This window comes from Bufo bufo, chromosome 3, assembly GCF_905171765.1.
Source record: "Bufo bufo chromosome 3, aBufBuf1.1, whole genome shotgun sequence".
NCBI classification, from domain to species: Eukaryota; Metazoa; Chordata; class Amphibia; order Anura; family Bufonidae; genus Bufo; species Bufo bufo.
Window position 1 is genome coordinate 216,494,499 of NC_053391.1, and position 288,358 is coordinate 216,782,856.

General features: G+C 43.7%; 1 protein-coding gene and 1 long non-coding RNA gene across 4 annotated transcripts; one reads left to right on the forward strand and one right to left on the reverse strand.

The window, feature by feature from the left end:
* Positions 1-9,868: 9,868 nt before the first annotated feature.
* Positions 9,869-11,431, reverse strand: LOC120995000. Its single transcript, XR_005777513.1, has 3 exons — positions 11,309-11,431; positions 10,550-10,738; positions 9,869-10,117 (listed from the first exon to the last, which is right to left on the reverse strand). It is a non-coding gene; the product is annotated as an uncharacterized LOC120995000 (long non-coding RNA).
* A 9,179-nt stretch (positions 11,432-20,610) lies between these two features.
* Positions 20,611-221,373, forward strand: LOC120994998 (bile acid receptor-like). 3 transcript variants are annotated; one of them, XM_040423939.1, is made up of 12 exons: positions 20,611-20,825; positions 94,514-94,631; positions 146,093-146,222; positions 167,998-168,360; positions 175,752-175,892; positions 178,250-178,389; positions 178,614-178,721; positions 200,423-200,522; positions 209,474-209,599; positions 210,874-210,990; positions 220,210-220,323; positions 220,442-221,373. In XM_040423939.1, coding segments are annotated over exons 1-12 (1,698 nt in total). In that variant the 5' UTR covers positions 20,611-20,823; the 3' UTR covers positions 220,681-221,373. The 3 variants fall into 3 exon arrangements, with proteins under 3 accessions (XP_040279873.1, XP_040279874.1, XP_040279875.1); XM_040423940.1 differs by lacking the exon at positions 94,514-94,631 and adding an exon at positions 23,196-23,316 and having other exon boundaries at positions 20,616-20,825; XM_040423941.1 differs by lacking the exon at positions 94,514-94,631 and having other exon boundaries at positions 20,616-20,825.
* Positions 221,374-288,358: the final 66,985 nt, after the last annotated feature.

A 288,358-nucleotide genomic window follows, 5' to 3' on the forward strand; every position in this document is an offset into this window, starting at 1 on the left:
TCACATAGTAAACACAGAATGAAAATTCATAAAAGTACAAATACAAAATAAGCATTAGTACCTCACTGCAGTATCACATCTCCATTATACTTGCCATCAAATAAGTGGGCACAAAAAGTAATGGGAGATCCTAAAGTGGAACCCCACATACACACACCACTAAGTGCAGAGGTAGACATAAGTCCATCCTGTATATAAACACCCATACAGTAATTAGATGGCAGGTACAGTACAGACCAAAAGTTTGGACACACCTTCTCATTCAAAGAGTTTTCTTTATTTTCATGACTATGAAGGCATCAAAACTATGAATTAACACATGTGAAATTATATACATAAACAAGTGTGAAACAACTGAAAATATGTCATATTCTAGGTTCTTCAAAGTAGCCACCTTTTGCTTTGATTACTGCTTTGCACACTCTTGGCATTCTCTTGATGAGCTTCAAGAAGTAGTCCCCTGAAATGGTCTTCCAACAGTCTTGAAGGAGTTCCCAGAGATGCTTAGCACTTGTTGGCCCTTTTGCCTTCACTCTGCGGTCCAGCTCACCCCAAACCATCTTGATTGGGTTCAGGTCCGGTGACTGTGGAGGCCAGGTCATCTGGCGCAGCACCCCATCACTCTCCTTCATGGTCAAATAGCCCTTACTTTCAAAGTTTTCCCAATTTTTCGGCTGACTGACTCACCTTCATTTCTTAAAGTAATGATGGCCACTCGTTTTTCTTTACTTATGTCACGGAACCATGAACCAGACGTACAACAAGAGATAAGTGAAAATAAGAAGGCTTTATTGAACATAAAGCTGTAAAGCAAAAGTCCAAACGAATGGTGAAACCGAAACAGAGTCTTTGAGAGGCCAGAGATCAGGAACCAGAAGGGTAGTCAGACGAAGCCAGGATCAGGAACCAGCAGGGTAGTCAGACGAAGCCAGGATCAGGAACCAGCAGGGTAGTCAGACGAAGCCAGGATCAGGAACCAGAAGCAGCAGCAGTCTTAGAAGCATGTGAACACAGGAGGACCAAGCAAGGAACTGAAGCCACAGACCTCCTATATATATGAGCTAGGCATCCAGCTCCTCCCAGTGGGAAGGAGGAGCCGCAGGGTGGAAGGCTACAAGAAACCCAGAAACCAAGATGGCCGCCAGCACATGTCAAACGAAGGAGAACAGCAAGAAGGTAAGACCATGACAGTACCTCCCCCTCAAGGGCCCCTCCTCCGCGGAGCAAAAAACGGTTTCTGAGGGAAGCGTGCGTGGAAGGCTCGGAGCAAGGCAGGAGCATGGACATCTGCGGAGGGAACCCAGGAACGCTCCTCTGGACCATAACCACGCCAATGGACCAAAAAATGCACCCGACCGCGGACCAGGCGTGAGTCCAGGACATTGCTCACCTCATACTCCTCATGATTGCCCACTCGGACCGGACGAGGCCGAGGAACCGAGGAAGTGAAACGATTACACACCAGTGGCTTCAACAGGGAGACATGAAACACGTTAGAGATCCGCATGCCAGGAGGAAGCGCAAGGGCATAGGCTACCGGGTTTACCCTGCGAAGCACTCGGAAGGGACCAACAAAGCGAGGCGCCAGCTTGGGAGTGGGCACTCGAAGGTTGCGGGTGGACAACCATACACGGTCTCCGACCTGGTAGGAAGGAGCAGGCGCTCGTCTGCGATCAGCCTGGAGTCTCTGGCGCTGCGCAGAGACCTCAAGGGACTTCTGGATCTGTACCCAAGAAGCACGTAGGATGGAAAGGTGATCCTCCACAGCCGGAATATCCTGGGGAGAGAATACCTCCGGTAACATGGCAGGTTGGAACCCATAATTGGCCATGAAGGGAGACGTCCCAGAGGAAGAGTTCACCGCCGTGTTCCTGGCAAACTCAGCCCAAGGCAGAAGGTCAACCCAATTGTCTTGGTGATCGGAGACATAGCAACGAAGGAATTGCTCCAAGGCCTGATTGGATCGTTCTGCGGCCCCATTGGACTGAGGGTGGTAGGCCGAGGAGAAGGAGAGATGAATCCCCAACTGGGAGCAAAAGGCGCTCCAGAACCTGGACACAAACTGACTCCCCCGATCCGACACAATCTCCTTGGGCAAACCGTGCAACCGGAAGACCTCCCTGGCAAAAATCGTGGCCAACTCTTGTGCAGAGGGTAACCTCTTGAGAGGAACACAGTGGCACATTTTGGAAAACCGATCCACAATCATGAGAATGACCGTATGGCCTCGGGATGCAGGGAGGTCCACAATGAAATCCATCCCCAGGTGTGACCATGGGCGCTCCCCGGTGGCTATGGGTTGCAGAAGGCCCAACGGAAGGTGCCGAGGGGACTTACTCTGGGCACAAACGGAGCATGCCGCTACATATGCGGCGATGTCGGAACGTAGGGAAGGCCACCAGAACAGACGTGAAACAGCCCAGGACAGCTGATTCTTTCCAGGATGCCCCGCGGTCTTGGAGTTATGGTAGGTTCGCAACAACCGAGTGCGCAACTCCTCAGGCACAAAACATCTGCCGTTGGGTCTCCCAGGGGGAGCACCAGATTGAGCCGCCAAAATCTGCTCACCCAGGGGAGAGGTCAGGCTGGTGCGAATGGCGGCCAGGATCTGATTCGGAGGTATGACCGAAGTCGGAATCGACTCCTCCCTGGACAGCTCGGAGTACTGCCGTGATAGGGCATCCGCCCTGATGTTCTTGGAACCGGGTAGGTAGGAGACCACGTAATTAAAACGTGACAAGAACAGAGCCCATCTGGCCTGACGTGGTGTCAATCTCTTGGCCTCAGAAAGGTAGGTCAGATTCTTATGGTCCGTCAGGATGAGAACCGGAACCACCGAACCCTCGAGCAAGTGCCTCCATTCTTTAAGGGCCTGCACGATGGCCAATAACTCCCTGTCACCAATCTGATAGTTGCACTCCGCGGAAGACAGTTTCCGGGAGTAAAACCCACAAGGAAGCAGAGGACCCTCTGGTGTTCTACGCTGAGACAGAAGGGCGCCTACTCCCGTCTCAGACGCGTCCACCTCGAGGACAAAGGGCAACCCAGGGTTGGGATGCGACAGAATCGGAGCCGACACAAAAGCGGACTTTAGGGCCTCAAAAGCTCGGATGGCCTCGAGCGGCCAGACCTGGGAATTACTGCCCTTCCTGGTCAGATCCGTGAGAGGCTTGGCCAGCATGGAAAAGTCCCTGATGAACTTCCGATAATAATTGGCGAAGCCCAAAAAGCGCTGCAGGGAACGAAGACCACTGGGCTGGGGCCACTGTAAGACAGCCGAAACCTTCTCAGGATCCATGGAGAACCCCTCAGCGGAAATGATGTAACCTAAGAAGGTTACCTGGGATCGGTGAAATTCGCATTTCTCAAGCTTACCGAACAGCTTGTTCTCTCGTAACCGTTGCAACACTCGTCTGACATCCAGAATGTGGGCCTCCATGGATTCAGAATATACCAAGATGTCATCCAAATAGACCACCACACACTGCTGCAACAGGTCACGGAAAACATCGTTGATGAATTCCTGATAGACTGCGGGCGCATTGCACAACCCAAAGGGCATAACCAAGGATTCATAATGACCGGTCCTGGTGTTAAACGCGGTCTTCCACTCATCGCCCGCCTTGATCCTTACCAGGTTATATGCCGCCCTCAGGTCGAGTTTGGTAAAGACCGTGGCCCCTTTAAGGCGATCGAACAGCTCGGAAATCAAGGGTATCAGGTAAGCGTTCTTGATCGTGATGCGATTGAGACCCCTGTAATCGATGCAAGGCCTCAACTCACCGCCCTTCTTTTTCACAAAGAAAAATCCAGCCCCTGCCGGGGACGAGGATTTGCGAATGTGTCCGCGTGAAAGCGCCTCCCTCACGTACTCCTCCATGGCCTCATTCTCCGCTACCGACAGTGGATAGACTTTGCCACGAGGAGGAACGGCACCAGGTTGTAACTCTATGGCACAATCGTATGGGCGGTGCGGAGGTAGGGCAACCGCGCGCACCTTATCGAATACATCCCGGTACTCCTCGTATTCAGGAGGCAACAGAGAGTCCGAGGAAGTACACAGCAACTTGACAGACCCATGGATGCAACTAGCCCCACACTGCGGTGACCACGAGAGGATCTCGGCCGATCTCCAATCGAAAGTCGGATTATGCTTCTGGAGCCAGGGGTACCCCATAACCACCGAGTAGTGTGGAGACGAAATAACCTGGAGACAGACCGACTCTCTGTGAACGGCACCAATGGCTATCCCCACTGGAAGGGTCTCATGAGTCACGTGTGACGACAGAAGGGGTCTGCCGTCTATCGCCTCAAGAGCCAGTGGGGAACCTCGAGCCTGCAGAGGAATGGAATTGGCGGCAGCGAACACACTATCAATGAACAAACCACCAGCACCAGAGTCCACCAACGCCTGGGTCGTCACCGAGCCCCCGACCCAGGAGAGGACAACAGTGATCAGTGGTTTGTCAACACGGGAAAACGGGGACGAGGAGACTCCACCCAAGATCTGCCCCCGAAAGGATCTCAGGTACGAGCGTTTCCCGGACGGTTCGGACATGCCAACCGAAAATGCCCACCGAGACCACAGTACATGCATCGACCCTCGCGTCTCCGGAGTACCCTCTCCCCCTCGGACAGGCGAGCAAACCCCAGCTGCATGGGTTCACCCCCAGACAAGTCATCCCCAGGAGGCGTGGGAGGAGAGGGAGGCACGGGTGGGACAGCAAACGTAGGCGCCAATCTGTTAGAAGACCTCCGCAGGCTCTCCTTAAAGGAAGGTCTCTCCCTGAGTCTGGTGTCAATCAAAATCAGGAAAGAAATAAGAGACTCGAGCTCCACTGGTAGGTCCTTAGCTGCAACCTCATCCTTCAAGGCATCCGAGAGACCATGAGAGAAAGCAGCGACCAGAGCCTCATTATTCCAGCCCACCTCTGCTGCCAGGGTACGAAACTCAATGGCGTATTCAGCTACGGATCGTGAACCCTGTCTGATGGACATAAGGAGCTTCGCAACAGAGGCAGCACGAGCCGGCACATCGAATACCTTCCGAAGAGAAGCAACAAAACCGGAAAACTCGGCAACCACCGGATTGTTGTTCTCCCATAAAGGGCTGGCCCAGGCCAAGGCCTTGTCCGAGAGCAGCGAGATCAAGAAGCCCACCTTTGATCTCTCAGTAGGAAAGGCATGTGGCAGCAACTCGAAATAAATGCCCACCTGGTTAAGGAAACCTCGGCACTGAGTTGGCTCTCCCCCAAAGCGCTGTGGAAGAGGGGCAGAACCGGTCATACCCCGAAACACCGCAGGCGCAACAACAGGTGTCGGGGTAGACTCTGGCGCAACAACCCGAGCGGCAGTAGGAGCGACAACCGACCCATCGGCAACGGGAGCGAAATGAGCCGTGCGTTCAAGCAGGGTTTGCAACGCCACAGCGAACCGACCCAACAGGTGATCCTGCTGATCAAGTCTGGCAACCAGCATGGGTAGCGAGAATGGCCCTGTACCGTCAGAACTCATGGCTTGGTCCTAATGTCACGGAACCATGAACCAGACGTACAACAAGAGATAAGTGAAAATAAGAAGGCTTTATTGAACATAAAGCTGTAAAGCAAAAGTCCAAACGAATGGTGAAACCGAAACAGAGTCTTTGAGAGGCCAGAGATCAGGAACCAGAAGGGTAGTCAGACGAAGCCAGGATCAGGAACCAGCAGGGTAGTCAGACGAAGCCAGGATCAGGAACCAGCAGGGTAGTCAGACGAAGCCAGGATCAGGAACCAGAAGCAGCAGCAGTCTTAGAAGCATGTGAACACAGGAGGACCAAGCAAGGAACTGAAGCCACAGACCTCCTATATATATGAGCTAGGCATCCAGCTCCTCCCAGTGGGAAGGAGGAGCCGCAGGGTGGAAGGCTACAAGAAACCCAGAAACCAAGATGGCCGCCAGCACATGTCAAACGAAGGAGAACAGCAAGAAGGTAAGACCATGACAACTTAGCTGCTTTTTTCTTGCCATAATACAAATTCTAACAGTCTATTCAGTAGGACTATCAGCTGTGTATCCACCTGACTTCTCCTCAACGCAACTGATGGTCCCAACCCCATTTATAAGGCAAGAAATCCCACTTATTAAACCGGACAGGGCACACCTGTGAAGTGAAAACCATTTCAGGGGTCTACCTCTTGAAGCTCATCAAGAGAATGCCAAGAGTGTGCAAAGCAGTAATCAAAGCAAAAGGTGGCTACTTTGAAGAACCTAGAATATGACATATTTTCAGTTGTTTCACACATGTTTGTTATGTATATAATTCCACATGTGTTAATTCATAGTTTTGAAGCCTTCAGTGTGAATCTACAATTTTCATAGTCATGAAAATAAAGAAAAGTCTGAATGAGAAGGTGTGTCCAAACTTTTGGTCTGTACTGTATATCAAAGTCTTACATAAGTCAAGGGTGTAAACCACAGCAAAGATGATAATTCAAATGGATACAGATCGCAGTGCCCCTGGACCACCACCGTTACCCCGACGCGCGTTTCGCCCTACCGCTTCTTCCAGGGGGCATGTTACATGTGCATCCAGACCTAGTTTAAATACCTACCAAATGCTTCAAAACCCCTCTCCTTTCCATTATACCCAGGTGTATAGATCACCTGTATTTGCGTTCACAGGTACGCGCGCTCGCCCTAATATCCGGTGTATTCAAAGCCGTAAACTGCGGTACGTCATTTCCCGAACTTCCAGAACCGGAAGTGCTCGACCCGCCATTTTGGATAAGGGTGATAAGCGCTGGATAGAGCGGATCCGGAAATGTCAAATCCACCATTCTAAAGGAGGGTAAGGGGAGATATATACAGAATATCCACTGAGAATAAGGGACCTTATAACATGGACCAATTACACCACAATATAAATAAATACCTCCATTAAACATGTCGAATATTAGATACGTGTATCACTGTACCAAAAACAATATCGACGCAGTGTACCACACGTGAGTGAGGTGTGACAAGTGAAAGGGCTCAAGTGCCATGCTGAGTGAATAATACCAACGTGAAAAGTGACAACATAATCATGAAAATAAAATAATTATAAAAAAACATGATGACGGTAAAATAAAATGTTTATATAACAAATTCCTTATTATGTCTACTCCTGTGATACAGTATCAAAAGTAATATAAATGACAATATAAGCATGTCAAACAGTGAAATCAGATTAGTAATAAATACACAAAAAATATATAATCCATCACATACAATAATATTAGGATTATTTATATTACCAATATATATTAATTGATACTACCTAACCCGTGACTACATGTAAAAACACAAGTACATGTCTCATGATATTCTACATATCATACATATCATCTATATAAAAGTTACAAATTCAAGAGATCAAAAAGTCCTTCGAAATAAAGTCCCATATTTTTCCACACTTCCCTGCCTCCTTTTTTCCTTTGTAGTTTCTAGTTGTTGTTACACTCTCTCTTCTCGTTTTTTCCTTTTTCATTTAATCAGGCGTCACTTCCTCACATCCCTCCATCCTCACTAGCGGACCACACTTACCAGGGCACTCTAGGAGGAAGGTAGGTATATGGTTATACAAGATATATATACACTGCGTGCAGAATTATTAGGCAAATTAGTATTTTGACCACATCATCCTCTTTATGCATGTTGTCTTACTCCAAGCTGTATAGGCTCAAAAGCCTACTACCAATTAAGCATATTAGGTGATGTGCATCTCTGTAATGAGAAGGGGTGTGGTCTAATGACATCAACACCCTATATTAGGTGTGACAGGACTTGACAGGCTCAGAAAAGTCAAAAATAGTGAGATATCTTGCAGAGGGATGCAGCACTCTTAAAATTGCAAAGCTTCTGAAGCGTGATCATCGAACAATCAAGCGTTTCATTCAAAATAGTCAACAGGGTCGCAAGAAGCGTGTGGAAAAACCAAGGCGCAAAATAACTGCCCATGAACTGAGAAAAGTCAAGCGTGCAGCTGCCAAGATGCCACTTGCCACCAGTTTGGCCATATTTCAGAGCTGCAACATCACTGGAGTGCCCAAAAGCACAAGGTGTGCAATACTCAGAGACATGGCCAAGGTAAGAAAGGCTGAAAGACGACCACCACTGAACAAGACACACAAGCTGAAACGTCAAGACTGGGCCAAGAAATATCTCAAGACTGATTTTTCTAAGGTTTTATGGACTGATGAAATGAGAGTGAGTCTTGATGGGCCAGATGGATGGGCCCGTGGCTGGATTGGTAAAGGGCAGAGAGCTCCAGTCCGACTCAGACGCCAGCAAGGTGGAGGTGGAGTACTGGTTTGGGCTGGTATCATCAAAGATGAGCTTGTGGGGCCTTTTAGGGTTGAGGATGGAGTCAAGCTCAACTCCCAGTCCTACTGCCAGTTTCTGGAAGACACCTTCTTCAAGCAGTGGTACAGGAAGAAGTCTGCATCCTTCAAGAAAAACATGATTTTCATGCAGGACAATGCTCCATCACACGCGTCCAAGTACTCCACAGCGTGGCTGGCAAGAAAGGGTATAAAAGAAGAAAATCTAATGACATGGCCTCCTTGCTCACCTGATCTGAACCCCATTGAGAACCTGTGGTCCATCATCAAATGTGAGATTTACAAGGAGGGAAAACAGTACACCTCTCTGAACAGTGTCTGGGAGGCTGTGGTTGCTGCTGCACGCAATGTTGATGGTGAACAGATCAAAACACTGACAGAATCCATGGATGGCAGGCTTTTGAGTGTCCTTGCAAAGAAAGGTGGCTATATTGGTCACTGATTTGTTTTTTTTTTGTTTTTGAATGTCAGAAATTTATATTTGTGAATGTTGAGATGTTATATTGGTTTCACTGGTAAAAATAAATAATTGAAATGGGTATATATTTGTTTTTTGTTAAGTTGCCTAATAATTATGCACAGTAATAGTCACCTGCACACACAGATATCCCCCTAAAATAGCTAAAACTAAAAACAAACTAAAAACTACTTCCAAAAATATTCAGCTTTGATATTAATGAGTTTTTTGGGTTCATTGAGAAAATGGTTGTTGTTCAATAATAAAATTAATCCTCAAAAATACAACTTGCCTAATAATTCTGCACTCCCTGTACACAACACAAGGTACATCAGCCTGGCTGGAATGCACATCACTGTAGGGATTACTCAGATCCCATCTAGGAATACTAATAAAAACCTATCATCACCTCAAATATACACAACATAATAACAATATAAAAAATAATAATTAATTAAATATATGGGGGTAATTCAGGCCAGAGAAAAGCCCTACAGGAAGGGTACAAAGCTATTGACTTCATACCTCTGAATCTCAACCCTGAACCGATTGAGTTATGTACTTCCCCCGAAGGTGCTTTGGGATGGAAGGATAGTAGGGACTCAATCTCCTAGGCATCTTTAGCCGCTTCTATGGCCAGTACATGTTCTCTTACCCGGCGTTTGAAAGGCCGGGAAGTCATGCCAACGTATATCCTTTTGCATGGATATATTGCCCAGTACACTACCCCAACTGTTGTGCAGGTGATCGTATGGGTGATATCATATTCTCGGGTACCGGGCATGTTCCAAAATCAATCGTCCTATCCACTTTCCCACAGGCCACACAAGACTCACATGGTCTGCACCCCCATTTCTGGCCCTTAGTGCCAAAAATCAGCCCCATCATGGGGCCTGTGTAGTGACACTTAACAAGTTAATCTCGAAGATTCCTAGGTCTTCTATATGCAATAGAGGCCATGAGCCAACACCTTCTTATTGTTGAGGGTCCATTCGCAAGTTCTCCCAGTTTTGATAAAGCCTGTCTTACCTCTTTGGAACCCCCATTGTATTCCGTGATAAATCTCATTTTCTCCTCCTTCTTGGCTTGTGTCATCTTATCGGCCCTGGGATACAGAAGGTTATTCCGATCCATAAATTTTGCTCATTCATATGCCCTCCTGATGTCCGTCTCCTTGTACCCCCGTTGTTGAAAACGTCTCCATAAAATCTCTGCTTGCGTTTCAAACGCTGCCTTGGTGGAGCATACTCTTTTTACCCACAGAAACTGTCCCACTGGGATGTGGTCAACTAGATTCCTAGGATGGGATGATACAGCATGTAAAAGGGAATTAACAAAAGTTTCTTTTCTACATAAATCCGTTAGAATCCAACCATCCTCCTTCACCGTTCTATGGACATCCAGGAAGTAAATTTCCTTGGTACTCATTTTAGATGTGAGCTTAATATTTAGCCCATTGTTATTCAGTCCGTCCACAAAAGACTCAAAGTCCCCCACGGACCCCCGCCATATGATCAGAATATCATCTATATACCTTCCCCAAAAGAGGACTCGCTCAATCATTGGCTGGGGTCCATGAGGAAGATGCACCTTTCCCACAGCCCCAGGAACAAATTAGCATATGAAGGCGCACAAGACGCCCCCATTGCTGTTCCCTGGAGCTGTAGGAAATACACACCCCTGAAAAGAAAGAAATTGTGCGTGAGCACAAACTCCAATAAAAACTCACATCTATCTTCCTGAATTTCAGATGATCTTAAGAAAAATTCAACTGCCGCTAGGCCATCCGTATGCCGTATGGAGGTGTACAGTAATTCCACATCACATGTTGCTATTATCATCTCCGGGTCCAATTGCATCCCTTCCATTTTTCTCAATACATCTGTGGTATCTTTTAGATGCGACGGGAGGGTCTCAACTAAGGGATATAGAAAGGAGTCAATATATTTACACGCTGCATCACAGATCCAATTGATCCCCGACACTATAGGGCAGTGATGGCTAACCTTGGCACTCCAGCTGTGGTGAAACTACAACTCCCAGCATGCTCCATTTATTTCTACAGAGTTCTGAGAGCAGCCAAGCAAGGGGGGCATCTTGGGAGTTGTAGTTTTACCACAGCTGGAGTGCCAAGGTTAGCCATCACTGCTATAGGGCGTCACTTTGCATTTTTGTGCACTTTGGGTAATACGTAGAGTGTGGGGATGGTTGGATCCCCTTTAATCTAATAGGTAACCTGTTTTGCAGAAATACTGCCTTTTTCACACCCCCTCTGTAGAATAGTTTTTAACTCTTCTGTGAATTTAACAAGTGGGTTAAATGTAAGTTTTTTATAACACTCCTGTGTTTTCAATTGCCTAAAGGCTTCTTTCTCATACATTGTGACGGGCCAGATTACAATATTCCCTGATTTAATGACTACATCCTTCCATCCCACACAATTATCGAAATATCTTGTTGTAGGAATTTTTTCTAATTCCTTACTCACCAGTCTGACGAATAGGTCTATATCCGGAAACAAGGAGAAGGGGGAAAATTTCCTTGATTTGGGGATCAATGATGCAGGAAAATCATCACCACTTGACTCCTGTTCATCCAATAGTGCAAGCAAATCCCGCAGTGCCTCTTGTTCCACCAACGTGCCAAACCTAGGATCCATTTTCTTCTAGTAAAACCAGAAGAGGTGCAGATCTTTTATGGCTATAAAGGGATCAAAATTAGCAGTGAGGCAAAATGAAAGTCCCCTGTTCAGAATACTAATTTGAGCCTCTGTCAATTACCTGTAAAGGCTGATGTCCATAATCTTGCGTCCCCTGTCGTCTCCTCCAAACCTGTCTGGATGTCTCCTCAAACTTACATTTTGTACACCTCTTTGGGTTCCTTATAGGTCCATACGTGGAGCCACTAGATTCCCCTTCGGTTGATACCGCTGAAGATATTGAGGTTGAGCTGGAACGCGGTTCCTGTTTTTGTGTCTTCCATTTATATACTCTAGTTTGTGTGGCATCCATTTTATCTCTCTAAAATTTCTTACTCTTCACCAACTTAATTTGTTTTTCCCAAGAGGTGAACTGGACTTCCATATCCTTTTTAAAAACTTCCATTTCACTTACAGGTAATCGCGTCACCAACTGCTCCTCGATTACATTAATTTCCCCCTCCAGGGTAGTCAGCATTTTTGTATTAAGCTCCACGATAGTTTGCCTTAGACCTCTAGAGCACCTATCACAGATTGTTTCCCATCTTTATTTTATGGGACTTTATTTGAAAGGACTTTTTGATCTCTTGAATTTTTTTACTTTTTATCATGAGACATGTACTTGTGTTTTTACGTGTAGCCACGGGTTAGGTAGTATCAATTAATATTATTATTATTGTATGTGATATATATTTTTTGTGTATTTATTACTAATCTGATTTCAATGTTTGACATGCTTATATTGTCATTTATATCACTTTTGATACTGTATCACAGGAGTAGACATAATAAGGAATAAGGAATTGGTTATATAAACATGTTTCACAATCAACTGTTTGAAGAGGAGGTGGCGCTTCATGCGAGCTCCGCTTCCTGTTCATTACACTGTACCTTGTCTCATAAGTGCAGTGTAATGATGAGTACTTATTCCATTCACTTGAATTGAGCGAGTACTTGTAATTACACTATGCCGCTGCTCCACAGGAGACGACGCATAGTGTAATGACCAGTAATTTACCCAATTTCAAATTAAAGTGTATATACAATGAGTGATATTATAGCATTAAAACTTCACTTTTATTGGTGATCTAAAACCTATTAAAAACTTGAGCAATCACTGTGATATTTGAATCAGTGATTAGTGTTTCTCACTATCTATAATTTTTCTCACTATCTATAAAAACTGTGATAACATGCTTAATCTGAATGGTAAACCACCAATGTGTCTGCTCAAGTACTGTACATATCACTGATCACTAATAAAACTTAAACACACTGCCCCCAATATATTTTAGCATCCTCAGGGGTATAGGGTAATGGCGACAGAGCATGCCACACTGAAACTTATTAAACCGTCACATGAACTCAATTTTGACTGACGGACAGACCACCAGAGGGACTAATCATTAGAAATTTGCTGTGCAGAAGCTCTCGAAATGAGTATTAGACACAACTGGACACGACTTAAAGGGGTTGTCTCATCATAGACAATGGGGGCATATCGCTAGGACAGGGGCGGACACAGGGCCCCTGTGCAAAGAATGTGCCTGGTCCCACCCCATCCTCCACAAACCACACATACAGACATAAACATATACAATACGTGCATAATCCTGGAAGACCAAGGAGCATATAAGGCTGCAAAGTGCTTTTGGCAAACAATGTGTCGTGCAACCAAGTCACAGCAGCACAATGCTGCAATGCATCGAGTTAAAATGAACGGGGTCGCATTGTGACCTTCAAGTTTCTTACAATAACAATCCGAAAGTTGAAAGAAATTCAGCAGGTTGGATTTTTTGTGACTGTCGGGTCACGGCCCCATTTACTTTACTAGTTGCGGTGTAGCGTAGTGTTGCTTCAGGCTTTGGCTGCACAATGTGTGTTGCAGCCACAGCCACCTTGTGGTGCTAGCCTAAGGGACCATTTAGACGGCCATATGTGTTTTGCAGTTCGCAAATTGCGGATCTGCAAAACACGGAGACTGCCCGCATGTGTCCTATGATAGAAAATGCTGATTCTTGCCCGCAATTGCGGATAAGAATAGGACATATACAAACGGAAAATGCAAATGTGATCGCACACTACATCCAGCATTCTGCCCTGCCTCCATGCTGGATGAGACATTGGTGTACATTTTGGCCAAAGCGTAATAAGCCACTCACCGCGTCAAGGTCGTCTCATTTGAGTGGTCCCTAACACTTGTTCCTACCTGTTTATGGGCCATGAAGAATAGGACATGTTCTATCTTTTTTGCAAGGCCGAGGAACAGAAGTAGGGATGCGGACAACACCCAGTGTGCTGTCTGCATCATTTGTAGCCCCATTAAAATGAATGGGTCTTTTTCACACATCCTCACATGCACTCTCACATACACACACTGTCATACATGCAGGCACTCTCACATACACACACTGTCATACATGCAGGCACTCTCACATACACACACTGTCATACATGCAGGCACTCTCACATACACACACTGTCATACATGCAGGCACTCTCACATACACACACTGTCATACATGCAGGCACTCTCACATACACACACAGTCATACATGCAGGCACTCTCACATACACACACTGTCATACATGCAGGCACTCCCACATACACACACTGTCATACATGCAGGCACTCCCACATACACAGACTGTCATACATGCAGGCACTCCCACATACACACACTGTCATACATGCAGGCACTCCCACATACACATGCAGCCAGCCAGTAGCACAGGGGCAACACGTGAGGTGCACGGTGGGCCGATGAGGGGCCAAATAATATAACACACAGTTCATCAGTTTACTCACGGTTAGCAGAAAGCCTCCCTGGGCTGGCAGCACAGTGTTGAGGTGGACAGCACGAAATCCTCCGGGGCACGCTCTGTGGTAGGGAAGCATCAGCCAAGATGGTGGTTGAGGTGCCCTTGATGTTAGGGGTGCTTAGGGTGCTTGTTGCGGCTGAGTCCCTTGATGGTTTTTGTCGTGACGCCAGTACCGTTAATGGTGGTACAACCATTAGTAGTAATAATGAGGTAGACAGTGGTAAGAAGCAACTCAGAACTTTTACTGTTGATGACTTTAGTTGCAGCAGTACAAAAATGCAGTCTCTTGATGTTAACAGAGTAGGTCTGCAAATCCACTGTTTCTAGGCTTTTCAGGTTTTACTTGGAGCTGTGGGTCAGGTGTACCTTGTTCTTATTGTTGTGCTGGGTCCTGTTCCTTGTTCTTTCCCTACAAGCTGAACATTTGAACAGGAAAACTCATCTGTCTCTCAGAAGTATGGTGTGGCTGCCAGAAGCTATAAGTCCTCCACCATGCGCAAAGGTGTCTGTGGCCCTCAATAATGGCTCTTATCACCGATGATTCCTTAGGAAGCTTGTTTCTATTCCAGGGAGGCAAACTCTTCTCCTACTGGTCAGGGATGCAAGTCTATAGTCCGGCCACAGAAGGAAAACGCTCTTCTGCGCCTCACATCTTAGTACCACCTCATGGCGAAGTTGGCTCCACTCACTAATCTGTGTCATGGAGTCTTCACTCTACACTCTCTCCCACTACTCAGATCTGCTCTCATCTCTAACTACATTTTTAATCATCTGCCTCCCTAGGCCTGACCTAGGTATATATAAGACCTGAACTTTATCCCCCATCTAGTGGTGGGATGTATAAATTACACCTAATCTGCCTGATAACAGGGATTTTACAGATACATTAATACAAAGTACCACAATATAACATAATTCATTTGACAAGGTAAAAAGTGCTTTTAAGCAGTGCCCACACACACGTAGTGGTACGCTGCACACAGACTATCATACATGCAGGCACTCTCACATACACACACTATCATACATGCAGGCACTCTCACATACACACATTATCATACATGCAGGCACTCCCACATACACACACTGTCATACATACAGGCACTCTCACACAGACTGCCATACATGCAGGCACTCTAACATACACAGACTGTCATTCATGTATGCACTCTCACATACACACACCGTCATACATGCAGGGCAGGCACTCTTTTACACTACATATAGATCCCTTCCTCACCTCCTGGCTCTGTATTGCTGGTTCTTGTGTCCCCAGCCAGGCTCCTCCCCCTCTTAGTAGCAGGGCTCGGTCTCCACACAGCAGCAGCCCTTCCTTCCTTCTAGCAGAGCTGGCTCATTGGAGGGGAGGCTGTCAGTGCTTTTGAGTGACAGTTTGTAGACCAATCAGCTCTCCATCTCCTGGTCAGTAAGGTTGGGTCCACAAGGTCCTATTTTTTATAACATTGCGGCAAAATGCAGTGTTTTTTTGCCGTGATTTGTTAAAAATCAGACCCTGTGGATCCAGCCTTACTGACCAGGAGTGCTGATTACACTAAAACCTACCAGTCCTCCTATGAATCAGCGCTGCTATTCAGCCCCTGACCAGCAGATCATCTCTCAGTCACTCTGAAGTTCAGGAAGGGGGCCCCACTGCAGCCAGCTACTTTTCCTACTGTGTGCAATCGCACAGTGGGAGGAGCTTACCGGCAACTCAGAAAGCTCAGTTAGCCACGATCTCCCTAGTGGGCCAGTTCAGGCTGGGCCCCCTCACACTCTGGGCCCTGTGCAGCTGAACCAGCTGCACAGGCGGTATGTCCACCCCTGCGCTAGGATATGCTCCCATTGTCTTATAGGTGCGGGTCCCACCGCTGGGACCTGCACCTATATAGAGAACGAAGCCCCGCAAGGGGGGTGGCTGGAGGACTCCGGTCCAGCCACCACCAAGCTGGCTCCCCATAGAAGTGAATGGGAGCGCACCGCGCATGACTGGTCTCCGTTCCCATTCACTTCTATGGGCTCGATGGAAATAGCCGAGCCAGCGCTCGGCTATTTTCGCCGGCCACATAGAAAATTAATGGAGGGCAGCTGAATATGCGCAGTGCATCCCCCTTCACTTTTGGGGCTCAGTTCTCGATATAGGTACAGGTCCCAGTGGTGGGACCGGCACCTATAAGACAATGGGGGCATATCCTAGCGATATGCCCCCATTGTCTGTCATGAAACAACCACTTTAATCTTTAGAGTTCTTGACACCACTATGAATGTCACAAACACACCTCTCAGATTGACATTAGGGCTAACCAGCTAATGAACAGCCATGAGCGGGACCAAGAGACAGGCTACACATTGACTTTCCTACTGATCATGTCTTTAGAACATTAGATACCATTTACTGTGCAAGTGCCAACACACGGAAGCAGCTAAACAGCAAAATTGCCTATGCATTGAGTCTATGTTGTGCAACATAAAAATACTTCAAAAATAAAAAAAAACATGACCTGAAAAGTTTAATTTTATGCATAAATAACTAGATTATATCACATATAGTTAGTTGGTTATTGCTGGAGATATATCAAATGTAAGGAAGTAGCTCATATAGAGTGGCTGTGCCATCTTTAAAGGGGTTGATCACTTTATGGCTAATGTTGACCAGTGTGTTTGTAAGATAACTATATGACGCTTACTAATATAGCCTTTGTTGAAATTCTGTGCCATTTTCTATATTTCATAGGATATGCCTCTTGTTTGCCAAGCCTATTGTGCTGTCCACAGGGAGGTCCTGTCCATAAGATGGCTGCTGATGGAGGGTCATGTGAGCAGACACATCACTCAGTCTCCTCTATTCAAACACACTGCGCCTGCACTAAACACCCAACAGTGCAAGCGCAGATGGCAGGTGTGGTGTATTTGAACGGAGGAGACACCACATGAAGATGATTTACCTGGTCACATGATACTTCATTAGTTGCCATTTTATGGACAGGACCTCCCTGTTGAGAAGCACAATAAATTGGCAAACAAAAGGCATGTCTTATGAAATATAGAAAATGGCAGAGAATTTCAACAAGGACTATATTAGTAAGTGCCATATAGCCATCTTCCAAATATATTAGTCACAAAAAGTAGCCAACCCCTATAACAGATGACATATCTGACGCATGCACTTTCTAGATAATACTCAAGATATGTACCCTAAACCATACAGCAAATTTAAATTAATACTATGGCTGCAATTTTGCTGTCAATAGGTTTAAATGCACAGATTTTATTTTCAAAACTGGTCCCTTATAGGCTGCTTGATACTTTTTGAAAATTTGTGTTAGAGCCATCACAATACATTTAACTTATATAAGTATCACAATCCTTTCAGGGCGCCTCTGAGAATTGTAGATCTGATACGTATCAACATTTTCAAACTTGTAAAGATTGTTATGGCAGAAGAATACACTACAGAAATTAAGTATAACAATAACAAGAATCAAAAATAAGGAAAATGAAAAACCCTTATTAAGCCCTTTGGGGATGCAACTCTGCAGGCCATAAATCCAACTAGCCTCCTCCTGTAGTAATTTTTCTAGGGCCTAATTTAAAGGGGTTTTCTAGGTCTTCTATATTGATGGCCTACCCTCAGGATTGGTCTACCCACTACGCAGCCTCTTCCTAGGTCAGTGGTGTCACATTCATTGGTCATATGGCCTAGTTGCAGCTCAGTCCCATTCAAGTGAATGGGCCTAAGTTGCAATACCAAGCATGGTCGCTCTATAATGGACAGTGCTGCTCTTGGTAAGCTGCAAGGAGGCACCCACCGATCACATATTGATGACCTATCCTGAGGATTGGTCATCAATACAGAGGACATGGAAAACCCCTTTAACTTGGCAAATAACCTAAAATTGAAGGATGCCAGCATTGTCAGTTGCATGTTAATACAAATGATATGTTTTGAAATTTCATGTCTAAAATGCTGTATAGTTTTGCCAGAATAGACTTTAGAACAATTACATCCAGCAACATAGACCACTCCAGAGGTCTGACAATTAATACATTTTGTCAATGTATTTGTTTTATTATCTAGTGGATTTACAGTATAAAATCCTTTATAGCAGAAATATATGACGAGCAAGTAGGAGTATGTGTAAATCAAACAGGGCATGTTGTTAAATGAGGAGCATCTTTAAACCTAACACTTTTGTTGAGAAATCCTGCACCATTTTTTTACGCCACCCCTTATTCAGGCCTCTTTCACATGGGCATTGCGGGTGAGGGCCGGATGCGATGCAGGTGCGTTCAGGGAAAATCGTGCGTGTAGGCATGCAATTTCAGTCAGTTTTGGCTGTGATTGCGTTCCGTGATTGCCTTTTGCACGCGCATGAGAAAAAACTGAATGTGGTACCCAGACCCGAACCCGGACTTCTTCACTGAAGTTCGGGTTTGGTGTTCTGTAGATTTTATTATTTTCCATTATAACATGGTTATAATGGAAAATAATAGCATTCTTTAATACAGAATGCTAAGTATAACGTTAATTGGGGTTAAAAAAATTAAATAAAAACATAACTTCTCATCCACTTGATCGCGCAGCCAGCATAGTCTTCTTTCTTCTTGGTTCAGGACCTGCTAAAAGACCTTTGATGATGTAATTGCGCTCACCGCGTGGTGGCTTCAGCACAGGTCCTGCTGAAAGAAGATAGAAGATCCTTCTATCTTCATTCAGCAGGACCTGCGCTGACGTCACTGCGCTCACCACGTGATGAGCGCGATTACGTCATCAAAGGTCCTTTTGCAGGTCCTGAAAGAAGAAGAAAGAAGACGATGCCGGCTGCACAATCAAGTGGATGAGGTGAGTAATTTTATTAATTTTTTTTAACTCCTCAAGGCACATTTTACTAAGCATTCTGTATTAAGAATGCCCTTATTTTCCCTTATAACAATGTTATAAAGGAAAATAATACAGTGAATAGACTTAAATGGGGTCCGGGGTTGCTCATCCCTATCATCTCCTAGCAACCATGCGTGAAAATCGCACCGCATCCGCACTTGCTTGCGGATGATTGCGATTTTCATGCAGCCCCATTCATTTCTATGGGGCCTGCGTTGCGTGAAAAACGCAGAATATAGAACATGCTGCAATTTTCAAGCAACGCACAAGTGATGCGTGAAAATCACTGCTCATCTGCACAGCCCCATTGAAGTGAATGGGTACGGATTCAGTGCGGGTGCAATGCGTTCACCTCACGCATTGCACCCGCGCAGAATTGTCGCCCGTGTGAAAGGGGCCTTAATTGAGTGTGACTTTTTATACAACTTTTTTAAAAAAAAGTCAGTGATAAATCTGAAAGGAAAATAATTAACATACTTAAACACTTTTTTATTCACTTTTCACTTCTGACGTGAATGGTGTAAGAATGCAAAAAGTCACAAAATTAACCCCAAAAAGTCACAAAGCCCTATTTTGCGTCTTTCTGAAGCCAGAATTCTGGAGTACAAGACATGGTAAATTCCTTCCATAGTATGTCTGTGAAGGTTCTCATTCATCTAGGTCATGTCTCTTAAGCTGGCCATACACAATATACTTTTGTTGGCCAAACCTGCCGAGGATGGAAGGTTCGGCCAACACACTAATGTGTGTGGGGAGCTCCTGACTCTGGGGGAGACAAGGATTGGGTGAAATTTTCTCCCGATCCTTTTGTTCTTCAGTGAGATAAGCCGCCAGAAGGGTCTGGCAGCAGCTTTCTCCGCTCTCCCCACAGCATTTGAGCATGGGGAAGCCGGGTGGGAGATGGGAGAGATAGCTGTCAGCAGTTATAGAAATCCAATCAACACCTTACCTCTATGACTGAAGCATGAGTCACCAGTATTTAATGTGGCAGAATTCTCATCCAAGCCATTATAATTGAGATTAGCAAAATGTTTTTAAGAAAAAAATACCCTGTTGCTCTGACTTAATACTACTGATATCCCCCCATAGTATACAGTATATATATTGCATGCAGTACAGATGGAATATGTTGAATTTGTATGTTTACCTGCACAGAAAAATGCACACACTTATTCAGTTGACCAAACTCATAGCCACACTCCTTAACCATTATCCCTTTATAAAGTGTTCAATGTTTTACTATGTGGGATGAGGTTTTGCAACAATTGGGTAAAAGAGCATAACTATTTCTTCATTCTAGCAAAGGGACTATGGGAATGTGTGACGCTTGGGTCCCAGTAGCCTCTGTCCCCAACCATCCACTTATTATTTGATTTATGTCTGTTTCACTGCCCTTGCAGTGACCCTGAGGGAGGGCTGTGTGGGAAGTTGGTGTGTGAGATTATAGAGAAGGCTGATGAAGCTGTGGGCTCTGCAGAGCGTCTGGAGCCTGAGTATATGCACAGAGACTGATAAATAGCCACGAGAGACATCAGGCTTAATTAGACTTCCAAACTTGCAGTGGTGCCTACATCTGGAGATACCAGGGCTCATCCTTGCTATATGTAAGTACAGTGCTCTTTCTAGCGGCTAGATACATATATAAAACAAATAAAAATTACTTTCTTCTTCCTTTTTTTTTTTAAGTAAAAAAAACTTTAAAATGTATTTTTTAAATCAATTTTTTTAAAATTCCTAAATAGTATCTTATTAGGAACAGAGTGACCACATTATGTTTTAATAATTTATTTTTTATTGTATAATTAATTCCTATTTTTTATTTTATTATTTCTTATCTAATCAATATGTCATCCATACAGACTATATTTTACATATAGATTCTACAGTACTGTTCATATGTTGATTTATGTCACAATATCAGAAGAGTAGGAATCACTAAGTTTGCATTATAGTACTAAATCTATACAGACCTGTCCTTGCCAATCAGCAAAAAGCTTTGTTTTCAGCAGGAGAGATAAGGAAAGCAAGTTTATGATTTGATGTTACAGTGTAGAAGACTTTTTTTTATTTAAAGGTGTATTAACATATATAATAATCAAGTTACCTACAAATAATGGCTACTGTTATTGGCGACTTGTGTGGGTTAGTCATTTATGTTATTTTTATATCATATATTTGCATATATTTGATAATTTATCCAAAATTCTAACATCATTGTAGGCCGGTAAAGCCTTTAAAATACTGTTGCTTTAGTATACATAATTTGTTGGTATATATATATATATATATATATATATATATATATATATACACAATTTTTTTCCCATTTATTTTTTCCTTGCCACCTTCTCATTGCAGAAGAGATAAAGAAAATTTAAATGGACTAGCTAGGCTTGATTCATATATGCAGTTTTAGTGCATTTTTGAAGGGTCTTTCTTTTGTACTCCTCAGTTTGACCTAAAAAACTGCATAAAAAAATGCATGTGTAAATCCATCCTTAAGTTGTTTATATTTTAGATAGCCTTCATGAGATAACTTTGTTCGACAGCTATTCAACTTACCCCATACCCATCTGCTTTAGCACAAGTGTCAGGAGGTCTCCATACACATTAGATGGTCGACTAAACCCTCCAAAATTGTCAGGTTTGGAGGATATTACTCTAGTGCATCTGACCAGCTTTTGGCTTGCTTCATGAACCAACATGAGTCTTAGTTTTTGTTCTCCACGTTACATGTATTTGAAAGGCTTGGTTGCAACGTCACAGGAATGAAAGAAATTGTGTTCTGTAATAGAGGGATTAGTAAAATGGCATATTTACTGTCAAGGAAGAGCTGCTGCAGCTTGCATGTAACAAATAGTGAGAACATTCAGTTGCTCAAACTTAGGCATTACTTTATGCTACACAATGAATTTATTGCTGCATAAAAGAAACTGTTTAAAGAGAATAGTATATTTTTATTTATAACCATTCATTTTCAAAGCTCTGGTGTTGGAATGCATTCTATGTCATATTGTAAGGTCCAGAGATTTGACATCTGGCATAGGACCATCACTGAAAAAGAAACAGATATTTTCCTTGGTTAATAATTTTGCTGAGGAAACCTGTGATTTGTGCATTTTTCATTTCTGTTAAAATTGTATTTTTACTGGTTTATTTTTTCTGTATATCTGGAGAATTTATAGTAAATTGTTTAGAAGCACAATAGAAAATATTTTTTTGCCTTTCTGTAGAACTGGAATAAATATCGAAAATATCGCATTTTGCATCCTTTTTAGCCTTTTCCGTCTGAGATCCATTACTTTAGACGGCAAAATACTAAGTATTTTTTTTTTCCGTCTAACTACTTTCACATCTGCATTTTTGCTGTCTGGTTTTGAGATCTGGCAGGGGATCTCAAAACCACAACAAAATGCTTCTGTACTAATAATACAACCGGCTGCATCAGTTAAGAACGGATCCATTTGTATTATATTGAAAATGAAGAAACCCTGTCCAAAAAAAATGAATCCGGCACCATTGACATATTCTTTTTGGTGCCGGATCCGGCGTGCTTAGTTTCCCATGCCGCACACAAACGCTGCGATTTTGTGTCCAGCATGGGAACACTACAAACTACAACAAAATGCATTCTGGTGTACTCTGTTCCAATTTGTTCAGTTTTCTCCCCATTGACAATGAATGGGGACAAAACTGAAGCGTTGTGCTATGTGACAGCCTTCTGCACAGTCATAGGGAGCAACTTGTCAAACATAGGCAGGAGTGAGTGGGGGAGCCCACCACTAATTAATACTGAGGACTTCTGTCTCACAGTGCCATATAAGCGATGCAAGTAATAAACTGTAAACTCACAGCAAGTACACCACAGCACATAAAACTAACACAGGGCTGAAATCAACATATCTGTCATTAAATATTCTCTTAAAATCCATGAACACTTTCAGTATTTTAAGATGAAGTTTCTTTCCCTTTAGGCACAAGGAAAAACTGTTGATATTTAGAAATATATACTATGGGGCACAATTAGAAAACTTTGTGCCAGCAAAAATGTTGCCGATGTTATCAGAAATGTGTATGGATATATTTGTATTTTGAGTATGTACTATACATGTACAGTATATTGTCACATACTCACTGTAAACCACTTGGTACTTAACAGTCAACATGATCTAAGAGCAAAAAATGCTTAGGAAGATGCAACAATAGCAAGTAATTCAGATTCGATATTTGCTGTTGTGCCAATGGGTACATATAGTACATAGTATACAGGGGCATAGCTATAGGGGAAGCGGCTGCTTGGGGGCCTGAACTCAGAACGGGCCCACCCACGAGGAGGACTAAGATTTTATTGTCAGGGCAACAGTATTATACAATGACATTATATACAGTGACAGTATATACAATGACATTATATACAGAGACACTGTAGGAAGCAGATGGAGCGGCTGCTGGGCGATCTTGACGAGCCACAAAAATTTCCTTTGGGGCCCAGTCATTTCTAGTCACGCCACTGATAGTATACTAGTAATAGAAAGGCGGATCGATGCTATAAAGAAGAATATCAAGCATACTAGTCTATTAGAAACTTTAATTGCTACTTATTGATACGTACACAAATGGACATGTAATAGCAGTAGATTAATTCTTGTTCCAAGTTGTCTGATGACAGGTAGGCTGCAGCTGAGACCCTGGACTATTGTAGAGAATAATTAAAGTGAATATCTGCCCATTAACACATTGTAAAGTCTAACACTTTGCAAAGATTCATTTCTAGTGGTGGAAGCAACGTTTTACTGACACAGCACTTCAAATCCCATGGGGTCCTCCACTTTTTACTATTGATGACCTATCCTCAGGATAGGTCGTCAATATCAGATCAGCGGGGGACTCACTCCTGGAACCCCCACCGATCAGCTCTTTGAAGAGAAAGCAGCACTGCCTTCTCTGCTCTGTTTACTTGCTGGCCGCAGTAAGGGGTGTTTTTGGAGCTGACAGATTCCCTTTAAAGGGAACCTGTCATGTTGAACATGGTATTTGAGCTGAAGGCAGCATGTTATAGAGCAGGAAGAGCTCAGAAGATTGATATATAGTTATTCTCTATTAGAAATTATAATTTAATCATTAATACTTCTGCTTATTCTGGGCTTTAAAGCCAAGGAGGTGGTCCTATCAGTGATTGTCAGCCTTCTCTCTATGACTTTGTATACATAGATAGGACTGCCTCCCTGATCTCAAAGCCCAGAATGAGCAGGAATATAAACGAATGACATACAAGAGATACCAAATCTTTTACCACAAACCATATATCAATCTGCTCAGTTCCTCCTGCTCTAAAACTTGCTGCTGAAACATCATGTTCAACGTGACAGGTTCTCTTTGAAGGGGTGTTCCTATCTGAGACCTTTATGGCATACCAATAGTATATATTATAGATGTCTAATAGATTCATCACTCCAGAGAAGTGGCAGTGCATGAGCTCACCTTCTTCTGGCTGTGACACGCATCAGCAATATCACATCTCCTCAATATGCCCTACACTCAGGGCCGTCTTTAATATTGATTGGACCCTGGGCAAGAATTTCCTTGGGCCCCCTGAAATGCTAAGGTCCATCTGTCTTCATGAGTGATTATCGCAGGGAAGGCAGGTTAGTTTGTATACCCAAGCATTCGATTTTAAGACGCCTGTGGCCACTGCGGGGGCACAGGAAGCAGAAGCACAGCTCCCGCACAGCCCGTCTCCTCTTTTCAAATAGAAGACGGGTGGCCCTTAGCAACGCTCATTTCAGAGAGCGCTGCTAAGGGCCATTTCAGCCACAGTTTTCAACTAAAATTAAACGTTTTGGCTAAATAAACTATATTCTAAAAATGTTACTTACTATGTGGGAGTCGGGAAACGGAGCTGCCTTGGGCCCCCAGGAGCAACTGGGCCCGGGGCAGCTGCCCATTTTGCCCTGCGGCAAAGACGGCCCTGCCTACACTGCCAGGTATTTATATAGTAATGTCAGGACCGGTGAAAGGTCCTCTTTAAAAAAAAAAATGGAAATGCTTGGTCATGCTATTCTTCTGCCTTATTTGCTGACATTTCAAACTATTTAGAAATTGATTGCTATAATGAGAGAGTACAGCATAAGGCCTCATGCACATAAACGCATCCATTTTGCGGTCCGCAAACTGCGGATCCACAAGATAAAGATACCGGCATTGTGCATTTCTAAATTTTGTCATTCCCATCAGTAGAAATGCCTATTCTTGTCTGCAAAACTGATGACATCAGTGCGCTGTTCACATTTTATGCAGACCCATAGAAATAAATGGGTCCACATGTGATCCGCAGAAAATGCTGATCTGACACGAACCAAAATTACGGTCGTGTGCATCAACTACATCAGCACAAAGCTTAACGATTCTCTCAAAAGAAGCAGAATCAGAAACAGTCCACTTCAATACTCCAATTTTCCAGCTATAAAATAAGGACAACTCAATAATCCATATAGGATTCCATCCATGAGACTAACTGTGCTACAAGTACTTCTGGCCACACTGGGCCAGAATTATCATGACACTTACATCTTACTCCACTTTTAAATATGTCCAAAGTCAGATTTATTAATGATCCTTTAATACTGTGATAAATGTGGTTTGACGGTAGCAGTTTATCCTTCAGTAAGCGGCTTTACAAAAGTTGCACGTCTTTACGAAAAAGTCGCATGTTCTATTAAAAAGTTGCGTCAGATGAACATGGTCCTCACTGGAGTGAAATTGCGCAATTTTTTGCGACTTTTTAAATTGTCGCAATAGTAAATCTGTCTAGAGATTCATTTACATAATAAAATACGCCCACTTTCAGAAAACTGGCGATCATAACGCAGAGCCAATAAAAGTCACAAATTTTTGCGCAGTTTTAGCGATTGTGCAAGAATTTGCGACTTTTTCACTCCATTATTTTGACTTAAGCTAATGATAAATCTGTCCCACTGTCTTTATCCATCACTGTTCTTTCAGTAGCCATGGCAAGGACTCACAGACATGGTTCCAGGCCTAAGTTTCTCAGAGGGTCAACACTATTTCTGACAGTATGCTATAGCAAAAGTGCACCAACAACTTTGGTTGCCAATATTTGTGGCGGCTAAGCATTACTAAGTCCGGTGTTGTTCTATAAATACAAATGTTCTGGTTAATATATGTAAGTTGAACCATTTTTTATGACATAACCAAAGACATTTGCAGTAAGTACTTGCCTACTCAGAACACGTATAGGCAATGAGGGAACCATATGTCTTCATATCAATCTAAATGAATTGTTAGATGTGCGCTGAGTAAAACACTCTTGATCCCATCCTGATTGTTGCCTGCATTCTAGAGAAATTCATCTTTTTCTCATATGCAAATTAACTGTTTGGTCCAATGAGGGCATTAACGTTTCCCTGAAGGCCACTCTTCTTATTCCTGGCCGCTCAGCTCCCCCAGCTTTCAGTGAAAGGGCTAGGCATAGTCTCACCTGGACCTGTGGTACTACGCGTGCTCTGTCGCGCCAGAATTCTGGGCAGGCGCAGTACCACTCTGTTGCTTGCCAGGGCTGAAGCCATCTGTCCTGCATATACATGTGTGGTTGTTCACTGAACATCTAAAGTGCACAGTGTAAAGGTATCATGTTTTTGATTTAGATGCTGTACATGCAACTAAATTTTAGTAGAAAAAAATATGAAGAAAAGATTGGGCGGCACTCACCGAAGTGTGAAGTTATTATTCTTTATTCCAATGGTAAAAGCATAACAGGCGTAGGGCGGACCACACCCTGCAGGCAAACACTTGTGGCCCGAGGATGCGCTGCGGCACGAAACGGCCTTTGCCACAAGTGTTTGCCTGCAGTGTGTAGTCCGCTATACGCCTGTTATGTTTTTACCATTGGAATAAAGAATAATCACTTCACACTTCGGTGAGTGCTGCCCGATCTTTTCTTCATATTTGTTTGTATCCAGAGGACTATGTGGGCAGAGCACCGCCACCAGTGAGGTGTTGTTGAAGTCCGGTCACGGCTGATCCTAGGTGTCTGTTTGTGGAGGAGGCTGCGCAGTGCCACCCAGTCTGCGCTCTTTTTCATACATAAATTTTAGTAGATTAGGTTTTCCAGCCATCTAGACCTCAACAACATAATATTTACCTGGGGTCCTGTAATGCGGACATTTGTGATGCCAGCGCTACCAGAATATTCCTTAAAATGACAATAGAGACTGACACCATAATACTTTAGGCAAGTAATAAGAGATTGGAAGCTTTTAGTCAAAGACTGACCTTTTAACAATGAAACAAGCAATTATAGAAAGCTCAATTATTGACTATTGGCTGAACAGATATAGCCATTTTGTGGACTTAAAGGGAATCTGTCAGCAGATTTGTACCTATGACCTATTGCATCAGCAACTGAAGGCATCTATGTTAGTCCCATGTTCATATGTGCCCGCACTGCTGAGAAAAATGATTCCTTAATATATGCAAATGAGCAAGAGGGGTGTTGCCATTACACCTAGATGCTCCATTTTCTCTGTAACTGCCGCTCCCTCTGCACTTTGATTGCCAGGGCTAGGTGTGATTACATTTTCACTGCCTGGTCTTGTCAAAGTGCAGAGGTCGTGGGAGTTGCAGAGAAAGCGGAACCTCTAGGTGTAATGGCAACTCCCCTGTTGCTCCTAGAGGCTCATTTGCATATATTAAAACATCATTTTTCTCAGCAATGCGGGTACTGCTTTTTAAAATCATATTGTATAATAATACTAAATATGTTATTCCAGCAGGTTCTCTAATCTTACCTGTGATTGTCATATAATTTAGCATAAAAACTGGCATGTTTAGGCCATGTTAAATGGCGGTTAAATTATTTTGCTTTATAGGTCATTGTGTATGAAATTACTGCATATGATAAATGCCAATAGTCTAAGTATATATGTAAACAGTTTTGCTTTGGCTTATTCTTGTCATGTTTAAATGATTTTGATAGTATTGCTTTACTTCACTTATAAACAAGCCGCTTAAGATGATGGAAGAATGTTTATTGTAATTACCAAACTGTCATTATTAAGATGTATTGTTCAATATCTTAAAATATGTTAATACAGGAAAATGAGTCTAATCTGATTCTAAATAGAAGAGTGCCATAATGAATTGTACATGATTTATTGGGAATAAGCTTTCTAACCTGTAGAGGACCAACGCCGAACATGTACAGCGCTGTGATCGGGCGGGTGCAGGAGATGCACCCGCCCCATCCGTGGCAGGGGTCCGGCAGTCACTGAAAGCTGGACCCCTGCTGCATGCGCCGTCATCGGTGAAATCATGGGCAGCATGGTGACTCAGTGGTTAGCACTGGTGCCTTGCAGCACTTGGGGTCCTAGGTTCGAATCCAACCAAGGACAACATCTGCATGGAGTTTGTATGTTCTCCACGTGTTTGCGTGGGTTTCCTCCGGGTGCTCTGGTTTCCTCCCACACTCCAAAGACATACTGATAGGGACCTTAGATTGTTAGATTGGGGACAGTTGGATGGTAATGTCTGTAAAGCGCTGCGGAATATAGTAGTGCTATATAAGTGCATAAAAAAAAACCTGAAAAAAACTATGGCTCTTGGACTATGGAGACACTAAAACATCATTTTTTTGGTTTAAAAAATGATATTGTGTAAAACTTACATAAATAAAAAAAAGTAGACATTAGGTTTCGCCGCGTCCGTAAGAACCTGCTATATAAAAATATCACATGACCTAACCCCTCAGGTGCACACTGTCAAGAAAAGAAAATAAAAACGGTGTCAAAAAAGCAATTTTTTGTCACCTTACATCACAAAAAGTGTAATAGCAAGCGATCAAAAAGTCATATGCACCCCAACATAGTGCCAATCAAACCATCATCTCATCCCGCAAAAATGATACCCTACCTAAGACAAACTGAAAAAACTATGGTTCTCAAACTATGGAGACACTAAAACATCATTTTTTTTTGTTTAAAAAATGATATCATTGTGTAAAACTTACATAAATAAAAAAAAGTTGATATATTAGGTATCGCCACGTCTGTAATAACCTGCTCTATAAAAATATCACATGTTCTAACCCCTCAGATGAACACCGTAAAAAAAAAGTCAAAAAAGCCATTATTGTAACCTTACACCACAAAAAGTGTAATAGCAAGCGATCAAAAAGTCATATACACCCTAAAATAGTACCAATCAAACCGTCATCTCATCCCGACAAAAATTAGCCCCTACACAAGACAGTAACCCAAAAAAATAAATACGGCTTTCAGACTATGGAAACACAAAAAAAAAAATAAAAAAAAAAATAATGCTTTATTATGTCGCATCCGTAACAACCTGCTCTATAAAAATACCACATGATATAACCTGTCAGATTACCTTTGTAAATAGCAAAAAAAAAAAACATTTTTTGTTACCTTGCCTCACAAAAAGTGTAATATAGAGCAACCAAAAATCCTATGTACCCTAAAATAGTACCAACAAAACTGCCAACTCATCCCATAGTTTCCAAAATGAGGTCACTTTTTTGGAGTTTCTACTCTAGGGGTGCATCAGGGGGGCTTCAAATGTGACATGGCAGCTTAAAATTATCCCAGTGAAATCTGCCTTCCAAAAACTATATGGCATTCCTTTCCTTCTGCGCAAAACCGTGTGCCCGTACAGCTTTTAAACTATTAACGTCCCCAAAAAATAAAATGTAATTACCAAATTGATCCAAACATGAAGTAGACATATGGGGAATGTAAAGTAATAACCATTTTTGGAGGTGTTACTATCTATTATAAAAGTAGAGAAATTGAAATTTGGAAATTTGCTATTGTTGAAATTTGGTTGTTAACTGAGTCACAATTATAGACAAACACAATCTAATGAAGTAATTTCACACAAGCAGTTGTACAATTCATGTCTTTATTTGGGCACATTTATAAATATCTACAATGCAGGGAGAAAAAAAGTTAGTGATCCTCTGTTTTAATCACTTCAAGAACTACCGTATTTTTCGTCCTATAAGGCTACTTTCACACCAGCGCTTTCCCTTTCCACTATTGAGATCCGTCAAAGGAAAACACTGAACTAAAAGGTAGCCAATAACGCCAAAACTGAACTAAAGGGAACGGAGTGCACCAGCCATGACGCACACAAAAGCCCTACAAGCAGCGTTTTTGAGTCAGTCCTGGGAAGCGGAACAAGACGGATCCGTCATGACTCGCAATGTAAGTCAATGGAGATGGATCAGTTTTCTCTGACAAAAAAGAAAACATATCTGTCCCTCATTGACTTGCAATGGTTTTAGAGACGTATCCATCATGGCTATGTTAAAGATAATACAACCGGATCCATTCAACAGATGCAAACGGTTGTATTATGACGGAAGCGTTTTTGCTGATCCATGATCGATCCAGCAAAAACGCAGATGTGAAAGTAGCCTAAGACACACTCCCCCCTCCCAAAGTGGGGGGAAAATGTCAGTGCACCTTATGGGATTAATACTAATGAGAGTGTTCATTATAGAATCGTTCATTAGTACAGGAGGAACGGGGAGCGGTGAATACAGCACTCCCTGTGAGAGCTCTGTACTCAACGTTTCCTGGTCTTCTCCTGCAGCGCTCAAGATGCTTTGCTGTGATCTGTGCTCAAAGTAAGGACGTTGGCGCGCTCTTTGACTTCACGCTATGCAATGTCGGGTTACAGCACAGTGAGGCAGGAAGAGCATTGGATCTTAGGAGCAGTGGTGTCCAGAGTAGGAGAGGTAAGTTGAGTTATATATTTTTTGCCTGCTCTGATATCACGTCTGACATGGCAGGTAACAGACATGCAGCGCATGCCACCACTGGCTGCCCTGACATCCCTACACGGGCTGCTTACCTGTACGCCAATTACATGCCTTGTCCCTGGCTTACCTAGAAATAAGCCCTAGGTAGTGAGTAGGGCGGTGGGAGCACCAGTCCTCACCACTGACACCTTGGGTAACAACACAGAAAGGACAAGCAACACAAACAATCCCAGAAGGGAGACAGCAAACAGGAGAGAACCATAGATCCGACAGCACCAGTACCAACAGCTCCACAGCAACTCAAACTCCAACAGAGGTCAGAATAGAAGATCTGGAAAGAAGGTCTATATCTGGCAACAATGGAAGCAGAAAGGGAGAATATATAGTAGCTGGGAGGGGCTGACAGAGAACAGTTGAAAGGAAAAGCTACAGATTCCTAAATGGGACAAAAAGGATCGCAAACCTAAGCAGGAAAACCTGGACCAGAATTCATTCCCACCACTAGGTCATGGAGTGATCTCTTGAAACAGAGCGAGTAGCCACCCGCTGCGACCTTCTGACCCCAGGCACAACAGGCTAAGCGATAGGTCGTGACACCCTCATGACATCTGAGCACAGCAGAAGTGTGTTGATTTATTTATTTTTTGTCTGCTCTGATTAACATGGGGGTCTGATCTGAGGTTCGAATGGGGGGGTCTTATTCACATTGGGGCTCTGATCTAAAGTCTAATTGAGGGTCATTAACATTGGGTCTGATCTGAGGTCTGAATGGGGGTCTTTTTCACATTGGGGGTCTGATCAGAATTGGGGGTTTGATTGGAGATCTAAGCTGAAGCCTGATTAACATTGGGGGTCTGATTTGTGGTCTGACCTGAGGGCTAATGAAAATTATTTTTGACTTATTTTCCTCCTTATGGGCAGGTGCATCTTACAAAGCATAAAATATGGTAACTGGCAAAAGGTGCTTCAATTACAAAGATGAAATTGAAAGTGTGGGTTTCACAGACACTTTGGGGGTCATTTATCAAACTGGTGTAAAGTAGAACTGGCTTAGTTGACCATAACAACCAATCAGACTCCTTCCTTCATTTTAGACAGCTCCTTTGAAAAATGAAAGGAGGAATCTGATTGGTTGATATGGGCAACTAAGCCAGTTCTACTTTACACCAGTTTGATAAATGTGCCCATATGACCAATTATTCTGAAGAAAGATTGGTTAGTCTGAACCATGCCTTAATGCAAACAACTTTCAGAAAACCTCAAAAGACGTGTTATAGAGATGCATGGATCTGGAAAAGGCAAAATGCATTGTTAAAAACCTACTGTAGGTACACATCAATCCATTCAGGACTGTTGCTACTCTACCTAAGAGTGGGTGTCCTGGTAAGATCACTTCAAAAGCACCATAGGCAACACTGAAAGAAGTGAAAAAAAGGGTAACAGCAAAGACCTATTTACCTAAAAACTACAAAAACCTCTTCATGTTTCCAATATTATACCACTGCAACCAGTGAAAGATTGAGTGGGCCTACAATACATTCAGACCCTTTCACCTTTTTCATATTTTGTTATGTTGCAGCCTTGTGCTAAAATAAATGCACTTGATATCTCATAATAAGAAAGTGAAAACAGAATTACAGAAATGTTTGGTAATTTATTAAAAAGGAAAAACTGAGATATCACATGGACATACATATTCAGAACCTTTCCAATGACAGTTGAAATTTAGCTTATTTTTTTGATGTTTCACCTTCCTTTAGAACCTTTTAGAAGGTTCACCTTCCAACAAGTCGACGATCCTAAGCACACAACCAAGAAAATAAAGGAGTGGCTTAGGCATAGATTTTTGATTTCCTTTAGTGGCCCAGCCAGAGCCTTGAATTGAACCCAAACATGTCTAGAGAGACCTGAAAATAGCTGTCTACAGATGGTCTTCATCCAACCTGACAGCTTGAGAAGATCTGCAGGAAATAAAGTCAGAAAATCCCCAAATCCAGGTGTGCAAACCTTCTGGCATCATATCCAAGAAGACTGGAGGCTGTTATCAGTGCCAAAAGTGCTTTAACTAAGTACCAAGTAAAAGGGTCTGAAAACTTGTCAATGCAATATTTTAGTTTTTCCTTTTCATTCTGTTCTCACTGTCATTATGGGGCATTGAGCACAGAACTATAGGAAAAAAATTTACTTTTTTTATTTTAGCACAAGGCCACAACATAATAAAATGTTAAAAAAGTGAAAGGGTCTGATGACTTTCCAAATGCATTGTATGCAGCCAATTCCTGTTTATTTTTATTGAGCTGGGACCAAAAAGTAGAGAGCAGTGGAGAGGCATTGGAATGGCAGTGGTGGGGGATTTCGGGAAATGAGTAGTGTTTATTTTTTGTTTAACCCATTCTGGCCCTTTAAATGCAAGAATTAACTTAATTTTCCTCCCTGTGCTGTGGATATTTAGTCAATGTACTCAATAAAACATACGACCAGTACAACCATTTGTGTGTTATTAGTTTAGTTAGTGCAGATATCCAGGAATATTCAAAGGGTTCACTTATTTTTTTCTTGCAACTGTTTGCTATTCTACATGGGAAATGGACGATAATATTGAAAAACACTTTCCAGTATCAAAAGAGTTTCATTTTATAAAACCAAGATTTATAGTTAAATTTGATGATATACAGTCAGGTCCATAAATATTGGGACATCGACAAAATTCTAAAATTTTTGGCTCTATACACCACCACAATGGATTTGAAGAGAAACGAACAAGATGTGCTTTAATTGCAGACTGTCAGCTTTAATTTGAGGGTATTTACATCCAAATCAGTTGAATGGTGTAGGAATTACAACAGTTTGTGTATGTGCTTCCCACTTGTTAAGGGACCAAAAGTAATGAGACAACTGGCTTCTCAGCTGTTCCATGGCCAGGTGTGTGTTATTCCCTCATTATCCCAATTACAATGAGCAGATAAAAGGTGCAGAGTTCATTTCAAGTGTGCTATTTGCATTTGGAACCTGTTGCTGTCAACTCTCAAGATGAGATCCAAAGAGCTGTCATTATCAGTGAAGCAAGCCATCATTAGGCTGAAAAAACAAAACAAACCCATCAGAGAGATACCAAAAACATTAGGCGTCGCCAAAACAACTGTTTGGGACATTCTTAAAAAGATGGAACGCATCGGTGAACTCAGCAACAACAAAAGACCCGGAAGACCATGAAAAACAACTGTGGTGGATGACCGAAGAATTCTTTCCCAACTGTTGTGAAACATCCTTCACAACAGTTTGCCAGATCAAGAACACTCTCCAAGAGGTAGGTGTATGTGTGTCAAAGTCAACAATCAAGAGAAGACTTCCCCAGAGTGAATACAGAGGGTTCACCACAAGATGTAAACCATTGGTGAGCCTCTAAAACAGGAAGGCCAGATTAGAGTTTTCCAAACGACATCTAAAAAAGCCTTCACAGTTCTGGAACAACATCCTATGGACAGATGAGACCAAGATCAACTTGTACCAGAGTAATGGAAAGAAAAGAGTATGGAGAAGAAAAGGAACTGCTCATGATCCTAAGCATACCACTTAATCAGTGAAGCATGGTGGTGGTAGTGTCATGGCGTGGGCATGTATGGCTGCCAATGGAACTGGTTCTCTTGTATTTATTGATGATGTGACTGCTGACAAAAGCAGCAGGAAGAATTCTGAAGTGTTTCGGGCAATATTATCTGCTCATATTCAGCCACATGCTTCAGAACCCATTGGATGGCGCTTCACAGTGCAGATGGACAATGCCCCAAAGCATACTGCAAAAGCAACCAAAGAGTTTTTTATGGTAAAGAAGTGGAATGTTATGCAATGTCCAAGTCAATCACCGGACCTGAATCCGATTGAGCATGCATTTCACTTGCTGAAGACAAAACTGAAGGGAAAATGCCCCAAGAACAAGCAGGAACTGAAGACAGTTGCAGTAGAGGCCTGGCAGAGCATCACCAGGGATGAAACCCAGCGTCTTATGATGTCTATGTGTTCCGGACTTCAGACTGTAATTGACTGCAAAGGATTTGCAACCAAGTATTAAAAAGTGAAAGTTTGATTTATGATTATTATTCTGTCCCATTACTTTTGGTATGTAATGGGACAGAATGTATTGATACATATGCAAACTGTTGTAATTTCTGCACCGTTCATCTGATTTGGATGTAAATACCCTCAAATTAAAGCTGACAGTCTGCAGTTAAAGCACATCTTGTTTGTTTCATTTCAAATCCATTGTGGTGGTGTATAGAGCCAAAAATTTTAGAATTGTGTCAATGTCCCAATATTTATGGACCTGACTGTATATAAACATCATTTAGGTAACAAGTCTACTCCAAACCGGAGCTTATGCAAAGATCTACTCCCAGATGACCAGTTTGCTAGGGTCTTAAAAGACGTTCTCTTTCCTCTTCTCCATTCGGCCATGACAACTTCTTCCAGCCATGTTTCCTCTGATGCAGATGTTCTTTTTCCTCTTCTCTATTCAGCCATAATGACATCTTCCAGCCATGTCTCGTCCCTGTGGAGTTTGCCACTGACACATATTAGGTTCTTCAGGGTGGGGAAGATAATAGAAAATATCATCTTCCCCACCTTGGTCCCCCAATGGTATTTTTCTGCTGCTAACCCCAATACTGTGTCTGCTGTGCTTCCCAATGCTCCCAAATAACATACTGCACAAAGTGCCATACAGATAGTGTCCCAATTGTAATAGAAAAGTCATACCCATAATAATAATTCTCTAATCCCCATTAGTAATATCCCCACAATGCCTCCAATAATGATAATGCTCACCAAGAGTGTCCCTTAAGTATTAATGTACTCCAATGTGTGCCCTATAACACCTACCATAGTGTACCAATTAGAAATAAAACCTCTCTATAGTGCCCACAGTAGAAATGAGGTTTCCCTATAGTGTGTCCAGTATTAATAAGGCCCCCTATAGAGTCCCCCATCTGTATTAAGACCCTTCAATAGTGCCCCCAGTAGTTATAATGCCCAGTACAGTGCCAGAGTAGTTTTAGTGCCCCTGTAGTTATAATGCCCTCTATAGTGTCTCCAGTAGTTAAAATGTTCTTCTATAGTACCCAGTAGTTACAATGCCCCCTGTAGTGCCCTCAGTAGTAATAATGCACTCTTTTAGTGCCCCCAGTAGTTAAAATGTCCCCCTATCATGCTCAGTAGTTAAAATGGCCCTGGTAGTGCCCCCAGTAGTTTAAATGCTTCCTATAGTGTGCCCAGTTATGTACAATCCAGCAGTATAAATGGTATGAAGATTTTTTTTTACAATATTTTACTGTATGGTAGTCTATTTCTTAAAGGAAATCTGTTACCAGCGATCTCCATATCCACCTGTTTGCATAGACACATAGCTGTGGTTCACCTGATCAAAATGCTATTTTTCTTTTGTTGATCCAAGGCTCCGTTCCCGAGTTATGGCTTCTTTGGTTGACAGGGCCAGGCAGTGGCAAAGCAGTGAGGGAGGGGCTGGTCAAAGAAAAGAGGGACTCTTGGGTGCAACAACAGCAATGGCGACGCCCTCATTGCACCAAAGGACTAATTTGCCTATTACTAAAAAGTATCATAACTCATTCAGGTTAACCACAGCTATGTGTCTATGTAAACAGTTGTATAGGGAGGTCGCTGGTGACAGATTCCCTTTAAGTGCAGATGACTTTAAGTGCAGATACTTTCAAAATCATCCCTGACGAAGGAACCCGTAGGTTCAGAAACGCATTGGATGGAAATTTGTCCTTTGGAGGCACCCAGAGCGAAGTTGTGACGTCACACGAAGACGCTCCTGGACTCATCCCTGCAGGCTTCTCCACGCGTGCGCTTGCTACCGGCCAGAGCAGCGCGCGAGGTGTGAGTTAGAGCAAGAAGCGTTCTGCTAGATCTGTACAGTGCTACTTGGAACAACAGGACCACACTTCATGTTTATGCCTCGTTCTATGTACTGTTGGTACCTTGCTGGTACCTTTGGTCCGCCGGTCCCTGCTGTCACTGGCTGGTTTACGCTCTGGAGTCACACCTCGCGCGCTGCTCCGGCCGGTAGCAAGCGCACGCGTGGAGGAGCCTGCAGGGATGAGTCCAGGAGCGTCTTCGTGTGACTGAACGATTGCCAACTAATACAGGTAGAGATACTGCCACCAGCTATTAGGAAATATCATTGTATGTCCTAATTAGAGCCCTATATATTTATATGTATGATCCTTTTATCCTCACTATGCCAGCGCCGGTATTCTACCAGCAGGTTTAGCTATTAGTGACTTACCAATGGTGAGATTAGACGGGACACTCGCCCCCAATACCAGGCAGCGGCATCTTTGGTGAACACCTCACTGACAGTGAGTACCCTACGGCAGCGCAAGTGTCTCCTACTCTACACTTTCAAAAACTGCCTATTGTTGCCACTAGTAGGCTTTTCCATAACCAGCTGAAATGGCTACCATTGCTCTGAATAGAAATTGCAGCAACTCAGAGTTAAGATTTTTATTAGCATTTGTGTGAGGCAAGAGAAAAACAATGCTCTACTGTACCGTTATCTAAGTGGCTCCCCAGGTGTTCACCCTATATCTCCTATACAGGATCTGGACTTCACTACAGGGGAACCACCAGGCCACTACTTCTTGGAGTAGTCTCGGAAAACAGCTCCTGACCCAGGGAGTTAGGAGAAATCTCTGCAGGTGCACCAAAGTATCAGGAAATAACTGTAGTTAGGGATAGGCTAGGGCCAGGGCAAACAAAGTACATGCAATTCGATAAATAGGTTGAGCTCAGCCAGCTCTGGGTCAGAACAAAGAACAGGCTGGGGTCAGGTAGGCGGAACAGGCAAACAAACTGTCACGATCCGGGGGCTACGTGACAGACCTCCGAATCATCCGGCATCAAACTACGAATAAACACATATGAAAATATTGGAAGTTTATTACAAAGTAACCAGAGCAAGGAATATAAACAAACAAGCTCAATGTACTGTGCAAGCTCATTGAGTGGGAACCCACTGAGCCACTGACTGGCAATACTCTGGAGGGGCGTATCTAAGCAACACTAGGGTCCCAGATGGTGGGGATATACTTTGCCAGACGGTAGTTGCCAGGAGCGACTCCAGAGCGTAAACCAGCCAGTGACAGCAGGGACCGGCGGACCAAAGGTACCAGCAAGGTACCAACAGTACATAGAACGAGGCATAAACATGAATAAGGCAAGTACAGGCATGGAATCACAGGTAAAACAAAAACATACCCTAGTAGCAGGAATATTCCCCCTCAGAGGAACGATAGACCCCCTTCCGGAGGAGCAAGGACATAAAGCATAGAGAGATAATAACCTAATATAGCAAAGCTAAGCATAGACATAACAAGACATACAAGGTATAGCTAGGAACGAGGAAAGGCCAGAGTATGATAATGAAAAAGTGGGCAGAACCAAGAACGAAGAAAGACAAACAAAGTCCCTAAGGGTCAGCAGCATGGGGAAAAGCAAAGTACGAACACAGACTTACAGGACAGGCAAAACCCAAGAAAACTGACCCAGAACTGAGGAAAACACAGTCCTAAATACTAATCCCATGAGTGCAGCAAGGAGGCCACACCCACGGAGCCAGACAGGGAAGATTAACCCCAAACGAACCAGACAGGGGAGTTAACCCCAACAGCACAAGAATAAATCTGCAGCGAGGGAGCTGCAGTACGGGCGTTGCCAATGGAAACCAAACTTACACGGACAAAACCAAACACAAATACAAAATTAAGTCAAAGGGGTACAGAGGTACACAGGCAGGTTCACATGTGAAGCCGCAGCAAGCACGCTGCCACTAGCAACCAGCCTGCACGGAGAGGTCTGCAGTCAGTACGCCAGGGGGCGAGCAGCCAGCCTACACGACCATACGTCACGGTAAACCGCACCGTGACACGAACACAGCACACTTTAGCAGGAAAGTAGTAAACTAGAAACTATTGCTCAGGCACCTTCCCAAAAGGTCATCTGGAATTCAACCTCTTATAGACGCAGTCTAGTTTGGTACTTAAGAACGCTGTGCTTTTTAAAAAAGTTTTATTTCCTCATTTCAAAAGCCATAACTTTTTTTTCACGTTGACATACCTGTATGAAGACTTGATTTTTACTGGACAAGTTGTATTTTTAATAGCACCATTTTCAGGTGCATCTAATGTCTTGAATAAATTTTAAATATTTTTGGAGACAACGGTGAGAAAAAAAACCCATTGCAATTCCACCATTCTGTTTAGGGTTCTGTTTTTCAAATGTACACTGTGCAGTACAAATGACATTTAAGGCTCATGCACAGGACTGTTGCCATTTTTGCAGCCCACAAATTGCAGATCTGCAAAACACGGATACCAGCCATGTGCATTCCATATATTGAGGAACGGAACGTCTTGCCCTGTATAGAACTTTCCTATCCTTGTCCATAAAATAGACAAGAATAGTATATGTTCTATTTTTTTTTGCAGGTGCCACCCATACCCTTGCCTGGAGCCAGCTTGCATTTGGTGTTCGCAGGAGGTTCCAGGTTGTTTGGTTGTCGTTGTTCCATCTTTGCTGCGGCAGGTAAGTGTTTGTTGTTTTACCTGGTGCTTAGGCTACTTTCACACTTGCATTCAGAACGGGTCCGTCTGGTGTCTGCACAGACGGATCCGCTCCTATAATGCAGACGTTTGGATCCGTTCAGAACGGATCCGTCTGCATTATAGTTTAGAAAAAATTCTAAGTGTGAAAGTTGTTCAGACGGATTCGTCCAGACTTTCCTTCGAAAGTCAATGGGGGCGTTTGAAAATTGAGCCATATTGTGTCAACTTCAAACGGATCCGTCCCCATTGACTTACATTGTAAGTCTGGATGGATCAGTTTGCCTCCGCACGGCCAGGCGGACACCCGAACACTGCAAGCTGCGTTCGGGTGTCCGCCTGCTAAGCGGAGCGGAGGCTGAACGCTGCCAAACTGATGCATTCTGAGCGGATCCGCGTCCACTCAGAATGCATTGGGGCAGTACGGTATGGGTTGATCACCAAACCCATACCAAACACAACAGGTAAGGGTAGGGGATAGAACATAGAAACAAGGGGGTGACATAGGTGTTCAACTAGGATGGCCCTAAGACTGGACAGATGGAATCCAGGAACATCCACACTCCAACACACACACCAAGGCTGGAGACAAAACTAGCACTCAGGCTCAAAACACAAGGATAAATAGAGCCTAGAGACCACACCCAGTTCCACACCAAGGAAGACAAATCTTAACCCCGAACCCACCAGGATGGGAAGGGACACACAACTTAAAGGGGAAGTGTCAAAACATGCAAAACAACATGTTGCCACCAGCAACAAGCATGCATGGCAAAAGTGTCATGATCCACTACACCAGACTATGACACAGCCGTGACAGGGATAGCTGCTAACTATAACTAATACAGCTATTTTACCAGAGAAGTGGCCTAGAAGCGTTGGATCTGAGTCTGAGGTATTGTATGTAATCTAGTTTCAACTTACGATGGGTCAGAAAAGACCATTGTATGTTGAAAATATTGTATCCTGAGGCCATTGTATCTTGAGGGATCACTGTACTATATTGTATTCAGGTTAAATTGCTGAGTTGGCACTTTGCCATAAATAAGTGGGTTTTGGGTTACAGTTTGGTCACACGGTCTCTAAAAGGTTAACCATCACTGCCCTAGTGTATTACCCTTTGTATAAAGCTTACGCAGCAAAGGGAATATTACCTTACCATGTGGTGCTATGCATGCTAGGCACAAAACTAGAGAAGAGCAGGGTACTCCCAGAAGTACTTATAAGTTGGTACTGTTTGTGACACTTTCTTACTATTATACCTACCTTACACCATTCACACTGTGCTCACTCCTCTATAGAGCATCCAGTCAATGCGTCTCTGGCACTTCACGCATCAGCACTGAGCACTTCTTGTTTACATATCTCCTAGCAACCATTTCACCTTTGCCTCTGTTCTATCATGGATAGAATGTATAATAAATTTTCTTCTTGTCCATTTTCCTTCTCCCTCCCCCCTTTGTATATTGCAACATTCCTACTTGTGTTTTAAAAGTTTGTTAATTGTATCATGTTAATATCATGACCTCTTGTCTACTTCCGGTTCACAATAAGATACATAATGTACTGTACTAAAATATGTATTATCCTGATGAAGAAACGCATAGCTTCTGTATTTTTTATTTATTTTTGTTTTAATCTCATCTGAGCTTTCGAGTGCAGTTCTTTTTTGCTTTTCAAGCAACTTTCTGCACTTGGCTACCTTCATGGCCTTTCACTATAGTGGTCTTCCTTTCAGTTATAAAGCCATGTACTTAAGGCCTCCTGCACACGACCGTTGTGTGCACCCGTGGCCGTTGTGCCGTTTTCCGTTTTTTTTCACGGACCCATTGACTTTCAATGGGTCCGTGGAAAAAACGGAAAATGCACCGTTTTGCAGCCGCATCCGTGATCCGTGTTTCATGGCCGTGAAAAAAATATGACCTGTCCTATTTTTTTCACGGCCAACAGTTCACGAACCCATTCAAGTCAATGGGTCCGTGAAAGAACACGGATGCACACAAGATTGGCATCCGTGTCCGTGATCCGTGGCCGTAGGTTAGTTTTTATACAGACGGATCCGAAGATCCGTCTGCATAAAGCTTCGTGAAAACTCAGAACCGACAGTATATTCTAACACAGAAGCGTTCCCATGGTGATGGGGACGCTTCTAGTTAGAATACACTACAAACTGTGTACAAGACTGCCCCCTGCTGCCTGGCAGCACCCGATCTCTTACAGGGGGCCGTGATCAGCACAATTAACCCCTTCAGGTGCGGCACCTGAAAGGGTTAATTGTACTATCATATCCCCCTGTAAGAGATCAGGGCTGCCAGGCAGCAGGGGGCAGACCCCCCCCCTCCCCAGTTTGAATATCATTGATGGCCAGTGCGGCCCCCCCCCCCTCTATTGTAATTATTCGTTGGTGGCACAGTGTGCGCCCCCCCCCCCCCTCCCTCCCTCTATTGTAATAATTCGTTGGTGGCACAGTGTGCGCCCCCCATCGGCCCCCCCTCCCTCTATAGCATTAACAACATTGGTGGCCAGTGTGCGGCCTCCCATCTCCCCCCCCCCATCATCATTGGTGGCAGCGGAGTTCCGATCGGAGTCCCAGTTTAATCGCTGGGGCTCCGATCGGTAACCATGGCAACCAGGGCGCTACTACAGTCCTGGTTGCCATGGTTACATAGCAATAGTACAATAGTAGAAGATTCATACTTACCGGCTGCTGCGATGTTCGTGTCCGGCCGGGAGCTCCACCTACTGGTAAGTGACAGCCTCAGGTCTGTGCGGCGCATTGCTTAATGAACTGTCACTTACCAGTAGGTGGAGCTCCCGGCCGGACACGAACATCGCAGCTCCCAGGTAAGTATGAATCTTTTACTATTGTACTATTGCTAGTAACCCGCTGCCACCAATGATCGGGGGGGGGGGAGATGGGAGGCTGCACACTGGCCACCAATGTTGTTAATGCTATAGAGGGAGGGGGGGGCCGATGGGGGGCGCACACTGTGCCACCAACGATTTATTACAATAGAGGGAGGAAGGGGAGGGGGCGTGGGGGCGCACACTGTGCCACCAACGATTTATTACAATAGAGGGAGGAAGGGGGGGGGGCGCACACTGTGCCACCAACGAATTATTACAATAGAGGGAGGAAGGGGGGGGGCGGGGGGGCGCACACTGTGCCACCAACGATTTATTACAATAGAGGGAGGAAGGGGGGGGGCGCACACTGTGCCACCAACGAATTATTACAATAGAGGGAGGAAGGGGGGGGGGCGCACTGGCCACCAATGATATTCAAACTGGGGAGGGGGGGGGGGTCTGCACCCTGCTGCCTGGCAGCTCTGATCTCTTACAGGGGATATGATAGTACAATTAACCCCTTCAGGTGTGGCACTTGAGGGGTTAATTGTGCTGATCACGGCCCCCTGTAAGAGATCGGATGCTGCTAGGCAGCAGGGGGCAATCATGTACACAGTTTGTAGTATATTCTAACTAGAAGCGTCCCCATCACCATGGGAACGCCTCTGTGTTAGAATATACTGTCGGAAATGAGGTTTCACGATCTAACTCATATCCGACAGTATATTCTAACATAGGGGCGTTCCCATGGTGATGGGGACGCTTCAAGTTAAAATATACCATCGGATTGGAGAAAACTCCGATCCGATGGTATAAAAGGGACTCCAGACTTTACATTGAAAGTCAATAGGGACGGATCCGTTTGAAATGGCACCATATTGTGTCAACGTCAAACGGATCCGTCCCCATTGACTTGCATTGTAATTCAGGACGGATCCGTTTGGCTCCGCACGGCCAGGCGGACACCAAAACGACTTTTTTTTTCATGTCCGTGGATCCTCCAAAAATCAAGGAAGACCCACGGACGAAAAAACGGTCACGGATCACGGAAAAACGGGACCCGTTTTTGCGGACCGCAAAAAAATACGTTCGTGTGCAGGAGGCCTAAGTGTGTGCACAAGACATTTTTCTCCTAGGTTGTCTGAAGTGCAAGTGCATAAACATAGGAAGACCATATAGGAATATACTATAGTGAACGGAAGTAGACCATGAAACGATAGATAATTTCGCCTGCTACAAAAATTCCATTTACTTGTCTCCAAAAAATGTAGACTTTGGACTTAGCTGCCGAACTGATCAGTAAGATAACGGTGCTGTGATTCACTAACTAGCTTATGTTTCAAACATTATACAAATATTTGCTGTTAAAGATAACACAATGCCAAAAAAATCCATCACTTTTCCATGCTACCTCCAGTACTCCCTCACTTTGCTTTGCAGGAATAGTAAATATTAAAAAGAACAAAGTTCTTCTAAATTGTAGTGTATAAATTGGATGCTCATTTTACGTGTTTAGATTTATAGTAGTCTTCTAATCGGTCAGAAGAATAGTTGCTTTCTACTGTGTGACAACTGGTAGCTTGGAAAGGATTTGGCATATCTTTACGATGACAAATGAAAAATCACAGTTTTGATATATAGGATCATTAGAAGAAATCTCGATAAACAGCTGGCGTCACTACAGTCTAAATAAGTCAAAGAGCACGTTCACCAGTCTAAGACATAACATTTATTGTTTATAGTTAAAAAATACCCCAATCTAGTGAATTAACCCCTTAAGGACCCTGCCATTTTTCACCTTAAGGACCAGGCCATTTTTAGCAAATCTGACGTGTCACTTTATGTGGTAATAACTTTAAAACGCTTTTACTTATCCAGGCCATTCTGAGATTGTTTTCTCGTCACATATTTTGTACTTCAAGACAGTGGTAAAATGGAGTAAAAAATTTTCGTTTTTATTTCTAAAAAAACAAAATGGAAACCCCCTAAAGTGGAAACCCTCCAAAAAGTGACCCCATTCCAGAAACTATACCACTAAAGGAATATTTCAAGGTGTGTAGTGAGCACTTAGACCCATCAGGCGTTTCACAGAATTAGGAAACGCTTGGCTGTGAAAAAGTTGCTTTACAACCACATTTTTCACTTTCACAAGGGGTAACAGGACAAAATGCACCCCACATTTTGTTTCCCATTTACCCCCGAATACGCCAACACCCATATGTGCTAAAAAAAATGATGAATGGGCGCATGGCAGGGCTCTAGATACAAACAGTTAAATATGGATTTTGCTTACCTGAATTGGCAGACATGGATTTTAGGTGCCATATCGCATTTAATAAATTCCCGAGGTCCCCAGAAATGAAAAACCCCAAGAGGTGACCCCATTTCGGAAAGAGCACCCCCGTACAAACATTTTAAGTGGTGGAAAGGTTACTTTTTAGCAAACAGGTGTCTCACAGAAGGCAGAATTACTTGAGAGAAGCATTTCAAAGCACACATTTGTAAACATGAAAAATTATTAGCAGACCCCAATTTTTCACTTTCACGAGGGGTTAAAAGAGAAAATGCACCCCAGTATATGTTCCTCATTTTGCGAACACCCCATATGTGCTCGTAGCCTGCTGTATTGGCGCACAGCAGTCCTCTAGAGGCAAAGTGCAAAATATGGTTTTTGCAGGCTTGAATAAACAGACATGCCATGTCGAATTTAATAAATTCCTGAGATCCCCAGAAATGAAAAACCCCAAGAAGTGACCCCAAGAGCAAGAGCATACCCGTATGAACATTTTAAGTGGTGGAAAGGGTACTTTTTAGCAAACATGTGTCTCACAGAAGGCAGAATTACTTGAGAGAAGCATTTCAAAGCACACATTTGTAAACATGAAAAATTATTAGCAGACCCCAATTTTTCACTTTCACGAGGGGTCAAAAGAGAAAATGCACCCCAGTATATGTTCCCCATTTTGCGAACACCCCATATGTGCTCGTAGCCTGCTGTATTGGCGCACAGCAGCCCTCTAGAGGCAAAGTGCAAAATATGGTTTTTGCAGGCTTGAATAAACAGACATGCCATGTCGAATTTTATAAATTCCTGAGATCCCCAGAAATGAAAAACCCCAAGAAGTGACCCCAAGAGCAAGAGCATACCCGTACGAACATTTTAAGTGGTGGAAAGGGTACTTTTTAGCAGACAGGTGTCTCACAGAAAAGAATATGTAGTGGTTGTTGGAAAGTGGATATGCAAGCGAGGTGGACTAAATCAGATATAAATTGGAAATATTACAGGGAGCATAAAGGATAAAATTAAATTAATATTCCATGGAAGAATGGTAGATTCTGAAGCAGTCCTGCATGCACAGGCCAGTTTTTGCATTGGTAAATGGTGTCTTTCCTTATCCCTCTTTTATGACACACCCTGCATCTTTTTTGGGTCCTTTCCTTCCTTGCTGTCTGAGAGACTTGATGTGGAAAATGTTACCCTGGTACGACACGAGCACCATGACTTCCAGAAGTCATGGGACCCTCCCCTGCCTGGGTTTGATAAATTAGGGCCTTGATAACTACCTCTTGGAACTGAAGGAAAGTTCCTCTGTGGCCTGAAGATTGAAATAGGATGTACACATTGCACATTGCCATCTGTACAATGTGTACGGCCAGCTTTTTGTATCACACTTTTGTTTTTCGTGTGGCACTGTAGGGCTTCATAAGTTGATCTGCAAGATCCACCCCTCCCATGTGCCTGTTATAATCAAGGATGCAGTCTAGTTTGGGGACAGTGGTAGTGGTACCTCGTACAGCGGCAGGGGAGCTGGCGCTAGTGTGAATGGTGGCCAGTACAAGGACGTCCCTCTTGTCCTTGTACTTAACCACCAGCATATTCTCATTGCGGAGAGACCTACTTTCGCTCATTCTCATTGGTTGCGCTACCAGGGATCTAGGGAGGTCTCTCTGATTTTTGCGTACTGTGCCGCAAGCCACAGTTCCCCTGGCAGTTAGGGACCTGAATAGGGGTATGCTGGTATAATAGTTATCCACATAGAGGTGGTAACCCTTATCCAGCAGTGGGTGCAGTAATTCCTACACAATCTTCCCACTAACTCCTAGGACGGGGGGCATTCTGGGGGTTCAATCCTGGAATCTTTCCCTTCATAAACATGGAATTTGTGGGTGTACCCAGAGCTACTCTCACAGAGTTTGTATATTTTTATGCCATACCTTGCCTGTTTGATAGGCAGGTATTGGCGGAATCTTATCCTCCCTTTGAACAATAATAGGGACTCATCTACACTGACATTTTTCTCTGGGTTGTACACCTCAGCAAACTTGTTGCTGAAGTGGTCAATGACAGACCTAACCTTGAACAGTCGGTCAAATGTTGGGTCATTTTGGGGTGGGCACTGTGAATTGTCATTGTAGTGTAGGAATTTCGGATTGATTCAAATCACTTCCGGATCATGGTCTGACTGTAAATTGGAGTCTAGTAGAAAATGTCAGTATTCCAATATTGTCTAACGTTTGGCTTCTTTACTATGCCCATATGCAGCATGAGTCCCCAAAACTTCTTCATCTATGCTGCATCTACTGGGGTCCAACCTAGGGGTCTAGCGTATGGCAAACTAGGGTTCTCAGCAATAAATTGTTGGGCGTACAAAGGTTTTGGCCACCATTAAATTTACAAAATCTTCAGAGAAGAAGATTTTGAAAAAATCTAGCTCATTGAAGCCCGCACAATCTATCAGAATTCCTGGGTTGCCCACAAACTCAGGAATTTGGGGCTGATAATCATCAGGGGGTGGAGTCGTTGTGGAGTCACTCTGGGGGGCTGCCTCCTCTGCTACCCTGGGGCGCCTTCTAGAGGGTCCCTCATCAGCGGATGATGATGATGATGATGATGATGAATATGAATATGAGGGGGTAGAGGAATAGAGGAAAGTGGCATCCTCTTCTCCCTCACTGGCAGACTAAGGCCTCTTTCACACGAGCGTGACGGATTAGGTCCGGATGCGTTCAGGGTGCGTTCAGTGAAACTCGCACCATTTCGCAAGCAAGTTCAGTCAGTTTTGTCTGCGATTGCATTCAGTTGTTCAGTTTTTCCGCGCGGGTGGAATGCATTTTGATGCGTTTTTCACGCGCGTGATAAAAAACTGAAGGTTTACAAACAACATCTCTTAGCAACCATCAGTGAAAAACGCATCGCATCCGCACTTGCTTGCAAGTGCAATGCCTTTTTCACGCAGCCCTATTCACTTCTATGGGGCCAGGGCTGCGTTAAAAACGCAGAATATAGAACATGCTGCGATTTTCACGCAACGCAGAAGTGATGCGTGGAAAACAACTCTCATGTACACAGACCCATTTAAATGAATGGGTCAGGATTCAGTGCGGGGGCAATGCGTTCACGTCACGCATTTTACCCGCGCGGAAAACTCGCTCATATGAAAGGTGCCTAAGTATTGGAGGCAAGCATGGCGTATGTCTCTTTAGCTGAGTATACATGTTGGGATGGACTGGCCATTTTTATTTTATTGGGGTGTGACGTATGAAACGTGTAAACCTTTATTTAGTGTGGGGTGTGTATGTAGTGTTTTCACACGTGAAGGGGCTTGTAGAAAATTTTTTATAAAATTTTGAAGAAAATTTGTAAGAAATTTTTTTTATTTTGCACAGAAAAAAAGGATTTTCTGCACATAAAACAAAACAAAAAAACTTGCAGTACAAACTGAGCACACGCGATCAGTAATGGACACTACTGATCCGTGCTCAGTGTTTGCAAAATGCACGTACGCTGATGGTGCGTTAGAGCAAAAATCTAAACTGACACTAACTGAAATTGATATACAGGGAGTGCAGAATTATTAGGCAAATGAGTATTTTGACCACATCATCCTCTTTATGCATGTTGTCTTACTCCAAGCTGTATAGGCTCGAAAGCCTACTACCAATTAAGCATATTAGGTGATGTGCATCTCTGTAATGAGAAGGGGTGTGGTCTAATGACATCAACACCCTATATCAGGTGTGCATAATTATTAGGCAACTTCCTTTCCTTTGGCAAAATGGGTCAAAAGAAGGACTTGACAGGCTCAGAAAAGTCAAAAATAGTGAGATATCTTGCAGAGGGATGCAGCACTCTTAAAATTGCAAAGCTTCTGAAGCGTGATCATCGAACAATCAAGCGTTTCATTCAAAATAGTCAACAGGGTCGCAAGAAGCGTGTGGAAAAACCAAGGCGCAAAATAACTGCCCATGAACTGAGAAAAGTCAAGCGTGCAGCTGCCAAGATGCCACTTGCCACCAGTTTGGCCATATTTCAGAGCTGCAACATCACTGGAGTGCCCAAAAGCACAAGGTGTGCAATACTCAGAGACATGGCCAAGGTAAGAAAGGCTGAAAGACGACCACCACTGAACAAGACACACAAGCTGAAACGTCAAGACTGGGCCAAGAAATATCTCAAGACTGATTTTTCTAAGGTTTTATGGACTGATGAAATGAGAGTGAGTCTTGATGGGCCAGATGGATGGGCCCGTGGCTGGATTGGTAAAGGGCAGAGAGCTCCAGTCCGACTCAGACGCCAGCAAGGTGGAGGTGGAGTACTGGTTTGGGCTGGTATCATCAAAGATGAGCTTGTGGGGCCTTTTCGGGTTGAGGATGGAGTCAAGCTCAACTCCCAGTCCTACTGCCAGTTTCTGGAAGACACCTTCTTCAAGCAGTGGTACAGGAAGAAGTCTGCATCCTTCAAGAAAAACATGATTTTCATGCAGGACAATGCTCCATCACACGCGTCCAAGTACTCCACAGCGTGGCTGGCAAGAAAGGGTATAAAAGAAGAAAATCTAATGACATGGCCTCCGTGTTCACCTGATCTGAACCCCATTGAGAACCTGTGGTCCATCATCAAATGTGAGATTTACAAGGCGGGAAAACAGTACACCTCTCTGAACAGTGTCTGGGAGGCTGTGGTTGCTGCTGCATGCAATGTTGATGGTGAACAGATCAAAACACTGACAGAATCCATGGATGGCAGGCTTTTGAGTGTCCTTGCAAAGAAAGGTGGCTATATTGGTCACTGATTTGTTTTTGTTTTGTTTTTGAATGTCAGAAATGTATATTTGTGAATGTTGAGATGTTATATTGGTTTCACTGGTAAAAATAAATAATTGAAATGGGTATATACTTGTTTTTTGTTAAGTTGCCTAATAATTATGCACAGTAATAGTCACCTGCACACACAGATATCCCCCTAAAATAGCTAAAACTAAAAACAAACTAAAAACTACTTCCAAAAATATTCAGCTTTGATATTAATGAGTGTTTTGGGTTCATTGAGAACATGGTTGTTGTTCAATAATAAAATTAATCCTCAAAAATACAACTTGCCTAATAATTCTTCACTCCCTGTATATATATATATATATATATAAAACTAACTACCACTAGTTATTTTTTCACACACAAAAAATGCGGAAAAAAAAGCTCAAAGAGGGGGGTGGTAAGGGACAAGGACAGGGACGGTGGGATCTGGAAGAGCTGCAAAAGAAAAAAAAAATCTGTGCAGCTATTCCAGATGTTCTTCTTTTCAGCAGCAAAAGAGTTAAATTCACAGTGGTGGTACACCACAAGTCCCAGCAAGCCACAGCAGCACAGAACCTCTCTGCATGCAGTCACAAGCTAGAATGGCTGCATGCAGGGAAGTTCAGCCTCTTCCTGTGCAGCTATAGCTCTGCCATTGGCTGGAGCGTTGTTCCAGCCAATCGCAGCGCTGGAAGGGACCCAAAACACTGGTGTCCCCTGCCTCACCTCGGATGTGACCGATGCTGACCAGTTCAGCACCGGCCACCATCCCCTGACCTTCTCCCGACCTGCAGCTTCTGACAACTTCCAGAGCTGCAATGTGCCGGTCTCAATGCCGGTAAGAGCAGCCATGGTGCCGCGATTCTGCCCTGATCGTTCCCCAGAGCCACGCAGACCTCATGAAGTACATGTACGTCATGGGTCTTTAAGTCCCGTCCTGATATGACGTACATGTACGCCATGGGTCCTTAAGGGGTTAAAAGTTAGCAGGATAGGAAGGACAAATCTTACCCTTAACGCTGCTCCTATAGCCCTTCGTATAAATGGCATAGCCACCCCGATAAGGGCGATCCCATGTCAGGAATCTCCTATATATCCCTGGGAGACCCTGACAAGGGATAGATACCACCACCAGATAGTTATTAAAAACAAAAAAAATGGCAAATGAACAATCATCTAAGTAGAACAATGGCTAACGTAAGGATCTGAGCAACTTTGACAAAGTCCAAATTGTGATGAGTAAATGACTGGCACTTCTCCAAAATGGTAGGTCTTGTGGAGTGTTTCTGTTATGCAGTGATTAATATGGTACTGTACATATTAGAAGTGGTCGAAAGAAGAACAATGTGCCCTGCCACACTGCAAATATTGTTTAGGAATGATTGTGCAACATGAAAGAGATGAAGTTGTTGACTTGGCCTCCAAATTCCTGAGATCTTAAAGGGGTTGTCACAATTCAGGAAATAGCATTTATCATGTACACAAAGTTAATACAAGGCACTTACTAATGTATAGTGATTGTCCATATTGATTGCTTTGCTGGCTTGATTAATTTTTCCATCCCATTATACGCTGCTTGTTTCCATTGGTTATGACCACCCTGCAATCCAGCATTGGTGGTTGTGTTTGCACACTATAGGAAAAAGCGTTGGCCTCTCCGGTGGCCGAGACTGTAGGAGCACACACACATGCACAGCAGCTTCTGTCCCGGCCATCTCGTATCATCTGGGTAATAGTGGTCATAACCCCTGGAAACGATCAGTGTCTGATGCAATAGAAGAATGAATCAAGCCAGCAAAGGAAGCAATATGGACAATCACAATATATTAGTAAATGCTTTGTATTAACTGTCTACATGATCAATGCAATTTGCTGAATTGAGACAACACCTTTAACCCCTTACGGACACATGAAGTACCGGTACGGTATGTTTCCCGAGTCCTTAAGGACACATGACGTACCGGTACGTCATGTGTTGTTCCGAACACCACCGCCTGTCAATTCAGACCTTTGGTTTGCGGCTTTTACCTAGTGCGGCGGCGGTGCCATCGGGTCCCCATGGGGCTGTGGGGGGGACCCGATGGCATGGAAGGCAGCGCGATGCCTTCCTGAGGCATCTGCGCTGCCTTCCAGTGAAGAGCCCCCTGGATCTCACAGGCCCCGGAAGCTGTATGAGTAATACACACAGTATTAGGCCTCTTTCACACTACAGTATGTCGATTTCAGTGTTTTGCGTTCCGTTTTTCACGGATCCGTTTTTCCATTTTTTTGTTTCCGTTGTGTTTCCGTTTCGGTTCCGTTTTTTCCGTTCCGTTTTTCCGTATGGTATATACAGTATACAGTAATTACATAGAAAAAATTGGGCTGGGCATAACATTTTCAATAGATGGTTCAGAAAAAACGGAACGGATACGGAAGACATACGGATGCATTTCCGTATGTGTTCCGTTTTTTTGCGGACCCATTGACTTTAATGGAGCCACGGAACGTGATTTACGGCCAAATATAGGACATGTTCTATCTTTCAACGGAACGGAAAAACGGATATACGGAAACGGAATGCATACGGAACACATTCCGTTTTTTTTGCGGAACCATTGAAATGAATGGTTCCGTATACGGACCGTATACGGACAGCAAATAACGGACCGCAAAACAAAAAAAAAAAACGGTAGTGTGAAAGAGGCCTTACTCATACAGCCAATGCATTCCAATACAGAAGTATTGGAATGCATGGTAAAGGAATATACCCCAAAAAGTTCAAGTCCCAAAGTGGGACAAAAAAAAAAGTGAAAAAAAGTTGAAAAAATAAAGTTTTCCCCCAAAAAATTAAAAGTTTCAAGTAAAAATAAACAAAAACGTCATTTTCCCCAAATATAGTTAAAAAAAATTGGTAAAAATTAGGAAAAAAAAAAAGTATACATATTAGGTATCGCCGCGTCCGTATCGACCGGCTATATAAACATGACCTAACCCCTCAGATGAACACCGTAAAAAATAAAAATAAAAACTGCTAAATAAACCATTTTTTTGTCACCTTACATCACAAAAAGTACAACAGCAAGCGATCAAAAAGGCGTTTTCCCACCAAAATAGTACCAATCTAACCATCACCTCATCCCGCAAAAAATGAGCCCCTACCTGAGACAATCGCCCAAAAAATAAAAAAAACTATGGCTCAGAATATGGAGACACTAAAACATCATTTTTTTTGTTTGAAAAAAGCTGTTATTGTGTAAAACTTACATAAATAAAACAAAGTATACATATTTTGTAACAACGCGTTCGTATCAACCGGCTCTAAAAAATATCACATGACCTAACCTCTCAGATGAACACCGTAAAAAATGTAAAATAAAAACTGTGCTAAATAAACCATTTTTTGTCACCTTACATCACAAAAAGTGTAATAGCAAGCGATCAAAAAGTCACACGCACCCCAAAATAGTGCCAATAAAACAGTCATCTCATCCCGCAAAAATCATACCCTACCCAAGGTAATCGCCCAAAAAACTGAAAAAATTATGGCTCTCAGACTATGGAAACACTAAAACATGATTTTATTTGCTTCAAAAATGAAATCTGCGTAAAACTTACATAAATAAAAAAAAGTATACATATTAGGCATCACCGCATCCGTGACAACCTGGTCTAAAAAAATATCACAGGATCTAACCTGTCAAATGAATGTTGTAAATAACAAAAAATAAAAACGGTGCCAAAACAGCTATTTTTTGTTATCTTGCCTCACAAAAAGTGTAATATAGAGCAACCAAAAATCATATGTACCCTAAACTAGTACCAACAATACTGCCACCCTATCCCGTAGCTTCTAAAATGGGGCCACTTTTTTGGAGTTTCGATTTTAGGGGTGCATCAGGGGGGCTTCAAATGGGACATGGTGTCAAAAAAAAAACAGTCCAGCAAGATCTGCCTTCCAAAAACCGTATGGCATTCCTTTCCTTCTGCGCCCTGCCGTGTGCCCGTACAGCGGTTTACGACCACATATGGGGTGTTTCTGTAAACTACAGAATCAGGGCCATAAATATTGAGTTTGATTTGGCTGTTAACCCTTGCTTTGTAACCGTAAAAAAAATTATTAAAATGGAAAATCTGCCAAAAAAGTGACATTTTGAAATTGTATCTCTATTTTCCATTAATTCTTGTGGAACACCTAAAGGGTTAACGACGTTTGTAAAATCAGTTTTGAATACCTTGAGGGGTGTAGTTTCTTAGATGGGGTCACTTTTATGGAGTTTCTACTCTAGGGGTGCATCAGGGGGGCTTCAAATGGGACATGGTGTCAAAAAAAACAGTCCAGCAAAACCTGCCTTCCAAAAACCATATGGCATTCCTTTCCTTCTGCGCCCTGCCGTGTGCCCGTACAGCAGTTTACGACCACATATGGGGTGTTTCTGTAAACTACAGAATCAGGGCCATAAATATTGAGTTTGGTTTGGCTGTTAACCCTTGCTTTGTAACTGGAAAAAAAAATTTAAAATGGAAAATCTGCCAAAAAAGTGAAATTTTGAAATTGTATCTCTATTTTCCATTAATTCTTGTGGAACACCTAAAGGGTTGACAAAGTTTGTAAAATCAGTTTTGAATACCTTGAGGGGTGTAGTTTATAGAATGGGGTCATTTTTGGGTGGTTTCTATTATGTAAGCCTCGCAAAGTGACTGGTCCCTAAAAATTGGGTTTTTGAAAATTTCTGAAAAATTTAAAGATTTGCTTCTAAACTTCTAAGCCTTGTAACATCACCAAAAAATAAAATATCATTCCCAAAATGATCCAAACATGAAGTAGACATATGGGGAATGTAAATTAATAACTATTTTTGGAGGTATTACTACCGGTATGTATCATAGAAGTAGAGAAATTGAAACTTGGAAATTTGCAATTTTTTACTTCATTTTTGGTAAATTTTGTATTTTTTTATAAATAAAAATGATTTTTTTTTTACTTCATTTTACCAGTGTCATGAAGTACAATATGTGACGAAAAAACAATCTCAGAATGGCCTGGATAAGTCAAAGCGTTTTAAAGTTATCAGCACTTAAAGTGACACTGGTCAGATTTGCAAAAAAGGGCCTGGTCCTTAAGGTGAAATAGGGCTGAGTCCTTAAGGGGTTAATGAGAGTTTGACAGTTCTGTTTCACCAAACTAATCCTAGTGGCCTGCAGGTGACGTCATTTTGCACATACCCTTATCTCCCTCTGTGCATCAGCATTGCCCCATAAAAAATTATTTTGTTCAAATTGGTAAAATAGGTCAAAGTAGATGTCTAGCGGAGGTCCTTGAGCTAATGTTGCCCAGCCCCTCGCATCTTGTTCGAGCCCCACTTCAACTTCTTTCTCTACATAATAACCTCCTTCATTGGATATAACCAAGGCCAGTAGTGTTGAGTGAACCCGAACTGAAAAGTTTGGGTTTGTACCGAACTTTGCGAGTTCGGGTACCCAGACTCGAACCCGAACTTTGCCGCAAAACTTCGGGTTCGGTGTTCGGGCATTTAATAAAGCTTGTTGAAAGGCTGCAGGGCAGTCGACAAGCCAGTCGACAAGCTTTTAAGCTGTGGGCACTCAGAAGCCATCACAGCCATGTCTAATAATGGCATGGCTGTGATTGGCCGGTGCATCATGTGACCCAGCCTCTATACAAGCTGGATCACGTTTAAGCACCGCCCATTAGCTCTGAGTAGTGCAGGGACAGGAAGCTGAAGTGAGGGAGTGTTAGGAATTTCATCTGGCTATTTATTTTGTGGGTGACCTATAGTGATTTTTTGTGGGTGTAATGCACCATCTTTGTACCCCTGATACAAAAATATAATAGTTAATCTGTCTGTTAGTTCGGTGGGTGACATATACCCATTTTTGGTGTGAGATACACGTGCACTGCATACGTGACAGGGAAATTAATATAGTTAATCCATCTGTTAGTTTGGTAGGTGACCTATACCCATTTTTGGTGTGAGGTACACCTGGACTGCATACGTGACAGGGAAATTAATGTAGTTCGACACAGTGAGAGGTCTGGTCTGGGAAAACAGGCATTTTCCACCCAGCATGTGCTGCTGAGCTGATTTACAGCCAGGTGAATTCAAATACCGGACTGGATTTTAAATGCAGGTCCGGGATTTGGCAGCACCTGGCTGTCCTTAAATAGGCAGCTGGGCTCAGAAGCCATGTATCTGTGTTGGGATCTGGGAGCCTTATGTCTGAATGAAGGCTTGCTACCCGTTTGGCGTGAAAACAGGTTGGTACTGTTATCAGCGAGGACTCTTTGAGGCAGAATTGCCACATGGTGTGAATTACCACCAACACCACAAGGTGACTTTTTGTTTAAATATGACTGCTTGTTTTATCACTTGCCTAAAGTGTGAATAAAACACTGAACTGATCCAAAGAACTTGTTGTTGCCTCTATACTAATCTTGACTACCAGAGCGAGTCCCCACAATAGTTAATCTGTCTGTTAGTTCCGGTGATATATACCCATTTTGTTGTGAGGTACACCTGCACTGCATATGTAAAAGGGAAATTAATATAGTTAATCCGTCTGTTAGATTGGTGGGTGGGGGTGATCACAGACAAACGCAATCGCCTGTCTTGGCAAAAGACAACTTTTCCAATTTTTTTATACAAAGTTGGCATTTGACCAAGATATTTATCTCACCCAGCATGGGTATATGTAAAATGACACCCCAAAACACATTGCCCAACTTCTCCTGAGTACGGATATACCACATGTGTGACACTTTTTTGCAGCCTAGGTGGGCAAAGGGGCCCACATTCCAAAGAACACCTTTCGGATTTCACCGGCCATTTTTTACAGATTTTGATTTCAAACTACTTACCACACATTTGGGCCCCTAGAATGCCAGGGCAGTATAACTACCCCACAAGTGACCCCATTTTGGAAAGAAGACACCCCAAGGTATTCCGTGAGGGGCATGGCGAGTTCCTAGAATTTTTTTTTGTCACAAGTTAGCAGAAAATGATGTTTTTTTTTTTTGTTTTTTTTTCTTACAAAGTCTCATATTCCACTAACTTGTGACAAAAAATAAAAACTTCCATGAACTCACTATGCCCATCAGCGAATACCTTGGGGTGTCTTCTTTCCAAAATGGGGTCACTTGTGGGGTAGTTATACTGCCCTGGGATTCTAGGGGCCCTAATGTGTGGTAAGTAGTTTGAAATCAAAATCTGTAAAAAATGGCCGGTGAAATCCGAAAGGTGCTCTTTGGAATGTGGCCCCCTTTGCCCACCTAGGCTGCAAAAAAGTGTCACACATGTGGTATCTCCGTACTCAGGAGAAGTTGGGCAATGTGTTTTGGGGTGTCATTTTACATATACCCATGCTGGGTGAGAGAAATATCTCGGCAAAAGACAACTTTTCCCATTTTTTTTATACAAAGTTGGCATTTGACCAAGATATTTATCTCACCCAGCATGGGTATATGTAAAATGACACCCCAAAACACATTCCCCAACTTCTCCTGAGTACGGAGATACCACATGTGTGACACTTTTTTGCAGCCTAGGTGGGCAAAGGGGCCCACATTCCAAAGAACACCTTTCGGATTTCACCGGCCATTTGTTACAGATTTTTATTTCAAACTACTTACCACACATTTGGGCCCCTAGAATGCCAGGGCAGTATAACTACCCCACAAGTGACCCCATTTTGGAAAGAAGACACCCCAAGGTATTCCGTGAGGGGCATGGCGAGTTCCTAGAATTTTTTTTTGTCACAAGTTAGCAGAAAATGATGTTTTTTTTTTTTTGTTTTTTTTTCTTACAAAGTCTCATATTCCACTAACTTGTGACAAAAAATAAAAACTTCCATGAACTCACAATGCCCATCAGCGAATACCTTGGGGTGTCTTCTTTCCAAAATGGGGTCACTTGTGGGGTAGTTATACTGCCCTGGGATTCTAGGGGCCCTAATGTGTGGTAAGTAGTTTGAAATCAAAATCTGTAAAAAATGGCCGGTGAAATCCGAAAGGTGCTCTTTGGAATGTGGCCCCCTTTGCCCACCTAGGCTGCAAAAAAGTGTCACACATGTGGTATCTCCGTACTCAGGAGAAGTTGGGCAATGTGTTTTGGGGTGTCATTTTACATATACCCATGCTGGGTGAGAGAAATATCTCGGCAAAAGACAACTTTTCCCATTTTTTTTATACAAAGTTGGCATTTGACCAAGATATTTATCTCACCCAGCATGGGTATATGTAAAATGACACCCCAAAACACATTCCCCAACTTCTCCTGAGTACGGCGATACCACATGTGTGACACTTTTTTGCAGCCTAGATGTGCAAAGGGGCCCACATTCCTTTTAGGAGGGCATTTTTAGACATTTGGATCCCAGACTTCTTCTCACGCTTTAGGGCCCCTAAAAAGCCAGGGCAGTATAAATACCCCACATGTGACCCCATTTTGGAAAGAAGACACCCCAAGGTATTCAATGAGGGGCATGGCGAGTTCATAGAAAAAAAAAAATTATGGGCACAAGTTAGCGGAAATTGATTTTTTGGGGTTTTTTCTCACAAAGTCTCCCTTTCCGCTAACTTGAGACAAAAATTTCAATCTTTCATGGACTCAATATGCCCCTCAGCGAATACCTTGGGGTGTCTTCTTTCCAAAATGGTGTTATGTGTGGGGTGTTTGTACTGCCCTGGCATTTGAGGGTCTCCGCAATCATTACATGTATGCCCAGCATTAGGAGTTTCTGCTATTCTCCTTATATTGAGCATACGGGTAATGAGATTTTTTTTTCCGTTCAGCCTCTGGGCTGAAAGAAAAAATGAACGGCACAGATTTCTTCATTCGCATCGATCAATGTGGATGAAAAAATCTCTGCCAAAAAATAAAAAGGAGGGGAAAGGCGTCTGCCAGGACATAGGAGCTCCGCCCAACATCCATACCCACTTAGCTTGTATGCCCTGGCAAACCAGATTTCTCCATTCACATCAATCGAAGTGAATGAATAAATCATTGCCGGGATTTTTTTTTTTATATATACAAAGTGTTTGACAAAGTATATGTACACCGCCACCTCCTCAGCTCATATGCCTCGGCAAACGTATCTTTTACTGCAGAGGAAAAATCTCGTCTTGCAGCGCCGCATACACCGACTTGTGTGTAATCTGACAGCAGCGCAATGCTTCTGTGAGAATGCATATCAGTGCTGCAGCTAGTCGATTGGTTGGTCCACCTGGAAGGTAAAAAAAACAAAACAAAAAAGAAAAAACCAGGCCGCAACGCAATAAATTTATTAACTTTATAATAACTTTTGAACAAAACATATAAACTTTTTTTTAACTTTTTGAACTGAACGTTAACTTTTTTGCTTACCTGTGATTTTTTATTTTTTTTTACCTTTTATAGGACAAACCTCTCCTTCCCCATGGGACAATGTGCAAAGCGCAAATCGCCCAAAGATGTGGCGAAGTACATTATGCACTTTATCCCAGGTGAAAGGAGAGGTTTGCAGCAGCTGTGAGTAAAAGGGCCCTAATAGCCCTGTGTGCCTGTCCTGTGAGATGCAATCCCTATGCTAAGTGTACCTGTGTGTGGTACTTGCGGAAACACTCTCCAAAGCATAGGGCAGGGTGGTCAGGACAGAAATAGAGGTGTCACACCTTATTCCACTCCTGCTACAGACACGACATCTTTTTCGGGGTGACGGTTGGGTTGAGGTACCAGGAACGACACTGGGGAAATGTCGCTCGTGTAGACGGCTAACTACACTGGTGGATGGGGCCATGGAACCTCCTGGATACAGGAGGTTCGCGATGATCTCTTCCTGAAATTTGAGGAAGGATCCCGTTCTCCCAGCCTTACTGTAGAGAACAAAACTATTGTACATCGCCAATTGAATCAAATATACAAACACCTTCTTATACCAGCGTCTGGTGCGTCGGGAAACTAAATAGGGAGCCAACATCTGGTCATTGAAGTCCACCCCTCCCATGAGCGCATTATAGTCGTGAACTGAGAGGGGCTTTTCAATGACACGGGTTGCCCTTTCAATTTGTATGGTCGTGTCTGCGTGAATGGAGGAGAGCATGTAAACGTCACGCTTGTCTCTCCATTTCACCGCGAGCAGTTCTTCGTTACACAAGGCAGCCCTCTCCCCCCTTGCAAGACGGGTGGTAACGAGCCGTTGGGGGAAGCCCACGCGACTAGTTCACGCGGTGCCACAGCAGCCAATCTGTTCTAGGAACAAATGCCTGAAGAGGGGCACACTTGTGTAAAAATTGTCCACGTAAAGATGGTACCCCTTGCCAAATAAGGGTGACACCAAGTCCCAGACTATATTCCCACTGCTCCCCAGGTAGTCAGGGCAACCGACCGGCTCCAGGGTCTGATCTTTTCCCTCATAGATCCGAAATTTGTGGGTATAGCCTGTGGCCCTTTCACAGAGCTTATACAATTTGACCCCATACCGGGCACGCTTGCTTGGGATGTATTGTTTGAAGCCAAGGCGCCCGGTAAAATGTATTAGGGACTCGTCTATGCAGATGTTTTGCTCGGGGGTATACAAATATGCAAATTTCTGGTTGAAGTGGTCTATGAGGGGCCGAATTTTGTGGAGCCGGTCAAAAGCTGGGTGGCATCTGGGACGAGAGGTGCTGTTGTCGCTAAAGTGCAGGAAACGCAGGATGGTCTCAAAACGTGCCCTGGACATAGCAGCAGAGAACATGGGCATGTGATGAATCGGGTTCGTGGACCAATATGACCGCAATTCATGCTTTTTGGTTAGACCCATGTTCAGGAGAAGGCCCAGAAAAATGTACATTTCGGAAACTTGGACTGGTTTCCACCGGAAAGGCTGGGCATAATAGCTTCCCGGGTTGGCGGATATAAATTGAGTGGCATACCGGTTTGTCTCTGCCACGACTAAGTCCAAGAGCTCCGCAGTCAAGAACAGCTCAAAAAATCCCAGGGCCGAACCGATCTGAGCTGTCTCCACCCGAAATCCAGACTGGGCGGTGAAAGGGGGAACTACAGGTGCGGCAGAAGTTGGTGACTGCCAATCAGGGTTTGCCAGCACCTCAGGGACTCTAGGGGCTCTACGGGCCTGTCTTTGCGGTGGCTGCGACGGGGTAACTATTGCACGTGCCACCGTACCAGCTTCAACTGCCCTTCTGGTGCTCGCCACTTCACCATGTTGTACGGCAGTGCTGGTACTAGGTCCAGGGAGGGCTGCGCTGCTGGTGTATGCCTCACCACGTGATCCGACAGCGCCAGCCCCACTCTGCTGCCCTTGAAACGGATCCTGCGCAGCCTGTGGTCTAGCGACACGGGGCCAGGTACGCCTGGTGCTATCAGGGACCTCAACCTCCTCGTCCGAACTTTGGGTCAGACTGCCACTGCTCTCTACAGGTTCATATTCTGACCCGCTAGATTCGTCAGATGAGGGTTCCCATTCCTCATCCGACTGGGTCAGAATCCTGTAGGCCTCTTCAGAAGAATACCCCCTGTTTGACATTTGGACTACTAAATTTAGGGGGATTCCCTGAGACTACCCAAGAAAAAAAGCAAGCCTGTCTTACAAAGGGGAGGCTAGCGAAGTACCGGAGGCCGCTGCGGTTGATAAAAAATATCAAAACTGATTTTTTTTATCGCCGCAACGCTTGAAAAGTGATTGTGCAGTGATCAAAAAATATAATATTTTTTGTCACTGCGGCGGGGCGGGCGTGGGTGAACGCATGTGTGGGCGACCGATCAAGCCTGATCGGGCAAACACTGCGTTTTGGGTGGAGGGCGAGCTAAGGTGACACTAATACAATTATAGATCTGACTGTGATCAGTTTTGATCACTTACAGATACTATAAAAGTACAAATGCTGATTAGCGATACGCTAATCAGCGAATCAGTGACTGCGGTGCGGTGGGCTGGGCGCTAACTGACGCTAAACTACCTAACCAAGGGGCCTAAACTATCCTAAAACCTATCAGTCAATACCAGTGAAAAAAAAAAGTGACAGTTTACACTAATCACTTTTTTCCTTTCACTAGGTGATTGACAGGGGCGATCAAGAGGTGATCAAGGGGTTAATTCGGGTGATGGGGGTGATCTGGGGCTAAGGTGAAGTGTTTGGTGCTACTCACTGTGATGTCTGCTCCTCTGCTGGAACCAACCGACGAAAAGGACCAGCAGAGGAGCAGACAAGCCATTTAACACATCATATTTACTAATATGATGTGTTATCTGGCTTTTTATTAGTTTTTTTAAAAATCATCAGCTTGCCAGCGACGATCATTGGCTGGCAAGCTGATGACCCGACCCCCCTCTATCTTTTGCCGGCCCGCGATGCGCATGCGCGGGCCGGCTTTGAGCGAAATCTCGCGTCTCGCGAGATGACGCATATATGCGTGACTCTGCGCAGGGCTGCCGCCTCCGGAACGCGATCCTGCGTTAGGCGGTCCGGAGGTGGTCAAAATGTACCCTGTGCTGAGTAGACAAGTATACCAGCCGCACCCAGCCATTGTTATATTCTAGTGCACTTTTTCTTTGCGTTCTCTTTTTCATTTCCCAATGTTTTGGAGCCTTCCCAAATGACAGGGAAATTAATATAGTTAATACGTCTGTTAGATCGGTGGGTGGGGGTGATCATAGACAAGTGCAACCACCTGTCCACAGCCAACGTGGACAAGCTCACGTTCATTAAAATGAACCAGGCATGGATCCCACAGGACTTGTCCGTACCTTGTGCTCAGTAGACAAGTATACCGGCCGCACCCAGCCATCTTTTCCATTTCCCAATGTTTTGGAGCCTTCCCAAATGTTATTTTAAGTCATTTCCCTATCCACATTTGTTCTCAGGGCAGTTGTCCTGCTCTTACCCCCATTTTGCAGCCCCCTAGCCCTTTACTACGACTATTACACAGATATTTTAGTGCACCAAAGTTTGGGTCTTCATTGACTTTAATGGGGTTCGGGTTCAAGTTCGAACTCTAAAGGCCAGATCTGAAATCTCCCACAAACTACCCCACTAACTACCCTGCGCATGCACTGTCATTTACCAAGTGTGGGCATCTGTTTCCTCATCTACACTGGCATTCACCTGCTTCGTCTTCTCTTCACTGCACTATGCTTCTAGTGCATGTGCTGTGCAGCTTATACAGCAGATGCCCACCCACAGTTTGTAGATGGTGCCACATGCACAGGCCAGGTTGCAGACAGTGCCTGTATGAGATTTCAGATCTAGCGTGGGCGACATCTGAGGATGAATGAAGTGGCACGGAAAGCAGGGAGATGGAGCAGAGATTTAACAAGATGGAAGAGGCTTGCCACTAGCTAGGAGGACCACTCCTGGGCACATTAGACCTAATTTACATGTTTGAACAAAGTTAGTAGAATAGACACTTTTGTGTTCCCGGGAAAAAAGAAAACTTATATTCACCTCACCCTGATCTCCGATCAGTGCAGCGTTGTTAGGGTCCCAGGGCAGAAGGCACAATGCAGTTACATAATTGCATCACTTGTGCAGGTAATCTGATGTCCTGTGCGCATTTCCAGCATTCTGTATACCGGAGGACTAAAGTAGCCTGCAGCCTTCAAGTCAGAAAGTGGGCTCCCTGCTCTACCACAGATCTAAACTGTATCAGCATCCTACCCTGGTCGGTCCCACTATGCAAGTGGGCCCAGGGCTGCCCCTGCACCCATACTACCCACACCTCTACCTACTCCATCTGAATGGAGCTCTTTTTTCAGCTACATGTGCATTACATTTTTACAATCCCCACTGAGGCATATGTAAAAAAATTCCTGCAGCATACATTTCTGTGATTAATTTGTCCTGTGTGAACTAAAAAATTTGGAAATATGGGAACAAGCTTGTAATAATCCATTGTAATTGGGTAATATTACACATTAGCATGCTCTTAGCCAAAATGAAAATTGCTAACACAGTTGTGCAAGAGATAAGTTATAGAACATATGTGGTATAAGACAAACAATGTAAAAAATGAGGCCTTGCACGACCTAGCCATGATTATGACATTATATGTCTGGTTATCTTTATTACTATTACTGTGTGAGTTTTTGGACACAACATTCTTCACATATACAGTACCTCCACATACACATAGCAATTTATCAAACCGTGTATGACAGAAAAGTAGGCCAAAAAGTAGCACTTTTTGAGCACCATTTGGTAAAAAAAAGTGTTTTTATTTATTTTTCTTTTAGTTTACTCCTGGAGGGTCTAGCACGGCCTGACAGATTTCTTTTATAGATTATGCCAGAAAATGGTGTAAATTAGATGGGAGATGTAGATCTTGGTTTATACTGCACAGAAGGTCAGAGATGTATCTAATTTATTAAAAGGCCTATACCTCTTAATAAATTAGGTGCATTTTACACCAGTGCAACCTCAATCAAGACAGGAGGATAAAACACCAGTCTGGATAAATTCCCCCCATGTAAGGTGGTTAAATGATAACATTCTGATTGCAGCCACCACTACTAGAAGCTTAGGAGTTTACTGTATACTGGTTTATCATTCATTAAATTTACAAAAATAGGGCACATTTACTAAAGACTGGCCTTTCATTCACCTTAAAAGTTCACCGGAGGGGGAGTGGCTTGGTGTGGAATGGAACAGCAGCATGTTCCTGTAGCTCCGTCTCCAGCGATCTTAACATCGGCTCATAGCAGGTCTTAAAGGCGACCAAATACTCTAATTTTCACACCTATTTGGTGCCAAACCTTGGAGGCATCGGGGCAGAATGACAAGAGGCTAGAAACTAGTGGATACCCCCACCAAACTCACCTCCTTTTTCAGCGCAGCCTCCTCCCAAGATGTCGGTGGTAAACCTGGGAACTCATCAAGTGCTCGGCGCACCACCTCCTTCAGCGTGACTCAACTTAGAGCACTCTCCGTCCTGCAGAGTTGACTCCTCTCCAAGCAAGTCCTCCAGTGCTAATAGGGAATGCTTGCCATCCCTCTCTCCTGCTCAATGCCAAATCATGCTTGCTGATGTAGCCATTTTTCCTCCTCCTATTACAATGGAGTCAATGAAAGATTTGACCTCTGGTCTTAAATAATCTATCCACAAGGACTTCCAATCTGCTATGATATCACTGAATTCCAAATTGATTGCCATAGGCGACCGCACGGCATGCCTGTAGGAAAAAAAAAAAAAGAGGAATTTACAACTGCACATAACAGCTTGGTGGGTGCGCACAACATAGTGGAAGACGACATTGTGGTCATCAAGCTTAAGCTTGCCGACCTAGAAGACCGCTCATAGTGGAATAATATATGCTTCAAGAGTATCCTTGAATCTGTGCAAGATTCCCAATTGCAGGAATTCCTCGCAGATTTATTTGCCTCTCTCCTGCCTCAAGCTCTGGATAAGGTCCATAGGATCCCTAAACTCCAGAATCTCCCTGCATCTTCACCAAGAGATTACTATTGCAATTTGCACGTCTACATTAGAAGGAAGGAAATTGCAAAATATACCCGGATAATGCGGGAACACAAGATCCCCTATAGGTGGGGATTTCCAGTTAAGCTCATTGTACATCATAATGGCACCTTTTCTGCTCTGATGTCACCTAAAGATACAGCAGCCTTCCTTACCAAGCACTCCCATTTTTGACGAATAGAAGGCTCTGACGGTCCACCAACAAAGAAACCTGCAACCCTGTTTCTAGAATGGACTGTGTTGGAACCTCTAAAACGTCTTCATCCCCTATTCTGTACCAATACTTTGCGGTGTCTTTATTTTTTATTTGATTCTCTCATTCGGACATGGTACTCAGTATTGAAGTCCTAATGGATGTTGCTTTGAGATCTTTTTTGTTACTAAAAAGTCTCAACTATATTTTTCTCCCAACTAGACTTGTCTCCCCTATGGTTGGCTATTAGGGGCCAAAAAGGTCAAGGTGGGACTGGACTGATAAAAACATTTAAAAACAAAAGTAAACAAAAAATTATTGTTATCAGTTTTCTTTTGATAATAGGCATTACTATTTGCTGCTATTTTATTGCACTAAGGCTGGGTTCACACGAGCGTGTCCGGATTAGTTCCGGATGCGTCCCGGTGTGTTGCGGCAAACCCGCGCGAGTAGGAATGCAATTGCAGTCAGTTTTGACTGCGATTGCGTTCCGATGTTCAGTTTTTATCGCGCGGGTGCAATGTGTTTTGCACGCGCGTGATAAAAAACCGACTGTGGTACCCAGACCCGAACTTTTTCACAAGTTCAGGTTTGGGATCAGGGCTGTGTAGATGTTATTATTTTCCCTTATAACATGGTTATAAGGGAAAATAATAGCATTCTGAAAACAGAATGCTTAGTACAAGGTCAATTGAGGGTTAAAAATAATAAAAAAAAATTAACTCACCTTCTCCTCTTGTTCGCGTAGTTCTCCCGGTCTTTAGTTCTTTAAAAGATAAACTATGGGCTAAAGGACCTTTGGTGACGTCAGATCACATGCTACATCACCGCGGTGATGGACCATGTGATTGGAGCATGTGATCTGACGTCACCAAAGGTCCTTTAGCCCATAGTTTATCTTTTAAAGAACTAAAGACCGGGAGAACTACGCGAACAAGAGGAGAAGGTGAGTTAATTTTTTTTATTATTTTTAACCCTCAATTGACCTTGTACTAAGCATTCTGTTTTCAGAATGATATTATTTTCCCTTATAACCATGTTATAAGGGAAAATAATATAGTAAATAGACTGTCACCTAGCAACCATGCGTGAAAATCGCACCGCATCCGCACTTGCTTGCGGATGCTTGCGATTTTCACGCAACCCCATTCACTTCTATGGGGCCTGCGTTGCGTGAAAAACGCAGAATATAGAGCATGCTGCGATTTTCACGCAACGCACAAGTGATGCGTGAAAATCACCGCTCATCTGAACAGCCCCATAGAAATGAATAGGTCGGGATTCAGTGCGGGTGCCATGCGTTCACCTACCGCATTGCACCCGCGCGGAATACTCGCCCGTGTGAACGCAGCCTAACTGTCATTGTTTACTGTTCTGTTTGCCAATCTCAGGTGGTCTCTTTATACGTCAGCTTTTCCTTTTATCATTACAAGATGGCATTCAAAATGTAAACGTTAGGGCCTCAACTGCCCGATTAAAAGTTCCTTCTTTAGGAAAAAAAGTGAGCAAACTTAGGCTACTTTCACACTAGCGTTCGGGGCTCCGCTTGTGAGTTACGTTTGAAGGCTCTCACAAGCGGACCCGAACTGATCCGTCCAGCCCTATTGCATTCTGAGTGGATGCGGATCCGCTCAGAATGCATCAGTCTGGCTCCGTTTGTCCTCCGCTCCGCTCAGCAGGCGGACACCTGAACGCAGCTTGCAGCGTTCGGGTGTCCGCCTGGCCGTGCGGAGGCAAACGGATCTGTCCAGACTTACAATGTAAGTCAATGGGGATGGATCCGTTTGAAGTTGACACAGTATGGCTCAATTTTTAAACTGATCCGTCCCCCATTGACTTTCAATGTAAAGTCAAAAAGGATCCGTTTGCATTATCATGAACAAAAAAAAAATTAAATTTTAGGTGTAAAAGTAGCCTTAATTGCGATAATATATGCGCCTAAGAGACTGACCTGGTCGAGGCGGATAGCTTCAGGGTCCAACATAAAGATTTTACTAATATCTTCTTTTCTCATGCCATTAATAAGAAACAGGGAGTTTTTATTACTATAAAGCACTCTATTGCCTTTCAACTAACTTCCAAAATTAACTTACAGGGCGAAAAATATGGTAAATGGTGGCATTAAAAAAAAAAAAGTCCTCATATGGTTATGTGAATGGAAAAATAAAAAATTATGGCTCTGGGAAGTCAGAGTAAAAAACAAAAATGAAAAAAATTAGAAATCGCTTGGTGAGGAAGGGATAGACCATCTGATCCACATTTGCGTGTTCTGTTGCATGCTGTACAAATACAATAGTCTGCCTTCGAAGCAGTATCTTATGGTGGCACAAGGAATTCTTACACAGACTGGTAGAGTGCTAAGATAAGGTATATGGGCTTGGTTTTGCTATGTGTATAAGCTGTTAATATCAAAGATACTAACTACATTCAGTACGATACAGTATGATAAGAGAGTTCTTACTGCTAGCCCAAAGCAAGTTTTTAAGATAAAATATTTTCATTGTGTATTTACGACTTCCTAACTCCAGTGGTTTGATTTCTATGATAATACAGCAGTAAAACAATCATTTTATTTTGCTGCTGAGTGATTTATGTATATATTAACTGTTAATTTGTAATGTTTTAAAAACATTTCTATGGTCTATTTGAAATTTTACATTAGGAATTGATTTGTGATGATCTTACTAAAGTAGCACAATTTTTTAATGCTGTAATATAAACATGTTAAAGAGATTTTCCGAGATTTTTTAACTAATGATCTATCTATTCTCTGATAGGTCATCAGTATCGGATCACTGAGGGTCTGATACCTGGGACTGCTGCTGATCAGCTGTTTGAGAAGGCACTGGCAAGCACACTAGCACCACTGCCTTTTCTCAGATTTACCTAGGCCACGTAACGTTCATCGGTCAAATGGCTTTGGTACATTGAAATGAATGGGGCTGAGCTGTGATACCAAGCACAGCCGCTATACAATATACAGTGCTGTGCTTAGTGAGCTGAGAGAAGGCTGTGGCGATACTGCAAGCGCCACTGCATTCCCAAACACCTGATGGGTAGGGGTCCCGGGTGTCGGACCCCCACATCATCAGTTAAGAAAAATCTTTGAAAATATATTTAAATAATATTAACATGATAATATTGGTTAGATATGTTTCTATGGACTTGACCGCAGTTCCCTGCCAAGCCAAGTGGCTGGGGGGCTAAGAGTTGCCAACTGTCTAAAAATTTCTGTACAATCCATAAAAATAGACAGATTTTTTTCAGGGTGGCGGTACTTAAGCGAGTTATTTTAGTGTATTTTTTTTGTTTTGTTTTTTACAGTTTCCAGTAAATACTGGTTATAGGTTATAATCATTATACTTATCTATAGGCCTGTATCAGTTATAATCCTTATCATTCATTATGGTTCTCCAATTTGTCCACAAAAATGATGGCTGTCCTAGATTTAGGATAAACTTTCTAGAAAAAAAAATGTCATTCCTGCCAGGCTTCTCTGTGCAGAGGGAATGCAGTGTTACATTAGCTCTGTGGCCCCTTCTTTCTCGGTATTAGTAGGTTTTCTAGAGGTCATACCCTTTAAGGTTGAGAAACCCATTCAGACATAAAGAAAGCTACATTAAACCAATGAACAGGATTTCTTTATATAAGTCCTTGGCTAGGTTAATACGGGCCCTTGTGCAACAATTAAGGCTACTTTCACACTGGCGTTTCTGGGTCCGCCTGTGAGATCCGTTTCACGGCTCCCACAAGCGGCCCAAAACGGATCACTTCAGCCCCAATGCATTCTGAATGGATAAAGATCTGTTCAGAATGCATCAGTTTGGCTCCGTTGCGCCTCCATTCCGTTCTGGAGGCGGACACCAAAACGCAGCTTGCAGCGTTTTGGTGTCCGCCTGACGATGCAGAGCCAAACGGATCAGTCCTGACTTACAATGTAAATCAATGGGGACGGATCCGTTTTCACTGACACAATATGGTGCAGTTGAAAACGGATCCGTCTCCCATTGACTTTCAATGTAAGTCAGGACGGATCCGTTTTGACTTAGACTTTTTTTTTAGAAGAATAATGCAAACGGATCCGTTCTGAACGGATACAAGCGTTTGCATTATTGGTGTGGATCCGTCTGTGCAGATACAAGACGGATCCGCACCTAACGCAGGTGTAAAAGTAGCCTAACCCGAACCATGTCTACTACAGCTGCGGCATACTGCAGCTTGACAAGTGGGTTCAAATGTGTAGCTCTAGAGGGGGAAGAGACAGTAGCTGGTGCCTCAGGAACATTAAAGGTCTCGCTTCCATTTAAGGCTACTTTCACACTTGCGGCAGAGTGATCCGGCAAGCAGTTCCGTCGCTGGCAATCTGCATGCAAACAGCATTTGTAGACGGATCCGGATCAGTCTTAGGCCCCTTTCACACGAGCGAGTTAGTTTTCCGCGCGGGTGCAATGCGTGACGTGAACGCATTGCACCCGCACTGAATCCGGACCCATTCATTTCTATGGGGCTATGCACATGAGCAGTGATTTTCACGCATCACTTGTGCGTTGCGTGAAAATCGCAGCATCTTCTATATTCTGCGTTTTTCACGCAACGCAGGCCCCATAGAATTGAATGGGGCTGCATGAAAATCGCAAGCATCCGCAAGCAAGTGCGGATGCGGTGCGATTTTCACGCACGGTTGCTAGGAGACGATTGGGATGGGGACCCGATCATTATTATTTTCCCTTATAACATGGTTATAAGGGAAAATAATAGCATTCTTAATACAATAGGGCTGGAGGGGTTAAAAAAATATTAAAAAATATAACTCACCTTAATCCACTTGATCGCGCAGCCGGCATCTCTTCTGTCTTCTTCTTTGCTGTGCACAGGAAAATGACCTTTGATGACGTCACTGCGCTCTTCACATGGTCCGTCACATGATCCATCACCATGGTAAAAGATCATGTGATGAGCACAGTGACGTCATCAAAGGTCCTATTCCTCAAAGAAGAAGACAGAAGAGATGCCGGCTGCGCGAACAAGTGGATTAAGGAGAGTTAAATTATAATTATTTTTTTTTAACCCCTCCAGACCTATTGTACTATGCATTCTGTAGTGATGAATGCTATTATTTTTCCTTATAACCATGTTATAAGGGGAAATAATACAATCTACACAACACCGAACCCAAACCTGAACTTCTGTGAAGAAGTTCGGGTTTGGGTACCACATTCAGTTTTTTATCACTGAAAACACATTGCACCCGCGCGATAAAAACTGAAAAACGGAACGCAATCGCAGTCAAAACTGACTGCAATTGCGTACCTCCTCGCGCGGATTTGCTGCAACGCATCTGGACCTTATCCGGACACGCTCGTCTGCAAGGGGCCTTACAAATGCATTGCAAAACTGATCTGTTTCTCCGGATTTAATGCGCAGACCGGAAGGATGAATCTGGCATTGCTGTATTTTTAATGCATTAATACATTTCAATCCGGCAACTGATCCGGAATTTTAGACGGAGATAATACCGCAGCATGCTGCGGTATTTCCGCCGTTTAGTGACTGAACTGAAGACATCCTGAACGGATTTCTCTCCATTCAGAATGCATAGGGATAAAACTGATCAGTTCTTTTCCAGTATTGATCCCCTATGACAGAACTCAGTGCCGGAAAAGAAAAACGCTAGTGTGAAAGTACCCCAAGTATACACCATATGATGGCTCTGTTTACAAGACGGTGTAGTGAATAATATCACTATATATTTTTGATGCTTCTGTGCAAAATCCACTCATATACACTCACCTAAAGAATTATTAGGAACACCTGTTCTATTTCTCATTAATGCAATTATCTAGTCAACCAATCACATGGCAGTTGCTTCAATGCATTTAGGGGTGTGGTCCTGGTCAAGACAATCTCCTGAACTCCAAACTGAATGTCAGAATGGGAAAGAAAGGTGATTTAAGCTATTTTGAGCGTGGCATGGTTGTTGGTACCAGACGGGCCGGTCTGAGTATTTCACAATCTGCTCAGTTACTGGGATTTTCACGCACAACCATTTCTAGGGTTTACGAAGAATGGTGCGAAAAGGGAAAAACATCCAGTATGCGGCAGTCCTGTGGGCGAAAATGCCTTGTGGATGCTAGAGGTCAGAGGAGAATGGGCCGACTGATTCAAGCTGATAGAAGAGCAACGTTGACTGAAATAACCACTCGTTACAACCGAGGTATGCAGCAAAGCATTTGTGAAGCCACAACACGCACAACCTTGAGGCGGATGGGCTACAACAGCAGAAGAACCCACCGGGTACCACTCATCTCCACTACAAATAGGAAAAAGAGGCTACAATTTGCACGAGCTCACCAAAATTGGACTGTTGAAGACTGGAAAAATGTTGCCTGGTCTGATGAGTCTCGATTTCTGTTGAGACATTCAAATGGTAGAGTCAGAATTTGGCGTAAACAGAATGAGAACATGCATCCATCATCTGATGGCTACTTCCAGCAGGATAATGTACCATGTCACAAAGCTCGAATCATTTCAAATTGGTTTCTTGAACATGACAATGAGTTCACTGTACTAAAATGGCCCCCACAGTCACCAGATCTCAACCCAATAGAGCATCTTTGGGATGTGGTGGAACGGGAGCTTCGTGCCCTGGATGTGCATCCCTCAAATCTCCATCAACTGCAAGATGCTATCCTATCAATATGGGCTAACATTTCTAAAGAATGCTATCAGCACCTTGTTGAATCAATGCCACGTATAATTAAGGCAGTTCTGAAGGCAAAAGGGGGTCCAACACCGTATTAGTATGGTGTTCCTAATAATTCTTTAGGTGAGTGTACAGGGAGTGCAGAATTATTAGGCAAATGAGTATTTTGACCACATCATCCTCTTTATGCATGTTGTCTTACTCCAAGCTGTATAGGCTCGAAAGCCTACTACCAATTAAGCATATTAGGTGATGTGCATCTCTGTAATGAGAAGGGGTGTGGTCTAATGACATCAACACCCTATATCAGGTGTGCATAATTATTAGGCAACTTCCTTTCCTTTGGCAAAATGGGTCAAAAGAAGGACTTGACAGGCTCAGAAAAGTCAAAAATAGTGAGATATCTTGCAGAGGGATGCAGCACTCTTAAAATTGCAAAGCTTCTGAAGCGTGATCATCGAACAATCAAGCGTTTCATTCAAAATAGTCAACAGGGTCGCAAGAAGCGTGTGGAAAAACCAAGGCGCAAAATAACTGCCCATGAACTGAGAAAAGTCAAGCGTGCAGCTGCCAAGATGCCACTTGCCACCAGTTTGGCCATATTTCAGAGCTGCAACATCACTGGAGTGCCCAAAAGCACAAGGTGTGCAATACTCAGAGACATGGCCAAGGTAAGAAAGGCTGAAAGACGACCACCACTGAACAAGACACACAAGCTGAAACGTCAAGACTGGGCCAAGAAATATCTCAAGACTGATTTTTCTAAGGTTTTATGGACTGATGAAATGAGAGTGAGTCTTGATGGGCCAGATGGATGAGCCCGTGGCTGGATTGGTAAAGGGCAGAGAGCTCCAGTCCGACTCAGACGCCAGCAAGGTGGAGGTGGAGTACTGGTTTGGGCTGGTATCATCAAAGATGAGCTTGTGGGGCCTTTTCGGGTTGAGGATGGAGTCAAGCTCAACTCCCAGTCCTACTGCCAGTTTCTGGAAGACACCTTCTTCAAGCAGTGGTACAGGAAGAAGTCTGCATCCTTCAAGAAAAACATGATTTTCATGCAGGACAATGCTCCATCACACGCGTCCAAGTACTCCACAGCGTGGCTGGCAAGAAAGGGTATAAAAGAAGAAAATCTAATGACATGGCCTCCTTGTTCACCTGATCTGAACCCCATTGAGAACCTGTGGTCCATCATCAAATGTGAGATTTACAAGGAGGGAAAACAGTACACCTCTCTGAACAGTGTCTGGGAGGCTGTGGTTGCTGCTGCACGCAATGTTGATGGTGAACAGATCAAAACACTGACAGAATCCATGGATGGCAGGCTTTTGAGTGTCCTTGCAAAGAAAGGTGGCTATATTGGTCACTGATTTGTTTTTGTTTTGTTTTTGAATGTCAGAAATGTATATTTGTGAATGTTGAGATGTTATATTGGTTTCACTGGTAAAAATAAATAATTGAAATGGGTATATATTTGTTTTTTGTTAAGTTGCCTAATAATTATGCACAGTAATAGTCACCTGCACACACAGATATCCCCCTAAAATAGCTAAAACTAAAAACAAACTAAAAACTACTTCCAAAAATATTCAGCTTTGATATTAATGAGTTTTTTGGGTTCATTGAGAACATGGTTGTTGTTCAATAATAAAATTAATCCTCAAAAATACAACTTGCCTAATAATTCTGCACTCCCTGTATGTCGGGTCTCATGTTTTTCATTTTCCATCAACCCTTCTTATTCACTAAAACATTGACTTTTACATGTTTTCAATATCATAAAATGTTTACAAAAACCTTTATTAAAAAATGTTTGTAACATATGCACCAGTATTAGAAATGGCACATGGTAGTTTGTTGGCCCTATCCTTTTACAGATTTTCCATTAAAGCCCAGAAGCTTCATGTTTTACTCCAAGCACAATTACTAAAAAGCAGGGTTTACCAAGTTGCAGATATCCATAACATTTTAATTAGATAGACGTTTTATTCCATATATTATGGAAATATATTGGCATGTGAAGTTATTGGCCAGTAACACAGAGATGCCAAAGAAAACTTTTAAATAAAAATAGGACTATAGCACTTCACCCGTTTTTGCTCTGCAGCATTTTCATGCTAAGCTGATGAATCTGTATGCTGCTCTTTTGGAAATTTCCACATAAGTGACATGTTATAAAGATGTTGGCAGACTACTATCCTTATCTGCGTTCTGATACAGACCCACAGCACAGAATGTGCTTCTGGTAAAACATAATGTAATGGCACGATTAGTAGTTCAGTTTTTTGGACGACAAACTAAGGGTAGAGATGGCCTTGCGGTTCGCCCGGCGGTCGTTTCTCGGCGAACTATGCTCGTTCGCGATTCGCCAAATATGCGAACATATGGCGATATTCGCACGCGCCATATTATTTTGCATAGAGGAAAAAAAGACAAGACAATGTAGCAGCACCCTGCAAATCAGATAAAGTACAACAATGCCATAGTCACAAAAATGATAGTGCTAATGCTACGCTTATTTATAAAGTGAGATGCTTGACCAATGCCTTTTGTACAAAACCATCTGAGCCCGTCTGCCGTACGTCAAGGCGATCTCTGTTAGACGGGTCCTAACACTAAATACTACCTGTTATGCGCCATAATGGCTGCCATAAAATTCAGGGAGTGTTGGATCCACATGCATGCTGGGCCCACTCTGTCTTTTACTATTTTTGGTGCCATAATGGCCTCCATACTACCTGTTATGCGCCATAATGGCCGCCATAAAGTTCAGGGAGTGTTGGATCCACATGCATGGTGGCTCCACTCTGCCTTTTACCATTTTTGGTGCCATAATGGCCTCCATTACAAGGGATGCAGGTACCAACATGCATGCCGAGCCCACTCTATGCCTTTCCTTGTGCCAGACAGCTTCCAATGAATGTAATGAGAGCAGGCCACAGCTTTATACTCATACTAATTAAAATCAGCCTATGGGGCAGACAGGCTAATCAGCAGTGCACGACTCGCTGGAGTGCCACATCTCCAGCATTGTAAAACTGCCCAAAAAAAAAAAGGGGGTTAGTCAGCACCTCCTGTGCACTCTTGATTAGCCTGTCTGCCCCATAGGCTGATTTTAATTAGTATGAGTATAAAGCTGTGGCCTGCTCTCATTACATTCATTGGAAGCTGTCTGGCACAAGGAAAGGCATAGAGTGGGCTCGGCATGCATGTTGGTACCTGCATCCCTTGTAATGGAGGCCATTATGGCACCAAAAATGGTAAAAGGCAGAGTGGAGCCACCATGCATGTGGATCCAACACTCCCTGAACTTTATGGCGGCCATTATGGCGCATAACAGGTAGTATTTAGTGTTAGGACCCGTCTAACAGAGATCGCCTTGACGTACGGCAGACGGGCTCAGATGGTTTTGTACAAAATGCATTGGCCAAGCATCTCACTTTATAAATAAGCGTAGCATTAGCACTATAATTTTTGTGACTATGGCATTGTTGTACTTTATCTGATTTGCAGGGTGCTGCTGCATTGTCTTTTTTTCCTCTAGGTCTTTGCCATGGCAGCGTGCACCTGCGCACTGGGAGGTGCTGACTAACCCCCTTTTTTTTGCAATATTATTTTGCATAGCGCCGAACTTTGACCCATCCATCAGGTGGGACAGGACAGCCAATTGAGACGTTTCAGCACATGGACACCCCCCCCCACCCTATAAATAAACCCGATCTGGCCGCCATTTTACAATCAGTCTTTTGCCAGTGTAGGCAGAGGTTGCTGTGTGGAGCAGTGACATACTGTGAGGGACACCAAACGCTAGCTAATAGTGCCACAAAAGTTATTTTAAGGACTGGTATAGGTGTGCTATCGATAAATGTGATATGGAGGGGTGTGATATACTTATAATATACTTTCTAACAGAAATTATATTATAGTGTAATTGTATTGTGCAGCAGTTGTGTGCGGTTCTTCTGAGATACCACAGCTAGATAGAAGGACAAACGCTATTGGAGTAACTAATTGCAACGGGTGAGATATACCTGTTGCCCCCCAAAAAACAGCTTGAGGGCTGCAATATACCTTCTTCCACAAAATCCTGATTAAGGGGTGCTATATACCTGTTTCTGCCAAATACTGATTGAGGGGCGCTATATACCAGTTTCTGCCAAATACTGATTGAGGGGTGCTATATACCTGTTTCCGCCAAATACTGATTGAGGTGTGCCATATACCTTCTTCCACAAAATACTGATTGAGGGGTGCTATTGCTATATACTTTCTTCCACCAAATACGAATTGAGGGCTGTGATACACCTGCTTCCACAAAATATTGATTGAGGGGTGCTATATACCTTCTTCCACAAAATCCTGATTGAGGGGTGCTATATACTTGTTTCCGCCAAATACTGATTGAGGGGTGCTATATTCTTTTCACAGAATACCACCTATTATAAAACGTAGACTTTATTATATTTCGTATGAAAACAACCCCACAGATAACACAAAAAGAAAAAAGAAAAGAACAACAAGTGCACTTAGAAAAATAGCATTAGATACGGTATGGATCAGGTGGTCCTGAGTCCTCCGAGATACTGGAGGAGACTGTTCTTTAGGTAGGGTTATGGCATTCAATATGGGACCTGTCCCTAATGCTCACCCTTTTCTTAGTAGTCCCTGCCTAAAGAACGGAATGGCCGCCCCGATAGGGGCAATGTCACGGATGTTGTAGGGGAGAACACCATAAGACAACAAGAAGGAAGGGAAAAGACACTAGGCCTCACCGCTAGGGAAGGAAAAGGGTCACCACCTATAAAACCCTGCTCCTGGCCCTAACTCCTATCCGTATGGGCACCTCTCTATGGTAGAGATGCCTATACACAGGAACCTAGAAAACCCTAGTGGCCCTCAGATGTCCTAATAGTAATGACAGGGCAGAGACAACCCGCTCCTTCCCTGGTGAAGGAACCAGCGTCTCGCTGAGGCCTAGTAAACAACAAAGGTGGGGGAAATACAAAACACAACAAGCGGAACACTTAACTTCTGAGGCTGATGGATGATGGACAAACAGGACTTCACCACGAACCACACTCCAGCTCTTCCAAAAAAACAAATTAAGCTATCCAGAGCAAGGAGTGATGGGTAAAGTCAGACTAAATAGGGGGAGGAGAAGGTCACATGATCCACACCTAAACAGGGCGTGTGGACATACCAGCAACACACAGACAAAGTGCAACCAAAAGAGGCTGTCAGATAACTAATGTGCAGATATTCTTTCAGACCTTCTCAAACCTGTCACCGGCGTGACAGGCAAATTCTGTATTTAGGAACCTCCTATATGCCCTAGGATGGCCCTGAAAACAGGTGACACAGGCAAAACCATATGGTATGCCCAATATTAATATATTGTGGCCTATTCTAAGTACAAAAAAATAATAAATGCTCAGTACACATAGTTGTTATAGTAGATATTAAATAGATGCTGAGTACACAATGTCGTTCTTCTAGATACAAAAATAATGATGCTCAGTACACACGGTTATCATTATAGATATCAAATAAATACTGAGTACACAGTATCATTCTGATGCACAGTACACATGGTTATCATTATAGATATCAAGTAAATTCTGAGTACATAGTATCATTCTCCTCAAGTATGCAATAGAAAATATAGCTATCATCCAGTGGATGCCAAGTACACTGTTCGCCAGTTTAAATACAATGATATAGGTACCTAAGCCATTACAGTTGGCAACACCACGCTTTAGGCCCCTAAATTTCAACGCGTTTCGCCCCCAACAATAATTTGGGCTCTTCAGGGGACACCTAATCCAGTGTCCTAATAGGCATCATATAAAAATCAATTATCTCACTGATGACAATGATAGATTTGTCATTTTCAGCAAACAATTCTAACAATAAACCATATATCCAATCCGACATATAGACCAAGACATGCCCCTCCACAACAGTATTGGTAAATAATATTTAGGAAAATGTGATGCATAAATGATATTGCACTATATTAATACGTCAATGGTACTTGCGTGCCCCGGAATAGATGATCAAGATGATCAAGATGATCTCATGGGGTAACTGATGAATATGGTTACCACATTAGTCCGGCCGCATTACCGATAGTCTGTAGAAGGAAACATCACAGTCACAATATTGTTATTACCAACCTTAATTCCCGATGGTCAGAGTAACCCTCAGTGCTATGAACCCACCTGCATTCGTGCCTCATTGGATTAAAGATAAGGTCGCAGGTGCTGGTTCATTGTGACGTTTAAATACCCCGCCGAATCCAAAGGAGGGAGGGCCCTACTGCTGCACAGTGTAGCACCAAGTATCGCGTTTGTAAGATGAGCCGGGAGAGGCATCGCCTAGTGACGTAGTACGCGACACGCAGATACATCACCTATCACGTGACGACGCCTCGCCCCTTCGGTGACGTGATTCTACCGCGTCATAGCCTGGAGTGCCATTGTCGGCCCTGATCACATGATCGGATCGATATTGAGTCACAGCAGACAAGTACATATCAAATGACATCTGGAGAAGGTAGATGTTAGAAGCACTAGTGCGGTTAGGTATAATATTAGTTTGGTATATCATTCTCCCTATACTGGGAACCTATACCAGTGGTGATATAAGGTTCCATATTTATGATAAACTCAACAGAGGGGGGGTGGGGGAGAAAGGTGGATAATGGGGAGGGGGGGCAAAATACTAGGCCCCTGTCAGACTAGGTACATCGCTGTTGTGCACCTTATTACCAGGTAAAAGTGGGATGCTATACAGTATACCTTCTTCCACAAAATCCTGATTGAGGGGTGCTATATACCTGTTTCCGCCAAATACTGATTGAGGGGTGCTATATACCAGTTTCCGCCAAATACTGATAGAGGGGTGCTATATACTTTCTTCCACAAAATTCTGATTGAGGGGTGCTATTGCTATATACCTTCTTCCACCAAATACTGATTGAGGTCTGTGATATACCTTCGTTCACAAATACTGCTCTTCTATACGGACTTAGGCAGAGGGTCATTTAGAAAATGACAGGCAGAGGAAGAGGCAGACCGTTCCGCAGGGATGGTGGGGGTCGGGCAGGTGCACCAGGCCGGAGCCTAAATGAGAAGTTGGAGAAGTCGCGTGCAATAACTTCAAAGGGCGCACCGGAGTTGGTTGAATGGCTCATTCAGCCTTCCGCTTCTGCACCGTCCTCATCCTCTGTATCTGCACCCCCAAAGACAACACCACCACCACCACTCGAGTCAGAGGAATAATTTCCCATCCATTCCCAGCCTTATCCGATGCCAAGAATAGCTGCGCATCGGTGAGGAAGAGGAGGTAGCAACGGCCGCCACCCAGCTGTCTGACGACAGTACCCAGATCAGCCAAATGAGGGTGGTCCCCGCTGTTGCTGCCTACTAATGTCTCTAATGTCAGTGGTGGTGAAGGTTACGATGATGACATGTCGATGGATGTCACGTGGGTGCCCACAAGAGAGGAAGATGATGGGAGTTCTGAGGGAGAGACGGAGCAGCAGATAGGGAGGAGAAGGAGAAAAAGCAGGCAGAACTCGCAGTGCACAGGAAGCAAAAAGCAGACTGCAAATGGCTCCGCAGTGTGGGCTTTTTTTAACGTGTCAGCTGCTGACAATGCTGCCATCTGCAGCCTGTGCTGTCAACACATAAGTCGCGGTAAGCCCAACACTCACCTAGGGACGACCGCCTTAAGAAGGCACCTGGCCTCCCATCACTGAGCCCAGTGGGAGCAATGCCGTCAGAACCCACAAAGCCACACTCCCGGCACTCCACGTCCTGCCTCTTCTCCTTCTCATCCCATTTGTCCTTCACTCCACCTTCCACCGTGGCGTTCATCTGGCACAAGGCAGGCTTCCGTGGCCCAAATGTTCGAGCATAAAAAAATTATGACGCCAGATAATCCTCTTGCGTACGGCTGACCGTTGGCTTGTTGGAACTGCTAGCCCGCCAACTACTGCCATATAAATTGGTGGACTCGGAGGCCTTTAGAAAATTTGTGGCCATTGGCACACCGCAATGGAAGGTCCCCAGAAGGAAATATTTCTCCCAGAAGGGCATCCCTGAACTATATGGCCACGTTCAGCGGAAAGTTAATATATCTCTGGCACACACATCTCTGGTGTCGGTGCCAAGATACATCTGACCACAGACACATTGTCTAGCAAACACAGGCAGGGAAGGTACATAAATTTTACTGCCCACTGGGTAAACCTTCTGACGGCTGTCAAGCATATTAAGCGTGGCACCTGTGTAGATTTGGTGTTACCGCCACGGATTGCATGCAGGCCTGCCTCTTCTCCTCCTCCTCCTCCATCCTCTGTATCCTTCTCGGCTGACTCCTCCTTTTTCACTGCTACCGCCTCTTCCGCTACACCCTCTAAGCTCCCCAGAACCTATTCGACGTGCCAGGTGAGACATTGCCATGCTGTGCTGCGGCTGTTGTGCCTGGAAGCCAAGAGCCACACCAGTCCTGCACTCCTTTCAGCTCTGCGATCACAGGCCGATCAATGGCTAACCCCTCTCTATTAGACAGTTGGTAAAGTGGTGTGCGACAACAGTGCCAATCTGCTGAGCGTGCTGAAACAGGGCAAAATGACACACGTGCCGTGCATGGCAAACGCTCTGAACTTACTCGTGCAGCAATTCGTTGCCAAATGCTCCGGGGTCCAGGACGTCTTGCGGCAGGCCAGGAAAATCTCTGGCCATTTTAGAAGATCTTACACAGCCATGGCTCGCTTTGCTGACGTTCAGCATCGACACCACTTGCCCGTCAGAAATCTGATTTGTGACTGCCCGATGCGCTGTAACTCCACCTTGTATGCTTGATAGCCTGCTCCAGCAGAAACGTGACGATAACGACTACCTGTACGAACTCTGCGGCAGGACAGGTTCTGGGGAGCTTGTTTTTTTTTCACCGCGCCAGTGGCTGCTCATGTGCGAAGCATACAGACTTCTGCGCCTATTTGATGAGATCACCAAACTGGTCAGTTGCAGCCAGGGTGCCATCAGTAACATCGTACCTTACACCTTCTTTCTGGAGGGTGCATTGTGTCGTGTCATTGATCAAGCCGTCGAGGAGCAGGAGCTGGAAGATGAGGCAGTCGCAATGCTGAATGGGGGCTACTCCATCTGAAACAAGTCAGCAGGAGTCTGAAGAGGAGTCAGAGGAGGATGGTGGCTGGGGGGAGGAGGAGGAGGAGCAAGAAGAGCAGGCTTTAAACTTTTCGTGGATCCCTGGTGTTGTCCGTGGCTGGGGAGGAGACCGAGGACGACATTCTCCTGGGCGATGAACAGGAGCCAGGGCACTCCAACGTGTCCAATTTAGTGCAAATCCGGGCCTTCATGCTCCAGTGTTTGAAGAGGGCCCCCCATATAAAAAGCATAAAGGTCAAGGACCTGTACTGGGTGGCAACGTACTTAGACCCCCTACCCAAACACAAAATGGCAGACATGTTACCAGCATCACAGAGGGCTGTCAGAATGCAGCATTTCCAGGCCTTGCTGCGAGAGATGCTGCATTCTGCTGTTGCGGGCACTGGCAGAGAAATTTCCACCCACAGCAAAACAGATGCGGGTACTAATCCTACAGCGTCTGCAAAAAGAGGGCGGTTTGAAGATGTGTTGGTCACTTCGGATATGAAATCATTCTTGCAACCAACCCATCGACAGCCGCCCTCCGGATTCAACCTCAGGGAACGCCTAGACCGACAGATGTCCGACTACATCGGGTTAACGGCTGATGAGGACGCTCTTAGAAGAGAGGAACCCCTTGTCTACTGGGTGTGCAGGATTAACCTGTGGCCAGAGCTGGCACAATTTGCCATGGAACTCTTGGCTTGCCCCTCGTTGTGTATCCTGTCAGGTGAATGCCTATTGGCTGATTTTTGGGGCCTGTACCGGCCGACAGTTGCATTTTTATCCTGTGACCGCCTAATGTACCTCCAGCCACAGAATCCAAAGTTATTTGCTGTCAGGTGAATGCCTATTGGCTAATTTTTAGGGCCTGTACTGGCCGACAGTTAAATTTTTTTATCTCTAGCCACAGAATCACACCCCTGTCTCACTCCTTTGCCTCTCATTATGGTGGCGTATGAACCACATTCACCATAAGGACCTTCTAATGTCACAGGGTCATGTGACTGTACTCCCTTATACCCTGTATTGTGCCCTCTTACCACACCCTGTGCAGTGCCCCTAGTCATTCCCTGTACTGCGCCCTCTTATACCCTTTTATCGGGTCAAGGTATAGCAGTGTTATCCGGTCACTGTACAGAGGTGTTATCCGCTCAAATGTATGGCGGTGGTATTCAATAACTGGATGGCCATAACTGTATCCCTTTCCCTGCCCAAGCCATCCATTTTTAGACCTGGCATGAGCGGGAAAAATATGCAGATTGCAGTGCTAAGAATCTTTGCGCCACAATCTGTGTCAGAAATACGCCTAACATAGACGTTTTTCTATATCATAAATGACCACCTAATTGCAATATTATTCGGGGTAGGGCTAATATCTTTATATTATATAGATTCTAGTGTATTATACTGTGCCCTGTATTTCCCAGTAGAAAATGATCCTTGGGAAACACAGTCCTCATCCCTGACCACCAGAACCAGGTAGCGCTCTGTCAGTACATGGCGGACTCCCCTATCCGCCACGTTGCTCTGCTGTGTACTGGTGCTTATTCTAACACTAGGGCTGGGTTCACATCCTATTTTTGCCATCCATTTAATAAATACCAAAAATGTATGCGTTAACAGATGCCTCAGACTGATGCCGTACAGTGGCGTCCGTTCACCATACAGTTCCATGGTAGAAAAAAAAATTACGTTAACCTATGCATTTCTTTATGGACTCTGCAGGATACAAAAACGTGGAGTGCTGCACATTTGTATACATCAAACCGATAGGAAAGAAAAATCTTCTAGGCTCCAGCAGGGCACATTTTTGAGAGTTTCCCTTTAAGACGCATAAAAATGGCCTCTGATTAAAATACATATATTTTTTGCCAATGATCCCCCTCTGGTATATCACTGTCCATGTTGTGGAACTATTTCTGAACTTCTAGAAAGTGTTTGCTGGCTGCAAATATGACCTGAAGGTTTTTCAGGATCGCCTGCAATTAAAGTGAATCGTCCTGGCCGATGTTCGTCCCTCACAAAAAAAAACGCTACTGAAAGTAGCCTAACAAAAACATGTATCATATATAAGGAATGTAGAATGTATATAGTGTGTCTATTCATTCGATATGTGTGTATCACATAAGAATAAAGCATATTATTTACCCTAAACCTTGAATATATAGGTCATAAATAAGTGACTGATTCTCTTAGCAAAATGCTGGGTCACTTTCTTTAATTGACCCAGTCAATCTGCCAACATCTTGTATTGAAAAGCTCCAGCTGATAATGATGAGTCCTGAATATTTATGAGCTCCTGACTCTCCCCGCCTACCTGCTGCTGATTGACAGTTTTTTTCCCATATGAATCAGCAGCAGGTGGGCAGGGGAGTGGCTATATCTCTGAATTAAAAAAACGCTGGACTCACTGACATGACGCTCATTAGCATGCGGCATCTTTGTGTGTATATTATGAGGTAACCATCTGTCACACCAGTAAGTGAATACATCTAAGGTACTTTTTAGTAGTTAATGATTGTATATAATTAGTTAGATTATAATCAAATATCAACATGACAGGTTCCCTTTAAACCAAATCGAAAAACCCTGGAAAGGCCTGAAAATAGCTGCCCACAGACAATTCCCATCCAAATTGACATAGCTTAAGAGGATCTTCAGAGAAGAATGGCAATAAATCCTCAAATCAAAGTGTGCAAAAAAATTTAATTGGTAGTATCATACACAAGAAGACTGAAAGACTGGGAGGTGTAAGAGATGCCAAAAGTGCTTCAACATTCTGTTTTCATTTTATCATTACTGAGTATTAAGTGCAGAATGGTGGGGAAAAACTTGAATTTTTTATTTTAGCTCAAGGCTGCAAGGGTCTGAAGACTTTACAAGGCATAACAATGGCCTCTGGGTTTGTAGGGTCTTATAGGCAAACTGTGTAATACTGACAGATAAATACATTACAATACAGAAGTACTGTGATGTACACTTATTGACAAAAAAAAAATAACAACGTCCTAGTACATAGTATATATAAGTCCAGCTCACCCAATATCCTCGACACATGGCTACGAACCAAGGCCGACTCCACATGCAGTACAGACCAAAAGTTTGGACACACCTTCTCATTCAAAGAGTTTTCTTTATTTTCATGACTATGAAGGCATCAAAACTATGAATTAACACATGTGGAATTATATACATAACAAACAAGTGTGAAACAACTGAAAATATGTCATATTCTAGGTTCTTCAAAGTAGCCACCTTTTGCTTTGATTACTGCTTTGCACACTCTTGGCATTCTCTTGATGAGCTTCAAGAGGTAGTCCCCTGAAATGGTCTTCCAACAGTCTTGAAGGAGTTCCCAGAGATGCTTAGAACTTGTTGGCCCTTTTGCCTTCACTCTGCGGTCCAGCTCACCCCAAACCATCTCGATTGGGTTCAGGTCCGGTGACTGTGGAGGCCAGGTCATCTGGCGCAGCACCCCATCACTCTCCTTCATGGTCAAATAGCCCTTACGTTCAAAGTTTTCCCAATTTTTCGGCTGACTGACTGACCTTAATTTCTTAAAGTAATGATGGCCACTCGTTTTTCTTTACTTAGCTGCTTTTTTCTTGCCATAATACAAATTCTAACAGTCTATTCAGTAGGACTATCAGCTGTGTATCCACCTGACTTCTCCTCAACGCCACTGATTGTCCCAACCCCATTTATAAGGCAAGAAATCCCACTTATTAAACCTGACAGGGCACACCTGTGAAGTGAAAACCATTTCAGGGGACTACCTCTTGAAGCTCATCAAGAGAATGCCAAGAGTGTGCAAAGCAGTAATCAAAGCAAAAGGTGGCTACTTTGAAGAACCTAGAATATGACATATTTTCAGTTGTTTCACACTTGTTTGTTATGTATATAATTCCACATGTGTTAATTCATAGTTTTGATGCCTTCAGTGTGAATCTACAATTTTCATAGTCTTGAAAATAAAGAAAACTCTTTGAATGAGAAGGTGTGTCCAAACTTTTGGTCTGTACTGTATATATATATATATATATATATATATATATATATAGAGATGAAGATTTATTAATACACGTTTATGATATAATGTACTCACTTTATATTGTATTTTGGACATATTAGTGATGAGCTTTGTCGTTGATGAATATGACAGTGGTGTATATGCATTCTGATTTTTAATATGTGCATTATTTGCACTTTTATTGTACAATTTTGTTAATTGACTATATTGTGATGTATTAGGGGTTGGACTATATATACCCCATTTTACACTGTGTTCATTGCTTGAAAAAGGCTCTTGTATGAGCTGAAACGTTGCCTTCCACATGGGTGAATAAACATCACTACTTTTTACTTGGAGTGCTGTCCTTTCTTCAACTTTATTATACGGGGTAAGCTGCAACATCCCTGGACCTCGCACCCGCATTGTGCTTTTCCAGTGCCGCCATTTGTTTTCCTCTTTTTATATATATATATATATATATATATATATATATATATATATATATACACATACATACATACACTCACCTAAAGAATTATTAGGAACACCTGTTCTATTTCTCATTAATGCAATTATCTAGTCAACCAATCACATGGCAGTTGCTTCAATGCATTTAGGGGTGTGGTCCTGGTCAAGACAATCTCCTGAACTCCAAACTGAATGTCAGTGTCAGTATGGGATCTGCATCTCCACTGCAGGGTGGCAGATCGCTGTCTACACATTGCAGCACTATGGGTCCCAGTACTGGCTTACCTTGTAGGAGACGCAGGTGCCCGCCAGCATACCGCCGCATCCGTCCTCTTTGCCAGGTGTCATCTGATGCGCTATAGCATGCGCGCGCGCACCTCTCCCTTTCTTATAGGAGTAGGCAGCTGGTTCCTGATTACCATCCCCACCCGGAGGCGGGACTATTTGTATTTAAGGCAGCTTCACTCATCATGAAGTGCCCAAGCGTGGTTGTTGTACCTCTTGACTCCCGCTGAAGCATTCCTCTGTCTGTTTATTGGATTTCCTGGACTCTGACCTCTGCTTCATTTGACTACGCATCTGCCTGCTGTCTGTTTATTGGATCACCTGGATTATAGATATCTGCACTGCCTGACTACGCGTCTGCCCATCTCCTCCTGTAAGTCTGCCTGGATCCAGATCCTGCACTGCCTATGAGACTGCTTATATCTGCACTGCCTGACAACGAGACTGCTTATATCTGCACTGCCTGACTATGCATCTGCCCATCTCCTCCTGTAAGTCTGCCTGGATCCAGACCCTGCGCTGCCTATGAGACTGCTTATATCTGCATGCTATATTGCTCTGAACTTTGTGTTGCCTGTATCTGTCAAGTGACTTTTGTATACTGTCTGCCAGTAAAGACCATCTGTTCCTTTATTCTGCCTTTGTTGGACTCTGTTCACACTACTGCAGGTAGCTGCATTCAAGGTAACCAGTGCAGACACCAGGGTCCTGTCTCTGAGAGTCAGCAGTCAGCAATATTGGACTAATTCCCAGTCCTCTATCAGCTGACACAGAGGATCCACATCCTCTGGTCGTAACAGTACGCTTGGGCCATGGATTCCGCTGGCTCTAAACCAGGAATGTCTGAACTACTACATGAACTTGAACAACAGCGTACCACCCAGAAACAAGTGATTAATTACTTGCAGCATGTAGCTGCTCGCCTGGACTCCCTTTCTACAGCACAGTCTGCACAGGCTCCTACTGCTTCTGCTGTCCCTGTTGCGGCTGCAGCACAGCCAAGCGTTTCCGGACCACGATTATCTGCTCCGCCCCGTTACAGCGGCAACCCGAAAGTCTGTCGTGGGTTTCTTAACCAGTGTACAATTCACTTTGAACTGCTTCCTCATCACTTTCAATCAGACCGCGCTAAAGTGGCGTTCATTATCTCTCATCTCGAGGGTGAGGCTCTGGCCTGGGCGAATCCAATATGGGAGAGATCTGGTCCTATCACCAATAATGTGGCACTATTTATGGACTCTTTTAAGAGGGTGTTTGAGGAGCCAGGTCGAGCTTCTTCTGCGGCCTCCTCTCTGCTGCACGTCCGTCAAGGAAGCTGGTCGGTGGGCCAATATGCGATTCAGTTCCGCACCTTAGCGTCTGAAGTTTCGTGGAATGAGGAGGCTTTGGTGGCGGCCTTTTGGGAAGGTTTGTCTGGACGTATTAAGGATGAACTTGCAGGTCGTGATGTGCCTACCTCCCTTGAGGCTCTGATCTCTCTGGCTATTAAAATCGACATACGGTTTTCGGAGCGAGCTCGGGAGGCCCGTCGAGAAAAAAGACTTCCACAACAACTGTTTAAGTCTAATACGTCTCAACCTCCATTACGCACCTCCTTTTCGGATCCTGAACCCATGCAGGTGAATTCCACTCGGCTCTCGGATGAGGATCGTCGTCTTCGCATGTCTTCTGGACTCTGCCTCTACTGTGGTGGTCCGGGTCACCGTGTCCGCAACTGTCCCCAGAAGTCGGGAAACTCCAATGCTTAGGGTCTTTGGGAGAGGCGGCCCTAGGCGAAAACTGTTCCACTCTCCAAATTCCTGTGACTCTGGTTCTTGGGGGCATCAAGGTCTCCATATCTGCTTCCTTAGATTCCGGGTCTGCGGGGAACTTCATACACCAAGCTATGGTGAGTCAATACCACATTCCTGTACGCCTGCTTAAAAATCCCCTGCTGGTGACTGCCGTCAGTGGACAAGTACTGACGGATCCAGTCCGGTTCATCACTGAGCCGTTGGAACTGCAGGTAGGGTGGTTACATGTTGAAAAGATTTCTCTATATGTGCTCCCTGAACTGTCCCATTCTCTTTTGCTGGGGTTGCCCTGGCTTAGGATGCACAATCCAGTAATCGAGTGGAGCTCTGGAGAGTGGAGCTCTGGAGAGATTCTTCAATGGGGTCAGCTGTGCCAATGCAAGTGCTTATGTTCTATTCAACGAAGGGTCTCTATATCCCTCCCTAAAAACCTGGAGGCCTTGCTGGTGGTCTATCATTCCTTTGCGGATGTGTTCGATAAAAAAGAGGCTGAGACACTACCTCCCCATCGCCCCTATGACTGCCCAATTGATTTACTACCTGGGACTTCTCCTCCTCGGGGTCGTGTTTATCCCCTGTCTCCTGCTGAATCGCAGGCAACAGCAGATTACATTAAGGAGAACCTTGAGAGGGGTTTCATCAGGAAGTCTTCCTCACCTGCAGGGGCAGGATTCTTTTTTGTGAAAAAGAAAGATGGGTCTCTTCGCCCCTGTATAGACTACCGTGGTCTGAATAAGATCACCATCAAGAATAAATACCCTTTACCGTTAATTTCTGAATTATTTGATAGACTCCGTGGGGCTCGGATCTTCTCTAAACTGGACTTGCGGGGGGCATATAATTTAATACGGATTTGTGAGGGTGACGAATGGAAGACAGCTTTTAATACCAGGGATGGCCACTATGAATACCTCGTGATGCCCTTCGGGCTCAGTAATGCCCCTGCTGTCTTCCAGGAGTTTGTCAATGACATTTTTCGAGATCTCCTCTATTCTTGTGTTGTTGTCTATTTGGATGATATTCTTATTTTTTCCAGTGACATCAGAACTCATCGCAGGCATGTGCAGATGGTCTTACAACGCTTACGAGAGAATCGTCTGTACGCTAAATTGGAAAAGTGTGTCCTTGAAAAGTCGTCCCTGCCCTTCCTGGGGTACATCATCTCGGATCATGGTCTCAAAATGGATCCTGGAAAGGTGGCAGCAGTGCTCGACTGGCCCCGTCCCTCCGGCCTGAAGGCAATACAAAAGGTTCTTGGGTTTTGCCAATTATTATCGTCAATTCATCCGTAATTTTTCTACCCTGACAGCTCCTATTTCTGGTCTGACCAAGAAGGGTGCCAATCCCAAACAATGGTCCCCTGAAGCAGAGACGGCATTTTCCTCCCTCAAGCAAGCCTTTTCTTCAGCTCCAGTCCTTAGACGCCCAGAACCCAACAAACAGTTCTTCTTGGAGGTGGACGCATCCTCCGTGGGAGCCGGGGCAGTCCTGTCACAGAAGAATGCCTCAGGTCGTATGTCTCCTTGTGGGTTTTTTTCTAAGTTATTTTCCACTGCCGAAAAAAACTATTCTATTGGGGACAGGGAACTCCTAGCAATTAAGTTGGCTCTAGAGGAATGGAGATATCTTCTGGAAGGTTCTAGCCTACCGGTCATAATTTACACCGATCATAAGAACCTCACCTATTTGCAGACAGCTCAACGACTTAATCCTCGTCAGGCCCGTTGGTCTCTCTTCTTTGCCCGATTTAATTTTCAATTGCATTTTCGGTCCGCTGACAAAAATATCAAAGCGGACGCTCTCTCGAGGTCCTTTGAAACCACAGATTCAGAAGACGAACCCCAGTTCATCATTGAACCAACTAAAGTAGTCCCAGTGGCTCCAGTTAACCTGTCCAAGGTTCCCCCAGGTAAGATCTTTGTTCCGGAATCTAAACGAAGGAAGGTTTTATGGTGGGGGCATTCATCCAAGATTGCAGGCCATCCAGGTCAACGGGGGACCTTGAATCTCATCTCCAGACATTACTGGTGGCCATCCATAACCGCGGATATTGTAGACTTTGTGGCTTCCTGTACCTTGTGTGCTCAGAATAAGTCTCCCAGACTGAAACCTGCAGGTTTATTATTGCCTCTTCCGGTGCCTGAGGTCCCCTGGCAGCATATTGGTATGGACTTCATAACCGATTTACCTGTCTCAGAGGGCTGTACAGTCATTTGGGTTGTCGTTGACCGTTTTTCTAAGATGTCGCACTTTATTCCGCTTCCAGGTCTGCCATCTGCTCCTCGTCTGGCTGAGCTATTCATTTTACATATCTTCCGCCTTCATGGATTTCCCCTCCATATCGTCTTGGATAGAGGAGTACAATTCACCTCCCGGTTCTAGAGATCTTTATGTAAGTCTCTGAATGTCTCTTTGGACTTTTCTTCTGCCTATCATCCACAGTCTAACGGCCAGGTGGAACGCATGAACCAAATATTGGTCAGCTTCCTGCGACATTTCACTAATGCCCATCAGGATGACTGGGTGAAGCATCTTTCCTGGGCGGAATTTGGTCATAACAATAGAGTCAACCAAGCCACAGGTAAATCTCCATTTTTTGTGGTCTATGGACGACATCCAAGTGTTCCTCTTCCCGTGCGGCCTTCTTCTGGAGTTCCTGCGGCAGATTCCTGTGTGGAGCAGCTGTCTCAGGTCTGGTCTGACACTAAAGTATCGCTTCGGAGAGCAGCGGACCAGATGAAAAGGTCTGCGGATAAGAGGCGCAGACCTCCTCCTCAGTTTGCCATTGGAGACAAGGTATGGCTTTCCTCTAAGAATATCCGTCTCAGACTTCCCTCTTACAAACTGGCTCCGCGATTCTTGGGACCTTTTTCTGTGATCAAGAAAATTAATCCTGTTGCCTACAAGCTCAAACTACCTGCTACCTTGCGGATTTCCAACTCATTTCATGTTTCGTTACTTAAGCCAGCTGTCTTTAACAGGTTTTGCAAAGGCACTTTACAGAACCCTCCTCCTGTCACTATGGATGATGAGTTTGAAGTTAAGGACATTCTAGACAGGAGGATTATCAGAGGTAAGACCTTCTATTTGGTGGACTGGAAGGGCTACGGGCCTGAAGAAAGGTCATGGGAATCTGCAGAGAATATTCATGCCCCTCTGTTGCTGAAGAAATTCCTCTCCAGGTCAGCCGTGTGGAGGAGGGGGCGTAAGAGGGGGGGTACTGTCAGTATGGGATCTGCATCTCCACTGCAGGGTGGCAGATCGCCGTCTACACATTGCAGCACTATGGGTCCCAGTACTGGCTTACCTTGTAGGAGACGCAGGTGCCCGCCAGCATACCGCCGCATCCGTCCTCTTTGCCAGGTGTCATCTGATGCGCTATAGCATGCGCGCGCGCACCTCTCCCTTTCTTATAGGAGTAGGCAGCTGGTTCCTGATTACCATCCCCACCCGGAGGCGGGACTATTTGTATTTAAGGCAGCTTCACTCATCATGAAGTGCCCAAGCGTGGTTGTTGTACCTCTTGACTCCCGCTGAAGCATTCCTCTGTCTGTTTATTGGATTTCCTGGACTCTGACCTCTGCATCATTTGACTATGCATCTGCCTGCTGTCTGTTTATTGGATCACCTGGATTATAGATATCTGCACTGCCTGACTACGCGTCTGCCCATCTCCTCCTGTAAGTCTTCCTGGATCCAGATCCTGCACTGCCTATGAGACTGCTTATATCTGCACTGCCTGACAACGAGACTGCTTATATCTGCACTGCCTGACTATGCATCTGCCCATCTCCTCCTGTAAGTCTGCCTGGATCCAGACCCTGCGCTGCCTATGAGACTGCTTATATCTGCATTCTATATTGCTCTGAACTTTGTGTTGCCTGTATCTGTCAAGTGACTTTTGTATACTGTCTGCCAGTAAAGACCATCTGTTCCTTTATTCTGCCTTTGTTGGACTCTGTTCACACTACTGCAGGTAGCTGCATTCAAGGTAACCAGTGCAGACACCAGGGTCCTGTCTCTGAGAGTCAGCAGTCAGCAATATTGGACTAATTCCCAGTCCTCTATCAGCTGACACAGAGGATCCACATCCTCTGGTCGTAACAGTGAGAATGAGAAAGAAAGGTGATTTAAGCAATTTTGAGCGTGGCATGGTTGTTGGTGCCAGACGGGCCAGTCTGAGTATTTCACAATCTGCTCAGTTACTGTGATTTTCACGCACAACCATTTCTAGGGTTTACAAAGAATGGTGTGAAAAGGGAAAAACATCCAGTATGCGGCAGTCCTGTGGGCAAAAATGCCTTGTGGATGCTAGAGGTCAGAGGAGAATGGGCCGACTGATTCAAGCTGAAAGAAGAGCAACGTTGACTGAAATAACCACTCGTTACAACCGAGGTATGCAGCAAAGCATTTGTGAAGCCACAACACGCACAACCTTGAGGTGGATGGGCTACAACAGCAGAAGACCCCACCGGGTACCACTCATCTCCACTACAAATAGGAAAAAGAGGCTACAATTTGCACGAGCTCACCAAAATTGGACTGTTGAAGACTGGAAAAATGTTGCCTGGTCTGATGAGTCTCGATTTCTGTTGAGACATTCAAATGGTAGAGTCCGAATTTGGCGTGTATCCATCCTCTGATGGCTACTTCCAGCAGGATAATGCACCATGTCACAAAGCTCGAATCATTTCAAATTGGTTTTTTGAACATGACAATGAGTTCACTGTACTAAAATGGCCCCCACAGTCACCAGATCTCAACCCAATAGAGCATCTTTGGGATGTGGTGGAACGGGAGCTTTGTGCCCTGGATGTGCATCCCTCAAATCTCCAACTGCAAGATGCTATCCTATCAATATGGGCCAACATTTCTAAAGAATGCTATCAGCACCTTGTTGAATCAATGCCACGTAGAATTAAGGCAGTTCTGAAGGCAAAAGGGGGTCCAACACGGTATTAGTATGGTCTTCCTAATAATTCTTTAGGTGAGTGTAATATATATATATATATATATATACACTGTGTACAGAATTATTAGGCAAATGAGTATTTTGACCACATCATCCTCTTTATGCATGTTGTCTTACTCCAAGCTGTATAGGCTCGAAAGCCTACTACCAATTAAGCATATTAGGTGATGTGCATCTCTGTAATGAGAAGGGGTGTGGTCTAATGACATCAACACCCTATATTAGGTGTGCATAATTATTAGGCAACTTCCTTTCCTTTAGCAAAATGGGTCAAGAGAAGGACTTGACAGGCTCAGAAAAGTCAAAAATAGTGAGATATCTTGCAGAGGGATGCAGCACTCTTAAAATTGCAAAGCTTCTGAAGCGTGATCATCGAACAATCAAGCGTTTCATTCAAAATAGTCAACAGGGTCGCAAGAAGCGTGTGGAAAAACCAAGGCGCAAAATAACTGCCCATGAACTGAGAAAAGTCAAGCGTGCAGCTGCCAAGATGCCACTTGCCACCAGTTTGGCCATATTTCAGAGCTGCAACATCACTGGAGTGCCCAAAAGCACAAGGTGTGCAATACTCAGAGACATGGCTAAGGTAAGAAAGGCTGAAAGACGACCACCACTGAACAAGACACACAAGCTGAAACGTCAAGACTGGGCCAAGAAATATCTCAAGACTGATTTTTCTAAGGTTTTATGGACTGATGAAATGAGAGTGAGTCTTGATGGGCCAGATGGATGGGCCCGTGGCTGGATTGGTAAAGGGCAGAGAGCTCCAGTCCGACTCAGACGCCAGCAAGGTGGAGGTGGAGTACTGGTTTGGGCTGGTATCATCAAAGATGAGCTTGTGGGGCCTTTTCGGGTTGAGGATGGAGTCAAGCTCAACTCCCAGTCCTACTGCCAGTTTCTGGAAGACACCTTCTTCAAGCAGTGGTACAGGAAGAAGTCTGCATCCTTCAAGAAAAACATGATTTTCATGCAGGACAATGCTCCATCACACGCGTCCAAGTACTCCACAGCGTGGCTGGCAAGAAAGGGTATAAAAGAAGAAAATCTAATGACATGGCCTCCTTGTTCACCTGATCTGAACCCCATTGAGAACCTGTGGTCCATCATCAAATGTGAGATTTACAAGGAGGGAAAACAGTACACCTCTCTGAACAGTGTCTGGGAGGCTGTGGTTGCTGCTGCACGCAATGTTGATGGTGAACAGATCAAAACACTGACAGAATCCATGGATGGCAGGCTTTTGAGTGTCCTTGCAAAGAAAGGTGGCTATATTGGTCACTGATTTGTTTTTGTTTTGTTTTTGAATGTCAGAAATGTATATTTGTGAATGTTGAGATGTTATATTGGTTTCACTGGTAAAAATAATTAATTGAAATGGGTATATATTTGTTTTTTGTTAAGTTGCCTAATAATTATGCACAGTAATAGTCACCTGCACACACAGATATCCCCCTAAAATAGCTAAAACTAAAAACAAACTAAAAACTACTTCCAAAAATATTCAGCTTTGATACTAATGAGTTTTTTGGGTTCATTGAGAACATGGTTGTTGCTCAATAATAAAATTGATCCTCAAAAATACAACTTGCCTAATAATTCTGCACTCCCTGTATATATATAAATATAAAAAATGACGGGGATCAAATCAGTCCAAATATTCTCCTGTACATCCAAAACAATTAAAATCAAATTCCCAAAAATCACACAGTGTGTATATGTTCCAAAGATAAAGAAATTTAACAGTTAAAAACCTTGGAAGCAAGTCCCAGGAGAGGGGAACCTCCCGAATCTCCCATGGGATATCTTCCTTGGAAAAACAAGTAACACTCAAAATGGCCTTTTAGAATAAATACATGTTATCATTATACATTATGCAGCTTTTAGTAAAAATGCATTAATTTTTTTCAGGTTCAATCCAGATGGAAACCTGGTATTCAACCTCAAAATCCAATATGCCTCACGTAACAATATTTTTTTCCTGATGTTACCTCCTCTCGATGGGGCTATCACTTTTTCAAAAGCAAAGGTACATAAACTGTTTATACTGCAATTATGTTTTGTTATAAAATGGGTCGCTGCATTAGAAATGCCTGTTGCCTGCGGATTCTCAATATAATTAAGATGTTCCTGTAGTCTTGCTTAAACTGTCTGCTTGTACTACCAATGTACATCAAATCACATGCAGTGCATTTTATGGCATAAATCACCCGACGTGTTACAGTTGATATCATTTTCAATTTGAAAAGTGTCTGTAAGGATGGAGTTATCAAACTTTGTGGATTGTACTGCAACTCTACAGGTCTTACACGGATGACCCCCACATTTGAAAAAAACTTTAAATTTCAGCAATGTATTTTTGGTTCGCTTGGGGTTACTAGTAAACATAGATGGGGACAGAAAACTAGCCAGGGTCTTTGGTCTCCTGGAAACAATGCAGCATTCATTCTTTAAAATGTTATACAGAATTCTATCATCATAGAGTATTGGTAAACATTTGTTAATCGCCTGTTGTATTTCAGAAAACTGCCGACTATAGGTAAGTACTAATGTTGGTTTTTGTGTCTCCTTTGTATTTATATATTTTTGTAGTTTGGGCTGGGGTTGGTGGCATTAAAAAGCAAATCCTTTCTACATTTATTTTTAAAAACTTGGAAAGTGTGTGGATAGCTCACCACCCTCCTCAATACGGTAGGGGTGCTCTAGCCGAAAGACTGCTCACTCAATCAGTCCAAGGAGTGTGCAAAAACTGGAAAAAAACGGCTGGCACTCACTATGTGGTTTTTCCAGTTTTTACATTTATTTTTAGTTATACCCAAAGCTCTATGCAGCATCCAATCTGGATAGTCTCTATTCTTGAGGCGATTCCAGATGACCCTGCATTCATGTGAGAAAGCAGAGTCAGTGCTGCAATTTCTCTGTGCCCGTGTAAACTCCCCCACTGGGATTGCTTTTATAGTGTGTGCAGGATGGTGGCTATTAGCCTTAAGAATGGTAATCCCTGAAACCTATTTCCGAAAGGTTTCTGTACAGATATTTCAGTCCTGCACACCTGTCAGTCTGAGATCTAAAAAAAACTTCTGTACGCGAACCCACATGGTGTGTAAATTTGAAGTTGGAGGGGTTATTATTGACATAAGCCACGAAGTCCGGTATGGCAGACACATCGGCCCCCATATAATGAGCAAATCGTCGATGTATCTGCCATACCAGACCACCGCATCCACAAAGGGATTATCCGCAGAGAACAAATAACGTTCCTCCCAGTATGCCATTGTAAGATTGGCGAGGTATTTAGCTCCCATAGACACACCCCTTATTTGTAAATAAAATTCTTGCTCAAACATAAAATAAATTATGTGACATCAGGAAAGAAGTAACTTCCGAAATATAGTCAATAAATTCGGATGTGTGTTTATTGTACCTATGAAGGTGATAGTCAAGTGCCCAAATGCTACATCAGGTGGAACAGAGGGGTAGAGTGATACCACGTCTAAGGTAAGCCACGAAAAATTACTCTTCCATTGTTTATTATAGACAGCTCACAGCACCTCGGTAGTATCCCGGATATGCCTTGGTAGTCTCCTGACTAAAGGTTGTAAAAGTGAATCCAACCAGGCCCCCAGTCTTTCCATTAGGGACCCTATGCCGGATACTATCGGGCATAATGGTGGGCGGGGGTTAAACTCTTGTGTGTTTTAGGTAATGCATGGATGATTGGTATCACTGGTGCCTCCACACAAAGAAAATAAAAAAAAACTTCTGACTAATGAAGCCCCTATTTTTTTCCTTTATCAAGGATAAGGGTATATTCTTTCTGATACTTGAGTATGGGATTTCGGTCCAATCTTCTGTACGTGGTGGCATCGGACAGCATATCAGTCATTTGTTGGTGATACATCTCCTTAGCCATAACTACTACAGAGCCCCCCTTAGCCGCCATTTTGACATGACATGACAATATCCGACCGATCTTCTAATTGCTTGAGGGCATTTCGTTGTTTACTAGTCAGGTTATGATGTTTATTTTTATTAAGGGATTGTCTGCTGTTATTATAGATATCCGTTAGTTCCTTTTCCAACACCTCTTGGAAAACATCCATATTGGATGTACATGAGTTAACTGCATAATACTGAGGGTTCATAGTTTTAAATTCATATCTATCTGATGTCCCCTCAAGACTCCCATTGTCTATTTGTAAATCTATAAGAGAAACTAAAGAAACTTGTTCCTGAAAAGAAAGGTCAGTAAACTAATTTTCTCTTATAGGTGTTGTGGGGTTTCGCTATGGTAGGCAGCTTAGCGGACACAGTATAGAGGCAATCACAAAGTCTTTAACTTAAATAGTTCAGTGTTTATTCACACAGAAGGCAAAACAAAATAACAGCTTGCAGTGTTGGTGTATGTTCACACCATGGAAAGTCCACAGAACACAAACGTTCACCTTGTTAGCAGTTTTTCATCAGCCATCCACAGCAGGCTTTAGGGGGCCTGTTTTCCAGCAATGCGGCTCTCAGCCCTTTAGCACGGCATACCTCATGCAGATCCCAAAACCACAGAGTCTCCACAGCATCACTGTGAAATGAAGGATAATCCACACAGCTGAGACTACTGGCTGGGTTTTTATATCCCAAACCAAAACCCGGCCTGGAACGTGGGGAGAAGCCACCCATCCTGTACTTTGGCTGCTCCCAGTAAGAGCCAGCCCGGATCGGCATCCACATACATAGGAAGCAAAGGAAAATAATCCGGCACTGAATAAATTTGTCGTCGACGCGTCTTTATTTCTCATATTCACGATACATAGTACATACAGCGGACATCTCCTCCCACAACCTCCGGTTAGTTTGACATGTTTCGGACCCTAAGGTTCTTAATCATAGCCTCGCGGTGTGCTCAGATTCAAGGGAATTTATGAGCCTCCGTCTCCAATGGAACAACACAAAAGGAAAAAAAAAACAAAAAAAAAAACACTGACTCTGCTTTCTCACATGAATGCAGGGTCATCTGGAATTGACTCAAGAAAAGAGGCTATTGACATTGGATGCTGCATAGAGCTTTGGGTATAAGTAACGATAAATGTAGAAAGGATTTTCTTTTTAATGCCACCAAACCCAGCCCAAATTACAAAAATTTTAATACAAAGAAGACACAAAAACCAACATTCGTACTTACCTATAGTCGGCAGTTTTCTGAAATACAACAGGCGATTAACAAATGTTTACCAATACTCTATGATGATAGAATTCTATATAACATTTTAAAGAATTAATGCCGCATTGTTTTCAGGAGACCAAAGACACTGGCTAATTTTCTGTCCCCATCTATGTTTACTAGTAACCCCAAGCGAATCAAAAATACATGGCTGAAATATAAAAGTTTTTTTCAAATGTGGGGGTCATCCGTGTAAGACCTGTGGAGTTGCAGTAAAAACCACAAAGTTTTATAACTCCACCCATACAGACCCTTTTCAAATTGAAAATTATAAACTGTAACACGCCGGGTGTGATTTATGCCATAAAATGCACTGAGTGCGATTTTATGTACATTGGTAGTACAAGCAGACAGTTTAAAGCAAGACTACAGGAACATCTTAATTATATTGAGAATCCGCAGGCAACAGGCATTTCTAATGCAGCGACCCATTTTATAACAAAACATAATCGCAGTATAAACTGTTTATGTACCTTTGCTTTTGAAAAAGTGATAGCCCCATCGAGAGGAGGTAACATCAGGAAAAAAATTCAATTGTTACGTGAGGCATATTGGATTTTCAGGTTAAATACCAGGTTTCCATCTGGATTGAATCTGAAAAAAGAATTAATGCATTTTTACTAAAAGCTGCATAATGTATTATGATAACATTTATTTATTCTAAAAGAGCATTTTGAGTGTTACTTGTTTATCCAAGGAAGATATCCCATGGGAGATTCGGGAGGTTCCCCTCTCCTGGGACTTGCTTCCAAGGTTTTTAACTGTTAAATTTCTTTATCTTTGGAACATATACACACTGTGAGATTTTTGGGAATTTGATTTAATTGTTTTGGATGTACAGGGGAATATTTGGACTGATTTGATCCCAGTCATTATACAGGGTGGGCCATTTATATGGATACACCTTAATAAAATGGGAATGGTTGGTGATATTAACTTCCTGTTTGTGGCAAATTAGTATATGTGAGGGGGGAAACTTTTCAAGATGGGTGGTGACCATGGTGGCCATTTTGAATCCAACTTTTTCAATAGGAAGAGTCACTGATGTTTCTTCATTAGAGACAGATTTCATGCGTCCACATTTTGGCAAATCCAACACTGAGCCAGTTTCACGAAACTTAGCAAGCAGTTTGCTAACTGTAGCATGGGAGATGGGTGGTATCGTAGGGTGTCTTGCATTGAAATCTGCTGCAATGACCCGGTTACTGCGTTCACCAGACATCAACACAATTTCTATCCGCTCCTCACCTGTTAACCCCGGCGACATGTCAATGGCTGTAAACAAAGAGAAACTTGTAAATAACTCATGAAAAAATAAAGTTACGTTAAAACCAAGCACACCATTGTTTTTCTTGTGAAATTCCCAATAAGTTTGATGTGTCACATGACCCTCTTCCTATTGAAAAAACAAAAGTTGGATTCAAAATGGCCGACTTCAAAATGGCCGCCATGGTCACCACCCATCTTGAAAAGTTTCCCCCCTCACATATACTAATGTGCCACAAACAGGAAGTTAATATCACCAACCATTCCCATTTTATTAAGGTGTATCCATATAATTGGTCCACCCTGTATATACAGGGAGTGCAGAATTATTAGGCAAGTTGTATTTTTGAGGATTAATTTTATTATTGAACAACAACCATGTTCTCAATGAACCCAAAAAACTCATTAATATCAAAGCTGAATATTTTTGGAAGTAGTTTTTAGTTTGTTTTTAGTTTTAGCTATTTTAGGGGGATATCTGTGTGTGCAGGTGACTATTACTGTGCATAATTATTAGGCAACTTAACAAAAAACAAATATATACCCATTTCAATTATTTATTTTTACCAGTGAAACCAATATAACATCTCAACATTCACAAATATACATTTCTGACATTCAAAAACAAAACAAAAACAAATCAGTGACCAATATAGCCACCTTTCTTTGCAAGGACACTCAAAAGCCTGCCATCCATGGATTCTGTCAGTGTTTTGATCTGTTCACCATCAACATTGCGTGCAGCAGCAACCACAGCCTCCCAGACACTGTTCAGAGAGGTGTACTGTTTTCCCTCCTTGTAAATCTCACATTTGATGATGGACCACAGGTTCTCAATGGGGTTCAGATCAGGTGAACAAGGAGGCCATGTCATTAGATTTTCTTCTTTTATACCCTTTCTTGCCAGCCACGCTGTGGAGTACTTGGACGCGTGTGATGGAGCATTGTCCTGCATGAAAATCATGTTTTTCTTGAAGGATGCAGACTTCTTCCTGTACCACTGCTTGAAGAAGGTGTCTTCCAGAAACTGGCAGTAGGACTGGGAGTTGAGCTTGACTTCATCCTCAACCTGAAAAGGCCCCACAAGCTCATCTTTGATGATACCAGCCCAAACCAGTACTCCACCTCCACCTTGCTGGCGTCTGAGTCGGACTGGAGCTCTCTGCCCTTTACCAATCCAGCCACGGGCCCAACCATCTGGCCCATCAAGACACACTCTCATTTCATCAGTCCATAAAACCTTAGAAAAATCAGTCTTGAGATATTTCTTGGCCCAGTCTTGACGTTTCAGCTTGTGTGTCTTGTTCAGTGGTGGTCGTCTTTCAGCCTTTCTTACCTTGGCCATGTCTCTGAGTATTGCACACCTTGTGCTTTTGGGCACTCCAGTGATGTTGCAGCTCTGAAATATGGCCAAACTGGTGGCAAGTGGCATCTTGGCAGCTGCACGCTTGACTTTTCTCAGTTCATGGGCAGTTATTTTGAGCCTTGGTTTTTCCACACGCTTCTTGCGACCCTGTTGACTATTTTGAATGAAACGCTTGATTGTTCGATGATCACGCTTCAGAAGCTTTGCAATTTTAAGAGTGCTGCATCCCTCTGCAAGATATCTCACTATTTTTGACTTTTCTGAGCCTGTCAAGTCCTTCTTTTGACCCATTTTGCCAAAGGAAAGGAAGTTGCCTAATAATTATGCACACCTAATATAGGGTGTTGATGTCATTAGACCACACCCCTTCTCATTACAGAGATGCACATCACCTAATATGCTTAATTGGTAGTAGGCTTTCGAGCCTATACAGCTTGGAGTAAGACAACATGCATAAAGAGGATGATGTGGTCAAAATACTCATTTGCCTAATAATTCTGCACGCAGTGTATACAGTACAGACCAAAAGTTTGGACACACCTTCTCATTCAAAGAGTTTTCTTTATTTTCATGAGTATGAAAATTCTAGATTCACACTGAAGGCATCAAAACTATGAATTAACACATGTGGAATTATATACATAACAAACAAGTGTGAAACAACTGAAAATATGTCATATTCTAGGTTCTTCAAAGTAGCCACCTTTTGCTTTGATTACTAGTTTGCACACTCTTGGCATTCTCTTGATGAGCTTCAAGAGGTAGTCCCCTGAAATGGTTTTCACTTCACAGGTGTGCCCTGTCAGGTTTAATAAGTGGGATTTCTTGCCTTATAAATGGGGTTGGGACCATCAGTTGCGTTGAGGAGAAGTCAGGTGGATACACAGCTGATAGTCCTACTGAATAGACTGTTAGAATTTGTATTATGGCAAGAAAAAAGCAGCTAAGTAAAGAAAAACGAGTGGCCATCATTACTTTAAGAAATGAAGGTCAGTCAGTCAGCCGAAAAATTGGGAAAACTTTGAAAGTAAGGGCTATTTGACCATGAAGAAGAGTGATGGGGTGCTGCGCCAGATGACCTGGCCTCCACAGTCACCGGACCTGAACCCAATCGAGATGGTTTGGGGGGAGCTGGACCGCAGAGTGAAGGCAAAAGGGCCAACAAGTGCTAAGCATCTCTGGGAACTCCTTCAAGACTGTTGGAAGACCATTTCAGGGGACTACCTCTTGAAGCTCATCAAGAGAATGCCAAGAGTGTGCAAAGCAGTAATCAAAGCAAAAGGTGGCTACTTTGAAGAACCTAGAATATGACATATTTTCAGTTGTTTCACACTTGTTTGTTATGTATATAATTCCACATGTGTTCATTCATAGTTTTGATGCCTTCATAGTCCTGAAAATAAAGAAAACTCTTTGAATGAGAAGGTGTGTCCAAACTTTTTGTCGGTGTTAATAATAAATGTCCGTCAAACATAACTAACCTGATCAATCACTGTTTTTGGTAGAAATTATATTTCTACACGGCAAATAAATTTACTAGCAGGTGTAGTAGATGTCACAAGAAGGGGAATAGGGAAGGTGCAAACTGACTCCCCCCACTCCTCTGTCCCTGCCTATTTGCACTTACCCATCCTAGGCAACGGAGTGCAACTGGGCAGCGATCCCTAGCCTGCGTAAGTGCGGAGAAACAAACAAAACAGACAACAAAGAGAGGTCGAACTAGCAAGGTCAAAACCAGGAGGAGCAAGTATAACACAGGGAGCAAGCGAGGACAGATCAAAGTCAAGTTCAAGTCAAATACCAGGAGATGCAAAAGTACAATAGAAGCAAGCAAGAGACGAAGTCAAGTAACTGGCCGAAATAGAAATACCGAGAAAAATGCCAACAGAATATACACACGGTATAGGACCTTAATCACAGGCAACCTGTGGCCAGCAGGCTGCCTGTTAAATAGGGGAGAGAGAGAGTCATGTGACGTGGCCAGCGTCACATGACTCATCCCCCTGCATTCTGCTGAGCGCCCAGTTCGGAGCTCAGACTTTTCGCCGAAACTGCGGGAGCGGAGGACACCAATCACGCTAAGGAGGCGTGAGCGGCCGGGTCCTCTACGCCCTCCGTTGACCTGGAGTCGAGGACGCAACGCATGTCTCTGCTCCAAAGTTATCGTAGGGCGTCGGTGGCACCGAAGGGAAGGAGCGCGAAGCCGGGACCCTGTGAAAGTAGAGTAATAGAAAATCAACAGACCCAACAGTCATGCCATGCATGCTGCTGATTCTCTGTAATTCAATCACTTATTGAAAGGGGCATGTTCAAAATAATAGCAGTGTGGAGTTTAATGAGTGAGGTCATTCCTTCTTTGAAAAACAGGTGGCAATTATTGCCCTTATTTAACCCCTTAAGGACTCAGCACTATTTCACCTTAAGGACTTGGCCATTTTTTGCAAATCTGACCAGTGTCACTTTAAGTGCTGATAACTTTAAAACGCTTTGACTTATCCAGGCCATTCTGAGATTGTTTTTTCGTCACATATTGTACTTCATGACACTAGTAAAATGAAGTAAAAATAAATAAATTTTTATTTATAAAAAAATACCAAATTTACAAAAGAATTTAAAAAAATTGCAAATTTCCAAGTTTCAATTTCTCTACTTTTATAATACATAGTAATACCTCCAAAATTAGTTATTACTTTACATTCCCCATATGTCTACTTCATGTTTGGATCATTTTGGGAATGATATTTTATTTTTTGGGGATGTTACAAGGCTTAGAAGTTTAGAAGCAAATCTTGAAATTTTTCAGAAATTTTTAAAAACCCAATTTTTAGGGACCAGTTCAGGTCTGAAGTCACTTTGCAAGGCTTACATAATAGAAACCACCCAAAAATGACCCCATTCTATAAACTACACCCCGCAAGGTATTCAAAACTGATTTTACAAACATTGTTAACCCTTTAGGTGTTCCACAAGAATTAATGCAAAATAGAGATACAATTTCAAAATTTCCCTTTTTTGGCAGATTTTCCATTTTAATATTTTTTTTCCAGTTACAAAGCAAGGGTTAACAGCCAAACCAAACTCAATATTTATGGTCCTGATTCTGTAGTTTACATAAACACCCTATATGTGGTCGTAAACTACTGTACGGGCACACGGCAGGGAGCAGAAGGAAAGGAATACCATACGGTTTTTGGAAGGCAGATTTTGCTGGACTGTTTTTTTTTACACCATGTCCCATTTGAAGCCACCCTGATGCACCCCTAGAGTAGAAACTCCATTAAAAGTGACCCCATCTAAGAAACTACACCCCTCAAGGTATTCAAAACTGATTTTACAAACGTTGTTAACCCTTTAGGTGTTCCACAAGAGTTATTGGCAAATGGAGATGAAATTTCAGAATTTCAATTTATTGGCAAATTTTCCATTTTAATACATTTTTCCCAGTAACAAAGCAAGGGTTAACAGCCAAACAAAACTCAATATTTATGGCCCTGATTCTGTAGTTTACAGAAACACCCCATATGTGGTCGTAAACTACTGTACGGGCACACGGCAGGGCGCAGAAGGAAAGGAATGCCATACGGTTTTTGGGAGGCAGATTTTGCTGGACTGGTTTTTTGACACCATGTCCCATTTCAAGCCCTCCTGATGCACCCCTAGAGTAGAAACTCCAAAAAAGTGGCCTCATTTTAGAAACTACGGGATAGGGTGGCAGTATTGTTGGTACTAGTTTAGGGTACATATGATTTTTGGTTGCTCTATATTACACTTTTTGTGAGGCAAGATAAGGAGAAATAGCTGTTTTGGCACCGTTTTTATTTTTTGTTATTTACAACATTCATCTGACAGGTTAGATCATGTGATATTTTTATAGACCAGGTTGTCACGGATGCGGCGATACCTAATATGTATACTTTTTTTTATTTATGTAAGTTTTACACAATAATTTCTTTTTTGAAACAAAAGAAATCATGTTTTAGTGTTTCCATAGTCTGAGAGCCATAATATTTTCAGTTTTTGGGCGATTACCTTGGGTAGGGTATGATTTTTGCGGGATGAGATGACGGTTTTATTGGCACTATTTTAGGGTGCGTGTGACTTTTTGATCGCTTGCTATTACACTTTTTGTGATGTAAGGTGACAAAAAAGGTTTATTTAGCACAGTTTTTATTTTACATTTTTTACGGTGTTCATCTGAGGGGTTAGGTCATGTGATATTTTTATAGAGCCGGTCAATACGGACGCAGCGATACCTAATATGTATACTTTTTTTTTTATTTATGTAAGTTTTACACAATAATATCATTTTTGAAACAAAAAAAATTATGTTTTAGTGTCTCCATATTCTGAGAGCCATAGTTTTTTCAGTTTTTGGGCGATTATCTTAGGTAGGGTCTTATTTTTTGCAGGATGAGATGTCGGTTTGATTAGCACTATTTTGGGTTGCATATGACTTTTTGATCGCTTGCTATTACACTTTTTGTGATGTAAGGTGACAAAAAATTGTTTATTTAGCACAGTTTTTATTTTTTATGGTGTTCATCTGAGGGGTTAGGTCATGTGATAGGTTTATAGAGCCGGTTGATATGGACGCGGCGATACCAAATATGTATACTTTTTTTTATTTATGTAAGTTTTACACAATAACAGCTTTTTTCAAACAAAAAGAATGATGTTTTAGTGTCTCCATATTCTGAGCCATAGTTTTTTTATTTTTTGGGCGATTGTCTCAGGTAGGGGCTCATTATTTGCGGGATGAGGTGACGGTTAGATTGGTACTATTTGGTGGGCAAACGCCTTTTTGATCGCTTGCTGTTGTACTTTTTGTGATGTAAGGTGACAAAAAAATGGTTTATTTAGCACAGTTTTTATTTTTTATTTTTTTTGGTGTTCATCTGAGGGGTTAGGTCATGTGATAGGTTTATAGAGCCGGTCGATATGGACGCGGTGATACCTAATATGTATACTTTTTTTAACCAATTTTTTTTAACTTTATTTGGGGAAAATGAAGTTTTTGGTTATTTTTACTTGAAACTTAATTTTTTTTTGGGGAAAACTTAATTTTTTCAACTTTTTTTTCACTTTATTTTTTGTCCCACTTTGGGACTTGAACTTTTTGGGGTCTAATCCTTTACAATGCATTCCAATACTTCTGTATTGGAATGCATTGGCTGTATGAGTAATACTGTGTATTACTCATACAGCTTTCGGCCTGTGAGATCCAGGGGGCTGGATCTCACAAGCTCTTCACCGGAAGGCATCGCGCTGCCTTCCATGCCATCGGGTCCACCCTACAGCGGCATGGGGACCTGATGGCACCGCCGCCGCACCAGGTAAAAGCCGCAAACCGCAGGTCTGAATTCGCCGACACGGGGGGGGGGGGTCACGGGACCCCTCCCCCCGCGCATTTAGCCAAGGTGCCTGCTCAATGATATGAGCAGGCACCTTGTTCCGATCACCGCCCGCCGGGCGGCGGTGATCGGAACAACACATGACGTACCGTTACGTCATGGGTCCTTAAGGGGTTAAGGAAGGAAGGCAGCAAATGTTGTACATGCTGGTTACAATGCATTTCTCTCTGAAATTCTGAGAAAATGGGTCGTTCCAGACATTGTTCAGAATAACAGCGTACCTTGATTAAAAAGTTGATTGGAGAGGGGAAAACATATAAAGAAGTGCAGAAAATGATAGGCTGCTCAGCTAAAATGATCGCAAATGCTTTAAAATGCCAACCAAAACCTGAAAGACGTGGAAGAAAGCAAAAAACTACCATTCGAATGGATAGAAGAATAGCCAAAAAGCAAGGACTCAGCCAACAATCAGCTCCAGGAAGATCAAAGAAGGTCTAAAGTTACCTGTGAGTACTGTTACAATTAGAAGATGCCTATGTGAAGCCAAGCTATCTGCAAGAAGTCCCACTGTTGAAAAAAAGACATGTGCTGAAGAGGTTACAATTTGCCAAAGAGCACATTGACTGGCCTAAAGAGACATTTTGTGGACTGATCAAAGTAAGATTTTTCTTTTTGGGTCTAGTGGCCGGAGACAGTTTTTCAGATGACCCCCCAAACACTGAATTTAAGCCACAGTACACTGTGAAGACAGTGAAGCATGGTGGCGCAAGCATCATGATATGGGGATGTTTCTCATACTAAGGTGTTGGGCCTATTTATCGCATACCAGGGATCATGGATCAGTTTGAATACATAGGAATACTTGAAAAGGTCATGCTGCCTTATGCTGAAGAGGAAATGCCCTTGAAATGGGTGTTCCAACAAGATAACGACCCCAAACACACCAGTAAACGTGCAGCATCTTGGTTCCAGACCAACAAGATTGACATTATGGAGTGGCCAGCGCAATACCCGGATCTTAATCCAATAGAAAACTTGTGGGGTGACATAAAAAATGCAGTTTCTGAGGCAAAACCAAGAAATAGAGAAGAACTGTGGAATGTAGTCCAATCATCCTGGGCTGGAATACCTGTTCACAGGTGCCAGAAGTTGGTTGACTCCATGCAACACAGATGTACAGCAGTTCTCAGAAACAGTGGTTATAGAACTAAATAATAGTTAAGTGATTCAAAGGAAAGCAAAATCTTCAAACATTTTTCAGTTTATATAGTGAATGTTTGAGTTTGTAAAGAAGAACACAAACACTGCTATTTGATATATTTTTCTTCATGTTTTGATTTGGAATAGAATATGTAGTGTTCCCAATGCATTTGTGTGCATGGAAATAAAAGCTTTAGGCTACTTTCACACTTGCGTTAGGAGCGGATCCGTCTGGTGTCTGCACAGACGGATCCGCTCCTATAATGCAAACGCTTGCATCCGTTCAGAACGGATCCGTTTGCATAACCATGGACAAAAAAAAATTTATTTTTTTTTTTTTTTGTTCATGAGAATGCAAACGGATCCGTTCAGACTTTACATTGAAAGTCAATAGGGGACGGATCCGTTTGAAAATTGAGCCATACTGTGTCATCTTCAAACGGATCCGTCCCCATTGACTTCCATTATAAGTCTGGACGGATCCGCTCGCCTCCGCACGGCCAGGCGGACACCCGAACGCTGCAAGCAGCGTTCAGGTGTCCGCTCACTGAGCGGAGCGGAGGCTGATCGCTGGCAGGCGGATGCATTCTCAGTGGATCCGCCTCCATTGAGAATGCATCAGGGCTGGACGGCTGCGTTCGGGACCGCTCGTGAGCTCCTTCAAACGGAGCTCACGAGCGGACACCTGAACGCAGGTGTGAAAGTAGCCTTAGAAGGATTTTGACTAATTAACTTTTTGTATGATAATAGATGGACGTACTAGGTAAATACTGTTTACTGCCTAAACAAAGTACGTTAAAAACACTATTTCATTTTATTAAAAAATTATTATCTCCACAAATATAGGCGGATAGGGTAAACTGGAACTGATTCAGACCAATAATATGCTGGTTCCTAAATTGACCCTATCACAAGAACTCCTTATGTGTGTAGGAGTATGAAAAGCAAAGGAACACTCCTGTTGCAGTCCTAGGAGTATATCTACACTAGTCCCTCAGGGCTGCAGTCCCAATAGACAGTGTGTACCCTATTGTTGTATAGGACCAATATGTAAGAGGAGTATTCCCTATTGGGGCTCAGTAAGGGGAAGAGAGTCAGCCTGCATGTATCAAAAAAGATACATGCAGGCTGACTCTCTTCCCCTTACTGAGCCCCAATAGGGCATACTCCTCTTACATATTGGTCCTATACAACAATAGGGTACACACTGTCTATAGGGACTGCAGCCCTGAGGGACTAGTGTAGATATACTCCTAGGACTGCAACAGGAGTGTTCCTTTGCTTTTCATACTCCTACACACATAAGGAGTTCTTGTGATAGGGTCATAGAAGGATTTTGAGCTTTATTCACTTTTTTTAAACACACTGCTATTATTTTGAACACAACTGTCTATGTCTTGATTTTAGATAACAGTGGTGTTACAAGTTTTCAGGTGCGAGGTGCCAGACTTGGGGATTGCTTTTCCCTCTGCCCCCTACCTTTGCTTTTCCCTCAACTGTCTTTCATTTCTCCTCTCCCCCCCCCCCCCCCTTTTTTGTTGTTCCATTGGAGACGGAGGCTCATAAATTCCCTTGAATTTGAGCACACCGCGAGGCTATGATTAAGAACCTTAGGGTTCGAAACATGTCAACCTGACCGGTGGTGGTGGGAGGAGATGTCCGCTGTATGTACTATGTATCGTGAATATGAGAAATAAAGACGCAGCGACGACTTATTTATCCAGTGCCGGATTGTTTTCCTTTGCTTCCAAAAAAAAAATGTACCTACATATAAATGTTGATTGCTGCAAAACTCAGCATGCAGATATGTCTCAGGAAGATATTTAAATGATTACAGATGTTAGTCTGATTAGATACTGGGTCTTGTCACAAGACAAAGTAAAAGTGCTTTCCTCACTGGCCTATAAGAAGGCTCTGAGAGGCTACTCCTGGGCAGCGTACATCTTCATAAGAGATTGTTGACTACTAGACTTGCCTCTACAAGACAATCAAAGGCAGTTTGCCCAGTTGATCTACTTTGAAAGGGCATGTATAACTAGACAGAGTAGCAGGATGGTCCTTTTTACGAAATGCCCACCATCTAGGCATTCTGACTTAGCTGATATAAGGTATTGGGAGCAGTGGTTAAATGAGGGCACGCACACCTAGTGACAACAGGCTCCAGACGGTCCAGACAGACCACCAGTAGAGAGGATCATTTGATCCACCGAAAATCACGAGCAGCACCCAGAGTTTCGTTGTCCACCATCCAGACATAAATTGCACCTTCATTGGACATCCCTGTCTCTGCAAGGACCATTCCCAGGGGCTTAGCAGAAAGAAAATTTGGTGTCACTGCGCCCATTATGTGTCCTGCCATTAACAGCCACACACCATTGCCTTCATTTGTAGTGGTGTCATGAACGAGAAACCTGGACTGCTACGGAATGGAACAGTATTGTCTTTACTGACGAATCCTGGTTCTGTTTTGGATCTGACGATGGTCAGTTTCAAGTATGGAGGCCTCGTGGTGAGCTTCAATCTTGCCTTTAACGTGGAGCGAGAAACTGCCAAAGCTGCTGGTGTGGTGATCTGGGGTGCCATCAAATATGCCAATCGGTCACCCATAGTAGTGATGATATGAGGGACGCTAACAGCTCAGCGATCCATGCAGGACATCCTGCGGCCACATGTGTTGCCTCTCATAGCAGGTCTTTGGCAACCTACAAGTGTGCATAATCTACAGGCCCAGTTGCAACATCTGTGGGAAAATATGCCACAAGATACCATATGGAATCTGTATGCCTCCATGCCCAACCATAGCTTATCTTGCATCCAGGCTAGAAGCACACAACAGGGTACTAGAACCTCCTTTAGTATTGCCTAATAAACTTATTCTGTCGCTCTAATATTGTAATCACATATATATAAGCATTACACATATGAAGTTTCAATTCCAACAACTCTTGATGTGTTACTTTTTTTGTCAATGAGTTTATTTTACCAGACATAAGAAGATTGTACATGGCCCTGAGAAAAGTATATACAAGTTAGAAACATGTTTTTAGAGTCTAAAAATAAAACTTTCAAGTAAATAAAAAAATCACCCTTAAAAAATAATAATGATCGGGTCTCCATCACTTGCTTGCGGATGCTTGCGATTTTCACGTAGCCCCATTCACTTCTATGGGGCCTGCGTTGCGTGGAAAACGCACAAAGAGGAGCATGCTGCGATTTTTACGCAACGCACAAGTGATGCGTGAAAATCACCGCTCATGTGCACAGCACCATAGAAATGAATGGGTCCGGATTCAGTGCGGGTGCAATGCGTTCACCTCACGCATTGCACCCGCGCGGAAATCTCGCCCGTGTGAAAGGGGCCTTAGTGGCAAAAAACATATATTATTTGCCGTTCAGCGGTGCAGTTATATGTTCTAAAGCCCTTTTTGGCATGTATTGGTGGAACAAAAGAAAGTATTTGCCGTGTATTAGTGGCAAAAAAGTATATATATTTGCCGTTCAGCAATGGAGTTATACATTCTAAAGCCCATTTTGGCGTGTATTATTGCCAAAAATATATATATTATTTGCCGTTCAGCGGTGCAGTTATATGTTCTAAAGTCTTTTGTGGCGTGTGTAAGTGGAAAAAAAATATATATATTATTTGCCGTTCAGCGGTGCAGTTATATGTTCTAAAGCCCTTTTTGGCGTGTATTAGTGGCACAAAAAAAAGTATTTGCCGTTGTGTGGTGAAGTGATAAAATTACAGCCCTTTTGGTGTGTATTACTGGCAAAAAAATATATATTTGCCGTTCAGCAATGCATTCATATGTTCTAAAGCCCTTTTTGGCATGCATTAGTGGCAAAAATAAAATATATAATTTTTGCCTTTCTGTGGTGCAGTTACAGTACAGACCAAAAGTTTGGACACACCTTCTCATTCAAAGAGTTTTCTTTATTTTCATGACTATGAAAATTGTAGATTCACACTGAAGGCATCAAAACTATGGCATCCACACATGTGGAATTATATACATAACAAACAAGTGTGAAACAACTGAAAATATGTCATATTCTAGGTTCTTCAAAGTAGCCACCTTTTGCTTTGATTACTGCTTTGCACACTCTTGGCATTCTCTTGATGAGCTTCAAGAGGTAGTCCCCTGAAATGGTTTGCACTTCACAGGTGTGCCCTGTCAGGTTTAATAAGTGGGATTTCTTGCCTTATAAATGGGGTTGGGACCATCAGTTGCGTTAAGGAGAAGTCAGGTGGATACACAGCTGATAGTCCTACTGAATAGACTTTTAGAATTTGTATTATGGCAAGAAAAAAGCAGCTAATTAAAGAAAAACGAGTGGCCATCATTACTTTAAGAAATGAAGGTCAGTCTGTCAGCCGAAAAATTGGGAAAACTTTGAAAGTGAGGGCTATTTGACCCTGAAGGAGAGTGATGGGGTCCTGCGCCAGATTACCTGGCCTCCACAGTCACCGGACCTGAACCCAATCGAGATTGTTTGGGGTGAGCTGGACCGCAGAGTGATGGCAAAAGGGCCAACAAGTGTTAAGCATCTCTGGGAACTCCTTCAAGACTGTTGGAAGACCATTTCAGGGGACTACCTCTTGAAGCTCATCAAGAGAATGCCAAGAGCGTGCAAATCAGTAATCAAAGCAAAAGGTGGCTACTTTGAAGGACCTAGAATATGACATATTTTCAGTTGTTTCACACTTGTTTGTTATGTATATAATTCCACATGTGTTAATTCATAGTTTTGATGCCTTCATAGTCATGAAAATAAAGAAAACTCTTTGAATGAGAAGGTGTGTCCAAACTTTTGGTCTGTACTGTATATGTTCTAAAGCCTTTTATGGCGTGTATAAGCGGAAAAAAGTAAGGGCCTATACGCCGTTCAGCGGTGCAGTTATACATTCTAAATATAATATACGTTCCTTTTTTTAAGTGTATTGGTGGGAAAAAAATGGCTTATTAGCCTTTGTGTGGTGAAGTGAGAAAATTACAGACTTTATTGGGGTATTTTTATTTCTTTGATCTAACAGTATGTCAGACAGAGAAGTGCCAGGCCCTGCACAGGGGAGTGGCAGAGGCCTAAATGTTTCTGGCGCCGTCACAGGTCGCAGCAGAGTAAGGGGGCGTGGCAGCAGGAGATGGAGCAAGAGGCCTGAGCTCCCGGAGTCATGTAGCGGTCGTGTCTTGACCAGCAACCCAGCGGTTCTTAAATGGTTGACTCTGTCATCGACTTCGTCCCAAGTGACATCAGACACCCCCAGCCAAGAGTCGGTGGGTTCGTCAGACACAACCCTTAGTTGGTATGGCCCGGGAGCAGGCCCTGTGCCCTCTCCTGTTCTCAACCTGCCTTTGTCCTTTTCTGTTCCCTCAGCCAAACAAGTATTATATGCTGTGGGCTCAGCTCCATTATACAGCGAGGACGAGCTACTAGAGGACAGTCAGAAGCTACTGGCCAGCCAAGATATTTAGGAGACATCCGCTGCTTCCTCCGGTAGGCGTGCAAGTAGTGATGAGGAGAGTGTCGTAAGAGCTGGTGTTGCGAGCGGTCAGGCTCCTGACCCAGAGACCATTGAGGAGGACATCAGTGACATGCAGACAGAACTTGATGATGATGATTATGTAACTGATCGCACTTGGGAGCTGGGTGAATTAGGGGATTCATCATCATCGGGAGAAGAGGGTGGCAGCTTGCCCGTGAGGCAGCGGCGGAGACAGCAAGTTGCTAGCATGGCCAGGAGTCAGCAGGGTGGCAGCAGTGTTAGGTCGGGAGCCAAATGTGCCCGGGGTAGACCACCCGCTTCGCAGGAGCCTACCTGCCCGGAAAGTAGTGGTGCAGGGGTTCATGGAAGAAGCGGCGGTAGCAGTCAGTCAGTGCAGAGTGTTGGGGGTAAAATCACCTACTCGGCGGTGTGGCAGTTTTTTGTTAAGCCGCTGAAGGAGGTGAACATGGCCATTTGTAGAATCTGTGGGCAGAAGGTGAAGAGTGGCCAGGGTGCCAATGTTGGGACCACGGCCGTGCATCAACATATGCAGCATCGCCATAAAGTTGCCTGGCAGAACTGTAGCTCTAATATGATGGTCCATCCTGCCGCAGCAATCGCTGCATCACCCAGTGGCTCGCACCCGATTTCAAGCAGTCAAGGCTCCACCACCTTAGCCGAAGGGAGCTGTCTGTCCTTCCAATCAGCTGCTGGTCATGATGCTCCTGCTCCTCGTCAGTCATTCCGTCAGCAATCAATCACTGAAGCGACTGCCAAAAGACAACAGTATGCATCCACTCATCCAATGGTGCAGAAGCTGAATGTGCTCCTGGCCAAGTTGTACTCTGCACCTTTCAGAGAACTGATGGCTTGTGCCGAGCCGAGGTGGAGAATCCCAAGCCATTTATTTGCCAAAAAGGCAGTACCAGCCCTGCACACATATGTAGAACAGGAGGTGGGCCAGTCCTTGAGCCCGACGGTGTCTGCCAAAGTGCAGGGCAGCGCTGACGTGTGGAGCTGTAACTATGGTCAGGGACAATACATGTTCTTTACGGCACACTGGGTGAATGTGGTTCCTGCACAGCACACCAGCAACTTGGCCAGGTGACGCCTCTTCTGCCTCCACATTCTCATGCCGTTGATCCTGTGACAATGTTCGCTTCTGCCTTCTCATCCTCCACCATGTCTTCAGCCTACACTGCAGGGAAAATTCACAGTGCCCCTCCAGCATACCACATGTGCAGGGCACGGCAGCAATGATTAAAGTCCATCCATATGAACCGCACACTGGTTGTGCGTTTTATAAAAAACAAATGTTCCTCTTTAAATAAAGCAGGGAATATAAGAGCACTAGTTGAAAGCAACACTAATTAAAACCAACCATGGAAAACCGCCAAAGTCTTTCCATAAAATGAATTTCCTATATTCCGGATCAGAATGTCTTTTATTTTTCACAGTTCCACTCCTGGCTAACTGTATTAGCGCATATATATAGGTCACCAGTCTTTTCAGTGTAGCGGGAGAGACCAGAAGGTACAATGCAGTAAGCACTCGCGGTGGCGTCCCACCTACTTGTGATTGTTAGTTCAATGTTACCTTACTCTGGTTGCTTCACCTTTCCGAATGCCGACTCGGTGATCTGTAGTAAAGCGGATGTCAGCTGACTCTGTATCCAGTATCGTCAGCAGGTTCTGTGAACTAACAATCACAAGTAGGTGGGACGCCACTGCGAGTGCTTACTGCATTGTACCTTCTGGTCTCTCCCGCTACACTGAAAAGAATGGTGACCTATATATATGCGCTAATACAGTTAGCCAGGAGTGGAACTGTGAAAAATAAAAGACATTCTGATCCGGAATATAGGAAATTCATTTTATGGAAAGACTTTGGCGGTTTTCCATGGTTGGTTTTAATTAGTGTTGCTTTCAACTAGTGCTCTTATATTCCCTGCTTTATTTAAAGAGGAACATTTGTTTTTTATAAAACGCACAACCAGTGTGTGGTTCATATGGATGGACTTTAATCATTGCTGCCATTTGATACATTAGTTGCTGCTACCATATACCCATTGCTGCCACTTTATATGCCACATTGCTGCTAATTGATATTATTTATGCCACATTGCTGCTATTGATATATTGTTACACCATTGTCGCTGCTATATATCGTTTGCTATTACTTTATATGCTTTTTTATTCATGCTGCTATGCTATTATATGTTTTTAGATAATTGTTTTTATAGATCCATTCAATAAATATCTAAATTTTTGTTGGCTACATATATAGAGTGCCTGGTCTATCTTTTCATTATTTCTATTATTTGCTTGTGGCTGGGTGGGCCACTAAGACCAAGAGCACCTGTTCCATATTGTCCAGCTGGAGTGATCCACAGATATTTCATTTAACAATGGGGAAGAACATGGTGTCGGCGCTGCGTCAGGAAGGGTTGAGCCATGTGCCCTGCATGGCGCACGTGTTCAATCTGGTTGTCAAGCGGTTCCTGAAGTCTTCCACCCATCTGCAAAACATCCTAAAAATGGCCAGGAAACTTTGCATGCACTTCAGCCACTCGTACACCACAAAGCACACCCTCCTTGAGCTGCAGTGGAAAAATAGCATCCCCCAACATAGGCTGATATGCGACGTTTCCACTCGTTGGAATTCCACCCTCCATATGTTGGACCGACTATACGAACAGAGAAAGGTCATAAACAATTTCTTGATGATCCAAGCGGACAGGAGTACTCCACTGTGTAACTTCGATGTCAGCCAGTGGCAGCTCATGCGTGAAACCTGTCGTTTGCTCAGGCCCTTTGAGGAGGCCACGTTATTTGTCAGTCGCCAGGACTACAGGATGAACAACGTCATTCCACTGCTTCATGTCCTGGAACAGATTCTGGTAAATCTGGCTGGTGAGGGAACTGGAGACATGGCGCCAAAATCTCACGGCCAATGGGCCCTGTGGGGGCTGAACTGGAGGAGGAGGACATTGGAGCACAAGCAATGTGTAGCGAAATGGGTGGTTTTTATACACAGATGACAGGAGAGGAGAAGCAGGAACAGCCAGAGGAGCTACAGGGCAATGAGGAAGATGAGGCAGAGGACCTAGACACACCGTTACAGTATGCAGTGGAGATGGAAGCATGGAGTCCCTCTGAGTCACTTGTAAAAATGGCCTGAAGCATGTTCACTTGCTTGCGTAGTGACAGCCTAATTGTCACCATTCGGTAGAGGGATGGCTTCTGGCTCTCCACCTTATTGGACCCTCGCTCCCGGTCCAAAATTGAACTACTATAGAGACATCCTATGTAATCAATTGGCTGCTGGGCCCTCTACGCTTACGTTCCTCTGCCATGGCTTCTGTGGCAGGGTTGGGGACGGGGGGGGGGGGGGGGGGGGGGGGGGGGTAGGAGCAGTTCCAGCTCCATCAGCAGCAACTTGAGTCTAGAGTCGCTGATGAGCAGCTTTCTTCACCCACCTAGTGAAGAAACTACTCACCAGCAGCAGCTAGACCTGGAGCAGGACCTGAACCATCAGATAGTGGCATACTTGGACAGTACCCTGCCACTCCACATTGAAGATCCGCTGGACTACTGGGCAGCCAAACTGGATTTGTGGCCGCAAATGGCAGAGATTGCCCTGGAAAATCTATCCTGCCCGGCCAGTAGTGTAGCATCAGAGCGGGTGTTTAGTGCGGCGGGGGCCATAGTTACCCCAAGAAGAACTCGCCTGTCCACCCAAAATGTGGAGAGACTGACTTTTGTCAAGATGAATCAGGCGTGGATCAGCCAGGATTTCCACCCACCAATGCCTGATGCATCAGACTAGATCATCCATGGTGCCACACCAACACTTTGACAAAAGAGACCGGCTTCTTCTGGCTACCTGCCTCAACTACTATTCTGATGCTGCCAACCGCCTGATGCCACTATCTTCAGCTGGTACTGGTATTGCCACACACCTCCCCACTCTGTCAATGGGTCACTCTGTGGTCTCCTGATGCTGCTCCCATCTCACCACTCAGGTCTCCTGGTGCTGCGGCTGCCACCTCCACACTGTCATTGTGCCACGCTGTGGCCTCCTCCTGATGCTGCTACCTTCACACTGTCATTGAGCCACTCTGTGGTCCCCTTATGCTGCTTCCACCTCACCACTATGTCATAAGGCCTCTCTTTGGATTTCTCATGCTGTTCCCACCCACCCCATTTCATGACTGGGCCACTATTTTGCCTTTTGGGCTGGCTGACATAATAATTTATTTGACCATTCTTCTGATCGGTCAGAAGGAAGGAAACATGACACGCACAACGGAACCTGTCTGTGTAGAAGCTGTAAGGCCTGTATCGTCTAGTCAGAATTGGCTTGTGATTTGGTAGCCAAAAGCAGGAGTGGGTACAAAACACAGAAGACATGCAAATATTCCATTCACGTGTCATCTCTGTTTTGGATCCACTCCTGTTTTTTTGGCTTTAGCATTACTGATGGATTACTGACCAAATGCTGTCACGATCAGTGTGGGGGAAAAACTCCATACTAAACACAGGAGGGAAGGGGAACAGTAACTGGACCTGGAAACTAGGGAAGGAACAGGTCACCTCCTAAACAACCCTAATCTGGGCCCTAACTACCAATATGAATAGATCTTGAAGGTAGAAATATTCATATGCTGTATACTTAGGCCCTTATATCCCTATGAGGCCCTGGAATGAGGTTATGACCAGAGACAACCCATTCCTCCCCAGATGGACGAAAGGAAATCTCTGTCTCAGACTTATCTGAAAGTAGAAAACTGGCAACTCCAGAAGCAACACAGAGTACAACCAACCAGCTAGTTAAGAAGGCAGGAAGAAAATATATAAACCACACCTCCATGAGTGAGAAGCGGCTACTTATGGCAAAAGTAAATTACCAACTAGCAACACCTGAAGCAAGTGGTGTGGCATTCACCAAAACACAGACACAATTTAACCCACGAGTTGCCCGTCTCTCCGATCTCCTGGTACCTGCCACGGGAACGTCCATGACAAATGCTGACCAAGTGAAGGCGGATGCTGCACAGACAGGATCAGTTTTTTTGGGGGTTATTGTTCTGACTGATTAGAGGAAGGGCAAAATAAATCAGTGACGTGAACATAAACTTATTGCTGACACCCACTCTACTTGTATAAACGTTTAATAGAACAAGTTCTGTAGAAATCTATGTGGAATCAGTGAATTGGTGTAAAAGGAGTGCGCTCTTTCACGCTAGAATAGGATCTTGGGCCTCTGCACAGTTCATTATACCTGGCGCCAACATTGAACTGTAAGGCTGAGTTCACATTTGAGTTATTTAGCCAGTTTTAGCCCTGTAACTGCTTAAATAAGTGAAGTGTGCAGTGATTCTAAGAGCGATGCCTGTGATCTACATGTCATACTGTCTTTTTTCACTACCACAGCAGACTCCCTATGTGTGTAACTGCAAGGCACAGTGTTCTACACCAATATAAAGGCTCTCTGCAGCCAGGAAATAGCCTTTTTTTTAACGCAATTCGCCACTAATAAATTTAGATCGAACCAAATTTTTTAAGAAAATTCATCGAAGCTGTCAAAATGAATTTTTTAGAAATTCGCTCATCTCTAATGGAAATCACTGACCAAAACACTGACATGTGAATGAGGCTTTACTTCTTCTCCTGATGAGCCTTGTATCGAAATGACGCCACACCCAGCATTCCTTCATTTCTACGTCTCTGTCAGTGGCTATGGAACACAATCTCCCTTAGCAACCAGATCAGCCATGGATGTTGGCAGCTTTCCTTCGTAATAGAGGGGCCTTTCCAGCCCTTCTTTCTCTCTACTCTTCCGAAGGAGTTTTCTGGGTGGAAACTCAGGAGGAACAAAAGTACGGACACCATAGGTAGAACTGTCAGTTAAAAAGACGCTTATTTTATTTCACTACTTACGGAATATTCCCTCTTAAGGAATAGCTCTGACTCCACATCAAATAAAACAATTAACACCCAGCTCCACATTGAGTTAGTGGGATCAGTGTGTTCATAAGAAAAATAAACTCTGTCACTTTGTGGGATAGTTTTATAATAATATTCCCCCTCTCCAATGCTTTTTACAATGAAACATTCCTACCACTTTCAACCCTTTTGGGCTTTTACGATGCTTGTCAGCAAAATGTGCCGATACACTGAGATTTTACTCCTTTTTTAATATTTCTTATGTGTTCTCCTTGTCTAACTTAAAATTTTCTGCCTGTTCTCCCCGCGTATTGATCTCCACACAAACATTGTAAGACAGTGATGGCTAAGGCCTCATGCACATGACCATGCCGTTTTTTGCGGTCCGCAAAAAACGGAAGGCGCCCGTGTGCCTTCCGCAATTTGCGGAACGGAATGGGCGGCCCATTGTAGAAATGCCCATTCTTGTCCACAAAACGAACAAGAATAGGACATGCTATTTTTTTTTTGCGGGGCCACGGAACGGAGCAAAGGATGCGGACAGTACACGGAGTGCTGTCCGCATCTTTTGCAGCCCCATTGAAGTGAATGGGTCCGCACCCGAGCAGCAAAAACTGCGGCTCGGATGCGGACCCGAACTACGGTCGTGTGCATGAGGCCTAATAGTGTTGATCGAGCACCATAGTGCTCGGGTGCTCAGGTCGAACATATCCGGATGTTCGGGTGCTCGACCAAGCACCCGAGTATAATGGAAGTCAATGGGAAAACCCAAGCATTAAACCAGGTACCCCCTGCTCTGAAGAGGGGAGGGTGCCTGGTTCATAGGAAAATGTCAGAAATTGATGGAAACACCACCGAAATGGTTTTGGAACAGCATGGGGAGGATGTCTGGATGCATCTTGTACTCGCAGGTTGCTGCTGGGAATGTAATTGTCCGAATAGTACGCCACTTTTACAGATTGACAATAATATGCACAAAACCGGAAAAAAATAACAATTTTAGAGGAAAAATTGTTAAGAAACATTCTTTCCTGTATATTTACTTGTATATAAAGTGCAAGTGCTGCCAAAAATTACAAGGAAGAGGTACTCCGATACAACCTGTATATCACTTAATGGAGGGCCTTATTCACATTGTGGTTCAGGTAGTGGGACTCCTACACCCATAAAGCCTATGCACAAAGTGAAAGGGCTGCCAAAAATTACAAGGAACCGGCACTCCAAAACACCCTTTGTTACACATAAAGGAGGGCATCATACACAACCTTGAAAAATTATGATTGGTGGCCTGCTGGTGAGCCTCAAAAACATTTGGAGTAGGGCCTGCTGATCTGACCATCTAAAAGATTAGGGGCGAGGGCCTGCTGCCGCATTGGTGACTCTTGATAGTCTCTGGGCGATTGCACGTCTCTGTGATGGCGACGATCCATTCGGATGTCTGCCCTATCAACATTTGATGTTCTTTTCTGCGAGTACCATGGTGATCATGGGTAACGGGGAATCAGGGTTCGATGCCGGAGAGGGAGCCTGAGAAACGGCTACCAAATCCAAGGGAGGTTAATGGCTGAAATCTGATTGGCTGTTGTTACATTGCCCTTTTTTTCCCCTAATTGTGAACCACCCAAAGAGGGTGGGTAAAGTTATTAAAGCACAAGCATCCAAGGAAGGCAGCAGGCGCACAGCAATTATCCACTCCCAACTAGTGACGATAGATAACAATACAGCACTCTTAAGAGGCCCTGTTATTGGAATGAGCACACTTTCCATTCACAAGAATTTATTGGAGGGCAAGTCTGGTGCCAGCAGCCAACTTGTTCCCGGCCTCCACAACTTTCACCTGTCCCAGGCCTTGGAGAGTGTTGCCCTGCCTCTGTTGGAACTGCTGTGTGTTCCCCTTGTCTTCCCTCCTCGGTTGGCAAAGGAACTACGGACTCTGCCACCAGCGTTGTCAGATGGAAATTTTTGGAGCAATTTTCCAACAAGTACCTTCTGGTATTGCACCGTTTCGCTTGTTTCCACCTGAGGAATGGGAGATGAGAAGTTCTCTTTGTAGCGGGGGTCGAGAAGGGTGAACACCCAGTAATCCGTGTTGTCTAAAATGCGTATAACGCGCGGGTCGAGGGAAAGGCAGCCTAACATGAAGTCAGCCATGTGTGCCAAAGTACCAACAGGCAAGACTTCGCTGTCGTCATCAAGAGGATCACTCTCAATCTCCTCATCTTCCTCCTCTTCTGCCCACCCACGCAAAACAGATGGAATTAAACTTCCATGGGTACTACCCTGTGTAGCGGAGGCAACCGTCTCTTGCTCCTCCTCTTCACTGTCCAATTCGAGCTGAGAAGACGGACGGAGGGTGGTCTGGCTCTCACCCTGTGTAATGTCTTCTCCCATTTCCACCTCTTCCACATGCAAAGCGTCGTCCTTAATTGTGAACAGCGAGCATTTGAGTAGACACAGAAGTGGAATGGTTACGCTGATAATAGCGTTATTGCAGCTCACCATCTGTATTGATTCCTCAAAGAGGTCAGACATCCATGCACACTCCTCGCTTCTGATTAGCGGAAGCTGACTGGAAAGGCGACGACCATGTTGCAGCTGGTATTCCACTACTGCCCTCTGCTGCTCACAAAGCCTGGCCAACATGTGGAACATCGAGTTCCAGCGTGTGCTCACATTGCACAACTTCAGCAGCGTTGACAGACCGGCTGAAGCTGTCGATGACTTGCGGAAATGTGCTCACACGCGGCGCACCTTCACCAGTAGATCAGGCATGTTGGGGTAGGTTTTGAGAAACCGCTGAACCACTAAGTTTAAGACGTGGGCAAGGCATGGGATGTGTGCGAGCTTGCAGAGCTGCCATCAAGTTACGGCCTGTAAAGGGGGAATATTAATCACTAATATTTATGCAAATATCAATAATTAATATTCATAAATAGGAGGAGCCATCTATTGATGACTCCGCCGATTTATACCTTTATATTAATAACAATAATACAATACTTTGCCTTTACCTTACGCTAATCACTAAGCTAGCTGCATGCACCTTACTAAACTATCGCTAATAACCACACATTACACAGATAGTTACAAATAAGACATAGTATTTATTAATACCAACAATACACTATGCACGCAATACACTAACACAGTACTTTAAATACAGCACTAAACTACACGGTTCTCAAATTCCACCCACAAACTAACTATACAGTACACTCACACATGTATTAGCAGCCCACCCCACCTGACTAATTCTATCCCTAAGAGAACGACGAAGGGTTAACGGTGGCACTACAGGGGTGAATGCAGGCCACAGACACAGACGGATATACAGCAATGCAAGGGTTAATACCCTGCAAGTGATAGGGGTTAATCAGGACAGCAGTGAAGGGGCTACTGCTGGGGTATACTTAGCCCTTCCAGGGTTCATGAAACTGCTCTCTCCCATGTGTCTCTGTGTGTAGTCCAGTTCCAAAAGGCCCTTCCCAATCCCAAGTATTGGACTGATATCTAAGTCACTCTCACTCCCCCCCCCTTCCCCCATCCAAGGTGTAGGGAAATGACATCATCGTGTGCGTGTGACGGCATGCATGCACTCAGACTGCAGCAGATACTGGCCCCCTGAGGCTCACAATCTGTACAACCAAAGACACCATGGCACCACACACACACCCATGTCATAAACCGTCTCTAAACAGAAGGTGGGGGAGCCCTGCTGGGCATGTTTTAAAGGGATCGATTGATCTTCTGAAGTGACCAGAAGCTGGACAATCTAGCCATCTGGTGCCATCACCCGCAGGTATGCAGGAGGAGGCGGGGGGGCGCCATGACTGGGGGACATAACTGGCCACATGCATATAAGACAATTGGGGCATATCTATATATATATATTATATATAACATAGTAACATAGTAACATAGTACATAAGGCCGAAAAAAGACATTTGTCCATCCAGTTCGGCCTGTTATCCTGCAAGTTGATCCAGAGGAAGGCAAAAAACCCTGTGAGGTAGAAGCCAATTTTCTCCACTTTAGGGGAATAAAAAATTTCTTCCCGACTCCAATCAGAATAACTCCCTGGATCAACGACCCCTCTCTAGTAGCTATAGCCTGTAATATTATTACGCTCTAGAAACACATCCAGCCCCCTCTTGAATTCCTTTATTGTACTCACCATCACCACCTCCTCAGGCAGAGAGTTCCATAGTCTCACTGCTCTTACCGTAAAGAATCCTCTTCTATGTTTGTGTACAAACCTTCTTTCCTCCAGACGCAGAGGATGTCCCCTCGTCACAGTCACAGTCACAGTCCTGGGGATAAATAGCTGATGGGATAGATCTCTGTACTGACCCCTGATATATTTATACATATTAATTAGATCTCCCCTCAGTCGTCTTTTTTCTAAAGTGAATAACCCTAATTTTGATAATCTTTCAGGGTACTGTAGTTGCCCCATTCCAGTTATTACTTTAGTTGCCCTCCTCTGAACCCTCTCTAGCTCTGCTATGTCTGCCTTGTTTACAGGAGCCCAGAACTGTACACAGTACTCCATGTGTGGTCTGACTAGCGATTTGTAAACCCAACTCTAATGTAAGTATATAGAATATAGAGCATGCTGCGATTTTCACGCAACGCATAAGTGATGCGTGAAAATCATCGCTCATCTGAACAGCCCCATTGAAATGAATGGGTCCAGATTCAGTGCGGGTGCAATGCGTTCACCTACCGCATTGCACCCGCGCGGAAATCTCGCCACCGTTCCAGGGTTCAAGGTGGCAAATGGCAAACAAAGGATGCCTGTCCCTATCGTGTCCTAATCTTATCCCCATTCACACAAAACAGGTCACATCCCTCCCAACACCACCAAATTTCATTATATGTGTGTACCCATAGAGACTCATGCAACCTGGCCTATCTCTCTACACCTCCAAAAACACAGGCAGGTCACAGACCCTCGTGTCTATGGGAAACGACTATAGGATGCAAATGTGTACAGCCAAATAATAACTCGCCGCAGTGTGTTCGGCGACTTTCCCTGGGTATAGGCTGTCACACATTTGTACCTAGAGTGTCTATGGGTACACAATCGACCAACAAACAAAATCAATACATATACAATGTGCTATGGGGTTTCAGGGTAGAATAAGTTATACGTCCCGAACCCTCATAGAAAACAAAGTGTCCATAAAATATTTGGCTACAGGACAGTGTTGGAGTTATGTCCTGAGCCTCCTCCTCCGGTTAGTTCAGTAAAGTTCTGTCTGGTTCTGGTGTATTTGGTCAATAAGTCCCTTGACCCTCCGATACACAGTTTAATGTAGATGCCGATGACCAGAACCAGAAGAAGTTTCACTGGGTGAAACAAGCGATCGTAGAATAAGCTCTTCCACCCGAACATCTCCAAGTCTTTCTCCAGAGCCTGAGATAATGCTCCCGCTGGATTGTGGCACAGTCCTCCATCACTAGAACACCTCTGAACAAAGGTCGCTTGGTTGCCAAAATCCAGTGGGATCCTCTGGAGCCTCACAAAAGTGTCAGGGGGGATAGCTACTCTCTTCTGTGGCGTCATCTGGGTTTTTCCTCTGCTCCATATTAAACACACCTATGGCAGAAGAAAATACCAGGCGCTCCTGGGGGATTTCTCCCCTCACGGTGCAATTAAATGTCAAATCCCAGCACCAATTGACCCGAGTAGAGAAAGGTATTGGGCTGCCCTTCACCTCACAGGACCCCTCGTTATCCTAACACTGGTGTCTGAACACCCTACCTTCAGAGGATCGCGTCCCCTGCTTCACATCCTTCTGCAACAGATAAGGATGGCCGCCCTACTAGGTTAGGATAACTGAAGTGAGCTGGGCAAAGCACCATCTTGTTGATGATGGCACCGCATCCTTGTCTAGTCATGTGTACCCAGGCTGATTTCCCCCTGTGATCCTGTCTTGTGGAGTCCCGCAGAACCAACGGCATATGTCATGCCCTGGCTTCCCAGGACCCCACAACACAAGGGCACAGTCCACTCTCTGCTGCCAATAACAGCAGCGACTGGACTCTCAGCGGGGAATGAGAACAATCAGCAGGGTGAGACACATTCATAGACAAGGACCTCTGCCGTACACATAAAAAAAACATACAAACAGGTATCAAACACGGGGAACAAACGGTGTAACAAATAGTACAGGGGTTTCAAATGTTGTCTAGCCTAGCTTGGCCATTCTGACCCCTTAGCGCCTGATGAGGCATGTGTCGCTGAGAGGTAACCCCTTTATGGCCAAACTGACTAGACCCCACTGCATGATTTGTTACCTGGATCCCATCACTGGACACATTGCAATTACTTGCACAAGGGCAATTCCTTGCAATGTGTCCTTTGTTCCCACACCTGAAAGCACCTGATTGGGCTTTCTGTCCTGTGTGCTTTGCAGTGCTTTGCTATAAGACCCAAACCACCACACGCAAAACATTTGATGTTTGCACGGCATGGCTTAGGTCCATCCACACTGCATCCGCGCTCCCTGCATTGTTCCATCCTCAGGGAGGCACTTTTCACAATCTTTCTTTTTCCCAAAGTCAGGGAAAAATCTCTGTTAGTCTGGACAGGCTTGGTCTGGTGATTTGGCCTGTCACAGACTACTCTCCCCCCTTTTTGCCCTGCATAGGGCAAAGTTTTGGGAGATTCCGACCCTGACTTTACGGGAAAAGAAAGGGCCGGCACCAACTTGGTGATGACCTGTTGCATGCCAGTCATTATCTGGGAGCTTACAGCAAGCAACCTGAGCCTTCAATTTGGCTACCGTCACATCAGTAGAGGCAGTCCGCTCCTTGAAGGCCTTGACCTCAGTATAAGACTGAGTCAACTTAGCCTCGATTTCCTCCTTCTGCCTCTGCAGCTCTACTAACTGTGACTCTATCCTAGCCACCTGCGCATCTCAGTCAACAGTAGACTGCACATTCTCCACCAGCTGTGCCTGCAATGCCGAAACCTGGTCCGAATTACTGGTACAGCACTGGCAGTGAATGGCCGGAGGAATTGTCTCCGTTGACTGAGACACCAACGCAACTTCCTTTGGCTTGCAGATGCTAACCTCAAATGTTTGCACAAGTTTGGCTAGCATCCGAAGCCGTTTGGTGGCCTTGTTCAACACCGTCCGTTTGTTAAAACATAGCTTGTCGTAACTACAAGCCTGTGCCAACAAATCGGACCACAGCATTTCTGCTGACTTGTATGTGGTGGGGAGGATGGGATTGAAAGTGCTGTGTCTGCTCAAGTGTTGCAGTGTGGAGAAGTCCATACTCACTGTTTGATGAGCGTTCATCTTCTCATTGGGGCCGTACCTCTTCATCCTAACAGCTGCTTGGAAGAAGTCCTTTTTCTCCTGGATCTTCTTCCCGTCCAGCCGGACTTGTACGCTGCTCCAACGAAGATGGATCTCCTTCAGTGACGTGTCCTCTTCTCCCTCGCAATCACTTGAGCGATGCAGTGACCGTGTAAAGCAAATAGCAAAATATTAGTTCACAGATAGATTATAGATTCTCTGCTAAAGATTTTGATCTGCGTTTGGTGCAATAAGGAAGAGTCGCGTTACCTGTCCCAATTATCAGGTCCTAGACGCTCAGACCGCGTCTCTCTTGCCTGATAATTCACAGTATAACCGACCTCTAGCCTCAAAAACCATAAGGAAGAGTCGCGTTACCTGTCCAAATTATCAGGTCCTAGACGCTCAGACCACTGACCGCGTCTCTCTTGCCTGATAATTCACAGTATAACCGACCTCTAGCCTCAAAACCAAACACAGATTTCAAAATCTGAGCAGTGGGCCTGGCTCACCAAGTAAAGGGGGAGTATTAATCATCAATATTTATGCAAATATCAATAATTAATATTCATAAATAGGAGGAGCCGTCTATTTAGGACTCTGCCTATTTATACCTTTACATTATTAACAATACAATACTTTGCCTTTACCTTACGCTAATCACTAAGCTAGCTGCATGCACCTTACTAAACTAACTATCGCTAATAACCACACATTACACAGATAGTTACAAATAAGACATAGTATTTATTAATACCAACAATACACTATGCACGCAATACACTAACACAGTACTTTAAATACAGCACTAAACTACACTACACGGTTCTCAAATTCCACCCACAAACTAACTATACAGTACACTCACACATGTATTAGCAGCCCACCCCACCTGACTAATTCTATCCCTAAGAGAACGACGAAGGGTTAACGGTGGCACTACAGGGGTGAATGCAGGCCACAGACACAGACGGATATACAGCAATGCAAGGGTTAATACCCTGCAAGTGATAGGGGTTAATCAGGACAGCAGTGAAGGGGCTACTGCTGGGGTATACTTAGCCCTTCCAGGGTTCATGAAGCTGCTCTCTCCCATGTGTCTCTGTGTGTAGTCCAGTTCCAAAAGGCCCTTCCCAATCCCAAGTATTGGACTGATATCTAAGTCACTCTCACTCCCCCCCCTTCCCCCATCCAAGGTGTAGGGAAATGACATCATCGTGTGCGTGTGACGGCATGCATGCACTCAGACTGCAGCAGATACTGGCCCCCTAAGGCTCACAATCTGTACAACCAAAGACACCATGGCACCACACACACACACACACACACCCATGTCATCATGGCACCACACACACACACACACACACACACCCATGTCATAAACCGTCTCTAAACAGAAGGTGGGGGAGCCCTGCTGGGCATGTTTCAAAGGGATCTATTATTGATCTTCTGAAGTGACCAGAAGCTGGACAATCTAGCCATCTGGTGCCATCACCCGCAGGTATGCAAAAGGAGGCGGGGGGCGCCATGACTGGGGGACATAACTGGCCACATGCATATAAGACAATTGGGGCATATCTATATATATTATATATACCCAACTCTAATGTAAGTATATATGGACATGTGTGCAAATACAGGGGCATACAGACATATCCACATATCCACACATAACACTAGGACCTTCCCCCCTCTGGCCATACAGGGCCAATATAATATATATATATATATATATACCTGGGGGAGAGCCATGACAGATACACATATACAGATGTATGCACTGCATACACACATCCTTTTATATATATATATATATATATATATATATATATATATATATATATATATGATGAAAAAAGATGAAAAAACGGACAGCACTCCAGGTAAAAGCTAATGGTGTTTATTCACCCATGTGGATGGCCATCCACATGGGTAAATAAACACCATTAGCTTTTACCTGGAGTGCTGTCCGTTTTTTCATCTTCCATAGACTGGGTAAGCTGCTACATCCCTGGACATAGCACCCTCCTTGTGTTATTTTTCCGGTGCCGCCATTGTTTTCTTATCGCTACATGAGAGGGAATATATATACGGCCATACAGGAAATATATACTAACTATAAGGGGACACATATAAGGGGGCATATACAGTTGCAAGAAAAAGTATGTGAACCCTTTGGAATGATATGGATTTCTGCACAAATTGGTCATAAAATGTGATCTGATCTTCATCTAAGTCCCAACAATAGACAATCACAGTCTGCTTAAACTAATAACACACAAAGAATTAAATGTTACCATGTTTTTATTAAACACACCATGTAAACATTCACAGTGCAGGTGTAAAAAGTATGTGAACCCTTGGATTTAATAACTGGTTGAACCTCCTTTGGCAGCAATAACTTCAACCAAACGTTTCCTGTAGTTGCAGATCAGACGTGCACAACGGTCAGGAGTAATTCTTGACCATTCCTCTTTACAGAACTGTTTCAGTTCAGCAATATTCTTGGGATGTCTGCTGTGAATCGCTTTCTTGAGCTCATGCCACAACATCTCAATCGGGTTGAGGTCAGGACTCTGACTGGGCCACTCCAGAAGGCGTATTTTCTTCTGTTTAAGCCATTCTGTTGTTGATTTTTCCAACTGCACTGTGAATGTTTACATGGTGTGTTCAATAAAAACATGGTAACATTTAATTCTTTGTGTGTTATTAATTTAAGCAGACTGTGATTGTCTATTGTTGCGACTTAGATGAAGATCAGATCACATTTTATGACCAATTTGTGCAGAAATCCATATTATTCCGAAGGGTTCACATACTTTTTCTTGCAACTGTATATATATAAAAGGAACATATAAGGGGGCACATATTCCCCACAGGGGCCACATATTTCCCACAGGGGCCAACATGAGCCCCTGTGGACCACCAAGGGCAGACGTGCGCAGATGCTGGGCACATCTGTGCACATCCTCCCATGATATGGTGGTCAATGTATGCATATACCATACATGCATGCACGTGTTTGCATGCATGCATGGATATATATGCATACGTCTCAACCCTTCCTCAACACGGCCATTATCACACACAACCATGCCGAGTCAGGATTGAAGTCAAGGGGGCAGCAGCCTCCTTGCTTCAAGTAAAGCTAAGCCCGCCCCTTACCCCTCCTCTACAATTAGATGGACATGCTGCCGGGATCGCGCTCTTCTAGCGCATGCGCGGTACGCTGCCTGTTACAGCGTGACGGCCGGGCGCGCAATCAAACTGTCCGGAGCATCCGCAGTCAGCAAAATGTAGGCGGGTGAGTGAGGATCGCGCTGTAACAGGCAGCGTACCGCGCATGCGCTAGAAGAGCGCGATCCCGGCAGCATGTCCATCTAATTGTAGAGGAGGGGTAAGGGGCGGGCTTAGCTTTACTTGAAGCAAGGAGGCCGCTGCCCCCTTGACTTCAAGCCTGACTCGGAGACAGCGCCAACCGACATTAAAACAAAGTATGAAGAAACGCAAAGAGCAAAGAAAAATATGATTAGCAACACACTGGGGGATACTGTAAGGTACTGTGATCGGTTTAATATGCGTTTTGCAGGTGACAGGTTCCCTTTAAAAGGACTTTTGGGTCTTTGAAACGTTTTTGTACTAAATAGATTGTGATTACACTCCCTACACTATCTTTCCCTTCCGAAGTGCAGCTCTCCCTGACTACAAATGAGCCGAAGATGCGTCATCTGGTGCTATATAGCACCCGATGACGTGTTCCGGCCAGCCAATCACTGTAATGCCAGTAGCCAACATGGCTACAGGCATTACAGTGATGGCAGTACTTACCTGCACGTATATTGGCTGCATAGCAGCCGCGAAACGTGCGGGAAGGAGACTCGAGCACGGCGCTCGAGCACATCTGGTACTCGGCTGAGTACCGCCATGTGCTGAGCATAGCGATGCTCGACGCGAACAGCAATTCGGCCGAGCATGCTCGCTTAACACTAATGGCTAACCTCCGTTACTCCAGCTATGGTAAAACTACGACTCCCAGAATGATCCATTCCTTTCTGAGAACAGCCAAGCAAGTGTACATCTTGGAAGTTGTAGTTTTACCACAGCTGGAGTGCTGGAAGTTAACCATCACAGCTCAAAGAGACATACAACGTTCACGAACTCACAGGTTATAATTCATTCTATTTTCCATTATTTTTCCTCTTTTGACTTAAAGGGGTTATCTCACCTCAGCAAATGCATTTATGTAGAGGAAGTTAATACAAGGCACTTACTAATGTTTTGTTATTACCCTTATTGCTTTTTTTCCTGGCTAGACTCATTTTTCCATCACATTATTCAGTTCTCGTTTCCATGGTTACGGCCACCCTTCAATTCAGCATCGATGGCCTTGCTTGCACACTATAGGAAAAAGCGCCTGCCTATGTGCACTCCTATGCTCCCAGACACCAGATAGGCTGGTGCTTTTTTTCTATAGTGTACAAGCACAGCCACTGCTGCTGGATTGAGGGGTGGTCGTAACCATGGAAACGAGAAGTGTATAATGTGAAGGAAAAATGAGTCTAGCCAGCAAAGGAAGCAATATGAATAATCACAATACATTAGTAAGTGGTTGGTATTAAATTTTTCTACGTAATAAATGCCAATTGCTGAAGTGAGACAACCTCTTTAACACTGAATTGTTTCTTTGCATTGAGGGTTTTGCATAGTATACAATTTTAGATTTTTTTTTTCTCTCTTCTAAGGCACTGTGTACTATACAATCCTTTATGGTCTTAGCACATCTGACTACTACATGCAGATATTCAGTTAAACCTGGGCTAGCGTTTAATCTGATTTTAAAATGTGCCAATTCTTTTTTAGTGTTTTTTATATCCATCAGTGATCTCTGGAGTATTTGGTACTGAAAAGGAGTGTCATATGTCCTTCTTCCTTAACCCTTTATTTTTCTTCCATTAATTTTAGGCTACTTTTACATCAACATTTTTGCTGGATCTGTCATGGATCAGCAAAAACGCTTCCGTCACAATAATACAACAGTCTGCATCCGTTATGAACGGATCTGGTTGTATTATCTTTAAAATAGCCATGATGTATCCGTCATGAACACCATTGAAAGTCAATGTCAGAGAAAACATATCGGTCCCCATTGACTTACATGATGGATCTTGCTCTGCACCATATCATGGACAGAAAAACGCTGCTTGCAGCATTATTCCGTCCACAATGGGGATGCAACTAAACAGAACAGAATACATTCTAGTACATTCCATTTCGTTCAGTTTTGTCCCCATTGACCATGAATAGGGACAAAACGGAAGCGTTTTCCCCCACTATCCTATGACGGATCTCAATAGCGGAAAAAGGAAAGTGCAAATGTGAAATTAGCCTTAATCTATCTCCCTGCTTTACTTTTTCTGTTATTTAAAAAAAAAAATATTATATTCATCATAGTTTTTTTTCTTAAAATCTTTCCTTGATGACCTTAACCTGTTCTACGTAGTCTTTCTTCTAATCCTCACACACTGATTCAGTGGTATATTGGATAACTATTGACGTTTGTTTTTTAAAGAAATTCTTTGGACACAATGTATCCTGATCCTTATTACCAGTGATTTCTAGATAATCAATTGAGATATCACTAATCTGCCACATTAGCGTTATTCCCCATTGGTTCTGATTGAGCGTTCTCAAATATTTTTCTAGACTGTCCCTGTCTTCCCTCAATAAGATAAAACAGTCATCGATATACCGCCACCAACTGCATAATTCCGATGGAGGCGATACTTGAATGAAAACTTCTTCCCACATTGCCATATAGAAAGAAAAACATTTCTTCCTACAGATAAAAGTTGTGGCGATGGGGGCGAAATTCTCACCCAGCTACGCAAATTTATATATGGCAATATGGGAAGAAGTTTTGATTCAAGTATCGCCTCCATCATGCCTAATACTCTTTGTGTAGAAATTTCTGTGGCTGAAAAGACTTCTTCATACATCTGAATATGGTTATTTCTGCAACATGCACATAGATTTCTACAAATCAGATGAATTGGACAATTGGAACAACTTTTGCAACATATCTGGTGTGTGGGAATATACTCTTCGTGAGCCACCCTTTAGACATGACAGGATTCCAACCTCTGAACGTGATGAAGAATCTTCATATTTGAAGTCAGCAAAAAAGACAATGGTGATGGAGTAAAACACAAAGGGTAGAATTTATCATGAAAGTAATATTTGAAGTCAGTTTTGCAGTAGTCTGCATTGACGTATTTTACACCAAATTTATCAAATGTCGTATGTTGTTTGTTAAATTTGGTGCATCTTAGGCTACTTTTAAACTATCGTTTTGGCTTTCAATTTGTGAGATCCGTTCAGGGCTCTCAAAAGCGGTCCAAAACAGATCAGTTTTGCCCTAATGCATTCTGAATGGAAAAGGATCTGCTCAGAATACATCAGTTTGCCTCCGTTCAGTCACCATTCCGTTCTGGAGGCGGACACCAAAACGCAGCCTGCAGCGTTTTGCTCTCCGCCTGATGAAGTGGAGCTAAACGGATCTGTACTGGTACACAATGTAAGTCAATGGGGACGGATCCGTTTTCTCTGACACGATCTGGCAGAATAGAAAACGGATCTGTCCCCTATTGACTTTCAATGGTGTTCAAGACAGATCCGTCATGGCTATAGAAGACATAATACAACCAGATCCGTTCATGACGGATGCATGCGGTTGTATTATTGTAACGGAAGTGTTTTTGCAGAGCCATAACGGATCCGCAAAAAAAGCTAGTGTTACTTAACACTTACTAGCTAGCCTTACTTAGCACTTGTCTAGAAATGCTACTTCAGTTTTTCAACACCACCACCTACTATAGCATGTGTGGGGATTTTTTGTGACTTTAAAAAAGCCCCATTGATAAATCTGGAGTGAAACTGATTAACATAGCTAACCACAGCCACTTTTCCACCTACTTTTCAAACTGGAGTGAGTAGTACCAAAAATGTTGCATAAGTAACCCCATAAAGTCACAAAAGCCCTATTTTGCTACTTTTTAAAGCCAGAATTCTGGAGTGCATAGCATCATAAATTCCCCTAAAGGGAGCTATTTATCAAGACTGGTGCTTCTAACAGTACTCTTGATCTAGTTTGCAGTGACATGAGATGTGGCAAAATTAGAGGCGCATGCTGTAGATATGAGGTAAATAAATAATGAAAAGATAGATATGAGATAGATAGTACTGCTCTGATGTCCCATGTCTGCTGCTGTCCACTCCTCCTGGGGGACATGGGCCCCACAACACTTATGCTCCTGGCTGCTGCTTCTGCTATCTTTCCTCTTCTTGCTGGCGGAAATCTTATACAGGCCGTGGCCTGCACTGTGCTGCTAGGTTTCCTGCCCTGTCCTTTAGGGAGTGCGAACGTTCGTTCTTGGCCATTTAAAGGGCCAGCATGTGCACCCAAATTCTTTCCCAGACAATGGTTGAATGTTCCACTGTATTTTAGACACCTGCCCTAGTGGGAGGGTGCCTGATATTAGGTTTCTAGTTCCTAGTTTACCAGTGAAGGTGTGATTCTCAGTTAGTCTGCCCATTTACCGAACCTCTGCGTGCCTACCGACTCTGATACTCAGCTGCCTGTCTTGAGCTTAGCTTGTTAACCATACTGACCCATTGCCACCTGCCCATACCTCAAACCTCTTTCACATATACACACAAACTCTGCATGCTCTGACCTTGGCTTGTTTCCTGACTGAGTACTGCCTGATGCCTTGCTGCTTCACACCGGTGTCTCTGACCCCTGGGCGTCAGCTGCCAACTACATCAGGACTACTCTAGGAGGTAGCAGCCTGGTTGGTTCCCTGCAGCAAAGTCCAGATCCCTGTATCAGGGGGCCATCAGGACAATCCCTGAGGTTTAGCCCACAGCCAAACCAGTCAGTTTTCACAGTGGGTCCATGTCAATCGTCCGTAACAGATAGATAGTAAGATAGATAGAGAAATAGATAGATAGATATCCTTTATGTATATGATAGATAGACAGAGAGAGGGAGAGAATGAACAAATACAGATAGACAGATAAATACAGTAGATAGATCTGTACATGCTAATTAACTGCTGAAATCTTTTCAGAATGGCAATCACAATATAATCACAAAGTGTTCAGGCATAATAAAAAGTTGTTATATATAAATTTGCGGATCGGGATACAAGGTGGAACAAATGGCACTTATCTTCTTACACTGTTTATGCATGTTAGCAGTCATATCTTATGCCCTGAGAATGTTTATATACAAATCATCTACTGTTGCTTAACTATGAGAAACGCTCTAAAAATGCCTAGTTCCAATTAGATAAATGAACTGCAGTCCATTTGTTTTAATTACCCTCATTTATATGCAACACAATATGCATCATTTTTAACCCCGTACTGTTTGTCTTTCTGTTTGGTCGAGCTCTGAAGTCATTCTGAACAACAAGGAATGTTTAGCTACCAAGAACATCTTCAATAATCAGATGACCTGCTAATGAATTCTTCTAGCCTCCCACTGGTTGGCTATTTCATTTCCCTTTATTAGATTATCCCTAAGGGATATTGAAAGCAGTTGAAGTTACGGTTATGATGTTTTTAGAAGGAGCAGAGTTGCAGTCACATGTCCCCAGAGGATGGGAGTTATTTCAAGGAATGCAGGCCTATTGAAAGCAAATGGAGTTTAAAAGAAGATGTCATAGGAGTTAAATGAAATACGGTTAAATAAGATGAATTGAGGCTAAGTGAATGTGGGGGGTCTTTAGTAATAAACTATGAGTCAGCAATGTTCACAACCAAAAACTTCTTTTAACTAACCACATTAATGAAGCTCCATGAATATTAAACAAACAAGATTTTTTAGATTTTCTCCCCTATCCTTTAAGATACAGTCACACATAGCAATATGCAGCAGGTCTAACTGAAATCCAGTCTGCAGCAAATACTCCCTGAAATGGACAGATTTTTGCAGCAGCACTGCCGCCAGTATTAAATCAGGTCTTCCGCTGCTTTCATCCTTTACACTGTAGAGGATCACCATGAACAGATTAGCCCTGTTACATGGGATAAAGCTGCTGGTGTATGCGGGTGCATGCAAATTGCAGAACCTCGGCAGAAACCAGCGACAGATTTCCAACTTCGGTCATGGCTGCCACGGTAGGTTATGCTGATGGAAAAATCCACCATTTGAACGTGCTGTGGAAAGACAAAGATAGAGGCATGCAATCATTGGGCCAACAAGGTAGAATGGAGGAAGCTTTGGTATAAGAGTAGCCCAAGTTCAGAATAGGTCAATAGTTTGCAAGTAAATAGGGATGAGATGCAATACCAGACACAGCATTGACAGGAACAATGCTGTTTCTAGTGTTTATTTCTAAAAACACTTCTTGATCTTATTGAAAATGACATTTGTTCATGAAAAATAATAGAGGAAGTTTGTTAAATGGACCTAAAGGCTATCTGTCACCACATACCACTTTGTCAAATGGGCAACAGCTGCTGTTTATTCGCACTTGTAAGTATGATGTCTTTGGCATTTCCATATGTTCCATCAATCCTCTGAAAAAAACCTTTTTGTGATATGAAAATCACCCCATTGGTATAAGGGCGGTGCCATTGCCCCTTGTTGCAACTAGAGGCTTCCTCTCCTTGTCTTCTATGCTGCACCCCCACTGCTGTGATGCACAGGACAGGCAGTACCTGAAGTCTCGTGGCACCATATTCTGTACATGCGCAGTAAAGGAATGGAGATTGCCCATCTGCCTGGAGGTCTCCCATTCCTTTACTGCACCTGTACAGAATCCGATCCCGCAAGACTTCAGGGACACTCCATCACAGAGGTGGGGCTCAGCATAGAATACAGGGTGCATCGAGGTACAGCGGCACCTCCCTTGTTGCACCTAGGGGGTAATTAGCATATTATAAAAAGTCATTTTTCGGGGGATTGACGGAAAATATGATGATGACAGAGACATCATGGGACTCTGCTTACAAGCGCGGCTGGACAACTGTCGACCGTTTGACATAGTGGTATGAGGTGACAGATGCCTTTTAAGCAGGTAGATGCCTTGTTACAATCTCTTTATAGATGTTCAGGACCGCACCAACTATATATAAAGCCTTTTCCACAGGTTATTAATAGTGTTAGACCATTTTTGAGCAAACAAATAATTCAGTCACCTTACATTACACCATATTATGGAATTTGTTTCTGGTAAGCAATGCATATTACAAGTTCAAAGTGAAGATGGCCATTCAGGGCTTTTAGACAGATGTCTTCTGAACAACTTGTTGTTCATGGTTGATCGGTGAAGGTTAGCATTTTGCATTAGAAATACCGCATTCACAAGATGGGTGGTATCCCAGAGGTCAGACCCTCATAAGAAGGGAATTCTAATTTAAAGTGTACCTGTTGTTTCAGTTTATTTTTAATATATTACAGGGACAGGGATTTAAAAAATGTTTTGTAATATACTTTATTAGGGAAAAATGCTTCTGTGTACTAGAAAACAGGAAGTAAAGAGTCTTCTCAGCAAACCTGCTAATAGCACTGCTAATGAGAATGTCTTCAGTCTGCAGAGGACACCTGTGTGTAACATACAGAGACTTCCAGCCACCTCTTGTCACTATCTTAGTCCCTGACTATGGATATGTGGCCTAAAGCCTGTATTAGACTGACCAATTTTCGGACAGTTTATCATTAACGAATGTTCGCAGGATGATCTGGCAGTCCAATACTGCAAACGCTCGTTCATCGGGCAATTTAAATCTTTCATTACGTTTAAAAATGGAGGAGGCAAGTCGTGCTGTTTAAACCCAATCTGCTGCTGGCAAACAACTAGACAGCAAGGGGGTGAGCGATGGCATATCAATTGCTCCTCACCATGCTGCGGAGTAGATCGCTGCATGTAATAGCAGTGGTCTCCTCCACTAGCAAGCTTGCGACTGCTGGGAAGGAACATTTCCTTCCTGACAATCACCTGCAGAATTGGGCTGTGTAATTCAGCCTTTACTATCACTATCTATCACCCTGCCTATCTGACTTAAACACTGGCATCTTTAGTGCTCAGTTAAGCACTGAAGACAGAATCTCCATAGTAGAGCTCAATTAGAGCTTTGATAGAAGACTCTTTAAACCGAAATGAAAGTTACACGTTAAGTAACGCAGACTTGCATTCTTCCCTCTGAATCTTATATGTTTATTGTGTGCACACAAATCATCAGGAAGTAATTTAAAACGATCATGTAATGAAATGAAATTTACTTACTAAAGGTGTCCCAGGGCTGAGATTTTCAATCCCCTAAAACAATATATTCCTAATGAGTTTCTTTTCTACAAATCTTTCTGAAATTCCTTTAAATATATTGACTTAAATTAAATTTTTACCCATGTAGGCATCTCAGAGGGATTATCAAGCTTAGTTAATCGCTTGAAAAATGTCCTATAAAGTTAAGTTAAGGTAAGAGGTGAATCCTTCAATTTGAACTCCTAACAATAAGACACTGCAGAGGGCAGCAGACAGATGTCATGGAAACGTAGTTCTGGATCAGTTTTCCATCAATCTAATAATCTGTACACATCTTAATTTTTACGGTTCATCCTTGTAAGTAATTTAGAGGCTGTTTTTTGAAAGTTATCAATTTGGAAGATAAAAATGTCAGGTAGTGGTTACCTTTAGGGTTTAGTAAATTGAAGTATTGAAGTGAACTTTGATCCGAATTTCAGGGAATATTCGATTCCCCAAGAAGCCGAATTACCTTGTGCTTCATGGTAACTAATCAATTTTCCCTCAAATGATGTAAAAAAAAAAAAAAAAACACCTCATCCATTTAAACATGAAGAGGCCACCACAGCGTTCTTGATTAATGATTCCGTGCAAAATCTCGTGCAAGATTTTGCATGGGATCTTCAATCAAGATGGCTGCAGCGGCCTCCTTGCACTCAAACATATAAGGTGAGTATTATTATTTTTACCCCTGAAAGGCCACCATTTTTACATCAGATGCCGCGATCAGCACAATCGCTGTTTCCCGTCATTGCACCCGCTACTTACAAAGAAATGTGCTAGGTGACAAAGTAATTTGTCATGAAGCAAATTTCTTTGTGAAATTCGGCAAAGCAGCCGAATCAAAGTTTTCATAACTTCACTAAGCACTACCTTGCTGCATAGTGTAAAGGTCCCTTTACAGGGGACTAAACAGCAGCAGATTGTCAGGAAGGAAGTGTTCCATCCTGACAATCGCCTGCTCGCTGGTGGAGGAGACTGCTGCATGTAAATCTTCCAGAGTATGCGGAGGAGTGATCGCTAATGCCATTGCTCACCCCATACTGACTAGTTGTTTTCCAGCAGCAGATGCTGTTAAAGCACAATCTGCTGCTGGCAAACAATTTTTGTTCCTGCACAAATGATCTTCTACCTGATGAATGAGCGTTTCACTTATTCATTAGGTAATCGGCAGTACATTGACAATGCCAGATAATTGCTAACAAGCGTTTTTATGAATGCTTGTTAGCGATTATCTGCTGGATTCTCAGCCTGCGTAAAGTGAAGATCAATAATCATTTGACATCCGCTATCTTTTATAAAGGAGGACAGATGAAAATCCTAAATAACTCAGTATGCAAACCTAGTGAGGAAGGAAATCTCCTACTAGACAAATACATGTCAGATAGGAAAGAAACTGGATTGACATTATCTAGCCCCTGAGCAATTTTTCTCTCAAAACCACAGCTACAGCACTAGGCAAACCTGGGCCTGGGCCCATAGGGCTTGAGGACCATGGCAATAGTAGAGGTATCTACTTTATGCTTGTCAGATCTAGGGTGTGCTAGATAGGGGGTCTACTGTAACTCACCTAGAACCCACATACAGCTAGTGCTCACCCCGGTTGTGTACCTGCTAATTATAGGTATAGAGAGATAAAGAGGAAACAAGATGAAGGGAGAAGTGTGCTATAGCTTCCCTATCAATTTCATAAAACAGAGGCTGCATATGTAGAAATTATCCATTGAAGCTCAAGATTACTCTGTCATGGTATTGCCAGAAGAGGTTTATCAGGATACTGGCCATATCCTTAATATTACATTACATGGGACCGATGGCAATCAGAGTGGACAGTCTGCAGATTCTAAGAAACCCCATAAAGTTTATAAATCCATACACCTCTCCATCGACTCTCCAAGGACAGTTTAAGTGATATGATGGGACATAGTGATCAGCTAAGTACTTCTGCATCTTTGTTAGGGATCAGTGCAAATCTCAGCACCTGAACATGCCAAAAGATTGTGAAAATGCTAGGTACCTTTTAAAGTATCAGGTGATTTTTAGTGACTTATCCGAGAGCAGGATATGATAGAGGGAGAGAAGCTCAGCTTTATAATATTCCATATTTTTCACCCTATAAGACGCACCTGCCCATAAGGTTTTAGAGGAGGACAATAAGATTATTATTTTTTTTTATTAGTAGACATCAGATCAGACCCCCAATCAGACCCCCAATGTTAATCAGACCTCAGCTCAGACTCCCAATGTTAATATGACCCCAATGAGACCTCAGATCAGACCCCCAATGATAATAAGACACCATTCAGACCTCAGCTCAGACCAATGTTCATAAGACCCCCAAACAGACCTCAGATCAAACCCTCAATGTGAAAAAGAGCCCCATTCAGACTTCAGATCATACCCCCAATGTGAAGGACCCCCATTCAGACCTCAGATCAGACCCCCATGTTAATCAGAGCAGACAAAAAATAAATAAATCAACTCACTTCTCCTGCTTCGGCCGCTGCTCCTGAGATTCAGTAGTTTGCCTGCTAGGCTGGGACCCGAGGTCACACAGCTTGAGGTCACACAGAGCGTGCCGATGTCCTGTGTGTGGGTGGGGTAATCAAGACTCTAGCTATCTCTCCTAGGAGTCCTGTAAGGATTCTGGGGTACATATGGTTTTTTGGTCACTTATTTCATGTTAGAAAGGCAATGTTTTACTTTTATGGGGTTCATTGTGTACTTTTAGGGTACATTCACAAGACAGTGAAAAAAATGCCTGTTAAAAACGGATAAACTGTCAGCTTTTCATGGCCATTTTGCATCAGTGTGTGCATCCATTTTCCGGCCGTTTATCTGTTGTTAACGGCTGTTTTGCATGCAATTTGCACTAGATTTTAACTGCCGTTAAAAACAGGAATTAAAAATTGATGAATTTCATATATATTTTTTTTATTCCAACCCCTTTGTGCCCTCCGTATAAATAATGGCCCCCTTTGTGCCCCCAGTATAGAAAATGGCCCCCATAGTGACCCCAGTATTTTAACCCCTTAAGGACTCAGCCCTATTTCACCTTAAAGGGGTTCTGCACTTTAATTTAACTGATGATCTATCCTCTTGATAGATCATCAGCTTCTGATCGGCGGGGGTCCGACACCCGGGACCCCCGCTGATCAGCTGTTTGAAAAGGCAGCGGCGCTCCAGCAGCGCCGCGGCCTTCTCACTGTTTACCGCCGGCCCACTGACTTAGCCGCGCCCACGCTAGTTGATACTAGTCGTGACGTCAGTGGCCCGGCGGTAAACAGTGAGAAGACCGCGGCACTGCGGGAGCGCCGCTGCCTTCTCAAACAGCTGATCGGCGGGGTCCAGGGTGTCGGACCCCCAACGATCGGAAGCTGATGATCTATCCAGAGGATAGATCATCAGTTAAATGAAAGTGCAGAACCCCTTTAAGGACTTGGCCATTTTTTGCAAATCTGACCAGTGTCATTTTAAGTGCTGATAACTTTAAAACGCTTTGACTTATCCAGGCCATTCTGAGATTGTTTTTTCGTAACATATTGTACTTCCTGACACTGGTAAAATGAAGTAAAAAAAATTCATTTTTATTTATAAAAAAATACCAAATTTACAAGTTTTAATTTCTCTACTTCTATAATACATAGTAATACCTCCAAAAATTGTTATTACTTTACATTCCCCATATGTCTACTTCATGTTTGGATCATTTTGGGAATGATATTTTATTTTTTGGGGATGTTACAAGGCTTAGAAGTTTAGAAGCAAATCTTGAAATTTTTCAGAAATTATTAAAAACCCAATTTTTAGGGACCAGTTTAGGTCTGAAATCACTTTGCGACGCTTACATAATAGAAACCACCCCATTCTAGAAACTACACCCCTCAAGGTATTCAAAACTGATTTTACAAATGTCGTTAACCCTTTAGGTGTTCTACAAGAATTAATGGAAAATAGAGATACAATTTCAAAATTTCACTTTTTTGTTAGATCCTCCATTTTAATAATTTTTTTCCAGTTACAAAGCAAGGATGAACAGCCAAACCAAACTCAATATTTATGGCCCTGATTCTGTAGTTTACAGAAGCACCCCATATGTGGTCGTAAACCGCTGTACAGGCACACGGCAGGGCGCAGAAGGAAAGGAATGCCATACGGTTTTTGGAAGGCAGGTTTTGCTGGACTGTTTTTTTTTACACCATGTCCCATTTGAAGCCCCCCTGATGCACCCCTAGAGTAGAAACTCCAAAAAGTGACCCCATTTTAGAAACTACAGGATAGGGTGGCAGTTTTGTTGGTACTAGTTTAGGGTACATATGATTTTCGGTTGCTCTATATTACACTTTTTGTGAGGCAAGGTAACAAGAAATAGCTGTTTTGGCACCGTTTTTATTTTTTATTTACAACATTCATCTGACAGGTTAGATCATGGGATATTTTTATAGATCAGGTTGTCACGGATGCGGCGATACCTAATATGTATACTTTTTTTTTATTTATGTAAGTTTTACACAATGATTTCTTTTTTGAAACAAAAAAAATCATGTTTTAGTGTTTCCATAGTCTGAGAGCCATAATATTTTCAGTTTTTGGGCGATTACCTTGGGTAGGGTATGATTTTTGCGGGATGAGATGACGGTTTTATTGGCACTATTTTAGGGTGCGTGTGACTTTTTGATCGCTTGCTATTACACTTTTTGTGATGTAAGGTGACAAAAAATGGCTTTTTTTACACCGTTTTTATTTTTATTTTTTTACGGTATTCACCTGAGGGGTTAGGTCATGTGATATTTTTATAGAGCAAGTTATTACGGACACTGTGATACCTAATATGTATACTTTTTTTTATTTATGTAAGTTTTACACAACGATTTCATTTTTGAAGCAAAAAAAAAATCATGTTTTAGTGTTTCCATATTCTGAGAGCCATAGTTTTTTCAGTTTTTGGGCGATTATCTTAGGTAGGGTCTCATTTTTTGCGGGATGAGATGATGGTTTGATTGGCACTATTTTGTGGTGCATATGACTTTTTGATCGCTTGCCATTACACTTTTTGTGATGTAAGGTGACAAAAAATTGTTTATTTAGCACAGTTTTTATTTTTTACGGTGTTAATCTGAGGGGTTAGATCATGTGATATCTTTATAGAGCCGGTCGATACGGACACGGCGATACCAAATATGTATACTTTCTTTTTATTTATGTAGGTTTTACACAATAATATAATTTTTGAAACAAAAAAAATGATGTTTTAGTGTCTCCATATTCTGAGCCATAGTTTTTTTTTTTTTTTTGGGCGATTGTCTCAGGTAGGGGCTCATTTTTTGTGGGATGAGGTGACGGTTAGATTGGTACTATTTTGGTGGGCAAACGTCTTTTTGATTTGCTGTTGTACTTTTTGTGATGTAAGGTGACAAAAAAATGGTTTATTTAGCACAGTTTTTATTTTTTACGGTGTTCATCTGAGGGGTTAGGTCATGTGATATGTTTATAGAGCCGGTCGATACGGATGCGGCGATACCTAATATGGATACTTCCCCCCCCCCCCCCCCTATTTTTTACCTATTTTTTACCTATTTTTTTTAAACTTTATTTGGGGAAAATGACGTTTTTGTTTATTTTTACTTGAAACTTTTAATTTTTGGGGGGGGGAAACTTTATTTTTTAAACTTTTTTGTCCCACTTTGGGACTTCAACTTTTGGGGGTCTAATCCCTTTTACAATGCATTCCAATACTTCTGTATTGGAATGCATTGGCTGTATGAGTAATACTGTGTGTATTACTCATACAGCTTCCGGCCTGTGAGATCCAGGGGGCTGGATCTCACAGGCTCGTCACCGGAAGGCAGCGAAGATGCCTAAGGAAGGCATCGCGCTGCCTTCCATGCCATCGGGTCCCCCCTACAGCCGCATGGGGACCTGATGGCACCGCCGCCCGCCGGATAAGGTAAAAGCCGCAAACCGCGGCCCCGGCGTTGTGACAGGATGCCCACTGAATGATTTCAGCGGACATCCTGTTGCGATTAACCCCCGCCGCAAACGCGATTTAAATTTAGGACGTACCGGTACGCCCTGAGTCCTTAAGGACTCGGGAAACAGGGCGTACCGGTACGTCTAAGTCCCTAAGGGGTTAAAATGCCCCCTTTAGCAAACCATCCACAATAGCAGAAAACAAAAATACTCACCTTATCCACTTTAACATGCAGGGACACTCGCTCCTCACTGGATGCTGCAGGATCTGTGCTCTCAGCGTGATCCTGTGACGCTGGGAGTGCAGGTTCTGTTGCATCCAGTGAGGAGCGAGGGTTTGAAGAGCAAGTTGTGAATGTCCCCCACAAGTGAATGAGGTATTTTTTTACTTTATCCCCCGAAAGGCCCTTGCAGGCGTATTTAACGGCCATTACACAGGTGCACTCCTGTCTATATGGCTTTTAAATGGGCCATCAATTTTAAATGCACAAAAATAGGACAAGTTCTATTTTTTGACGGCTGCAATTCTCTGGCTGTTAAAAAAAAAAAATCCCCATGTGAATAGGTGCGGATTTAGTCTGGCCGCCACTCGGCATGTTTGCCGTGCTGCGGCCACATCTCCAGTCGGTCCTCATTATAGTGAATGGGGCCGGGGCGGACTACCGGCAGCACACATGTGCAAATGTTAGGACGGATAAGCTTAATGCGAGTGTGAAAGTTCCCCAAGCAATAGCTTTTTTCTAGCCACTCTTCCATAAAGCCATACTCTGTGGAAACTACACAGTGTATGGAGCCTTCTGATTCTACTCCGTACACCGTATAGGGTGTCAGAACCCCATAGAACTTATATTGATGACTTATCCTGAAGATATGACATTAAAAGTTGTAGCCTGTACAAACCCTTTAAGAAAACCATGTGCCATCCACTGCATGCTGTCTTCTGCTACTTTACAAAGTTTATCATGGTCTGTCATCTGTAAAAAGATGCACATTTGCTAATAAATTATCATTAGGCTTTTCTGAAAAGGTTAAGACGGGGAGAAAAGGGCTTTTACAAAAAATTTAAAATATGATAATGTCTGTTGTTTTTAGGACACATTACCACTTCCTCCATTCTACTGTTTCTCAAGCCAGAATTCCAAATCTCCTTGGCACACACACAAAAATGTGTCTTTGATATTTACAGACTTTTAATATAATTGCAAAACTGTATTTTTAATGAACATCAACAGCCCCCACACAGAGGCAACAGCAACAAAAGCCAGTAATTAACTTCTGAGGATTCCCAACTAAGCATCATTTACATTAATGGCAAAAGTGATAACATCTAATTTGTTAATACAAATAGAATGATTGAAGATACATCGAAACAAACCTAAAACTGATAAAGCTAATAAGCAAACAGTTAGTGCACATGTCATTTTGAGAAAGAGAAAAAAACGTGATTTAGCAATTGCTCAGCTCTTCTATCACATTAGACAAAATACAATATGGCTAATGCATGTGAACAGAGCCTAAGCTGGTAGCTTTAGGGGGTATGCGAGTCCTGATTGTTCTGTGGGAGATTTAAATTTATAGCAATCACAAATCTGTAATACTTTGTCAAATGGTTCAAGTGAACAAGAACCTTTTGTGTTCGAAACGTGGAGATGGATTGACTGCATCCCTGGCTTTTAATATGTTTGAATTAAGCCTTTGGATTTTAAGAAGCATTGGATTTCTGTTTTATAAACCCCAACTTTCACCCTAATTTATAGCCTATAAGGTTTGCTTTCTTTTCAATACACAACCGGAAAATGAAATAAGAATGTGGTCAGATTTTGCATGTAGTTTTGGAAGCAAAAAATCAGAAGTGGCTTTAAAAGGAGAGAAAGTATAAAGAACAGATACGACATCTCTTTTTTAAATTCACTCATTTTGACTTCCCAAAACTGCATCAGGAAACCTGACCATGTGGCCGTACCAAAAACTGCTAGAGGTGCTTGGTCAATGATTACACAACCAACAACTGATTTGGCTGAACTATGGGTCCAAGTTAAAAGAGCCTGGAATGGCATACCACAGGATGATATCCAGCATATGTATGACCTTTACCATGCCAGAGTGGCAGCCTGTATCACAGCGAGTGGAAATGCCACCCAGTATTAATGTGACCCTGTCTCAACAAATACCCTGCTGCAGAACACAAAATAAAGGGTGCACCACCTTGGTTGTGTGATCATTGTCCGTGCACCACTAGGAGTTTACACTTTGTCAATCTAAGTTCAATCACATTAAGTTTTCCAGGTATTCTTCTTTCATTTTACAGTAGTGTATGTTAAAAATAAGGAATGCTGGGTATAGTTTTATGGTGACATCATTGAGAGAGGAAGTAGCTAGCGCCTTCTCTTCTTTGGGTTTTAAAGAGGTTGTCTTATCTGAGACATTGGGGGCATATCGCTAGGATATGCCCTTATTGTCTAATAGGTGTGGGTCCCACCGCAGGGACCAGCACCTATATTGAGAACGGAGCAGGCCAAAGTAGTGGCTGGAGGACTCTGGTCCGGCCACCACCAAGTGCTCTACCCATACTAGTGAATGGGAGCACACCGTGACTGACTGGCCAGCGCTCCCATTCACTTCTATGGGCACGACGGAACTAGCCGAGCCCCATAGAAATGAATGGAGTATGCCCTCCACCACTTTCGTGGCTTTGTTTAAGAGATTAGGAGATTTGTTTAGGAGATAGGTGCGGGTCCCACCATCCTAACGATATACCCCCATTGTCTCAGGCGAGACAACCCCTTTAACTAAAATCTATTTTAAGTCACCTGGTATAAGTACATTGGTGAGAATGCGTCATGGGTATTCACTGGTTTCTTTATTCTGGAATTAGTGTAAAAAGCTCAGGTGAGGTAAAACGTCTGAACTCAAAGCATAACCTATCGCTTAATTTTTTTTCTATCAAATTTAGATCAACTCACATACTGATCTGAATTACTTAATTAAAATGGGTAACTAAGCGAAGTTTGAAAAAAATCCACATAATTAATAAATTTGTCTGACAGTTCTATTTTCTTTACAGGATTTCTCTGCAGAACAGCATAAAAAATACGTGTTAATGAGACAGTGGGAAAAACTGGAGCAGACCATGGCAAACAGCTATGTAACAGTTCCTGATGCATACTGTCTTTCTGAACCGTTACCTTATTACGGTAAGTTAAATTATCCACACAGTAAATAGGTTTTCGCAGCTAGTTGTTCATAATAATATTCTAATAATATGAATATCCGTAAAAATAACAGAAAACAAAACAAAACAAAACATTGTTCTTGCTCTTTTAAACCCCACTTGCGGCCAAGTCTACAACTGCTTTTTAATAGTTTTGTGCTTTATATATTTTCCCACACCCAGGACTGGATCCAAAAAAGGAATATAGTAAATGCATGCAAAAGCATACACCAAAACTGGGCTGCATGAGCAAAGTCTTGTTGTCAATGCCCAGTATATGGCATGCCACACTTCAGAAAATGTTAAAGTTTCACTGTTCAAAATATAGGAATTGATAGAATTCTACACACTCACATGTCTTCAGTTATTGAAAAAAAAACACACCACAAGGATGCCCTGTGTGAACTTGACCTGAATGTGTGTAGCATGATCTCTATTAAAAGTACTTTGTGTATCCCATTAATTGCTGCTTGTTGTGGAATGTGCATAGTATACTGGATTTACCCATTTCAAACCGAAAAAGCATACTTGACAGATAAAAAATAAAACAGGCTTTTGTGGTCTGGAGAAAATCACATTCCATGTATAAAGTTCATGATAGAGTAAAACTTGTTGCAGATTCATGAGAAATATATTTTCAAGAACGTTTGCTTTGATTTTTTTTACAATAAAATATGAAACACCGTCAGACTGTAAATGTAACTAAATGAACAGAAACTGTAAATGCACTTCATAAGTTAAAGGAGCTGCCCAGAAGTACACATTTTCTTTTTTAGATGGCTCACGGGGGGTTAAAAATGATTAAAGGAGTTATCCAAGACTATAAAAGGCTCACCCATATGGCTGGGCCCCTCACACTGAATATACTTACCTTATGCTTTTCCCCGTGTGCGGATGAAAACATCTGGTATTGTGGAGGGGGGTGAGCTGCCAATGGCATGTGGGGACGAGGATGACCCTCCCTAGCGTCACCTGCGATGCTAGTGAGGCTCCCCCCCCCTTTCCCCCGACACCGGATGTTTTCATCCGCACATGGGAAGAAGCTGCAGCGGCGGTGCAGGGACCAGGAGAGGCACAGGGAGTGTGGAGCCAGGTAAGTATATTCAATGTGAGGGCCCAGGCATATGGGGGGGTATTTTATAGTCTTTGATAAATCCTTTAAGAAACCATACTCGCCCTGAGCGATCCCTCACCAATGCCATTACAATGTTCCTTCTTACCTTGCTACTCTCCACTTCCTGGTCCCAGCTCAACACACTAGATTTGCCATAAAAGACCTGCTCAACCAATTAGCACCATATCAGTGACCAACTTGGTTGCTTCAATGTATGAATAACCCCCTAATGCTATTATTAGGCTATGTCCAACATTGAAAACATTTTTTCTTAGTCACTCCAATGCACTAGACTTAAAGGGACTCTGTCACCACTTTCTAACCCCCCCTTTTAAAAGTATTGTTCTCTCCATGGCGCCCTTGTGATTACAAAGGTGTTGTTATAACATAAATTCGCCGTCTCGTTTTGATAAAAATACCTTTTATCTAACCTGTCAATCTTGTGGATAAGGTGCCCAGGGCGTTTCTGAAGGTCTGAAGCTGCCGCCCGCCACCGCCGCCGTTGGTGCCCAGCTCCTCCCCTGATCCTTTCAGCGCCGCCTGAATGTAAAGAAATCCGCCTCCGGCTCTCGCTCAGTGCCCCCTCCTCCTTTTCAAAGATCCCGCGCGTGCGCACAGGCCTGTGCCTGATGCGCCCGTGCGGACATTTAGAATCAGCCTCATTGAGCGAAGTGCGCATGCGCGCACTTCGCTCAACCTCCTCATAAGACGAGCACTGCAGCCAGCCACTCAGAGCCTGCCAAGCGCTGTATGGAGCCGCAGGCTCTGAGTGGCTGGCTGCAGTGCTCGTCTTATGAGGAGGTTGAGCGAAGTGCGCGCATGCGCACTTCGCTTAATGAGGCTGATTCTAAATGTCCGCACGGGCGCATCAGGCACAGGCCTGTGCGCATGCGCGGGATCTTTGAAAAGGAGGAGGGGGCACTGAGCGAGAGCCGGAGGCGGATTTCTTTACATTCAGGCGGCGCTGAAAGGATCAGGGGAGGAGCTGGGCACCAACGGCGGCGGCGGGCGGCAGCTTCAGACCTTCAGAAACGCCCTGGGCACCTTATCCACAAGATTGACAGGTTAGATAAAAGGTATTTTTATCAAAACGAGACGGCGAATTTATGTTATAACAACACCTTTGTAATCACAAGGGCGCCATGGAGAGAACAATACTTTTAAAAGGGGGGGTTAGAAAGTGGTGACAGAGTCCCTTTAATAAAAAAATCCCCTACCCTTTGGTGTCTACAGCTTCTATACCGCCCTGTGTATAGTATTACTGCAGAATCAGACTACACAAGCTTTAGTTAGTAGTCTGTTACTATGGAGATATATACTTCAGCATAGCAGCTGTGGACACAAAACAGTAGGAAATATTTGCATCAAGTCTATTTGAAAAGATTAGTAATATTGTATACATTGTGGGGAAGATTTATACTTTGGGGAATTTTTCAAGTCAGTTTTGCCTGAGTCTGCGTTATCGTAATTTTTAACATCGCTCGTTGTTTTTCAAAATAGCACTTTTGTCTAGAGAGGTTACTCCAGTTTTTCTGCTGCCCCACTACTAGGGTGATACTGCAACATTTCTGCAACTTTAAAAAAAAAGTCAAATTTCATAAATCTGTCCTATAACTACTTGTCAATCTAACCAGGCCCCCTCCTGTTTTCAAGAGCTGCATAAAATCACAAAAAGTCACACATTTTTGTGCAAAAAATATTGTGGGCCAATATTTGTGACTTAACGGCATAAAACTGACATACAGAGCTTTATAAATGACCCTGATCTGTGTACTTAAGACCTAAGTATCATTACATAAATGTTAATAATCTTAGACTGTTTATTATAGTACTCTGTTTTTTTTAAACATTTTATTTTCGCACATTATAAAATGGTAAAAATTTAAGGTTTCCCTGTTTTACTTCTCTTTGTGCATCTCTCTTTCTAACAAATCACTGATTGAAATATAGTCGGTTTACGTTCACCTCTTAAACACTTTCACTGATGAACAGAACGTTTTTATATGTGTATGTTAAAACATAAACTTTATTGATTCACATTAAAATAGGAAGAGAGTGCAAATTAATCACAATAAGGACTAACCCTTGCTAAGCTATACACACAGCTGAATTGGCAACGGGTTGGCCAGAGAGTCCTCCTTCAGAAACACCCCCTATGCCTGACTGCGGGGTGTGAGGAGAATTATCACTGACTCATAAATAAACCCTGTGGTCCTGTTGTGACCAACTGCCAAATTGTAGCTTGCAGGGTAAGGAGTCCAAATCACCTGTTGGGCATTCACCACAGCTGTGGTCGTGATGTAATGCACCTACAGACAAATACCGGGCACTGGGGGGGACAGAGGCTGTAAGTGGGGCAAGGAGGGGGACTAGATCCTGAATGCAGTGTTCTATCTGAGTACTATAAACTTTTACTCACACTGTCTGAACTTGGATACCACCCCTAAATGCTCCTATTTGCTACCCCTAGCACTGACTCCCTCACAAATACTATGTGTCCGGGACGGCACAGCACCCTAATCCTAGCAGCTAATTCTGTATGTGCCTAAATATCGCCCAGTAACGCTCGACGCGTTTCTTTAAATCATCAGGAGCTCAGGGCATAGGCCTCTGCCCTGAGCTCCTGATGATTTAAAGAAACGCGTTGAGCGTTACTGGGCGATATTTAGGCACATACTGAATTAGCTGCTAGGATTAGGGCGCTGTGCCGTCCCGGACACAAAGTATCTGTGAGGGAGTAATTGCTTGGGGTAGAAAATAGGAGCATTTAGGGGTGGTATCCAAGTTCAAACAGTGTGAGTTCAAGTTTATAGTACTCAGATAGAACACTGCATTCAGGATCTAGTCCCCCTCTTTGCCCCACTTACAGCCTCTGTACCCCCAGTGTCCAGTATTTGTCTGTAGGTGCATTACATCACGACCACAGCTGTGGTGAATGTCCAACAGGTGATTTGGACTCCTTACCCTGCAAGCTACAATTTGGCAATTGGCAGTTGGTCACAACAGGACCACAGGGTTTATTTATGAGTCAGTGATAATTCTCCTCACACCCCACAGTCAGGCATAGGGGGTGTTTCTGAAGGAGGACTCTCTGGCCAACCCGTTGCCAATTCAGCTGTGTGTATAGCTTAGCAAGGGTTAGTCCTTATCGTGATTAATTTGCAATAGTTATTCACTCTCTTCCTATTTTATGTTTCAAATGCTTTATTAAAAGTTATTTTCAACATCAACAATGTATCTTGGTGCATTGTAGAATAATTGTAGATATACAAGCATTTTGTTCATATAGCAAGTAAAGACATACAAAGAAATAATAATTAAAAAACAATATGCATAGAACAAAAACTAGTTGTCAAATGGAGTTCTTCTAAAGAACTTTAGGCAAAGATTCACAAGTGAATTTAGATAGCATCCTGAATATGCACATCCTGCTTATTTTTAGTTTGATGTAACAACACTTTGGATAATGCACACTACAGTGATAGGTTATGTTGTATCTTGGCTGAGTAGGTTGAAGAGACCCATGGTTCCCATAATTTTTCGAACGCTTCGAAAGTGTCGGCTCGAATTGCTGATAGTTTTTCATAAAGAAGTATCCTATTGATTCTATCTAAGACTGCTTGGAAGCTTAAGACATTTGTTTTCCACTTAAACGCTATGTGGATTCTGGCTGCCATTAAAATGTACTGTGACAATTTAAATTTGGCAAAAGTTAATTCAGGAGGTTTATCTCCTAAGAGGCATAAAGCTGGTGAAATTTGGTAGGAACATCCTAGAATTGTAGTAAGCAATTTGCCAATTTTGGACCAGAATAGCTGTACATGAGGGCAGGTCCACCAAATATGATAGACCGTGCCATCATTATTGCATCCTCTAAAGCATAATGGAGATACCTCTGGATATATACGGTGCAACCTAAATGGCACTAAGTGGGTTCTATGAAGAACCTTCACAGAGGTCTCTGCCAGTGTGGTCTGCCATGAAGTCTTGGTCAGTGTCTGGGAACGAAGAAACCATTTAGATAGTGGACATTCATTTTGGATATCTTTTTCCCACTCCACCATATACGGAAGACGAACCCCTTCGGGTGTAAGGTCCAGCATGCTATAAAATCTAGACAACATACCCTGTCTACACAGAGAGAAATTGATAAATCGTTCAAAGGAGGTAAAGTCTAATGTCTGATTATCAATTTTCAGGGATTGAAGGAATGAGAAAATTTGATTAGCTCTGAACGATTCATCGCTTGGGAGGTCCACTTTATCTTTAAAATCGCCCAGAGTAGTCAATTTCCCCCTAACCAGGAATCTGTGCAGACTTGTATAATTGTTGTCAGTCCACCACTTAAAATTGGTGTATCTCAATCCCGGTGTGAAGGCAGGATTGCCTATCAATTGGATGAGTGGAGAGGGTTTTGACTGTAATGAAAATTTAAACCGAACCGACCTCCATAAAAGTATGGCCTGGTATGATAGTGGTGAGTCAGTACAGATTTTTTTTGGAATGGGTAGTGTAGACCAGATTAGAGCTTTCCATGTCCAAGGGGATATAAGGGACTGTTCTAGCGAGACCCATAATGGGTGAGTTTCATGTTTGGTGTGTGTCAAAAAAAGTTGTGCTAATCTAGCTGCTTTGTAATATTTAATGAAATCGGGGACAGATAGGCCACCCTGTGTTTTGTGTCGGCACATGGTAGCCTTGGCAATACGAGCCCGTTTATTGCCCCATACGAACTTCATCACATCCCTTTGTAGGCCTTGTAGATCTCCATTTGGGACTGGAGTTGGTATAGTCCTGAATAAATACAGGAGTTTGGGTAAGACTACCATCTTAATAACATGTATACGTCCTATCCAGGATATCGGTAACTTATGCCAAGTTTTAAGGTCATCTCTTATAGTTCTGTACAAAGGAATATAATTCAGCTTGTACATCTTATTTGGTAAGTTTGGTAATAATGTGCCTAAATATGGAATGTGATTGGGCAAGTAGTGAAATTGGAAATTTTTAAGGAGGAGAGACTTCAAGGAGGGAGGATTATTACATAACATAAGTTCTGATTTTTGGTGATTAATTCGTAGTCCAGAGGCCTCTGAGAAATTTTCCAAGAGACGTAGAAGGTTTGGTAGAGAGACTAGTGGATTGGTAAGGGTAAGGAGAAGGTCATCTGCGAACAAACTTAATTTGTAATCTTTCTCGCCAATTTTAACCCCCATTACGTTCTGATCGTTTCTAATAGAGATGGCCAATGGTTCCATTGCCAGAGCAAAAAGTGCCGGGGATAAGGGACATCCCTGTCGCGTGCCTCTAAGTATTTGGATAGGGGAGGGGTTTAGGGACGGGAGCTTAAGATAGGCTACTGGGGTCGAATAAAGAGCTTTAATGGCCTGCACAAATGGACCTTTAATACCCATGGATTGGAGGACTGAGTAAAGATAATCCCAAGTAACTGAGTCGAAGGCTTTCTCTATGTCAAGGGCCAGAACAGCTAATGGTGTTTTTCCTTTGTTTGCTACTTGTATCAAATTAAGGGTTTTACGGATGTTATCAGGGGCTTCTCTACCTGGGATAAACCCGACCTGATCTTTACCTACAAGATTGGGAAGCAGGTTATTAAGTCGACGGGCGAGAATAGATGTAAGAATTTTTGTGTCCAAATTCAATAAGGAAATTGGTCTAAAATTGGAGGTGGAAAGATGATCTTTTTTGGGTTTTGGGATAACTGTTATGTTGGCCGTTAGAAAATCAGGGTGTGGGGTGTTACCTTGCAATATGTAATTACAAAATTTTGTGATATGCGGGGTTAGGAGGGAGGGAAATTTTTTATAGTATAAAGCAGACAACCCATCTGGGCCGGGCGCTTTACCTAACTTCAAGGACTTAATAGAATATTCCACCTCTTCGTTTATCACTGCTTTTCCCAGATCGTGTGCTGCTTCGGGAGAGATCTGTGGCATACTAATAGATGCTAGGAAGTTATTGGAGTTTTGCCCTTGTTTGTCGTTCGGTTTAGCATATAATTTCTGGTAAAAGGCATGAAAGGTCTGGTAGATAGTTTCGGGGTTGGAAGAGGTTTGACCAGTTTTAGATCTAATCTGAAAAACCTGATTAATAGTTTGCTTAGCTTTAAGCTGACGTGCCAACATTTTATCGGGCTTATTAGCAAATCTATAGTAGTAGGATTCAGTCCACCTCAGGGCTTTTTCTGTTTGGTCCGTAAGAATCATATTAATTTGGGTTTTGGTGTTTTTAATCTCCCTTATAAGATATAGTGAAGGAGTTCTTTGGTGTGCATTTACTAATCTGCTGAGTTTGGATTCAAGGTTTAGTAAGGTTATTTGTTTTTCTTTTTTTAAGCGTGAGGCTTCTTTTATAATCTGGCCCCTCATATAAGCCTTGTGAGCTAGCCAGACAGTTGTGGGGTCTACATTCTGATCAGAATTATCTAGAAAGAACTGCTTTAACTCGTCCTGGATCCTGTCTCGTATGACTGGCCTGGTCAATAGTGACTCATTAAGCCTCCATGAATATAACCTGCTAGTTGGGGTGGTCGGGTTAAGATCTGCTACAACCATGTCATGGTCTGACCAAGATATTACTTGGTGTCTGCAGTACGTTAGGTGTGGCAAAAGGGATGATGAAATTAAAATTAGATCAATACGCGTATAGAGATGATGGGCTGGCGAGTAATACGTATAACCCCTCTGGCCGCCATTATACTCCCTCCAAGAGTCAGCCAGAGAGAGGGATTTCATAACAGTCCTGATTTGGTTCCCCAATACAGTAGAGCGTGGGGTGTTAAGTTGAGAGGATCGATCAATCAGAGGATTCATCACAAAATTAAAGTCTCCTGCCCATATGATTTCATCGTACCGTAAAGGCTCTAATAGGTGAAACATATGGGTGAAGAAAGTAATTGGGTCTTCAGTTGGGGCATATGTATTAACTACACACATAGTTTTCCCTTTGTATTCTCCCAACAGGATAACATAGCGACCTTCCTGATCTATAATCTGATCGTTAACCTGAATCGGGAAGGAATTCCTTATCAGAGTAATTACTCCCCTACTTTTATTATGGAAGCTTGAGGAAAAGAATCTCGAGTATTGAGGGTGAAAGTATTTAGGGTGAGAAGACGTGGTGAAGTGTGACTCCTGTATACAAATGATATCTGGGTTGTGTCTATGGTAAGCTGTAAAAGCAGTTTTACGTTTACCTGGGGAGTTCAAACCCCGCACATTATGCGATATTACTTTAAACATTATCCCAGCAATAGATAGTGTAACTTAGCGTGAATATTTGCCTCGTTCCTAGAGAGCATCTAGTCATGGTTGTTAGGATCTCCATATAGACAAGAAAACTAAAAAACACATTCATAAACAACAAAAACAACATAAACAATGCTGTAGTACAGCAAAAATGGCAAGGCCTAATGTGGCCTGCAATAACAAGTGGACCTACTGCAGAGATCAGGGGAACAATATTAATCCCTGACTCCACAAAATATGGCCCAATGAAGGAGGACAGCAAGAACGTCCGATTCGTCGAAACCCTGGCGAGTGTCCTGAGTCATGTCCCTGCAGGTAACCATTTATAATGGATCTCAAATCCAGGGCGAACCAGTATTATAATAAGCAGTCCCTCCTTGAAAACATGGTAAACAGTTATAGCAGAGTCTCACTTTCAATGGTTCAGTGAGTTAGCGTTGGTAGGTACCTGGGTCCAAACTCTGGCCGGGCGCTGCGGCTTTGGGGGTGCCACTGATTTATCTAGACGATCTACCTTTAGTCCAGCTTGTCGTAGTTTCTCGATCCCCTCATCAGGGGTATGAATAGTGTAAGAGCGAGAGTTGAGCTGGAAGGATAGGGCAAAAGGAAACCCCCATCTATAGCGCACCTGGGCTTGCTGAAGTGCTTGCGTGACTGGTTTCATCTCCCTACGCTTACGGAGTGTTGTGGGCGCTAGGTCGGCATAGATGTGCACTTCTGGCGGGAGATCGGGTAAGGCCGCCATATTTCGCGCCGCATTCAAGATCATGTCTCTTGTCTCCGGGTGGTGTAGCTTTAAAACCACGTCTCTGGGAGTGTCAGGGATACGCGGCTTCCCCAGCGCTCTATGGATCCTATCCATTCTTAGCTGACTCGGTTGGGTCTGGGGAAGTAAAGCTATAAATAATGCACTTACTGTGCTCGTTATGTCCTGGAAGGATTCAGGCAACCCTCTTATACGTAGGTTCCCTCTTCTTGATCTGTTCTCCAGATCTTCAATCTTTGACTCGAGGGCCTGAAGCTGGAGTGAATGTGCGTCGATATCCTCTCTGTCAGCGCCCAAGGCATCCGCTAATTCATCCGTTCTGGACTCCAGGTCAGAAACTCTGTTACCCAGTTCATTAATCTGGCGGGAGAACTCTGCTACCGCCTGGGTCAGCTCAGTTTTGAAGAGAGCTGCGATATTGGCGTAAAGTTCTGCCTGACCCGATTGTGAGGAGCCTGTATCCACGATAGGTTCATTCTCAGTTGAAGAGGCCGGGCTCGCAGGAAGAGCCGCGTTGTCGGCCATGATGGAGTGTCTCGTGGTCCGGAAGATCTCCGGTATGGTATGTGCTGTGAGTGGTGTTCCCGGGTTTTTTGAACCTCTCTTGCTTCGGGGATTCTTCTGCGACCCCTGCATGCTTTCTCAGGGCTTGTGGAGCCGAATGAACGGCGCTAATATAGGGTAATTACCGACGTTCGGAGCGGAGCTCACAGAGACATGTCTGCTCCGTAAGCCTCGCGCATGCGCCTCCTCTCTTCCTATTTTAATGTGAATCAATAAAGTTTATGTTTTAACATACACATATACAAACGTTCTGTTCATCAGTGAAAGTGTTTAAGAGGTGAACGTAAACGGACTATATTCCAATCAGTGATTTGTTTATTTAGTACGTGCATTCAGGAATGGCAGGTTTTCTAGCAGGAGGCATTAGTACTGAAAAATGGAGTGATGAAGCTAAATTAGTCTTTTCGGAAGCAGATCTACCACCAGAGACCTGTACACTAACTATATCGATTCAGGATCATTTAAACAACTTACGAGGATATACAAGGATCATGTTAGGGGGTGGTGGGAGATTCAGACATTAGAGATCTATATCAGAAATGAAATAGTACCCAGGGGGTTAAGGATTCCATTTCTACCAGCAGTAAGGATTAGATCCCCTGAATTCTACAAAAAGTGGGAAACTGAATCAATAGATAGTTTGCTGCGTCTGATGACATTGCTGTTGGAGGGTGAAAAAACTGTGTATAATAAAAATACACAGGCCCTCGAAGAGCAAATAGCGGCAACTAGCAAATTCTCTGGAAATCCAGACTTTGCCCGTAAGGAACTGATCCTCCAGCAGAATATTGAGCGTTTCACGGCGCAGCTTAAGGAGAGGAAACATATCCAGTTCCTTAGAGACACCGCAGATTTCAAGAAGGGTCGTAGCTTAGAATTTGGGGCCAGAACAACGAGGACACTAGAAGTGGAAACAGAACCTTCGTCTTCTGAGGGTGAAGCAGAGGGTGAAATTACCCCATATCCCCCTCAACAGTTCCCCATTTTTTCTTCAGGTAGAGGAAAAAATAGGGGTAGATTAGGTAGAAATAGGAGACCCCGTAATCGAGGGAATTTTTTAGGGATCCCCCAAGGACCACCAACGTATGGTCTGAGGGATCGGAAGAATCAATAAGACAACCTCCCATGAATAAAGTTTCTGATAGAAATCTGGCGACATCTCAATCTGCCAAATATACAGATGATTTACAAATTATGAATCTCTCACAAAGACCCCTAAACATAGCAGAGGTGCAGGTGCTCAAAAGGGGCCTTTCATTCGTCCCGACCTGCACATTTGATGAATTTAGAAGAGTGAAGAACCTGACCCTATTTATTAGGAAACTAAAATGGAAAAAATTCTTCTCCACTCACGACAGACAGCAATGTGTTGAATTGGGGATCAATATCGACGAATTACCTGATGTGCGTCTGTTAGCTACAATGATGGAGGAGGGTGATAGAGTAATAGGGGAAGGTCCTTTCACAGAATTAAAACTCCCATCTATAAAAAATCCACCATTGGGAGACCATACAGCGATGGACATTATTCTTAAGGTAGTGACGGACCAACTTAAACAAGTAGAAGGGGATAGAAGGGGAAAATTTAACCTTTCCAAGGCAGAAACTGAGGAGTTATTATCTCTTGAGGGGGACCCCTTTATAGTGATTAAACCCTCGGATAAAGGGGGGAATGTGGTTGTTTTGGGAGCTGAGCAGTACATTGATATGTGTTTGAAGATTCTGAAGGACAAACATTATTATCGTGTCCTGGAGAGTAACCCTATGGCTGCCATCCATACAAAGTTGAAACACATCCTATTGACTGCATGTGAAGAAAAACTTTTAAGCAAGAGTGAATATGCATATTTGCTCCCAAAACATCCACAAATGCCTTGTTTCTATAGCCTTCCTAAGGTTCACAAAGGTCTTTCCCCCCTCAAGGGAAGACCTATTGTTTCAGACATGGATAGCCTCACGTATAGCATCAGCACATATGTCGATACGGTTTTACGTCCCTTTGTGCTATCCCTTCCATCATATATACGTGACTCAATGGAGGTGATACAGAAGTTCGAGGGTATTCAAATTGATGAACATACCTTGTTGGCCAGTTTGGATGTGGAGGCGCTCTACAGCTCTATACCCCATGACAAGGGGTGTAGGGCTGTAGGAGACTTCCTTAAACAGCGGAGAACCCATCTATGGCCACATAATGAGTTCATACTTCAACAATTCATCCTTGAGAATAATGTGTTCCTCTTTGATCGTCTGATCTACCACCAGCTAAGGGGGGTGGCGATGGGGAGCCCCTGTGCCCCCACGTTCGCAAACCTCTACCTGGGCTGGTGGGAGTTGTTTTTACGGATGACAATGTCAGATGGACACAACACGTCAATTTATGGTTACGTTTGATCGATGACGTGTTCATCCTGTGGTTGGGAAAAAAAAACAAAAAACAGATTTTGACGATTTTGTGCAGGTTTTAAATATAAATGAGATGGGACTCTTTTTCACCTCAGAGATCCATATGGATAAGATTGACTTTCTTCACTTGACAGTGTTTAAGGACCAGGAGGGATGCCTAGGGACCAGTCTCTTCCGAAAGAAGACTGCCACAAATAGTCTGCTGCAATGGGACAGTTACCATCCGGGGGCCCTTAAAAAAGGCATCCCAAAAGGGCAATATTTGCGGTTACGACGCAATTGCTCCAAGGTATCGGACTATTTGGTGGCAGCAAAGGACTTACATCAGAGGTTTCGGAGGAGAGGGTACCCACAGCATGTTTTGGCAAAGGCACATCAGCACTCACTAGCAGCTGACCATAATACTTTACTGGTTCCACAGTTAAAATAACCAGAGGATGACAAAGTGCGCATTATTGCAACCTTTGATGATGCTCATGAGACCGTTCGGGCTACCCTTAACCAATTCTGGGGAATTTTACAATCGGACCCAGATGTGGATCACCTAGTGGGTGATGAACCAAGCATCATATATCGCCGGGATAGAAACCTACGGGATAGGTTGGTGCATGGATTATATCAATCTCCTGTTGCATCCACCTGGCTGGGCACCAGGCCTGTGGGCACATTTCGATGCAGCGGCTGTGTTGCATGTAGTGTCATCAAAACAGGAAGTATTTTTACGAGCACGGTCACGCAAAAACGATACACGAACAGATCTTTTATTAATTGCAAAACCAGTGGCATTGTGTATTTGGCAACATGTAAATGTGGGATGCAATATGTGGGAAAAACGACCCGAGAATTTCGGAGACGGATCGGTGAACACCTAAACGATATCCGGAATGGTGCAGATACCCCAACTGCACGGCATGTTGCTGTTGTCCATAGCAATGAAGTAGATCCAATCCATTTTCAGGGGATTGAGGCAGTAAGAAGATCTGTGAGAGGGGGTGAATTTGATAAAAAAAAGTATTGCAAAAAGAGGCACAATGGACCTTCAGGTTACGGGCGGTGCGCCCTGAAGGGTTAAATGAATATATCTCTTTTGCCTGCTTTATCTAATATAGTTCTATCTGATTTGATATGATAATATGGGACCACTGTATTTTCAGTATGGATCCTATGCAATCTCCGATAGTTCATCACCCCCTGTACAATATATATTAGTCTGTCTAACATCAATCAGTCTTAGGGTCCATTCACACGTCCGCAATTTCGTTCCGCATTTTGCAGAACGGAATTGCGGACCCATTAATTTCTATGGGGCAGCACATCGGAATTGCGGATCCGCACTTCCGGGTCCGCAATTCCGATCCCGAAAAATATAGAACATGTCCTATTCTGGTCCGCAATTGCGGACAAGATTAGGCATTTTCTATTAAGTGCCGGCGATGTGTGGTCTGCAAAATGCGGAACGTACATCGCCGATGTCCGTGTTTTGCGGATCCGCGAAACACACACGGACGTGTGAATGGACCCTTATCAGTGGGTTTTCTGGATAAAATTCTGGTTCCTTGATATCCCTATTGTCTTAATATGGGACTATAATATGGAACCTGTATATGCTTAGGGCTCATTGATTTGGGCTCACGCGTCCTAACTCTGCTTGTTATTTGTAAGATTAATAGTCCGCTCTCAGTATACATATATGTACCTGTTTATGGCTTATTAACCGCCAAATTATTCCTATGTTAATCTCAGTGTGTTGACACTGGTAGTGGATCGTCCCTGGAGTGGGCGGCAGTGAGGGGGTAAGTGGTTTACTGAGGCAACCGCATTTCTAGCCCTATCATTGGCTGCCTTGGGGATTGCTTCCGACCTCTGTGGGAGTGGCTTAGATGACTTAATCAGCTGTTTCTGGCGCCCACGTCACGGCCATCCTAGCGCCGACGCTGCCGCTTCCACATGTGAGAGGGGCAGCGCTGTTTGTTTGTCTGTGTGTCGTCTGCCTATGCCCTGAGCTCCTGATGATTTAAAGAAATGCGTCGAGCATTACTGGGCGATATTTAGGCACATAATGAATTAGCTGCTAGGATTAGGGCGCTGTGCCGTCCCGGACACATAGTATCTGTAAGGGAGTCAGTGCTAGGGGTAGCAAATAGGAGCATTTAGGGGTGGTATCCAAGTTCAGACAGTGTGAGTTCAAGTTTATAGTACTCAGATAGAACACTGCATTCAGGATCTAGTCCCCCTCCTTGCCCCACTTACAGCCTCTGTCCCCCCAATGCTCGGTATTTGTCTGTAGGTGCATTACATCACGACCACAGCTGTGGTGAATGCCCAACAGGTGATTTGGACTCCTTACCCGGCAAGCTACAATTTGGCAATTGCCAGTTGGTCACAACAGGACCACAGGGTTTATTTATGAGTCAGTGATAATTCTCCTCACACCCCGCAGTCAGGCATAGGGGGTGTTTCTGAAGGAGGACTCTCTGGCCAACCCGTTGCCAATTCAGCTGTGTGTATAGCTTAGCAAGGGTTAGTCCTTATTGTGATTAATTTGCACTCTCTTCCTATTTTAATGTGAATCAATAAAGTTTATGTTTTAACATACACATATACTTTCACTGATGAACAGAACGTTTGTATCTCTCTTTCTAAATATAATTAACACCTTAATGACCACCAATGTGTATTTTTTGGCGATCATTAATGGGCTTTATTCTAGGATGCTGTTCTTTTTACGGCAGCCTAGAATGCACAGGTCTCCCATGCAGTGGAAAGCTGAGTTTCTGCACTAAGGACCCGGATCTGCAGAAGCGCTGTTCCAGGCATCGGCATCTCGCAAGTAAGATTGCTGTGTGCTGGTGTGTTAGCCAGGCAGCCGGGGCCCTAATGCAGGTGTATGCCCTGTCAGCCTGTTCCACTCTGATGCCTGTCACTATAGTACTGACAGTAAAGTGCATTGGTAATACAGTGTATTATAGAAGCGATCAGAAGATCGCCTGTCAAAAAGTCCTCTTGTGGGACTAACAGTTAAAAAAAAAAAAAAAGGAGTTAAATAAACTTTTATAAAAAATAAAATAAAATCCAATTTAAACAAAGAGAAAAAGATGATAATTACTCTTACCGGTAATTGGATTTTCCGCAGCCTCCACAACGGCACTAAGCAGGAGGGTACCCCACCTCCCAGGGACAGGAAACAACGGAGAGAACAAAGATTTAAAAGCCTCCTCCCCTTTACCTTCTCTAGTAAATATCCAAGAACTCAGGATAATGCTGAAAATAATTTTAATCTGGGAGAAAACAATACAGTTAAGAAAATGAGGGGGGGGGGGGGGAATCCCAGTGCCGTTGTGGAGACTATACGGAAAATCCAATTACTGGTAAGAGTAATTATCATCTTTTCCATATGCCTCCCCAACGGCACTAAGCAGGAGGATTAACAAAGGAATAAGACTAGGGAGGGACTGCTGCAGACAAGAATTTTTTCGGCAGAAGGACAAGTTCCTGTTGGCCAAAACATCATTTATAGTGATTAAAGAAGGTTGATGGGTTGGACCAGGTTGCTGCCTGGCAGATCTGGAACAATGATGCTGAGGCACTTTCTGCCCACGAAGTTGACACTGCTCTAGTTGAATGAGCTCTGAAACTTGAGGGTACAGAGAGTCCTTTTCCTTTATATGCCATAGCAATTGTCATTTTTATCCAGCGAGAGATGGTAGTTTTTGAAGCCCCCTGACCCTTATTCTGTCCTACGTATTGGACTAGAAGACGATCAGACTTCCTCAGATTTTTAGTGGCCTCTAGGTAGGCCAGGACACATCTTCGGACATCCAAGTGGCGAAACTTCCTCTCCGCAGCCGATTTAGCCTGGGGGCAAAAGGTGGGCAAAGATATTTCTTGCTGGCAGTGAAATTTTGAGACAAATTTTGGTAGAAAGGATGGCTCGTGTTTTAGTACTATTCTATCATCTAGAACATTAAGATAAGGCGGTCTACAGGACAAAGCTTGAATTTCTCCTATTCTTCTTGCCGAGGTTATGGCCATTAGAAAGGCCGTTTTTAAGGACAACAGCCTAAAAGAGATTTCATAAAGTGGTTCAAAGGGAGGATCCATAAGAACAGAGAGTACTAAGTTGAGATCCCAAGGAAGGACCGTAGACCTGCATACAGGATGTAATCTATAAATAAGCCCCTTTAAAAAAACTTTTGATGAAATCAAACTCAGCCAACCTGACTTCCAAAAAGACACTGAGCGCTGCTATCTGGACTTTAAGGGTACTCACTCTTAACCCTTTATCAAGACCTTTTTGCAAAAAGTCTAAAATTACCTTAATGTCAGGTGGTAAGGTGGGATTCCAAGAATTCCCGGCAAACTGGAGGAAAGTCCTAAGATCTTAGATCTTAGACGTGACTGGCTTTCTGCTGGATATGACGGCATCAGATAACCCGTTTGCTTTAAGGATGGACTGTTCAAATTCCAAGCAGTAAGTTTCAAATGGTTGGTCGTTGGGTGCCGAGCCGGACCTTGTAAGAGAAGGTCCGGGATCTGAGGAAGAATCCAGTATTCCCCTTTGGAAAGGCTTAAATGTAGGGGAAACCACAATCTCTTTGGCCAATATGGGGCTATTAGGATTACATGAGAGCCTTCCTCTGCAATCTTCGTCAGGACCCTTGGAATCAGTTGGATTGGAGGAAAGGCGTATAGAAGCCCTGCCGGCCATGGACCCGAAAATGCATCCACTCTTGTCGGATTGTCCTTGAACGAGAGGGAATAAAATTGATCTGTCTGCTTGTTTTCTTGGGAAGCAAAGAGATCTAGGCTTGGATGACCCCATCTCCTGCATATTTTTTGAAATATCGACCTGTTGAGACTCCACTCTCCTGGACTTAATTTCTGTCTGCTCAAAAAGTCAGCTAGATTATTTTCTTCTCCTCTTAGGTGGACTGAGGAGATTGATTTTGTGAGTTTCGGCCCAGGAGAAGATTTGGGCTGCAATATGCCAGAGAATTTGGCTCTTTGTGCCCCCTTGCTTGTTCAGGTACACTATAGTGGTCCTGTTGTCTGACAGAATTTTGATATTTTGTGAGTGGATGGTTGGAAAAAGGGCCTTCAGTGCCAGAAATACTGCTAACAGCTCCTTTGCATTTGAGGATAGAGAGAGAAGATCTGGATCCCAGCTCCCCTGTACCAGCTGATTCCTGCAGTGGGCTCCCCAACCAGAACCGATTGCGTCCGTTGTGATGACAACTTGATTCGGTGTCTGCAATGGTACTCCCTGGTTCAGATTCTGTGGGTTTAACCACCAACCTAGAGAGTCACTGGTATTGTCAAAGTCATTAAGCCTAGAATCTTCATGATTTTCCGAAAGGATACATTCCTGAGCAGACGAAACGCTGAGATTTTTGTTATAATATTCTTCTTCTTTTATTGCGGAAGAAAGGACGTCATCTGATGGGAGTTCAACCGAATTCCCAGGAAAAAAAATTCCTTGCTGGGAGACAGATCTGAGTTGTCCAGATTCAGCTTCCAGCCCAGTGACTGGAGGGTGCTCAGTACTATCTGCAAGGGACTTTGCAGAAGAGTCTCTGATGATGCTGAGATGAGAAAATCGTCCAGGTACGGAATAAATATTATTTATTTTTGATGGAAGACGCTTGAGATTTCTGCCACTAACTTGGTAAAGATCCTCAGGGCTGATGCGAGGCCGAAGGGTAGGACCTGGAACTGCAGATGGACAAGTTGGTTTCTCAAGAAGATTGTGAAACGGAGATACTTCTGGTGACTGGGGTAAATGGGTACATGATAGTATGCATCTGCCAAATCGAGGGTTACCATGTAGCAATCCTGGGTCAGCAAGTTGATGGTTGATTTTACGGTCTCCATTTTGAACTTTTTGTACTGGATAATTCTGTAGAGATGTTTCAGATTGATAATAGCTCAGAAGGAGCCGATTGGCTTTTTCACCAGGAATATCGGGGAGTAGAATCCTTTTCCTGTCTGATGTTTTGGTACTGGGATAATTGCTTCTTTTTCCAGAAAAGTCGAATCTGAGACTCTACTAAATGATGATCCTCCTTTTTTAGTTTCCTGTTTACTAGAAATCTTTCTTTAGGGGAAGAAGAGAATTCCAGCCTGTATCCTTGACAAATTATATCCAGGATCCAAGGAGACACTGTGATCTTTTCCCAGGCTGTGATGAACCTTTTTAATCTTCCCCCCACTGGATCTCTGGCGTCACAAATTTGGCTGCTTTGAGGCTTTATCCTGGTTAAAGAGGAACCCTCTACCTCTAGAGGGCTGCCAAGAGCCTGAGTTGTCTTTTTTCTTCTGATCCGACCTGCCCCTTTTTTGAGTCCGAAAGGAACGTCGCTGCTGAAAGAACCTGGTTTCAGAAGGGAACCCCTTTTTCCTATCAGATGGCTTTTCCAAAATGTCATCTAATACGGACCCAAATAGTCTGTCTCCTTCACAAAGTATACCACAAAGTCTGTTCTTAGAAGTGGTATCCCCTGACCAGGATCTTAGCCAAACATACCTCCTAGTGGTAAAAACTTTAAAGCTTGTTTCGGCAGGGAAGACAAAATGTCTTCTCTAGGGGTGCCTGAGACCAAATGTTCTTCCAGCTGGGACAACCATAAGGATAAAGTCCTAGCTGTGTATGTGGCTTTTAAGAACGGACTCACGCTTTTTTCTGGGTCTCTCCATTCTTCTGAGATTAATTTTGTTATGTTATCTTGGACTGGGAACACTCTTTTTCCTATCCCCTAGCCCCTTAAACATTTGATCTTGAATTGTTTGGGCTTCCTTTGACTCTTCGAGGTTTATGGTAGCCCTAATTGCTCTCAGGAGCAATTCCGTTTCTTCTATGGAACATGGGGGCCTATCCGCTTCAACTTCAGAAGAGGTGGAATCGGAATCTGAAGAATTATTGTCTTCATCAAAATCTAAGGCCAAATCCATATGGGATTCTGGATTTGCTCTGGATGTAGAAGCTTTCTGTGGTAATACGACCATTTTTGTCTTAGTGGCCGAGCTGATCTCCTCCGTAATAAGGATTTTTAGGCTATCCACCAAAGAAGGGGCCTTTTCTGACATAATTTTATCCGTGCACTTTTGACAGAGTGGTCTTTTACTGTGAGCTAACTGCCTTTTACATATCGCGCACTTCTTCTTTAGTGCAGATTCCCCACTTTCCCAGCATCTCTGCCCTGAAAAGTGCAAAAACAACCCCTCACTAAAGAGTCAAATTAGAGTGGGGAAGAAAAAATTTCTCCCAATAGGAGACTTACCAGGCTGAGGGCCTTAGGGGTGTCGGAAGGTTTCTCTGCTGGGAGCGACATGCCTCCAGATCGATCCGGGATGCGACTGGCACTGCACGCTGTCCTGATCCCCATGCCGGCATTTTCAATGTACAACTTCCTGGTCACGTGGTACGTGGCCGCATGCCACGCAAAGCCTGTTCTGACTACGTGACCGGCTCCGGCCGGCCCTGAGAAGAATCGCTCCGATATGAGCCGTTTTGCCCAGGGCTGCCTGCAGCGCAGTACTTCTGCCTAAACTAGCGGAGGGAGCAGTTTCTCGTCCCGGATTCTGCTGCTCTGCCTCAGCCCTCCTAAAGATCAGGGAAAACTTATCGCAGGCTGAGCGATATCTTTAAAGGGTTTCTGTCACCCCGCAAAACTCATTTTTTTTTTTTTGGATAGTTAGATTCCTCCTAGTGCGATATAGCAGAATATAATGCTCTTACTTACTTTCATGCGGCCGATTCTTTATAAAACGAACTTTTATAATATGTAAATGAGGGCTCTACCAGCAAGTAGGGCGTCTACTTGCTGGTAGCTGCTGCAGAAATCCGCCCCCTCGCCGTGTTGATTGACAGGGCCAGCCGGGATCTCCTCCTCCGGCCGGCCCTGTCAGTAATTCAAAAATCGCGCGCCTCGCGTCATTCGGCGCAGGCGCTCTGAGATGAGGAGGCTCGTCTCCTCAGCACTCCCTCAGTGCGCCTGCGCCGATGACGTCTTCTCTTTCGGTGATGTCATCGGCGCAGGCGCACTGAGGGAGTGCTGAGGATACGAGCCTCCTCATCTCAGAGCGCCTGCGCCGAATGACGCGAGGCGCGCGATTTTTGAATTACTGACAGGGCCGGCCGGAGGAGGAGATCCCGGCTGGCCCTGTCAATCAACACGGCGAGGGGGCGGATTTCTGCAGCAGCTACCAGCAAGTAGACGCCCTACTTGCTGGTAGAGCCCTCATTTACATATTATAAAAGTTCGTTTTATAAAGAATCGGCCGCATGAAAGTAAGTAAGAGCATTATATTCTGCTATATCGCACTAGGAGGAATCTAACTATCCAAAAAAAAAAAAATGAGTTTTGCGGGGTGACAGAAACCCTTTAAGCAGGAGGGAACCCCTGCTAGTTCTCTACTTCGTCCAGAGGGACAGGAAACAACTGGAGAAGGTAAAGGGGAGGAAGCTTTTAAATCTTTGTTCTCCACGTTGTTTCCTGTCCCTGGAAGGCAGGGTACCCTCCTGCTTAGTGTTGTTGGGGAGGCGTACGGAAAATACACCTTTTTCCATTGAAATTTAAAATGCTTTTTCAATGGAAAAAAAATAAAAAACACCCTACACATATTTGGTAACACCGCACTATAATACATAATGACCCGCACTATACAATTATCATGCGATATATCCTGCATGGTGAATGCCTTAAAAGAACAATGGCAGAATTGCTATTTTTTGCTTATTTGTCATGAAAACATAATAAAAAGCAAAATCAAAAAGTGTATTCCAGAATGATACCAATGAAAACTGCAAGTCGTCCCTCAAAACTTAACACTGTAGAACGAAAAATAAAAAAAAAAGGTATGGGTCTTGGAATGCAGTGATGCAACAATGTTTTGCAAAATTTACAATGTAAAAACACAGTGGTGGCATTACTGTTTTGTTCCCATCCCCCTGAGAGTTAGGGCTCATACACACGAACGTATTTTCCGTTTTTTCTGCGGACCGTATGCGGAACCATTCATTTCAATAGGTCCCCCAAAAAACAGAAGTTACTCCATGTTTCCGTATTTCCGTTCCACAAAAAAATAGAACATGTCCTATTATTGTCCGCATTACGGACAAGGATAGGACTGTTCTATTAGGGGCCAACTGTTCCGTTCCGCAAAATGCGGAAAGCACACAGACGTCATCAGTATTTTTTGCGGATCCGTTTTCTATGAGTTAACCAGTAAGCTATGTGTACCCCAAAATAGTACCATAAAAAATACAACCTGTACTGCAAAAAAACAAGCCCTCATACATCTAAATTGAAAAAAAAGTTATGGCTCTTGGAATGTGACAATGAGAAAAATGAAAATAAAATAAATTTAGTCCCGTATGCATACAGGGGGAAGGGGTTAGCAAATGCAAGCACAGTATAGCTTTACAAATACTATATACAAAGTGACCTTCCATTGCAAATAATTTCTGGGATGTACAATGAATCATGCCTTAGATGTATTTTCATTGCTTTTGTCCATGTCTGATAGTATTGCTTCAATGATTGACAGAAAGTTGGGGGTAGAAATTTAAGTTTGGACAATCCCTGCCTGTTCAGCAGGGAAAGTATTACATTGCCAAATGTTTCCTTGTTTGTTTTCGCAGATATCCTGCCAGATCACATTAATTATCAACTTCCAGATTCAGACTTCCAGGCGACTCCATATTGTCAGTATACAAATGTGCCTTATTCTCCTGTGTTGCAATCCTCAACATCTCAATGCCACTACAGTGCATACAGTTTGGAGAATTCATATGGTGATGGGCAATATGTCCTTAGCACATGTGACATGAGTAAGCCACCCTCAAACATGACTCATAGTGTGGAAGAGATGTATCCTACTGTAAAGAGGACGAGGATTAGTCATTCTAGCATCCGGATGAAAGGTCATGAAGAACTTTGTGTTGTATGTGGAGATAAGGCTTCTGGGTATCACTACAATGCACTTACTTGTGAAGGATGTAAAGGTAAGCAAATGTGCACCTTGTGTAAGTTCTTCTAAAACAAGTCACTTTTATATGTCCATATCTAAAATTATAACAACTTTATATGTTGCAAATTCAGTCAGAGGTACTCAGTGAATTAGAATGAACTACAAGGTAAGACAGTCCACCATTTGTGGTAGTAAAAGTCTCAATCCTACCGGAAAAGAAAATAATACTATTGAAGGGAGTGTCTTGTTTAGAAAAATGATTTTCATGTAAAATAACTTAGGAAATTATGAGTTAACAAAGGAGGATCCTCATCTCTTGGCCAGAGTGGAGAGTAGGAGCACAGAACGTATCCTGCCCTGGAACACCTGTCTTGTCCTTGCGTTACACAGACAGCTTATTGAGTTGAATGGACACTGTGTAATGTTTAATTTCCCCTGTGGTGGTGCTGCAGGGAAATTGGACACTTGCCATGTTTCCTCACAGATTGAAGCCTTTTCGCAGTGATAAAATCAACGCTTTATAATATTTCTATGTTTGTGGTAACAGCATTTACCTGAATGCCGCGGTTAGTAGCCGCCTGTGGCATCCATGGGGCTGAGAGGGAGGTGGCTCCCTTTCTCTTCCATTGGGCTGCCGCTGCTGCAATGGCAGCGGTCCTAGTGTAAGTGTAGCACTGACTATACAGTGCATGGCAATAGGGGACTATTGAAATGCACTGTATAGCCATTAGGCCCACTGGATCTTAAAGATCCAAATGTGTCTTGATAAAAAATATTTAAAAAAAGTGTAATTTTAATTTTATTTTTTATATTAAATAAAATAAAAATTGCCTTTTCTCATATCCGTTCATTTAGGTCATAAAAAATTAAAATAAAAATAAAATAAAAAAAACTACGGATAATTTGTATCACCGCGTCCATAATGACTTGATCTATAAAAGTATCATATTACTAATCCCGCGCAGTAAAGGTCGTAAAAAATAATGTAGAAAAAATTTTGTTTTTGTCACCTCACCTCCACAAAAAAGTAAATAACAAGTGATCAAAAAGTCCCCAAAATGATACCAATAAAAACTACAACCCCTCCCGCAAAAAAATAAGCCCCCACATAGCTATGTTGGTGAAAAAATAAAAAATTTATGTACTTTAGTATATGGCGATGCAAAATAATATTTATTTTTAACACAAAAGTTAGTCAAATATATAAAAAAAAACTATATAAATTTGGTATCGCCATAACTGTATCAACCCACAGAGTTAACTTATCATATCAAATTTACCGCAAAAGGAGCCCCCTAAAAAATAAAAATCACTGACAGAATTGCCATTTTACCCACTTCACCTCCACAAAAAAAAAGGTATAAAATGTGATCAAAAAGACATATTTACCCCAAAATAATACCAATACAGCCCCTCCCACAAAAAACAAGCTCTCACACAGCTATATTGGTGAAAAAATAATTTTCAGCAAATGACATGTTAGAAAATCCTGATGCCGCTCCTGAATACTACCGTGCCCCCCAAAAATTGCATAACAAATTGTGGGGTGCATTTTAGCCCTTGTGAAAAAAAAAAATTTGGGACTAGAGCAACATTATATTGGAAATAAAAGTTAATTTTTACAGCCATGCGTTTCTAAATTGTATGAAACACTTGTTGAGGCAAAGCATTCACTTCACCCCTAGATTTAATCCTTGAGGTGTAGTTTCCAAAATGTGTTCTCTTTCTAGGGATTCCTCAGGGTCTCTTCAAATACGACATGGCACCTGAAAACCATTCCAGCAAAATCTGCCCTTCGTTAATATGGCGCTCCTTTCCTTCTGCGCCCTGCCATGTACCTATACTGCAGATTACGACAACATATGGGGTGTTTCTGTAAACTGCAGAATCTGGGTAGTAAATATTGAGGTTTGTTTGGCTGTTAACCCTTGCTGTTTTTAGAGGAAAAATTGATTAAAATAGAAAATCGGCACAAAAATTAAATTTTTAACTTTCCCCTTCATTTTGTTTTCATTCTTGTGGAACACCTAAAGTGTTAACAAAGTTTGTAAAAATCAGTTTTGAATAACTTGAGGGGTATAGTTTCTCAAATGGGGCGATTTATGGGTGGTTTCTACTATGCAAGTCCCACACAGTGACTTCATAACTGAACTCCTTCTTAAGGCCTCTTGCCCACGACCGTATGCACTCCAAGACATACGGTCCGTGAGCAGGCCCATATGTACCGGAGCGGCATTGATCGTGTGCACGGGAGCGCACAGCATCATAGATTAAAATGATGCTGTGGACCTTGGGCCGCCCGCGGTGCTATTGTCCCGCACTCATATGATCATATGAGTGCGGGACAATACTGTAGTCCCGCGGGCGGCCCGACGTGCACAGCATCATTGTAATCTATGATGCTGTGTGCTCCCGTGCACACGATCAATGCCGCTCTGGGACATATGGGCCCGCTCACGGACCGTATATCTCGGAGTGCATACAGTCGTGGGCAAGAGGCCTAAGTGTGTATACTGAGTTAACTGTCAGTCACTTGATAGTTGTGCACTCTTAAGCTCAGAAACAGCAGATGTTTAAATAAATAAAATTACAACTTTTTCTAAATCTTTTCCCACAAAACTGTATATATAACTTGCTCAGCCCCTACAATTCTATAACATGCTGTATGCAGATTGCACTGCATTTCGTGGTGACTCATTCTTTTTAAGGTAAAGGGAACCTGTCACCGGGATTTTGTGTATAGAGCTGAGGACATGGGTTGCTAGATGGCCGCTAGCACATCCGCAATACCCAGTCCCCATAGCTCTGTGTACTTTTATTGTGTAAAAACACTGATTTGATACATATGCAAATTAACCTGAGATGAGTCCTGTCCCTGACTCATCTCAGGGACAAGACTCATCTTAGGCTAATTTGCATATGTATCAAATCATTTTTTTACACAATAAAACCACATAGAGCTATGGGGACTGGTTATTGCGGATGTGCTAGCGGCCATCTAGCAACCCATGTCCTCAGCTCTATACACAAAATCCCGGTGACAGGTTCCCTTTAAATAGGACCTGTAATTCTCCTGACATGTCTGTTTTAGTAAATAACTGTATTGCACTTGAAATGACAATTGTGGAGCATTTATTCTTATAAACTCTAGGTTGTGTCAATCATATATTATTCCCTCTATAAGTCTATGAATAAAGGTACAATTAGATTTTACCCGTTCGGCAGAAGGGGGTGTCCCTGAACAGTTTAACACTAGAAGTACTGTTTAGATAGTTTCAGACTGTGCAGGGACACATCCCTAACTGGTAACACTCAGTTGTACCTTTAGGCCACCTGCACACAAGTGCGGATGAACGCACATAGGATCCGCATGAATTTCTATGCAGATTTATGTGCGTTTCTGCACCAAAATCCGCAATGTCTAATTGTGGCTATTGGTGTGGATTTGATGCGGTTTTGCTACAGATGTCACCCTTCCATGGATGGAAATGTTCGTCAGAAAATGCGGAGTTAAGTCACCTACTGTACTATGGGATTGTCCGGAAGTGTGGGGGTATTGGACCAGCATCTATGAGGAACTATATAAAAGATATAAGATCAAATTGAAGCGAAGTTTTACGCAGGCAATATCGGGTCTTTTCCCCCGCTCTGAACTGACCCCCTACCAACTACGAGTTAGCATTGAAAGTTTTATGGTCGCAAAGGCCTTGATAATTAAATATTGGGGTACGAAGAATAGTCCTAGCTTTAATGAATGGAGGGCTCGGCTAGACACTATTGAGGCCTATAGAAGAATGACAAGGAAATTGGAGTGATGGCTCCTGCGGGGGCAGGCTCCCTTACTCGCTTCAGGCCCACAGGATCCCTTATATTTGGAATTTCTGGAAACAGAAGTTAAGGTAGTTATTAAAATGCGGATGGACCCCGCAGCAGGGAAGCAAAAGGGATGGGGTGAGTTAAAAGGAACAAGTGTATTAACTTGTATAAAGTATATTTGTAAATTTTAACTGGTTGATATGAAAATTTGTATATTTGTTCCAGAAAATAATAAAGGATTTAAAAAAAAAAAAAAGAAAAAGGGTGAAACCCGCAGCTAAAACCGCAAAGATAATTGACATGCTATTTATTGTGAAATCTGCGCGGCAGGTCAATTTCTGCACGGAAAAATCTGCAAATTGTGCATATCATTTGTGTAATATCATACACTTTGCTAGTACTGTAATACGCTGGATTTTCTTCACACGAGAATCTGTGTGGAAAAACCGCATGCATTCTAGTGTGTGCAAGTGGCCTTAAGCTACTTTCACATCTGCATTTTTGCTGAATTCTTCACGTGTTCAGGAAAAAACGCATCCAATATATAATACAACCGTCTGCATCCGCTCAGAACGGATCCGGTTGTATTATATCCCAAATCAACAAGACAGATCCGTCACTAAATCCATTGTAAGTCAATGGGTGCCAAGGATCAGTTTTTTTTTCGTGTCCAAAAAAACGGATCCGTTACCATTGACTTGCATTGTGTTTCATGACGTCTTGATCAGTATCCCATGTAGTAGAGATTGAGGCACTCAGATCATTCAGTTTTGCATTTAAGAAAGGATTTTTTTATTCATACATTAGTTTCATAATCCAGTTGCCCAATTTTCACATCAAAATCAGTGGTCAGATTTTATTTGCAAATAACGGGTACATAGGACATATCGTCATTGTCAACCAGTATGAAAACTCAAGAAAGAAAAAAAAAAAGAAAAAAGTTATTTGCAGATAAAATCTGACCGCTGAGGAAGGTCCATAGAGACTGAAACGTCCGGTCATTTTTCTTTATTTGATTTTGATGTGAAAATTGGGCAACTGGATTATGAAACTGATGTATGAATAAAAAAATCCTTTCTTAAATGCAAAACTGAAAGATCTGAGTGCCTCAATCTCTACTACATGTAACGTGGCTAATTCAGCCCTTATTGGCACCAGAAAACCCTTAGGTCTCTTTCACACGGGCGAGTATTCCGCGCGGGTGCAATGCGTGAGGTGAACGCATTGCACCCGCACTGAATCCGGACCAATTCACTTCAATGGGGCTGTTCAGATGAGCGGTGATTTTCTTGCATCACTTGTGCGTTGCGTGAAAATCACAGCATGTTCTATATTCTGCGTTTTTCACACAACGCAGGCCCCATAGAAATGAATGGGTCTGTGTGAAAATCGCAAGCATCCGCAAGCAAGTGCGGATGCAGTGCGACTTTCACGCATGGTTGCTAGGAGATGATGTTAGTAAATTGATGAAAGTCAATGTACTGTATTATTTTCCTTTATAACATGGTTATAAAGGAAAATAATAGTATTCTTAATACAGAATGCTTACTAAAATGTTGCTTGAGGGGTTAAATTTTATTTTTAAATTAACTCACCCCATCCACTTGTTGCAGCTGGCACAGTCTTCTTTCTTCATCTTTCAGTACCTTTGAAAGGATCTTTGATGACATAATTGCGCTCGGTGACGTCAGCATTCAGCAGGACCTGAGCGCGATTACGTTATCAAAGGTCATTTTGCAGGTCCTGAAAGATGAAGAAAGAAGACGATGCCGGCTGTGCGAACAAGTGGATGGGGTGAGTAAATTATTATTATTTTTTTAACCCCTCAAGCAACTTTTTAGTAAGCATTCTGTATTAAGAATGCTATTATTTTCCTTTATAACCATGTTATAAGGGAAAATAATAAAATGAATAGAACACCAAACCCAAATCCGAATTTCAGTGCAGAAGTCCAGGTTCGGGTCTGGGTACCACATTCACTAGCACGGAAAAAAAACTGAACATCGGAATGCAATCTCAGTCAAAACTGACTGCAATTGCGTGCCTACTCGCGTTTCCTGTAATGCACACGCGACACATCCGGAGCAAATCTGGGTTGCCCGTGTGAAAGAGGCCTTAGAGTGCGGTTCTTCTTTTCTCCACAATTGATCAGTATCCCATGACGCACTCAAAAATGCTACTTGCGGCGCTTTTGTGTGTGTCATGAGACCGCAACGAAACAGAACAGAATTCATTCTGGTGCACTCCGTTCCGTTCAGTCCCCCATTGACAATGAATAGGGACAAAACTAAAGCGTTTTCCTCAGATTCAAAACTGGAGGGTTTTCCTCTTCAATAGCGGAAAGGGAAAACGCTGGTGTGAAAGTGATCTTAGGCCCCTTGCAGACGAGCATGTGCGGATTAGGTCTGGATGCGTTGCGAATGCGTTCAGTGAAAAATGTGCGATTTTGAAAACAAAGTCATTCAGTTTTGTGATCGCGTTCAGTTGTTATCGCTCGGGTGCAATGCGATTTAATGCATTTTGCACGCGCGTGATAAAAAACTGAAGGTATACAAATATCTCTTAGCAACCATCCGTGAAAAACGCATCGCATCCGCATTTGCTTGCGGATGCGATTTTCACGCAGCTCCATTCCCTTCTATGGGGCCAGTGTTGCGTGAAAAACGCAGAATATAGAACATGCACATGTACACTGGCACATGTACACTGCCCCATTGAAATCAATGGGTACGGATTCCACGCAGGCGCAATGCGTTCGCATTATGCATTGCACCCACGCTGAATACTCGCTCGGCCGAAAGGGGCCTTTGCGTTGTGAAGATCCGGCAGGCAGATCACAATTCTGGAGCATCTATTCTTATGGCTCTATGTTGTGCCATTCCTTTATTATTTCTACTAGAAGTTATGAATGAATTGCTAGCAGTCTGCAGTAAGGGTACAGAGGGGAGGTAACAAGTTGGGGGTGTTTACCTGCACAGTCTGACAATGGCAGCACTGATTGGATAGAGTGAGTCTCTGCAGGTGCACACCCCCAACTGGTTACCTCCCCTCTGTACCCTTACTGAAGGCTATTAGCAATTCATTTATAACTTCTAGTAGAAATAACAGAGGAATGGCACAACATACAGACGTAAGAATAGATGCTCCAGAATTGTTATTACATGGGAAATGCATGTAGCTATTAAAACAGGCATGTCCGGAGTGGTGGAAGGTCCTCTTTAAATTCACTCCTGGTTTTGACTTCCAAATCTGCATCAGAAAACCTTAATATGTGTCCCTACCCTAATTCATAAAAGTCAAACAGGAATAATATAGGAATGGCACAACATACAGTTATAAGAATAGATGTTCTAGAATTGTTATTGCAGGGCAAATGTAAGTAGTTGCTAAAAGACATCAGGAGAGGTGACAGGTCTTTTTAAACCCCCAAATGGATTAATAAATCCAGCAGAATTTTAATATTGAAAGCAGCTGTGTATTAATGTAGGAAATGACCTGAAAGTATTTACAAAGTTACTCAACATTTTACGACTGTTTCCAATGTGAATTGTATTAACAGTTGTAATTTAAAATTCATCATATGGTATATGAATATACTATATTTTGCAGGTTTTTTTCGCCGTAGCATTACAAAAAATGCTGTTTACAGGTGTAAGAATGGTGGACACTGTGAGATGGACATGTACATGCGGCGAAAGTGTCAAGAGTGTCGGTTGAAGAAGTGTAAGGCTGTTGGCATGCTTGCAGAATGTAAGTATACAATTCACACATTTAAATATTTACTGTAATTTCATGCATCTTTGCATAAATCAATACTACAGGCAAATATAAGAAACTTTGTAATATGTCTTAACAAAGAAAAGTTATCTACAGTTAACAGCCGTTTCTCCCACCTTCCCTTTCTAAAAGTTTTTCTCAAAAATTTGTGAGAAATCCATCTTATGAGACAAAGACAGTGCTTGCTCACTGGAGGAACAGTTTATTTCATCCCATGGAAGTCTATAGACTATAGAGAGGGGAAGGGAGGAGATGGGAGGATGTGGAGACAGAAACAGAGAGACAAATTAGTGATGATTCAGCAGATTCAGAAGCTAATAGTAATAGTTTTTTCTCATTTCAAGTGCTTTATTCACATTTATACTGTTCAGTACTTCTCTATAAGTGTGCCATATGGTGCTTTTGAGTGAGAGAGGATTAGAGAGCAGAATCTGCTGTCTCTATGTGTGGAGATTGAGATGTGATGAGCAGCTCAGAGACAACTGAGAAATTGAGATGCACCATGAAAAGGAGAAAAAAATTAATAAATGCCACATACAAGTCATGTTATGGTCAGATACAGTGATCACTCGTGTATATATGGAAGCTTATTATGAAAAGTTATACATTACTCTGATTCTGCCGCTTACAGAAATACCTCACATGTGGTGAAAAACTGCTCTATGGGCACATGGCAGTGGTCAAAAGGAAAGGAGCACCATATGGTTTTTGGAGGCAGATTTTGCTAGAATGGTTTTTAGGCACAATTTTGTATTTGAAGAAACCCTGACGTATCCCATACAGTGGCAACCCTCAAAAAGTGACCCCATTTTGGAAACTACACCCTCAAAGAATATATTAATGGGTGTACTGAGCACTTTGACCCCCTAAGCGTTTTACGGAATTTGGAAACACTGTGGCTGTAAAAAATTACGTTTCATTTCTTCCAATATAGTGTTGCTTTAGCCCCAAATTTTTCATTTTCACAAGGGGTAACAGGAGAAAAAGCACCCCATAATTACTTACCCATTTTCTCCTGAATACGGCAACACTCCATATGTGGCGGTAAACTGTTGTAGGGGAATATGGCAGGACTCAGAAAGAAAGGAGCGCCATATGGCTTTTGCAGTGCAGATTTTGATGGATTAGTTTACGGGTGCCATTATTTTTTTATTTTTTGAGTGATTGACTCTTAGGCCGAGTTCACACGAACGTGTGTGACCCGTGCCCGTGCTGCGGGTCGCAATGCACGATCGCCGGCCTTAGGTCAGCCGCATCGGATCACGGACCCATTCACTTTAATGGGTCCGCGATCCGCCCGTTCCACAAAAAGATAGAACATGTCCTATCTTTTTGCGGAACGGAAGTACGGGATGCAACCCCACGGAAGCGTAGTTCCGTGCGGCCGTTCCACTATTCCGGATTTGCGGACCCATTAAAGTGAATGGGTCCGCATCCGTGATACGGAATGCACACGGAACTGTGGCCGTGTATTGCGGCCCGCAATACGGCCACGGATCACACACGTTCGTGTGAACTAGGCCTTATGTGGGATGAGGCAACGTTTTCATTGGTACCATTTTGGGGTATATAATACTTATTGATCACTCAATATTATGCATTTTGTAATGCGAGGTGACAAAAAATCACTGTTCTGGCATAGATTTTGTTTATTTTATTTTTACAGCGTTCACCTGACAGAGTATATCATGTGATCTTTTTATAGAGCAGGTTATTACGGACGCGCCGATACCTAATATGTCTATAATTTTTATTTTTGTTACATTTTACACAGCGAAAGCATTTTTGAATAGCATAAAATCTTGTTTTTGTGTTGCCTTGTTCTGAGAGGATACCAATGAGCAATAAAAACACAAAACCGGAATACGGTTGTACAGCAGAAATAAAACGCAAGTGTCAAAAATGAATAGCTCCTAGATGGGACAAACCCAGACACTCAGCATATACAAAAATATATATCCAATTATATATATCTAAATATATCTTTATTGAAATTGATAAAACAAATAAATAGATGCATAAATTGAGAGCCATATTTATTTTTTATTTTTCTGCCGATTGTATTTGGCAGGGTCTCATTTTTTGCAGGATGAGATGACGGTTTGATTGGTTCCATTTTGGGGTACATACGACTTTTTGATCACTTGGTACTACACTTTTTGTGAGGCAAGGTGACCAAAAAATGGCTGTTTTGGCATAGTTTTTAATTTTATTTTTACAGCATTCACCTGAGGGGGCATATAATGTGATATTTTTATAGAGCAGGTTGTTATAAATTAAAAATTGTTATATATTATAGTAAATTGATCATGCCCTGTTTTATGTACTAGGTTTGTTAACTGAAGTACAATGCAAGTCAAAGAGGCTCAGGAAAAACTGTAAGCAAAACAGTTCAGTATACTGTAATGTGAAAGTGGAAGATGATGCAAATGACAGCAGACAAGTTTCATCAACTACAAAGTTAGCGAAAGTGAGTAAATGTCTTATTCTACTCGATATAAAAAAAATTATCCAGAGGGACACATAATCTAAATTGGGCACAAACGTAAACTTCAGTAAGCTGCACTAAAGCAGGTTACCAAAATTATTATTTTATTATTATAATTTTGCACATCCACTACATCTCTTCAAATGTACCTTAGTTTATGATTGTCAATGTCATGCACAAATATCAAATTGTCATTTCTATTTCAGCAGGCAGTAACACGACTAGAACTGACAGCTGAAGACTGCAAGATGATTGATCATATAGTTACGGAATATCAAAAATACAGCTCTCCAGTAGATGAACACAAATTATTTGTAAGTCCTCAATATGTTATCTTTCATATTTCACATAACAGACCAGGGCTGCCACAAGGGCAGTACTGGCGATACTGCAGTCAGGGGCCCAGAGCTGCTGGGGGGCCAGGGTCCAGTCACTTGAGGTTTGGCAGCCTCATTAATATTTACTTAAAAGAATATTAATGCAGCTGTGTGACCCTTGGGCTTGATATGAGTTGAAGGAGGGACCTTCGTGCAGCAAATAGACTTTTACAAAATAAATACTTTTTGTAAGTTTTTTGTAACATTAACTTCACAGTAGTATTGAGCGAAGCGAGCCGCGGATCAAAGATCCAAAGTCGACTGGTTCAATCACTTCAGTTTTAATGCTATCTCCGTATACCATTAAAATGTATTGCCTCAGTGTAGGCAAAATTCATTTCACCCAAAGTCGTGTGAGACTTTGGTGAATTAATTAATTACATCTGCTTCTTTAAAAAAAAAAAAAAATTTAATATAGCAATCCGAAGTCGGGTTTGGTACAGAGGTACCAGCCAGTAACAAATCCGACTTCATATTTCTATTTTGAAATGTCTTTAAAGACGCAGATGTGATTACTAAATTAATTCACCAAAGCCTTGCGGGACTAAGACGAATTTTGCCTACACGGAGCCAATACATTTTAATGCTGTACGCGGAGACAACATTAAGGAAGTGTCTGAACGAATCGACTTTGGATCTCTGATCTGAAGCTCGATTCGCTCAACACTACTTCACAGTATAGAAAGGCTCTGTATTAAAGGCTGCAGACTGCTCTTACCATATTCCTCCTATCACTAGTTATTTGCACACTAGCACTTTTTCATCATTATACCTTCCCTATTCTGACTGTAAATTTTTAATAAAAATGTTTATAGGAAGTAATAAAAGCAATAAAACCTTTACCAGCAGACAGATATTATACCTTTCTTTTTAATGAGACAAGTAAGGCTACTTTCACACTAGCGTTCGGGTGTCTGCTCGTGCGCACCGTTTGAAGGGGCTCACGAGCGGCCCCGAACGCATCCGTCTGGCCCCAATGCATTCTCAGTGGAGGCGGATCCACTGAGAATGCATCCGCCTGCCAGCGTTCAGCCTCCGCTCCGCTCAGTGAGCGGACACCTGAACGCTGCTTGCAGCGTTCGGGTGTCCGCCTGGCCGTGCGGAGGCGAGCGGATCCGTCCAGACTTATAATGGAAGTCAATGGGGACGGATCCGCTTGAAGATGACACAATATGGCTCAATCTTCAAGCGGATCCGTTCCCCATTGACTTTCAATGTAAAGTCTGAACGGATCCGCTCAGACAACTTTCACACTTAGAAAATTTTCTAAGTTTTAATGCAGACGCATCCGTTCTGAACGGATGCGAACGTCTGCATTATCGGAGCGGATCCGTCTGATGAAACATCAGACGGATCCGCTCCGAACGCTAGTGTGAAAGTAGCCTAAGAAACTCTACTATATTCATTCACACAATAGAATTTAAAGCTCTATATACAGAGAGAAAAAAATAAAATAGCGTTCTTATGGAAAGCTGTCTTCCAAGGAGATAGTAATATTCTCATGAATCTGGTATTTCTTGCTCCTGGTCAGGTAGTCTCTCTTGGGAGAATGGGTACAAATGTCTATTCACTGAATTTGCTTAGAGATGCTGTGAACAGAAGGTAATCCTTTCTCTCTCCATTAAGTGAAATGACTGATGGACAATTCTTATTATAATCCCTGTTCATTAGCATATATTGATACCACTTATTATGAGTCAATTCAGTCCTAAATAGAAATTTTGTTTTAAAAATCAGATCTGGCATGGTATGGGGACAGGTCTGCTCGATTATCCAAAACTTCACAAACAATATTCTGCTGTTTTGGCTAATAGAAGTAGTCAGAGAATAAACTGGATACATGGTTTATGAGTCTGGTGTATTCATTAGAAACGAGAACCTCCACCCTTTCCCTTTATAAATGATGTGTTCCATTTTGGTGAATAGGAAAACTGACCTGTTTCCATACTATTTTGTGCTTCAGTCTGGGCCGGTGCAAGGATTTTTGCCGCCCTAGGCAAGATAAAAATTGCCGCCCTCCCCCTTTCCTTATCAGATGATCTGCCCATATCATGACATCACATATGTTCCACCCCTTTCTCAGCTTTTAAATTAAAAGAACTGCTATGTTTCCCTTACGGTTGGTTAATCCAGCTTCTTGTAGCTGTCTCTTTTTGCGGAACGGAATTGCGGACCCATATATTTCTATTTCAATTCCGATCCTGAAAAAAATAGAACATGTCCTATTCTTGTCCGCAATAGCGGACAAGAATAAGCATATTCTCTTAGTGTCAGCAATGTGCGGTCCGCAAAATGCGGATGCACATTGCCACTGTCCGTGTTTTGTGGATCCGCAAAACACACACGGATGTGTGAATGGACCCTAAATGTGAGGTAAATTAGTTTCCAATGTAGTATTAATAACTAAACAATTACATAATAAACATATTGCATTGTCTACTTACCACCAGGACAATAAGATGATCTGGTCTCTGGCTGCAGTCTGGATCTTGGTCTGGCTCTCTGGACTCCCTTGTCACTCTCTTCTCCCCCCTCCCTCCCTTGTCACTCCCCCCCCCTCCCTCCCTTGTCACTCTCATCCCCCCCCCTCCCTTGTCACTCTCATTCTACCCCCCCCCCTTGTCACTCTCATTCTACCCCCCACTTGTCACTCTCATTCTACCCCCCACTTGTCACTCTCATTCTACCCCCCACTTGTCACTCTCATTCTACCCCCCACTTGTCACTCTCATTCTACCCCCCACTTGTCACTCTCATTCTACCCCCCTCTTGTCACTCTCATTCTACCCCCCTCTTGTCACTCTCATTCTACCCCCCCCCCTTGTCACTCTCATTTTACACCCCCTTGTCACTCTCATTTTACACCCCCCCCTGTCACTCTCATTTTACACCCCCCCTTGTCACTCTCATTTTACACCCCCCCCGTCACTCTCATTTTACACCCCCCCTGTCACTCTCATTTTACACCCCCCCCCTTGTCACTCTCATTTTACACCCCCCCTCCCTTGTCATTTTACACCCCCCCCCCCCCCCCCACCTCTTGTGTAGCGTGGCCGAGCTCTGTTCGGTCCGCGGTACAGGAGCATTTGTTTCCTGTACCCGGCCGGACTGAAAGGAAGTGCACACTAAGTGAGCACTTTCTGTCAGTCCGGCCGGGTACAGGAAACAAAAGCTCCGGTACCGCGGACCGAACAGAGCTCGGCCACGCTACATTAACAACAGCAGTAGCACAGAGCAGACACAGCAGGCGCAGGCAGGCTGCGCAGCACTGAGCCGGCGGCCGGAGATTCTTTAGAGCGGCAAGCGCTCAGGAGGCGCAGCATGAGGGGCACCGCCGGCCGGCCACCCAAACTTATATAACCAACTTTTTTGCATTTTTTTTCTTACACCGAAAAAGGGCGCCCCCTGCTAAATGGCGCCCTAGGCGACTGCCTAAGTCGCCTTACTGGTGGCGCCGGCCCTGGCTTCAGTAGGACAGCATAACCTGATGACAGATCTGCTTTTAAATTACCGTACTTTTTTTTTCTATACCTCAAAATTTGACAGGAAAAAATAATTCTATCTAGTCTTCATTGCTAAAATAGCCATTTATTTGCTTCCACTCAATTTTTGTATGACCAGTTTCATACAACCTTATTATGGTCACATTTTAATGCATGTGTTCAAAATATATGTGGCCAGATTTATCATTCATCTGACAGCTCACTCCACTTTAACATATGGCTAAAGTCAGTTTTAGCCAAGTCAGATTTATGATCGGCCCTTTAAGACTGTAATAAATCTGGTTTGACGGTACGGTAGCAGTTTATCCGTCAGTAAGCAGCTTTACAAAAGTCGCACGTTTTTATGAAAAAGTCGCATGTTCTATTAAAAAGTCTCACTGGAGTGAAATTGCGACTTTTTTGCGACTTTTTAAATAGTCCCAATAGTAAATCTGTCTAGTGATTCATTTACATAAGAAAACACGCCCACTTTCAGAAAACTGGCGAGCATAGTGCAGAGCAGAAAAAAGTTGCAAATTTGTGCGCAGTTTTAGCGTTTGGGACTTTTTCACTCCATTATTCTGACATGAGCTAATGATAAATCTGGCCCATTGTGTTCTAAATACAACAGTACAATCAGGAATCAAGGGTTTTGCCAAGTCACAGTACATACCCTAAAATGCAGCTACTCAGGAATCCACAAGCGAGCCATATGTTTAGTTAACAAATTTGTGAGGTCAAAAACATATTATAGTAGTCTATTAAACAAAGACAACTTCTGTTAGTTAAGGCACTCATTGATGTATAGAACAGTAGCTATGTTAGCAAATTATTGTCCTGATTAATATTATTCATACTTTTAGTCTTAAAGGGGATAACCAGACCCTTGACCCATACCCTTGATGCTCCCTTGCCGCTTCCTAGGCCCACAACAGTCTCTGTATTATGGCCTCCAGTGATGACGTTTCTGACATTGGTTGCAGCAGTCCCACATGGTGTTGAATCATTATAGTAGGAAGTCAGAGACCAGCAGGGGACTCAGTGGCCTGGAAGCAGTGGGTGATCAGTAAGACATTACAGATTTTCTATGCATTACCATATTCTGACCCCCATAACTATTTTATATTTATGTCTACAGAGCTGTTATATTTTAATAGTACTGGCATTTTGGGACACAACGATGCCTATGATCTTTATTTTTTATTGTTTAGTTTTAATATAGGGAAAGGGGAGTGATTAAAATGTTTCTATTTTTAAATACATATTTTGCACTTTTTTAAAGTCCAACTATGGGATCTGAACATGGGATCATCTTATTGCTTGTCCCATAGACCGCAATGAATTACCATTACAATTTTTGGGAGATTCGCTATGTTCCTATGAAGCCCTGCCACAGGCTGGCACCATAGGAATATAGCTGTAGCAGGCCTCGGTTTCCTCAGAAGGACTGAGGCTGCCTGAGCAACCAAACAACTCTCTCGAGCCATTTGGGCCCTCTCAGATGCTGTGGTTGCAATTGACCACAGCATCTGAGGGGCTAAAAAGCTGTGACTGGCATTATTGCCGATCACAGACTTTACTTCAAGGTGTCTGCTGTGTAAAACAGCATGCATCAGAGGTCTATGGCACATGCTCACCTTCTAAACAGGTGCCATCTATAAAGAACTGACATGTGCCGTACATGTAGCCACATGTCGTGAATGGGTTAAAGGTGTCTTTCTGGAAAAGAATATTCATGACTTATCCTCAGGATAATTTTACATCCAGCACCTGCGGCGCTCCAGTGAATGCTGTGGCTTCCTCATTACAAAATATCGACCCCGATTTATGTAAAGGCACTTAATTCATAATTTGCCTATAGTCCTAAGACTGTTTTTGTCTTATCTTGACATATGGCTTTCACTCTTATAAAACTTAACTTTTATTACAGCAGAATCATTATGACTGACCATTAAATTTACCCATTTAAAAACTATCAGCCTATTTTTTGTTAATGGATCAATTTATACTCCATTCACTATCTGGACTGTAATTCAATAAGGGGCTGGAAGCTGCGTGCTGGCTCCAGACACCCCCCTATTCTTATGCTGAATACACGTGTTTAGGCTGAATACACTTGATGCCAAATACACTCCATTATTATGCTGAATACACTTGTGTTAGGCTGAGTACACCTATTGCTAAATACACTCCATTATGCTGAATACACTCCATTATGCTGAATACACTCGATATTAATAGGCTACACCACTGCGCTAAAAACACCCTCAATGACTGTCCCCCGACATGTTTCGCCAGCTAACCTGGCGTCTTCAGGGGATCGGACAGTCTACACATTGGTGGGCGTGGCATGTATCTTCACGGTTGCGTCATATGCCTTACATTTAATGGTTATCTGCTTAGCCATTGGGCCAGGTGTATCAGACGCTCAACCCTTAGGAATCTCCGCGTATCACCTACTATCCTCCCAAATCTCTTACCTAGTCCCGCGCATGTCACCGGACTTAAACTTCTTACCCTTTTGGCTTTCATTCCGTGCAAGTCAGGGAACTTAGTCTGTTTCTCACACGGTGATCGTTACTGCGCATAATTCCGGACTTAGGTGATTTTCTATCACTCCACAATAATTGCACTGCTCTAGACTATGCATTTACAACCTCGATACCATTTGTAACATACAAATTTTATTGATCCACATTATTAATTCAGTGATTCCTGCTCTATATATGCTTATTTGTAGATGGATATATAGAATGAAGAATAAAGGAAAAAACATGATTAACCATAAGATAACATGATTTACATTTTTTACTTCATTATTATGCTTATTAATCAATTATGTATGCAAAATATAGAATGGATTCACTACTTGATTTAATTTGAATGTGAATCATGATTTTTGGCTTTATACATTACTTACACAATTTTTGACATGATTTACATATTTATGCTATAGATAATGTAATCACTTCTACTATTTGTCAATCATGATTATTACACGTTATATATACCCCTATCGTAATATAATTATTATAACTGATGTACAGGTCTTATTTGCCAGTGCAATAGGGGCTATAAAGTTATTTTTAAACTCCCCACCTTCAATCATATCTCTATCTACGCATCCACAGCTAACATTTTATTGTTATTTTTGTATATTTATTTATTGTATCAGCTAATAATTCCCTCTTAATAATGGTAATACTTTTTCCAATTGAATATTTAAATTAAATGGGAGTATTAAATGGGAATTAGTAATATATCCCCATTTCTTATTTATCCAGTATATACAGTGGATATAAAAAGTCTACACACCCCTTTTAAAATGTCAGGTTTCTGTGATGTAAAAAAATGAGACAATAAATCATTTCAGAACTTTTTCCACCTTTAATGTGACCTATAAACTGTACAACTCAACTGAAAAACAAACTGAAATCTTTTAGGTAGAGGGAAGAAAAAATATAAAAATAAAATAATTGGTTGCATAAGTGTGCACACCCTTAAACTAAGGCCTCATGCACACGACCGTTGTTTGGGTCCGCATCCGAGCCGCCGTTTTAGCGGCTCGGATGCGGACCCATTTACTTCAATGGGGCCGCAAAAGATGAGGACAGCACTCCATGTGCTGTCCGTATCCGTGGCTCTGTTCTCCGGCCCCGTTAAAAAAATATAACATGTCCTATTCTTGTCCGCGCTTTGCGGACAATAATAGGCATTTATATTGCCGGCGCCCGTTCCGTTCCGCAAATTGCGGAAGGCAACTCGGGCGGCTTCCGTTTTTTGCAGATCCGCAGTTTGCGGACCGCAAAAAAAAACGACACGGTCGGGTGCATGAGGCCTAATACTTTGTTGAAGCACCTTTTGATTTCATTACAGCATTCTTTTTGGGTATGAGTCTATCAGCATGGCACATTTTGACTTGGCAAGATTTGCCCACTCTTCTTCCTGTGCACAGCCCTCTTTAGATCACCCCACAGATTTTCAATCGGATTCAGGTCTGGGCTCTGGCTGGACCATTTCAAAACTTTAATCTTCTTCTGGTGAAGCCATTCCTTTGTTGATTTGGATGTATGCTTTGGGTCGTTGTCATGCTGAAAGATGAAGTTCCTCTTCATGTTCAGCTTTCTAGCAGAAGCCTGAAGGTTTTGTGCCAATATTGACTGGTATTTAGAACTGTTCATAATTCCCTCTAGCTTAACTAAGGCCCCAGTTCCAGCTGAAGAAAAACAGCCCTAAAGCATGATGCTGCCACCACCATGCTTCACTGTGGGTATGGTGTTCTTTTGGTGATGTGCAGTGTTGTTTTTGCGCCAAACATATCTTTTGGAATGATGGCCAAAAAGGTCAACCTTGGTTTCATCAGACCATAACACCTTTTCCTACATGCTTTTGGGAGACTTCAGATGTGTTTTTGCAAAATGTAGCCTGGCTTGGATGTTTTTCTTCGTAAGAAAAGGATTTCGTCTTGCCACTCTACCCCATAGCCCACCCACAATAAATGGTTACTACACTTGAGCAAGGGATAAACTTGTCCATGTCCAGGTGCCTCACCACGGCTGTGTGGGGGATTGGTAGACTGCCTTGGTGGGTTGCTGAGTGGGCAGAGACCAGCGGTACTCTGCCCTGGTGCCAGCGCTACCACGGAAGTAGCCTGGTTGTTGGAGGGGGAGACCGACTGTCTCCCCTTTAGATACACCGCTCTGCTGTTGTAGGGAGAGACCGGCTGTCTCCCCTTTAGATAGACCACCATGCTGCTGTGGGGGGAGACCGACTGTCTCCCCTTTGGCTAAATAGCCCTGTTGCTGGGGGACAGGACTGACTGTCCCTACCCCCTGTGCTGTGAGTGCAGAGACCACGGTCCCATCTGCATGATTGTGGGGCTTACTGTCTCCACTGGTGCATTAAACTGCCGCTGGGGGATGGAGACTGGGCTCCCAATTCCCTGCATATCACACTGCCGCTGGGGAATGGAGACTGGGCTCCCAATTCCCTGTACATCACACGGTCGCTGGGGAATAGAGACTGGGCTCCCAATTCCCTGCATATCACATTGCCGCTAGAGGGCAGGACCGACTGTCTCTGCCCCCTGTAACTCAGCCTGCCGCTGGGGAATAGAGACTGGGCTCCCAATTCCCTGCAGGGGCAGTGGAGAGACCTCGGTCCCATCTCCATCGGCCACCTGGGGTTCTTCCCAGTAAACATCCACAATATCCTCCCAGCTGAAGGGCTCTGGACCTGGGTCTGACTTCTTGCTGTCCTGCTGAGCCTTCCCAATGGAGTGGAAGAGATCTCGGTAGTCCTGCTCCAGTTCCCACTCCAGGGTTGCTAGGTGAGCCAGGTCTTTCTCTACCTCATGGGGGTCATCCCAATCCTGCCTAGCCTCCCTCTCATAGAAAATGTCCTGAAGTCTGGACTGTGCAGGACTCCCGAAGTCAGGCTCTGCAAAGGACTCCCATAACAAGCCAGGACCATCAAACTCCTCTCTCTCTGGCTTGTCATGCTCAGCTGTCCAGGGTATATACTGTGCCATATACCACCAGAGCGCCTGGTAGGCATCCTCCAGCCATTCCCGGTGCTTTAGTTCCTTCACCCATTCCTCCAGGGGCTGCTCTCCCAGGAAGGGCATCCGCAGGGCCACTTGCTTCTGCAATCGCTGCTCTTCACTGGGGAGACTCTCGCCTCCCTGGTATTGTACATTATCCAGGGCCTGGTACCAGATGCCTTTCCTTAATGCATCCCGGCCATCCAGGTCTTCCTCATCGTATGCCACTGCTGGTTCCATCCTACTGCTGTCAGGGACGCTGTACTGGAACATGCGTTGCCCTCAAATTGTAATTCCAGGGAATGATGTTTCTTTGTAGCTGTCCTTCTGGGCTGTGAGAACGATCCCGCCGCTTGCCACCAATTGTAACGGCATACAAGGGAATGCTCCAAACTCTGAACGGAACCTCACGAATAGCTGCTAGCAGACGAATAGGAAACGCACCCAAGCGGCTTACACTCCTCGCAATCCGTCTCTAACAGCATACAGTGAATCCCCCCAAGAACGAGACGAGGCTCCGTGTTGAGGGTCAAGCAGTGGTCACCCAGAGCTGTGTGTTTTATTAATCTTATATAACATTGGTACACATCAGTACCACCCACAGGGTTTTGTAAAAACAACCAATAACCACGTACAATACAGTAAAACACTCCCACACAAAATCCTCCCCTCTGCCTGTGATATAATTATGGTACAATGGGTTGATGTAATTATCACAGGCAGGAGAATACACAATGTCCTCTGTCCTGGAGACAACCGAGGAGTAATTCAATTATCTCTCAGGACAAAGGGAAATCGTCAATACACACGTGGAGACAATAGGACAGACATCACCACTCAAACATACAATGTCCCACCCATTACAGTAACATAGACATTTAACATATCCCAAAATGGCACGAATTAGACCAGGGGTTCAAAAGTTAGCAAAAGTCCTTTGTGAACAAAGGAAGCATGGCTGATGAGAGGGCCCATAATCCTGGGGAAAGAGGCTGGCAACCAGGCCTCTCCAAAACCCAGTGGCAAGGTTAGTTTTGCAACAATATGATTAGTTCCTTCTTCTACGATGGTCTATTAGTCTTATCATGGGTCTTTTACTTTACACTCCTTTTATAATGCGGCATACTAAAAGGAGTGTAAAAGAACCATGATAAGACTAATAGACCATTGTAGAAGAAGGAACTAATCATGTGTTTGGGATCACCTATTAAATACAATCACTGTTCTCCATAGAGAATCATAAATGAAAGCTCCACATGAAGTGAAAAACAACGATTAATAATTGAGAGAGCCGAGTGAAACCTGTATCCTAATGTATATACTGGATTAATAAGAAATGGTTATATATTACTAATTCCCATTTAATTTAAATATTCAATTGGAAAAAGTATCACCATTATTGTGAGGGAATTATTAGCTGATACAGTAAATAATATACAAAAATAAGAAAATTATAGATGTGGATGCGTAGATAGAGATATGATTGAAGGTGGGGCATTTAAAAAGTACTTTATAGCCCCTATTGCACTGGCAGATAAGACCTGTACATCAGTAATAATAATTATATTACTATAGGGGTATATATAGAACGTGTAATAATCATGATTGACAAATAGTAAAAGTGGGTACATTATCTATGGCATAACTATGTAAATCATGTCAAAATTTGTGTAATTAATGTATCAAACCAAAAATAATGATTTGTACACATTCATTCGGGGTTGTAAATGCATAGTCTAGAGCAGTGCAATTATTGTGGAGTGATAGAAAATCAACTAAGTCCGGAAATATGAGCAGTACTGATCGCCGTGTTGAGAAACAGACTAAGTTCCCTGACATGCGTGGAATGAAAGCCGTAAGGGTAAGAACTTTAAGTCCGGTGACATGCGCAGGACTAGGTAAGATAACGCAAGATTTGGGAGGATAGTAGGTGATATGTGGAGATTCCTAAGGGTGGAGCATCTGAAACACCTGGCCCAAAAGCTAAGCAGATGAAAATTAAATGTAATGTAATGGATCACATAATTGGTATAGACATATGACGCAACCGTGGTAGTCTATAAAAGATCCATGCCACGCCCACCAATGTGTAGACTGTCCGATCCCCTGACGCCAGGTTAGCTGTCGGGGGGGGGGGGGGACGACGACGACTACAGTCATTGAGGTGTTTTTAGAGCAGTGGTGTAGCCTATTAATATCGAGTGTATTCAGCATAATGGAATGTATTCAGCAATAAGTGTACTCAGCCTAACACAAGTGTATTCAGCATAATAATGGAGTGTATTTGGCATCAAGTGTATTTAGCCTAAACATGTGTATTCAGCATAAGAAAAAGGGGGGGGGGGGGAGGGTCTGGAGCCAGTGCGCAGCTTCCAGCCCCTTATTGAATTACAGTCCAGATAGTGAACGGAGTATAAATGTATCCATTAACAAAAAATAGGCTGTTAGTTTTTAAATGGGTAAATTTAATGGTCAGTAATAATAATTCTGCTGTAATAAAAGTTAAGTTTTATGGGAGTGAAAGCCATATGTCAAGATAAGACAAAAACAGTCTTAGGACTATAGGCAAATTATGAGTGGCTTCCTCATGGCACACCATGCACATCACTGTACACTGTATAGTGGATGTGCTTGGTACTGCTGCCAGGCCCATTCAGTTGAATAGGACTGAGCTACACATAAGCCATGTGACCAATAAATGTGACATTAATGGCTCAGTCTCTTCAAACAGCTGATCTTATATGGATGAGGATAAGTATTTTACTCCTGAGATAGCCCTTTAATGTGTATGAAGCAATATATTTGCAATGGGTGGAACAATAATAATACAGCAAGCCATACAGCCCAAGTGATACTTAACCCCTTCCTATGACGTACTACTACGTCATGGGAACCACTGCGTTCCCGCAATTTGATGTAATAGTACGTCATAGTGATCGCGTGGGCACCGGAGCGGTGCCCGCGTGTTCACTGCAGGGGCCCGGCAGTCCGTGGTAGCCGGACCCCTGCTGTATCCTCCGGGCATCTCTGTAAAAGCAGATTCTGGTGGATTAACCCCTTCTATGCCGCATGACATAGAAGGGGTTTGTGTCGGGAGAGTGATCGCATCGAGTCCCGAGCTGCTGTGGCGGGACTCGATGCGTCACAACGCAGCCCGATGCCGCGCAGAGGCTGCCCAATGCCTTGCACGGCATCAGAAACTGCCTTCTACGGGTGCCGAGGAGATCCAGCCTCAGGCTGGGTCTTCTAGGCAAACTGTTTGTATACTACTCAATGTAGTACACGAACAGGCAATGCATTACAATACAGATGTATTGTAATGCATTGCAGAGGGGATCAGACCCCCAAAAGTGAATATCATAAATAAAGTAAAGAAAAAAAAAAGTAAAAAAAAAGTGTTTTTAATAAAATTAAGTAAAAAAGAAAAAAGAAAACGCCCCTTTCCCCTTATTTTATAATAAAAGACAGAACCCCCCCCCCCCCCCACACACACACATATTGGGTATCGCCGCGTCCGTAGTGACTGGCTCTATAAATATATCATATGATCCACCCTGTCTGATAAACACCATAAAAAATTTAAAAAAATCAATTTTTGTCACATTACATCACAAAAATTGCAACAGCAAATGATCAAAAAGGTATATGCCCCACAAAATAGTACTAATCAGATCGTCACATTATCCCACAAAAAAAAAAAAAAAAGAGACCCTACCTAAGAGAATCGGTCAAAAAATAAAAAAGCCATCACTCTCAGACAATGGAGACACTAAAATATGATTTTTTTTGCTTCTAAACTGCTATTATTGTGCTAAAGTGAAAAAAAATTAAACTTACACATATTAGGTATCACCACGTCAGTAACAACCAGCTCTATAAAAATATTGCTTGACCTAATCACTCAGGTGAACAACATAAAAAATAAATTTAAAAAAAGTTTAAAAAAAAGCTATTTTTGTCACATTACTGTCACGGCGGGGAGTGGGGGAAACCCACCACCGTGCGGTGAGGAGGCAACTTGTAAGCAACAAGGCCAGAAGGAGAAATAAGGGAGCAGGTCACCTCCTACAGCGTCCCTAATTCTGGCCCTGACTCCTAACCGTATGAGCCAACCCAGATGGTAGGAGGGCTCATACTCTAGAACCTCGTGGCCCAACTAACTATCAGGAAATCCCTGGACTAGGAGCAGGGTAAAGACGACCTGTTCCTCCACAACACGGACGAACAGGAGTCTCCAACGGCCAAGCTGCAAGGAGAGGGGAACACATACAGCATATGGAGATGGCAGGTAGGCGAAACCAATAACACACTTACCTGCCACAGACACAGTGACTGGAACCCGTGCACTAGTGCTGCAGTCCACACCAACATAGGACACAGCACACACCACAAACCACACAGGAACCCAGGACACCCATAGCTGCAATAAACAAGACAGGGGAATGTCTAACAACCATGCTGGACACCAAACACCACCAGACATGTAACACCAAACTAGACATAGCCAGGGCCGGATTAAGAGCATCATGGGCCTGGTGCTGAGGATTTTGCTGGGCCTTTTTATGGAACTGCACTCAGTGTCTTAATTACACTTAATTAAAGTATTTTGTTCCTGCAACTACCCCTTCAATTGGCGTCTATCTTGGCAACATGGAGGGGGACCACGGGAGGGGGACGCTGAGGGTGGGGGCACCCTCAGGGCACTATAGTGTCAGGAAAACCGCTTTGTTTTCCTGACACTATAGTGATCATTTAACATGACTATGAAGATTACTGTTTTCTAGCTGCTGTGGACTGTGGACAACAGCAGCTAGAAACAGTAATTTTCATAGAGCTGTGTTATGATTTATGGACACAGCTCTCAGCATGCTTAGCCAGCCTTCTATCTGGCTCAGAAACAGCCTGTGGACTGTGACTCTCAAGATGCAAAGCCAGATAGAAGGCTGGCTAAGCATGCTGAGAGCTGTGTCCATAAATCATAACAGCACTATGATTGCCCTCCCTTCCAACTGGATGAGTTTATCTGATACCTTCCCTGCTCCAGAAGCTCCTGCTGTCTCGCGGGCTGGTGTGGCTGAGCGCTGTGGGCCGTGTGCTGGTCGAAACTGCTGAGCAGGTTGTACACAGCGCAGCGTGCAGGAGGTATAACCGCGGGCGCACTGAGGTCATATCTGGCGGGCCGGCATTACAGGAACCGCACCAGCTGCTCTGACGTCCTGCCGCCGGATATCCTGTGACGTATATCCGGCGGCAGGACGTCAGAGCAGCTGGTGCTGTTCCTGTAATGCCGCGGCCCGCCGGATATGACCTCAGTAGTGATGGGAAGTTCGGATCTTTCAGATGAATTGGTTCATTTGATTTAGCTCATTCAAATGAACCGATTCATGAGTCGGATCTTCGGTTCACTTGCTGAGTCACTGACTGCTGAGCTGACTCGCAAGTGAACCGAAGACTCTAGGTGCCGGTGCGCATGCGCAGATGCTATCCATTCGATTCCCTTGCTGCTGCTGACTCAGTCGGCTCTTCAGCTCTCTAATGAGTGAGTCAGGATCAGGAAGAGTGATTGATTATAGTGATAGTAAAGGGAAGCTGAGGCTGACGCCGGACAGGAGTCAGGAGCTGTCACTGTGGTGTGCATTGTTGTCTGTTGTGCATTGTTACCCACAGTGACAACAGTCTGACACTGACAGTAGTACAACCAACCAAGTGAAGTGAATGTGAATGCACGCACAGGGAAAACTATGTGCTGAATTGATAACAGTATTACAGTAACACAGTCACTGGCTGATAATAAAATAGTCCCCACAGTCCCCACTTAACGGAATCCATAAAGGAGATGTGAACCCACCCTTAGGCTACTTTCACACTGCCGTTCAGAGCGGGTCTGTCTGATGTCTGCTCAGACGGATCCGCTCCTATAATGCAGACGTTTGGATCCGTTCAGAACAGATCCGTCTGCATTATAACTTAGAAAAAATTCTAAGTGTGAAAGTAGCCTGAACGGATCCGTCCAGACTTTACATTGAAAGTCAATGGGGGACGGATCCGTTTGAAGATTGAGCCATATTGTGTCATCTTCAAACGGATCCGTCCCTATTGGCTTACATTGTAAGTCTGGACAGATCCGCTTGCCTCCGCACGGCCAGACGGACACCCGAACGCTGCAAGCAGCGTTCAGGTGTCTGCTTGCTGAGCGGAGCGGAGGCTGAACGCTGGCAGACTGATGCATTCTCAGCGGATCCGCGTCCACTGAGAATGCATTAGGGCTGGACGGATGCGTTCGGGGCCGCTTGTGAGCCCCTTCAAACGGAGCTCACGAGCGGACACCCGAACGCAGGTGTGAAAGTAGCCTTAGTTATATAGCTACTGAATGAGATGCCTTTAACATATATATCTCCTGAGAAGCCAATTTGATCCTAAAGGGTTAATTCAACCTGTAATCTAAACTCTGTGTCATCTGTCACTTCTCTTATCTCTCTGCTCCTGTCCCTTAACCACCTCCGGACCGCCTAACGCAGATTCGCGTTCCGGAGGTGGCAGCCCTGCGCAGAGTCACGCATATATGCGTCATCTCGCGATGGCCGAGATTTCCTGTGAACGCGTGCAAACAGGCGCGCGCGCTCACAGGAACGGAAGGTAAGAGAGTGGATCTCTAGCCTGCCAGCGGCGATCGTTCGCTGGCAGGCTGGAGATGTGATTTTTTTAACCCCTAACAGGTATATTAGACGCTGTTTTGATAACAGCGTCTAATATACCTGCTACCTGGTCCTCTGGTGGTCCCCTTTGTTTGGATCGACCACCAGAGGACACAGGCAGCTCAGTAATATGTAGCACCAAGCACCACTACACTACACCCCCCCCCTGTCACTTATTAACCCCTTATTCACCCTTGTTCACCCTTGATCACCCCATATAGACTCCCTGATCACCCCCGTCATTGATTACCCCCCTGTCATTGATCACCCCCCTGTAAAGCTCCATTCAGATGTCCGCATGATTTTTACGGATCCACTGATAGATGGATCGGATCCGCAAAACGCATACGGACGTCTGAATGGAGCCTTACAGAGGCGTGATCAATGACTGTGGTGATCACCCCATATAGACTCCCTGATCACCCCCCTGTCATTGATCACCCCCCTGTAAAGCTCCATTCAGATGTCCGCATGATTTTTACGGATCCACTGATAGATGGATCGAATCCGCAAAACGCATACGGACGTCTGAATGGAGCCTTACAGAGGCGTGATCAATGACTGTGGTGATCACCCCATATAGACTCCCTGATCACCCCCCTGTCATTGATTACCCCCCTGTCATTGATCACCCCCCTGTAAAGCTCCATTCAGATGTCCGCATGATTTTTACGGATCCACTGATAGATGGATCGGATCCGCAAAACGCATACGGACGTCTGAATGGAGCCTTACAGGGGCGTGATCAATGACTGTGGTGATCACCCCATATAGACTCCCTGATCACCCCCCTGTCATTGATCACCCCCCTGTAAAGCTTCATTCAGATGTCCGCATGATTTTTACGGATCCACTGATAGATGGATCGGATCCGCAAAACGCATACGGACGTCTGAATGGAGCCTTACAGAAGCGTGATCAATGACTGTGGTGATCACCCCATATAGACTCCCTGATCACCCCCCTGTCATTGATTACCCCCCTGTCATTGATCACCCCCCTGTAAAGCTCCATTCAGATGTCCGCATGATTTTTACGGATCCACTGATAGATGGATCGGATACGCAAAACGCATACGGACGTCTGAATGGAGCCTTACAGGGGCGTGATCAATGACTGTGGTGATCACCCCATATAGACTCCCTGATCACCCCCCTGTCATTGATCACCCCCCTGTAAAGCTCCATTCAGATGTCCGCATGATTTTTACGGATCCACTGATAGATGGATCGGATCCGCAAAACGCATACGGACGTCTGAATGGAGCCTTACAGGGGCGTGATCAATGACTGTGGTGATCACCCCATATAGACTCCCTGATCACCCCCCTGTCATTGATTACCCCCCTGTCATTGATCACCCCCCTGTAAAGCTCCATTCAGATGTCCGCATGATTTTTACGGATCCACTGATAGATGGATCGGATCCGCAAAACACATACAGGCGTCTCCCTGGAGCCTTCCAGGGGGGGGTGATCACCCCATATAGACTCCCTGATCACCCCCCTGTCATTGATCACCCCCCTGTCATTGATCACCCCCTGTAAGGCTCCATTCAGACATATTTTTTGGCCCAAGTTAGCAGAAATTATTTTTTTTTTCTTACAAAGTCTCATATTCTACTAACTTGTGTCAAAAAATTAAATCTCACATGAACTCACCATACCCCTCACGGAATCCAAATGTGTAAAAAATTTTTGACATTTATATTCCAGACTTCTTCTCACGCTTTAGGGCCCCTAGAATGCCAGGGCAGTATAAATACCCCACATGTGACCCCATTTCGGAAAGAAGACACCCCCAGGTATTCCGTGAGGGGCATATTGAGTCCATGAAAGATTGAAATTTTTGTCCCAAGTTAGCGGAAAGGGAGACTTTGTGAGAAAAAAATAAATAAAATCAATTTCCGCTAACTTGTGCCAAAAAAATAAAATTTCTATGAACTCGCCATGCCCCTCATTGAATACCTTGGGGTGTCTTCTTTCCAAAATGGGGTCACATGTGGGGTATTTATACTGCCCTGGCATTTTAGGGGCCCTAAAGCGTGAGAAGAAGTCTGGGATCCAAATGTCTAAAAATGCCCTCATAAAAGGAATGTGGGCCCCTTTGCGCATCTAGGCTGCAAAAAAGTGTCACACATCTGGTATCGCCGTACTCAGGAGAAGTTGGGCAATGTGTTTTGGGGTGTCATTTTACATATACCCATGCTGGGTGAGATAAATATCTTGGTCAAATGCCAACTTTGTATAAAAAAATGGGAAAAGTTGTCTTTTGCCGAGATATTTCTCTCACCCAGCATGAGTATATGTAAAAAGACACCCCAAAACACATTGCCCAACTTCTCCTGAATACGGCGATACCACATGTGTGACACTTTTTTGCAGCCTAGGTGGGCAAAGGGGCCCACATTCCAAAGAGCACCTTTAGGATTTCACAGGTCATTTACCTACTTACCACACATTAGGGCCCCTGGAAAATGCCAGGGCAGTATAACTACCCCACAAGTGACCCCATTTTGGAAAGAAGACACCCCAAGGTATTCCGTGAGGGGCATGGCGAGTTCCTAGAATTTTTTTTTTTTTGTCACAAGTTAGCGGAAAAATATTCCCCCCCCCCCCCCCTTACAAAGTCTCATATTTCACTAACTTGTGACAAAAAATAAAAACTTCCATGAACTCACTATGCCCATCACGAAATACCTTGGGGTGTCTTCTTTCCAAAATGGGGTCACTTGTGGGGTAGTTATACTGCCCTGGCATTCTAGGGGCCCAAATGTGTGGTAAGAAGTTTGAAATCAAAATGTGTAAAAAATGACCGGTGAAATCCGAAAGGTGCTCTTTGGAATATGGGCCCCTTTACCCACCTAGGCTGCAAAAAAGTGTCACACATGTGGTATCTCCGTACTCAGGAGAAGTTGGGGAATGTGTTTTGGGGTGTCATTTTACATATACCCATGCTGGGTGAGAGAAATATCTTGGCAAAAGACAACTTTTCCCATTTTTTTATACAAAGTTGGCATTTGACCAAGATATTTATCTCACCCAGCATGGGTATATGTAAAATGACACCCCAAAACACATTCCTCAACTTCTCCTGAATACGGAGATACCAGATGTGTGACACTTTTTTGCAGCCTAGGTGGGCAAAGGGGCCCACATTCCAAAGAGCACCTTTCGGATTTCACCGGCCACTTTTTACAGAATTTGATTTCAAACTCCTTACCACACATTTGGGCCCCTAAAATGCCAGGGCAGTATAACTACCCCACAAGTGACCCCATTTTGGAAAGAAGACACCCCAAGGTATTCGCTGATGGGCATAGTGAGTTCATGGAAGTTTTTATTTTTTGTCACAAGTTAGTGGAATATGAGACTTTGTAAGAAAAGAAAAAAAAAAAATCATCATTTTCCGCTAACTTGTGACAAAAAATAAAAAGTTCTATGAACTCACTATGCCCATCAGCGAATACCTTAGGGTGTCTACTTTCCAAAATGGGGTCATTTGTGGGGTGTTTGTACTGTCTGGCCATTGTAGAACCTCAGGAAACATGACAGGTGCTCAGAAAGTCAGAGCTGCTTCAAAAAGCGGAAATTCACATTTTTGTACCATAACTTTTACCCAAACCATTTTTTTTTTTACCCAAACATTTTTTTTTTATCAAAGACATGTAGAACAATAAATTTAGAGCAAAATTTATATATGGATGTCGTTTTTTTTTGCAAAATTTTACAACTGAAAGTGAAAAATGTCATTTTTTTGCAAAAAAAATTAAAATCGGTAAATTTCGATTAATAACAAAAAAAGTAAAAATGTCAGCAGCAATGAAATACCACCAAATGAAAGCTCTATTAGTGAGAAGAAAAGGAGGTAAAATTCATTTGGGTGGTAAGTTGCATGACCGAGCAATAAACGGTGAAAGTAGTGTAGGTCAGAAGTGTAAAAAGTGGCCTGGTCTTTCAGGGTGTTTAAGCCATAGGGGCTGAGGTGGTTAATCTTATCACTGCTGCAACAAAAGCAGCTGAGAGCCGACAGCCTCTGTGTAACCTGTTCTGGAGTCGGACTCCGGCTTATTTAACTCAAAGAATCAAATGAGTCTCTAACTAATCGGATCTTTAGATTCTTTTAACCTGAGACTCATCCGATACATTTCTATTCTTAGACTCCCTGCACTACTCAGACGACTGAGAGCTGCTAGTGCTTGCCTTGCCTCAGCTCTGATTGGTTGGTGGGCGGGGAGGGGAGGGGCTGGCAGAAGCAGCTTCCACTCTAGGATCATATTACGCTCCTCCCGAGTCCCTCCCCTCTCTGCTGCCAGCGTGAGGTGAGCGTCTCTGCATTGTCTGTGCTGTGTGACTGAGCTGACAACAGAGGACTTTTAGCTCCCGGCGGCCTTTTGGCTGGCGGATGGGCCTATTTTATGGTAGGGGCCTGGAGCTGCAGCTCCATCAGCCCCTACGTTAATCCGGCCCTGGACATACCAACACCCTGAACATAACCCACTCCATACAAATAGGGACAGGAAGGGAAGGAGACACCAGGATAATATTGAACATCTATGACCACAAGGGTGGCCCTCACTGGAAAGATGGTAAAGCCAGGAGCAGTGAACCACCAGCACACACCAAGCCTGGAGGAACACACAGCTACAGGCTCCCAGCAGAGACTAAATAGCCCAAGCAGCCACACCCACAAACACATAAACCCAGGCAGTGTTCACAAAACACTAGGAAGGGAGTTAACCCTTCCAACACCAGACAGAGGAAGGAAGCCATTTAAAGGGGAAGTGCACACACAAGCAAACTAAGCCACACGTTACCACCGGTAACAGCATGCGTGGCAACCATGTCACGGCAATCACCCAGAAGGCGGAGACACTGCCACCGCATGCTATCACAGCAACACAACCACTTTGGATTTTATATTCACTTTTTACTTTATAGACTGGGTGTGTCTATATCGGTTGGGGCACCCACTCCATGCACAACAATTAGGTGAGCCATCACAAATAAATTTATTTGTTTCTTCACTTATAAACCCATTGTGTATTGAGCTCCCTAGTTTTTGTAGTATGGACATTTGGAAAGGTGTGCACAACCACTCTGTATTAAATATTGAGTTTTATTTGGCTGTTAATCCTTGCTTTGCTACTGGAAAAAATTGATTAAAATGTAAAATCTGCCAAAAAAGTGAAATTCTGAAATTTCATCTCCATTTTCCATTAATTCTTGTGGAACACCTAAAGGGTAAACAAAGTTTCTAAAATCAGTTTTGTATACCTTGAGGGGTGTAGTTTCTAAAATGGGGTCATTTTTGGGTGGTTTCTATTATGTAAGCCTCACAAAGTGACTTTAGACCTGAACTGGTCCTTAAAAAGTGGGTTTTGGTTTGCTTCCAAACTTCTAAGCCTTCTAACGTCCCCAAATAATAAAATGTAATTTTCAAAATGATCCGAACATGAAGTAGACATATGGAGAATGTAAAGTAATTACTATTTTTGGAGGTATTACTATTATAAAAGTAGAGAAATCTAAATTTAGAAACTTGCTAATTTTTCAAAATGTTTGGTAAATTAGTTTTTTTTATAAATAAAAATGATTATTTTTACTCATTTTTACCACTGTCATGAAGTACGATATGTGACGAGAAAACAATCTCAGAATGGCCTGTATAAGTAAAAGAGTTTTAAAGTTATTACCACATAAAGTGACATATGTCAGATTTGCAAAAAAATGACCTGGGCAGGAAGGTGAAAACAGGCCCAGGGTTAAAGGGGTTAATGGAACAAACCTGAGCAATAACTTTTGTCACTGATGCAGATTACATTCCATAGTTATTATTTTGGTCTTCTTATAAGGTTTATAAGCATCTTCCCTAATAATGTAATTTGATGTGAAATACTTTTTTTTTCATTTTGACTCAGCTAGAAGAATCAGCAAATCCAGAAGAAATATTCTACCACATCTCTGAAGCAGCTGTAATGCATGTGCAAGTTCTTGTAGAATTCACAAAAAGGCTCCCAGGTATGTTCTTTTTTTAACACACACAACATTTAAACTGGATTGGGTCCATAATAGGTTTCAAAATAAAAGCTATTAATTAAAGGGAATCTGTGACCAGATACCCAGTTATAAAGACATTAGCCATGCGATAATCTCACTTCCAATGCTCTTGGTCCTATTTCGATAAGTGACCCCATTGTGGAGAAATTAGCTTTTTCTCTTTTTATTTGAGATCAATATTTCATTTTTCATGTGGACAAAATTAACAACACAGAGAAACCCTCCCCATCCCCAGCCCCAAAGTCCAGGTGCAGTCCATCTTGGGAATAGTCCACAGCAGCGTTCAGGATGTGACTCACAGTCATACTACAAGCACTCCAGCATATACGCACTCCACACTTTTTGCTACGCTATATCCAGATTGCCTTATTACCTATGACTGTCACAGCCTACTCTAGCCCTAGAACCCTATCTTACACAACGAGATGGAAATGTTCAATCCATGCATACCAGATTTTATTAAACTTCTTGTTATTCCCTCTCTTTAGAAATTAGCTTTTTATTTTATTCAAATTAGCCCCTGGGTACAATGAGGGCATTGTCATTGCACCCAGAAGCTCTACTCACTCTCCTTAGGCCATGCCCCCACCACTTCGATTTACAGGGCGAGTTAGTGAATACATACTGACAGTTGGACATAAAGTCTTGCGGCAGCCAAGCTAATTTTTCCAAAATGGAGGCCCATATCGAAATAGGACCAAGAGCGTGATAACAAGCACACATCTTGCATGGCTGATGGATTTATAACAAGGTATCCTGTCAGTGACCCTTAGGCCCCTTTCACACGGGCGAGTATTCCGCGCGGATGCCATGCGTGAGTTGAACGCATTGCACCCGCACTGAATACCGACCCATTCATTTCTATGGGGCTGTTCACATGAGCGGTGATTTTCACGCATCACTTGTGCGTTGCGTGAAAATCGCAGCATGCTCTATATTCACGTTTTTCACGTAACACAGGCCCCATAGAAGTGAATGGGGTTGCGTGAAAATCGCAAGCATCTGCAAGCAAGTGCGAATGCGGTGCGATTTTCATGCACGGTTGCTAGGAGACAATCGGGATGGAGACCCGATCATTATTATTTTCCCTTATAACATGGTTATAAGGGAAAATAATAGCATTCTGAATACAGAATGCATAGTAAAATAGCGCTGGAGGGGTTAAAAAATAAAATAAAAAATTTAACTCGCCTTAATCCACTTGATCGCGGAGACCGGCATCTCCTTCTGTCTCCTTTGCTGAACAGGACCTGTGGTGAGCATTCATTACAGGAAAATGACCTGTGGTGACGTCACTCCGGTCATCACATGATCTTTTACCATGGTGATGGATCATGTGATGACCGGAGTGACATCACCACAGGTCATTTTCCTGTAATGAATGCTCACCACAGGTCCTGTTCAGCAAAGGAGACAGAAGGAGATGCCGGCCTCCGCGATCAAGTGGATTAAGGCGAGTTAAATTATTATTATTTTTTTTTTAACCCCTCCTGCGCTATTTTATTATGCATTCTGGATTCAGAATGCTATTATTTTCCCTTATAACCATGTTATAAGGGAAAATAATACAATCTACAGAACACCGATCCCAAGCCCAAACTTCTGTGAAGAAGTTCGGGTTTGGGTACCAAACATGCGTGATTTTTCTCACGCGAGAGAAAAACGCATTACAATGTTTTGCACTCACGCGGAACAATCGCGGGTGTTCCCGTAACGCACCCGCACATTTTCCCGCAAAGCCCGTGTGAAAGAGGCCTTAAGGTTATTATTAGAGATGAGCAAATTTCATGTTATGAAATTCGTTCACTCTTCGTTTGGTGGTAAAAGGTGAAGTGCGTTATGGATTACCACGGACCATAACGCAATTCTTTAGAGGCATTCCGTTATTCATTTCATCATAGTAGTAGTCTATGGACTGCATAACGGATCTGTCCCGTTTCCATTAGGCAGGAGAGGACTCCTCTGCATAACGGAAACGGGACGGAACAGATCCGTCCCGTACGAAGCGTGAACGAATTTCAAAATATGAAATTTGCTCATCTCTAGTTATAATGCCCTCAATCAACAATATTTTTAACTTTAGTCAAAGTAATTTTTATTGGTATTTTCAACATTTACAAAGAAACATATCTTGCATATGTGAATATTAAAACAAATTATACGTATCATAGTTAGTTCTGTATACAGTAAGTTTCAGTCATGTTGATATTCAACAGGTTTTATAGTTTGATCTAGGATAATAACAAAACTAGATCGTTAAAGAAGAAATATAAGAGAAAAAAAAAAAAAAAAGAGAAAGAAAATGAAGTAAAAGTAAAAGACATATAAAGTTTAGAACTGTTATTTTAACGTTCCTCGATTAAAAGCCATATTTACGTCATATGGTGTAGTTTCGTATGTTGTTTTGTTGTATGTTGTTCTGTTGTTTTGTTTTCGGCCAGTCCTTGATAACATACATATTTAGGATTATCCTTTTGGAAAGTGATTCAACCAAGTCTTCCATTTCCTTTCCATAATACCTTTTTTGCCTCTAATCGTTGCGTATATGTGTTCGTTTATGTAGTTTTTGGATACCATTTCTATAATGTCCCTAACCTTGGGAATTATGTTTGTTTTCCAATGTTTTGCTAATAGTGTACGATATGTAATGAAAATGTGCATAGTGGGTATTTGGATTGACGTATCTATCTTTTCCAAACCTATGTTCAATAAGGCTATTTCGGGGGTGAGTAAGATGTTTTTACCTGCTATCATGTTAATTAGTTCATGTATGTCCTTTTTTAGCTTTCCTAACTTTGGACATGTCCAAAAAATATGCGAGAGAGTACCACATTGGTTACAGTTCCTCCAGCACATAATTGAACATGTGTTGTAGAATTTATGCAACTTAACTGGTGTATAATACCATCTAGATATTATCTTAAAATATTGTTCTCTGTGATTGGTGCAGGTAGTAGTATTCTTGAACATGAGCATTGCTTTATTCCATTGGTATATGCTCAATGGTTTATTCAAGTCTATTTCCCATTTTTGATGGTATGGTAATTTATCTTGTAATGTGTCATTATTTGCAAGATCATATATCATTTTGAAATATTTAGTTGTTTGTGTACTAGAAGATATGTTTAATATGTTTGTTAGGTTGTGAGGTAAAAATATTTCTGTGCTGGGATATTTTTCCCATAGACTTTTTAAAGTAGCGTAGGTGCGTTTGTCTCCATTAGTTAATTTAAATCTTTTTTGTAGTTCTGTAAAATCCAGTATCTTACTGTCTTTAATTATCTCTTTGAAGGATGTGATGCCTTTGTCTGTCCATGTGTGGATGTTTTTTAGCACTGCAAAATGTTTGAGGGATATTAGTTTTATGTCATGTTTAACCATATTAGGCAGATCTCTGTTAGTTTTAAGGTGTATATTCCATGCTTCTAGTGTTGCTCTGGTTGTGGGTAGACACATTTTTGGTAATTCCTTGAATTTGTTGGCGTTTACTATAATTTGTGTCCAATCAGGGGTCTGGAGGTTATCTGTTTCTATTTGTGTCCACGCTTTGGGTTTGTCTTTGTTGTTAATCCAATCTATAGATTGTGCTATAAGAGTAGTGTTGTGATATGCGGTTAGGTTTGGAAAAGCTATGCCTCCGTTTGGTATCTTTTTACTAAGAATGTGTGTTGTAATTCTTGGTCTTGAGTTCTTCCATATAAAGGTTGAGGCTTGGGATTGTAGTTTTTTAAGAAGAAAGCAGGGTAGTGATATTGGTATTGTCCTGAATTTATAGAGGATTTTTGGTAAGATTAGCATTTTATATAGTACCAGTCTTCCAAACCAGCTCCACTCTCGATTTGAAAGTGTGTTCATTTCTTTCTGTAATTCGGCAAGTAACTTAGGGAAGTTTTCTCTTATTAAGGTTTGTTTGTCTGGAGCTATTTCTACTCCCAGGAAGGTTATGGATTTAGGATTCCAGATATTTTTAACTTTAAAGGGGTTATCCAAAGTCTAACATATGCACCCCAATGCCCGACCTCTCATATAGATAATTACCCGCTCCCTGGCACCCACGTCTCTCCTGATCCCTGCACAGCCATCGCTGCGGCCAATAGCAGGCCGCGATGGGAACCAGGCTCCCTAGCATCGCAGGTAACGCAGCAGTGGCCATGCGGGAATCAGGACTGATGAGGATGCCTGGGTGCGGGGTAAGTATAATCTACACTGCTCAAAAAAATAAAGGGAACACAAAAATAACACATCCTAGATCTGAGTTAATTAAATATTCTTTTGAAATACTTTGTTCTTTACATAGTTGAATGTGCTGACAACAAAATCACACAAAAATTACAAAATGGAAATCAAATTTTTCAACCCATGGAGGTCTGGATTTGAAGTCACACTCAAAATTAAAGTGGAAAAACACACTACAGGCTGATCCAACTTTGATGTAATGTCCTTAAAACAAGTCAAAATGAGGCTCAGTAGTGTGTGTGGCCTCCACGTGCCTGTATGACCTCCCTACAACCCCTGTGCATGCTCCTGATGAGGTGGTGGACGGTCTCCTGAGGGATCTCCTCCCAGACCTGGACTAAAGCATCTGCCAACTCCTGGACAGTCTGTGGTGCAACGTCATGTTGGTGGATAGAGCAAGACATGATCTCCCAGATGTGCTCAATTGGATTCAGGTCTGGGGAACGGGCGGGCCAGTCCATAGCATCAATGCCTTCGTCTTGCAGGAACTGCTGACACACTCCAGCCACATGAGGTCTAGCATTGTCTTGCATTAGTAGGAACCCAGGGCCAACCGCACCAGCATATGGTCTCACAAGGGGTCTGAGGATCTCATCTCGGTACCTAATGGCAGTCAGGCTACCTCTGGCGAGCACATGGAGGGCTGTGCGGCACTCCAAAGAAATGCCACCCCACACCATTACTGACCCAATGCCAAACCGGTCATGCTGGAGGATATTGCCAGCAGCAGAACGTTCTCCACGGCGTCTCCAGACTCTGTCACGTCTGTCACATGTGCTCAGTGTGAACCTGCTTTCATCTGGCTGGTATTGGTTGAGGAACCCCCTAAACCATAGGGATATTACCTTTAGCGAGGATCACTATATCCTCACACACCAACAAGCGGAGGAGCATCTATCCCTCTGCAGCACGACAATCCTGCACCATGGATGTCTGCTCTCAGGCTCTTATATCGAGTGTTTGAGCCTACCTTTTTAGTGTAACCATTTGACTGCGGGATATGCTTACCTGCTATCTGCAGTTATATGTGGTACCTATTGTTTCTTCTTTTCTACATGTACTGAATCCCCCTGAGGAGTCGACACGACAGAAACGTGCCACGTCGGGAGGTCTGTAGTTGTTATTTTTTGTTTAATAGACTAGTGATCAGGTCCATAACTAGGGACAGGTATCCTGACGGGGTCGTCCTTTTCAGGGCGGGTGCTCTGTGTAGACAGGCAGTATGGGAGCAGCCCCCTTCCTACCAAGTGTATAGGGTGATATAGGGCACAGTATCCATACTCCCGTGACTGCTTTTCTGGTCTACACCCAGCTTTACCAAAGCATCACTCCCCGTCACGCCGATCCTGGTCACCTGGTTGGTCAGGTAAGACTGCTTGCGTCCACACAGGCGCAGCAGTTTCACTACTTACTTTTGCTTTAACCAGTTGTGGGGTATCTATCACGGAACCCCTCAATTTTATGTCTTGTATTGTTGTTGGTCAGGTAAGACTGATTGCGTCCATATAGGCGCAGCAGTTCAATTGCTTACCTTTGCTCTAGGTAAGACTGCTTGCGTCCACACAGGCGCAGCAGTTTCATTGCTTACCTTAGCTTTACCAGCAGTGGGGCATCTATCACAGAAACCCCTTATATATGTTTTGTACTGTTGATGCATCCTTTGGTGTATATTTTATTGTATATCTTATAAAGGTTATATTTTAAAAGGATATTTCCCCACACTTCATTTTGTGGGCCTCTGGCAGCTTTGAATCTTGAAATATCGGTGGGACTTTTGTCACCATTAGTCCCACTCAGGTACTTTCATCTGTGAAGAGCACAGGGCGCCAGTGGCGAATTTGCCAATCTTGGTGTTCTCTGGCAAATGCCAAATGTCCTGCACGGTGTTGGGCTGTAAGCCCAACCCCCACCTGTGGACGTCGGGCCCTCATATTACCCTCATGGAGTCTGTTTCTGACCGTTTGAGCAGACACATGCACATTTGTGGCCTGCTGGAGGTCATTTTGCAGGGCTCTGGCAGTGCTCCTCCTGTTCCTCCTTGCACAAAGGCGGAGGTAGCGGTCCTTCTGCTGGGTTGTTGCCCTCCTACGGCCTTCTCCACGTCTCCTGATGTACTGGCCTGTCTCCTGGTAGCGCCTCCATGCTCTGGACACTACGCTGACAGACACAGCAAACCTTCTTGCCACAGCTCACATTGATGTGCCATCCTGGATAAGCTGCACTACCTGAGCCACCTGTGTGGGTTGTAGACTCTGTCTCATGCTACCACTAGAGTGAAAGCACTGCCAGTATTCAAAAGTGACCAAAACATCAGCCAGGGAGCATAGGAACTGAGAATTGGTCTGGGGTCACCACCTGCAGAACCACTCCTTTATTGGGGGTGTCTTGCTAATTGCCTATAATTTCCACCTGTTGTCTATCCCATTTGCACAATAGCATGTGAAATTGATTGTCACTCAGTGTTGCTTCCTAAGTGGACAGTTTGATTTCACAGAAGTGTGATTGACTTGGAGTTACATTGTGTTGTTTAAGTGTTCCCTTTTTTTGAGCAGTGTAGATGAGGGGCCCAGGCATTGGGGGGCATGTGTTAGACTTTGGATAACCAATATACTAGTTTTCCCGTAGAGTTCTAATCACAAGTTATATAATGAGCTTGTAAAAACATGTTGTCACGAGAAGGGGGTGGGGATAGGTGCAAAACTGACTCCACCCACACCTCTGTCCCTGCCTACTTGCACTTACCCGTCCTAGGTAACGGAGCGAAACTGGGCGGCGATCCCTAACCTGAGTAAGTGCAGAAGAGACAAACAAGACAAACACAGCGTAGTCAAACAAGCAAGGTCAAAACCAGGAGATCAAGGCGGTACCAGGGAACAAGCAGAAGCAAAGTCAGTGCACAAACCGGGAGTAAATACCAGAAGAAGCAACTTAGACACAGGAAGCAGGCGAGGACAAGTCAAAGTCTAGCAGGGGTCAAATACCAGGAGATGCAACCGGACACAAGGAGCAAGCGAAGGACAAAGTCAAAAAAACTAGCCGAGATTCAAATACCAAAGAGCAATGTCACAGAGGAAGATATACAAGGTATAGGACCTTAATCACAGGCAACCTGTGGCCAGCAAGTTGCCTGTTTAATAGGGGAGAGAAGGAGTCATGTGACGTGTCCAGCGTCACATGACTGATCCGCCTGCATACAGCTGAGCGCCAAGTGCCCAGTTCGGCGCACAGACTCCTCAGTAACCATGAGAGGGGAGGACGCCAGCCACGCTAATGAGGCGTGCACGGCCGGGTCCTCCCCACCCCCTGTTGCTCCGGAGACGAGGACGCAGCGCACGTCCTCTCTCCAAACTTCTCGCAGGGCGCCGGCGGCACCGAAGGAAAGTAGCGTGAAGTCGGCGCCCTGTGACACATGTTAATGTAGTTCTGCCTATTATTGCACAGTGCTAGGGATGGCAAAACAACCCCTATGAGGCAGAAGTCAATTTTCTTCATCTTGAGTGACAAGAGAACAGGTCAAGTTTTACTCCATAAGGAACACTGTAAAAACAAAACACATAAACTGTGGCGGAATTGCCTTGATTTCATTCTATTTGGAATTTGTTTCCAGCTTTCCACTACATAGTATGCAATATAATATGGTGCTAATCGAAAGAACAACTTGTCTTGCAAAAAAATAAGTCCTCATATGTGAACAGAAAAAAAAAAAAAGTTATCGCTACAGGAAGCCAGGGTGTCAAAAACAAAAACACAAAAATGGAAAATCGCCATGACTGGAAACGGTTAAATATAGATAGTGACATGGAAAATTAAAAACATCACCATAAAGCGGCAGGGATTACAGCAGAATCATTTGAGTTTATATTTTGCTCGAAATTCTTATAGATTTGTATGGAGTGGCAGCACAAATGTTTGACTGCTGCTCTACTAATCAATGTATATATATATATATATAAGAAAAATGGCGGCACTGACTACAATTAGAAAAGGTGGGTGCACGTTCCAGGGGAATCGACCTCTTACCCCAATCAATGAATCCAGAAAATGGACGGCACTCCAGCTGGATAAAAGTGAAGTTTTCTTTATTCAACCATACGGTGCACCGTATGGTTGAATAAAGAAAACTTCACTTTTATCCAGCTGGAGTGCCGTCCATTTTCTGGATATTTATATATATATATATGAATAACATCTTGTTTTCTCACGTCTGCAAGTTTTGGTGCATTTCAGGACAACCTAAAACTTAAGAGCCTCTTATCCACTTCTTTCCTCACAATGGAATGCATTTATGTTTGCAGTATATGTATTGTTCCAGGGGCATAGCTATAGTGGAAGCAGGGAAAGCGGCTGCTTTGGGGCCGGAACTCAGAAAGGGTCCAACCAGAAGGAGGACTAAAATATTTTATTGTCAGGGCCCCCTCAACAGTATTATAAGATTACTTTATATACAGCAACACTTTATGAAACAGATGGAGTGGCTGCCAGGCCTCATCTCAGAGAGTGATCTTGACTAGCCACAGGAGTGGGGGGGGGGGGGGGGGATGCACAGGAGGAGGGGCTTGGGAAGTAATTGCTGGAGGGGGGGGGATCCCTTTCAAAAATGTATCGTACCCTAGAAGACTGCATATAAATATTTTTAGCTGATATTCTGTAATTAATATATCTTACTTTATTTCCAGGTTTTGACATTCTGGACCATGATGATCAAATTGCTCTTCTAAAGGGATCCACTGTTGAAGCACTGTTTTTACGTTCTGCACAAACATACAATCAACAAGCAACAGGGTGCTCACAGCTAGATAATGGTAATTCACCTTGTAGTTTATCTTTCTTATTAGATCCAGGTAGGTTTTTATTAAATGGCTGCTGCGATGGCAAACACATAGAGACTACCAGTAAGACTAGCAGCTCAATAGTCACATTGCGGGGATTATCCTCAATTATGACCATATGCACTAACAGTCAGTGCAAGCAGTTATGCAGTGACAAGCTCAGTCCACTATAAAGTAGACACAGCTGTCTGCTTCTGATGCCGATGCTATTGAACAGCTAATCAGTGGAATTATGCATGTTGACTCCCCACCGATCAGCTTGTGATAGCCTATCCTGAGTACTGGCTATCACTTAGAAAAGGTGGACAACCCCTTCAACGTGTGGTAAAATTTTTATGGAAGTGTACCTTTAATTTTGAATATTTTCATAACTTTTGGTGTTTGAAAGTCATTTACAAGGCAGTATTGTTTTGCATAAGGCTAGTTGTACATTAGCATTTAGGATCCAGTAGGCTGATCCCTGCAGGAACAGCCTGTCGGATCTCTTGCATTCTGGCATTGCTAGAAGCTTGAACGTCCCTGTCCGACCCTATTAACTATAATGTGGACCGTCAGAGATCCAGCCGTATTCCGCCAAATATGCACGCAGCGGTTTTCTTCCGGCAGATTCTTTAAATAGTTGCTGAAATGGGGCGGGATCTCCGCCGATTCCCATTATAGATAATTGGGCCGGATGGGGAAGTTCAAGCTTCCGGCAATACTGAAATGCAAGGGATCCTAAGGCTACTTTCACACTGGATCGGGCAGGGTTCAGCAAAAACGCTTCAGTTACTGATAATACAAACATCTGCATCCGTTATGAACGGATCTGGTTGTATTATCTTTAACATACCGAAGATGGATCTGTCATGAACTCCACTGAAAGTCAATGGGGGACGGATCCGTTTTCTATTGTGTCAAAGAAAACTGATCCATAGTGCTTTGACTTGCATTGTGGGTCATGATCCGCATCCCAGGACGGAAAGCAAACTGCAGCATGCTGCGGTTTGCTCTCCAGTATGAGAAAGGAACGGAATGCATTTTGGAGCATTCCGTTCTGTTCAGTTACGTTTTGTCCCCATGAATGGGGACAAAACCGAAGCGTTTTTTCCCAGTATTGAGACCCTATGACGGATCTCAATACCGGAAAATATTAACCATAGTGTGAAAGTAGCCTAAGCTGTATAAACTAACACTGCTATTTGACTATTAGCAATCTATTTTATTTTAAAGGATTAAAGAATATCAATACAAATATTATTTTCTAGGGCTTGCAAAATATCAGAGCCACTCAGGAGAATACTACCACATTCAGGATTTTGACCGATGTCCTCTATATTCTCTTGAACCCAATCCTCAGCAAAATACTCAAACATTTAATACAGGTATGGTTGTCTATTTTTGGAATCTGCAAGCTTATAACAATTTATGTGCAATAACGTTTTTAAAATCTATCAAGCGTTAACCCTTAGGATACCGGAGGTTTTTTTAGTTTTCATTTTTCTTCCCTATTTTCCTTGAGCCATATTTTTTTTATATTTCTGTTCACATAGCTGTATGAGAGCTTATTTTTTGCGAGACAGGTTGTAGTTTCTAGTGACACCATTAATTAATGGCATAAAATGTAGTGGGAAGCGGTAAAAAAAAATCCAAATGGGGTGGAATTGGAAAAAAAAAATGCAATTCCTCCACCGTTCTACAGGTTTTGTTCCCACGACATTCTCTGGGTCAGTACGATTACAATGATACCCCATATGTATAATGTATAGCTTCTTTATGTCTAAATAGTATAAAAAATAAAAAAAATGATCAAAGTTTCCTTTTTTTTTTTTTTTACCTCACCATATCCTGTTTACTACCTAAGGGTACTTTCACACTTGCGGCAGGACGGATCCAACAGGCTGTTCACCCTGTCGGATCCGTCCTTCCGCTATTTCACAGTTTCGCCGGACTGGCGCACCGTCCCCATTGACTATAATGGGGACGGGGTGGAGCTCCGGCGCAGTACGGCAGTTCGCGGTGAGAGGCCGCCGGACTAAAAAGTCGGACATGCAGGACTTTTAGTCCGACGGCCTTTCGCCGTGCACTGCCGTACTGCGCCGGAGCTCCGCCCCCGTCCCCATTATAGTCAATGGGGACGGAGCGGCGGTTTCGGCGAAATAGCGGAAGGACGGATCCGACAGGGTGAACAGCCTGTCGGATCCGTCCTGCCGCAAGTGTGAAAGTAGCCTTACAATCAAGCTCCGGTAACCGGCAGAGCGGACGGAAGTGTAACTTCACTCACTCACGTCACGCGCCTGCTCTTCCCACTTTATGAATGGAGCAGGCGCGTGACGTGAGTGAGTGACCTTACGCTACCGGCCGCTTTGCCTGCTACAGGAGCTTGATTGTAAGGTAGTAAACAGGATAGCGCTGCTTAAAGTTGCCGTACTCGAGGTTAAGGACTACTGTTTAGATATGAATACTGCTGTGAGTGGCGGGGCCCGGTGTATTCGGGGACACTGTTATGGAGGGGGGGGGGGGGATCTGTGGATGACACATATAGCATAATAAGCTATATAGTGTCATCCACAGATCCCCCATAGCATAGTCATCCACAGATCCCCCTATAACAGTGTCATCCAAAGATCCCCCTCCCATAACAGTGCCAATCCCCTCCCGATAACAGTGCCATCCACAGACCCACAACAGTGTCAGCTACAGATGCCGCCATAACAGTGTCATCCACAGATCCCCTCTATAACAGCGTCATCCACAGACCACCATTAGTTCAAAACCCACCAAAAGTACACCTTTTGGTTAAATTTTCTTTTTCTTATTTTCCTCCTCAAAAACCTAGGTGCGCCTTATAGGGCGAAAATACCGTAATTACCGCGATCGGCATTATTTCCGATCACTGTAATTAACCGAAGGTCTCTGCTGTTGTACACAGAAGAGATCTGCTGACCATGTTTACACATCACTCCAGTGCCGTACATGTACAGCGCTGGTATCGAATGGGTTAATGAGGTTTCTCCATAAAAGTGTTTTATGGCATGTTAATGAATCCATTCTGCTCTTGGGATTCATTAGGGTTCCAGTGGCTGGTCCCCCAGCAACTAGCCAGGTTATCAAACATTTTTGTGAGAAAATTCCTATATGAAAATGTATTTTATGTAATCTGGCTGTGGAACTGACAAAGGTAGCTAAGCTGGTATATGTCAATTGTAAGGTAACCCTACAAGTCTCTTAAGTTGCAAGGTGAGGCCACCATGGATTGGCATTTCCAGTACACCCACAGATGCTCAATGGGAGTAAAATCAGAGAATTTGGAGGCCAGGTTAATACCTTGAATTTTTTGTCATGTTCCACAAAAAAATTCCTGAACAAGTTTTGCAGTGTGACAGGGCATTGTCACCTGCTCAAAGAGGCTACCATCATTGTTTCCATTAAGGAGGAAGTATACTTGGTTTGCAAGGATGTTTAGGTATGTTATACATGTCAAAGTAACATCTGTATGGATGCCAGGACCCAAGGTTTTCCAGCAGAACACTGCATCAGAGCATTACAATGCCTCCAGCAGTTTGCCTTCTTCCCATACGGCTTCTTTCTACCATGTCTTTCCCATGTAAGTTATACACATGTACTCAGCTGTCCACATGATGTAAAAGAAAATATGATTCATAAGACAAGGTCCCCATTTTCGATTGCTCTATGGTTCAGTTGCAGGTGTTTTCGGTGGGGGGAAGGTGTCAATATTGACACTCTGGTGTGGTGCTATGCAGCCCTGTGTATAGGAAGTAGTGTTTGCCATTTCGTCCACACTGAGACCCACGTGCCGGCCAGAAAAGTGTACACAGCTTCAAAATAGTCAATTTCTAGCCTGGGAAGCACCCTGCTTCTATATACAGGTGGTTGTAGTGCCAATTAGATTTCTCTATCAAAAAGAGCTAAGGCATACTCTAATAGGAGTCACTCGCTCCCATGCTGCAGTACCTTCAAAAAGACCTGCACTTAGTAGAGTTGCCTCTTATCATATCATATCAGCGTTCCTGCTGTCACTGGTCAGACACCACATGCTCACCACTGCCGCAGCCCATAACCATGGCAGATGAGAACAGCCCTTTGCCCACTATCAGTCCTGAATGAAGGAATAAAATATACACATACATATTATGAAAGAGCACTTGTCACATCCTCCAACATCGGCAGCTGTCTTAGGCTACTTTCACACTTGCGTTCGGTGCGGATCCGTCTGGTATCTGCACAGACGGATCCGCACCTATAATGCAAACGCTTGCATCCGTTCAGAACATCGTGAAAACTCAGATCCGACAGTATATTCTAACACAGAGGCGTTCCCATGGTGATGGGGACGCTTCAAGTTAGAATATACTAAAAGAACTGTGTACATAACGTCCCCCTGCTGCCTGGCAGCACCCGATCTCTTACAGGGGGCTGTGATCCGCACAATTAACCCCTCAGCTGCTGCACCTGAGGGGTTAATTGTGCGTATCATAGCCCCCTTTAAGAGATCAGGTGCTGCCAGGCAGCAGGGGGCCAGACCCCCCTGTATTAAATTCATTGGTGGCCAGTGCGGCCCCCCTCCCTCCCCAGTATTAAATTCATTGGTGGCCAGTGCGGCCCCCCTCCCTCCCCAGTATTATAATCATTGGTGGACAGTGCGGCCCCCCTCCCTCCCTCCCCAGTATTATATTCATTGGTGGCCAGTGCGACCTCCCCACTCCCTCCCTCCCCACTATTATATTCATTGGTGGCCAGTGCGGCCTCCCCTCTCCCTCCTAATTAAAATCACCTCTTCCCACCCCCCCATCATTGGTGGCAGCGGAGAGTTCCGATCAGCGTCCCAGTTTAATCGCTGGGGTTCCGATCGGTTACCATGGCAGCCAAGATACTACTGCAGTCCTGGCTGCCATGGTTACTTAGCAATTTTAGAATCATTATACTTACCTGCGCTGTCTGTGTCCGGCCGGGCGCTCCTCCTACTGGTAAGTGAAAGGTCTGTGCGGCGCATTGCTTATAGCACAGACCTTTCACTTACCAGTAGGAGGAGCGCCCGGCTGGACACAGACAGCGCAGGTAAGTATAATGATTAAACTGGGACTCCGATCGGAACTCTCCGCTGCCACCAATGATGAGGGGGGGGGGGGTTATAATTAGGGGGGGGGGGAGAGGGGAGGCCGCACTGGCCACCAATGAATATAATACTGGGGAGGGAGGGAGGGGGGCCTCACTGGCCACCAATGAATATAATACTGGGGAGGGAGGGGGGCCGCACTGTAGCACCTGATCTTTTACAGGGGGCTATGATACGCACAATTAACCCCTCAGGTGCGGCACCTGAGGGGTTAATTGTGCGGATCACAGCCCCCTGTAAGAGATCAGGTGTTGGCAGGCAGCAGGGGGCCGTTATGTCCACAGTTCTTAGTATATTCTAACTTGAAGCGTCCCCATCACTATGGGAACCCCTTTGTGTTAGAATATACTGTCGGATCCGAGTTTCACGATCTAACTCAAATCCGATGGTATATTCTAACATAGAGGCGTTCCCATGGTGATGGGGACGCTTCAAGTTAAAATATACCATCGGATTGGAGAAAACTCCAATCCGAGGGTATATTAATAGGGACTCCTGACTTTACATTAAAAGTCAATGGGGGACGGATCCGATTGCAATTGCACCATATTGTGTCAACGTCAAACGGATCCGTCCCCATTGACTTGCATTGTAAGTCAGGACGGATCCGTTTGGCTCCGACTGGCCAGGCGGACACCAAAACGCTGCAAGCTGCGTTCGGGTGTCCGCCTCATGAGCGGAATGGAGACGGAACGGAGCCAAACTGATGCATTCTGAGCGGATCCTTATCCACTCAGAATGCATTGAGGCTGTACGGATCCGTTTGGGGCCGCTTGTGAGAGCCTTCAAACGGAACTCACAAGCGGAACCCCGAACGCAAGTGTGAAAGTAGCCTTAACTTGGCCATAGCCACCACAGATTCTCCCTGTTTATCTCCTATGTCCCCCATTCCTGAGCAATCACTGCCATTAGTTTTGGCCTCTAAGGTGCTTTTGAGGCCATACTTTGACATGGGTGTGGGATTTGCACTTAATCTCTAGTAGTAGTAGTAAACAAAGCACTATGACACTGTCCACAGCTTTCTCTGTAACTGCCACAGCTTCTAAGGCCCCTTTCACACGGGCGAGTATTCCGCGCGGATGCGATGCGCGAGTTGAACGCACTGTTGAACTTGCACTGAATACCGACCCATTCATTTCTATGGGGCTGTTCACATGAGCGGGGATTTTCACGCATCACTTGTGCGTTGCGTGAAAATCGCAGCAAGCTCTATATTGTGCGTTTTTCACGCAACGCAGGCCCCATAGAAGTGAATGGGGTTGCGTGAAAATCGCAAGCATCCGCAAGCAAGTGCGGATGCGGTGCGATTTTTACGCACGGTTGCTAGGAGAAGATCGGGATGGAGACCCGATCATTATTATTTTCCCTTATAACATGGTTATAAGGGAAAATAATAGCATTCTGAATACAGAATGCATAGTAAAATAGCGCTGGAGGGGTTAAAAAAAATAATAATAATTTAACTCACCTTAATCCACTTGCTCGCGCTGCCGGCATCTCGTCTGTCTCCTTTACTGAACAGGATCTGTGGTGACGTCACTCCGGTCATCACATGATCTTTTACCATGGTGATGGATCATGTGATGACCGGAATGACGTCACCACAGGTTCTGTTCAGCAAAGGAGACAGAAGGAGATGCCGGGCTGTGCGATCAAGTGGACTAAGGTGAGTTAAAAAAATTATTATAATTTTTTTTTTTTAACCCCTCCAGTGCTATTTTACTATGCATTCTGTATTCAGAATGCTATTATTTTCCCTTATAACCATGTTATAATGGAAAATAATACAATCTACACAACACCGATCCCAAGCACGAACTTCTGTGAAGAAGTTCGGGTTTGGGTACCAAACATGCGCGATTTTTCTCATGCGAGTGCAAAACGCATTACAATGATTTGCACTCGCATGGAAAAATCGTGCGTGTTCCCGCAACGCACCCGCACATTTTCCCGCAACGCCCGTGTGAAAGGGGCCTAACAGAAGATATGGCTGGTGACAGTTGAAGATTTAAACTGATCGAGAGTGACCACCTCAGTGGGGTGGACAAAAAATAAAGAAAAGAACAAACAGCAGGTGGCGCTTTACAGATACATTTTAGACATAAACAAGACCAAGAAAACTGCAAAAGGAACGCACATCCAGTTATATAAAATGTATAATATAGTTTATTGAAGAAAAACACAAACACTTTAAAAATTGTATACAATAAATAGTGTGCCAGAAAAAATAAAACCAGGCACAGACAAAAGGCTCACCAAAGTCCAGAAATAAGGACAGAGCATTATTTAACATTTTATTAAATGGATCAGTGGCTATACTAAATTATATGCAATTACAAAAGTAAGGTGCAATTACAAAACCAGGTGCTGGTTTGAAAAAGGTAGAATATTTTTCATGGCACAACTACCTTAACCCATTAAAGGACCCTGCCATATTTCACCTTAAGGACCAGGTACTTTTTTGCAAATCTGACATGTGTCACTTTATGTGGTGATAACTTTAAAACGCTTTTACTTATCCAGGCCATTCTGAGATTGTTTTCTCGTCACATATTGTACTTCATGACAATGGTAAAATTGAGTCAAATAGATAGTAATACCTCCAAAATAGTTATTATTTTACATTTCTCATATGTCTACTGCATGTTTGGATCATTTTGGGAATGCCATTTTATTTTTTGGGGACGCTACAAGGCTTAGAAGTTTTGAAGCAAATCTTGAAGTTTTTCTGAAAATTTCCAAAACCCACTTTTTAAAAGGACCAGTGCAGGTCTGAAGTCACTTTGTGAGGCTTACATAATAGAGACCACCCAGAAATGACCCCATTTTAGAAACGACACCCCTCAAGGTATACAAAACAGATTTTACAAACTTTGTTAACCTTTTAGGTGTTACACAAGAATTCATGGAAAATGGAGATGAAATTTCAGAATTTCAGTTTTTGGGAAGATATTCAATGTCAATCAATTTTTTTCCACTAACAAAGCAAGGGTTAACAGCCAAACAAAACTCAATATTTATGGCCCTGATTCTGTAGTTTACAGAAACACCCCATATGTGGTCGTAAGCTGCTGTACGGGCACACGGCAGGGCACAGAAGGAAAGGAACGCCATATGGTTTTTAGAAGGCAGATTTTGCTGGACTGGTTTTTTGACACCATGTCCCATTTGAAGCCCTCCTGATGCACCCCTAGAGTAGAAACTCCAAAAAAGTGACCCCATTTTGGAAACTACGGGATAAGGTGGCAGTTTTGTTGGTACTATTTTAGGGTACATATGTTTTTTGGTTGCTCTATATTACACTTTTCGTGAGGCAAGATAACACGAAATAGCGGTTTTGGCACCGTTTTTTTTGTTATTTACAACATTCATCTGACAGTTTAGATCACATTGTATTTTCATAGAGCAGGTTGTTACGGACGCGGGTTGTTTGTTTCAGTTTTACATAAAAGCATTTTAGAAAAAAATGATTTTTTTGTGTTTATTTTTTGGGCGACAGGATGAGATGACGGTTTGATTGGTACTATTATAGGGTGCAAATGACTTTTTGATCGCGTGCTATTACACTTTTTGTGATGTAAGGTTACCAAAAAAAATGGCTTTTTTGACACCGGTTTTATTTTATTTTTTTATGGTGTTCACCTGAGGGGTTAGGTCATGTAATATTTTTATAGAGCAGGTTATTACGGATGGACGCGGCGATATCTAAAATGTCTACTTTTTTATTTATGTAAGTTTTGCACAATGATATAATTTTTGAAACAAAAAAAAAAAAATCATGTTTTAGTGTCTCCATAGTCTGAGAGCCATAGTTTTTTTTTTTCTGGCCGATTGTCTTAGGTAGGGGCAAATTTTTTGCGGGATGAGGTGACAGATTGGTACTATTTTGGGGGGCATATGCCTTTTTGATCGCTTGGTGTTACACTTTTAGTGATGTAAGGAGACAAAAAAGTTTTTTTAGCACAGTTTTTATTAAAAATTTTTGACGGTGTTCAGCTGAGGGTTTAGGTCATAAGATATTTTTATAGACCCGGTCGATACAGATGCGGCGATACCCAATATGTCTACTTTTCTTTCCCCCCCCTATTTTTAACAAAAAAATAAATAATTCTTTATTTTGGCAAAAGGATATATATATATTTTTTCTACTTGAAACTTTTAAAATACAATTGGGAAAACTTTATTTTTGTAACTTTTTTTCCCCACTTTATTTTTTGTCCCACTCTGGGACTTCAACTTTTGGGGTTCTGATCCCCTTTACAATGCATGACAATACTTCTGTATTCTCATGCATTGGCTGTAAGTGTATTACACACTAATACACTTACAGCCTTCCTGCCTGTGAGATCCAGGGGGCTGGATCTCACAGGCTCTCCCGGAAGGCAGTCACGATGTCTAATGAAGGCATCGGGCTGTCTTCCATGCCATCGGTTTCCCGTCACAGCAGCGTGGAGACCCAATGGCTGCTTCCTCCCTGCACGGACATCTCACGTGCCGCGGTCAGCGCTGATCACGGCACGTGCAGGGGTTAATGCGCCGGCATTGGCGATTTCACCGATGCCGGCGCATGCAGCAGGGATCCGGCTATCAGTGACTACCGGACCTCTGCCGCTGATCACGCAGGTGCAGCTCCTGCACCCGCTCGATCACCATGACGTACATGTACTTCTCTGGTTCTTAAGCCACGGCCAGAGATGACGTACATGTACATCATGGGTCCTTAAGGGGTTAAGAGGTGCCAATGTAACAAGACTGATAATGTTATTCACTTCAAGTAAGTGGTCTACGGCTAGGTTTACACATTAGGGTTTTTTATGAAGTTTTTTAAGCCAAAGCCAGGGTCGATTCAAAATGAGGACAGGACTCTCCTTTATACGAGTCCTCAGACCCATTCCTGACATTGGCTTAAAAAATTGCATAAAATAAACTGAAAGTTTACACCCAGGCTTCATAGGAATGGCTGACTGGCGTCTTCAGTTCATGCATGTGGTTACAATAACTTTAGACAGTAGTTTCAACTAACTTTCAGTTTCCACGGCCGATTGCAACCTTGTCCACTAGCGGTGGCCAATGGCTGTGTAAATCTGCCAGTTAACAGAGGTATTACCATCAGGTTGAGGCCCGGCATTATAATGTACTTGCAATTTGCATGCAGTCTATATTTGTTTAATCTAGTGTGCATTGTAGTATTCTCCCCGAATGGAGTTCAATGTATGTTGCCCCCTTACATGCAGAATATGACTGCTAGGCAGGACATTATGCACTTCTGGTCACTCAGCACCTCTTGAAATATCAGCGTTGTTGAGAGGAGACACCATGGAAGTTAGGTATGTAGACTTTTTGAGATGTAATGTAAAGCAGGTTTTTTGCCCATAGTAACCAATGAGACCACCGTTTTTTTTTTTACTACACTGGAAAAATGAAAGCTTAATGCTACATTCATGAAATGCTGTGTTTTATGTTGCAGATCTCACAGAAGAATTTATTACTCCACTGTTCAACTTTTATAGAAGTATGAGCTCTCTTAATGTGACTGATGCAGAATATGCTCTACTCTCTGCAATAACGGTGTTCTTTTCAGGTGTGTAAATAAGATTTTTATCCTCTCTTTTGTCCTTATGTCGGTGGAATTATAGCAATGTTATTATAATTATTTGATAAATATATTTTAAAAATCATCATTTTTGTTTCGATAATAGATCGTCCGTTCTTGAAGAACAAAAATGGTGTTGAAAAACTGCAGGAGCCACTTCTCGTGATTTTACATAAATATTCAAAGATTTACCATCCAGAAGACCCACAACATTTTGCACGACTGATTGGACGCCTGACTGAGCTAAGGACCCTTAACCACAATCACTCAGAAGTACTATTATCTTGGAAAACCAGAGATACCAAGCATACCTCATTGCTTTATGGTGGTTGGGACTTCCACTAAGTTTTTCACTGAAACCATCATTTTAATCACCTAATTTATGGAAATGCATCTGTTAAGATGTTGGACACTGTTTTGTGACATACAAAGCAAAGGTGAAAGTGCCTCTGCACTTTTAACTGTCTGAATTTATGTTTTTACTCTTTGAAGTCATTCTGTTTCAATATGGCTGTCCAAAGAAGAGACATCATACTAAATACAGATCAAACGGATATTGATTCAATCATAAAATTAATAGTAGCCCTAATTTATCATGATGGAACATGGACATTAAAATAATTGAGGGCACCAATTTCACTGTATGGGACCTGTGGAAAGGGGGCTCATGTTAGCGTTGCCCTCCTTCACGATGGGTGGTATGACCCTGCCTACAGCTCACTCTCTCCAAAGACAAACATAAAAGAGTAACTGACTAAAATGTAATGCTGCCCTGCTTCTCTATTTGAGATGACAGACTGATCTAAGTCCCGTGTACTAGGATTGGTTGCATTGTAGACACATAGTAATTGGAGGGCACTCCTTTTGATTTGTTTCTCGTAAACCTAGGCAGCGAGCTATGAGCATCACATTCTGGGTCAAGTGGATAGCAATAAGTGTCCATTCACACGTCCGTAGCGTATTGCAGATTCGCAATACACCGGGCCGGCACCCCCATAGAACTGCCTATTGTTGTCTGCTATTGCGGACAAGAATAGGACATGTTCTATTTTTTTCCGGAGCTGTGGACCAGAAGTTCGGGGCCGCGCTCTGGAAATGCGGATAGCACACCGTGTGCTGTCGGCATCCATTCCTGCCCCATAGAGAATGAATGAGTACGCACCCATTCTACGGACGTCTGAATGGAGCCTAATGGAAAACTGCTGAAAAGATTTAATTATCATATATTAAAGATTTTTACTTTGTATTACACACTTTCAATAGGAATCCAGTTTTGTATATCAGAATACCCCTTTAATACCAAGATCATACAGAAATTGTTAAATTGCATATTATTATTCAGTGGATAGTGCAGAATGAAACACAAGAAATCGAAAAAAAAAAAACTGTTGCACTCTAAAGTTTAGTACTGTCAATTTTGGCTTCCTGCTACGGCAGTGTGTTATATACTTACATCTCAATTCACAAATATGGTTGAACTTTAATTAGGTATGCAAATTATAATACAATTTTCTAAAATATTTTGTTTCAATTCTTATGGTTTTCAAGATCTCTGCTTTCTGTCACTCAATACAAACCTTCATGATTTACTCCCAGAGGACAAAAACCTGTCTGGGTTATGTGATAGACACACAAGTGCAAGGTCATTACTGGTATAGTAAAGTTACCAGTGATTTGTCTTCTAATAAGCCAGTCACCACTTAGAAAAAACTGATTCCTACTAAATGACAGCGAGCAGAGATCTTGAAAACCATGAGGAAGTGAAACAGAAAGCATACTGAAAAGCTGCATAAATTCAATTTTACATCACTACAGATAATGAACCTTGCTGAAACCTTCATACTCCTTCAAGGACTGAGGAATAAGGCATGGTTACGTATACCAGATTGTGCCTTTGGTAGCTCACTGCATTTTGAGGAAAACATTTAGGCCTCTTTCAGACGGGCGTTGCGGGAAAATGTGCGGGTGCGTTACGGGAACACCCACGATTTTTCCGCGCGAGTGCAAAAAATTGTAATGCGTTTTGCACTCGCGTGAGAAAAATCGCGCATGTTTGGTACCCAAACCCGAACTTCTTCACAGAAGTTCGGGCTTGGGTTCGGTGTTCTGTAGATTGAATTATTTTCCCTTATAACATGGTTATAAGGGAAAATAATAGCATTCTGAATACAGAATGCATAGTAAAACATCGCTGGAGGGGTTAAAAAAAAGATAAAAAATAATTTAACTCACCTTAGTCCACTTGATCGCGTATCCCGGCATCTCCTTCTGTCTTCATCCGATCTCTGTGCAGCAACAGGACCTGTGGTGACATCATTCCGGTCATCACATGATCCATCACCATGGTAAAAGATCATGTGATGGATCATGTGATGACCGAAGTGACGTCACCACAGGTCCTATTGCTGCACAGAGATCAGATGAAGACAGAAGGAGATGCCGGGCTACGCGATCAAGTGGACTAAAGGTGAGTTAAATTATTATTTATTTATTTTTTAACCCCTCCAGCGATGTTTTACTATGCATTCTGTATTCAGAATGCTATTATTTTCCCTTATAACCATGTTATAAGGGAAAATAATAATGATCGGGTCTCCATCCCGATCGTCTCCTAGCAACCGTGCGTGAAAATCGCACCGCATCCGCACTTGCTTGCGGATGCTTGCGATTTTCACGCAACCCCATTCACTTCTATGGGGCCTGCGTTGCGTGAAAAACGCAGAATATAGAACATGCTGCGATTTTCACGCAACGCACAAGTGATGCGTGAAAATCACCGCTCATGTGAACAGCCCCATAGAAATGAATGGGTCGGTATTCAGTGCGGGTGCAATGCGTTCAACTCACGCATCGCATCTGCGCGGAATACTCGTGTGAAAGGGGCCTTAAGATTTTTTGCACATGAAACAACATCTAAATATCTGATTTCAAGTGCCCCATAGGTTAATAAGAGCAAGCACGCCACAAACTAATAAAAGTGAAATGAAAATGTATGCTTTAAGTTTTGGGAAAGGCTACTTTCACACTGCCGTTTCTGGGTCCGCCTGTGAGATCTGTTTCAAGGCTCTCACAAGCGGCCCCAAACAGATCAGTTCAGCCTCAATGCATTCTGAATGGATAAGGATCCGTTCAGAATGCATCCGTTTGGCTCTGTTCTGCCTCCATTCCGCTCTGGAGGCGGACACCAAAACGCTGCTTGCAGCGTTTTGGTGTCCGCCTGGTGATGCGGAGCCAAACGGATCCGTCCTGACTTACAATGTAAGTCAATGGGGACGGATCCGTTTACATTGACACAAATATGGTGCAATTGTAAACGGATCCGTCCCACATTGACTTTCAATGTAAGTCAGGACGGATCCGTTTGACTTACACTTAGACTTAGACTTTTTTTTTACTTAGTTATGCAGACGGATCCGTACTGAACGGATACCAGCGTTTGCATTTATAGGTGTGGATCCGTCAGTGCAGATACCAGATGGATCCGCACCTAACGCAGGTGTGCGAGTAGCCTAAGGCTACTTTCACACCTGCGTTAGGTGCGGATCTGTCTGGTATCTGCACAGACGGATCCGCACCTATAATGCAAACGCTTGTATCTGTTCGCATTACCATGAAAAAAATATATAAATACGGCGGATCCGTTTTCAATTGCACCATATTGTGTTAGTGAAAACGTATCCATCCCCATTGACTTACATTGTAAGTCAGGACGGATTCGTTTGGCTCCGTATTGTCAGCGTTTTGGTGTCGGCCTCCAGAGCGTAATGGAGGCTGAACGGAGGCAAACTGATGCATTCTGAACGGATCCCTATCCATTCAGAATGCATTGGGGCTGAACTGATCCGTTTTGGGGGCGCTTGTGAGAGCCTTGAAACGGATCTCACAGGCGGACCCAGAAACGGCAGTGTGAAAGTAGCCTTACCAGCTATTTATTAAAAGTCATTTAAATGCACTTTAAACATCAGTTCATAAAAGTGTATGAAAAAAATAGACCTTAGTATTTTCACACTAGTGTTTTTTATGGATCCGGCAGGGTTCAGCAAAAACGCTTCCGTTACTGATAATACAACCATCTGCTTGTATTATCTTTAACATAGCCAAGATGGATCCATCATGAACTCCATTGAAAGTCAATGGGGGACGGATCCGTTTTCTATTGTGTCAGATTGTGTCAAAGAAAACTGATCCATCCCGATTGACTTGCATTGTGGGTCATGATGGATCCATTTTGAACCGCATCCCAGGACGGAAAGCAATCTACAACATGCTGCGGTTTGCTCTCCGGTATGAGCATTTTGGAGCATTCCGTTCTGTTCAGTTACGTTTTGCCCCCATTGACAATGAATGGGGACAAAACCAAAGCGTTTTTTCCGGTATTGAGAACCTATGACGGATCTCAATACCGGAAAATATTAACGCTAGTGTGAAAGTAGCCTTATCCATCAATCTAGCACTGGCCAAAATAAACGAAAGCTTTTTTGCGGCTATTTTTGTGGCAGTTTTTCTGGTCTTTTTTGCACACAGTGAGGGACATTCATTAAAGTACCAATATTGCAATACCAATACCAATACCAATAAAGCACCAATATTGTGGCATAAAAAAGTCGCAAATTATGGAGAATGCCATAACTGCGCAATAATTTGTGACTTTTCACTTGTCTTGTCATTTTTTTAAAGTGGCGAGAGAGGTGAGTGTTTTTCTAGTGCTGTCTTTTCCTTATGGAGAAGGTAATAAGCATTTTTCAAAAGCAAAAAAGACTAAAAAAAAAACACCATCTAATTAACAGAAATACCAGTGCCAACAAAAGGCTTGTGTGGCCCGAGTTTCATATTTCCCATAATGCAAAAAAAGTATGTGATAGCACCCTTAGGCCTCATGCACACGGCCGTTGTGCGGCTGTTCCGTGCATCGGTGACCGCAATTTGCGGTCCCCAACGCACGGGCAACATCCGTGCAGTGGCCGGGACGAATTGAGACCCATTGAACTTGAATGGGTCTGTAATCTATCCGCAACGCAAAAAAATAGAACATGTTCAAGTAAATGGGGCTGCATCCGCAATACTGCCATGGCAGGCATCGGCCGTGTGTATAAGGCCTTAAACTACAATAGGCATGACCATAAAATTGGGCTGTGTGTTGGTAGTAGCCTGATTACATTACCAGACATTTATATGGCACTCTGCAAAAAAAAAAAAAAGCTAGGCCTGTAACCAAAATGATAAATGGTTTATCAGGTAGCAGGAGCCTTTTTTTCATTTTTAGTGTTGAATGTGATCTTTGGCCCAGATTTACTAATCCTGTAGATAGTGTCACGTTAGACAGGCTGTCTAGACCTGATCCAGATTTATCACAGGGGCTCAGACTAGGTGATACATGTGGTGCAGGGATAGGCACTTTTCTCTGACTTTATACCAACTTGGCTTACAGCAAGACAAATTTTGACGCAAAATGATGCATCTTCAGATCGCCTCCGTGCCGGTGAATCTCGACCCACTTTCTTCTAAGCCCCACCACTCTTTTATGCATGATGGAAAAAAAGTGTGGAAACCCTAGATGCGTCAAATTCCACCTATTTAGACCATTTTTGGTGTAGTCACATTGGTAAATCTGCGCCATAGTTTTCAGTGCAAATATGTTAACCACTGACCATAAAAATAATCACCTGCTCATAAAAAAGAAAGAAAAAAAAAAAAGAAAAACCACAACTTTAAGGGACAACCGATGTTTAGGGAAATCTTAATGGCTTCTAACACATTTAAAAGATATTGCTTAAGTGGTCATAAAGGCAGCCTGTTTTTCTTATAGGGGTCATTGTAAAACTGTGAAATACTGATCTTTTCTGAAATGATATTGCATCATTTAATGGTATTTTTTATATATTTTTCTATTTTCCTAAAAATGCATTTGTAAGGGAATATCTCATATTTTAATAGCATTTGTATTGAATTTTAGTTTATTTCATATTATTGTGCAACATGTAAATACAGTTGGGAGTTTTAAAATGAGAAAAGCTCCTTGTTTTCCTTTTTATGGATAGGCTTGCAACAAATGTTCCCTACAAGCTAATCAAACGTTTACTAATTGTGCACATATATCTATCCCTCTACCACTCATATTGTTCAAAAACAATGCAGAAGCTGAAAAATTTCGATAAAAGTATTTCCCTGTGTTAATTAAATTAAAGAGGTTTGTCATTGGTCCACAGGATTGGTGATAAATGTATGATCGCTAGGGATCTGAGTGTTGTGACTCCCATGGATTGCAAGAATGGGGGTCCCTGAGCTCCTTGTGTGAACAGAGCAGTGGCGCACATGAGTGACCACCTCTCCATTCACTTCTATGGGGGTGTTAGAGATACCCGAGAGCTGTACTCGGCAACCCCATGGAAGTAAATAGAGTGGTGGTCACCCTTGCGTACTACCATTCTTTTTACAAATGGAACTTGGGGACCCCTGTTCTCAAGGCTGAAAGGGATCCCAGTGGTCTGACCCCAAATGTTTTCAACAGGTGAATCCTTTCCATTCACAACAAGAATAATTTAAAACACAATGTGCGGCTACGTTGACACCAAGTTTTCAAAAAACATCCAGGAGGAAATTTATCATCCCTTCTGTGCCAGGAAACTGGCGCCAAAAAGCCACATAGTATGGCTCATGCTGTACTTGCACAAAATTTAGCAACTTTTTTGGGGTTTTATACACCACTTGCCAATATTCAAAGTAGCAAGAGGTATAAAGTCGGTGTGGGCGGCCCATCGCATTTATTATAATTTACATCAGAACACTGGCATAGATTATAGTGGAAATGTACACCAGCTCCCTTGCTCTATCTGTGGGCCCAATGTGTCACATTTATTAACCGCCTAACAGTTCTGCCCAAGCATAGCTCGGGCAGCAGAGGGGGGGGGGGGGTCCTGCTTTAGCTGCTCATATCTCTGGATTGGTAGCAGCTAGACATATGGGACTGGTCTTGTTTGAAAGCTGGCAGTCCAGCAGGAGATATTAGTTAGAAATTCAGTTGGGAATAATCACAGTATAAGGCCTCATGCACACGACAGTTGTTTTTATCGGTCCGCAAAGCGGGGTTCCGTTGTTCCGTTTTTGTTTCCGTGTGTCTTCCTTTATTTTTGGAGGACCACCATACAAAAAGGAAAGTAAAAAAAAGTCTAAGACAGGTTTGCCATGCAAATGATAGGAAAAAAACGGATGCAGACGCGGATGAAAATCTTGTGTGCCTCCGCGTTTTTTTGACTTGAATGGGTCCACGAACCGTTTTCCACGAAAATAATAGGACAGGTTATATTTTTTTGACGGACTGGAACCACGGATCACGGACGCGGATGGCAAACGGTGCATTAGCTGAGTTTTCAACGGACCCATTGAAAATCAATGGGTCCACAGAAAATCACGAAAAACGGCACAACGGACACGGAATAAAACAACGGTCGTGTGCATGAGGCCTAAGGCCTCATGCACATGACAGTGTTTTTTCACTGTCAGTGATTTGGCTTCAGTGGTCCGTGTCTGATTTTGCTTCAGTTGTGTTTCCTTGTGTCTTCCTTTATTTTTGTCTGACAGGGGAATTTTATTGCACCAAGGTCTTGAAGAAAAAAAAAAAAAAAAACGGACACTGACGACATACCAGTTGTGCATCCGTTTTTTTGGACAAACCCATTGACTTGAATGGGTTCGTCCTCCGTTTTCCACTGACAAGAATAGGACAGGTTATATTTTTTTGACGGACTGGAATCACGGATGCGGAGAAAAAACGGAGGACTTTCAGTTTTTTTTCACAGCTCCATAGAAATAATTGGGACCTCCGCTAAACTGTGAAAAATGACGGAACGGACGTGGATGCACACAACGGTCGTGTGCATGAGGCCTAATCTGCACTTACTTTCACTATCAGCTGCATTCACTGCAATCCTGATTTCTAAGGCCTCTTTCACACGGGCGTTGCGGGAAAAGGTCCGGGTGCGTTACGGGAACACCCGCGATTTTTCGCTCAGGTCTGAACCCAGCCTTAGGGTTAATCCAGCTTCTTGTAGCTGCCTCCCTGACAGCCACCGCAGTGGGAATTACAGTGGGAAGACGCGGAACATAGTTTTGAATGCGTGCGCATGCGCATTCGCAGCTGAGAGGAGGATCGGGGAGAAGAGTTCCCAGTGCCGGCGCTGGAGAAAGGTAAGTGGCTGAAGGGGTTTTAACCCCTTCAGCCCAGTGGGAGGGGGACACGAGGGTGCCCCACTCCTAACAACTATATAGTGCCAGGAAAATGAGTTTGTTTTCCTGGCACTATAGTGCTCCTTTACACCAGTACTGCACAGTGTATTTTCTCTGCAGGAACAGGCTATAGACACCAGTACCACTACATTAAACTGTAGTAGTTCTGGGACTATCGTGTCCTTTTAGGCTCCATTCACACGTCCGCAATTTCGTTCTGCATTTTGCGGAACGGAATTGTGGACCCATTCATTGCTATGGGGCAGCATGATGTTCTGCCAGGACACGGAATTGCGGATCCGCACTTCCGGGTCCGCACTTCCGGGTCCGCAAAAAAATACAACATGTCCTATTCTTGTCCGTAATTGCGGACAAGAACAGGCATATTCTATTAGTGCCGGCAATGTGCGTTCCGCAAAATGCGGAACGCACATTGCCGCTTTCCGTGTTTTGCGGATCTGCGGCTCAGTGTATCCGCAAAACACGTTGCGGACGTGTGAATGGAGCCTTAATGTGAGGTAAATTAGTTTCCAATGTAGTATTAATAACTAAACAATTACATAATAAACATATTGCATTGTCTACTTACCACCAGGACAATAAGATGATCTGGTCTCTGGCTGCAGTCTGGCTTTGGGGACTCCCTTGTCACTCTCATTCTCCCCCCCCACTCCCTTGTCACTCTCATTCTCCCCCCCACTCCCTTGTCACTCTCATTCTCCCCCCCACTCCCTTGTCACTCTCATTCTCCCCCCCACTCCCTTGTCACTCTCATTCTCCCCCCCCACTCCCTTGTCACTCTCATTCTCCCCCCCCACTCCCTTGTCACTCTCATTCTCCCCCCACTCCCTTGTCACTCTCATTCTCCCCCCCACTCCCTTGTCACTCTCATTCCCCCCCCCCACTCCCTTGTCACTCTCATTCTCCCCCCCACTCCCTTGTCACTCTCATTCCATTCCCCCCACCTCTAGTGTAGCGTGGCGGAGCTCTGTTCGGTCCGCGGTACAGGAGCATTTGTTTCCTGTACCAACCCGGACTGAAAGGAAGTGCACACTAAGTGAGCACTTCCTGTCAGTCAGGCCGGGTACAGAAAACAAATGCTCCTGTACCGCGGACCGAACAGAGCTCGGCCACGGTACATTAGAGGCGCTTCCCTCCTGTCAGTCACTCTCTCTGGGCAGTGCGGCAGCCGCCCGGTGCGGGGGAGGGCCCGCCGCACTTTAAAAAAAAAAACAAACTTGCGGCAACGTTTTTTTTTTTTAAAAACAGCACGGGCCGGCGCCCCCTGCTAAATTGCGCCCTAGGTGGCTGCCTAGGTCGCCTTACAGGTGGCGCCGGCCCTGTGTCTGCACCGGAATCCGCACATTACTTCACATGTGGTGCGGACTTTAAATTCACAGTATGATAACTGATATTGAAAATATCTGCCGGAGATTTTACACTTTGCAACGCAGGAGGTAAAATCTGAAGCACTTCCACATTGACATCCACAGCAAAATGTGGACATTTATTTTTGATATATACACTGAATTTTCTATTATGCGTAGCGAACCCTTATAGGTACCTGCACATGGTGCAGATTTTCATGTGGAAAAAAACGCAGCTTAAAAGGGAACATGTCACCGGGATTTTGTGCATAGAGCTGAGACATGGGTTGCTAGATGGCCTCTAGCACATCCGCAATACCCAGTCCCCATAGCTCAGTGTGCTTTTATTGTGTAAAATAAACGATTTTATCCATATGCAAATTAACCTGAGAGAAGTCCTGTCCCTGACTCATCTCAGATTAATTTGCATATGGATAGAATCAGTATTTTTACACAATAAAAGCACACAAAGCCTTGGGGACTGGGTATTGCGGATGTGCTAGCGGCCATCTAGCAACCCATATCCTCAGCTCTACACACAAAATCCCGGTGACAGGTTCCCTTCAACACAGTACCAAGAAATTGAATGAGATTTGCCAAATGTTATGTATGCATTGCTTATTATATATGTGTGGAAATTGACCTTCTATGTGGTTGCACTCCTTAGGGCTATAATGTTCCGGCATAGGAACAGCCTGCCGGAGTTCATTGTAATCTGGCATAGCCGGACACTACCTTTCCCCGTTGGAGACCATTGACTATAATGGGAACTGGCGGGGATCTGGTCTGTTTCCGGCATTAGTGTGGCTTGCAGTGGTATTTGTGTGGCCGTATGTCAGCACGGCCGGATGATGGCGGAAATAATCTGGATCCCATTACTGTCAATGAGATCTGGCAGTGCTTTGGCAGTTTCTGATAAACTCTGCCAGGCTGTTTGGGTATAGCACTAGTGTGAAACTAGCCTTATGTCTAGATGTTTCAATAGTGTTGTTAAAATAAAAGAGTATTACACTCACCGGTAATCCGGTTTCCTGGAAGTCTCCATGACACCAAGTCCTAAGATTGACTTCCTTCTGATTGGACAAGAAAAAACACAGAGGTTAAAAACCCCACCCCCTCCTCACATCACCAGTGTATTCTAACGAAGAACCCCAGGATGAAAGGATAATAGCTAATAGCAGAACAAAAAGGGTGGGATGTATGTGGTGTCATGGAGACTTCCAGGAAACCAGATTACCGGTGAGTGTAATACTCTTTTCCCCAGTCGTCTCCATGACACCAAGTCCTGAGAAATATCAAAGATACTATTAGGGGGGGACAACAGCAGAAGGGACTTTACGTCCAAATCTTAGGTCATCATTGGCAAAAATATCTAATCTGTAGTGTTTCGTAAAGGTATGAACTCTTTTCCAGGTCGCTGCCCTGCAAATTTGTTGTAATGAGGCTGAAGCTTTTCCCGCCCAGGAGGCTGCCATGCCTCTTGTTGAATGTGCTTTTAGAGAAGCAGGGGTATCTTTCCCTTGGGCTTTATATGCTTCAGAGATGGAGAGTCTTATCTATCTAGAGATGGAACTTTTTGCTGCTTTTTTCCCCTTGTTGGGACCTGAAAACTGGACAAAAAGATTTTTGTCTACTCTCCATTGTCTAGTAACTTCCAGGTATTTTAGGACCGCTCTCCGAACATCTAACGTGTGGTAGGAGATTTCTTGTTCATTTTTTGGATTGTCACAAAACAAAGGAAGAACAATGTCTTGTGACCTATGGAAGGTCGAAACCACCTTTGGGAGAAATGCCGGATCCAATTTGAGAACTAATTTGTCCTGGAACACTGAAAAAAACGGTTCTTGGATGGACAAGGCCTGTAGCTCACAGACTCTTCTGGCAGATGTTATTGCCACCAGGAAAATAGTTTTGACAGTAAGCCATTTGATGTTGATAGTGTCCAAAGGCTCAAACGGATCAGAGGTTAGGCCTGCCAGTACCGTATTGAGATTCCATGAGGCTACCCTGTTTTTAATCGTAGGTCTGATCCTATCTGCTGCCTTAAGGAATCTAGTTATCCAAGGATGCTCTGTTAGCTTGGTATTATATAGGGCTCCTAGAGCAGATACCTGGACCCTAAGGGTTTTAGGGGATAGCCCTAAATCTAGGCCTTCCTGAAGGAATTCCAGTATTAGTGGGATTTTGGCCGTGAACTGGTCGAAGGAGTTTCCTGACCATTCGGCAAATTTCCCCCATATTTTTAAGTACTTGACGTTCGTGCTTTGTTTCCTACTCATGAGTAAAGTGTTCACTACTTTCTTGGATAACCCTAACTTTAATAAGTTGGATTCTTCAGAATCCAGGCTGTTAATTTTAGTATTTTTAGCTCTGGGTGAGTAATAGGCCCCTGACTTAGAAGGTCCGGCCTCAGTGGTAGAAGGAGAGGGGCTTCTATGCTGAGGGCTTTGAACAGCGAGAACCAACTTCTCTTGGGCCAAGAGGGGGTTATCAGAATTAGCGTGCAATTCTCTTTCAGAAATTTCTGCAGTACTCTGGGGATAAGTGGAAACGGAGGGAACGCGTAAACTAAATTTGTTGACCAATTTTGGTTGAAGGCGTCTACTGCCAGAGGATGATCCCTGGGGTTGAGGGAGAAGAACTGATTTAACTGACGATTCTTCCTGGATGCAAACAGGTCCACTGTCGGTCTGCCCCATTTCCTTGTAATTAGATGGAAGGTTTCCGGGGCTAACATCCATTCTCTAGGGTCTAATGTGTGGCGACTCAGGTAATCGGCCTGAATGTTTAAAGACCCCTTCAGGTGGACTGTTGCAAGAGACTGTATGTTCTCCTCTGCCCAGGAGAATATTTGGTTTGCTAGGTCCTGCAGTGGATGATATCTTATGCCTCCCTGGTGTTGGATGAAGGCCACTGCTGTAGCATTGTCTGAATATATTAGGACGTGACAACCCGCTGACAACCGACTCGTGTGTTTTAGTGCCTCCCAAATTGCCCTCAGTTCTTTGAAATTTGAGGATTGACGTTTTACGTAGTTCTTCCATCTTCCCTGGTAGGAGTTTCCCTGGACTACCGCTCCCCAACCCTGGAAGCTTGCGTCCGTCGTGATTACTAGGGGTAGTTCTTGTGCCCAAAATATCCCATTCTTTAGGTTGGTTTCGTTGAGCCACCAATTCAGTGACTTTTTTACTTTTGGATCTAAGAATATTCGTTTCTCTAGAGTCGATTGTGATCTGTTCCACTTGGCTAGAATGAATTTTTGGAGTGGCCTTAGATGAAACTGTGCCCAGGCCACTGCTGGGATGCATGCTGAAAGACTTCCTAATACTTTCATGGCTTGCCGGACGGAACAGAATTTCTCTTTCTTGAAATTCCTCAAAGTTGTTTGAAGTTTTCTTATTTTTTGAGGTGGAGGAAAGGATCTTTGGGAAACTGTGTTTAACCCCTTAAGGACACAGCCCTATTTCACCTTAAGGACCAGGCCATTTTTTGCAAATCTGACCAGTGTCACTTTAAGTGCTGATAACTTTAAAACGCTTTGACTTACCCAGGCCGTTCTGAGATTGTTTTTTCGTCACATATTGTACTTCATGACACTGCTAAAATTGGGTAAAAAAAGTAAATTTTTTTGCATAAAAAAAGATAATTTTTACAAAATGTTTTGCAAAATTAGCAAATTTCAAAGTTTCAGTTTCTCTACTTCTGTAATACATAGTACTACCCCCAAAAATTGTGATGACTTTACATTCCCCAAATGTCTACTTCATGTTTGTAGCATTTTGGGAATGATATTTTATTTTTTGGGGATGTTACAAGGCTTAGAAGTTTAGAAGCAAATATTGAAATTTTTCAGAAATCTTCAAAATCCCACTTTTTATGGACCAGTTCAGGTTTGAAGTCATATTGTGAGGCTTAGATAATATAAACCTCCCAAAAATGGATAATATAAACCTCCCATTCTAGAAACTACACCCCTCAAGGTATTCAAAACTGTTTTTTCAAACTTTATTAACCCTTTAGGTCTTCCACAACAGTTAATGGCAGATTGAGAAACAATTTCAAAATTTCTACATTTTGGAAAATTTTCCAATATAATAAATTTTTTCCAGGAGTAAAACAAGAGTTAACTGCCAAACAACACTCAATATGGGTTTCCCTGATTCTGTAGTTTGCAAAAACACCCCATATGTGGTCGTAAACTACTGTTTGGCCGAACGGGAGCACATAGAAGGAGGGGAACGCCATATGGGTTTTGGAAGGCAGATTTTGCAGGACTGGTTTTGTTTATACCATGTCCCATTTGAAGCCCCCTGTTGAACCCCTAGAATAGAAATTTCAAAAAAGTGACTCCATCTAAGAAAGTACACCCCTCAAGGTATTCAAAACTGGGTTTACAAACTTTGTTAACAATTTAGGTGTTCCACAAGAGTTAATGGCAGATGGAGAAACAATTTAGAAATTTTTATTTTTTGGAAAATTTTCCATTTTAACCCTTACTTTGTTACTGGAAAAAATGGGTTAACAGCCAAACAAAACTCAAAATGGGTTGCCCTGATTCTGTAGTTTGCAGAAACACCCCATATGTGGTCGTAAACTACTATTTGGCTAAACGGCAGGACATAGAAGAAGGGGAACGTCATATGGTTTTTGGAAGGCAGATTTTCCTGGACTGGTTTATTTACACCATGTACCCTTTCAAGCCCCCTGATGCACCCCTAGAGTAGAAACTCCATAAAAGTGACCCCATCTAGGAAACTACGGGATAAGGTGGTTGTTGTTTTTGGACTATTTTAGGGGTAAATTTGATTTTTGGTTGCTCTATATTACTCTTTTTTGAGGCAATGTAACAAAAAAATGTAATTCTAAAATTGTTTCTACATTCGCTATTTAGTTTTGTGGAACACCTAAAGGGTTAACATAGTTTGTAAAGTAACTTTTGAATACCTTGAGGGGTGTAGTTTCTTAGATGGGGTCACTTTTTTGGAGTTTCTAGTCTAGGCTACATCAGGGGGGGCTTCTAATGGGACATGGTGTAAAAAAAAAAAAACTGTCCATCAAAATCTGCCTTCCAGAAACCGTATGGAGTTCCCTTCGTTCTATGCCCTGCCGTGCGTCTATATAGCCATTTAGGACCACATATGGGGTGTTTCTGCAAACTACAGAATCGGGGCAATAAATATTTAGTTTTGTTTGGCTGTTAACCCTTGCTTTATTACCGGCAAAATGGACTCAAATTGAAATTTTGCCCAAAAATGGGTGTTTTGGCACCGTTTTTATTTTATATTTTTAACACCGTTCATCCGAGGCGTTTGGTCAAAAGTTATTTTTATAGCGACGACTTTTATGCACGCGACGATGCCCAATATGTATGGCTCTCAGACTTTGGAGACACTAAGCAGGCATCCTAAAAACTGCGGCCCTCCAGATGTTGTAAAACTACAATTCCCACCATGCCCTGCTGATGGCTGTAGTTTGTGTGGGCATGCTGGGAGTTATAGTTTTACAACATCTGGAGGGCCGCAGTTTGAGGATGCCTGCACTAAAACTAATATTTTTTGGGGAAAGAAAAATTGTTTCCGTGTCTCCAAAGTCTGAGAGCCATAGTTTATTATGTTCTCTAGTGGACTGTTGGGGATTATAAAAATTTAGTACTCCATGGAAGTGTGATACTCCCTGAAGCAATCGATAACGCAGAGGCCCGGATGATCGGGGCACGTGTCGCACTGAGTGGTGGTGTCCTTCCGTATCCCCCTCTTGTGACTGCACTTTTTTTGGGTTCGTCCCTTCTTTCCAGTATGGGGGACCACACCTGGAAAGTGTTGGCCAGGGACGATACGGCTGCCTCCAGTTCCCGAGGTACTCCGGCCTGCTCTTTCCCGGTCTGAAAAGATCAGGTCCTTGAGGACTGCCTCATAGAACTGGAGGAATGTCCCTGTGCTGCCAGCGCTTCGGGATAGTACAAGAGTTGTACAAGGCAACCTGCACCAAGTAGACCGCAACTTTTTTGTACCATGCCCGGGTTTTGCGCATGGCGTTATATGGCTTGAGGACTTGATCAGAGAGATCAACTCCTCCCATATACCGATTGTAGTCGACGATACAATCGGGCTTGAGGACCGTTGCCGTGGTACCTCGCACAGAGACTGGGGTGGTGCTGTTACCGTGGATTGTGGACAGCATAAGGACATCCCTCTTGTCCTTATACCTGACCAGCAACAGGTTTCCACTGGTAAGTGCACGGGTCTCACCCCTGGGGATAGGTACCTGGAGGGGGTAGGCAGGGAGGCCGCATTGATTTTTTCCGCACGGTCCCACAAGCGAACGTGGATCTGGCGGCAAGGGACCTGAACAAGGGGATACTGGTATAAAAGTTATCCACGTACAAGTGGTAATCGTTATCCAGCAGTGGGTACATAAGGTCCCACACAAGTTTCCCGCTAACACCCAGAGTGGGGGGACATTCTGGGGGTTGAATACTGGAATCTCGCCCCTCGTACACACGAAATTTGTAAGTGTACCCTGAGGTACTCTCACAAATTTTGTATAGCTTCACGCCATACCTCGCCCGCTTTGTGGGAATATATTGGCGGAAACTGAGTCTCCCCTTGAACGCAACGAGAGACTCATCAACCGCGACCTCCCTTCCAGGTACGTAGGCCTCCATGAATTTGGCCCCAAAGTGATCGATGACCGGCCGTATCTTATACAGCCGGTCATAGGCAGGATCACCTTGGGGTGGACATGCTGCATTATCGGAATAATGCAGACATTTCCGGATGGCCTCAAACCGGGAGCGTGTCATGACCATACTGTACAGTGGGGTCTGGTATAGGACGTCCCCACTCCAGTACAGCCTGACACTGGGTTTTTGGACTAGACCCATATGCAGCACGAGGCCTAAAATGTCCTCATCTCGGCTGCACTGAGCGGCGTCAAGCCACCGGGTCTAGCCAAAAATGAGCCTGGGTGGGGGGCAAGTGGCAGGGGGGAATCTGGGGTCTGATAGATGGATCAAAGAAAGTTTTGAATAAAAGTACTTTTTCTTTTTTTTTTTCCTAACTTTTCCCTTCTTTCCCTGCCTAATGGTGCCTCTCCCTCACTGACCCTAACCTACCTGGGTGGCGATGGGTGCAGGAGGGTGATGGATGCTGATTAGGGGGACGCAGGAGCTGGTGCTGGACGATGCTGCCGGGTGCTTGTGCAGAACAGGAAGAGGAGGGGAGAGAGGAGCGCAGGAAGTTTGAATCTCGCGCCTCTCTCCCCTGCACCAATCAGCACCCTGGACAGCAGTGTTCAGCACCAGGGCCAGCACCGCCTCTCCAAATCTTCAGACTGCGATTGGTGGTGTGTAATCACGTCACCGATCGCAGTCTTTTTCCGGTTCATCGGGTCACAGGAAACCCGAATGGACCGGAAACGCAGAAAACCGCAGGTCTGAATTGACCTGCGGTTTTCTGCGATCGCCGATACAGGGGGGGTCAAATGACCCCCCCCCCCTGCGTTGTTACGGGATGCCGGCTGAATGATTTCAGCTGGCATCCCGTTGCGATTAACCCCCGCGGCACCGGAATCCTGATTTTAAGTTAGGGCGTACCGGTACGTCCTGTGTCCTTAAGGACTCGGGAAATAGGGCGTACCGGTACGTCCTGTGTCCTTAAGGGGTTAAAGTTATACCCCAAAAAATCTTCTGTCTGTCCGGAATTAAATCTGATTTTTCCCAATTGATTATCCAACCTAGGCCCTGTAGATGGTCCAGGACTAACCTGAGATGGATTTCTAGGGTAGCTATGTTGTCTGCAACTACTAACAGGTCGTCCAGATAAGGGATCACACAGATTGCCTTTTGTCTCAGGTTTGCTATGGCTTCCGCCATTACCTTTGTAAACACTCTTGGGGCTGAAGAGATACCAAAGGGGAGACACTTGAACTGAAAGTGTTGAATGCGTCCCTTTAGTTCTATCGCAAACCTTAGGAACTTTCTTGATGACATGTGTATTGGGACATGATAGTAGGCATCCCTTAGGTCTATAGTTGTCACGACCGCTACCCCAGCAGCAGTCGTGTCGCACCAGACGGAGGGGAAGGGGGACCCTTATCTACGGATGGGAATAGTATGGCCACCCCTGACTAACCCTAAGCTGGCACCTGTCTGCCCTGATACCCTAGACGGGGTGTGAACCCGTGCGGCGAGCAGGATGCCTAAACCCTCAGTCACCCTAACAAGTCTAGAGTGGGGAAAGGCCGATGGGAGCACTAGTCACCATCACTCATGTCTAGGAGAACAGCAGGGGAAGACAGCAACAAACAAACTATATCAAAGATAGACTTATCCAGTCACGAGCAGAGAAGGCGATCCCAATCACGACAGTCCACGCCGGACAAGAGCTCCACAGCAACACCATCAAACGATCTCCTTCAAAGGTCAGAATAGAACTGGAAGTAAGGACTATATCTGGCAATGACTGCAAGTGAAAGTGAAACTAATATAGTAGCTGGGAGTGGCAGACAGGACTCACCTGAGAAGGATGCCTACAAACTCCCAGTCAGGACAAAAAGGTTCACAAGGCAAAACCCAGATGACATACCCTGAACCACGGAGCAAACTCACAAGCTATCGCGAGTAGCAAGTCGCTGCGACCTTCTCCTCCCAGACCTGTCTGGATCAGTCACAGTTGTGACAATAGTGGCCATCACTGCATCCTTTTTCAAAAGCTTCACTGCCGATTTTAGGGTTTCCATTTAGAATTTTTGGTATCTCACATATTTGTTTAGGTATTTTACATTTATTAACACTCTTGATTTCCCGTTTGTTTTTTTTATAATAAAAAGATGGAAATAGAATCCCATTCCTATCTGATTTTCTGGGACGGGTTCTATTGCGGCCAAGCTTAATAAGTTTTTGATGTCGTCTTTTAAAGGTACCAACTTGACATGGGGGAAGGGTAGTGACGACAAATTTCTGTGGAGGGGGAGAGAGTAGTTCTATTACTATTCTATTACTTGTTATGTGCTCCCAAGATTTTTGGAAGGAGCTGAGTCTTCCCCCCACTGGTATGGCGTCATTGCTTGGTGTTGAAGGTGGAGGTTTCTGCTCTATTTGGGTTGAAGAGGAAATTCCTTCCCCTACCTCCCTTCGCATAGCTCCACCTACCGGTCTTTCCTTTATCTCTCTTATTTTCAGGCTGAAAATATCGGTCACGAAAGGGCTGCCTTTTTTGTTTGTACCTTTCCTCTGGGAAACCCCTTTTTTTATTGGTCGCATTCTCTAGAATTTTATCTAGGTCTTCTCCAAAGACATTCTGACCGTGGAAAGGGAGCGCGATTAATTTATTTTTAGATGTGATGTCTCCTGACCACGCTTTAAGCCATAACGCCCGTCTCGCTGTATTGGATAGAACAGCTGTTCGGGCAGACAGTTTAACTGTTTCTACTGCTGCGTCTGCTAGAAAAGAAGTTGCCATCTTTAACAGAGGCAAGCTCTCCAAAATTTGGTCCCAAGGTGTCTTATTGACTAGATGTATCTCCAATTGTTCTAGCCATAAGTTTAGCGTTCTGGCTACACAAGTTGAGGCGACACCTGGTTTGAGAAGGGCCGCCGTTGTCTCCCAGGTCTTTCTTAACCCCTTAAGGACTTAGGACGTATCGGTACGGCATGGATCCCGAGTCCTTAAGGACCCATGACGTACCGGTACGTCATAACTTGAAATCTGTATTCCGGCGCCCGAGGGGTTAATCGGAACGGGATTTCGGCTGAAATCATTCAGCCGGCATCCCGTAACAATGCAGGGGGGGGTCATTTGACCCCCCCGCATCGGCGATCGCAGAAAACCGCAGGTCAATTCAGACCTGCGGTTTGCTGCGCTTTGTGCAGTTTCTGATCCCCGCGGGCCCTGACCGCGGGGATCAGAAGCTTTAGTGTCCCTAAAATATATATTTTACACCCCCCCCTGCACCCCTGCATGATTTTTTGCCGGCGGGTGGTGCAGGGGGGGAGTTGTGGGCGGTGGGGGCGGTGCGGGAGGCGGGCGGTGCGGCAGGCGGGATCGCGATCCCCCGCCCGCCTCCCCTTGTATAATCGTTGGTCTCTAGTGGGTATACCAGGGTGCCAGCACATTGCTGACACCCTGGTATAAACGGCTGACATCGATGATGCGATGTCAGCCGTTTAACCTTTTCCATACAGCGGTCCGTACAGACCGCTGTATGGAAAAAGTTAACAGTAAGAGGGAGCTCCCTCCCTCTCCCATCGGGGGGCTGCTGTGCCTTTGCAGCCCCCCGATGGAGAGGGAGAGAGCCCCCAGACAGCCCCCCGAGAGATCCCCTACTTACCCTTCCCCGTCTGCGAAGTTCTGAGCAGACGGGGAAGGTTCCCATGGCAACAGGACGCCTCTCAGGCATCCTGCTGTCCATGGTGCTGAACAGATCTGTGCTAAAGGCAGAGATCTGTTCAGACAAAGTGTAAGTAAAATACAGTACTGTACAATATATATTGTTCTGTACTGTATTATACAGACATCAGACCCACTGGATCTTCAAGAACCAAGTGGGTCTGGGTCAAAAAAAAAAGTGAAAAAAAAGTAAAAATCCAAAAACACATTTATCACTGATTAAAAATGAAAAAAAAATAATTCCCTACACATGTTTGGTATCGCCGCGTCCGTAACGACCTGATCTATAAAACGGTCATGTTACTTTCCCCGCACGGTGAACGCCATAAAAATAAAAAAATAAAAACTATTAGGAAATTGAAATTTTGCCCACCTTACTTCCCAAAAAAGGTAATAAAAGTGATCAAAAAAGTCGCATGTACGCCAAAATAGTACCAATCAAACCGTCATCTCATCCCGCAAAAATCATACCCTACCCAAGATAATCGCCCAAAAACTGAAAAAACTATGGCTCTTAGACTATGGAGACACTAAAACATGATTCTTTTGGTTTCAAAAATGAAATCATTGTGTAAAACTTAAATAAATAAATAAAAAGTATACATATTAGGTATTGCCGCGTCCGTATCGACCGGCTCTATAAAAATATCACATGACCTAACCCCTCAGGTGACCACCGTAAAAAAATAAAAATAAAAACGGTGTAAAAAAAGCTATTTTTTGTCATCTTACGTCACAAAAAGTGTAATAGCAAGTGATCAAAAAGTCATATGCACCCCAAAATAGTGCCACTCAAACCGTCATCTCATCCCGCAAAAAATGAGACCCTACTTAAGATAATCGCCCAAAAACTGAAAAAACTATGGCTCTTAGACTATGGAGACACTAAAACATTTTTTTTGTTTTAAAAATGAAATCATTGTGTAAAACTTACATAAATAAAAAAAATTGTATACATATTAGGTATCGCCGCGTCCGTGACAACCTGCTCTATAAAATTACCACATGATCTAACCTGTCAGATGAATGTTGTAAATAACAAAAAAAAAAACGTGCCAAAAAATCTATTTCTTGTTACCTTGCCGCACAAAAAAGTGTAATATAGAGCAACCAAAAATCATATGTACCCTAAACTAGTACCAACAAAACTGCCACCCTATCCCGTAGTTTCTAAAATGGGGTCACTTTTTTGGAGTTTCTACTCTAGGGGTGCATCAGGGGGGCTTCAAATGGGACATGGTGTCAAAAAACCAGTCTAGCAAAATCTGCCTTCCAAAAACCGTATGGCATTCCTTTCCTTCTGCGCCCTGCCGTGTGCCCGTACAGCGGTTTACGACCACATATGGGGTGTTTCTGTAAACTACAGAATCAGGGCCATAAATAATGAGTTTTGTTTGGCTGTTAACCCTTGCTTTGTAACTGGAAAAAAAATATTAAAATGGAAAATCTGCCAAAAAAGTGAAATTTTGAAATTGTATCTCTATTTTCCATTAAATCTTGTGCAACACCTAAAGGGTTAACAAAGTTTGTAAAATCTGTTTTGAATACCTTGAGGGGTGTAGTTTCTTAGATGGGGTCACTTTTATGGAGTTTCTACTCTAGGGGTGCATCAGGGGGGCTTCAAATGGGACATGGTGTCAAAAAACCAGTCCAGCAAAATCTGGCTTCCAAAAACCATACGGCGCACCTTTCACTCTGCGCCCTACTGTGTGCCCGTACAGTAGTTTACGGCCACATATGGGGTGTTTCTGTAAACTACAGAATCAGGGCCATAAATAATGAGTTTTGTTTGGCTGTTAACCCTTGCTTTGTAACTGGAAAAAAAATATTAAAATGGAAAATCTGCCAAAAAAGTGAAATTTTGAAATTGTATCTCTATTTTCCATTAAATCTTGTGCAACACCTAAAGGGTTAACAAAGTTTGTAAAATCAGTTTTGAATACCTTGAGGGGTGTAGTTTCTTAGATGGGGTCACTTTTATGGAGTTTCTACTCTAGGGGTGCATCAGGGGGGCTTCAAATGGGACATGGTGTCAAAAAAACAGTCCAGCAAAATCTGGCTTCCAAAAACCATACGGCGCACCTTTCACTCTGCGCCCCGCTGTGTGCCCGTACAGTAGTTTACGGTCACATATGGGGTGTTTCTGTAAACGGCAGAGTCAGGGCAATAAAGATACAGTCTTGTTTGGCTGTTAACCCTTGCTTTGTTAGTGGAAAAAATGGGTTAAAATGGAAAATTAGGCAAAAAAAAGAAATTCGCAAATTTCATCCCCATTTGCCAATAACTCTTGTGCAACACCTAAAGTGTTAACGAAGTTTGTAAAATCAGTTTTGAATACCTTGAGGGGTGTAGTTTATAGAATGGGGTCATTTTTGGGCGGTTTCTATTATGTAAGCCTCGCAAAGTGACTTCAGACCTGTAGTGGTCCCTAAAAATTGGGTTTTTGTAAATTTCTGAAAAATTTCAAGATTTGCTTCTAAACTTCTAAGCCTTATAACATCCCCAAAAAATAAAATATCAATCCCAAAATGCTACAAACATGAAGTAGACATATGGGGAATGTAAAGTAATCACAATTTTTGGGGGTATTACTATGTATTACTGAAGTAGAGAAACTGAAAGTTTGAAATTTGCTAATTTTTCTAAATTTTTGGTAAATATGGTATTTTTTTATGCAAAAAAATTAACTTTTTTGACCCAATTTTAGCAGTGTCATGAAGTACAATATGTGACGAAAAAACAATCTCAGAACGGCCTGGATAAGTCAATGCGTTTTAAAGTTATGAGCACTTAAAGTGACACTAGTCAGATTTGCAAAAAATGGCCAAGTCCTTAAGGTGAAATAGGGCTGAGTCCTTAAGGGGTTAAGAGACTCTCCACTTTCCTATCTAGAGGATCTTTCAGCTGTGCTGAGTCCTCAAACGGTAGAGCCGTATGCTTTGCCACCTTGGCTACTGGTGCGTCTACTTTAGGTATAGTCTCCCAGTCAGTGCAGTCCTCTGGGCTAAACGGGTACCGCCTTTTAATTCCCCTTGGAATAAAGGATCCCTTCTCTGGTTTCTCCCACTCAGAACGTATCAATTTCTGGACACTATCTGGTACTGGAAAAACTGCTTTTCTCCTTTCTCCTAATCCCCCGAAAATTTCTTGTTGGATTGATTTAGGCGTTTTTGGCATCTCCATCTGAATGGTAGCCCTAATGGCCCTGATAAGCTTGTCGATGTCTTCTGAATTAAACAAAAAACGTTTGTATTCACCCTCCTCGTCCGAGGATGCGGGGTGTTTTTGTACCGACTCGGAGTCTGAAACCGCCAGTCCCTCAGAATCCGAATCCACATTAAGTGACCGATTACTGCGGGTGTCTTGTGGAGGAGTAATTATTGGGGGGGTTGGTTCCTTAGCCGATAAGGCCAGCTGAACCTCCTCTTTAACTACTTTCCTAATATCATCAATCAGGCTGGAAGATTCGGATTTGACGACACTGGCCGTACATTCTTTACACAGGGGTTTAGATCCTGTGTTAGACAGAAGTTTACAGCAGATACCACATTTCCTATTCTTTTTAGTGGTAGTAGCCAAATCCTTTTCTCCCTGAAAGGTAAGGGAGGAAAGGATGAGCAGACCGAACCAGCAATACATAACATGTGCCTGAGAGCAGGCTACTCACAGTCCCTGGATTTGATGCAGGCTCGGTTCCAGAGCCCGGCGTGAGGGGGGGTACTCATCTCGACTCCAGACCGCTTCCAGGGGTGCACCTCGAAAAGCGGAAGCCGCTCTATGCAGGGCGCCATTCTACAGGACCTGTGGTGTTTTATAGTGTCCTACACCTTCCAGGACCTGTGGCGCATGATGATGACGTCAGGACGCTTGCTCCGCCCCCGGCGTCTGATGTCACCCGCCTGCCGGCCGGAAGGGACACATCTCAGTGCCGATCCGCCGTATCTTCTTTTTCCCCCCTGCATTAAGCCCTCCTGGGCCGCCGCAGAGGGAATCTTCGCAGGGGGCATACCGTTATGCACCCGAGCCCAGGCCTAACCATAGGGAGGAGGGAGAGCTGCCCTGCAGATCCGACCTCGGCCTGAAGCAAAAAGAACCAGGTGAGCCCAGTAGAGCTCCATGTACCTCTCCTGCTTCCTATCCTGATGGGACAGGAAAAACACTGGTGATGTGAGGAGGGGGTGGGGTTTTTAACCTCTCTGTGTTTTTCCTGTCCAATCAGAAGGAAGTCAATCTCAGGACTTGGTGTCATGGAGACGACTGGGGAAATACAAATTCTGTACACAAAAAAAATGCATGAAAACTGCACAAAAATGCAATAGTGTGGATTTGTTTTCAAGCTGATTTTCTGCATTCAAATCCCCACTGTGCGCAGGTAGCCTATAGGTAATAAATACCCTTCTGAAGATGGTTGATGTCTGGTTGTTTACTGAAGGATTCTGGTACCCACACCTATTTCGAGAATGGGGATACCCGACTCCTGCCCAGCCCGATAAGGCTGCCTCTGGTTGCCACATCCAGGTGGAGAATAAATGAAGAAGCAACTCTCTACATTCACTTCTAGCGGAGTTGAGGAAACAACCAAGCACCGTTGCTTGGCAGGTACTGTAACTTTCCAAAGACAGAATGATGAGAACGTGAGAGGAACAACAGTATGACGAGGGACAACAAGAGACAGATATGACTAAAATGGAAAGCAATATAAATATAGGCTGGCTCACAGTATTTTTGCTTTAAAATTTATTGATACATTCAATCACAACAGCCTGACTGTGTCAGTATCAGCATACATATATAGACAAAAATGTGTAAATAGGTATATAAGTGCGGAGCTCACGCACAAAACCTAAATAACCGGAGTACTCCTAGGAATAAGACCTAATGGCTAAAGTTGGGCTGCAAGGGGTATTCTGTTGGACCGCTCATACAGTCTTGTGAAAAAATTAGGACACCCTTTGAAAGCATGTGGTTTTTTGTAACATTTTTAATAAATGGTTATTTCATCTCCGTTTCAACAATACAGAGAGATTAAAGTAATCCGACTAAACAAAGAAAACTGAAGAAAAGTCTTTTCAAGATCTTCTGTAAATGTCATTCTACAAAAATGCCTATTCTAACTGAGGAAAAAGATAGGACACCCTTGCCCCTAATAGCGAGTGTTACCTCCTTTGGCTGAAATAACTGCAGTGAGACGGTTCTTGTAGCCATCTACCAGTCTTCGACATCGGTCTGAGGAAATTTTACCCCACTCCTCAATGCAGAACTTTTTCAGCTGTGAGATGTTTGAGGGGTTTCTTGCACGTACAGCCCTTTTCAAGTCACCCCACAGCATCTCAATGGGATTCAAATCTGGACTTTGACTTGGCCATTCCAGGACTCTCCATTTCTTCTTTTTCAGCCAATCTTTGGTTGATTTACTAGTATGTTTTGGGTCATTGTCATGTTGCATGGTCCAGTTCCGCTTCAGCTTTAATTTTCTAACTGATGGTCTCACATGTTCTTCAAGCACCTTCTGATACACAGTAGAATTCATCGTGGATTCTATGATGGTGAGCTGACCAGGTCCTGCTGCAGCAAAGCAGCCCCAAACCATGACACTTCCACCTCCATGCTTCACAGTTGGTATGAGGTTCTTTTCTTGGAATGCTGTGTTTGGTTTACGCCAAACATGTCCTCTGCTGTTGTGTCCAAATAATTCAATTTTGGACTCATCTGTCCAAAGAACATTATTCCAGAAGTCCTGGTCTTTGTCAACTTTATCGCTGGCAAATGTCAGTCTGGCCTCGATGTTTCTCTTGGAAAGCAAAGGTTTCCTCCTTGCACACCTCCCATGCAAGTTAAACTTGTACAGTCTCTTTCTGATTGTAGAGGCATGTATTTCTACATCAACAGTAGCCAGAGCCTGCTGTAGTTCTCGAGATGACACTTTAGGGTTTTTGGATACCTCTTTTAGCATCTTGCGGTCTGCTCTTGGGGTGAACTTGCTGGGGCGACCAGTCCTGGGCATGTTGGCAGTTGTTTTGAAAGCCCTCCACTTGTAGACTATCTTCCGGACAGTGGAATGGGTGATTTCAAAATCTTTTGAGATCTTTTTAAATCCCTTCCCAGACTCATAGGCTGCTACAATCTTTTTTCTGAAGTCCTCTGACAGCTCTTTTGCTCTCACCATGGTGCTCACTCTCACTTCAACAGTCAGGAGCACACCAAACTAAATGTCTGAGGTTTAAATAGGGCAAGCCTCATTCAACATGCAGAGTAACGATCTACTAATTATGTGCACCTGGTGTGATATACCTGTGTGAGATCTGAGCCAATTTAAGAGGGAATACATGTGAGGGTGTCCTATCTTTTTCCTCAGTTAGAATAGGCATTTTTGTAGAATGACATTTACAGAAGATCTTGAAAAGACTTTTCTTCAGTTTTCTTTGTTTAGTTGGATTACTTTAATCTCTCTGTATTGTTGAAACGGAGATGAAATAACCATTTATTAAAAATGTTACAAAAAACCACATGCTTTCAAAGGGTGTCCTAATTTTTTCACATGACTGTATGTCCAAGCTTTCAAATGTCAATTTGCCGTATAGTTGGAACCAGAGGTTCTGCTTTGTCCCAATTATATTTTCTCACAGAAGGACTCTGTGTTAGGATGTTGTCTGACAAAAATAGAAACCGCACTTGTTCCACTCAGTAAGGCTCCACTTACTTGTTGTTAGCGGAGCAAACCATCAGAGCCGCTCTCTCAGCGTCCCACGTGTCCAGCCAGGTAGTCGATCGCTGGTTTGTGACGCAGGAGTCTGAACCGTCAGACCAGCGGAAGCTGGTACAGCTGAGTTGAACCGGTATTGTCTGAACTCGTCAGGTCAGGAAGAGTGAACAGGATTTACCTTGTATTTGCGGCAATGCCAGATATAGCAACACAATGTCAGTCCACTTGGTGAGTCCTTAGTAGATAAGATCTTTGCATCGGTGTGGGACGTCTTGTATATTTTAAAAACGATTGCACATGAAATAATTGAAGAAAGTCCTCTTGCGTTTTTTAAAAACCGCACTAATAGCCAGGTCTTAATACACACTAGACGCGTTTCGGAACCAAGTTCCTTCCTCAGTAGATAAGTGTATAATGCTGAATACAGACACAGGTTGTTACTTTATATACCCTGTTTGGATTTGTTAAAAAATATGGGTCGGATGGCGGACTGGGCTAAACTGCACAGCCGTAATCTTCACCTTTAATGACAGACACAATGACCGACCGCAAATATATTGCTAAAAGGCGTCCTACCATCATGTTATAATTATATATGTGTAGGATACACATTAAAAAATAAACAATAAAGCAATTGAAACAATTTAAAATGTAACATATGCTGGAACGGCTGGACTCTAATATTGAGAGGTTTGATGGAAAATATGGGTCGGTTTTTGGACTGAGCCATCACAGTCTCAGTCATTACTCTAAAGTACATAGATAATCAATAAATTCCAGCACGTTACTGCATAGGCTACATTATGCAGATACACATTTATTTCATATTAAATATAAATATACATAATAAAAATTGTTGATAAAAATACAATAATACTAATAATAAAAAAAAATAATAATGATAAAAAGTGATAATAAATTACATGCTGGGATATCTGGTATGTGGCTTTAGGGTGAGAGGGGAAGGGATGCAGGAGGGGTCAATGCGCTGAAAAACAGCCCGGCATTGACTCCCCGTGTAAACCAACCCGTCTCCCCTATAGGAACCCGAAAATTTCAATTTCTGAGTTGAGACCTTGAGGCATCAAAGACCCAAACTCGAATATTTTCTTGGACTCCTGTCTGGACATTTTGGCCACAAAGTCGCCTCCTCTCCAGTCCTGTTTGACTGATTGGATAGCCACATAACTCATTTTGCTTGGATCACCTGCATGATATAATTTAAAATGCTTGGATAGAGAATGCGTTTCAGATTGTTTCTTGATATTATTAATGTGTTCAGATATTCTGGTCTTAAATACCCTTTTTGTACGGCCGATGTATTGCTTTGGGCATGGGCACTGAACAATGTAAATGACTGCCCTACTATTGCATGACAAAATTTCTTTGATTTCCCATTTGAAGTTGTTGGACGTTGATGTTATCTGTTTAATGTTTCTATCAAAGTGTGTCTGTCTACAATTTTGACAGCATCCACACCTGTAGAAACCTTTTAGGTTGGCCCATGGGGTTATCAATGATTTAGTTTGATATTTCCTTATTGTGGGAGCCACTTGTAGTCCCAAATTGGGAGCCCGGGTATACACTATTGGCGGATGTACCGGGAGTATAGGACCCAACAGTTTATCATCCTTTAGTAAATGCCAATGATTGTGAACAATATTACTCACCATTTTGTAATCTTTGTTGTATGGTAAGATTATTTTAGCTGCAATATCTGGTCCTTGAGTGGTGGTAAATACTCTTTTGGGTTTAAAAAATAGGGCTCTGTCAAGTTGTCTTACCCTTTGTATAGAGTTCTCCAATAATTTATTGGGGTACTCTTTTTGTAGGAACTGCATTTTCATGTTCAGTGCCTCTGCTTCGAACTGTCCATCCTCCGTACAATTCCTTCTTAAGCGCCTAAATTGGCTATAGGGGACATTCAAGAGCCATCTCGGAAGATGACGACTTGTGTTCAGAATAAAGCTATTTTTGGCCACATCTTTATGATAGGTGCTACAGGCAAAAGTTTCCTCTTTCTTTTCAATACGCAAATCCAGAAAGTTTACTGTATGTGGATCAATATTGGCTGTAAATTTCAAATTTAGTTTGTTAGTGTTTATGTTACTTATAAACTCCAACAAGGATGGATAGGATCCTCTCCAAATCAACAGAATATCATCTATATAGCGCCGCCATAGGACCAGGTCCGCTCCAAGCTTGGGAGTGATGGTATCTTGTTCCCAAGCTGCCATGAATAGATTGGCATAGCTCGGAGCGAACCTGGTACCCATGGCGGTGCCAGTGGTCTGTAAATAAAAATTAGACCCAAATTGAAAATAGTTGTGGTTCAGCACAAAATTGATCCCATCCAGTATGAACTGGAGTTGCTCGATCGCCAAATTCCCTTTTTGTGACAGGATTTTGGACACTGCCTGTATGCCCTGATTGTGATTGATGCTTGTATACAAAGAACTCACGTCCAATGTAGCAAGCATCCAATCTGGGTGACAGTACATGTCTTTCAACATTTTCACTACTGTAGAAGTATCCCCAAGATACGAAGGGGTGTCTCTGACATAGGTTTTTACAACCCTATCTAAATATTGAGATAGGTTGGATGTTAAAGATCCTATGCCAGAGACTATTGGCCTTCCAGGAGGGTTGACTGAATCCTTATCAACCCTCCTGGAAGGCCAATAGTCTCTGGCATAGGATCTTTAACATCCAACCTATCTCAATATTTAGATAGGTTTTTACAACCCTATGTCAGAGACACCCCTTCGTATCTTGGGGATACTTCTACAGTAGTGAAAATGTTGGAAGACATGTACTGTCACCCAGATTGGATGCTTGCTACATTGGACGTGAGTTCTTTGTATACAAGCATCAATCACAATCAGGGCATACAGGCAGTGTCCAAAATCCTGTCACAAAAAGGGAATTTGGCGATCGAGCAACTCCAGTTCATACTGGATAGGATCAATTTTGTGCTGAACCACAACTATTTTCAATTTGGGTCTAATTTTTATTTACAGACCACTGGCACCGCCATGGGTACCAGGTTCGCTCCGAGCTATGCCAATCTATTCATGGCAGCTTGGGAACAAGATACCATCACTCCCAAGCTTGGAGCGGACCTGGTCCTATGGCGGCGCTATATAGATGATATTCTGTTGATTTGGAGAGGATCCTATCCATCCTTGTTGGAGTTTATAAGTAACATAAACACTAACAAACTAAATTTGAAATTTACAGCCAATATTGATCCACATACAGTAAACTTTCTGGATTTGCGTATTGAAAAGAAAGAGGAAACTTTTGCCTGTAGCACCTATCATAAAGATGTGGCCAAAAATAGCTTTATTCTGAACACAAGTTGTCATCTTCCGAGATGGCTCTTGAATGTCCCCTATAGCCAATTTAGGCGCTTAAGAAGGAATTGTACGGAGGATGGACAGTTCGAAGCAGAGGCACTGAACATGAAAATGCAGTTCCTACAAAAAGAGTACCCCAATAAATTATTGGAGAACTCTATACAAAGGGTAAGACAACTTGACAGAGCCCTATTTTTTAAACCCAAAAGAGTATTTACCACCACTCAAGGACCAGATATTGCAGCTAAAATAATCTTACCATACAACAAAGATTACAAAATGGTGAGTAATATTGTTCACAATCATTGGCATTTACTAAAGGATGATAAACTGTTGGGTCCTATACTCCCGGTACATCCGCCAATAGTGTATACCCGGGCTCCCAATTTGGGACTACAAGTGGCTCCCACAATAAGGAAATATCAAACTAAATCATTGATAACCCCATGGGCCAACCTAAAAGGTTTCTACAGGTGTGGATGCTGTCAAAATTGTAGACAGACACACTTTGATAGAAACATTAAACAGATAACATCAACGTCCAACAACTTCAAATGGGAAATCAAAGAAATTTTGTCATGCAATAGTAGGGCAGTCATTTACATTGTTCAGTGCCCATGCCCAAAGCAATACATCGGCCGTACAAAAAGGGTATTTAAGACCAGAATATCTGAACACATTAATAATATCAAGAAACAATCTGAAACGCATCCTCTATCCAAGCATTTTAAATTATATCATGCAGGTGATCCAAGCAAAATGAGTTATGTGGCTATCCAATCAGTCAAACAGGACTGGAGAGGAGGCGACTTTGTGGCCAAAATGTCCAGACAGGAGTCCAAGAAAATATTCGAGTTTGGGTCTTTGATGCCTCAAGGTCTCAACTCAGAAATTGAAATTTTCGGGTTCCTATAGGGGAGACGGGTTGGTTTACACGGGGAGTCAATGCCGGGCTGTTTTTCAGCGCATTGACCCCTCCTGCATCCCTTCCCCTCTCACCCTAAAGCCACATACCAGATATCCCAGCATGTAATTTATTATCACTTTTTATCATTATTATTATTTTTTTTTTTTTAATTATTAGTATTATTGTATTTTTATCAACAATTTTTATTATGTATATTTATATTTAATATGAAATAAATGTGTATCTGCATAATGTAGCCTATGCAGTAACGTGCTGGAATTTATTGATTATCTATGTACTTTAGAGTAATGACTGAGACTGTGATGGCTCAGTCCAAAAACCGACCCATATTTTCCATCAAACCTCTCAATATTAGAGTCCAGCCGTTCCAGCATATGTTACATTTTAAATTGTTTCAATTGCTTTATTGTTTATTTTTTAATGTGTATCCTACACATATATAATTATAACATGATGGTAGGACGCCTTTTAGCAATATATTTGCGGTCGGTCATTGTGTCTGTCATTAAAGGTGAAGATTACGGCTGTGCAGTTTAGCCCAGTCCGCCATCCGACCCATATTTTTTAACAAATCCAAACAGGGTATATAAAGTAACAACCTGTGTCTGTATTCAGCATTATACACTTATCTACTGAGGAAGGAACTTGGTTCCGAAACGCGTCTAGTGTGTATTAAGACCTGGCTATTAGTGCGGTTTTTAAAAAACGCAAGAGGACTTTCTTCAATTATTTCATGTGCAATCGTTTTTAAAATATACAAGACGTCCCACACCGATGCAAAGATCTTATCTACTAAGGACTCACCAAGTGGACTGACATTGTGTTGCTATATCTGGCATTGCCGCAAATACAAGGTAAATCCTGTTCACTCTTCCTGACCTGACGAGTTCAGACAATACCGGTTCAACTCAGCTGTACCAGCTTCCGCTGGTCTGACGGTTCAGACTCCTGCGTCACAAACCAGCGATCGACTACCTGGCTGGACACGTGGGACGCTGAGAGAGCGGCTCTGATGGTTTGCTCCGCTAACAACAAGTAAGTGGAGCCTTACTGAGTGGAACAAGTGCGGTTTCTATTTTTGTCAGACAACATCCTAACACAGAGTCCTTCTGTGAGAAAATATAATTGGGACAAAGCAGAACCTCCGGTTCCAACTATACGGCAAATTGACATTTGAAAGCTTGGACATATGAGCGGTCCAACAGAATACCCCTTGCAGCCCAACTTTAGCCATTAGGTCTTATTCCTAGGAGTACTCCGGTTATTTAGGTTTTGTGCGTGAGCTCCGCACTTATATACCTATTTACACATTTTTGTCTATATATGTATGCTGATACTGACACAGTCAGGCTGTTGTGATTGAATGTATCAATAAATTTTAAAGCAAAAATACTGTGAGCCAGCCTATATTTATATTGATTTATTCCTCTTTTTCAGCTGGTAAACTGAAAGGCTGTGCTCCAGTAGGTTGCTGGTGGAGCCTTTTCTAAATATTTGTTATTTGTTAAAATGGAAAGCAGTAAATATTACAGAAAAAGAGAAAAGGGCAAAAGAAATTCAAATTCAGATAAATAACATTCACTATTAAGTCATGAAATATGCATACAAACATTATTAACCGTGGATGTCATCTCTTTATTGTTATTGCCCGCTATGGAGCAGAGTGGGCGTCACAGTCGCTGGGTGCAGCAGATGCCCAGGCAGTGGCGGATCCAGAGCCTGGTCTCGGGAGGGGCACTTCCAGATTATTTTCTGTCCGCTGCCACAAAACAATGGTGCTTATAGAACAGACTACACAGTGTAGAGGTATACTGTATATTGTATGCTATATGTGTATAACAAACATATTTCACATAAAAACTTAGTTACTTGGCTTGGCCCTTGGGGATCTCGGACGCCACTTCAACACTTGGCTGGGGGGCTCAGCGGAGCTGATGTTGTGTTTTATCCTAATGAGAAAGATTTCATAATAAGGATTTGGAGAAGGGGCAGAGGGATAGTAGAGCAGGGAGAGGCTGGTGCTGCTACTAGGGGGTCATACCATGGGGGAGTAATAAAGCCCTCCCCAGTCGAAATAATTCTCCTTATGTGACAGTGCAAAAAATACCCCCTTGTAATGCCCCCAGTTGAGCTAAAGTCCCCATAGTGCCCGTATAAAATACCCCTATATAGTGCCCCCAGTAAATGCCTCCATAGTGCTCCTCTCCCCCCTTCCTCCTAGTGCCCCCCATAATGTACCAGTATAAAATGCCCCAGTAGATGCCCTCAGTGTCCCCCATAATTTGCAAGTATAAAATACCCCTTCTTAGTGCCCCCCGTAGATGACCCCATAGTACTCCTCTCCCCCCTTCGCCATAGTACCCATCATAATGTGTCCCAGTATAAAATACTACTGTACAGAGCCCCCCATATAAAATACCCCTTCTTTGTGGCCTCAGTAGATGCCCCAATAATGTGCCAGTAATAAGTGCCCCCAATAATGTGCCAGTAATAACAGCCCCCCCATTATGTACCAGCAATAACAGCCCCCCCCATTATGTGCCAGTAAAAGGATTGTATATATAAAAAAACTAAAATAAACACTTATACTTACCTCCTTGGCAGCGATGCGATGCAGGCCTCTTCTGGCCTGTGTCCCGCGCTGTACGGCTCAGGTGGCGCGATGATGCCATCATGCCGCCTGCGCCGGCCTCTGATAGGCTGCCGGCCTAGTGCCTGCAGCCTATCAGAGGAAGGGAAAGGGACACGCCTCTCCCTCCCCTGCCTCAGCACAGGCATCTGTATCGCTGTCCTGAGGACGGCGATACAGATGACTATGGAGATGAGCGCTTCCACATTGGAAGCGCTCATCTCCCTGTTGCCTGGCAGCACCCGATCTCTTACAGGGGGCTGTGATCCGCACAATTAACCCCTCAGGTGCCGCACCCGAGGGGTTAATTGCGCGTATCATAGCCCCCTGTAAGAGATCAGGTGCTGCCAGGCAGGAGGGGGCACAACCCCTCCCTCCCCAGTTTTAAATTCATTGGTGGCCGGTGGGCCCCCCCTCCCTCCCCTGTATTACTGTACATTCATTGGTGGCCAGTGGGCCCCCCTGTATTACTGTACATTCATTGGTGGCCAGTGGGCCTCCCCTGTATTACTGTACATTCATTGGTGGCCAGTGCGGCCGCCCCCCTCCCTCCCCCTCCTAATTAAAATCCCCCCCCCCCATCATTGGTGGCAGCGGAGCGTTCTGATCGGAGTCCCAGTTTAATCGCTGGGGCTCCGATCGGTAACCATGGCAACCAGGACGCTACTGCAGTCCTGGTTGCCATGGTTACTTAGCAATTTTTAGAAGCATTAGGCCCCTTTTACACGAGCGTGACGGATTAGGTCCGGATGCATTCAGGGTGCGTTCAGTGAAGCTCGCACTATTTTGCAAGCAAGTTCAGTCAGTTTTATCTGCGATTGCGTTCAGTTGTTCAGTTTTTTCCACGCGGGTGCAATGCGTTTTGATGCGTTTTTCACGCGCGTGATAAAAAAACTGAAGGTTTACAAACAACATCTCTTAGCAACCATCAGTGAAAAACGCATCACACCCGCACTTGCTTGCGGATGCAATGCGTTTTTCATGCAGCCCCATTCACTTCTGTGGGGCCAGGGCTGAGTGAAAAACACAGAATATAGAACATGCTGCGATTTTCACGCAACGCAGAACTGATAAGTGAAAAACAACGCTCATGTACACAGTCCCATTGAAATGAATGGGTCAGGATTCAGTCACGCATTGCACCCGCGCTGAAAACTCGCTGGTGTGAAAGGGGCCTTAGGCCCCTTTCACACGAGCGTGACGGATTGTCTCCGGATGCGTTCAGGGTGCGTTCAGTGAAACTCGCACCATTTTGCAAGCAAGTTCAGTCAGTTTTGTCTGCAATTGCGTTCAGTTGTTCAGTTTTTTCCGCCCCGGGTGCAATGCGTTTTAATGTGTTTTTCATGCGTGTGATAAAAAACTGAAGGCTTACAAACAACATCTCTTAGCAACCATCAGTGAAAAACACATTGCATCCGCACTTGCTTGCGGATGCAATGCGTTTTTCACGCAGCCCCTTTCATTTCTATGGGGCCAGGGCTGCGTGAAAAACGCAGCATATAGAACATGCTGCGATTTTCAAGCAACGCAGAAGTGATGCGTGAAAAATAACACTCATGTACACAGACCCATTGAAATAAATGGGTCAGGATTCAGTGCGGGTGCAATGCGTTCATGTCACGCATTGCACCCGCGCTGAAAACTCGCTCGTGTGAAAGGGGCCTTATACTTACCTGTGAGCTGCGATGTCTGTGACCGGCCGGGCGCTCCTCCTACTGGTAAGTGACAGGTCTGTGCTATAAGCAATGCGCCGCACAGACCTTTCACTTACCAGTAGGAGGAGCGCCCAGCCGGTCACAGACATCGCAGCTCGCAGGTAAGTATAATGCTTCTAAAAATTGCTAAGTAACCATGGCAACCAGGACTGCAGTAGCGTCCTGGTTGCCATGGTTACCGATCGGAGTCCCAGCGATTAAACTGGGACTCCGATCGGAACTCTCCGCTGCCACCAATGATGGGGGGAGAATTTTATTTAGGAGGGGGAGGGAGGGGGGGCCCACTAGCCACCAATGAATGTACAGTAATACAGGGGAGGGAGGGGGGGCCCACTGGCCACCAATGAATGTACAGTAATACAGGGGAGGGAGGGGGGGCCCACTGGCCACCAATGAATGTACAGTAATACAGGGGAGGGAGGGGGGGCCCACTGGCCACCAATGAATGTACAGTAATACAGGGGAGGGGGGGCCCACTGGCCACCAATGAATTTAAAACTGGGGATGGAGGAGGGTGTGCCCCCTCCTGCCTGGCAGCACCTGATCTCTTACAGGGGGCTATGATACGCACAATTAACCCCTCAGGTCCGGCACCTGAGGGGTTAATTGTGCGTATCACAGCCCCCTGTAAGAGATCGGGTGCTGCCAGGCAGCAGGGGGCAGTCATGTACACAGTTCGTAGGATATTCTAACTTGAAGCGTCCCCATCACTATGGGAACGCCTCTGTGTTAGAATATACTGTCGGATCTGAGTTTCACGATCGAACTCAAATCCGATGGTATATTCTAACATAGAGGCGTTCCCATAGTGATGGGGACGCTTCAAGTTAGAATATCCTACGAGGCGTTTCAAGTTAAAATCTACCATCGGATTGGAGAAAACTCAGATCCGATGGTATATTAATAGGGACTCCTGACTTTACATTGAAAGTCAATGGGGGACGGATCCGTTTGCAATTGCACCATATTGTGTCAACGTCAAACGGATCGGTCCCTATTGACTTGCATTGTAAGTCAGGACGGATCCGTTTGGCTCCGCACGGCCAGGCGGACACCAAAACGACTTTTTTCTTCATGTCTGTGGATCCTCCAAAAATCAAGGAAGACCCACGGAAGAAAAAACGGACACGGATCACGGATCTACGGAACCCGTTTTTGCGGACCGCAAAAAAAAACGGTCGTGTGCATGAGGCCTTACATGTGCATTTGGCAGCTGAAGACATCTGTATTGGTCCCATGTTCATATGTGCCTGCACTGGTGAAAAATATTATGCTTTATTATTTGCAAATGAGCCTCTGGGGGCAATTGCTATTACACCTAGAGCATCAGCTCTCTGCAACTGCTGTATCTTCTGCATTTTTTTTGTATATTCTTTATTTTAGGAGAATTTTCAAAAATAAGAATACAATGATACATGAAAGCATGAGCATATGAATGCATGATTGAATAGATACATGTACAGCATCACAAATAAAGTTTTACAGAATGCCTGGCAAAAGTACATATGTAAATAAATCTTTCCACAGCTGAGTAATAAACTAGGATTCCCGTAGGAAAAAGTTAGAAAGTTGCAAATTGTAATAGCATATTTGTTGCCAGAATTTCAATCAGCAAAAAGCATATAGTGGAAATCTCAGGATATATAATGCTTTTGTAATTGGAGTATGACATGAAATCCAGATAAGTATCATGTACCAGTAAAAACATGTATATCTTCTGCATTTTAATTAACAGGGCCAGGAGTGATGTTTTCACTGCCTGTTCCTGTCAATTAAAGTGAAGGGGGCGCTGCAGTTGCAGAGAAAAAGAGCCTCTAGGAATAACAGCAATGCCCTCACTTCTGACAGATGCCCTTCAACCCCTCAGATGCCACGGTCAATTGTGACCACTGCATCTGAGGCGGCTTTCCCTGGGAGCGCTGCACTCCTGGGGTTGGAACAGCTTGCTCGTGCTGAGATTGGGAAAGCAGTTCATTGGTGGTGATAGCCTGGAGCCTGTACAAGGCTACGAGGCCTATGGCCTGTTTCACACTTGTGTTGTTGTTTTCTGGTATTGAGATCCAGCAGAGGATCTAAAAACCAGAAAGAAATGGTTCCGTTAAGGCTACTTTCACACTTGCGGCAGAGAGATCCGGCAAGCAGTTCCGTCGCCGGAACTGCCTGCCGGATCAGGCAAAATGTATGCTAACTGATGGCATTAGTAAGACTGATCAGGATCCTGATCAGTCTTAAAAATGCCTGATCAGTCGAAAAAATGCATTGAAATGCCGGATCCGTCTTTCCGGTGTCATCCGGCAAAAACGGATCCGGCATTTATTTTTTCACCTTTTTTTCAGTCTGCGCATGCGCATACCGGAAGGACGGATCCGGCATTCCGGTATTCTGAATGCCGGATCCGGCACTAATACATTCCTATGGGAAAAAATGCCTGATCCGGCATTCAGGCAAGTCTTCAGTTTTTTTAGCCGGAGATAAAACCGTAGCATGCTACGGTTTTCTCTTTTGCCTGATCAGTCAAAACGACTGAACTGAAGACATACTGATGCAAACTGAACGGATTACTCTCCCTTCAGAATGCATGGGGACATACCTGATCAGTTCTTTTCCGGTATAGAGCCCCTGTGACGGAACTCTATGCCGGAAAAGAACAACGCAAGTGTGAAAGTAGCCTTAGTCCTCTTGCATTCTGAATGGAAAGAAATCCGTTCAGGATGCATCAGGATGTTTTCCGTTACGTCAGCATACCATTTTGTGACCAGACACTGCAAGCTGCGGTTTTGTGTCCGGTCATTGAAACAGAGCAAACTGGATCCGTCACTAAAAACAATGTAAGTCAATGGTGACAAATCTGGGCTTAATTATTATTTTTTTAAAATATAAAAACATATATAAAAAATTCTCATTCAAATAAATAAAAAAATAAAGATCATATGTACTGCAGTGTCCCAAAATATAAACGTACTTGTCCTGTATGGAATGGTGAACACCGTAAAAGAAGCAAAAAAATCAAAATGGACAATTTGACGTTTTTTTTGTCGCTTCACCTCCCCAAAAAAACATTAATAAAAAGTAATTAAAAAGTCATACACACTCCAAAATGGTATCAGTAAAAAATACAGATCGCCCTGCAAAAATTAGCCCTCACACAGCTCTGTAGATGGAAATAAGAAAGTTCTGGAGGTCAGAATATGGTGATGCAAAGAAAAAAAAAATGTTTTCCAACGTCACATTTTTTTCATTATTACGGCATAAGAAAAACAATATAAGGGCTCGTGCAAACGACCGTATGCCCTCCGAGACATACGGTCCGTGAACGGGCCATATGTCCCGAAGCGGCATACATGGTGCGCACAGCATCATAGGTTACTATGATGCTATGTAGTGTTGAGCGAACTTGTGTTTTAAGGTCGGCATCTAAAGTTCGGGTTATCGAAGTATCCCGTTATGGATTCTAAATTCCGTTATGGTCCATGGTAGTGGAATCCATAACGGGATACTTAGATAACCCGAACTTTAAACACAAGTTCGCTCAACACTAATGCTCTGCGCATCGGGCCGCCTGCGGGACTACTGTCCTGCACTCATATGATATCATAGTAACCTATGATGCTGCGCGCTCCCGTGCGCACAATGTATGCCGCTCCGGGACATATGGCCCGCTCACGGACCGTATGTCTCGGAAGGCATACGGTCGTGTGCATGAGCCCTAAATGTGGGATTGCTGTAATCATAGAATGAAGGGAACAGGCCGGTTTTACCTCATAGGGAAATCCATAAAAAACGAAACCCATAAAACTATGGCAATATTGTGTTGTTTTTTTCCCCAACTCCACCTCCATTTGGAATGTTTTTCCAGCTTCCCACTAAATTGTAAGCAATATTAAATGGTGCCGTTAGAAAGTACAACTTGTCCCGCAAAAAAACTAGCCCTCATACATCTGTGTGAACTGAAAAATAATAAAAGTTATGGCTCTGGGAAGGTAGGGAGTAAAAAAAGTAAAACACAAAGGGTTAAAAACAACTGCACCAGAGGCACACCCCAATAAGATTCTCCCATCCAGTAACAACATAAGTAAATATAATGACCTAAATCGCACATGGACTGATTCTGATAAAGCAATGTGCATGCAGCTTGCATCAATGACACTATATAACCCAAGTATATAGAGCTGTATAATGCAGACCTGACAAAGTATCTTCCTTACCAAATATTCAGACAACATGGAAGACCCGCGTGCGTCACCGAAAATGTGGACCACGTGAGAAGAGGCAACCCCACACGTGAAACTGCCCAGCAACAACTCCCTTAGTACAAAAAACAATAACGCGGATTGGGTAAGGATGCCAAAAGAGCCGGCATCTCTTTAGCTGATTGGTCGGCTACAGCGGCGCTCCTCCAACCACTGCTCGATGTTTTCCCGCCTTTCGCAGGAGCTTCTAGTGACAACGACAAAACCGAGTTTCTTCAGTGTTTCTGTGCAGTAGCTGTGTCCAGTGCTGAGAAGTGTTGGATATTGTAAACGGTTGAAGGTGACGCTAGCACAACCACAAACTATTATTTCTATCAAAGTAGGTGAACAGTAGTAGAGAAGCAAGACTGCGTTCATTATGATGATGTAACAACTGTGACGTCATAGATAAAGTTACTCGTGTATATCATGGATGCTATATAGCTTGTGAGAATTAAATATATATATGGAAAGCTAATGAAACTTTGCATGTGCCAGTCCCTATAACGTCATTATGCCCAGCTTCTTGTCACTTCAGTGACAAGATTGGAGACAATGAAGGATAGAATATACCTGAAGGGCTAATAAATAATGTGACATGTATTTTTGGAAAATGTGCTAAAAGATGTTCCATAAAACAATTTTTATAGACAAAATGCATGAAGTGCAGTGAATCAATAGGAGAACAGAGAACAACAGAGAAAAAACTGGGGAGGCTCTGCACTAAAAAAATACACAAAAATCACATGAACTTACATGAAGCTGTATTTTTATGCCTACCATTCATTTCAATGGGAGATTCAGCGCAGATTTTGCCCCAAGTTAGGGCACGCTGCTTCTTTTTCCCCACATGTAAAAAAGAAATAAAAAAAAGTGCTGCTTCCCATTGAAATTAATGGGGGACTGTATTCAGGCGTTTTTTGGAGCTGATTTTGAGGCAGAAATGCTCCAAGGTCAGAGCCCAAAAAAAACGGTGTGAAATGGCTCTTAATGTGCCAGAATTTTGGTTAAAAAAAGGTGTACAAGTCTTGCTCCACACTTTATGGGGGGAATTTATGAGGTGAAAATTTGAAGTCCGCTTTGCTTGAGTCTGCGTTGGAGTACTTTGTGCTACATTTATCAAATGTCTCATGTTACTTGATAAATTTGGCTTATTCTTCAACCTAAAGCTGGGTTCACACAAGCGTTGCGGGAAAAGATGCGGGTGCGTTGCAGGAACATGTGAGATTTTCCCCCGCGAGTGCAAAGCGTTTTAACTGCCTCCCGACCGCCTAACGCAGGGATGCGTCCTGCGGGCGGTCGGTTTGTTCCTCGTAGACGCATCGGCGCGTCATCCCGCGAGACGCGAGATTTCCTGTGAACGCGCGTGCACAGGATCGGAAGGTAAACGAGCTGATCTACAACCTGCCAGCGGCGATCATTCGCTGGCAGGCTGTAGATCCGATTTTTTTTAACCCCAGAAAGGTATATCAGACGCTGTTTTGTTAACAGCGTCTGATATACCTGCTACCTGGTCCTCTGGTGGTCCCTTTTGCTTGGATCGACCACCAGAGGACACAGGCAGCTCTGTAAGTAGCACCACATTACACTACACCCCCCTGTCACTTATTAACCCCTGATCACCCCATATAGACTTCCTGATCACCCCCCTGTCATTGATCACCCCCCTGTAAGGCTCCATTCAGACGTCCGTATGTGTTTTGCGGATTCGCGGATCCGCAAAACACTGACACCGGCAATGTGCTTTCTGCATTTTGCGGATCCGCACATTGCCAGAACTAGGGGTGCACCGAAATTCCGGCAGCCGAAAATGCACCTAATCCACTTCGGCCGATATTGTTACATATCGGCCGAAAATATGGGGTGTGGGATTTGTCACCCACCATCTGCGGGCGGGCGCCGGGCGGGCGGTTTACTTTGTCACTGCATCTTTATTTTACCTTACAATCGTGACGCTCCAGTAACTAACAACTCTGCAGGCAGAGCGGAGGCCGGCGTAACGTCACTTACTCACGTGACGCGCCTGCTCCGCCTCCTTCATTCATAAAGTGGGCGGAGCAGGTGCGTCACGTGAGTAAGTGACGTTACGCCGCCCTCCGCTCTGCCTGCAGAGTTGTTACTGGAGCGTCACGATTGTAAGGTAAAATAAAGATGCAGGGAGTGATGCTGTGAGCAGCAGGGCCGGGGCTGTTATGGGTAGGGGGATCGGTCTATGGCACTGCTATGGGGAGGGGGGATCTGTGCACTGTTATGGGGAAAGGGATCTGTGCACTGTTATGGGGAAAGGGATCTGTGCACTGTTATGGGGAAAGGGATCTGTGCACTGTTATGGGGAAAGGGATCTGTGCACTGTTATGGGGAAAGGGATCTGTGCACTGTTATGGGGAAAGGGATCTGTGCACTGTTATGGGGAAAGGGATCTGTGCACTGTTATGCCCATAACAGTGCACATATCCCCTTTCCATAACAGTGCACAGATCCCCCTCTCCATAACAGCGCCACCCACAGATCCCCCTCTCCATAACAGCGCCACCCACAGATCCCCCTCTCCATAACAGAGCCACCCACAGATCCCCCTCTCCATAACAGCGCCACCCACAGATCCCCCTCTCCATAACAGCGCCACCCACAGATCCCCCTCTCCATAACAGAGCCACCCACAGATCCCCCTCTCCATAACAGCGCCACCCACAGATCCCCCTCTCCATAACAGCGCCACCCACAGATCCCCCTCTCCATAACAGAGCCACCCACAGATCCCCCTCTCCATAACAGCGCCACCCACAGATCCCCCTCTCCATAACAGCGCCACCCACAGATCCCCCTCTCCATAACAGCGCCACCCACAGATCCCCCTCTCCATAACAGCGCCACCCACAGATGAATTTCATTCATGAAAAAGAATTATTAATAAAATCATTAAAAAAAAAGTATTTTAAAAGTATTTGGGCAAAAAGGCAGTTTCGGTTTTCGGTCAAGGGCATCCTGAATTTTCGGTTTCGGTTTCGGACCAGAATTTTCATTTCGGTGCAACCCTTAACCAGAACTCAATAGAAAATGCCTTTTCTTGTCCGCAATTGCGGACAAGAATAGGACATGTTCTATATTTTTGCGGAACGGAAGTGCGGACCCGGAAGTGCAGATCTGCAATTCCGCATACGAGCAGGACAAAGTCTGTCCCCATAGAAATGAATGGGTCCGCAAAATGCGGAACAGAATTGCGGACGTGTGAATGGGGCCTAAGGGTCCCTTATCACCGCCAGTTAGTAAGCCACTTGTTAGGTAGTTAGCGCCCACTGCAGTCACTGATTAGTCGCTTGTTAGCGTCATCGCTGTCGCTAATCGGCACTAGTACTATATAGTATCTGTAAGTGATCAAGACTGATCGCAATCAGATCTATATCAGTACATTAGGGTCACCTTAGCCTCTACAAAAAACGCAGTGTTCGCCCGATCAGGCCTGATCTTGTGCGCACACTTGCGTTCAGTCCACCCCACCGCAGTGACAGAAATGTTTTTTTTTCTGATCACTGCAAAAACGCCGTAAAATCGCTGCGGCGCTATAAAGATCACTTTTGAGCTTTTTGGATCTTTATTAGCGATCGCAGCTTTTTTTTTTTTTGCACATTTTTTGGCAGAGATTTTTTTCATCCACATTGATCGATGCGAATGAAGAAATCTGTGCTGTGCAAACTGCGGATGCGCAAAAAACGGAAGGCACCCGTGTTGACTTCCGCAATTTGCGGAATGGAACGGGCGCCGGCAATATAAATGCCTATTCTTGTCCGCAAAGCGCGGACAAGAATAGGACATGTTATATTTTTTTAGCGGGGCCGCGGAACGGAGCCACGGATGCGGACAGCACACGGAGTGCTGTCTGCATCTTTTGCAGCCCCATTGAAATGAATGGGTCCGCATCCGAGCCGCCAAAACGGCGGCTCGGATGCGGACCCAAACAACGGTCGTGTGCATGAGGCCTAAGGAGAATAGCAGAAACTCCTAATGCTGGCCATACATGTAATGATTGCGGAGACCCTCAAATGCCAGGGCAGTACAAACACCCCACAAATGACCCCATTTTGGAAAGAAGACACCCCAAGGTATTTGCTGAGGGGCATATTGAGTCCATGAAAGATTTAACTTTTTGTCACAAGTTAGCGGAAAGGGAGACTTTGTGAGAAAAAACAAAAAAAATCAATTTCCGCAAACTTTTGCAAAAAAAAAAAAAATTTGAGGAACTCGCCATGCCCCTCACGGAATACCTTGGGGTGTCTTCTTTCCAAAATGGGGTCACTTGAGGGGTATTTATACTGCCCTGGCATTTTAGGGGCCCTAAAGCGTGAGAAGAAGTCTGGAATCCAAATGCCTAAAAATGCCCTCCTAAAAGGTACTCGTTGGACTTTCGGCCCCTTTGCGCATCTTGGCTGCAAAAAAGTGTCACACATGTGGTATCGCCGTACTCAGGAGAAGTAGAGCAATGTGTTTTTGTCTTTTACAGAGATATTTCTCTCACGCAGCATGGGTATATGTAAAAATACACCCCAAAACACATTGCCCTACTTCTCCTGAGTACGGCGATACCACATGTGTGACACTTTTTTGCAGCCTAGGTGCGCAAAGGGGCCCAAATTCCAATGAGTACCTTTACGATTTCACAGGGCATTTTTTACGCATTTGGATTCCACACTACTTCTCATGCTTTAGGTCCCCTAAAATGCCAGAGCAGTATAAATACCCCACAAGTGACCCCATTTTGGAAAGAGGACACCCCAAGGTATTTCGTGAGGGGCATGGCGAGTTCATGTAAAATTGTATTTTTTGTCACAAGTTAGTGGAATGAGACTTTGTAAGAAAAAAAATAAATAAAAAAAAAAATAAAATCATTTTCTGCTAACTTGTGACAAAAAATAAAAACTTCCATGAACTCACTATGCCCATCAGCGAATACCTTAGGGTGTCTACTTTCCGAAATGTGATCATTTGTGGGGTGTTTCTACTGTCTGGGCATTGTAGAACCTCAGGAAACATGACAGGTGCTCAGAAAGTCAAAGTGCGTAAATGAATTTTTTTGCACCATAGTTTGTAAACGCTATAACTTTTACCCAAACCAATAAATATACACTTATTGCATTTTTTTTAATCAAAGACATGTAGAATAATAAATTTAGAGAAAAATTTATATAGAAATGTAGTTTTATTTGAAAAATGTCATATTTTTGCAAAAATTTCGGTCAATTTTGATTAATATCAAAAAAAGTAAAAATGTCAGCAGCAATGAAATACCACCAAATGAAAGCTCTATTAGTGAGAAGAAAAGGAGGTAAAATTCATTTGGGTGGTAAGTTGCATGACCGAGCAATAAACCATGAAAATAGTGTAGTGCAGAATTGTAAAAAGTGGTCTGGTCATTAAGGGGGTTTAAGCTAGGGGAGCTGAGGTGGTTAATGCGTTTTGCACGCGCGTGAGAAAAATGGGCATGTTTGGTACCCAGAAGTTCGGGTTTGGGTTAGGTGTTCTGTAGATTTTATTATTTTCCCTTATAACATGGTTTAACCCCTTAAGGACTTAGGACGTATCGATACGGCATGGGTCCCGAGTCCTTAAGGACCCATGACGTACCAGTACGTCATGAGTTTAAAATAGGATTGCGGCGCCCCGGGGGTTAATCCGAACGGGATGCCGGCTGAAATCATTCAGCCGGCATCCTGTCACAACGCCGAGGGGGGTCATGTGACCCCCCCCCGTATCGGCGATTGCAGCAAACCGCAGGTCAATTCAGACCTGCGGTTTGCTGCGCTTTTAGCCGATTCTGATCCCCGCGGTCTCTGACTTTAACCCCTTAAGGACCTAGGACGTACCGGTACGCCCTATTTCCCGAGTCCTTAAGGACCCAGGACGTACCGGTACGTCCTGACTTAAAATCTGTATTCCGGCGCCCCAGGGGTTAATTGGAACGGGATTTCGGCTGAAATCCTTCAGCCGGCATCCTGTGACAACGCCAGGGGGGGTCATTTGACCCCCCCGTATCGGCGATCGCAGCAAACCGCAGGTCAATTCAGACCTGCGGTTTGCTGCGCTTTTTGCAGTTTCTGATCGCCGCGGTCCCTGACCGCGGCGATCAGAAACTTTAGCGTGGCTAAAATAAATATTTTTCACCCCCCCCTGCACCCCTGCACGATTTTATGCCGGAGGGTGGTGCGGGGGGGGTGTCGCATGCGGTGGGGGCGGTGCGGGAGGCGGGCGGTGCGGCAGGCGGGATCGCGATCCCCCGCCCGCCTCCCCATGAACGATCGTTGGCTTCTAGTGGTTGTACCAGGGTGCCAGCACATTGCTGGCACCCTGGTATAAACGGCTGACATGTGTGAAGATGTCAGCCGTTTAACCCTTTCCATACCGCGGTCCGTACGGACCGCTGTATGGAAAAAGTTAACTGTCATCGGTCAGGGAGCTCCCTCCCTCTCCATCGGGGGGCTGCTGTGCCTTTGCAGCCCCCCGATGGAGAGGGAGAGAGCCCCCAGAGAGCCCCCTCAGCCCCGTGCTTACCCTTCCCCGTCTGCGAAGTTCTGAGCAGACGGGGAGGGTTCCCATGGCAACAGGACGCCTGCTCAGGCGTCCTGCTGTCCATGGTGCTGAACAGATCTATGCTGAAAGCATAGATCTGTTCAGTGTAAGTAAAATACAGTACAGAACAATATATATTGTTCTGTACTGTATTATACAGACACCAGACCCACTGGATCTTCAAGAACCAAGTGGGTCTGGGTCAAAAAAATGTAAAAAAAAGTGAAAAAAGTTAAGATAAAAAAAAAAACATTTATCACTGAATAAAAATTAAAAAAATAAAATAAACTACACATATTGGGTATCGCCGCGTCCGTAACGACCTGATCTATAAAATGGTCATGTTACTTTCCCCGCACGGTGAACGCCATAAAAATAAAAAAATAAAAACTATGAGAAAATTGAAATTTTGCCCACCTTACTTTCCAAAAAAGGTAATAAAAGTGATCAAAAAAGTCGCATGTACGCCAAAATAGTACCAATCAAACCGTCATCTCATCCCGCAAAAAATGAGACCCTACTCAAGATAATCGCCCAAAAGCTGAAAAAACTATGGCTCTTAGACTATGGAGACACTAAAACATGATTTTTTTTTTTTCAAAAATGAACTCATTCTGTAAAACTTACATAAATAAAAAAAAAGTATACATATTAGGTATCGCCGCGTCCGTATCGACCGGCTCTATAAAAATATCACATGACCTAACCCCTCAGATGACCACCGTAAAAAAATAAAAATAAAAACAGTCTAAAAAAAGCCATTTTTTGCCATCTTACGTCACAAAAAGTGTAATAGCAAGCGATCAAAAAGTCATATGCACCCCAAAATAGTGCCAATCAAACCGTCATCTCATCCCGCAAAAAATGAGACCCTACTCAAGATAATCGCCCAAAAACTGAAAAAACTATGGCTCTTAGAATATGGAGACACTAAAACATTTTTTTGGTTTTAAAAATGAAGTTATTGTATAAAACTTACATAAATAAAAAATAATGTATACATATTAGGTATCGCCGCGTCCGTAACAACCTGCTCTATAAAATTACCCCATGATCTAACCTGTCAGATGAATGTTGTAAATAACAAAAAAAAAAAAACGTGCCAAAAAAGCTATTTCTTGTTACCTTGCTGCACAAAAAGTGTAATATAGAGCAACCAAAAATCATATGTACCCTAAACTAGTACCAAGAATACTGCCACCCTATCCCGTAGTTTCTAAAATGGAGTCACTTTTTTGGAGTTTCTACTCTAGGGGTGCATCAGGGGGGCTTCAAATGGGACATGGTGTCAAAAAAAACAGTCCAGCAAAACCTGCCTTCCAAAAACCGTATGGCATTCCTTTCCTTCTGCACCCTGCCGTGTGCCCGTACAGCGGTTTACGACCACATATGGGGTGTTTCTGTAAACTACAGAATAAGGGCCATAAATATTGAGTTTTGTTTGGCTGTTAACCCTTGCTTTGTAACTGGAAAAAAAATATTAAAATGGAAAATCTGCCAAAAATGTGAAATTTTGAAATTGTGTCTCTATTTTCCATTAAATCTTGTGCAACACCTAAAGGGTTAACAAAGTTTGTAAAATCAGTTTTGAATACCTTGAGGGGTGTAGTTTCTTAGATGGGGTCACTTTTATGGAGTTTCTACTCTAGGGGTGCATCAGGGGGGCTTCAAATGGGACATGGTGTCAAAAAACCAGTCCAGCAAAATCTGGCTTCCAAAAACCAAACGGCGCACCTTTCACTCTACGCCCTACTGTGTGGCCGTACAGTAGTTTACGGCCACATATGGGGTGTTTCTGTAAATGGCAGAGTCAGGGCAATAAAGATACAATCTTGTTTGGCTGTTAACCCTTGCTTTGTTAGTGGAAAAAATGGGTTAAAATTGAAAATTAGGCAAAAAAATGAAATTCTCAAATTTCATCCCCATTTGCCAATAACTCTTGTGCAACACCTAAAGGGTTAACGACGTATGTAAAATCAGTTTTGAATACCTTGAGGGGTGTAGTTTCTTAGATGGGGTCACTTTTAGGGAGTTTCTCCTCTAGGGGTGCATCAGGGGGCTTCAAATGGGACATGGTGTCAAAAAACCAGTTTATAAAAATCAGCCTTCCAAAAACCAAACGGCGCACCTTTCACTCTACGCCCCGCTGTGTGGCCGTACAGTAGTTTATGGCCACATATTGGGTGTTTCTGTAAACGGCAGAGTCAGGGCAATAAAGATACAATCTTGTTTGGCTGTTAACCCTTGCTTTGTTAGTGGAAAAAATGGGTTAAAATGAAAAATTTGACAAAAATATGAAATTCTCAAATTTCCTCCCCATTTGCCAATAACTCTTGTGCAACACCTAAAGGGTTAACAATGTATGCAAAATCAGTTTTGAATACCTTGAGGGGTGTAGTTTCTTAGATGGGGTCATTTTTGGGTGGTTTCTATTATGTAAGCCTCGCAAAGTGACTTCAGACCTGAACTGGTCGCTAAAAATTGAGTTTTTGTAAATTTCTGAAAAATTTCAAGATTTGCTTCTAAACTTCTAAGCCTTATAACATCCCCAAAAAATAAAATATCATTCCCAAAACAATTCAAACATGAAGTAGACATATGGGGAATGTAAAGTCATCACAATTTTTTGGGGTATTACTATGTATTACAGAAGTAGAGAAACTGAAACTTTGAAATTTGCTAATTTTTTTCAAATTTTTGGTAAATTAGGTATTTTTTTGTGCAAAAAAAAAATATTTTTTGACTTCATTTTACCAGTGTCATGAAGTACAATATGTGACGAAAAAACAATCTCAGAATGGCCTGGATAAGTCAAAGCGTTTTAAAGTTATGAGCACTTAAAGTGACACTGGTCAGATTTGCAAAAAATGGCCTGGTCCTTAAGGTGAAAATGAGCCCGGTCCTTAAGGGGTTAAAACGCCCGAAATTAAGTTTTATTAACCCCCCCTGCACCCCTGAATGATATTATGTGGGCAGGTGGTGCAGGGGGGGTGTCGCAGGCGGTGCGGGAGGCGGGCGGTGCGGCAGGCGGGATCGCGATCCCCCGCCCGCCTCCCCTTGAATAATCGTTGGCTTCTAGTGGTTATACCAGGGTGTCAGCACATTGCTGACACCCTGGTATAAACGGCTGACGTCGGTGATCCGATGTCAGCCGTTTAACCCTTTCCATACAGCGGTCCGTACGGACCGCTGTATGGAAAAGGTTAACTGCTCAGGGAGCTTCCTCCCTCTCCCATCGGGGGGCTGCTGTGCCTTTGCAGCCCTCCGATGGGAGAGGGAGAGAGCCCCCAGACAGCCCCCCCGACACCCCCTGTCCTTACCCTTCCCCGTCTGCGCAGTTCTGATCACTACTGAGCAGACGGGGAAGGTTCCCATGGCAACAGGACGCCATCTCAGGCATCCTGCTGTCCATGGTGCTGAACAGATCTGTGCTAAAGGCAGAGATCTGTTCAGATAAAGTGTAAGTAAAATACAGTACAGTACAATATATATTGTACTGTACTGTATTATACAGACATCAGACCCACTGGATCTTCAAGAACCAAGTGGGTCTGGGTCAAAAAAATGTAAAAAAAAAAAGTGAAAAAAGTTAAGATTAAAAAAAACACATTTATCACTGAATAAAAAAATAAAAAAATAAATACACTACACATATTAGGTATCGCCGCGTCCGTAACGACCTGATCAGTGCTCCAGACAAAAAAAAATGACCAGGAGCCATTGGCTCCTAAACTAAAAAATTTAGGAGCCAAATTACATTTTTTAGTCGCCAAATTTAAAATGCATATAATTAAAAAAAAAAAGGACTTTGAGAAGATGAGACGCAGGTGCACTACATATAGGAGAAAACAGCACCACATGCCTCTCACATCCAGGGACATTTTCTGGGGAACAAGGTGACTCAAAATGGCGAATTGCGTGGTTTAGAGTTTTTTTTTCTGTTACGGCCTTCACCGAGCGGAAATATTTTTTAATATTTTAATAGCTCACACTTTTTGGGACGTGGCGATATGTAATATGTTCTTTATTGTTTGTAAATTTTATATGTAAAACTGGGAAGGGGGCCATTTAAACTTTTAGTATTTTGTTTTTTTTTTTTTGTTTTTTTTTACTTTTTATTTAACAACCATTTCTTCCCTTAGGGACTAGAACCTGGATCTTTTCAGCCCTTGTGCTATTCACCCTGATAGATCTCTATCAGGGTGAATAGGATCTCACATCTCCCTGCTGCCCTGGGCTCTGTGCACACAGCAGCAGGGAGCTGAACATGGCAGCCAGGGCTTCAGTAGCGTCCTGGCTGCCATGGTAACTATCTGAGCCCCAGCAGTGTAATCTGCCACTGCCACCAATGAAGGGGATGGGGACACTGTGGCCACCATATAACAATGAAAGGGGGGGGGGGCGACGACTTGTGGCCAGTGATAATGGGGGGGGGGGGAAGAGGCTTTGGGAGAGCGCACTGCACCACCAATGAATGTTTAAAGAGGACCTTTCATGGGTCCAAAGAATCTGAACTTATCAGCAGGCTGCATAGAGCGGCGCCCAGGGATCGAAGTGCACTTACTATTATTCCTGGGCGCCGCTCCGTTCGTCCGCTGTGGCCCCCGGTATTTTCAGCATTCAGAGGAAGGAGGAGGAGACGCCAGTGTCTCTCCGTCTCCATAACAGCAGCGCTGTCCAATCACAGCACAGAATTCAGAGCCAGGGAGAAAAAAAACCTCTCTGGCTCTGAGTTCTGTGCTGTGATTGGACAGCGCTGCTGTCAGGGAGAAGGACAGACACTGGCGTCTCCTCCTCCTTCCTCTGAATGCTGAAAATACCGGGGGCCACAGCGGACGAACGGAGCGGCGCCCAGGAATAATAGTAAGTGCACTTAGATCCCTGGGCGCCGCTCTATGCAGCCTGCTGATAAGTTCAGATTCTTTGGACCCATGAAAGGTCCTCTTTGACTCCCTCATACAATTGTCTGCAGCGGTATCGCAGACCGGGCACCCGGCCTCAATAACAGGGCATGTGATCTGTGGCACCTGAGGGGTTAATGGCCGCGGATCGCCTGCCCTGTTATTGAGGCCGGGTGCCGGGTCTGTGATACCGCTGCCGACACTTTTGTTTTACATTCATTGGCGGCGCAGTGGCGACAGCTCCTCCCCTCCTCCTCCCTGCTATATCCCCATTGGTGGTAGTGGCGGCAGCGTCACAGTGGAGAGGGAGGGACTCCTTCCTTCTCCACTGTGCGGTGTGCTAGTGAAGGGAACTTAGGCTGCGCAGGATCGCGGCGGTACAGTCGCAAATGGCGACAAGACTAAAAAGTCTTGTCGCCATCTGCAAATTTTAAGGCGCATTGGCGACCGTTTTGGTCGCCATCTGGAGCCCTGCTGATCTATAAAACGGTCATGTTACTTTCCCCGCACGGTGAACGCCAGAAAAATAAAAAAATAAAAACTATGAGAAAATTGAAATTTTGCCCACCTTACTTCCCAAAAAAGGTAATAAAAGTGATCAAAAAAGTCGCATGTACGCCAAAATAGTACCAATCAAACCGTCATCTCATCCCGCTAAAATCATACCCTACCCAAGATAAAACTGAAAAAACTATGGCTCTTAGACTATGGAAACACTAAAACATGATTTTTTTTGTTTCAAAAATGAAATCATTGTGTAAAACTTAAATAAATAAAAAAAAGTATACATATTAGGTATCGACACGTCCGTGACAACCTGCTCTATAAAATTACCACATGTTCTAACCTGTCAGATGAATGTTGTAAATAACAAAAAATAAAAACGTGCCAAAAAATCTATTTCTTGTTACCTTGCCGCACAAAAAAGTGTAATATAGAGCAACTAAAAATCATATGTACCCTAAACTAGTACCAACAAAACTGCCACTCTATCCCGTCGTTTCTAAAATGGGGTCACTTTTTTGGAGTTTCTACTCTAGGGGTGCATCAGGGGGGCTTCAAATGGGACATGGTGTCAAAATAACCAGTCCAGCAAAATCTGCCTTCCAAAAACCATATGGCATTCCTTTCCTTCTGCGCCCTGCCGTGTGCCCGTACAGCGGTTTACGACCACATATGGGGTGTTTCTGTAAACTACAGAATCAGGGCCATAAATAATGAGTTTTGTTTGGCTGTTAACCCTTGCTTTGAAACTGGAAAAAAAATATTAAAATGGAAAATCTGCCAAAAAAAGTGAAATTTTGAAATTGTATCTCTATTTTCCATTAAATCTTGTGCAACACCTAAAGGGTTAACAAAGTTTGTAAAATCAGTTTTGAATACCTTGAGGGGTGTAGTTTCTTAGATGGGGTCACTTTTATGGAGTTTCTACTCTAGGGGTGCATCAGGGGGGCTTCAAATGGGACATGGTGTCAAAAAAACAGTCCAGCAAAATCTGGCTTCCAAAAACCATACGGCGCACCTTTCCCTCTACGCCCTACTGTGTGGCCGTACAGTAGTTTACGGCCACATATGGGATGTTTCTGTAAACGGCAGAGTCAGGGCAATAAAGATACAGTCTTGTTTGGCTGTTAACTCTTGCTTTGTTAACATGGTTATAAGGGAAAATAATAGCATTCTGAATACAGAATGCATAGTACAATAGGGCTGGAGGGGTTACATTTTAAAAAAAATTAATTATTTTTTTTAACTCACCTTAATCCACTTGTTTGCGCATCCGGCATCTCTTCTGTCTTCTTTTGTGAGGAATAGGACCTTTGATGACGTCACTACGTTCATCACATGGTCCGTCACATGATCCATCACTATGGTGATGGATCATGTGATGGACCATGTGATGAGCGTAGTGACGTCATCAAAGGTCCTATTCCTCACAAAAGAAGACAGAAGAGATGCCGGATGCGCAAACAAGTGGATTAAGGTGAGTTAAATTTTCTTTCATTTTTTTTTAACCCCTCCAGCCTTATTGTACTATGCATTCTGTATTAAGAATGCTATTATTTTTCCTTATAACCATGTTATAAGGGAAAATAATACAATCTACACTACAACTAACCCAAACCTGAACTTCTGTGAAGAAGTTCGGGTCTGGGTACCACAGTCGGTTTTTTATCACGCGCGTACAAAACACATTGCACCCGTGCGATAAAAACTGAACATCGGAACGCAATCGCAGTCAAAACTGACTGCAATTGCGTACCTACTCGCGCGGGTTTGCCGCAATGCTTCGGGACGTATCCGGGCCTAATCCGGACACGCTCGTCTGCAAGGGGCCTTACAGTTCTGGAATGTATTGAATAACACTGACAGCATTCAAAGTCCATTCACTGCTATGGCACTGAGCTTGCTTGCTTGGCTGTTTTCAAAACTCCCATAGCAGTGGAAAGCACACCACGTATACACAGTATACTCTACTTCCCATCAGGGGGCCCATTCTGAAGATAGGAGTGGATCCCAGAGTTTGGACCCGCACCTATCTGACACTTATTGCATATGCTTTCGATATATGCTTTGGGCTGGAATACCCCTTTAAGGATAGGGAGTACTGTGGTTTTAAAAACTGAAACAAGCTCGTAAGAATGTGCTGTTTTACCAAACTCCTGCTGGCTACAATAGAATTTCTGGTTACCTTGTAAGTTACCTTGTAAGTTGCTAAATAAATGTAACCTGGGTGCCAACTAACAAAAATGTCTGTTTTGTATGTTTATGCACACAGGTTTGCAAGATCAGACTTTTTTCTATAAAAAGTGAACAAATGTCTGATCAGTATAGAAGGAAATGTTAATGTTGGTATCTGACCAAAATTCAGTTTTTATAGATTGTTTGTTCTTGCACCATTACCTAGTGTTGGTTTTAGTTGCTGATTACTCTAAAACCACAGTTTTTTGCAGTACAATAGTGTGCATGGGAATAATCCCAAGAATCGCTCAGGTCCTCTTCGGTTGTGGCCCTGTCAAGACACAAAGCAGCACTGAAAGTATTCTACTCAGGGCTCATTCAGACAACTGCACCGTGTTTTGTGGTCCGCAAATTGCGAATCCACAAAACACGGATGACGCCTGTGTGCGTTCGGAAGGGACGGCTCATTATAGAAATGCCTATTCTTGTCCTCGAAACGGACAAGAATAGGACATGTTCTATCTTTTTTGCGGAGCCACAGCACTACGGATGCGCACAGCACACACTGTGCTGTTGCATTTTTTGCGGCCCCATTGAAATGAGCCCTTAAGCAAATCACCAGTCTATTATTTTGTTTTAGGTGTTCACGATGGAACAAGAAATTCCTTTTAAAATATTTCCTCTGCAAAGAATAAGCAGCAGCCATGTATCTGCAGTTAAACCTCAGGCAGTAGTGGAAAATACTTCATTTTTGCAGGTAAGAAAATTATGAGTAATTATTATTTCATAAATAGATACATGTGCTCTCACAACTTTTCAGTATGTATTTATTTATTTAGCCAGTTCAAGACTGGGCCATTTAAGCCGCTTTCACACGAGCATATTTGCAATTTGTTTATGGCTTGGATTTTATGTACTGGAATCCACTGCTAATATTAATAAATAGGGCTATTTACATGGGCATATAATTTCGGTTAGTATTTGAAATCCGAGTTTTGTGCGTGTTTGTTTCTAAATATGCACATTACAGTATATGGGAGTACATACAAAATGGAGGGATGAAATCCTGAAGCAACTCCAATGACAATACTGATGGTATATCATCAGGAATCCGTGTATAATGCAGAGCCAGAATACTGACTGATTTCAATACACTCGTGTGTAAGAGGCCTTACCCTTCTTCCTGACCTCGCACATTTTCAGTATATTTAATACACGTGTCTTTGAAAGCCTAACCTTTTTTTTACATAACTCTGCAAAGAATTTCCGTGCAGAATTATATGCTGACCACCCTGACTGTGTACGTGGGGCTGTAATAACCAGGCGTGCTGCTGGATGCTGCAACTAATTGATCACATCTGGCAGTCTGTAAGCCTATACTGATATCTACTCTGATGGAAAACTGGCATCGAAGGTCATAACTGTGGTGGGGCTATCGAAGAAACACCCCATCCGCAGAAAATTCTGGCGTATCTAAATCATAAATCTGGCCATATGGGTGATCGGTAAGCAGTTAAGGCTAGTTTTATAGTCGCTCAGCATTGCCGGATGTTACCGCAGTGTCCACCAGCCCCAATGACTATAATGGGGTCCGGCGGAGGTCCAGCAGCTACCCCGTATATATATTTATATATTGGACTATAACAATTTAGACTATTTTATCTGATCCGTTACTTAAAATCTAAATTAAAATTCATTTTATCTCCAGGTTGTCATGCAACAAAACACCAAAAGGGTGCACCGAATACCCTTTAACTAGGTTCACACATTGCAGATTAGCTGCAGATGTTTGATGTGGAAGGAACAGGCTAATGCAGGCATGGCCAACCTGCGGCTCTCTAGCTGTTGTAAAACTACAACTCCCACTATGCCCTGCTGTAGGCTGATAGCTGTAGACTGTCCGGGCATGATGGGAGTTGTAGTTTTGCAACAGCTGGAGAGCCTCAGGTTGGCCATGCCTGTGCTAATGCATATGAACCTAACAGGGGGGTAGCTAAAGGTGGTGCAGAGGCAGCATCGCTACCGGGCCCAGGAGCCTGAGGGGGCCCAAAGACCCTTGTGCCACATAAGAAGACACTGGTATTATGAAAAGTGCATGCTGGCCAAGTTACACCTCTGGCTGGAGAGAAGGGTTTGGGTTAAGAATTTGGCATGGGCGGGGGGAGGGGGGAATGCCGCTTCAATTTTTGCCTCAGGCAGCAGGAAGGCTATATGCTTCCCTCCCCCTGGCCACAAAGCACTGAGGTAAGGGGGTGTCACGGCGGGCGTGCACTCAGAATAACAGAAAACCCACCAACCAGGCTCTGGGCGAGAGACAGGGGAAGGGTCACCTCCTAGCTAATACCTGACCTCTTTCCCTGCACTGCTCAGCCCACCTACAGACCTTTAAGGTAGGTATGAGGTGTGCCTGGGCTGACAGAACCCTAACTTCCCTGAGATGGTGAAGAGGGGAAATAGGAGCAGCCTGCTCGCACAGAACCTGGATGGAAGAGATGACACAAAACAACTAAACCAGAAATCACACTTATCTCTCTGAGCTGGAACAGACAGAAAACCTTCCTTCCTAGCTAGCTTCCAAGACCACAATGATTTGTATAATCCGCTCAGAGCACTGGCCTGATGAGCTATTTAAACTAATGACTCCACCCACTGCACCTGATGAGAGGCGGATCCAGCACGACTCCAAAACAAACACTAAACTCGTGCTGCAATCCTGGCCGACCTCTGCACATCGTCAGAGTGGGGCATGACAGTACCCCCCCCTTCTACGGGTGACCTCCGGACACCCCGGACCAACCTTATCCGGATGGGACCTATGAAAAGCCCTCACCAGTCGGCTGGCCTTGACATCCACCGCCGGAACCCACATTCTCTCCTCAGGACCGTATCCCCTCCAGTGCACCAGGTACTGAAGGGAACCCCGAAGAACTCTCGAGTCGAGAATCCTGGAGATCTCAAACTCCAAGTTTCCCTCGTCCAGAACAGGAGGAGGAGGCAATGGCAATGGTTCCACCGGTCTCACGTATTTTTTTTTTTTAGTAAAGACCTGTGGAACACATCATGGATCCTCCAAGTCTGCGGAAGATCCAGCCGAAACGCCACAGGATTGATCACCGCAGAAATTTTATACGGACCAATAAATCTAGGACCCAGTTTCCAAGATGGCACTCTCAATTTGATATTCTTAGTGGACAACCACACCAGATCACCCACACATAGGTCCGGACCAGTCACACGTCTCTTGTCAGCCATTCGTTTATACCTCTCACCCATCCTCTCCAAATTCCCTTGAATCCTCCGCCAGATGGAGGATAAGGCAGAAGAGAATCTCTCCTCCTCTGGCATCCCAGAGGAACCAGACCCAGAAAAGGTACCAAACTGAGGATGGAAACCGTATGCGCCAAAAAATGGCGACTTACCCGTGGACTCCTTCCTACGGTTATTCAACGCAAATTCTGCTGAGGACAAGAATGAGGACCAGTCCTCCTGATTCTCAGCCACAAAGCACCTCAAGTAGGTCTCCAGGTTTTGATTAGTACGCTCCGTCTGACCATTCGACTGCGGATGAAAAGCCGAAGAGAATGAAAGTTGAATGCCAAGCCGAGAGCAGAAAGCCCTCCAAAACCTGGAGACAAACTGCGTGCCCCTATCAGAGACCACGTCTGAAGGAATACCATGCAATTTCGCAATATTATCCACAAAAATCTGCGCAAGAGTCTTAGCGTTAGGCAGACTCGTTAGTGGTATAAAGTGAGCCATTTTACTGAAACGGTCAACTACCACCAAAATCACTGTTCTCCCGGAGGAACTCGGCAGATCCGTAATAAAGCCCATAGACAAATGCGTCCAAGGACGAGACGGAATAGACGATGGAAGAAGCTAACCAGGCAGTCGAGTATGAGCAACCTTTGACCGAGCGCAGGTTTCACAAGCTGTCGCGTAATTCTCAATGCTCTTACGTAACCCTGGCCACCAGAACCTCCGGGATACTAGATCACAGGTGGACTTACCACCAGGATGTCCAGCGAGAACAGTATCGTGATGTTCCTTGAACACCTTGTATCGTAGGCCCTCAGGAACAAACAACCTCCCTGGGGGACAAGAACCAGGAGCCCCCTCCTGGGCTCCCAACACCTCCATCTCCAATTCAGGGTACAGAGCGGAGACCACCACCCCATCCGCCAAAATCGGAGCAGGATCTTCTGAATCGCCTCCCCCAGGAAAGCTGCGAGACAAGGCATCTGCCTTGACGTTCTTGACCCCTGGGCGAAAGGTAACCACAAAATTGAACCTGGTAAAAAACAGTGACCATCTGGCCTGCCTAGGGTTCAGACGCTTGGCAGATTGCAGGTAAGCCAAATTCTTATGGTCAGTATACACCGTAACGGGGTGAGACGCCCCCTCTAACCAGTGACGCCATTCCTCAAAGGCCAACTTGATAGCCAACAACTCTCTATCCCCAACATCATAATTCCTCTCGGCGACCGAGAGCTTCTTGGAGAAGAAGGCACACGGGACCCACTTGCCAGGAGATGAACCCTGAGACAGCACCGCCCCGACCCCCACCTCTGATGCATCAACCTCCACTACAAATGGTTGAGACACATCCGGCTGCACCAGAATGGGAACAGACGCAAAACGCTCCTTAATAGCCGAAAAGGCCTGCAATGCCTCATCCGACCAGACAGAGACATCTGCGCCCTTCTTGGTCATATCAGTAAGAGGTTTTACTAGGGTAGAATAATTCGAAATAAATTTTCTATAATAATTCGTAAACCCCAAGAACCGCATCAAAGCTTTCTGATTCTCTGGTCGGTCCTACTCCAGAACCGCCCGGACCTTTTCGGGGTCCATATGAAAACCGGAATCAGAAAGCATGTATCCCAAGAACGGAAGCTCTTGCACCGCAAACAAACATTTCTCCAATTTGGCATACAACTTATTCTCCCGAAGGATTGTCAAAACCTGTCTCACATGATCCTGATTGGTCTTCAAATCAGGAGAATAAATCAAAATGTCATCCAGGTAAACTACTACGAACCTCCCTACCAAGTGATGAAAAATGTCATTGACGAATCGCTGAAATACTGCTGGCGCGTTCGTCAACCCAAAAGGCATCACCAGGTTCTCAAAATGACCCTCGTGCGTATTGAAGGCCGTTTTCCACTCATCCCCTTCCTTGATTCTGATCAGATTGTAGGCCCCTCTCAAATCCAACTTGGAGAACACCTTGGCTCTAACAATCTGATCAAAAAGATCAGAGATCAAAGGAAGGGGATATGGATCCCAGACTGTAATACGGTTCAATTCCCGGAAATCCAAACACGGTCTCAGTGATCCATCCTTTTTCTTTACAAAGAACAAACCTACTGCCACTGGAGACTTAGATGGTCTAATATGACCCTTTGCCAAACTCTCGGCGACATACTTTCGCATGACCTCTCTTTCGGGTTGAGAGAGGTTGTAAAGCCGAGACTTTGGCAACTTAGCCCCCGGAATGAGATTAACTGGACAATCATAGTCTCGATGAGGGGGCAATTCCTGAGCCCCACCCTCCGAAAAGACATCTGCAAAATCCGAGAGATACTGAGGTAAAGCCGTAATGGACACACCAGAGATAGATGTGCCAAGACAATTATCCGAACAAAACTCACTCCAACCAATGATTTGTCTCGCTTGCCAGTCTATAATTGGGTTATGTCTAGTCAACCATGGCAACCCCAAAACTAAAGGAGCTGGCAAATCCTTCATGACAAAACAAGAAATAATTTCAGCATGTGAATCACCCAACCTTAAGTGAATACCATGAACAATGTGAGTAAGGCTCCTTTGAGAAAGAGGGGAAGAATCAATTGCAAAAACATGAATCTCATTCTCCAAAGTGCAAGTACTTAGTCCTAGGTTTTGAAGGAAAAGAAAGTCAATTAGGTTTACCCCAGCACCACAATCAAGGAATACATTAACAAACACATTTTTTGACTCTAGCGCCACCATAGCTGGAAGGAGAAAACGTGAACTGCAGGGAGCTTGCATACCTGTCTGCTCCACCACACCATTCATACTACCAAGTGTGAGGGAATTTTTTTTTTCTTTTTTCTTTTTCTCTTCCACCTGTGGTTTAACATAAGGACAAGAAAAAATAAAATGACCCCTCTTTCCACAATAGTAACATAGATTGTGCACTTTCCTAAAGTCTCTACTATCAGAATGGCAAGATATCTGACCTATCTGCATGGGTTCCTCCCCTACCCCAGAGTTATAAGTAATATCACCCTGGGCAGCAGGTGAGACAAAACCACACGCAGGAGGGATCCCTTGCACGGAGGGACCCTTACACCTCTCTCTGATATGTCTATCCAACCGTATAGCCAAAGACATAGCATTCTCCAGAGTATCCGGGTACTCGTGAAAAGCCATGGCATCTTTCAAACTTTCAGACAACCCCTGACAAAACTGACTACGTAACGCGGGGTCGTTCCACCCCGACTCAGTAGCCCATCTCCTAAATTCTATACAGTAAACCTCTGCAGTACGTTTACTCTGTAGTAAGTTACGCAATATCGATTCTGCCATCGAGACCCGATCTGGGTCATCGTAAATCAATCCCAGGGCTTTGAAAAATTCCTCCACCGACCGGAGGGCCAGAGAACCGGGCGGCAGAGAAAAAGCCCAGGATTGCACCTCCCCTTTAAGCAGAGACATGATGATACCAACCCTCTGATTTTCATTACCTGACGAAAATGGACGCAGTCGAAAATACAATTTACATGACTCTTTAAAGCGGAAAAAATCATCCGCACCCCCTGTAAATTTCTCGGGAAGAGCGACTTTAGGCTCCCCACCAGTTTGACCTGTATCTGATGTCAGAACCCTCTGACACTGTGTGACCGAACTCCGCAGATCCGCAACCTCTAGGGATAAACCCTGCATGCGGTCAACCAGTGCATCAATTGACGCCATCACAAAACCGCTGAGTGAAGGCAGTCATAGTATGGCGGATTATAATGTCACGGCGGGCGTGCACTCAGAATAACAGAAAACCCACCAACCAGGCTCTGGGCGAGAGACAGGGGAAGGACTAGCTAATCCCTGACCTCTTTCCCTGCACTGCTCAGCCCACCTACAGACCTTTTAAGGTAGGTATGAGGTGTCCCCTTGCCTGGGCTGACAGAACCCTAACTTCCCTGAGATGGTGAAGAGGGGAAAAAGGAGCAGCCTGCTCGCACAGAACCGGGATGGAAGAGATGACACAAAACAACTAAACCAGAAATCACACTTATCTCTCTGAGCTGGAACAGACAGAAAACCTTCCTTCCTAGCTTCCAAGACCACAATGATTTGTATAATCCGCTCAGAGCACTGGGCTGATGAGCTATTTAAACTAATGACTCCACCCAGTGCACCTGATGAGAGGCGGATCCAGCACGACTCCAAAACAAACACTAAACTCGTGCTGCAATCCTGGCCGACCTCCGCACATCGTCAGAGTGGGGCATGACAGGGGGGGGCCCAAGCTAAATTCTTGCACCAAGGCCCTTGAGCCTTTATCTATACCCCTGAAACCTATCTATCAATATAGACTCATACACATGCTATCTAAAAGCAGTACAGATTTAAGGGGGTTCTCCAGGCCTGTACCTAAAAAGCCCCTTTCATCTAACTTGCGAGAAGACAGTTTGAGCAGTACTTACTCTTCCATCACTCCGGGATTACGTGGCCACCCAACTGGCTGCGGGCTCTTCCCCTGATGTTGTGACTGGGAACAGGAAGAAAGACGAGCCCATCCAGTCACAACATCAGAGAAAGAGCTTCGGCCAGTCGGTCAGTCTAATGATCCCAGCCAGGATCACAAATTTGGCGTAGGTATGGAAGGGGTAAGTCCTGCTCAAAAGTATCTTCTCTTCACGGGTTACCTGAAACGGGTTGTCACCTACTGACTCCAATTAGGATAATGGAATCAACACCTTTGACCCCATGCTGGGTATAATGACCTCTGACCCCATGCTGGGTATAAATACCAGATGTTGATTCAGTTACATATTTATTCCCAGAGAATTCTTGTACAGTCACTCAGAATTGAGAAAGCTCGTTGGAAGAACGAGTGAAACGTTTTCAAGAAATCTACAGTACGTCCAGTTGCCTTGATTTATTCTTTACAGATATACCATGACCTGGATAAATGAGAATAATTTTTCATATGCGTCCTACCCTTTCAGTCATGGATCTGTCTTTCTCCTTATAATAACTTAATGCACTGCATATATTGGTTGTTGGTCATAGTCTCCGTGTGGGAATCAGCAGAGCCTGAACAAAGGGGATAGGTAATACAGATGAATATTTTACATATTACGGATCATTATTGCAATATGGGAGAAAATAGACTTTTTCTCCCGCCAAAAAAAACCTGATCTCTGACGGAAGTGACACAAACTAATTATAACTGACGCTCAAAATAACGCTTTGTTTTTTTTCTTCAGTTCTTCTGACTGAGCAGAAGAACGGAATCTAAATGGTGATGTGAACTTGGCCGAACAGAATTATCTGAACAGTGTCAAAGCTCTCTTTGTCCCTTTAGTTCTGACAAACAATAATGGTTCAACATTATAGATAGGGATGAGCGAATCGACTTCGGATGAAACATCCAAAGTCGATTTGCATAAAACTTTATTCTAATAACTGTATGGAGCAGGAGCTCCATACAGTATTAGGCTACATGCACATGATCGTATGTTTTGCTGTCCGCAAAAAAATGGATAACATCCATATGCCATCCGTTTTTTTTGGCGGATCCATTGTCACAATGCCTAAAACGGACAAGAATAGGACATGTTCTATTTTTTTGGCGGGGCTACGGAACGGACTTACTGATGCGGACAGCACATGGTGTGCTGTCCGTTTTTTTTGCAGACCCATTGAAGTAAATGGGTCTGCATCCTATCCTCCAAAAAAACGGAACGGACATGGAAACAAACAACGTTCGTGTGCATGTAGCCCTAGAATGTATTGGCTCCGATTAGCCGAAGTTATTGCTTCGCGAAGGTTACCACTTGGAACTGAACCCGAGTTCGGTAAAATGGTTTTTTACAGTAAAAATTCATTTATGAGACTTCGCGAAGCAATAACTTCGGCTCATCGGGCCAACACATTCTAATATTATATGGAGCTCCTGCTCAGTAAAGTATTAGAAATACATTTTATGCAAATCGACTTTGGATGTTTCCTCAAGTTGATTCGCCCACCCTTAATTATAGACTTCACCAATGTCATCAGTTTTGCAAATAGTGATATAGTTAAAGCGTTTGTTCGGTTTCAACAACAAAAAAAAGCAACTTTGGAAAAAGCCATAAAATAAAATCTGCATTACTCACCTGTTAGATCCAATGCTGCTGCTATGGTTCTGGCTGCCAGGCTTTGTGTACATGCTGCAGGGATGAAGTGACATCACCAACACCTGACCTGCTCTAACCAATCACTGGCCTCAGCAGATTTTATTACTTCATGACTTTTCCCAAAGTTTCATCCTTTTTAGTTGTTAAAAACAGGCAACCCTGTTATGGAAAGCTAATATTAAACAAATGAATACCTTTTTTTGGTTTATTTAGAACCTAAAATCTTTCCATGGAATTGAAAATAAAAGCTACATGACCAGCAATTCAGGTATATAATTGCTAAATGTAATCTTACCAGCTTCAAGGGTATGTTTATGTAACTTACACTATGTAGCTTACATGTTTCGTGCTTTGTTTTAGATTGTATCTCACTAAAAGTTCCACCAATAGCAGTTATTGAAGAGGAGGTATGTACATCTCCAAAACATTTGGTTGTAATGTATGAGGGACACTAATACTAAGGCTACTTTCACACTTGCGGCAGTGTGATCCGGCGGGCAGTTCCGTCGTCAGATCTGCCGATCTGCCGCTGACTGAAAGCATTTGTGAGACGGATCCGGATCAGTCTCACAAATGCATTGTAAGGACCGATCCGTCTCTCCGCTTGTCATGCGGACAGATGGATCCGTCTTGTATCTTTTTTCACATTTTGACCGGTCTGCGCATGCGCAGGCCGGAAGGACGGATCCGGCATTCAGGCATGTCTTCAGTTTTTTTTGCCGGAGATAAAACCGTAGCATGCTACGGTTTTCTCTTTTGCCTGATCAGTCAAAACGACTGAACTGAAGACATCCTGATGCAAACTGAACGGATTACTCTTCATTCAGAATGCATGGGGATATGCCTGATCAGTTCTTTTCCGGTATAGAGCCCCTGTGACGGAACTCTATGCCGGAAAAGAAAAAATGCTAGTGTGAAAGTACCCTAAAACCATAGTCAGCTAAAAGATAAAGGAGATTAAATGTTATTTAATCTGGCCATAAAAAGTAAGACAGAGCTGCATACAAGATCATGTCAAGGAGCAAGTGTACAAGAGACAAGTACAAATTTGCATAATCGTGTACACACAAGCATCTAGGAAGTGGTCAAGAGCACAGACAAGTACAAATGCGCAAAAAAATGTACACACAAGTACATAAACGCATAGATGTATACTGATGTAAAAGTGAAACCACATGTCCCAAAACAGTAACATTGCCCGTTTTCCTACAATACTACCAGCAGGTTGCACTATAGCAGGAATGTCAGATTTTGGGGGAGATGCCCTCCCTTTCCCCTCCTCGGATCGCCACGTGTTTTCACGTGCGTCCGCTGTCTACGAAGGCTGCCATGTGGTCAGCCTGTCCCTGCTTGTGTGCAGTACCTCTTCCCAGACCCCATCGTGTCCCCTGACCAATCCTTTTGTGTAGGCCCCCCCCTGAATGGGCTCCCTCCATGTCAAAGCCATGGGAACCTTGTCCGACTCTCCCAATCCCTAGCGGAGTCGCTGGACTGCTACCTACCCAAATTGCGGCCACCTCTGCCCTCCCAGGGTCCTCCCTGCAGATGGGGCATGCTCAGATACCGGGTCTGGCAAGGGGTAGCTCACAGTACAACCTCAGGTGGTCTTAACAGGGTTCCACCCGTCCTCGGCATCCTCGGGTCCTCCCCAGGACAGGCCTGAGGCTGGTGACGAATCCTTTCCTGTCACCCCATCCGTTGCCTCTGGGGACACCTGCACCGATTCCCTCGGAACAGAGCATCAGGCGGTCTTCCTCCATACAGAAGCCCTCTGGGAGGTCAAGACTAACGTGCACGGAGGAACCTCTCCTACCCAGGGTTGGTATCCCCTCTAGTGGATTTTCGGATGGCACTCCCCTGACTGCACAGGTATTTAACCGCACAGGTAAGGCAGCCGTCCCCGTGTTTAGCATACTGAGTCAAATACGTGGTGTCTCTGGTACGTACGCCTTCTCCTTAACAGGGGGTTACCTGCACCACTGCCATAGGCTGTACCTGACAAGCCTTCCTGGTTCCCCTATACCAGGGGCTATGCTCTACACATTTAAGAGTGTTTCCACCGGGTCCCCATCCTGGTGCTGGTGTTCGCCACTCTACCTCATTACAGGGGGTCCCTGTTTCAGGCAAGCTCTTAGCTCAGGCAAACGCCTCCTGTAGGTTGGTGAGTAAAAAGCAATTATATCTGTCTGTTTCCAGCCGCCTTGCTCCTTTCATAGGTAGAGTACCTACACCTACTCCAGATGCTGAAGCCATTACTCCTGGCTGGCTCTATGGTGTTCCATGCGGCACTATTTCTCCCTTCCGGACGAGATATACAGGCCGCCTTCAATTGCCGTAGCAATTGCACCTGTCTGTTCCCAGCCACTTTGCTTCCTTCATAGGTAGAGTATCTACACCATCTCCAGATGCTGTAGCCAATACCCCTGGCGGGCTCTATTGTGTTCCATGCGGCAACATTGCTCCCTACGGGCGAGCTATAGAGGCCACTTTCAATTGCCATAGAATTGCCCCTGTCTGGTTCTAGTGGGCACCAAGTTGCCACCTTGATCCCTTCATAGGTAGAGTACCTGCACCATCTCCGGATGCTGTTGCCGTTACTCCTGTCTGGCTTTGTGCTGTACCATGTGGCCTTTTCTCTCCCTTACCGGACGAGATATTGAGGCCTCCTCCAATTGCCGTGGCCATTGCACCTACCTCATCATAGTGTGCACCAAACAGCCATCTTACTCCCTTCATAGGTAGAGTTCCTGCACCGTCTCCGATGCTGCAGCCGTTACACCTGTCTGGCTCTATGGTGTACTATGCGGCCCTGTTTCCCTTTTTTTCAGGCGAAATAGAGGGCATCCTTCAGTTGCCATTGCACCTACCTGATTGTAGTGTGCACCTGTCTTGTTCTTTGTTGTACTGTGTGGCCCTATTTTCCCCTTCCCGGGCGGGATATAGGTACCATTGCTAATGCGGTAGCTGTTGCACCTCTCTGGTTCTAGGGTGCACCATGCGGCCACATTGCTCCAATCTTAAAGAGGACCTTTCACCTATTATGACACTGTGAACTAACTATACAGCCATGGAGAGCGGCGCCCGGGGATCTCACTGCAGTTACTATTACCCCTGGGCGCCGCTCTGTTCTCCTGCTATGCCCTCCGTTATCTCCGGTCACAGAGTTATGGTAGGCGGAGTCTGCCCTTGTGCTGCTGTAGCGCTGGCCAATCGCATTGCAGAGCTCACAGCCTGGGAGAAAATAACCTCCCAGGCTGTGAGCTCTGCGCTGCGATTGGCCAGCGCTAGAGCAGAACAAGGGCTGACTCCGCCTACCATAACTTAGTGACTGAAATCTCCGCCTACTATAACTTAGTGAGCGGAGATACCGGAGGGCATAACGGGAAAACGGAGCGGCGCCCGGGGATAATAGTAAGTGCAGTGAGATCCCCGGGCGCCGCTGTATATGTCTGTATAGTTAGTTCACAGTGTCATAATAGGTGAAAGGTCCTCTTTAAATGTAGTACCTCTACCATCTCCAGATGCTGTACCCATTACACCTGTCTGGTCGTATCTCTGCACTACACAGCCGTATTTCTACTTTACAGGTTTAGTACCTGTACCCTCCAAATGCTGTCGCATTCCCAGATGCTGTGGCTATGTTTCCACTCTCCTTAGAAGGCAACATGCTGCCACTTTACCTATATTTTAGGCGTGTGTTTGTAGTACCCCAAGTGCTGGGCCCTATGGTGCAATCTGTGGCCCATACAGTTTCTGTATTACTGGGTGCTTTCTGCCCCCGGGTTCTAATCTGTGCTGCGGATGTTGGTTCCATCCTTTTGGTTCTTCCATACATCTGCCACTCCGTTACTGTCGTGCTCAATGGTCTCCTTGTACTTCTCAAGGCACTGTCTACAACAGGCCATCCTGGTTCAGCATGTGCATGGTTACCATATCTGGCAGGGGTGGGCCAGCCCAACCCCCACCTTGTCGGTCTAGTGCTACTTCTGGTAGCTCCAGTATATGGCTGATCTGTTCTGATCCGGCGGGTGGTCCACATACAACCACGCTCCCTACACCATGGCCAGGTGGTTGCTGGCCTTTGGGCTAGGGTTGCTCTTGCCATCTCTATAAGGTACTACGGTATGCTGCACTCTGCGTTACCCCATGTTATAGAAGAGTACTCGCGTTGTTTCCTATCACAGAGCGACCCATTCCTGGTGGAGTACAGTGATCTCCACTGGATCTTCTACCGTGTTGGGGCACGTAGCTTGGTGAGCATCGGCCGCTGCAGCAGTTTTCGGTCATCGCTGGATGTCCTCCGCCACACGGAATCCTTCTGGGGTCAACGGCATTTATCGTCGCTGGACGTCCTCCCTGACGGGTCAGGGACAGGACCACTGAGCGCCACACACCTGCCTGGTAGGTGAATTTTCAGCTGATTGCTCTGGCATTGGACAGGGTCCCGTAGTTCCTTCTGGGTCCAGGTGTTCTCGGTATTCCCTTATATTCTCTGCTTAGTTGTACTACATGACAGAGGGGCTTGTCCCCTTGGACCTTGCCGTCGTCTGCACCTGTCAGGCACTTTCTCCCCCCTGGGAGTTTTCAGTATGCTGGTCGCAGCTGGTTTCTACATTTCTGTGTAGTCTCACCTGGCTTTTTCATGGCGACTTCTGCATTCCTTATGCATATGGATGTCTGTCAATTTAGTGGTACATCCCGAGCTGCTGTACTTGCCCTCTCTGGGACAATGTATACAGTTTGCTAGTCACTATTCTTGGAATGGCTAGTTGTCCATGGCCAATGTCCCTTCCCTTATGGTAGTTTCATTTCACCTTTCCTGGATATTCTGGCTTGTGTTGTCTTCTGGTGGTTCAGCTCCTGGTTCCTTGTGAGCCTATACCGGGTACTCCTTTCTGGAGTCCCTGTCCCCGTTCATTTGACCACTCAGGTTCTGCATGACAATGGGTTGA

Excerpts from the sequence above, each read along its gene's own strand:
- LOC120994998 (XM_040423939.1), top strand. Across the intron at positions 175,893-178,249 it reads TGTTGGCATGCTTGCAGAAT|GTTTGTTAACTGAAGTACAA; the intron begins GTAAGTATACAA and ends TTTATGTACTAG. Across the intron at positions 210,991-220,209 it reads TACTCAAACATTTAATACAG|ATCTCACAGAAGAATTTATT; the intron begins GTATGGTTGTCT and ends TTTATGTTGCAG.